The 288,358-nt window shown below is 42.6% G+C and overlaps 1 pseudogene; it reads right to left on the bottom strand.

The window, feature by feature from the left end:
* Positions 1-46,325: 46,325 nt before the first annotated feature.
* LOC119932839 lies at positions 46,326-47,155 on the bottom strand (annotated as a pseudogene).
* Between the last annotated feature and the right edge of the window lie 241,203 nt (positions 47,156-288,358).

Genomic DNA, 288,358 nt, shown 5'->3' with positions numbered 1-288,358 from the left:
CCTGCTTTTCAAGGCCACAAGCACTTTTTTTCCAGGGCTCTGGGCTGGCCACCTCTAAACATCACCAGGTGATAACAAGGTCTCTAGTAAAGAGATTGAATTTAGCTTCAGAGCATTTAGCTAGCTAGGGTGAAATCCACTGACCACCTTCATACATCCTTTAGACTGTAAACTTCTTGTGGGCAGGGATTCCATCTACCAACTCCTTTGAATTGTACTTTCCCAAGAGCATAGCAATTTTCCCTGAAAACAGTTAGCACCCGATAAACATCATTTATTGTTTGATTGGTTGAATGACATATAGATCCTCAGTCTTGGCAGTCTACCAGATTGATGGGTTCCACTGTCCTCTACTTCCACTGCCTCCAGTTTTAGGTGAACTCTGGGAACTTCTGTGTAGGAACCCTGGGCCACAGAGATGGAGAAACCAAAAATATTTTTTGTTCATTAGGTCAGTGGGCAACAGTTTCCCAGAGCATAGCAATTTTCCCTGAAAACAGTTAGCACCCAATAAACATCATTTATTGTTTGATTGATTGAATGACATATACATCCTCAGTCTTAGCAGTCTACCAGATTGTTGGGTTCCACTGTCCTCTACCTCCACTGCCTCCAGTTTTAGGTGAACTCTGGGAACTTCTGTGTAGGAACCCTGGGACACAGAGATGGAGAAACCAAAAATATTTTCTGTCCATTAGGTCAATGGGCAACAGTTTCCCAAGAGCGTAGCAATTTTCCCTGAAAACAGCACCCGATAAACATCATTTATTGTTTGATTGATTGAATGAATGACATATACATCCTCAGTCTTAGCAGTCTACAAGATTGATGGGTTCCACTGTCCTCTACCTCCACTGCCTCCAGTTTTAGGTGAACTCTGGGAACTTCTGTGTAGGAACCCTGGGCCACAGAGATGGAGAAACCAAAAATATTTTCTGTCCATTAGGTCAATGGGCAACAGTTGAGGTTCCAGAAACAGCAGGAAGGCAAACCTAGGAATGTTTATATCCTAGGATGCATCAGCTGCATCACCAAACACAAAGAGAAAGATATGCCATTAACCCCTCCTCCCCATGTGGATCCTAGATGTAATGGAGCTTTTGTAATACTTTCTATGCAGAATTCTCTCAAGAAAAATGTAAGTTCTTTGTGGATATCCTTTAACCCCACACAAATGTGCCAAGAGGATACACCCCTTACCATCTACACAAATACAGGCTTGTGATCGACTGTCACCTGGAAAAGGGATTTTCAGGGTACTCAGCAGAGGGGGCCGAAATGTAAGAGGAAACTAAGTAGGATTAGAAGGATAATAAGCACTAGGAGAGAACAGATGAGGCAAACAAGATGTAAAGTACTTATCCAAACAAATCCATGCATATTCTTTAATCCTGTTTAGTTGTTGCTGATTAGATCAGCATTGTAGTAGCTGCAACCAGATCGCAAGAAGGAAATAAAAAAAATGCATGAATAATAGAGATGATCTAAAAATCATCATGTTTTTGAGGTGTAGACATTATTTACTAGTAGGGAGAGGTAGGAAGCGATGGCTGGTTTGTCTTCATTAGAACCACCATCAGGTCTGAAGAATTTCATGTGGGAGTGGGAGTTTGAGGAGGAACAGAGCACTTTGGGGCCGCAGAACCAAGACCAGGAGAGGCGGGTTTGACCTCCCTGCCGCAGCAGCAGTGTGCTTCAGTGGAAAGAGCACAGGCTTTGGAGTCAGAGGTCATGGGTTCAAATCCCAGCTCTGCCAATTGTCAGCTATGTGACTTTGGGCAAGTCACTTAATTTCTCCATGCCTCAGTTACCTCATCTGTAAAATGGCGATTAAGACTGTGAGCCCCCTGTGGGACAACCTGATCATCTTGTAACCTCCGCAGTACTTAGAACAGTCCTTTGCACATAGTAAGCACTTAATAAATGCCATTAATATTTATTATTTATTAAGCAACTTTGGTCCTAACTTTTCTGAACCAGAAGAAAACTCATCTGTCATTTACCTTTCTGACTGATTCTGAGGAAACAAGTGTCCATAGAGTAAGTTCATACGGTAAACAATCAGTGAACCCCATTGATTGATTGATTGACTGGGTGGACAACAGCTGCTTCTGTCCTTCCCACCAAGTAGCTGTAAAACAGGATGGGGATGAGGTCTAGGGTGATGTGAAAGGGCTAGGATTCAGGAGGGTCAGATGCTAGAGGTTGATGTGGCTCTATCAGGTGTCCTGACAAATTAATCCAAATGTCTTTGGTTCTGCCCATCAACTTATTCGGGCTTCATGTTTTGAAGTGTTCCACTGAGGAAGGAACTGCTCTGAGGAACCTAAGCAAGTACAGCTCTGGTGCAGATCCCCAGAGTAGATTCCAAGTGAAAACTTTCCCATTATAGTGTAAAGAAGGCAGTGCGGCCTAATGGATGGAGCACAGGTCTGAGAGTCATAAGAACCTGGCATCTAATCCTGGCTCTGCCACTTGTCTGCTGTGTGACCTTGGGCAAGTTGCTTAGCTTTTCTGTGCCTCAGTTCTCTCATCTGTCATATGGGGATTAAGCAGCGTGGCTCAGTGGAAAGAGCACGGGCTTTGGAGTCAGAGGTCATGGGTTCAAATCCTGGCTCCGCCACTTGTCAGCTGTGTGACTTTCGGCGAGTCACTTAACTTCTCTGTGCCTCAGTTACCTCATCTGTAAAATGGGGATTAAGACTGTGAGCCCCACGTAGGACAACCTGATCACCTTGTAACCTCCCCAGCACTTAGAACAGTGCTTTGCACATAGTAAGTGCTTAATAAATGCCATCATTATTATTATTAAGACCGTGAGCACCATGTGGGAAGCGGGCTGTGTCCAACCTGATTACCGTGTATCTAGCCTAGAGTTTCAAACAGTGCCTGGCATATAATAAGTCCTTAACACATACCTTAAAAAACAACAACAAAAAACCCCCCCAAACTCTGACTCAATAGTAAGCTCCTTGACAGCAGGGATTATGTCTACCAACTCTATTGTATTCTCACAAATATCATAAAAAGTACTTATTTTAGTGTTCTGCACTCAGAAAATGCTCAATAAATTTGATTGTTTGATTGATTGATTCAAAGTAGCCTCCAGTGAGTTCCTTTAACGATGACCTCAGCATCATAGATGTTTAACCTTTCATAGATCGGCACCTAGTTCTAATAAAGGACAATGGTGTCCACTAGATTACATTTGCAGTCAGCACTGTGCACTGCAATCTCATACGATAATGCCCTTTTCTCTGCTCCCAACCCCTTCTGACACTTCCCTCACCATTCTCCAGGTGCTCCTTCTACTATCTCCTGTTTCATCCATCATCCTCTTCCGGGCCCCACCTTCTGGACGAGCAACTCCGTAACTTTGCTTTTCTGTCTCCTTTGGGGTGGGTCCAACAGAGAGCAGGGAGAAGCTCAGATAATAATAATAATAATAATGATGGTATTTGTTAAGGATTTACTATGTGCAAAGCACTGTTCTAAGCGCTAGAGGGGATACAAGGTGATCAGGTTGTCCCATGTCGGGCTCACAGTCTTAATCCCTATTTTACAGATGTGGGAACTGAGGCACAGAGAAGTTGAGTGACTTGCCCAAGGTCACACAGCTGACAGTCAAACCCATGACCTCTGACTCCCACGCCCGGGCTCTTTCCACTGAGCCATGCTGCTTCTCTATGAATAGCACTCCCTATTTCAACCGATTGAGCAAAGGCAAGAAAATTTCTCATTCTTCAAAGTGTCTCTGGTCTAACTATTTTATTCATAATCAGAATTATTTTCACTTGGTCCGCAATCAAAAGGCACCTCCATCTCTTACTACTGCTCATCTAGAGTAGTGAAATATGGCCTAAATTTAATGAGAATTTGCCCCATCTTTAAAAACCCCAAGGATACTCATGCAACAGGAACTTTGGCATACCAAACGAGGGGCTAAGTCACCCCAAGGCGGGAAACCTGCTCCATCTGGACAAAGGAAAAACCTGATTTTAAGTGCTCAGAGTCAAAATAGCAACAGAAATGGTTAAGGACCATTAAGATACAAATCAGTGTGTAAACAATTCAATTACATAAAAGAACTAGGTTCACTGGGACTGAGTCATTTGCATAATGAACTCAATGAATGTAACCCCTATAACATTGCATACTAATTGCCAACAAGTAAACAGAAGTCCCCAAGTTGATAATTCATATATGGGAAAGTCACTCTAATTCTATTTCACCCCTGTTTTCAACCATATTAGTTTCAGATAATATCCTAATGACAAAAGCTGGCAGTGTCCTAGTCATCGTCTCTCCACTAATAAGCCCAGAGCTACTGCCTCTGAAACTCAGTGTTTCTTTTAGGACTAAATGACGGAGAGGTGACGTTTACATGGAAAATAACAACAAATGCCTCCTTTACCCCCTTGGAAAACTCAATTAAGTGATGTCACATCAGTTCGTTTTCCTGCAGCCATGTTGACTGGTGTTTTTTAGAGAGCCAAATTAAGAGTATAGAAGTCATAATATGTGCACACATAGGCCTTTTATGAGCAGGGCACATTTATTTTCATCCTGCCACAGCACAGTGAAATCCTTGGCCTTAGTATCCCCTGCGATCTTGACACCAACCTTAACTAGCTATTTTTCAGGATTCCTGCTGAAAATCATCAGCAATCATTGAGTGCTTCCGATGTGCAGAGCACTGTGCTAAGCGCTTGGAAGAGAAAAAACAATAGCATTGGATCAGACAATCCCATGGTCTCAACAGGCAGGCCCAGCATTCAAACCCAGAGCTCCCATTTCCCAGATAAGTGTTCTTTCCACTTGAAAGACAATACCCAATGGGAGAACAATTGCATCCTTATGGCTTGGACCCTTGATTTGAGACATTTATAAGAACTTAGGAGCAGAGGGAATTTGGGGTGTTAGGCGATACCCCTCTAAACTTTATGATGAATAACAAGGAGGGCAACCAGTACATGGTTCCTTCTAGCATTCTGTGGCGGTATTGTACAGTGCTCTGCACACAGTAAGTGCTCAATAAATATGATTGAATGAATGAATCAATGAATTGTTGGAGATGAAATTCTCAATTGGATTACCAGAGGTCTAATAATATTTGTTGGGCTCTTATGATTTGCCAAGCACTGTACTACTACTACTAATAATAATGATGACATTTATTAAGCGCTTACTATGTGCAAAGCACTGTTCTAAGCACTGGGGAAGTTACAAGGTGATCAGATTGTCCCACGGGGGGCTCACAGTCTTCATCCCCATTTTCCAGATGAGGTAACTGAGGCACAGAGAAGTTAAGTGACTTGCCCAAAGTCACACAGCTGACAATTGGCGGAGCCGGGATTTGAACCCATGACCTCTGACTCCAAAGCCCGGGCTCTCTCCACTGAGCCATGCTGCTAGTCACTGGGATAGATAGTCATATCAGATCCAGTCCCTGACCCACATGAGGCCCGCAGTCTAAGTAGCAAGGAGAACAAGTATTTAATTCCCACTGTACATATGAGGAAACTGAGGCACAGAAAAGTTGAGTGACTTGTCCAAGGTCAGTCAGCAGGTAAGTGGTAAAGTGAAATTAAAAATCAGGTCTCCTGATTCTCAGCCTTGTAGTCTTTCTACTAAGACCTGCTGCTTCTTAGAGGAGAACTGGTCTGTTCTAGTAACAGCCTCATTAGGAATGCTCTTAAGCCCTAGCATAGGCAATACTCCATGTTTCTGATCTTTCCACTTTAAGCAGGACAGGACCAGATTCCAATTCCCCACATCATCTCTCTCATGGTTGAAGAAGAATATTTCCCAATCATTTCTACCTTCACTCAGGAAGAAAAATGATGGAGTTCAGCATCTTGTGAGAAATTTATGTTGAGGCCGAATCATTTACCGCCTCGATCCTGACTAGCATCCCTTCAAGTGGGGCCTTCCCTGATTCATTTGGAGTAACAAAGAGAAAGGCAGTGGAATGGTTCAGTTTGATAACGGTTTGTTCGGACCTTGCCAATTAATCATAGTGGACAGCATTCCAAGGTGAGCAGGTGAGAATGAGCCGCTTGCTCTCCGGAAGGAAAGCAATCCCTCATTTGAGATAAGTTCATTCTTCGAGGGCAACAGAACATTAGTTCATGTTAGGGAGAGAGGACAGTTTTATTATGGCTCTCCTTGTCCGCACAGAACTCATTTGCCTTCATCAGGGAACATCTGACTCAAGGGAAAACTTTATTGAATCTTGCCCCAAGGGGACAATTATCAGTGTCAGGTCTATTTAGATGGAGTTTATCATATACCACCTTCCACACCGGTGAGGTCAAGTGTCCTGCACAGAATAGACAGTTGGGGTGCATAGAAAAGGTGAGCTAGGGCATGATGAATCTGCCAGGCAGTTACAATAGGAATGCCCGTCTGGTTTCTGGCCGAACAGCCAAAGGTACCTACAGAGTTCCTGATGGAAATAATGAGGCTGTAATGTCAAAACTTCTGTAGTTATGTCAGGCTCTTCAAAGAGGAAAAGTGCTCGGGGGACACTCATGTCCTTGTCGTTTGAATGAGAGTCCCCTTCAAATAAGGCATATGCTGCTCTATGTGGCTGAGAAGGTTAGCCTCTTTGTCATCCTTTGATCTGAAAATGTTGATCCTGATGCTGCTACCCACCCTACAAGGTAGGCTGTCCTCGGACTGGCCCAAGGTTCCCCACCTGAGGAGTGTGACCAGATATACCCAGAAGGAACCCACTGGATGCAACTCTCCTATCTTTATTCCTTATTTGTTGCATACATTTGGTATGTTCTTTGTGGCCAATTGGAAAAAGCATGGACCTGGTTTCTAATCCTGGCTCTGCCACTCGTCTGCTGTGTGACCTTAGTCAAATACTTTAGTGTTCTGTACCTCAGTCTCCTCAACTGGAAAACAATGATTAAGACTGCGAGCCCAATGTAGGACAGGGATCGTGACCAACCTCATTAACTTATATCTACCCGAGCACTTGGTACAATACCTGGCACATAGTAAGCGCTTAACTTCCCCCCCTTTTAGACTGTGAGCCCACTGTTGGGTAGGGACTGTCTCTATATGTTGCCAATTTGTACTTCCCAAGCGCTTAGTACAGTGCTCTGCACACAGTAAGCGCTCAATAAATACGATTGATTGATTGATTAACAAATACTATAATAAAGCCCTGTACTAGGTGGTGAAGAAAGGTAAAAGGATAATAACTCAGCTTTAGTCCTTGTCAATTCACAATCTAAGGCAGGGTGGCAAGCTCTAGACTGTATGTTCGTTGTGGTTGGAGAATGTGTCCGTTTATTGTTGTATTCTCCTAAGTGTTTAGTTCAATGCTCTGCACACAGTAAGCATTCAATAAATGCAATTGAATGAAATATGATTGAATGAATGAATGGAGAGGAACTGTCAGCAGACAGAAATGGAGAGAATACATGAAATGAATATGTGAAATATAAAATGAACCTTATTTTATATAGTTTTGCAATAAATGAATATTATACAAATGCATGTAATAAATAGAACAAAGCAATAGGTTGACCAATGACAGCACCACAAAACTCCTCAGATCTGCAGTAAATTTTCTGGCTTCTAACTGTGTCTGCATGGAGCTTCAATGAGAACAAGCTATCTGGACTCAAGTGCAAAGTATCAGTGGCCCAGCCTCTGCGGTCACTGGCAACTATCACTCTGTCTCTTAGCTTAGAGAGTTACATGACACCTCCCAGAAATTCCTGCTCCTCCATGTTTCTGCCTACTTCCAAGCACATCCTGGATAAATCAATAGACTCAATGTTTCCCAAGGTAAAGCCAAAAGACAATATGCTGGGAGAAAAATTTCCTAGAAAGATTTAATGTTGTCTCTTGGCCCAAAAGAGAGATTAGAAAATGATGCTCTCAGCAGGTTTGGACTCCGTATTCTATTCCCCCGGGCCCACAAAGCATTTCTCGCTCTTCTGCTGCTTCATTTTCATTGCCCTCAGCATTTTCAATGTTCACTATTGAACTCAGCCATAACCCCAGCCCTGAATGAAACTATCTTCTCTTTTCACTGCAGAGTTTTATTTTAGGACTTTAAGTATCCACCCTATTTTCCATTCTCTGTAAACTGTAATCCTGATTTTCTAAAGACCTTATTGACATGAAGTATATTGCCAACTTGTGCTTCCCAAGCGCTTAGTACAGTGCTCTGCACACAGTAAGCACTCAATAAATACGATTGAATGAATGAATGAAGTAACTCAAGGCAGCATCTAATCAGGGAAAAACCAAGATAAAGCAAGCATTGTACCTTCAACTGGTATTTTGAGTTGGCCAAGTCATACTTGTCAAATTGTACCTGATTAAAGCTATAGAATTTCAGATAAAATGAATTTAGACTCATGCCTGAATTTTCTCTGAAATGAACTCAGGCCCCAGAAGTCATTTGATTCTATCATACATGTGTACTGCATAACAGGAAGCCAGAATCAATCAATCAATGAATCCCATCTATTGAGCATTTACTGTGTGCTAATCACTTGGGAGAGTACAATATAACAATATAACAGACACATTCCCTGTCCAACATGATCTTACAAGCTAGAGGGGAAGAAAAACATTAATATAAATAAATACATAAATATGGATATGTACATAAGTGCATTAGGGCTGGGAGAGAGAATGAAGAAAGGGAGCAAGTCAGTTCGAAGCAGAAGGAAGTGGAAGAAAATGAAAGAGGGCTTAAGGAAGTCCTCTTGAAAGAGATGTGCCTTCGATAAGGCTTTGAAGTTGGGGAGAGTCTTTGTCTGGGGAGAGTCAAGCTTGAAAATAGCTTGAATGTTTTAAAGTCCCTTTTGGTTGTTACCCATTTTTTAGGGGTACTGCTGATTTTCTTACCCATATTACAAGAAAAGAATAGCCATCTACAGTCAGGTGTTTTTGGTTAAGTTCTGCCTATACTCCATCTATTAGGAATAGCAGTAATAGTATTTAATAAGTGCTTTCTGTGTGCATTTACTAAGCGTGGGGAGAGAATTCACGGATGGGAATTAGACACAATTCCTGTCCCTTGTGGCCCTCACAATTAACTGAATTTGACACAGTTCCCCTCTAGACCGTGAGCTCATTGTGGGCAGGGAATGTCACTGTTTATTGTTGTGTTGTACTTTCCTAAGTGCTTAGTACAGTGCTCTGCAAACAGTAAGTGCTTAATAAATATGATTTAATGAATGAATGAATGAATGGAGTAATGGATGACCACAAATTAGAAAAGAAGGTTGTATCATTACTGGGAGTTCTCAACCCTAAATCCTGGCTGAAAGAGCCCCAGGAGTAACTTTAAAAGTGCCTAGACCCCAGTCAGCCTCCGCTGGGTCCTAAAGCCACTTTGTCCTTCTATTCTTTCAATGCAGAGGTGAGGACTTTCTGCTCAATTCTTGCCAAGTCCCTTCTGCACCCCTATCACTGCCACCAACCTTCAACCGAGGCCCAGTAATCTCTCTGAGGTGAAGGGGTCATTTAGGTCTAGCTGTCTTCTCCCTTTCCAGGACTGGCTTCAGGAAGCTCATGGGGAAAATATCCCCTCCCCTTCTGTGGCTTCCTAGGTCCATGTATCTTCCCAGTTCCTGCACTTGTGAAACATTAAGGATGGTGGTGCTGTCTACAGTCAAGGGGAGGGCAGGGTTAGGATGGAAAAATAGGGATCAGCTCTATTTTGAGTTAGGTTATCACGATGAGAGGGAAGTTATCCAAGTAAACAGGATAAATTGATAAGATAATGCATTCACTTATTTCTCTTATTTCATCCTCAGAATTAGCTAAAGCTAGTTCTTAAACAGAATGATGGTATCTTGACAAGTACCGATTGAATTATAGTAGGAACACAAGGAGGGAAACTATTTGAAAAAGGTCAGGAAAGAAATTATGGAATTTCCTTCTACTCAGGACATGCATGGAAAAAGAGGTCAATGTCTGAGAAAGCACTTAAATCTCTCTAATGACTTATCACTGACTGATAAATGGTCATCTGTGACTCAAAGGTGTTTGACAGCCAAATGTTTCAGGAATTCCACTAAGGTAGAGCATCAGGACTTTCTTTCCTGAAGTGAATTCAGCTTCACCTTTCAGCCAGTCGATCAATTGCATTTTTTGAGTATTTTGAGAGCACTGTACAACGCATTTGGCCGAGTACAATATTGCTGGTAGACACATTCCTGGCCCAGAAGGAGCAGCATAGCCTAGTGGAAAGAACACAGGCCTGAGAGTCAGAGGACCTGGATTCAAATCCCAGCTTCACCACTTACCCGCTCTTTAGCCTCAGGCAAATCAATTAACTTTTCTGTGCTTCAATTTCCTCAACTGTAAAATGAGAATTTAATACTTCTTCTCCTTCCTACTTAGACTGTGAACCCTATGTGGGACAGGGACTATGTCCATCCTGATTAACTGTGCTTGATGCACATTAAGCGCTTGGCAAATTTCATTAAAAAGTTGCTTACAGTCTAGAGAGTGAAACAGACATTAAAATAAATTACAGATAGGGAAAATGGCAGAATATAGGGTATGAGTATAAGTGCTGTAGAGCTGAGGGTGGGGTGAATATTAAGTGTTTAAGGGTAATAATAATAATAATGGTATTTGTTAAGCACTTACTATGTGCAAAGCACTATTCTAAGCACTGGGGGGATGCAAGGTGATCAGGTTGTCCCACGTGGGGCTAAAAGTCTTAATCCCCATTTTACAGATGAGGGAACTGAGGCACAGAGAAGTTAAGTGACTTGCCCAAAGTCACACAGCTGACAATTGGTGGAGCCGGAGGATGTGGGGACTCAATAAATATGATTGAATGAATGAATGCATGTAGGGAGAGTGTTGGTAGCAAGACAAATGAGTTCAAGGTTCAGAGGGTAGGTTAATCAATCAATCAATCAATCGTATTTATTGAGTGCTTACTGTGTGCAGAGCACTGTACTAAGCGCTTGGGAAGTACAAGTCGGCAACATATAGAGACAGTCCCTACCCTACAGCAGGCTCACAGTCTAGAAGGGGGAGACAGAGAACAAAACCAAACATACTAACAAAATAAAATAAATAAAATAGATATGTACAAGCAAGATAAATAAATAAATAAATAGAGTAATAAATATGTACAAACATACATACATATATGCAGGTGCTGTGGGGAAGGGAAGGAGGTAAGATGGGGGGGTTAGGTTAGGGTTTGAAGAGTGAAGTGTGAGGGTCACTTAGCTGTGTGACTTTGCCTCAGTTACCTTATCTGGAAAATGGGGATGAAGACTGTGAGCCCCCTGTGGGACAACCTGATCACCTTGTAACCTCTTCAAGTGCTTAGAACAGTGTTTTGCACATAGTAAGCACTTAATAAATGCCATCATTATTATTATTAAGTAAGGTAGGAAAGGGAGAGTTGATTGAGTGCCTGAAAGCCAATAGTAAGCAGTTTCGATTTGATGCTAAAGTGGACAGGCAAAAATTTGAGGTTTTTGGGCAGTGGGGATTAAAAAAATGATCCAGACACCAAAGTGAATTTTGGATTGGAGAAGGGAGAGACAGGAGACAGGGAGGTCAGTGAGGAGGCTGGTGCAATATTCATATGATAAATGCTTGGATCAGCGTGATCTCAGTTTGGATGGAGGGGAAAGGGCAGACTGTGGTGTTGTTTTGAAGGTAGAACCAACAGGATTCGGTGACAAGACTGAATGTGTGGTTTGAATGGGTCATCCTTAGACATCATCTGGTTAAGTAACTGGAACCCAAAGCATGGCTTGGCCCCATTCTTCACATTAGTAAGTAATAAGGTAGTATAAAGTTATATTCAACCAAGAGAATAAGGCAAGGAAGAGGGGTTATTCCATTTGGTCAGATAATTTATGTCTTGGAGTTATGTGACAAAATTTGGTGAAAGAAAAGTGATGTTGAGTCCCTAAAAAAACAATTAGTTCCAGAAAGGGCTCTTAGATTATGAAAAGTCTTTCCCAGAAGAAGTGTTTTAAGTCCAATCTTTTGAGTCATTTAAAACTAGGTTGGACAAAGTATTTCATTCATGACTGATAGTCTACAATCATACAAGAGACCCGAGGAGGTGGACCAAATGATCTTATTCATTTATTCATTCATTCATTCATTCATTCATTCAATCATATTTATTAAGTGCTTACTGTGTGCAGAGCACTGTACTAAGCGCTTGGGAAGTACAAGTCAGCAACATATAGAGACGGTCCCTACCCAACCAGGGGCTCACAGTCTAGAAAGGGGAGACAGGCAATAAAACAAAACATGTAGAGAGGTGAACAAAACATGTAGACAGGTGTCTGTTCATCTCTGATTATTATTGCACCCCTTATTTTGTGTCCATCCTTCATCAGAGTTGATATGATGGGGAAGGCTTGCTATTCTAGTTCATTCAAGTATCCTTTTGGGTCCATAGACTCATTTTGAATTCACCATCGGGAGTTGATGGAATATTAATTATTCATTCTGATGCACAAAACAGTAATTCTGCCTGTGATTTTTCAGGATGCCAAAACACCTGTGAAAGGGGTGTGGGGTCGACTAGCAGTTGGGGGATAGGAGGCAGGAGTGCTTTGGTGGGCGATGCTTTCCGGGGCATTCACAGCTGGCAGTGCGGCAGGTATCTGTAGAAAGCTGGAGTAGAAGAACCTTTGGGGAGGAGAGGAGACCTAGAGAGAGATTCAGCTCGCTCCAATGGATATGAGTTTTCCCCAAACTCCTGGAACATAAATGAAGTTCCCTTTACATGCTTAATATGCTTACTATGCTCTGGAAAATAAAACTACATACATGTATTTCTCTTCTACAAAGAATCAATTTCCCCCATGTATAGAAATGACTGATCCTATCTGACTCATGTGATTTACCTCATCACATGCTCATAAAGTTTAGGCCACAGCTCTTGGGCCTAAAAAGCCCAAATAATGTTATTGACAACCATCCACTAGGGAAATCCTACCCAAGGCCATGATTTTCATCAGATGAAAACTGCTTCTGGATTCTGCTAAGTAGCTAGCATACTGACCAGTCACGCATTGGTAGACATATAAGCAGAAGAGTAACTCAAGACATCCATCTTGTTCTTTGGGAGGCTCACCAATATGGCATTCAACAAATCTATGGTATTTACTGAGCATAAGTGCATAAGTGAGTTCTGCACTAAATGCCTGGGGGAGTGCAATGCAGTCAAGGAGCTTACAGTCTAAATAGGGAAACATATTAAAATAAGTTACCAATAGGGGAAGCAGCAGAGTATAAGAATGTGGATAATAATAAGAAGAATAATTATGATGGCATTTGTTAAGCACTTATTATGTGTCGAGCAGTTCTAAGCACTGGGGTAGATACAAGGTAATCAGGTTGTCCCACGTGGGGCTCACAGTCTTAATCCCTATTTTACAGATGAGGTAACTGAGGTACAGAGAAGTCAAGTGACTTGCCCTAAGTCACACAGTTGATCAGTGACAGAGCTGGCATTAGAACCCAAGACCTCTGACTCTCAAGCCTGGGCTCTGGATGGACAGAAGAGCTGGGTGACTGGTGTAGGAGGGTGGTACCTAGGTGCTTAGGAGGTGGGCACTAAACTTTAGGCCAACATGAAAGTCAACAGGGTAGGTAGTAATGTCCAACCTAAAGAACTGAGAGACTAGGACTGGCTACAAATATTACATCTGACATCCTGAACAATTTCATCAGTACCTTCTCTGGGCACATTTAAAATGGCAAGAGGTGATCACAGGCAAAAAAGGCCTGCATTGGAGTAAAATGCAAAAAAAATTAACATGGCCACACAACTTCACTGGGTGCAATGCATAAGGATAACAGCATCTACCTTAGCAAGAAGACCAGAGGGAATGTTTTAATGCAGAACAAAGGACATTTTACAGAAGATCTGTAGAGAGGCAGGGTGACTAAGTAGAAAAAGCACAGGCTTGGGAGTTAGAGGCCATAGGTTCTAATTCTGGCTCTGCCACTTATCAGCTATGTGACTTTGGGTAAGTCACTTAACTTCTCTGTCCCTCAGTTACCTCATCTGGAAAATGGGGATTAAGACTGTGAGCCCCATGTGGGACAACCTGATTACCTTGTATCTCCCCCAGCGCTTAGAACAGTGCTTGGCATGTAGTAAGCGCTTAACAAATACTAAAATTATTATTATTATTATTTGGCAGAGCTATGGACTGCAGAGAGCCAATGTGGCTTCCAGACCAGTTCAGCATGCAGCAGTTATGCATGGGACAGTTCTCTGATTGTAAAGCAAAGGCCCCATAATGAAGGGTTTGCCATGGTTCCTACATACAGAGGAGAAGGAGTCTAAGGCAGCCTGAATAATACCAACTGTGCTATTTAAGTGCTTCCCATATGCCAAGCACCGTACTAAGCACTGATCAGGTGGTACACAGCCCCTGTCCCACATGGGGCTCACAGTCTCAACCCCCATTTTACAGAGGAGGTCACTGAGACATAGAGAAGTTAAGTGACTTTCCCAAAGTCACACAGCAGACAAATGGAAGGGGTAGGATTCGAACCCAGGTCCTTTTGACACCCAGACCCATTCTCTAACCACTAGGCAACACTGCTTCTCCTTAAGCCTGGTTCCAGGTGCTGCCAAGAACTAATGCCACAGCACTGCTAAAGTCAGAGGCACATTTATTTTAATCACTTTATCTCTGAAACAGATGATCTGGAAAGGCAGCTTGCAGGCATTTAACCTTTTCCTCGTTTAATCTGAAAATTCTCATTGGGTCTGCCTAAGCTTTTTAGGGCATGTACACATGCCCCACATTGCACTATTGCAAATGCTCTAATCCTCTGTGTTAAACAAGTGGAGCAAACGTCAGTAACAGACTGGGCAGGGAATGTGTCTGTTATATCCTCCCAAGAGTTTGTACAGTACTTTGAACATAGAAGTGCTCAAAAAATATGATTTATTGACTGACATGAGTAACAAGGTGCTGCGGCTATAGAAGCAAGATCCCCTGTGCTGGGTCACATAACTGCATGGTAGTTGATGATGATGATGGCATTTATTAAGCGCTTACTATGTGCAAATCACTGTTCTAAGTTCTGGGGAGGTTACAAGGTGATCAGGTTGTCCCACAGGGGGCTCACAGTGTTAAGCCCCATTTTACAGATGAGGCAACTGAGGCACAGAGTAGTTAAGTGACTTGCCCAAAGTCACACAGCTGACAATTGGCGGAGCCGGAACTTGAACCCATGACCTCTGACTCCAAAGCCCAGGCTCTTTCCACTGAGAAACGCTGCTTCTCAGAATGCCATTATGCAGAGTAGTGGGCAAGAAAAGGCAAGAGTGCCCTGATCAGTTTCAGGAGCTCAGTGCAATGGAAGGAGAAGAGTTTGCAGAGAGTTCAGAGGACAGAAACTTCGACAGATGAAGACCATATAGGGAGTGTATTTATAATGCATGCTTTCACTCTGCATTTGGAATGGAACTGCTGTTAGGAAATCAAGGAATGTTCCTTTGACACTCCATGTCTTTATGGCTACAGAGTGATGCAGTAATGGGAGAAATGATTTTGAATTAGTGTGTGGAGTCAGTTTTTTTATGGTATTTTTTCATCACTTACTATGTGTCAGGGACTGTTCTAAGAAGTGGGGTTGATGCAAATTAATCTGGTTGGACATGATGATGATGATGATAGCGATATTTGTTAATCTCTTACTATGTGTCAAGCACCCTACTAAGCGCTGAGGAATATGTAGGAAGATCAGGTCAGACACAGTCAATGTCTTTCATGGTGCTCACTGTCTTATTCCCCTTTTCATAGATGAGACTGAAAGAAGTTAAGTGATTTGCCCAAGGTAGCCAGGCAAACAAGTGGTGTCAGCTGAGATGCGAGTAATCCTCATAGTATCAAACCACTGACTGAATGGAAATGGTTTAATCTGGAGAAGAAATGTCCAAGAGTTGACTTAATAACTGTCCTCCCTGAAAGACTGTGAGTTAAAGCACCCCAATTCCAGAAGGGGCCTCCCTAAATCATGTTAATTCCTTGTCCTAACTTTGGTTAGGGTAAGATAAATAAAAATATTCTAGTTCTGGTTTTCAAAGTCCTCACCAGAAGTTCCACACTCATCTTTAGGAATAATAATATGTCACAGTATTTGTTAAATGCTTATTATATGCCAAGCACTGCTACAAGTACTCGGGCAGATACAAGATAACTAGGTTGGATAAAGTCTTTTTTTTTTTTCCACAGTATGCTTCCCTGTGGGTGGTTGCTCCTTTAGTATTGACCAACTCATATCCATATCTTTTCCTTCTATATCCCTAACTGGCCCTGTAGTACCCCATTTCAGGCTTCTCTTCTTTGTGCCAATCCAAACCCATCTGGGACCCTACTGATACTTTCTGCTTGCACAGCTTCCTGTGGCAATGAATTATATATATATATATATGCATATATATATGTATACATATGTACATATATGTACATATATATATATATATGCACTATGTACTGTGTGAAGACCTCAAACCCCCTGATCCAGGTAAATAATCTAACCATCTTTAATTCTTCATACAGGTATTTTTGGCTAATTTTCCAAATTGACTCTCATCTTGTCATTTTCTATTTCTTTTCTATCTCATTTAGTCTCTCTTCGGGAGGGTGCCTCTTTCTTCAGGACTTGCAACACCTTTTAATATCCTCAAGAATTCTTCTTTCCCAAATACAGAGCTGTGGACCAAGCATAGGGAAGAAATTTCCAAAGAGAGAGATGGAGTTCTTAACACATCAGAAAACTTTGTCGTCATCACTCTTTTCCTTGAATCCCTCTCACACATAATTCATGAATTTGTTAAATAAGGACAAAGCAAATATACTCTCTCCCCCAGCAACCTGTTGAATGGTATTCTTTACTTGATAGATGTCATTTCTCATTATTCTTTGTTTACCATCTGTCGGTCAATTTTCACTTAATGTGTTGTGTTTTTCCCCATAGAATTCAGAACTAATTTTGTAAGTAAATATTGGTGTGACTCTATTTCAAATGCTTTCAAATGTTCAGTGCCCTGTGTCAGCTGCCCACCCTGAATCTCCTAACATGATCAATCTATCAAAATTTTGCTGAGGTAGTCCATTGTCACCTGTCTTTGAAAGTCTCATTACCTGATTTTAGTTGTAGAGCTATTATTTTTTGGTGGTTTGCAAACCCACCTTTAGGGTGGCTAAGCAAGGCATGATAACTGCCACTTCCCTTCCATCATCGAGACTCCCTGCTCCCAATATGCTCTGTGAGCGCCAGGCCCGGGATAAAATCTGCCGCTCTACTCTCTCAGTGCCCACCCGTCCAGACAGACAGCCGTGACTTCTCCCTTAGAACTGGCACCAGCTCTCCTTCGCGCCCTCAAGGAGACCCCAATCCATTCCATCTTCCACCAACCCAGAGGGATAAAGAAAAGCACCTACAGCCCAGTACGCACCCTCCGCTCCTCCACCGCTGATCTCCTCACCGTACCACACTCTCGCCTGTCCCGCCATCGACCCCCGGCCCACATCATCCCCTGGGCCTGGAATGCCCTCCCTCTGCCCATCCGCCAAGCCAGCTCTCTTCCTCCCTTCAAGGCCCTGCTGAGAGCTCACCTCCTCCAGGAGGCCTTCCCAGACTGAGCCCCTTCCTTCCTTTCCCCCTCGTCCCCCTCTCCATCCCCCCCATCTTACCTCCTTCCCTTCCCCACAGCACCTGAATATATGTATATATGTTTGTACATATTTATTACTCTTTTTATTTATTTATTTTATTTGTACATATCTATTCTATTTATTTTATTTTGTTAGTATGTTTGGTTTTGTTCTCTGTCTCCCCCTTTTAGACTGTGAGCCCACTGTTGGGTAGGGACTGTCTCTATATGTTGCCAATTTGTACTTCCCAAGCGCTTAATACAGTGCTCTGCACATAGTAAGCACTCAATAAATACGATTGATGATGATGATGATGGGACCTTCACAAAACCTCAGGAAGACTGGTGGCTGCTGTAGTGGTTCTTGTTGCTATGGGGTGTATCATGAACTCTGAGCCACAAGGAGCCTAAAATTCTTCTCCTCAAGCCTCAGCACCCTATCGATTTTTGATTGATTCTATGCATTTGTCTGTGTTGTTCTGGGTTGTTTCATCATTTCGGATGTTCTGTCTCTAGTCCCTTCTCCCTAACTTATACCATTAAATTTGACCCCACCAAGAGTCAGGGACAGGGACCAATTCAAATTCCCACCCGGGTATTCTCTCCCAGTACTTAGTTCATTTGTCTGCACACAGTGCTTAATGAATACAATTAATACTGTTATCATTAAATCGAGCTGGATCTTCCAGAGCTGTGTCGTGTGCTGTGAGGTGTACACATTTTCACCTACAGCGAGCAGGATCTTCTGATTGCTGGCCTATGTACAAAGCTATAATTTATTTTAATCTCTGTCTTCCCTTTGGTTAGGAATCATGCCTACTAACTCTTGTACTGCTTTCCCCAAATATTTATTGCAGTGCTCTGCACACAGTACATGCTCAATCAATACCATTGATTGATTGATGATTGATTATTATTGTCAACCCTCTCCTCCTTCTTCTTTCCCCATTTATTGATTACTGAGAAGCATTGTCACCTAGTGGAAAAAGCTAGGGGCTGAGGGAATGTGTCAGCTAATTCTGTTGTATTGCCTTCTCCCAAGGCTTAGGGCAGTGTTCTGCACATAGTAAGTGCTAATAAATGCCATTGATTGAGGGCCAGAGGACTTGAGTTCTAATCTTGGCTCCTCCATTTACCTGCTGTTTGTCCCTGGGCAACTCATTTAACTTCGTGTGCCTCAGTTCCCTCATTTGCAAAGTGATGATTCAGTACATGTTCTCCTTCTTTCTTAGACTGTGAGCCCCACGTGAGAAGTGATTATTTTGTATTTACCCTAGTACTTAATACAGTGCTGACACACAGTAAGCACTTAACAAACATTATTATTGTTATTATTATTATTATCATGATCATTAACCTGACGGGCTGAAATGCAGGAAGCATAAGCAAGAATATCCTCATAGTTGTCGGCTAAAGATAAATCAATTTAAAATCTGGTATTGGAAAACTTGGTTTCTAGAATTGGCAATGGAATATGGGGAGGAGGCTGGGTAGGGATATTTAAATGAGCATGAGGTTTTCTGCACAAGGATCTGAAAAGACCTCAGAAGCTCAAGACAAGCGTGCTTCATGCTGTTGATGTGTTTCCTTCCTTCCTGCTTCTTCTGCTTTCCTTGCCTGGGCTCTTTTCATTAAGCCCCACATTCACTGGTTCCTTCCCTTGCTTCCTCTCTCTACCCTTTGACTGTCATAGCCAACAGCCACAAGCAAGTTTTGATTTCTACGAAGAAGCTACTGAATTCCTCACATCCTCTACCACCCCTTCCCTACCGCTTCCAGCATTTACCTCATTTGGACGATCAGCAATGAACTGGACCAAGGCCTTTAATCAATCAATCAATTGTATTTATTGAGCGCTTACTGTGTGCAGAGCACTGTATTAAGCACTTGGGAAGTACAAGTTGACCACATATAGAGACAGTCCCTACCCAACAGTGGGCTCACAGTCTAGAAGGGGGAGATAGAGAACAAAACCAAACATATTAACAAAATGAAATAAATAGAATAGTTATATACAAGTAATATAAATAAATAAATAGAGTAATAAATATGTACAAACACATATACATATATACAGGTGCTGTGGGGAAGGGAAGAAGGGAAGACGGGGGGGATAGAGAGGGGGACTAGGGGGAGAGGAAGGAGGGGGCTCAGTCTGGGAAGGCCTCCTGGAGGAGGTGAGCTCTCAGCAGGGCCTTGAAGGGAGGAAGAGAGGTAGCTTGGCGGATGGGCAGAGGGAGGGCATTCCAGGCCAGGGGGATGATGTGGGCCGGGGGTCGATGGCGGGACAGGCGAGAACGAGGCACGGTGAGGAGATTAGCGGCAGAGGAGCGGAGGGTGCGGGCTGGGCTGTAGAAGGAGAGAAGGGAGGTGAGGTAGGAGGGGGCGAGGTGATGGACAGCCTTGAAGCCCAGGGTGAGGAGTTTCTGCCTGATGCGCAGATTGATTGGTAGCCACCGGAGATTTTTGAGGAGGGGAGTAACATGCCCAGAGCATTTCTGGACAAAGACGATCTGGGCAGCAGCATGAAGTATGGATTGAAGTGGGGAGAGACACGAGGATGGGAGATCAGAGAGAAAGCTGGTGTAGTAGTCCAGATGGGTAGGATGAGAGCTTGAACGAGCAGGGTAGTGGTTTTGATGGAGAGGAAAGGGCGGATCTTGGCAATGTTGCGGAGCTGAGACCGGCAGGTTTTGGTGACGGCTTGGATGTGAGGGGTGAATGAGAGAGCAGAGTCGAGGATGACACCAAGGTTGTGGGCATGTGAGATGGGAAGGATGGTAGTGCCATCAACAGTGATGGGAAAGTCAGGGAGAGGGCAGGGTTTGCGAGGGAAGACAAGGAGTTCAGTCTTGGACATGTTGAGTTTTAGGTGGCAGGCAGACAACCAGATGGAGATGTCCTGAAGGCAGGAGGAGATGCGAGCCTGGAGGGAGGGGGAGAGAGCAGGGGCAGTGATGTAGATCTGGGTGTCATCAGTGTAGAGATGTTAATTGAAGCCGTGGGAGCAAATGAAGTCACCAAGGGAGTGAGTGTAGATCGAGAACAGAAGGGGACCAAGAACTGAACCTTGGTGAACCCCCACAGTAAGGGGATGGGAGGGGGCTTGGAAGGAAGATTTAAGGTGGCTTGGAAGGAAGATTATGTGACAGTCAGTAAACAGAGGTGTTCTAATGCTCCATTTTGCTGAAATGTGGTCAGTTGTACTTGTGGAATACTTACTGGGTGTAGGGCACTGTACTAAGCGCTTGGGAGAGTACTTAAAACAAGATAACCAATGTATCCCCTGCCCAGAAAAAGCTTACACTCTAGATGAGCTAATGTCTTACTAAATCAGCATAGTTTTGTGACTCCCTAATTGAAAATGGGTGTGGAATGGTGAAATAAAATAAAACCTTTCAGAGAGAGGGTAAAAAACATTTAGAATTATTACATTTCTTTCTTAATCCTGAAAATTCTTCAGTCTACCCCTTCCCTCAAAATGAAAGCCTCTGCAATGATGAATGTTCCCCCTCTTAAACCTGAAACCTTTCTGCAAAAACACTTTGAAGAAAATGGCAAGGATTTCTCAGACCTGGATTGAGGCAGCAGAGAGCACATACAAATCCTTAGGACCCACACCCCATTTGTAAAAGACATTCATTCTAGGACTCAGTTAGCACCAGAGACCTGTGGAAAGAGAATCCAGAAAAAAAACTATCTATGCGCTTGCAACTGCAGGAATGAGAGGCATGAGTCTTTCCAGATTCTTCTCACATTTTCTTCCATCACTTTACAAAACTGTCCATCTAAACTTTGATTTGGGTTGTTGCATTTCCTTCCACTCTGATCTGACAATTCAAATTATTTTTAATTAACTGCTGTTTCGTTATACCATTATGGCATATTCATTTGCTAGTGAACTCTCGGGTTGAGTAATTAGCAGCTATGGATAGCTTTTTTATAAGCTACAACTAAATCTGGAGCTGACTTCCTTATTAAAAATTGTGTAGCACTACAAATGGCATAAATTAAAATCCAAGCTATAATACTCTCAACATGTATAATATAAATCAATAATTAAAGAGCGTGCTATTCATTCATTTTTAATTTCTCCCTCAATGTACAGTTGATATGTCCTTATGCCTGGTCATCATCTCTGCACACTATACGTCAGGGATATTTTCAATTGCTTTCTTGGAGATGAAGATATATTTCTTAAATAGATTCAGCATTATGAATAATGAGAGCTGTAGCCAAACAGTTTTCTTTCCTCCTCATTTAACAGTTGTTACCAAGAGGTAATTGCTGTAACATTTCATGAACTGTGCGAAGTCGAATAGCAATAATTCATAATTTAACAAAAGTGGATTTTGCTGTTTTTTAACAAGATTGCTGGATTTTTTTCTTCCTACCAGAAATGATCTTTTCCCTAAATAATATATTTTAGCAAAGATTAGCTGCCAAGTCCTATTACGGAAAAATAATACAGTCAAGCTTTCTTAAGCTCAGATATATTTTGTCGCATGCTTTCTATTAAGGGAAATTTTCCAGCATGTGATCCGACTTTTCTCAAACTGAAAATTTAGTGGATAAATAATACTACTAATAAGAGTAATGGTGATAATATTTTTAAAGTGCTTACTGTACGTCAAAAACTGTTCTAAGCGCTGAGGTAAATACAAGTTAATCAGGTTGGACACAGCCCTTGTCCCACATGGAGCTCACCATCAAGGAAAGAGGAATTTGGACACATTGATTTCTCTGGCACCTTTTTTCCAAAAGTAAGGATATGCTGTTCTCAGGAGAAAATGCAGAGCTCCAAGTAACAAGAAATTTGGATTTCCTACCATAAACCACTGTTGATCTGCCATAAGACAGATGGTAGCAATATTAACTGAAGTACTTGTTAAGGGCTGACTGTGTCCAGCTCTGTTCAATGTGGCTTACTGGAAAGAATGCAGGCCTTGGAATCAGAGGACCTGGATTCTAATTCCAGATCTACCACAGATCCGTTGACTGACTTTGGGCAAGTCACTTACATTCTCTGTGCCTCAGTTTCTTCAGCTATAAAATGGGTTTTCCATGCCCCCTTAGACTGTAGCCCCATGTGGGATAGGTCTGGTGTCTGTCTCGAATATTTTGCATCTAACCCAGCTCTCAGTACAGGGCTTGGTACATAGTAAGTGCTTAACAAATACTATTTTCATCTTCATCACTGAACTCTCACAATAAATGCTCTCTCCTGGAGTACATGCAAAACAATCATATAGGACAGTCTCTGGTCCCGTTTTACATGTATGGAAACTGAGAACCAAAGAAATGAGTGACTTTTCCAAGCTCAAGCAGAGGGCAGAAGTGAAGTCTCCTGACTTTCAGTCCTACATTCTTTCCACTAGACCAGACTGCTTCCTCTGGTGATACAGGTTGGAAAGTACGCAAGAAGGTACTAATGATTTAAACTGCAAGCACCCTAAAGGTGAACACATTTTGATTGAAAAAGAAAGTGAAGCGTGTGTGTAGGACAGGGTTCAGTGTGAATGATGGGGTTACATGTTAGGAATGGAAACTTGAGGTTTGGGCCAGTCTCCTAGGGGTAAGAGGGGTATCCTTTGACTGCACCTAAAGCTATGAATAAACTAGTCCAGAGTAAAACTCTCCCTACTCTCAGTTGATTTTGAGGACTGCTTTCCTATGTACAGGATCCAAGGTTATGGACCCCTGAATTCCTCATGTATAGCTAAGGTTCAGCTGACACAGGCAGAGTGGAGGGGAAAGCTGACCTACTGAATTAATTCTTGGTGACATACAGTCAGGAAATCACAAACTTTTATTAGTTTTCTCTGGGAGATCATTGTCTTAAATTCTCTAGGTGATTCTCTCACTGCTCCAGTTCACTAGACAAGACTCAATAGGGATTTTGACCACATGGTCAACAGACAGAATTCACTGTCCCTGGTGTGAGCTCGCAACAAAATTTATGGCTGAGGTGGTGGGTTCCGATCATTTTCCTTTCCGGTTTGGTCACAGTTCTGAATCAGCACTGGCTGTTCTGCCCTCGCTGAAAAGCTCCAAGCCAGAGAAATGTTTCAACCTGGGCTTCTCAGCTGCTAAACACACAGATGTGTGTGTTTGTGTTTGTGTGTGTGTGCATGTGTGCATGTATGTATGTCCAGGAGAGGGATAAACCCTTTGCAGAGATGAGCACAGCCATGTAAAAGAAACTCAATTCCAAAGCAGTGTCCCAGCCTGGATTTTCAGCTGCTAAAACACAGTGTTTTTTGGGTTTTTTTTTTTTTGTGTGTGTGTGTGTGTGTGTGTTTTATGGTATTTGTTAAGGTCATACTATGTGCCAGGCACTGTACTGAGTGTTGGTGGGGTAGATACAAATGAATCAGATTGGACATAGTTCCTGTATCACATACGGCTCACAGTCTTAATCCCCATTTTATAGATGAGGTAACTGAGGTCAGAGAAGTTACATGACTTACCTAAGATCGTACAACAGACAGTGGTGGAGATGATATTAGAACCCAGGACCAAGCTCTACCCAGTAAGCCATACTGGGGTGTGGTGGGGTGTGGTGGTGTGTGTGTGTGTGTGTGTGTGTGTGTGTCCACATGAGATGTATCCAGGAGAAGTATATAAAATCCTTTGTAAAGATGACAGCAGCTATTTGAGTGTGATAGACTTTTAGACTGTGAGCCCACTATTGGGTAGGGACTGTCTCTATATGTTGCCAAATTGTATTTCCCAAGCGCTTAGTACAGTGCTCTGCACACAGTAAGCGCTCAATAAATACGATTGATGATGATACCCTATATCAGACAAATAAAATTGTTGTTCCTCTCTGCATTCATTCATTGAATCATATTTATTGAGCGCTTACTGTGTGCAGAGCACTGTACTAACAAGTCTGTATCAGCTCGATGAACAGGCTCTGAAGGTTCAAGGGTCATTTCTCTTCCTTGACATCTCTTATAGAGTTGGTTGGAGCAGTGAGGGAAAATCCTCCACCAAATAAAATGATCATTTTTTAAAATACAGCAAAACTGACTTTCTCTAATCTCTGAATTGTGATAGTCAGCAGCAGGGATGGTTTTGTCAGGCACAGTCAGGTGGTGGTTTTGACTGACATTCTGGGCATGTGGACCCAAGCAGATTTCACAATGGAATTTAATAATCATTGCTGCTCCTGTACATTACCTAGGAAATCTGGGTTGCCAGGAGACTGCTGATCTCCTTGGCAGTTGAAGTCAACTGGAAGTATCAACAGAATAGAAAGTCAGGCCTGGATACAGACATCCAGTAGATTTATGCTGTAGTGATCATTGTTCTCTTCTGCCTCCTCTCCCCTTCTTTCTGGGACCCCTTAAATGTGACCCTGTTTTACCCAGGCAATTTCAGACACACGTGGCCAAAAAGCCTAGTGTTAAAAGCACAGATTTGGAAGTCAGGAGAAAGGGATTGCTAGTCCTAGTTCTGTCTCTTGCTTGAGAAGTGACTTGGGTCAAGTTGCTTCAACACTCTGATCCTCAGTTTCTTCACCTGCAAAATAGGAATAAGGATCCCTGCCTCGCAGAAGTGTTGTGAGAATAAAATGAGATCATCAATGTAAAAGCACTTTGGAGTAAGAAAAGTGCTCTGCAATGTCAGTGTCTTGGCATAAGAATTTCTGTTCCATCATTTTGCTTTGACTGTAATGGTGTACCACTCTGCACAGAATCTGTGTCAATATGAAAGACTTGCAGTTAAAAAGGTGATTCCATTCTGCTATCGCCCTGAAGTACATGTTGCCCAGAGATGATGGTTCTTGTATATTCAGGACTGCTGCTCAACTGTGAAAGGAATAAGTTTTTTTCAAAGTCGGGTGGAGGTCAGATGTCAGGCATTGACTGATCATTTCATTCGCTTGCATTTCTAAGGAACAAAGATGGAAAGAATCACAGGAATGCAGAGTCATAGAGGACCTAGAGGAATCTTCTAATCCAGAATGCTAAACCCAGGCTGGTGAATGAATACAAATCCAGGACAGATAAAAGTCTGCTCTTTCTTTAAAGATCTCCCTATCCTGCCCTGGTATTCCAATCCAGTATGGATCACTCCCATAGCCAAATAATTGTTTGAAATGTCCTACTGAAATCTCTCCTATTTTCATTTGTCAGTTTCATTATGGGGAATCATCAATGGACATAGAAATTAACTGGTCAGTTCTCTGGCCCATATAAATTGTGTTATTTGTTAACAGCTTACACTGTGTCAGGCACTATATTAAGTGCTGGGGAAAATACAAGATAATCAGTTTGTACTCAGTCTTTGGGCATGGGACTCACAATCTAAGGCTGGAGGTGAAAACAGGTATTTAATCTCCATTGTACAGATGAGGAGAGCGAGGCCCAGAGAAATTTTATGACTTGCGAAAGATGCCACAACAGGCCAGTGGCGGAGACAAAATTAGAACACGGGCCCTCCGAATCCCAGGCTGTGATCTTTCCACTAAGCCACACTTCATCATCTGAACACAGTGACTGTGACCTCTTCATATTCTTTCCTCTTAACAAACTCATCCCAGTGTGCATTTCGACTTTCCTCATAGGGTTGATTTTCCATCCCTCTTCCTGGGATCAGCTCCATTTCCCCTACATGCTCTTCAGTTCAAAACTGGACCCAGTACTCTAATTAGGAGATGGCCAACAAACGATAGAGCAAGAGAAATACTTCCCACACTCCTCTTGAGTTCCATATTAACTTCCTTCATTATTGGCACTGTATTGCAGATGCATATTCAATTTCTGAGTCACTATAATCCCTGTTTTATAATCCACTGTGCTTCTAACAAGCCAGACAATCCCCAGTGTATTGTTTGCTTCCCATCCTGAACTTTATATCCTATAGAATTTCATACCCATTTTTCTTTTCCCATTTGTTCTTTTTCCAATTGGGTTCTATTCCTGGCTCTGCCTCTGGTCTGATGTGTGACATTGGTCAAGTCATTCAACCTCTCTGTGCCCCTGATTCCTCATTGATAAAATGGGAACTGAATACCTGTTCTTCATTCTTCTTTGACTGTGAGCCCCATACAACACTGGCATTTTGAATGATCTGATTAGTTTAGGGAAGCAGCATGGCTCAGTGGAAAGAGCACGGGCTTTGGAGTCAGAGGTCATGGGTTCAAATCTCGGCTCCCCACTTGTCAGCTGTGTGACTTTGGGCAAGTCACTTAACTTCTCTGGGCCTAAGTTACCTCATCTGTAAAATGGGAATTAAGACTGTGAGCCCCCCGTGGGACAACCTGATCACTTTGTAACCTCCCCAGCGCTTAGAAAAGTGGTTTGCACATAGTAAGCACTCAATAAATGCCATTATTATTATTATTATTAATATTTGGTCTACTGCTTGAGCACATTGGTAAGCCCTTAATAAATGCCATTATTACTATTACCAGCATTTCAAATAGTCAAGTAACTCTCAAATATTGCATCACCACAAACACAATAATACTCATCATTCCAATTTGAGGAAGAATATCAGTTTTAATTGATGTGAAGAAAGTAAAATAGAGAGTTTTTTTAAGTAATGTGTTTCATATTACCATTTACAAGTATGATCAGGCTAGTGAATCCTATTAGCTGGTGAAAGCAGAAATGTAGACTCAACCTCAGATAACAAAAATGTAAAAATCCACACACATCAGCTTTTCTGTTTCAGTAAAAGCAGCAGTTACTAGTGATCTGTGTGAACAAAATCACTAAAGTAGAATATATTTGATCTAGAAACAGAAAATGTGGATTAGTTAGGAATTCTATTCTTATTTGAACTTATGAGGGTGCCTATTTCTGAGAACAGTTTGAGTCCACATGCATCATAGTTTCCCAGGGAAAAAGAGTTTGTATATATCTACTGGGTCTCAGCCTACCTCAGCAGTAGAATAACAAAATCTAGGAGGAACTGGAAGAGAAAATCAGGAAGCAGCGTGGCCTAATGGAAAGAACATGGCTTGCGATTCAGAGGACCTGGATTTTTATTCCAGCTTCAACACTTATCTGCTATGTGACCTTGGACAAGTCAATTTACTTCTGTGTGCATCAGTTACCTTATCTGTAAAAAGAGGATTAAGGCTGTGAGCCCCATGGGTACACAGACCACGTCAAACCTGATTAGCTTTTATCTACTCCAGTGTTTACTATACTGCCTAGCACATAGTAATTTCTCAACAAGTGGCCTAAAAAAATTGTGAAGCCATTCTGTAGAGCAGCCAGCTGGATATATGGGTATGTTGTAGAATTTACTATTAAGGAGCAAAATAGATCACTTAAAAAAAAATCCAGGAGTCAGAACAAAAGCGTGAGCAAGTTCAAGAGTGAAGTCCACTTCAACAGCAAAATGATTGTTTTTAAAGATAAAGTATGACCCATCAGGGTGCGACAGACCACAACTGAGTCTCTTGAGCAGAGATGCCTGGGGACTTTGGCAAATGAAAGGCATAATCCTTCTTGGAAATTCCAAGAGAGAGTTGCTGTCTCTGATAAGATATGAGGTGCAGGATGGAGCTGCCTACCTATTGTTTGATAAAAATAATACCCAATGCCAAAATGTACCCATTTTGGACTTGTCTCAATTTTACAACTTGAGGGAACCTGAACAAATGTGCTCAGGAAATACACCTTTTAAAATATCCCAAAATGCTCAAATAGCATACTGTGTCTTCTACATTAAAAGCAAGCCTCTGGATTTGTATCCACTATTTCCTTGAACTTTCAAAAATGTCAATCTGTCGCTCTAGATACAAGCAGAAAGTACCCTAAATCTAAGGGTGTGTCTTGGAATACACGGTAAGTGGGTGTTTTTGCTAATGAATGAAGGACAAAGAAATTATAGTTCCTGGGTGACTTTCTTTGATTGTATTCCACCAGCTAAAATTTAGTGAGGCAATGAGGCAAAAACCCAGATCATTCAGGTAGACAAAATCTAATACTGAAGGAAAAAGGATGGCTGGAATTATCTTTATCAGATATCATTGAACAAAAGGTCCTCATTAGATATCACTCAGTAAAAAGGCTTTCCTCATAATTCTTTAGCTGTATGACAGTATAATCAGTTACTGGCATGTTTTCAGCAAATCCTGCCATTGTTAAGGGATCATTTCTTCTCTTTCCATTCAAGGAAATGATAAAGACCATTGCTGGACATAGGAAGGTGAAAAACATCAATTAATCAATCAATTCATAATATTTATTGAATACTTGTTTGCAGAGTACTGAACTAAGATCTTGGAAGAGTATATTATAATGGAGTTGGAGGACATATGTCTCAGCGAGCTTTCTGTATGGAGGGGGAGACAGACGTTACAAGAAATAAATAAATTATGGCTATGTACATAAGTTTTCAGGGGCTGAGGAAAAGTTGAATAAAGCCTTCCCATAACCTCAAACTTAATATGGCTAAAAATGAACTTCTTATCTTCCCACCCAAATACTGTCCTCCCGTTTACTTTCCCATCACTGTTGACGGCACCACCATCCTTCCTGTTTCACAAGCCCATAACCTTGGCATTATCCTTGATTCCTCTCTCTCATTCAACCCACATATTCAAGCCGTCACTAAATCTTGTCAGTTCTACCTTCCCAAATGTCATTAAAATCCACCCCTCCATCCAAACTGCTACCGCATTAATGCAAGTACTTATCCTATTCCGCCTAATTGTATCAGCCTCCTTGCCGACCTCTCTGCTTCCTGTCTCTTCCCACTCCAGTCAGTACTCCACTCTGCTTCCCGTTCTCCAAGGGAGTGGGTATAGATGGAGTATAAAAGGAGACCCAGAACTGAACCTTTAGAGACTCCCAAAGTTAGAGGGTGGAAGGCAGAGGAGGAACCCACGAAAGAGACTGATAATGAGTGGCCAGAATGATAGAAGGAGAACCAGGAGAGGACAGTGTCAGTTTTGGTAATGTTTCCAGGAGAAGGGGGTGCTCAACAATGTTGAAAGCAGCTGAGAGGTTGAGGAGGATTAGGATGGTGTAATCTTGGATTTGGCAAGAAGAAGCTCATTGGTAACCTTTGAGAAGACAGCTTTAGGGAGTAAAAGGGGGCAGAAGGCAGATTGGAAGGGGTCAAGGAGAGAATTGGAGGAGAAAGCATGGGCCTGGGAATCAGATGGCTGTGGGTTCTAATCCCAGCTCCATCACTTGTCTGTAACATGAGTATCCTTGGGGCTTTTAAAGATGGGGTAAATTCTCACTAAATTTAGGCCATATTTCACTACTCTAGATGAACAGTAGTAAGAGATGGAGGTTCCTTTTGATTGCAGACCAAGTGGAAATAATTCTGATTATGAATAAAATAGACCAGAGACACTTTGAAGAATGAGACATTTTCTTGTCTTTGCTAAATTGGTTGAAATAGTTAGTGAGTGCTATTCATAGAGAAGCAGCATGGCTCAGTGGAAAGAGCCCGGGCTTGTGAGTCAGAGGTCATGGGTTCGAATGTCAGCTCTGCCTCTTGTCAGCTGAGTGACCATGAACAAGTCACTTCACTTTTCTGGGCCTCAGTTTCCTTATCTGTAAAATGGGGATTGAGATTGTGAGCCCCACATGGGACAGGGACTGTGCCCAACCCGATTTGCTTGTATTCACCTGTGTGACCTTGGGCAAGTCACTTCACTGCTCTGAGCCTCTGTTACCTCATCTGTAAAATGGGGATTAAGACTGTGAGCCCCACGTGGGACAACTTAATCACCTTGTATCCCCCAGTGCTTAGAACAGTGCTTTGCACATAGTAAGCGCTTAACAAATGCCATCATTCATTCATTCACCCCAGTGATTAGTTCAGTGCCTTGCACATGGTAAGTGCTTAACAAAATACCGGAATTATTATTATTATCATTATTATTATGTAGAAGAAGTGGTCGTAGATAATTTGCTCAAGAAGGTTGGAGAGGAATGGTAGTGCAGAGATGGGGTGGTAACTGGAGGGAGCTATGGGGTCAAGGGAGGGCTTATTTTAGGATAGAAAAAAATGAGCATGCTTGAGGGCAGTGGGGAAGAAATCTCCAGGAATTTCCCTTTCATATCCAGGCCCATATGGACGAAAGAACAGTTGTTGCTCAGTTGTGATGAGCATATGTGGCTTTTAATGCCTGCTGATCAAATCCAATCAAAGGAAGTAAAATGGACAATGATCCTGGTCAGTCACACACAGAGAAATAATAAATCATAATGATGGCATTTATTAAGCACTTACCTTGTGCAAAGCACTGTTCTAAGCACTGGGGAGGTTACAAGGTGATCAAGTTGTCCCACTTGGGGCTCAGAGTCTTCATCCTCATTTTATAGATGAGGTAACTGAAGCACAGAGAAGTTAAGTGACTTGCCCAAAGTCACACAGCTGACAATTGGCGGAGCCGGGATTTGAACCCATGACCTCTGACTCCAAAGCCCAAGCTCTTTCCACTGAGCCACACTGCATTTGCTACCTATAGTATCACCCTTTTTCCTCATCAAATTCTGCTTTACCACTGCACCAATGTGGACAAGTCCCAGGCTTAGCCCCTAAAGAACAATCCCTACAGGAGGACCTCAGAATGGTTCCACAGTACGGTAAGCAAGGAAAATAGGGCCAGGATCACCTGTGGGCATTAGTTGTCAGCCAAGTGTTCCCCCAGACCAATCAGGAAGCATGCTTTTGTAGAAAACCTAATGGATCTCTGAAACTGATAAGTGATAGAAGAGTTCCCCTCAATTGATTTCAATATTTAGTAATTTTGGTACCTGTTTTACTTAATATAGTGATGATTGGAATATTTCGGGCAGAATGCTGTTTTAGGCCTAATAATCAATCAATCAATCGTATTTATTGAGAGCTTACTGTGTGCAGAGCACTGTACTAAGCGCTTGGTAAGTACAAGTTGGCAACATATAGAGACAGCCTCTACCCAACAGTGGGCTCACAGTCTAGAAGGGGGTGACGGAGAACAAAACCAAACATATTAACACAATAAAATAAATAGAATAGATATGTACAAGTAAAATAAACAAATAAATACAGTAATAAATATGTACAAACATATACAGGTGCTGTCGGGAAGGGAAGGAAGTTCTTCAGACAATTGCTCAGCTTACATCAGTCATCTAATGTAGATCTGGACGATACCATATAGGGCCTCTAGAAAAGAAATCTCATAAAATGACTTTGGACATAATGTAATCATCCTCCAACACAGTGGCAGCTGCTGTTAAAAAGGCAATTTGATAAACTGCTAATCTCTGGGACTCAGTATCCCCAGTCATAAAATGAGAAAAACCTCTGACCCTCTCTTTGGTGAGTACAAAAGAACCTGATGAAGTGAAAGTGATTTGGGCAATAAGAATACTGTAGAAATTCAGAATATTGTACTATCATTATTACTATAATTATTATTGATATTTATAACTAGTAATTATCATCGTCATCATTCTGCAACTTGATAATCCTGTCTTCCTCTTGGGATATACCATCAGTCCTAATGAATAGGCTAAAGAGACAGAACCCATGAAAACACGGCAACCACTGGTAGTTAGGAAAAGATGACTGGACATTTAATACTGAAAGAAAATGAGAACAGAAATTGCTTTTCCCTAGCTCAGACCTGCTAGCCTAGAAGATGCCTGCGGGGATCAGGGAAGAGTATCACTCTTATGAAAAAATTTCCAAGGGACACAGAAGGTCCTTCTAAATCAGTTATTTTTATGTCACTCAGAGATAATGGCCCAGAGCTTCTGTAAATAGTGAGCAAATATATCTGTAAGGCCTTGTGAAAACAACACTGAGAAAGTCTTCACTTTTATTCTAGCCAAAGTAAAACAGGCCCCTTTAAGTTAGCTCATAAGGTAAATAATTCCAGCCCTCCATACAGCAAATGGGTCTTATGGTTGCCCCTTCCAGAATGACTTTGTCTTGAGCATCACAGTTGTGTCTCCTAGATTATTTATCCCTCCCAGTCTGACTTAGATCCAGGGCTCAAATAAGACTAAAAGAGGGAATGAAACTAAAGAGGAGTAGGAAAACACTGAATGACAAAAAGTCAGCAAATCTTTGGTGAACTTGGTCACCTCTGAACTTCCCAGTTAGAGGAGTCACTTGTCTAGGGAAATCCTTTGTAGTAAGGAAAGGTCAGAAAAAGCAGGGTGACTCAGTGGAAAGTGCACAGGCTTTGGAGTCAGAGGTCATGGGTTCAAATTCCGGCTCCGTCACTTGTCAGCTGTGTGACTTTGGGCAAGTCACAACTTTTCTGGGCCTCAGTTACCTCATCTGGAAAATAGGGATGAAGACTGTGAGCCCCACGTGGGACAACCTGATCACTTTGTATCCCACCAGCGCTTAAAACAGTGCTTTGCACTTAGTAAGCGCTTAATAAATGCCATCAAAAAAAAAAAAAGGTACCAGAGTTCCAGGACCCTCTTGTGTTCCTGTACTGCCCTTCTTCCCACAAACCTGAAGGCCAATCATGTAGGACTTGGAGGTCAGCTCTGTCAGAGAATATGTTCTAAATGAGAGAGTAGTTCATTGAGGGATTATATTCATTCATTCATTCATTCAATCATATTATTGAGCGCTTATTGTGTGTAGAGCATTCCCAAGCATTGTTCTCCTTGTTCTTGGTCTTTACAGACATATCCTAGGGAAGACAAGAAAGTTGATGGGGAGAGTTCTGAACTCAAAGAGACCAGGGTTTGACTTCATTCCCTTATGGCTGAAAGCAGGACTTTCCCAACTAACCACCTTCAGGTGATGGGAATTGGGACAGATTTTGTGCCAATCTTGCGTAATGCCAATCTTTTTTTCATGATACGTATAGCATCCAGCTCCATTATATTGGGCCTGAACTCTGTCTTTAAGCAAGGAAATTGCTTATTTTGGACATTCCCTATCATTCATTCTCATTGTCAGAAAATTTCTCCCTAAAGATCTCTTTTTTGTGCTTCTCTTTAGCCCACTTCTAGTTTTGTAATGCACCAAAAACAAACGAAAAAACCTACTGACTACACATATCTCCATTAATGGATCACCAGTTGTTAGAGAAACATGTAACCCTTCTATGGATTGTAGGAATAACAAATGGATTTTCTGAATTTAGAACGTGAATGCCAGGGACAACAATTATATATGAAATATAATCAGCTTCTGGAAAAAAATATTTTACAATAAGCCTTAAATTTCTCCTGTAAGTAGCAGGAACTAAACAGCACAACACAGGAGGACAGTTCATAAATCATTCAATAGTCAATCTGATAAAACAGGAATAATAAATCTCCATCACTCCCTCTCTCGTGGGCATGCTGTTTGAGGACAGAATGGGAAGATGACATTCTTTGGAAGGACTTTGAATTTTTAGATAGACCTGGGAAGGCCTGGTGGCTATGCGGGGAGATTTGGATTATCTTGAGGTGATGGCAGAACAGCAGATGACATCTGAGGACCTACCTAGGAGCTTCTGGGGAAAAGGTCATCTATACACTTCAATCTGTGACCTTTGGGCATTTGCTATTTTCCCCACCCCTCAACCCTGCAGCTTATCTTGTTTTATGCTGTCGAGTTGTTCTCCAACCCTTAACGACTTGATGGACACATCTCTCCCAGAACGCCCCACCTCCGTCTGCAATCGTTCCGGTAGTGTGTCCACCAAGTTTTCTTGGGAAAAATATGGAAGTGGTTTACCATTGCCTCCTTCCACACTTGAATCTATTCCAAGCTGCTGCTGCCCAGTACAGGTGAATTTTGACTTGTGGCAGATTGCCTTCCACTCATGAGCCACTGCCCAAGCTAGGAGTGGAATGGGTATGCCTCTGCTTGAATCTTGTAGATGAGACTGGTAGAGTACTGGAAACTCTCCAGGTGCAAACCTGAAAGGGGGCATCTCACAGCACTTATGTGCGAATCTCTAGATTACATATTATAAACTATTCATATTAATGTCTGCCTCTCACTCTAAATATGTCTACCAACTCTCTTGTATGGTACTCTCCCAAGCACTTAGAATAGTGCTCTGCACACATTAAACAGTCAATAAATACCATTGGTTGGTTGATTGATTGAAGGTGTCTGGCCGAATCTGGCAGTGATTTTGCCTCTCTTCCCATAGGAGTAACAGGCACAACCCCTGGAAACACCGTGATGTTTTCCTTCCACACAGCCCTGGGCCCTCACTCCTAACATGCCCTGTGTGGACAAGGCAGTGAGGGATGTAAACGGCAGCAGCAATGTCATTGCACATTTTAAATAGTTGGGAAGCTGCATACTGAGACTTCCACCAATCCCCTTTATTGACAGACTTGTTCGATTCTGAGCTTTATCCTTCCTGCCATTTTTGTATTATTGCTGTTTTATCTTTGGATCCATTGCCAAGGCCTTATTATTCTATTGTGAGCTCCTGAGGGGCAGGAACTGATTCTAATCCTCATCAGTATATTTTTCCTTCCCTGTACTTATTCCAGGGCTCTGCCCACAATAAGCACTTCATAAATACTATTACTACTACTACACTATTACTATAACAAGTACTATTATTACTACTACTACTATCATTATCTTGACTGCCCCAGCTTTGCTACCCTTAGTGAGGTTTTCAGAGTCAGGTCTGGGAGAGCAGAACTGGAGGTAGCACAAAACCTTGTCATTTAGATGGTGGTTCTTGATTGCAAGCAGGCTATGCTACCTTGACTCACATGGAGACTGAAGAAATGGGTAGAGGAAAAATATTCCTGATATTACTGATTTCCTTGAACATCTCTAAAGGGAGAGTCAAACCCATTTCACTTTATTCATTCCCAGAGACATAAGGACTTGGACCATGGAGAGGAGGGGGAGAAGGGATAGAGTGGGATAGGTATGATGTTATCTATTAAATGCTTACTATGTGTCAAGCACTGGACTAAGCATTGGGGTAGGTAGATACAGGATAACCAAACAGAAGACAATCCCTGTCCCACTTGGGAGTTAACAATCTAAGAATGAGAACGGACATTTTATCCCCATTTTATAGTTGAGGAAAATGTTAGCCATCCAGGTCCCATGCTGGATTAATCTTCTTTTAAAAGTTTCCGAACTTTATGGTGGACTCTGAAGTTCTCATCAAAATTGGTGCTTATAGTAATAGTAATAATGATGGGATTTGTTAAGTGCTTAAGTGTTGGAGCACTGTTCTAAGTGCTGGGGCACTGTTATACCAAGCTCAATTGTATATGATTATCAACCTCTGATAAATCAATCCATCAATCATATTTACTGCATGCCTGCTGCATGTACAGCACTGATAGGTAGCCAGTCCGCAAGCTGGCTCAGGCCAAGTTCCCTTCCTCCACCCCTCCCCTAAGGATCTTTGGAATATTCTGGGAAGGGACTGACTTTGGCCCATAGAGTGATAAACTCCACCCACATGAGTCATCCCTGAAATTGAGCCAGATTATCGACATGGTAATGAATTTCTCCCTACCCAAACTAAACCTGAAATAAAGAAGAAATTTGGTGCGGGTTAGCAATTTTAATTTAACTCAGTTTCTTAGTTCTCCCCAAACTGGGTGCTCAGTCAACATGTGGCATAAACACGTGGCCTGTTAATTATAATAATAATAATAATGATAATGGCATTTATTAAATGCTTACTATGTACAAAGCACTGTTCTGAGTACTGGGAAGGTTACAAGGTGATCAGGTTGTCCCACGGGGGGCTCGCAGTCTTAATCCCCATTTTACAGATGAGGTAACTGAGGCACAGAGAAGTTAAGTGACTTGTCCAAAGTCACACATTTGACAATTGGTGGAGCCGGTGTTTGAACCTGTGACCTCTGACTCCAAAGCCCATGCTCTTTCCACTGAGCCACGCTGCTTCTCTTCTGTTAATCAGACCTTTAGCTTGGCTCATAGTCTTGAAACGATGACGAGTTGTAATATTATCTTGGAAATCTTTCCTTTAGTATTCTTGGTTACAATCTTTCCATTTATGTTATTAATTAAATCCTGAGTTTTACCTTGTCTGGTTTAGTGTCTTTGACACTGTAGAATGTACTATGCTTCTGGTAACACAGTCTAACCTTTTGTTGACACTGTCCTCTCCGGGTTCTGCTCCTATCTCTTTGATGGCTCCTTCTCAGTCACTTTTGTCAGCGTCTCCTCTGTCTCTTACAGTCTATCCATGGGAATCCCTTAAGGACCAATTTCGGATCATGTCCTATTCTCCATTTACAACCATTCAGTTAATCAAATAATCGATCATATTTTTTGAGCACTGTACTAAGCACTTGGGAGAATACCATATAAGATAGTTTGGTAGGCTCGTTCTCTGCCCACAACAAGGAATACTCATCCTCTCCCAGAGCTTCAACAGATGTCTCTGTGAAGTTGATTCTCCAATCTACCACTCTAGCCCCAACCTCTCTCCTCCATTTTGCACTTCCTCCTGCCTTCACGGTATCTCTACTTGGATGCTACACTAACATCTCAAACTTAACATGTCCAATGCTGAAATCTTCTCCTTCCCACCCAAACTCCCCCCTTTCCCTAGAATTTCCCGTCGCTGTTGACAGCATCACCATATTTTCTGTCCCACAAATCCACAACTTTGGCATTATTCTGATGCATCTCCCTTCTTCAACAATCAGTCATCACCAAATCTCTTTGGTTCTAGCTTCACAATATCTTTAGAATATGTCCCTTGTTCTCCATCCAAACTGTTATCATGCCGGTCCACGCATTTATGGTAACTTGTCTCAACTTCTGCATCTGCTTCCTTGTTGACCTCCCTGCCTCCAGCCTCTCTTCAGTCCAGTACATACCTCACCTCAAAAAATCATTTTTTTAAAAATAACACTGTGTACTAATTGCCCCACCCCTCAAAACCTCCAGTGGTTACCATCCATCATTATATCAAGCAGGGACTCCTTCCCAGAGGATTTATAATTCATTCAATCTTCACTATCCCCTCCCTTCCTCTCTTTACACCTCTCCCAATACAACCCAGTCTGTACACTTCGCTCTTTTAATACCAACCTAGTTACTGTGCCTTGATCTTATCTCTCTTTTTGTCAATGCTTGTTCAGTCCATCCTTCCTTCTTTCTTGAAATGTCCCCCCTCTTCATATCTTCAAAACTCCACTAAAATCATACATCCATCCTCCATGATGCTTTCCCTGACTACCTCTCACTTCCTATCCTATTTTCTTTCCCTTTTGCATCACTTATGCACTTCAATCCACTCTCCCATCTCACAGCACTTACATATGCTTATATTCTGCTTCTTCCCTTATCTGTAATTTGTTTTAATGTCTGTCTCCCCGACTAGACTGTAAGCTCCTTGAAGGCGGGAATTATGTCTACCAACTCTATTGTTCTCTCCCAAGTGCTTAGTGCAGTATTCCACATAGAAGGAAGCACTCGATACCATTGATTAATTGATTGATCCATTGATTTAGGAGTTTGGTTTAACCATGGCCCCTTTGGAATACCCAAAACTTTTAATTGGATTCTATATGGAGTTCCTTATTCCATACCTTTCTTTGGTGGTTTTCAATTCAGGATGGCTGTAATTGGTCATCATTTATTATTATACAGTAGTGTGGCTACAAATTTTATCCAATAGGGGGAAAAAAATCCTCCCTAGATTCTAAAAGAAACTGAAACTAAAAGAGGTTTAGTGACTGTCCCAAGGTCACACAGCGGGCAATTGGCAGAGTTGGGATTAGAACCCAGGTTTTCAAATTGCCCATCCCATGCCCTATCCACTAGGCCCCACTGCTTCCTTGTTTCTTTGCCCTCTCTTTAACCTAGATAGTATCTCCAGCCCCTGACAAGTCTCCCCTGACAAGCCTCATAGTGTTCAAGCTGACTGGGCAGTCCAGAGGCTGACTGGGGCTGTAGGAGTATGGGTGGTCACTAGGTACACCAAATAGGCATCCTCTATAAGCTTAACTGCCCCCAGCATCATGTCTCCCGGAAGAGTGCTGTGCATCATCTTTGCTGAGGGCCTGGGGGACATATTCTCTCCTTCTCACTCCAATTCCCCGAAGTCTTCCCATCTATTCTCTCCCTGTGGTGGGGCTGGAACCAGGTTCATTAACTGACATAAAAAGAAAATGCAATTCATTCTCTGCTGAACACCAAAGAAGTACATTGGGGATGCAATAGGTGAATCCAAAGTCTCTTGAAATCAACAGCTTGCTCCAGATGGAGCCTGCATCTGATGGGACATCTGTTCAGAAATTAGGAGAAACAGAAGAAGATTGTTTCTCTGTACTTCTGTGGCCGTAGACAGAATGCTTGATCTGAAAGCTGCATTTCCTGTTCTGTTGAAAGATATAATTGTCAAGTACTTTGAAGACAAAAGGTTCCTTAGGAAGACAATAGGATGTTAAGAGGAAAAGATGGTCAGCCACTCCAAAAGATGTTGGAACAAGCTGGGCAAACGCATTGAACATCCAGTTAAAGTTGTGCAATTGAATATTAGAAGAAAGGAAATGCCAAATCTTTTCTGCATTGAATTATGTTTTGACATATTAATTATGGGAGAAATATGGCTCTCATCTCAGCATCTGATCAAAGGATGTGGCTTTCCTCAAGAAGATTAAAGATTAGGGAATTCATTTGGAAAGGAAGTGACCTCCAGACATTTCAATCAAGTACTCTGTTGCTATAGTTCAAACAGAGTAGATTGCAGGTTCCCTGGAAGCCTGTTCACTGTTAGGAACTATATGCAGCCAGACTATTATGTTAATATTGTTTGTATTACTAGCAATAGTGGTTCTAAGAAGAACCAAGTGTCCGGCTCTATATCTCTTGTGAATGGTAGTTAGAAATGCTTGGATATAATCCAGTCGGTTGCTGAACAACCAACTCTAAAGGAGTGCAGTTGGCTCAAAAAAGAGTCTGGCTGAAACGGAAATCAAGAGATGGTTCATTCATAATGCAGTGAAGCATAAACAGCTGGTCTTGACCCACACAGGGGAAAAGCAGCCTGAATCTAGCGTTTGTGGATCTGGATTTCATGATTTCAGCATATCTGAGTTATCAACTGGTTCTGTAGCAGGGCAGTTAAGCCCTGTTGGCCCAATGGAGAGAACCCCATCAAACATAATGACCGCAGGCACCTCTGGAGAATAGAAAAAGGAAGTCACACCTCAGGATTTACTTATTGCATCTCTAGTCTACTTCTTTGGTGTTTAAGTGAACAGTTAATTTGCCCAGTTCCAGCCATGGCTTTGGAAGCAGTTGGGTGGGACACCTTTCTGGATTTAAGGTGGTGAAGAGAGAATGTGTCCCCCAACCCCTAGGCAAAGATGGTGCATGACATTCTGCAGAGGACCTACTTCTGGGGGCAGTTACCCCTACTGGGAGTATTTTCCCAATCTATCTGGTTCCCCATCCCTCCAGCCCAGGCAGCCTTTGGGCTTTGCAGTTTTATCTGGAAGAGGTTATGAGGTATGGAAGAGCAAGGGAGGAAATGGTCCAGGAATAGGAAGCAGGGGAGCTGAGACCAGTCTTCGTGTGAGCAGTACCAGTGACCCACTATAAGTCTCTGGAGGTTAACAACATGGTTCTTCCTGTTGGGTATAAAATACACAGGAGTGGGGACAAGCTGGAGGCAGAGAGGACAGCTAGGAGGTGATTCCACTAATGAAAAACAGGATTAGGGTCAAAATCCTCCCTTTTCTCCCCATCCAAACTGCTACCACATTAATACAATCACTCAGCCTATCCCTATCCTAAATTACTGCATCAGCCTCCTTGCTGACCCAACCTCCTGCCTCTCTCCACTTCAGTCCACACTTCACTCTGCTGCTAGGATCATCTTTCTACAGAAACGTTCAAGACATGTCACCCCCCGCCTCAAAATCTGCAGTGGTTGCCTATCCACCTCCGTAACAAACACAAACACGTCAGCATTGGCTTTAAAGCATTCTGTCACTTCGCCCCCTCCTACTTCACCTGGCTTCTCTCCTACAACCCAGCCTGCACACTTCACTCCTCTGGTGCTAACCTTCTCACTGTGCTTTGATCTCACCTGTCTCGCCCCTAATCTCTGGCCCACCTACCTCTGGCCTGGAACACCCCCTCCCCAAATCCACCAATTACTCTCCCCCTCTTCAAAGCCTTATTGAAGGCACATTTCCAAGAGGCCTTCCCAGACTAAGCCCCACTTTTCCTCATCTCCCATTCCCTTCTGTGTTGCCCTGACTTGCCCCACAGCACTTATGCATATGTCTGTAACCTTATTTATTTATATTGACATCTGTTTATTTGTATTGATGCCTGCCTCCCGCCCTCTAGACTGTGAGCTCTTGGTGAGCAGGGATTGTCTTTCTTTATTGTTGTATTGTACTTTCCCAAACTGTTAGTACAGTGCTGTGCACACAGTAAGTGCTCAATAAATACGATTGAGTAAATGAATGAAAGAAGCATCGTCTAATGGAAAGAGGTGTACTAGTCAGAGGACCTGGGTTCTAATCACAGCTCCACCTCTTGTTTGCTGTGGGACCGTAGGCAAGTCACTTAACTTCCCTGGGCCTCAGTCACCTCATCTAAAAAAATGCAGATTAAATCTCCTCCCTCAGGTTTAGGCTGGGAGTCCTCTGTGGGAAAGACTGTGTTCAACCTGATTATCTTGTATCTACCCCAGTGCTTAATACAGTGTCTGACACATAGTAAGTGTTTAATGACTACCATAAAAAATGGCTGAGGGAATGAGGACAAAGGGGCAGACTTTTGTGATATTGGAAGAGAAGGATGGGTAAATGCTAGTATATGGTTGGACTTGGGGGAGAGAAAAGGAGAAGTCACACATAATTCCAAGGGGTAGGGACCGTCTCTATATGGTGCCAACTTGTACTTCCCAAGCGCTTAGTACAGTGCTCTGCACACAGTAAGTGCTCAATAAATATGATTGAATGAAATGAAGGAGCACGGAGGAGACCAGGAAGATAAAGGCCACACATTGAGGGGCAAAATGGGAGGTGAGGTGGTGAAGATTTTCAAGGAAAGAAGATGAGCTTCATCATAAGCATGTTAAATTTAAGGTGGCAGCAGGAGAAGCAGAGAATGTGTCAGTTATATGTTACACTGTAGTCTCCCGAGCACTTAATCATCATCATCATCAATCATATTTATTGAGCGCTTCCTGTGTGCAGAGCACTGTACTAAGCGCTTGGGAAATACAAGTTTGCAACATATAGAGACAGTCCCTACCCAACAGTGGGCTCACAGTCTAAAAGGGGGAGACAGAGAACTAAACCAAACATACTAACAAAATAAAATAAATAGAATAGATATGTACAAGTAAAATAAATAAATAAATAAATAGAGTAATAAATATGTACAAACATATATACATATATACAGGTGCTGTGGGGAAGGGAAGGAGGTAAGATGGGGGATGGAGAGGGGGACGAGGGGGAGAGGAAGGAAGGGGCTCAGTCTGGGAAGGCCTCCTGGAGGAGGTGAGCTCTCAGTAGGGCCTTGAAGGGAGGAAGAGAGCTAGCTTGGCGGATGGGCAGAGGGAGGGCATTCCAGGCCCGGGGGATGACGTGGGCCGGGGGTCGACGGCGGGACAGGCAAGAACGAGGCACGGTGAGGAGATTAGCGGCAGAGGAGCGGAGGGTGCAGGGTGGGCTGTAGAAGGAGAGAAGGGAGGTGAGGTAGGAGGGGGCGAGGTGATGGAGAGCCTTGAAGCCGAGGGTGAGGAGTTTCTGCCTGATGCGCAGATTGATTGGTAGCCACTGGAGATTTTTGAGGAATACTTAATGCAGTACTTAATGCAGTACTCTGCACACTGTAAGGGCTCAGTAAATACGATCGATTGATTCACTGATACAATTGGCACTGATTTACCCATAGAAAACACTGAGCAATGAACTGGAGCATCGTTGTCATAATTATGGTTGAATGTAAGCAATATAAAAAACCAGGAGTGCATAAGAGCATCTTTTCAGGAGTGCCAAGTGTGAAATCCACTGTGGTACCTTGATTTCCCTGCAAAAATGATTTGTGCAGTACTCACCTGAGGGCTCAGGGCTCCAAAGGATTGATTATTTGATGCAGAACCTCTCCCCCGAGGCCCAACATTTCAAATCAGATGCTCATTTGCCCAGGCCCAGGGCCATTACCCAGGTGTCAGCTTGATGGCCTTGGCTCACTGTGCTGGCTACAGTCCAGGACCTAAGAAGCAGGGCCCATACTGAGGTTGGCATGTCTTGGCAGTCTTATTGGCAGACTCTGTAAGAGCGATTGAGCTCTGAGCCTGGTGATCACCCTAGATTAGAGCTGAGACCCGTTGGCAGCAGCAATAAATGGCAGGCAGGAATCAGGTAGGACTGCACTGTTCTTATTGGGAGAGCAGGCTCACACCTCAATTATTTTGGTACAAAATGAACTTCTCTTAAGATTCGTTTCCCAAGTAGTAATTATGCATAGGAGGTTCTTTGAGGCCGACATTTTGTTCTGTGACTTCTAGTGGATTTCCAGGAGAGTCTTAGAGATTAAGGTCCTACTTCCAGTGTATATTTGCTTAGGAGAGTCTCCCGTCAAGATGGACAGACAAATCTTAGTTGGGAGATTTCAGGACTAACAGCCTGTTGTCCTGTAGTGACAGTGGTTTGCGCAGTCCTAATCCTGTTTTCTCACCCCTGCCTGTCAAGTTCCCCACGAAGTACAGAGTGCACATGTGAAAAAGCAGGCAGGGTGCCACACATTTCGAAGTGCCCACAAAGGATGTTGAAGTGCAGAATCCATTAATGGCCAAAGTAACGGCAGCACAGTGCTGTGGCTGGACATGTACCCGGCCCCTAGACTGTTAGCTCATTGTGGTAAGGGAATGCGTCAGTTATACTGTTATATTGTACCCTCCCAATAAATAAGCTCTCAATAAATACGATTGACTGAGTGCCTACCACTCTAACCTAGTAGGTGGTTGCTCTGGTAGCCAATAGGACTTCCACTCCCAGATTGGCCAGTTATTTTTCCTGATTCCTCCTCGGCCAGTCCTCTTCTCAGAGTACTCTAAGGGGCTCTGAGGTCAGAAAGCTTCTTCCCTAAAGCTAGTCTGTTGGTGCAGAACCAGGATTAAAACTCAGCAATCCTGATTCCCAGAGCTCTGCTCTCTCTACTGGACCAACTGCAGGGTAAGATCAAGCAGTGAAAAGCAGTGCTCAGTGAAAAGCAGCATGGCTCAGTGGAAAGAGCACAGGTTTTGGAGTCAGAGTTCATGGGTTCAAGTCCCCACTCCGCCAACTGTCAGCTATGTGACTTTGGGCAAGTCACTTAACTTCTCTGTGCCTCAGTTACCTCATCTGTAAAATGGGGATTACGACTATGAGCCCCATGAGGGACAAGGACTGTGTCCAACCTGATTACCTTGTATCTACCGCAGTGCTTAGAACAGTGCATGGTACATAGTAAGCTCTGAACAAATGCCACAGTTGAGGTGCATCATGGCTTAGTTCATTCAATCTTATTTATTGAGCATCTACTGTGTGCAGAGCACTGTACTAAGTGCTTGATGGCAAGAGCACAGGCTTGGGAGTCGGAGGACATGAGTTCTAATCCCAGCTCTGCCACTTGTCTGCTGGGTAACTTCTCTGTGCCTCAGCTACCTCATCTGTAAAAGTGGGATTAAGACTGTGAGCCTCACGAGGGACAGCCTGATTATTTCATATCAACCCCAGCGCTTAGAACAGCGCTTGGCATATAGTAAGTGCTTTAAAAATACCATGATTATTATTATTTCTTCCCAAAGGAAATCCATGGGTGACTGATAAATGGAAAATTGATACAATTAGACAGTGATTGACATTTTCCCTTTCTACATCACAACCAGGCACTGAAGAAAATCAATCAGTTTTGCCCTGCAGTTGAGATCACTGTGATAGGGTTTTGTCCCCGATTCATGGGAAGTCTCTGACTCAATCAGTCAATTAATCAATCATATTTATTGAGCACTTACTGTGTGCGGTGCACTGCACTAAGTGCTTGTGTGAGTACAATATAACAGAGTTGGTAGACATGTAATCTTACAGCCTAGAAGGGAGTACAGAAATTAATATTAATAAATAAATTACAGATACGTGCATAAGTGTTGTAGGGCTGAGGGAGAGGTGAATAAAGGGTGCAAATCTAAGTGCAATGAAAAAGGGAGTGGGAGAAGAGGAAATGAGGGCTTAGTTGGGTAAGACCTCAAGGAGGAGGTATGCTTTCAATAAGGCTTTGAAGGTTGGGCTAGTGATCGTCTGTCAGATAGGGAGAGGGAGGTTGTTCCAGGTCAGAGGCTGGACATGGGTGAGAGGCCAGCAGTGAGATAGATGAGATGGAGGTCCAATGAGTAGGTTGACATTAGAAGACTGCAGTGTGAAAGCTGGGTTTTAATAATAATAATGATGGTATTTGTTAAGCACTTACCATGTGCAAAGCACTGTTCTAAGTGCTGAGGGGATACAAGGTGATCAGGTTGTCCCATGTGGGGCTCACAATCTTCATCCCTATTTTACAGTTGAGGTAACTGAAGCACAGAGAAGTTAAGTGACTTGCCCAAAGTCACACAGCTGACAAGTGGTGGAGCCGGGATTAGAACCCACGACCCCTGACTCCCAAGCCCAAGCTCTTTCCACTGAGCCATGCCGCTTCTCTGAGAAATCAGGAAGGTAAGGTAGGAGGGGGCAAGGTGATTGAGAGCTTTAAAGCCTATGGTATAAGGAGTTTCTGTTCAATGTGGAGGTGGATCGGCAACTCCTAGAGGTTCTTGGGAAGTGTGGAAATATGGAATGCATGGTTTTGTAGAAAAAAATATCTGGGCAGCAGAGTGAAGTATGGACTTGGAGCTGGAAGAGACAGGAGGTAGGGAGGTCGGCAGGGAGGCTGATAAAGTAATAAAAGTGGGACAGGATAAAAGCTTTGATTGATATGGTACATGTTTGGATGGTGAGGAAAAGATGGATTTTAGCAATGCTGTGAAGGTTGAACTGACTTTCTTCTAGACTGTGAGCCCACTGTTGGGTAGGGACCATATCTATATGTTGCCAACTTGTACTTCCCAAGTGCTTAGTACAGTGCTCTGCACACAGTAAGCGCTCAATAAATATGATTGAATGAATGAATGAATGACCTGATTTAGTGATAGATTGAATATGTGGGTTGAATGAGAGAGATGAGTCAAAAATAGCACTAAGGTTATGAGCTTGTGAGACATAGAGGATGGTGGTGCTGTCTGTGGTGAAGTCACAGGGAGGACAGGGTTTAGGTGGGAAGAAGAAGAGTTTTGTTTTGGACATGTTAAGTTCAAAGTGTCTGCAGGACAACCAAGTAGAGATGTCCTGAAGTCAGGAGGAGACTGCAGAGAAGGCAAGATAACTTAGCTGGAGAAGTAGATTTGAGAATCATCTGCATAGAGACGGTAATTGAAGCCTTGGGATCAAATGAGTTCTCTAAGGACTTCCCACAGTTAGGGGGTGGGAGCCTGAGGAGTGGCCTGAGAAAGAGTCTGAGAATGAGCAACCAGCAAGTGTCAGTGAAGCCAAGGTTGGATTTTCTTAACTGTAGACTTTAGGTTTATTTAGGGTCATTTGTTTGGGCTCCATTACCTAATATCTAGTAAATTCTACATGACACAACAGCTTCTCCTCAGTGAAACCCTGGCCTAAATAGATTTGTTTTACATATTTAGTAAGAAGATACATTAAACATGGAAGCCTTTTAACTTGTGACACTCAATAGTAATTTGCACAGTGCTTATTTCAAAAGCTGCATTTAAGGAACCACCTAGCTTCTCGGCAATACAAGAAGTTGAGGTCTTCTGGCCCATTTGCTTGACGTTTGTGTTTTATCCATTGAAATGTATTTTTGATTGCATCCTTGGAGTCTGCAGAAATCATTTTACTGTGGAGAGGCATGAATTCCAGGGCCCACAAGAAAAGCATCGACTCTTCTGGATTCTGTTGTTTCAAAGATTGCATCAGGCAAAGCATAACAACAATCTCTTGCTGGGAGCATCCCATCAGAATACTTGAAAGGATCATTCAGTCATTCATTATGTCATATTTATTGAGCACTTGCTGTGTGCAGAGCACCGTACTAAGTGCTTGGGAAGTACATATAGAGACAGTCCCTACCCAACAACGGGCTCATAGTCTAGAAGGGGGAGACAGACCACAAAACAAAACACGTAGACAGTTGTCAAAATCGTCAGAACAAATAGAATTAAAGCTATATGCACATCATTAACAAAATAAATAGAATAGTAAATATGTACAAGTAAAATAAATAGAGTAATAAATCTGTACAAATATATATACAAGTGCTGTGGGGAGGGGAAGTAGAGTTACATCGACATCTCCCACTAAGATCTCTTTGCTTTCTTCCACAGTGATGCATTTTTTTGTCCGCACTGAAACAAAAGATAACTGCCTTCTTCCTTTTCTTGATTTATTCTGGTCGGGAGTACTTCTGAATCTTCTTAGCATTGAAAATATGGCATACTTCATCAGTATCTTGCACTGCTGAAGCCATTTTGTGGAGACTAATTCACAGGGTTGTCCCAAATGTAGTGTCTAAAATAGGGTGAGTAATCTGTCTGAAGCAAAACCCTGAGAGTGGGGAGTCCAGCGTGATCTCACCACCTTGAAAAATATAGCTCTGAATCAATGGGATGAGGGTACCTAAATATCGAATCCATTTGTTGTTCAAATCTACTTTTAGACCTGTGAGCTATATAGGCCATTTTGAGTGGTTGATTCCTGGACATCAGTTATTTTTACCTGCATTTATCCATCAATCATTGGTATTTATTGAGTGCTTACTGTGTGCAGAGCCCTGCACTAAGCAGTTGGGAGAGTACAATGCTATAGAGTTGGTACACCCTGCCACAATGAGTTTACAGTCTAGAAGAGTGTAACTAACTCCAACCCAAATCTCGGAGGTCAAAAACTAACTTTGGGGATCACAACTACCCTGCAAGGGAAGTGACTAGACAGCGGGGAGGTCGTTGGCCTTAGAGAAGAAGAAGCAGATCACAGGAGGGAGTGAAAGAGCAAGGAGATATAATGATACAACACTTTAATTTACCCAAACCAATTAAACATCAGTTTCCTTCACAATTTTTCTATGGAGTCAAGAGATACAGGGATTATGATTTCTATTTTACAAACGATGTAATGAAAACTTACATGAGTTGCGTGAGGAAACAGACAGGTCTGGGGCTAGGTCTGGGGCTAGCTTCTTCAACTCCAAAATCTGTGCTCTTTCCACTGGAACAGACTATCCATTTTGAAATATGAAGACTAGCCATGTGGGGTGGTGCGAAGAGGTGAGGAAGACTGAGAGTCAGCAAAGGTCACAGTTTAAAGCCGTTGCAAACATGCCTGGCTACCAGACTGGCTAGATACTTGTAGGAGGAAAGAAAGAACAAAAGTACAGCACCCAGGGTGAAAAGGGACTGGTTTGCCTTTACTTCACAGGAGCCAATGGTACATTCCACATGGTGTTTGGCTTCTTTTATTATAATGGAAGGGTTCCATCAGCCTTTGGGTGGAGTGGAATTTTCCTCAGAGAAAACTATGAAAAATACCTCAATATGGTGCTGCTTCAACTCTTGCCCTGTTGCTCTACTCCTTCTATCTAGATCCAAGCTAAAAGGCATTCTATATGCAGAGAGGTACTTCTCTCCGTTTAGCCTATAACTGTGGTAAACAGGTCTGTGGTGAACAAATTTGGGCTTATTTTAATTAAGCCATTTCTGTGCCCTTCCTCAAACAAAAGGGAAGTAGCTTGGCCTAGTGGAAAGAGCATGGACCTGGTAATCAGGAGGTTTGGGTTCTAATAATAATGATGGTATTTGTTAAGCGCTTACTATGTGCAAAGCACTGTTTCAAGTGCTGGGGAGGATACAGGGTGAGCAGGTTGTCCCACAGGGGGCTCACAGTCTTAATCCCCATTTTACAGATGAGGGAACTGAGGCGCAGAGAAGGAAAGTGACTGGCCCAGAGTCACACAGCTGACAAGTGATGGAGCTGGGTTTTGAACCCATGACCTCTGACTCCAAAGCCCGGGCTCTTTCCACTGAGCCACACTGCTTCCCCTGCTTCACGCTGGTTCTAGTAAAGATAAAGTGTCTCAGGCCCAGGATGTTCTCCAGAGGGGATGGCTGTTTTGTGTGGTGGCTGCACATGGCCTGCCCTCTGACTACTTCACAGCATGGCACCATGAAAACTGCTCAATCTGCTTCGATGAGGTAGTCTCAACCTGACTTCCTCTGTTTCTGTTTCCTTGAATTTAAACTAGGGCAGATGATCATCACCAGTCCTAATTCATGTGGATTCTATTGAAGGAAAGAACCATGAGACATTTATCAAATACCAGGAGTTTCAATAATATTGAACCTTCCAAAATGCTCTCTCTCTCTTACCAAGTTCAAAGCATCTAAACACCCACACAGTTCCAGATTCAATTTATGAAATAAAAGTGGTGAGGACTTGAATACAAAGACATGATGTGGCTTTTATTCCTTATGATAAAGGCTGGGTGGCCCTAACTCATAATTGTAGAAAAGAGGAACCAATTATAGTGTGGTTTTGACACCTACAGACTACTCCCCATGGATTAGAAAGGTTCAGATGAAATATTGCAGCGGGGAAGCAGCATGGCATAGTGGAAAGAGCATAGGCTTAGGAGTCAGAGGTCATGGGTTCCAATTCCGACTCCGCCACTGATCAGCTGTGTGACTTTGGGCAAGTCACTTCTCTGTGCCTCAGTTACCTCATCTGGAAAATGGGGATTAAGACTGTGAGCCCCATGTGGGACAACCTGAAGACCTTGTATCTACCCCAGCGCTTTGAACAGTGCTTGGCACAGAGTAAGCACTTAACAAATGCCATCATCATCATTATGTCCTCAATAGACTCAACACAAAAGAGGAACTAAGGCAAAAATTAGGTGAAAAGGACTAATTCCTTGGTTCTAGGCTGAAATAAGTTTTAGAAGAAAGTGTTAAAATGCTGCCAAACTAATAGGACCCTTGTGGAACCTGTGTCGAGGTGTCTTAGGCCAAGAATCATAATTCTTCAGAGTACCTTTTTCCACAATGGAACACTTACTCTTCAGTCCCAGTGGCTTTGTCTTATTTCACCCATGTTTTCCTGAAGCAGAATTGAAAACAATGGGAGGAAATATCATCATGGAAGCTTGCTTTATGAGCCTGCTGGGCCCATTTTAATTAAGGAGACTGTCAACATCACCATCAATTAATATGCACTGGGCCAAATCCTACCAGGGAAATGCCTGTAAACTGATCCCTTTATGGAGCTGCATTCAATGAATCAGCCCATCAAGGAGCCATTTAGGACATTAGTACATCAGGGTCCCAAATAGTCCCTTGGTGTCCCCATAAAGAGCAACAAAGAGAAGAACATAGCTTAGAGAGACCTTCTGAAGACACCCAATGAAATGAATGACGCATCAACAGAAGCAGCTCATTACAGAACAATCCATATGGGGCATATATTAAACTATGAAATTCTCTTTCTCTTCTGCTCATCCCTTCCTCGCCCTTGTTCTCCTCCTCCCTCTCTCCTGTCTTCATAAGAAACAAATTTACCATCAAATTGCATACTGAGCCCAGGGGAAAATTTAATTCCCAAATATGAGGGGCAAGGTAGGGAGGAAGGAGCAAGAAGGGATGCAAATGAAGGAGTAAGACAAAGAGAGAGGGAAAGGAGGATGTTTACTTTAGACTGAAAGATCCTCTGGACTGTAAAGTCCTCCTGGGTAGGGCTCCAAGGGCCCCAAGTCCTTGGTACAATACAGTAAATGGTCAGTAAATATCATTGATTGATTGATTGATTGATGAATTAAGATGGGGGAGGAGGATCCCACTAATCCTGCTCTGCCACATGTCTGCTGTGTGACCTTGGGCAAGTCACTTAAATTCTCTGTGCCGCAGTTCCCTCATCTGTAAAGTGGGGATGAAGACTGTGAGTCCCACGTGGGACAACCTGATTACCTTGCATCTAGAACAGTGCTTGGTACATAGTAAGTGCTTAACAAATAATGATAATAATAATAATAATGGCATTTGTTAAGCGCTTACTATGTGCAAAGCACTGTTCTAAGCGCTGGGGAGGGGGTACAAGGTGATCAGGTTGTCCCACGTGGGACTCACAGTCTTAATCCCCATTTTACAGATGAGGGAACTGAGGCTCAGAGAAGTGAAGTGACTGGCCCAAGGTCACACAGCAGACCTGTGGTGGAGCCGGGATTCAAACCCATGACCTCTGACTCCAAAGCCTGGGCTCTTTCCACTGAGCCATGCTGCTTCTCTACCATTATTATTATTATTATTATTATTATTATTATTATTATTATTAAGGATGAAGGGGATTGATGATAAATTTAAGCTTGTTCTGATGCTGCTATTATTCCAAGTATGTGCACTGCCTCCCTCACTTTTAGTAAGTCAATTCCACGTTGTTATCCAAAGGCTAAGAAATATCTCAATACGTTAGAAAGTGCATATTTACTAGTAATATCATTTCCTGCACTCCAGGTTCTCTGGTTTTACTGAAGCCTCTGATGAGATTACGGGAAGCCTAGCATTTCAGATGAGCTTAGAAAAACGCATTCAGGGTTTAAATAATAAATGAGCCCTTGTGAAATCCAGATCTGGACAAGCCAAATATATTTGCATCCAACAAATATCTCAAACTATTTTCAGTCAGATAGTTCAGATTTTTTCCCACATACTCCATATAACCTGAAACTCCCTCCCCTTCCATATAGAGCAGACCACCAACCTCCCCACCTTCAAAGCGTTATTGCAATCACATCTCCTCTGAAAAGTCTTCCCCAACTAAGTCCTCATTTCTCCTATGTCCTGTTCCTTCTGGGTAGCCTACGCACTTGATATCCTTATCTGCCCTCCCAAACCCTGCCCTCTCCCTGACTTTCCCATCACTGTTGACGGCACTACCATCCTTCCCGTCTCACAAGCCCACAACCTTGGTGTCATCCTTGACTCTACTGTCTCGTTCACCCCTCACATCCAATCCATCACCAAAACCAACACCTCCACAACATTGCCAAGATCCGCCCTTTCCTCTCCATCCAAACCGCTACCCTTCTGGTTCAATCTCTCTTCGTATCCCGACTGGATTACAGCATCAGCCTCCTCTCTGATCTCCCATCCTCCTGTCTCTCCCCACTTCAATCTATACTTCACGCTGCTGCCTGGGTCATCTTTGTGCAGAAACGCTCTGGGCATGTTACTCCCTTCCTCAAAAATCTCCACTGGCTATCAATCAACCTATGCATCGGCAAAAACTCCTTACTCTCGGCTTCAAGGCTCTCCATCACCTCGCCCCCTCTTACCTCACCTCCCTTCTTTCATTCTACAGCCCAGCCCGCACCCTCCGCTTCTCTGCCACCAACCTCCTCACTGTGCCTCATTCTCACCTGTCCCACTGTCGACCTCCAGCCTATGTCCTCCCCCTGGCCTGGAATGCCCTTCCTCCGCACATCCGCCAAGCTAGCTCTCTTCCTCCCTTCAAAGCCCGAGAGCTCACCTCCTCCAGGAGGCCTTCCCAGACTGAGCCCCCTCCTTCCTCTCCCTCTTTTCCCCCTCCCCATCCCCCTGCCCCTACCTCCTTCCCCTCTCCACAGTACCTGTATATATGTTTGTACAGATTTATTACTCTATTTATTTTACTAGTACATATTTACTATTCTTTTTATTTTATTTTGTTTATATGTTTTGTTTTGTTGTCTGTCTCCCCCTTCTAGACTGTGAGCCCACTGTTGGGTAGGGACCGTCTCTATATGTTGCCAACTTGTACTTCCCAAGCGCTTAGAACAGTGCTCTGCACACAGTAAGCGCTCAATAAGTACGATTGAAAGAATGAATGTCCTTCAAGCACTTGATATTTGTCCCACCCTCAGCCGCACAACACCTATGAACAAATTTGAAATTCAGTTATTCATGGTAATGTCTGTCTCCCCGTCTAGCCTCTAAGCTCCTTGAGGGTGGGGAAGTATCTACCAACTCTGCTGTGTTGCACTCTTCCAATCACTTAGTACAGTGTTCTTCACACAGTAAGCACTCAGTAAATATCATTGATGAATTGATTGATTGATTTCATGGGACATCTCTCACTATGACTCATTTTTCCTTTCTCTCAAACATCTGTACCTTACCATTCATGCAAACTTTATGCTTCTGATTCAGCTATCCTTCACATGTTAGAGTATTCTTAGAATCTTTACCCACTCAGTTGTATTTATTGAATGCTTACTGAGTGCAGGGGAAGATACTAAGCGCTTGGGAGAGTTCAGTACAACAGAGGAGTAGACATGTTCTCTGCCCACATGGCCTAGTGCTATTCATTTCCTTAAATCAGGGCACATCACTCAAAATCACTTATATCATCCAACCAAGCAAGTGTTTCTCACTCACGACACTTTGTACCAATTATTGTGGGGGTACAAACAGAAGAAGGCACAAACCTTTCTGAAGGAAGCTCTATTTTGGCATTTACTACTACTACTACTAATAATGGCATTTATTAAGCACTTACTATGTACAAAGCACGGTTCTAAGTGCTGGGGAGGACACAAGGTGATCAGGTTGTCCCACGTGGGGCTCACAGTCTTCACCACCATTTTACAGATGAGGGAACTGAGGCCCAGAGAAGTGAAGTGACTTGCCCAAAGTCACACAGCTGACAAGTGGCAGAGCTGGGATTAGAACCCATGAACTCTTGACTCCAAAGCCCGGTCTCTTTCCTGTGAGCCATGCTGCCTCTCCACTACTACTACTTTGTCAGCTGAAAATGTACTTAGACTGCACTGCCCCATGGTAAGGAATTCACCATCTATTTGTAGGAGGCTTTGGAAAATGTTGGCCGATCTCTGAGCCAAATGCCTAAATAAAACATGGATTTTTGAAAATATATTTTCTCTCACATAAACACTCAGGCTGGTTCTTCTCCAAAGCAGACACTTATTATGGTTAACAATTAACTGGGGTAAATAAGGATATTTACTCCTGGAGATGAAATCTAAATCCTCTTTACCAAATTTCTAATCAAAAAGTTTGCTCTGGAAAGGTACCCTCTGTAGGATGGCTTCTGGTGGCACTAGAGCATACAGACAGGGTTGCATGCATTACGCTGGGCATGCATGATAATATAATGGTATCATAGCCACGACTGTGGATATAAACCAACTTTCCTCACACCTAGAACGATTCACTGGTGGGGGACCCATGGGCCTTCATAACTTGACCCAAAGCTGTCGCTCTCCTTTCCCAGGCCTGTGTGCATGAAGGTGTCATGGAACTCAGCAGCAAGTGCTACAGTGCTGCAATTAAAATACTGGGTAAAAAGATGTCTAGTTCCATATCTGCACCGCACAGAGGAGAAACTGGCTGAATTTTCAGCTGGACTGCTGGAATAAAACCAAGTGAATGGCCACTCTTTTGCCATTACAGAAGGCTCAGGATAAAAGTTCTCTATTGCTGATCAGTGGATCAGGACTCCACTATCCATGTGTTTAAAATTCTCTGTAGATATCTGAAGACCAATTGTACAGAGGAAAATCAGAAACTGTTTTGTGTCTAACCACAGAGCCCAGCTAGATGATATGTTTAGGCTTCATCAAACTCTAGCACTCAAGTCACTCTGGGTTCCCAAGAAACTCAAGGAAAGGCAAATATCTTATTCCATACTAGATTCTCAGCCCGAATTAAAATTTCCTCAGAATGGTTTTCCCAGATATTTGAGAAAAATATTGGAGAACAATGTACCTGTTCCCATTTAGATCTTGCTCATTTATTCATTCAAGAGTATTTATTGACTACTTACTGTGTGCAGAGCACTGCACTAAGTGCTTGAGAGTCCGATACAACAATAAACAAACACATTCCCTGCCCACAGTGAGCTTACAATCTGGGGTGGGGGGCAGATATTAATGAAAATATAAATAAATTGTTGATATGTACATAAGTACCGTGGGGCTGGGAGCGGGGAAGAACAAAGGGAACAAGTCAAGTTGATGCAGAAGGGAGAGGGAGAAGAGAGAAGGCGAGCTTAGTCAGGGAAGGCCTTTTGGAGGAGTTGTGCTTTCAGTAAGGCTTTGAAGGAGGGTAGAGTAAATGTCAGATTGGAGGAAGGATGGCTTTCCAGGACAGAGGCAGCATGTAGGCGAGGGGTTGGAGGCAAGATAGAGGCACTGTGAGAGGGTTAGCTTTAAAGAAATGAAGGGTGCAGGCTGCTTTTTAGTAGGAGAGTAGCGAGGTGAGGTAGGAGGCGACAAAGTGATTGAGTGTTTTAAAGCCAGTTGTTAAGAGTGTTTGTTTGATGTGGAGGTGGATGGGCAGCCACCAGAATTTTGTGAGGAGTGGGGAAACGTATCCTGAACGTTTTTGTAGAAAAATGATTGGGGCAGCAGAGAGAAGTATAAACTGGAGTGGGTAGAGACAGGAGGCTGGGAGGTCAGTAAGGAGGCTGATGCAGTAATCCTATTCCACCTCTGACAGAGCCTGAACTTCCATCATGAAATCTAGTACGATTCCACCACCTTACGCCTTTAAATAGATATGGTAGAGTCTAAAATACATCCAATCTACAAGTCGCTTATTCACACAGCTATTGTCTATTTGAAACTATGATCCTCTGCTGTCTTCCGTGTAAAGGAAAATGGAGCAGATTTTGCATAGTCTAGCATTGCGGGGAAACTCTCAAGAGTTCCCAGATCCCAGAAAGCCCAAGAGGAAGCCCTCTTATATAGTGAGGTTGACTGTGCCATAGAAATCAGCTTATTAGTCACAGCACCAGAGGTAAGGAAGGGACCATCTGAGTCAGAGCAAGTGAGCAAAGCCGAATGTGGATACAACCTAGATTACCTGTGGAGACCAGCCCTGTAAGGCGGATAGGAAGAATCTAGACATTTGAAAATATATTGCCAGTTCTTACTTGATCTTATTCGGTTTTCCTGGGTAGCAGGAACCACCATTGCTGAAATTAATTATGTGAAAGCAGTCAGCAATAAATTTCCCTAATGACTAAGAACAATCATTGATTGTTTATTATCGATTAGATTACCTGAGCCCATTTTCTTTCTCTTTCTTCATATGTAATCAGATTTGGCATTTGCTTAGGTAGATGATAATTAAAAGTCCCAGAGGAAAACCTTGCATAACTAGCTGGAACCCTTCTGGAAGATGAGAGTCTTTATGAAGGAAGTAAGAGTTGAGTTAAAGGTAAGAAGGGTGTACTTGAGCTGAAGTGTTTGACCCAACAGTTTTCAAACAACAGCTGTATTGGGGACTGGGACCAAATCATGACAATATATGTTTGCTATTTCCACAGAGAAATTAAGTGATTTGTCCAAAGTCCCACAGCAGGCAGTTGGCAGAGGCAGAATTAGAACCCAGGTCCTCTTAGTCTCCAGCCAAGTTGCTTCAAGCAAGATTGCTTGATGTGTGCTAGAGGTGAGGCTGGTGAAATTCATTTTGGCTTTCACACTAGATACATTTTCTCTATAATAAACTGGAGGGAGGATGTGCATTTAATATGGCAAAATAGGTTTCTGCTGAAAAACCTGAGTTAAGAGTGAAAATAGATAACTCTTACTACTGGAGGAATCTATAAATAATTTGGCAAGCTTAACTTACACCTGCTGTTCATGTTTTATGCATCCTGCTTTCTCCTGGGCCCAACTCATGAAAAAGTTTAAACAGACCAAAGAATCACTCCTCCTTCTAGGATATTCTAGGATATTTTTTCCTTTTCCTCCCTCCATGCTTCCTCATCCAGCAAATATTTGCCTCTTTGAGTTGAGCTTTACATCTTGAAATAATGATAAAACCTACCATTCTATTACATTATCACTCAATTCCAGCTTTGAATTGGTATATTTTGTCTACTAGTACTGTGACATTCATTGAGTACTACTGAAGCTGAAGGAGATGCAGGGTTTTCAGATCAGACATGGTCCCTGAACCATCCAGGGCTCACAGTCTGTCTTTTCCTTCTTTTAAAGGTGAGGGAACTGGCAACCAGAGAGGGTAAGTGGCTTGCCCAGAGTCACTCAGCAGGCCATTGGCAGTGGTGGGACTGAGTGCATATTCTTTTTATTAGATTGCCCTGTGCCCCAGGGCTGATTATGATGGGAAAAAGCTCCCAAAGTTTCACACTGAAGTCTTTACCTGAATAACTATCTGTTTATTGACACGTACTTTGAATATGATAGCATTCAGATGGTTTCTTCAAGATATGAGTTAATTAAAGAATGAAGGGGCTACTCTCACTTAAGGGCCTCATTTTCCCTCATGTTGACTTGCTTCTTTGCTCCCAGTGCCACTTTTGCATCATCACATCCTCTCCATCCCCTCCTTCTTCCTCCTCCTGCTTCTGTTTCTACAATTACTGCTTGCTGTCATTTACAGTCTCCTAGGCTCCACCTCCAACTTTCTGAACCAGTTTGATGTCCTTCTGACATTACTTCTCTCCTTCTCCACCCCCATACTAATACTCAGGGACTTTAATAGTCACATGAATGTTCCCAGCAACCTACCCAATGCCCACTGCCTCTCACTCCTCCATTCCACTGACTTCCTGCTCCACCCCACCTCACTCACTGACCAACTTGGAAATATGCTTGATCTTTTCGTCACTAATCGATACACAAATCTCTAGCCTCACAATCACTGACACCCCATTCTCTGACCACAGTATCCTCACTTCCCTTCTTCCCCTTCATTGCCCCACCCACAGAACTGTCTTGTTCCCTCTCAGAGACTGCTAATTTCTCAATCCCCTTCAATCAACCCAATTCATCACACCATGGACAATTTGGTCTCCATACAGAGCTTACCTTCTCTTGACAAGTCCACATCCTCAACTCCACCCTCTCCTCTGAACACAGTAACTTTGCTCCCCATTCCTCTGTTGATTTTTGTTCAACCAACCCACAGCCCTGGATCTTGTGCTTATGTAGTGGATCACAGTTGACAGAAAATTAAATATCAGGTTCACCTCATCCATCTCAAACTCCACCCCACCTCTGCCCAGCAATATTAATTCTCCATCCTTAACAACTCCCATGCCCATTGCCTGTGACAGTAGTTTCAGACTTTTAAAAATGGTATTTTTGAAGTATTTATTATGTGCCAGGCACTGTACTAAGCACTAGGGTAGGTAGAAGCTAATCAGGTTGGACACAATCCACGTCCCGCATGTAACTCACAGTCTTAATCCATATTTTACAGAAAAGGGAACTAAGGCCCAGAGAAATGAAGTGTCTTGCCCATGGTCACACAGAAGACAAGTGGTGGATTAAGGAATAGAACTCAGGTCCTCCTGACACCCAAGCCCGGGTTCTATGCACTAGATATCTCCCTCCCTAAACGCGTTATTCTCCTGGCTACCCCTAATGACCTTTCTTACCCCTAATGACCTTGAAATCTATTTCATTGAAAAATTGAAACCAACATGTGTGACCTTCCTAAAATCTCCTGCCTCCTCTTAAAGCATATCCTTTCGATTTGAACCTTTGACCCCATCCCTTCATACTTTATTAAAACATTGGCCCACTTTTTTCTATCCTTCCTGGCTGCAATCTTTAACCACTCACTCTCTAATAGCTCCGACTCCACTTCTTTCGAACATACCTATATATCCTTTTGGAGAAGCAGCGTGGCTCAGTGGGAAGAGCCCGGGCTTTGGAGTCAGAGGTCATGGGTTCAAATCCCATCTCTGCCGCTTGTCAGCTGGGTGACTTTGGGCAAGTCACTTCATTTCTCTGGGCCACAGTTACCTCATCTGTAAAATGGGGATGAAGACTGTGAGCCCTCCATGGGACAACCTGATCACCTTGTAACCTCCCCAGCGCTTAGAACAGTGCTTTGCACATAGTAAGCGCTCAATAAATGCCATCATTATTATTATTATTATCCTCTAATTGATAAAAAATCCTCTTGACCTCAGTGTACTCTCCCATTATCACCTCATCTCCCTTCTAACATTCTTTTCCAAACTCCTCAAGTTAATTGTTTACAAATGATGCCTCTACTTCCTCACCTCCAATTCTCTCCTTGATACCCTCCAATCTACCTATTGCCCCTTTGTTTCTTGGAACCTTCCCTCTCCATGGTTACCAGTGATCTCCTCCTTGCCAAATCATATGGCCTCTCTCCCATTCTAATTCCCCTCCACCCCTCGGCTACCTTTGAGACTGTGGACCATCTCCTCTCCTGGAAGCACTATCTAACCTTGGCTTTACTGAAACTGCCCTCTCTTGGTTCTCTGTATATCACTCTGTACACTCATTTTCTGTTTATAAATGGTATTTGTCAAGCACTTACTATGTACTAAAAGCTCTACTAAGTACTGGGGTAAATACAAGATAATACTTAATGGTAGTGATATTTGTTACTATGTAACTATGTCAAGCACTGTTTTAAGTGCTGGGGTAGATACAAATTATTCAGGTTGGACACAGTGCCCGTACCACATGTGGCTCACAGTCTGAATAGGAGAGAGAACAGGTATTAAATCCCCATTTTAAAGATGAGGATACTGAGGCATAGCAAAGTGACTAGCCCAAGGTCACACAGCAGGCAAGCGATGGAGCCAGGATTAGAACAAGGTTCTCTGACTCCTCAGGCTCATACTCATTCCACTAATAATAATAATAATAATAATAATAATAATAATAATGGCATTTGTTAAGCCCTTACTATGTGCAAAGCACTGTTCTAAGCACCTGGGAGGCTTCAGGGTGATCAGGTTGTCCCACGGGGGCTCACAGTCAATCCCCATTTTACAGATGAGGTAACAGAGAAGTTAAGTGACTTGCCCAAAGTCACACAGCTGACAATTGGCAGAGCTGGGATTTGAACCCATGACCACTGACTCCAAGGCCTGTGCTCTTTCCACTGAGCCATGCTGCTTCTCTAGCTCATGCTGCTCATCTTCAATTGTTCACTTTCCAATGGCTTCTTCCCCATTGCTTGCAAACATGCCCATGTCACCCCTATCCTAAAAAAACCCTACCCCTTGACCCCATGGCTCCCTCCAGTTATGGCCCCATCTCTTCCCTCCTGCCATTCCTCTCCAAACTCCTTGAGCAAGTTGTCTACATCTGCTGTCTGAAATTCATCTCCTCCAATTTTCTCCTCGACCCCCTCCAATTTGGCTTCCATCCCCTTCACTCTATAGAAACTGCCCTGTCAAAGGTCATCAATGATCTCCTTGCTAAATTCAATGGCCTCTACACCACCTTAATCCTCCTTGACCTCACAGCTGCCTTAGACACCGTGGACCACCCCCTTCTCCTAGAAACAGTATCATCATCATCATCATCATCAATCGTATTTATTGAGTGCTTACTGTGTGCAGAGCACTGTACCAAGTATCCAATCTTGGCTTCACTGACTCTGTCCTCTCTTGGTTCTCCTCTTATCTTTCTGGATGTTCATTCTCAGTCTCCTTCCCGGGTTTCTCCTCTGCCTCCCACCCCCTAACTGTGGGCATCCCTTGAGGTTCAGTTCTGAGTCCTCTTCTATTCTCCACTTACGCCCACTCCCTTGGAGAACTCATTCACTCCCATGGCTTCAACTACCACCTCTTTGCAGATGATACCCAAATCCACATCTCCAGCCCTAATATCTCTCCCTCTCTGCAGTCTGGCATTTGCTCTTGCCTTCAAGACATCCCTACTTGGATGTCCTCCCATTACCTTAAACTTAACATATATCCAAAACAGAACTCCGTATCTTCCCACCCAAACCCTGTCCTCCTCCTGACTTTCCTATTACTGTAGAGGACACCACCATCCTTCCTATCTCACAAGCCCATAACCTTGGGGTTATCTTTGAGTCCTCTCTCTCATTCAACCCATATTTTCAATCAATCACTAACTCTTATCAGTCCCACCTTCACAACATCGCTAAAATCTGCCCTTTCCTATCCATCCAAACTACTACCATGCTAATATAACCACTTATCCTATCCAGCACAGATTACTGAATTAGCCTCCTTGTTGACCTCCCAGCCTCCTGTATCTCCCCACTCCAGTCCATATTTCACTTTGCTGTCCAGATAATTTTTATACAAAAACATTAAGGACATGTCACCCTCCCTCTCAAAATAATCCAGTGGTTGCCCGTCTACCTCCTCATCGAACAGAAACTCCTTATCACTGGCTTTAAAGTACTCCACCATCTTGCCCTCTCCTACCTCACCTCGCTACTCTCCTTTTACAAACCAGCCCACACACTCACTCCTCTAATGCTAACCTTCTCACTGTGCCTCCATCTCACCTATCTCACCACCAACCCCTAGCCCCTGTCCTGCCTCTGCCATGGAATGTCCTCCCTCTTCAAATGTGACAGACAATTACTCTCCACCACTACAAAACCTTATTGAAAGCACATCTCCTCCAAGAGATCTTCCCAGACTATGTCACTCCTTTCCTCTTCTCCCACTCCCTTCTGCCTCACCCTGACTTGCTCCCTTTGTTCTTCCCCCCTCCCAGCCCCACAACACTTATTTACATATTTGTAATTTATTTGTATTGATGTCTGTCTCCCCCTCCCCCTAAGAATGTAAGTTCACTGTGGGCAGGGAATGTGTCTGTTCGCTGTTTTATTGTATTCTCCCACACACTTAGTACAGTGCTCTGCATACAGTAAGTGCGCAATAAATACAATTAAATGAATGAATGAGAGAAGGGCTGAAGCTCCAGTGCAGATTGTTAGGTTTTTGCAATCAAGACTGTAAGCTAGTTGTGGGCAATGAATATGTCTGCTAACTCTGTTGTATTGTGCTCTCCAAAGTGCTTGGTACAGTGCCCTGCACTTAGTGGGCACTCAAGGAATACCATTGTTTGATTGATTGAATTTGTTGAAAAACAAAGGTGGTAACAAAAGGGAAGCCCCAGAGAGAAAATTCTCTAGGAAATGAGCTGCCAGGAATGAACAGGGAGCTCTTCAGGGGCTCCCCATCCTGTCCAGGATCAGTGCTTGGTGAACTTCCTCAAGCAGAAAACTGTCTCCCCTAGGTCAGAAGAACTGCAGAATGATGGGGAGAAAGAAGAACCAACCCCTGATGCCAAATATCAGCTTGGAGTTATCTCAGTTCTGAGACTAAGGACCCATCTTCCAAACCTTCCCCTTGGATGTATCTGTCAATTACTCAGTGGTATTACTGGGGGCAGAGCATTGTACTATGTGATGGGCTCATTTCAATCTATTGCTTAGCCCTGCACCTGCTCTGTTGCCTCTAGGACAGACACCATGAAGCATACTAGCAGTCCTTGCCCACATGGAGCTTAAAGTCTACAAGGGAAGACAGATATTAAAAAGAAACTGAAGATAGGGGAAATAAGAATGTATAAAGAAATGTACCTAAATGTGGAAATGAGGGCCTAGTCAGGGAAGGCCTCTTGGAGGAGATGTGATTTTAGGGGGGTATTGAAGGTGGGGAGAATAATGGATTATCAGATGTGAAGGGAGAGGGACTTCCAAGACCAAGGGAGGACATGGGCAAGAGGTTGTGATGGGATAGATGAGTTTGAGGTACAGAGCTCTGCCTCCCTTTCCCTAACTGTGGGAGTCCCTCAAAGCTTAATTCTGAATCTCTCTTTATTCTCCATCTACACCCACTTCCTTGGACAGCTCATTCACTCCCATGGCTTCAACTACCACATCTGTGTGATTAATTCCCAAGTCTGCCTCTCCAATCCTGAACTCTCTCCTTCCCTTGAGTCCAACATTACCTCTTTCCTCAGAACATCTACTTGTATGTCCCTCAAACTTAACATGCCCCAAATAAAACTCCTCATTTCTCATCCAAACTCTTTCCTCCTCAAGACTTGACTATCATTTTAGACAACACCTCCACGCTGTCTCACAAGCCTGCTACCTTTACATTGTCTTTGGCTCTTCTCTCTCATTCAACCTACATATTCACTCTGACACCAAATCCCCTTGGCTCTCCCTTTACAACATCTTTAAAATCCACACTTTCCTGTCTATCCAAACTGCTACCAGGATGGTCCAAACACTAATCATATACCACCCTGACTACTGTGCTAGCTTCCTCACTACCGTCCCTGTCTCCTGTCTCTCTTCTCTGTCCCAAGGTGAACCCGGGGTACCCAGCATCTCAAGGTCAAGTGCTATCTTATGACTGTCCAAGCCAGCAAGGCGGAACTCAGAAGGGCGGGTGGGATACTGCCCCCACAACCAGAACTGCTAGATTGACAGCCCAAGCTGGGAATACAGAAGGTGCCAATCAAATTAGGTATGGAGGAGTGGGGGAGGGCACAGATTGGATATACTGAGGCCAAAAACAGGAATGGCCCAAGAGCACAGGTACTAAATACCTGCAGCCTCTGACCTTCTGTGCAGCGGATCGAGACTTGCAGCAGCCAGCTGCAGGTAACCTCTGCCCAGAATGTGAGATGCCCACTCTGTCTGCACCAAGTGAAGAACCATGGGTTGGGTGAGTGTCCTCTGAACTCTCATGGGGCTGGAAGCTAGGTGCTTCACCACAGGTGTGTAATGCACAAATGGATTCTTCCCAAGTGGGAAGCGCTCATGGGTGGGAACAAACCCTACGTGAATTCTTTCTGGGTGGGACCTGGGTGTTCTGTCACGTACAAGTAACATATAAGTATATTCCTCCCGGTAGGGAAGCTCTAATATCATTAAATAATCATATTCCTCCCAAAAGGGAGGTTCAATTCGCTGCATCCAAATTATTCAAATAATTCAATTCATCTTGTGGAATAAACTTTGTATAAACTCAGGCTTTCTGTCCCTGGTCTATCTGTCTCTCGCCATGCCGATTCCTGAACAAACCCGTCCCTGAGTGACGGGTGACATCCTCACCAGTCTAAATTTAACTCCTCTACCCAATTATTTTCAAAAAAAAATGTTCTGTGCACATCTCCTGCTCCTCAGTCAGCTTTCCTCTCTTACCTAACTCTAATCATCTCCTAGTACAATCCAGCCACACACTTCACTCCTCTATCACCAACCTACTAATGTTACCTCAATCTCTTCTCTCATCACTGACCCCTTCCTCACACCCTCCCTCTTGCCTGGAACTCCCCCCTCCCCTTTTGTATACAACAACAGATCATCCTCACCACCATCAAAGCCCTTTTAAAATGAAAAGCCCTACTAACTCTTAAGCACACTGATACTCATTCCACTCCAAGTGTCAGAGCACTTGCATGCATATCCTTACTCTCTGTCCTTCCCCTATCTACAATTTATTTTAATATCTGGCTCCCCTGCTAGACTCCCCAACTGACTCCTTGAAGGAAGGGGCTGTGTCTTCCAACTCTGTTGTATTGTACTCCCCCAAACTCGTAGTACAGTGCTCTGTACACAATAAGAGCTAAAGAAATGCTATCGATTGATTAATTGATTGATTGAATAGTTAAGTGCCAGTAGCAAGCATTCTTTCCCTTCCAGGCTGGGTGACTAGAAGGGTAGGGAATCACTGACTGGCTTCGGAGTTGGCATTAGGAAGCTGAGTGGTGGGCGGTTGGTCTCAGAAGAGGTCTTTAGAGATGTCCTCTTCGTGTTTGAAATGCCACGGTCCCTAGAAGTCACACTGAAACTCAGGCTGGGTAAACTTGAAATGTTGGAAACAAGCATCTGTCTGACCATTAAGCTTAAACCTGAGATTTTTTTCCAGAGTAGGGAAGATGCTATACTATCATCATCATTATCACCATCATCACTTGTCAACCACTTATATGCCAGAGCACTGTGCAAAGCACTAAAATAATCAGATCAGATACAGTTCCTCTCTCACAGGAGATGCACAGTCTAAGACAGCACTTAGAACAGTGGTTTGCACATAGCAAGCACTTAATAAATGCCATTATTATTATTATTAGAAGAGAACCACGCTGAGAAGCAGCGTGGCTCAGTGGAAAGAGCACGGGCTTTGGAGTCAGAGGTCATGGGTTCGAATCCCTGCTCCACCACAAGTCTGCTGTGTGACCTTGGGCAAGTCACTTAACTTCTCTGAGCCTCAGTTACCTCATCTGAAAAAATGGGGATTAAGACTGTGAGCCCCACGTGGGACAACTTGATCACACTGTATCCCCCCAGCGCTTAGAATAGTGCTTTGCACATAGTAAGCGCTTAACAAATGCCATCATCATCATCATCATCATATTAGGTAAGGGGGCAGGGATTATCTCTATTTAACAGGAAACCAAAACACAGAGGGGTTAAGCAATTTATCAAAGGTCACATAGCAGGCCAGTAGGTAATAAGAATCTAGAATTTGAGTCTCAGCACCCATTCCTAAAGATGCTAATTATCATCAGCAACATTTTTTTAATGGTATATGTTAAGTATTTACTATGAGCCAGGTACTGTACTAAGTGTTGGGTTAGGTACAAGCTAATCAGGATGGACACAGTCCATGTGCCATATAGGACTCACAATCTTAATCCCCAATTTACAGATGAGGGAACTGAGGCAGAGAGAAGTTAAGTGACCTGTCCAAGGTCACACAGCAGACAAGTGGCAGAGCTGGGATTAGAAACCCAGGTCCTTCTGACTCTCAGATCCATGCTCTATCTACTAGACCATGCTTTTTCTCATTTGATTTTATTTCATTTTGTGTATATTTTCGATTTCACAGAATTCTTGTAGAAGAAGTATTACAAACTCAAGTAAATCACTAGTCCCTCCAAGGCTTTGTTACTTTGCTCTACAAAATTCTATATACCACAATTTATATGCTCATCAACAATTGGAATATTGAGCTCATTATCTCATTATTCCTGAATGAATCCATTGCAATTCTCCTTCCCTGCACAAACAGCTTTGGGTGAATGAAGCATGTATATGAACTACAGTGCGACACATTTTTCCACTAGAACTTCCCATTTTTCACGTTTCTGCTTTGAAAGATCCCAGTCCTGTAAGAAGAAAGACTTTCAGCTTTTCTCTCCTCTTGTTTCTTCCTAAACCCTTGAAAATCTATCTGCAAAGGAAAAAATTCTTTTGAAATCATCATTTCCAGAAATGTGTTTCTGGACCTCTTGACAAGATATTTTTCCACCCAGAGATCTCTCCTGAGAGATGGTGGAACTAGGAAAGCTTTATAAACCAGGTGGATGCATTTTAATTGTAATTGCAACAAGATCATTCTGGGTCTGCAGTCGTTCATGATCACCTATTAATTAGTACACATTTTTAATTACGTTTCTTCCATTCTTTCCATGGCAGCAGATGCTAATTCACTTTGTAATTCTGCCCATTGCAGGATGAACACATGTTTTAGCCCATTTAAAATGAAAAACAGAACAGAAGCATCAATATAAGGAAATAGTCAAAATTCAGGTTACAGATGGTCATTCAAGCTGCAGAACTTGAATTCTGCCTTGTTGTCCCTGCCTTGTGGTATCTTAAATTGTTATATACATATAGCAATATAATACTATATATATATACTAATAACACTGATCCCATGGGAAATTGGGACACTTAAAAAGAAGGGGGAAGAAGCTTCCTTTTTTGAACTGGACAAGTAAGCCACATGGCTGTGTTTTCACTTTAGAGGCCAGCCTGCTGAAATGATATGGAAATCATTTGAGATCTGCTGGTCTGTTTCCAAGCACAGCCATTTTTCATCCATCATATTTTAAAAATAAACATTGTACATTAACAGAACTCTCTGTGGCTTTATCCAGCACCTTACACCACTGTTATGTTAAGCACTAACTTTCTTTACCTTTTGATTAACTCAAATAAAACCCAAATCAATAAAATCGGCAGGGCTTAATGCATTCATTGTTTAGCAAACACACTAGGCAAGGGTGGTTCCACTGGAATCTGTGATCCGCAATAAGGAGGCACTTTGTATTCGAGGCATGTGCTAATGTACAACAAAATTAGACTTAAAATATCTCAGCATTGGAGAAGTGTCAAACCCCTGAAATAAATTCACTGTAGTGCACTGGTTTGCTGCTTCAGCAGCACAATGGGTATCTTGCCTGTGCTGTGCTTAACAAAATAAAATGGGTTGAGGTGGTACACTCTGAGCTCATAACAAATACCTGCTCTGCTGTATAAGTAATCACATTCCTGTTGTTACCCTTCTTATACTAGCAAAATTTTGTTGAAAATGGGATGACAGAATAAATATATATACATATATGTGTGCCTCCATCTAAGACAGGGTTTGATTGCATTTGGCATGGGATATGTTCAAACCCTAAGAACACAAGTACTGTGGGCTACTGTTTTCTCTAAAAGATTGACAAGTGTTTCAAACAAAATGACTAAAGGCAGATTTGAAAAGAAAGCTACCTAAAACAAAGTATCTGGGAGAAAGGTATTTGATAAAGTAAAGAGTAAAATGAGCAAGAGAGAATGAGTAGTGGGTGAAATACCTCCCAATGCCCCGGGCTGTCCCCATGTATAGAACCTAGATTTTTGGTCTAAGTCAGACTGGTGCAAAACTGATATCTCCAAACCCCCTATAGTCCCAGGTCACTAAAGTAGATCTGCCCAAATAATAATAATAATAATAATGGCATTTACTAAGCACTTACTATGTGCAAAGCACTGTTCTAAGCACTGGGGAGGTTACAAGGTGGTCAGGTTGTCCCACGGGGAACTCACAGTCTTAATGAGGTAACTGAGGCACAGAGAAGTTATGTGACTTGCCCAAAGTCACACAGCTGACAAGTGGCGGAGCCGGGTTTTGAACCCATGACCTCTGACTCCAAAGTCCGTGCTTTTTCCACTGAGCCATGCTGCTTCTCACATCAGGGGCCGGAGCCATGCATATCTGGTGTGCCTATGGATCTTAGTTGCATTTGGGATTTCAGGGCCACAGGGACAAATGCAAATGTGGGGTGTGTGTGTGTGTGTGTGTGTGTGTGTGTGTGTGTGTGTGTGTGTGTTTGCGTGTGCACATGAGTGTGTTTATGTGTGTGTGTGGGTGTATAGGACATCAAAGGTGCAATGCTGTCGCTTACTATGTGGGAGGAGGTGGGGAATGGAAGACAGAGAAACCACCTGAATCAGGTAAAAGGCGGCCAGGGAAGGTAACCAGAGGTTTCAATTTGGGACGACAACTCAGTCAGAAGCCAGCAGTGGACAGGTGAATTTGGCCATGTTGCAGCTAACAGGATTAATCTCCTCACTAGCAAGGAATAGCAAAGCAGAATGACAGCAAATAAGGTAAGCTACTCTCTACCCAGAAGCCTTGCTTTCCTGGCTAAAGCAGTGGAAAGCTGTGGTGGCAAAACATTAAGAAAGCAAACGTAAGAGGTGGATACCCCCATTTTTGCCCTCCTGTTGCCTGATTCTGAATTTCTGCATCCTTCTTCACCATCACCCTCCTCGTTCCCTGCCCCCTGATGTTTCTTCTTCATTATTGTAGAGAGGATATATTCTCTCTCCTAGAATGTAGTAAACTCCTTGATGCAGTGACAGAGTTCCTTATTCTCCTTCCAAATCCCCCTCCACCTCATCCAAGTTTTCCACTGTAGATGCTCAACAAATACTTGATAAAGGTGAATGTGATCCAGTGCTCCATATTCAACATTGCATTTGACATACAATATCAAAGTATCGACTTTAGCACCATCAACTGTGCTTCTGTCCCCACTCCCTCTCACCTTATAAAAACTCTCACCCATTTCCCCCACTCCTTAATTTCCATCTTCAACTGCTAACTCTCCAATGGCTTCTTCCCCTCTGCCTTCAAACATGACCAAATCTCCCCTATCCTAAAAAGACCCTCCCTTGACCCCACAGCACCCTCCAATTATCGCCTCGGCTCCATCCTACCCTTCCTTTCCAAACTCCTGAAGCGAGTTGTCTAACATTCGCTGCCTCAAATTCCTCTCTTCCAACTTTCTCCTGGACCCCCTCCAATCTGGCTTCCGTCCCCTCCACTGCACTGAAACTGCCTCTCAAAGCTCACCAATGACCTCCCTCTTGCCAAATCCAATGGCTCCTCTATCCTAATCCTCCTCGACCTCTCAGCTACCTTTGATATTTTTGACCATCCCCTTCCTCTCAACATGTTATCCAACCATGGCTTTATTGACTCTGTCTTATCCTGGTTCTCCTTTTTACTTCTGGCTGTTCATTCTCAGTCTCCTTCATGGGCTCCTCCTCCCCCTCCTATCCCCTAACTGTAGGGGTTCCTCAAGTGTCAGTTCTTGGTCCCCTAATGGTCCCATCTATGGTCTTGGTCCCATCTATACTCACTCCCTTGGTGAACTCATTCACTCCCATGGCTTCAACTATCATCTCTACATGGATGATACCCAAGTCTATTTCTTCTTCCCTGTTCTCTTTCCCTCCATCCAGGCTAACATCTCCTGCCTTCAGGACATCTCCAGTGAGATGTCCTCCCACCACCTAAAACTCAAAGTGCCAAGACTGAGCTCCTTATCTTCCCTCCTAAACCCTGTCCCCTCTCTGACTTTCCCATCACTGTGAACGGCACTACCATCCTTCCCATCTCACAAGCTGGCAAACTTGGTGTCATTTTTGACACCGCTCTCTCATTCATTCCACATATCCAATCTGTCACCAAAACCTGCCAGTCTCACCTGCACAATATCGCCAAGATCCACCCTTTCCTCCCCATCTAAGCTGTTACCTTATTAATACAATCACTCATCATAATCAGACTGGGTTACTGCATCAGCATCCTTTCTGATCTCCCATCCTCCTGTCTCTCCCCACTTAAGTCTATACTTCACTCTTCTGCCTGGATTATCTTTCTACAGAAACTCTCTGGGCATGTCACCCCCCTCCTCAAAAATCTCCAGTGGTTGCTTATCAACCTCCTTATCAAGCAAAAACTCCTCACTACTGGCTTCAAAGCTGTCCATCACCTTGCCCCCTCCAACCTCACCTCCCTTCTTTCCATCTACAGCCCAGTCTTCATACTCCGCTTCTCTGCTGATAAACCTCTCACTGTGCCTCATTCTCAACTGTCCTGCCATCGACCCCGGTCCATGTCCTACCTCAGGCCTGGAATGGCCTCCCTCCCTATATCGGCCAAACTAACACACTTCCCCCCTTCAAAGCCCTACTGAAAGCTCACCCCCTCCAGGAGGCCTTCCCAGACTAAGCCCCCCTTTTCCCCTGCTCCTCCTTCCCTCCCCATCACCCCGACTCCTTCCCTCTGCTCTACCCCCCTCCCCACCCTACAGCACTGGTGCATATATGTACATATTTATTATTCTATTTATTTTATTCATGATGTGTATATATCTATAATTCTATTTATTTATATTGTTGCCTGTTTTCTTGTTTTAATGTCTGTCTTCCCCCTTCTAGACTGTGAGCCCATTGTTGGGTAGGGATTGTCTCTATTTGTTGCTGAGTTGTACTTGCCAAGCGCTTAATACAGTGCTCTGCCCACAGTAAGCACTCAATAAATAACAATTGAATGAATAAATGTTGCCATCACTATTTTGCATCAAGCACCTACATTGTGGATAACAAGATACTGGGCAAGTGACATTTTTTGCGAGCCATCAGCTCCTACCATTGACTTTACCCTGAACCATCTTTCCAGATGCTTGAATTGAGCTCATGCCTAAGGACTAAAGAAATGGATAGCAATCTGGGAGATGGCAAGGGAGGGGGTTAAATGCTGGCCCTTCAGACACCACTAATATGCAAATTGAATCCAACAGAATTCAAATAATTGAGCAATAACACAGTTGGTGTTCTCAAAGTAAATAATTTCCAACTACCCTGCTTGATTCATCCGTCTCAGGGCTTTGAGAGATATGTTCTTTCTGATGAACATCCATCATCTGGATATTAGTTTAAATGTGTTATGTAGAAGCAGAGGAAGAAAAGCCCCCTAAGATATGTGAATCTGCTCAGCATCCAATCCTAGGAGCACCATGGTATCTAAATAACTTAAATCAAATGATTTTCAATACAAAGTTCTGAATATTTGAAATATATTTTTGAAATGACATATGATATGTACCTCTGATAGTAATCTGTCGCTTGCTGATTTCTCACTTATTTATTCGGGGTTGTGATAAAAAAAAACTCTCACCCAATCCTAGGCTGGGTATTTACAGGCTTGTAATATAAATTTCTGGGCATTCTGATACAAGACAACTATCTCTCTTGCCTGCTTAATGAGGGCAGAGACAGTGAAATGCATTCATCGAAACATACCTGCAGTTACAGGCTCGTGCTGTCAGTATTGCGGTGTCCATCTGAAAAATCTAGTGAGTGTTCTTGGCTGCGAAGCCCCAGACAGCACTGGCATCACTGAATGCCTGCATGTCACACTATCCTGCTGACTGAATGATTCATTGTGCTTTTAGCTTCAGTTGCAGAAGAGCTGAATTCTTGCTCCTCACTGCGATTTCTCTATCATTCACTACTCAGGTGGCTGAATTGATGATAGACTCTACTGTTCTTTCTGTGTAACATATATAGCTCACTTATGGAAAACAAACTTCCTTACCCTTCTACCCTGCAAAATCTGTTGTCTTTTGTACTATAGAAAGAAGGCTAGCCATGATTACGGGTGGACAAATAGGAAGCAGCGTGGCCCAGTGGACAGAGCACGGGTTGAGTAGTTAGAGGACCTGGGTTCTAATACTGGTACTGCCACTTTCCCACTGTGCGACCGGGGCAAGTCACTCAACTTCTCTGTGCCTCAGTTTCTTCATCTATAAAAGAGATTCAAATAACTTACCTTCTTCTACTTTACCTAGACTTTGAGCCCCATGCTAATCAGGGGCTGTGCCCAATCTGATAACCTTGTAACTACTCCAGTGCTTAGAACACAGTAGTGCTTGGCACATAGTAAATGCTTAACAAATACCATCATTAATTATTATTATCACCATTATTATTACTTTGACTATGGGACAGGAATTACATTTGACCTGATTATTTCATATCTATCCCATCACTAAATGTAGGAAATAGCATAGAGGAAGTGCTTAACAAATAAAACAATTATTTTTATTATTACTCATACCTATGTTAAGCATAGAACATTTTTCTTCCAATGCGCATGAATTAAACCACATTGTGCAGCAAAATGATCAATCAGTATTTACTGAGTACTTACTGTAACTTGGGAGAGTACAATACAATAGAGTTGGTAGAAATAATTCCTGCCTTCAAGACCTTACAATCTAATAGGGGAGATAGACTCTAAAATAAATTATAGATAAGGGAAGCAGCAGAATATAAGGACATTTACGTAAGTTCTGTGGGGCTGGTGTGGGGAGGCACGCAAAGTGCTTAAGGGGTTCAGACCCATATACTTAGTCGATAAAGAGGAGAGAATGAATAGGAGGGGAAAGGAGGGGCTAGTCAGGAAAGGCCTCTTGAAAGAGATGCAATTTCATTAAGGTTTGGAAGATGGGGAGAGCGGCTGTCTTGGATAAGACTAGGGAGGGAATTCTAGGCTACAGGGAAGACATGAGCAAGGGGTTATTAACGAGAAAGAGTGGATCAAGATACAGTAAACAGGTTGGTGTTAGAGGAGTGAAGTCTAAGGGTTGGGTTGTATTGGGAGGTTAATGAGGTAAGGTAGGAGGAGAGAGCTGACTGAGTTATTTAAAGCCAGTCGTAAGCATTTTCTGTTTGATGCAGCAGTGGATGGGTGACATTGGAGGATTTTAAGAAGTGGGGAGTTGTGGACTGAACTTTTTTAGAAAAATGGTCTGAACAGTGGATTGAAGTATGGCCTGGAGTGTGGGGAGAAAGGAGGCAGGGAGTTTAGTGAGGAGGCTGATGCAGTAGTCAAGGTGGGATAGGATAAGGGCTTGGATCAGTGAAGTAGCAGTTGAGATAGAGACAAAGTGATAGACTTTAGAGATTTCATTCATTTATTCATTCAATCGTATTTATTGAGCGCTGACTGTGTGCAGAGCACTGTACTAAGGGCTCGGGAAGTAAAGTTGGCAACATACAGAGACGGTCCCTACCCAACAGTGGGCTCACAGTCTAGAAGGGGGAGACAGAGAACAAAATAAATAGAATAAATATGTACAAATAAAATAAATAAATAGAGTAATGAATATGTACAAACATATATACATATATACAGGTGCTGTGGGAGGGGGAGGAGGGGGAGAGGAAGGAGGGGGCTCAGTCTGGGAAGGCCTCCTCGAGGAGGTGAGCTCTCAGTAGGGCCTTGCAGGGAGGAAGAGAGCTAGCTTGGCAAATGTGTGGAGGGAGGGCATTCCAGGCCAGGGGGATGAGAGAACGAGGCATGGTGAGGAGATTAGCAGCAGAGGAGTGGAGGGTGCGGGCTGGGCTGGAGAAGGAGAGAAGGGAGGTGAGGTAGGAGGGGGCGAGGTGATGGAGAACCTTGATGCCAAGGGTGAGAAACTTTGCCTGGACACCTGGCAGAGTATGAGTTTGCCAAAATAATATAGGCACTCTTTGAACAGAACACAATTCATCTCAGAGAGCAAAGGGAAACCCATATAGGCTGGGGTAGTTGGTAAAGTTAGTAAGTTGAGCAGGAAGTTGAGAAGCAGCATGGCCTAGTGGACAGACCCCGGGCCTGGCAGTCTATCTGAAGGACCTGAGTTCTAATCTCGGCTCTGCCACTTGTCTACTTTTTGGCCCTGGGCAAGTCACTTAACTTCTCTGTGCCTTCAGGACTTGCTGACAGGTCCCTTTATTTTGGGGGGAAGGGGGGAGGGGAGGGGAAGGGGAAGGGGGGCACTTGGAGGCCCTGATGAAGCTGAAATACAGCATGGATGGGAGACCAGATGCTGGCCGCAAACAGAAGGCCATAGTCTCTGCTCTTAATGTGATTACAATCCAATTAGGAAGACAACAGCTATTTACAAATAGTGGCTTCAGCGGGAGAAACGGAAAAAGCCTGAACGCGAAAAGACAAGCAATGGAATGTTATGAAGGAAGAGCCAATATGATTTTGTAACATTAAAATAGAGAGCAAAGGGGAGAAAGGATGGAAGAAAGTAGTTTGGTGGAGAGGGATATAGCGAGAGAGAAAGAGAGAGGAAGAGAAAAGAGAGAGAGAGAGAGAGAGAGAGAGAGAGAGAGAGAGAGAGAGAGAGAGAAAGAGATTCTCACCCATTTGTAGTGTAATAGACTCAGTGATTCAAGAAAATTAACCATGGTGAGATTAAGGACACTGACCAAACTCCTATTCCTTTTAATGTCTGTCTCTTCCACTAGAAAACAAGCATCTTGAAGTCAGGGATCATGTCTACTTACTCTATTGCACTGTACTCTCACATTCCCTTAGTCCACTATGCACTCAACAAATGCCACTGTTTGCCTGAGATGAGGGCTCCCTAAAATCATGTACACTGGATCTTTGTTAATGCTCAGCCATTTTGTAGGCATTGAGATATAATATAATCACCAATTCAAACATAGGGAAACAATGTATAATGATTTGAACTGGGAGTGTGAATCAGTGAGCTTTCAATGCCTCCAGAAAGCCTCCATGACTAGCTTCTCAACTTCCCAGTCTATTCTCTCTCCTCTGTAAAACCTATGCCCCTGAGCCCATACATCCTAAGCACTAACCCACCCTCACAGTCTATATGTGCATAGCCTTAAACTCTGTTGTTTTTTCTCTCTGTAATGTATTTTAATGTCCATCTACCCACTGGATTGTAAGCTCTTTAAGGGCAGGGATTGTGTTACCAACAAATTTTTTCTCTCTTAAGTGCCTAAGTACTCTGCATAAAATCAGTCCTCAGTAAATACTGGTTGATTGACTCCATCATGTCCCCCACGAAGTTGGGGACTGCTTCAAAATAGGGGCAGTTTCACTCAAAAAGAAAAATGATTTGATAACATTATTAGTGAGTGAAAAGAAGGGATCTGTTTGGTGGGTGAATCTGCAATTGTCAGTTCTCCTATAGTCAGTGTTTGAAGCCTAGAAACACATGGGAGTCCTGTTTTCTGCTTTGGGGTGATAATCAGAATTTATGTCAGTTGGCTTGGCAATCAACAGAGCCACAGCCATGCACATTCTCCCTTCTTCACTTCAGCTCTCACCTACGAGGCAGACTGGTTCTACATCCATGGAACCAGAAAGTAAACCCACAATCTCAACAACTTGAAGAATTGTAAAAGATTTGATCAGATGGGGTTGTGTAAACTTGGGTGTTCAGTTTATGAATCCTCAGTTTATTAAGTTTAGAAAATGTTTCCAGTAAATTACCCCAAATCAATTCCAACCACCCTGTGTGACAAGCCCTGACAACCCTCTTTGCATTAATGTCGTTACACTTGTAAGTATTCTTAAGAATACACCGATATATAGGTGAATGGCACATGTTGGGCTATGTACCTACCACAGGGCTTCGGACAGTGCTTGACACATAGTAAGTGTTTAACAAATACCATAATAATAATAATTATAATGATGCTGATACTATGTTCACAATGTATTTATTCATAGAGTTCATCCTTCCCTTCTCTTGCTATTACCAGCTGTATCCTTATTCTCCCTCCTGATCTCACTGGGCCTGTCTCCCTGATTAGACTGTAAACTTCTTGAGGGCAGGAAACATGTGTTTTGCTTCTTTGGTAGTCCCCCAAGGATTTACCACAGTGATCAGTAAATTCTGTTGATGGAATGATTGAAATTCTCATTACATCCAAAGATAACCCCATGGCCATGAATTATTCTACTGTTTAGTTTCATCTTGTATAATAAGTTCTTTCCTGAACTCCATACGTATTGTAGTGCCATTTCAACTGTATGAGGTTTGATTTTCCTCATGTGCTAAATTTCACAGTGATCATAAATCCTTTACAAAACAATTCCCTCTAAAATGCAACCGATTATAAGCCTTCCATCAGAAAAGGGTTGAGTTTTACATTTGTGGCTGAATCTAGCTGACTAATTTAATAACCTGCTACATGGTCCATTTAGCATCTGGGATCTTGAATGAGATTAAATCATCAAGAAAAATTATCTTTCATTTACCTGGCATTGTAAATAGATGCAGGAGTTCCCGTAGGTCCTGATAATGTATGTGCAACTTTGATCTGTATGACGCATTCAATCATCAGTGCTTGTACATATTTAAAGGCTTTCACAGTGCAGAGGAAAGGAAGCAAGCTCGTCACCCATAATGAGCCACATTCATTTTGCCTCCAAAAACTATATCATCTTCTGCTACCATATATGGACCGAACAGCTAAATATAGTGATAGGATCAACCTCTCCCGGAAGACAATCAGCTGTAGACAAGTGGATAATAATCTAACTTTGCTACATTGTTATCACATCTAATGCATGATGCAGCATTACCATTTTTTTTATTTGTTCTGCAGAGGACTGAACAGAGGAAACAGAAGTGGAAAGATATCTCTGGACAGCCTTGTGGTGAGAATGGACAGGTGACCAGAATGGGTGGCAGTTGCTGCACGGAGACCTGAAATTGGGAAATTGAAAGAACAAGTGCGGAGGAAACATTTTAAGGACACGGTAAGACAAAGCCTTAATCAGTGCTGCATTCCAGGTGAAAACTGTCTGTCATTTGGGGAGGATCCACCTGCAGACACAGTGTCATCAAAAACGAGTCATCCTCTTTAAGAAAAAGCTTTGTCTAGAGAGGGAGAAAAGAGGCAAAAGAAAAAAAAACTGTACAATAACACAAGAAGGGACAATCTTTTTGAGTGCCCAGTGTGGCTCCGATTGTGGATACCACATTGGCCTTTTCAGCCACACAAGAATTTATAGGTGAGCTTCACTGTCAGTGATATCTTCTTCAAATATGAATAACAATAGTCAGAATATTAAGCTATGACAAAAAAAACCTAAAAAAAAATTACAAGGGGCACACATAAGGTGGGAGAATGTTGACTGTTATGCGTTAGTTGTAGACCTTCAGTTTGTTTTGTTTTATTGATATGATGTCTTCTATTTACATAAAAAAAGTCTGTCTTGTTCTCAGTGTCTCCCTACTCCTCAAAACCTTCCAGTGGCTACCCATTCCTCTTTGCATCAAGCAACAACTCCTGACCATCAGCTTTAAGGCACTCAATCAGTTCTCTCCCCTTTTTTATCCTCACTCCTTCCCCACTACAATCCAGCTCCTCTGAGCTTCTTATCTTCCCTCCCAAACCCTGTCCTCTCCCTGACTTTCCCATTACTATGGATGGCACTACCATCCTTCCCGTCTCACAAGTCACAACCTTGGTGTCATCCTTGATTGCGCTCTCTCACTCACCCCACACACCCAATCAGTCACCCAAACCTGCCATTCTCACCTTCACAACATCGCCAAGATCTGCCCTTTCCTCTCCATCCAAACCGCTACTTTGCTGGTACAATCACTCATCATATCCCGACTTGCTTACTGCATCATCATCCTTTCTTATCTCCCATCCTCCTGTCTCTCCCCACTTCAGTCTATACTTCACTCTGCTGTGCGGATTATCTTTCTACAGATACACTCTGGGCATGTCACTCCCCTCCTCAAAAACCTCCAGTGGTTGCCTATCAACCTCCCTATCAAGCAAAAGCTCCTCACTATTAACTTCAAAGCTCTCCATCACCTTGCCCCCTCCTACCTCACCTCCCTTCTCTCTTTCTACAGTCCAGTTCGCACACTCTGCTCCTGTGTCACTAACCTCCTCACTGTGCCTCGTTCTCACCTGTCCAGCTGTTGACCCCTGGCCCACATCCTACCTCTGACATGGAATGCCCTCCCTCCTCACATCTACCAAACTAGCACACTTCCCCCCCTTCAAAGCCCTACTGAAATCTCACCTCCTCCAGGAGGTCTTCCCAGAATGAACCCCTCTTTTCATCTCTTCCTCCTCCCCTCCCCATCGCCCCGACTCCCTCTCTCTGCTCTACCCACCTCCCCGCCCCACAACACTTTTGTATATATGTACATATTTATTATTCTATTTATTTCATTAATGATGTGTATATATCTATAATTCTATTTATTTATTTTTGTTGCTATTGATGCCTGTCTACTTGTTTTGTTTTGTTGTCTTTCTCCCCCCTCACCTTCTAGACTGTGAGTCCATTGTTGGATAGGAATTGTCTCTATTTCTTGCTGAATTGTACTTTCTAAGTGCTTAGTACAGTGCTCTGCACACAGTAAGCACTCAATAAATATGACTGAATGAATGAGTTTACATTCTATGCTTCATTCTCTTCTTTCATACCACTGTTTTGCTCACACTTCCCCTTCTGCCTGAAACTATCTCCCTCTTCACGGCTGCCAGACCAATGTCTTCCCATCTTCAAGTCCCTCCTGAAATCACACCTCTTCCATGAGGCCTTCCCTGATTAATCTCTTTTCTCTCTTTCCTCCATAATTTTTACTTCAACGCTTCCATGTCACCTAATAATCTGGGTAGTCACATTCCTGTCTTGCAATTAAATTCCTTCATAAATAACTTCAAATCTTCCCTACCTGTAATTTATTTCAATATTTGTCTTCCCTACTAGCCAGTAAATTCCTTAAGGATCACGGGGCGGAGGGGGGTGGGGGTTATATGTGTGAATCTATTATATTCTATGAGGTGCGGAGAATAGGTGTTCCGGACAAATTAAGTATTCCATAAATACTGTTGATTAATCACTTGAACGTACTTGAAAACAAGGATCATATCTTTTATTTTATGATGCTCGGTACAGTACCTTGCAGGGTAGCACTCAATAGGCATTATAGATTGATATAATTGATACTTTTTCATATTTTCAAAGCACCTATTGGGGACGTGGTGACTGATTATATCATTTTGCTAATTAATGACGATCACCGTCATAATAATCATTGTGATTCAACATTGACTATTTCTTAAACCCTGGATAGATACAAGATTATCAGATTATCCATTCATTCAATCATATTTATTGAGCGCTTACTGTGTTCAGAGCACTGTACTAAACACTTGGGAAGTACCAATTGGCAACATATAGAGATGGTCCCTATCTCCGTAGTACACTAAATTATCAACCAATTTTGTCCCCATATTGTAGATGAGGAAACTGAGGCCAAGAGAAGCTAATTGACTTACCCAAGACCACACAGCAGACTAGTGGAAGAGTTGGGACTAGAACCTGGGTCTTCTCATTCTCAGGCCAGTGCTCTTTCCATTAGATCCTAATGCATCCATCATCATGACAACATGCTGAGCATGGTCAATAAATATTTGGTGACAGACCAAATGGAAAGAATGGAGAAGATTATTGCATTTATTTTAGGCCAGCTGTTAATTTCCTCAAATCCTTCCTCAGTTTCATAAACATTCCTTAGGGATCTGATTATTTTCATGGCTGTTTTAAACTACTTAGCAGTATAATAAACCAAAATTTCCTTCACTGACTGCAGATTAGAAACCAGATTATTAGAAAACTGTATTTCAGATAACTGAAACAGGTTTTCCAAAATAACTTTTTAGGGTTACCCAATTTTGAGGAATGTTAGGCCCAGACTTTCCCAAAATTTCTGCTTTTCTCCAAGTAACAATAATTGGTCTATCAGCAAATGGGAAAAGATTGATACCTGCAATATAAGTAGCTGCACTTTTATGTTTTGCTTAATACAATTGCTTTTCCATAAAGGTCCAGTGCTTAGTATTTGATACACTTTCAGAGAAACACATTTGTCATGTGGAGGGGTGATTAGGTTTTGAAAAATTGCCATGGTAAAATAGAACACTTTCTGTTATGGTCTGTTTTAATCTGCTGCAAGTATCTGATCGAAAGAGTGGACAGTTATTTTGAGATTCTTAAGAGAAAAATGGGAAAGATACAAATAGTTTCCCAAGAATATCAGCTAAGGAAATAACATTAGGAAATAACCACTTAATATCTTGAGTTTAATGCGCTGTTTTATCAGGCGTCTGGTCTAATGACTTCTGACACCAATTCTGTACAGCTGCCTCATCTTTCCATGGATTCCCTTATGATTTGGGTGATTCTTGCTGATTCCATTGTGGCTCTGAAAACCAAGACTTTGAGTCAAGATTTTACAGGTTGAAAACTGGGCATGGAGAAATTTGGAGCATCCACAGTAATAATACAAGTGACCTAGAATTTGTGTAGCACTTTGATTTTTTCAAAGGATTTTCACAACAATCACCTCATTTGTGTCTGTTAAACAGGCAAAGTCAAAAAATGTTTATTCCTAAAAACAAAGACCATTTGATAGCACAGTAGATTCTTTATAAAGGCTCTATAACTTCCTGCTCCTATTTTTTTTTCCCAATTTATGAGACATCAGTGCTCTGCAGCATACTGAGTTGTTTGGTAACATAGGGATTTGCACTCTTGACCAATTTCACATTAGGCAAACTTTTATCATAATGCTCAGGTTCTAACTGATGTTTCTATATGCATCCACAACTGTTCCTTCCAACACTGTATTGTATCTTATCCAGACAGATGTACATTAGAAGAGTGCACCCTAACTCCTTAACAGCATTCTATCTGAGGTGCATAAAGAAAACTACTGATATCCTGAAGGGAGATGTGAAAGCTCACCTCAAAAGAGCTATTTACCAACAGAACGAGCAGTAGAAGCAGAAGTAGCATTTATTAAATGCTTACTGCGTGCACAGCACTGTACTAAGCATTGGATGAGAATGCCCCCGTGGGAATTAGACACAGCCCCTGTCCCTTGTGGGAGTTTAAGCGGGGAAAAGGGATATGAGACAGACACATCAGGATTAATTCATCATATCACACAAAATAAGATCCCAAATAGGCTAACAGTCTCGGCGGGAACGGAAATGTCTGAGAGCACATGTGGCGCATGCTGGGAGTGAGGACCCTCAGTGATGGGAGAGGTGATGGTTACCATGGTGTTTTTCGTGGAAGGGATGGAGAGTCTGGGACCACACAGGAGCTTCAGTCAATCAATCCACTGACCTGCCTCTTAACATTTTGTGCTAAACCACCTTCACTGCTTTATCTCCTTGAATTCTGTTTTGGATGCAAAATCGAATGGAATTTTATTGAAGGTCACAAGGATCCTGGGACTTCACTAATCAATCAATAAATCATATTTATTTAGAGCTTACTATGCGCAGAGCACTGTAAAAGCACTTGGGAGAGTACGGTACAACAGAACTAGTGAACACATTCCCTGATCATAATGAACTTAGTCTAGAGAGGGAGTTTACGGTCTAGAGGGATGGGGGACTTCAAACGGCAGCAATCAGAAGAACCACCCTTATCCAGAATGTGGGCCTCTGGGCATCAGGGAACCCGGATTCTAATCTTGGCTCTGTCATCTGCCTGCTAAGTGACCTTGGGCAAGTCACTTAACTTATCTGTGTTTCAGTTTTGTCATTTATAAAATAGGGGTTCAATATCTGCTCTTTCTAATTTCACTTTGAGCTTCAAGTGGGACAAGGGCTGATTATCTCTTGTGCTTGGCACATAAAAAGCAGTTAACTACTGCAGTTATTATTGTTATTATTATTCTCTGAGAGTTAACCTAGCTCAGACCAACCTAGCCAGCTCTTTCAACATTTAGATTATCAAGAAGGATTTGAAAAACTAGGGCCCAAACCAATAGGACCTTTGATCTGTTAAAGCTCTTCAAATGTTTTAGTTTATAGAAATTTCCTGCTGATTTCTACTCTCTTTCTGAAGGGTGAAAACTTTCACTTCAGTATGCTGTCTCTCCCTCTCTCTTCCTTCCACATTCAGTTTGTTTCTAAATTCTGCTTGCTCTTCCTCTATAATATTTCACAGAGCTGCCCTTTCCTCTCCAGCAATAGTACCAGACCGCTAGTAAAAGGTCTCATCAACTCCCAGCTGGATTCCTCTAATAATCTCTTTATTAGTCTCCCCACCTCTAGCCCTCCCTCTTTCCAGACAATCCACCTGCACATTCTATCCTATATTACCAGTCCCCAAGACTCTAGAGTGACTCCCTGCTGCTTCTCATGTAAAACTAAAGCTCCTTACCATGGGCTTCACTGAATCCTATTAGCTTGCTACCCTGTTCCACCCGTTTTCTTCTCCTACTTCTCTCTGACTTATGCCTTTCACCCTTGCCAATCAAACCTCTTAATGATGCCTCACTCTCATATCTCCCATTTCAAGTCTCTCCTTGGGAACTCCCTCCCCATTTAGTTTTTAAAACCTTCAAAGCTCTCTTAGGAGGCCACCTCTATGAGCCCCAAGTGGGGTGATCTGGGTCTGCTCTGTCTTATCACCTTGTTTAGTACAGTGCTTGGTGTATAGTAAGTGCTTAACAAACTCCACAATTATTATTACTACCTCTCAGGAGACACTGCCTGATTAATCCCTCCACATTTTTGGTGCTGCCATCCCAATCACTTTAATTCAGGCCACTCAATTTAATTTTTTTGTTGTATTTTTTAGGGGTGGAGGATTTACAGAGTAGTCCATTCCTTGAAATAAGAAAAATGCTGATTTTAATCACAGGTAATAGTTAATATTTCCCCAACCTGGGTTGTTCAAGCTTTTTTAAAATGACTTGCAGTGATTATTTGTTTTGTTTTGTTTTTCCCAGAGTATTCCAGAGACTGACTGACGGAAGGTCCCCTAGCAGAAACAGCTTTGCAGTGTTAGCTCAATCAACTGAGATACTTTGAGCCCTGTCACGCTAAAGTGAGACAAACAATTCGATAGTATCAAATGTCTGTAACTGCGGCAGAGCCGTGAGTCAGGAATTGTCTGCTCCATTAAGATCCATATGGATTCCCTGAACTGTTTTCAACTCACCATTAGGTTGGTCTCAGGCAGAAATAGCCCATGACTAAGATTTTCTATAGCAATTTAAGCTGCCAGCCCTTGATTACCCACAATAATGGTGGGGGAGAAAATCCAGAAAATCTCTTTTAACCTTCAGTATTCACCTCCTCCCAACCATATCTACAGCCACACATGCTAACCAGCAAAGGCAGTGGAAATTAGAGTTTCATTTCATCTCCTTGTTCCTGCACACCCTCGGAGGAAAGCTAGAAATAGTCAGACATTTAAAAGACGGGCAGCAGGAGAGGAAAGCAGAGGAGCAGGAGTCCTGGATAATCAGAAGCAGAATATTCAACCCTGAAGTAATTGAGAGTTGATTGCATTTATGAAGTTTTTACCCTAACTTTAACTTTAATTTTTCGTCTTGACCTTACTGACATTACCGCTCTATCTCTTTGATCCAAGTGGGAGAGGCCGAAAGGTTAGTCATCTGCCCTCAGCCCCGGCAAAATGAATAGTGGTTCTAAGAATCAACCCAATCCAAGGCTCCTCTTTATGACTCAAGCTCGCCACTACCATCAACCACCTTCACCATTATCATCATCATCATCAACCAATCCATCATAATTATTAAACACTTACTGTGTGCACAGCACTGTACTAAGTGTTTGGGAGGGCACAATATAACAGAATTGGTAGACATGTTCCCTGCTATCATGTCCTGGAAGTCAGAGGAGCAGTATTCTCATCTAGGTTCTGATACTTGTCTGTTTTGTTACACTTAACTTATATATGCCTTAGTTACCTCATCTGTAAAATGGGGATAAAATCCTAGTTATTCGTACTTATTAGAGTTGAGCACCACATGGGTAGGGACTGTGCCCAACCTGATTATCTGGTGTATTTCCCCATACTTAGTACAGTGCCTGCAACATACTAAGCACTTTAACAAGTGTCACTGAAAAAAAACCCAAAAACTTCCCACTTTCTCCTCATGTGTTAGTGTAGATGCAAATTAGTAATGACATCACTGAAATGTACTAGACAGAGGTGAGAAAGAAGAAAGACCAAGGGCTACTTTTTCATTTTAATTCTGGAGACAAATGGAGACCAGAGATTTTAGTGGGGGAGGGGATGGGAAGGGTGCAGATTTCCAAGACTGAACAGGCCAGAAGGCCACCATTTCGGGGGCTTTTTCATCCATAATTGAAAACCTTCAGGCCTTCACAGAGACTTTGGAGAAAAGAGGTCAGGAATCTACCTCAAAGAACTGTGGGGGCCGTCGCCTCCATGTATCTGGCCACCTGGAGGTGTGGAGAATTTGCACACTGGTCCCCGAATAATATAAAGTTGATTATATAAAACAGGTAGTTTAAAGGTGATAGTCATTATTAAATATATTGGTCTATTTCCATTTTGGGATGGGTGTGCACCAACCTTTATTATCATCAATAAGTATTGATCATTTCACTCATTTCCCCTAATTGTCCTCCCTTCTGCAATACCTATGCACTTGGATCTGTACCCCTTAAGCTCTTGATCTGTACCCCTTTAGCTCTTGGTAGTCACCTGATTCCCAGCCCCACAGTGTTTGTGAACATATTCTTATGCTCTCCCATTTCCCCTATCTGTAATTAATTTTATTGTCTGTATCCCACCCTGCACCATAAGCTCCTTATAGGCAGAGATCAGGTCTACCAACTCTATTGCACAGTATTCTCCCAGCACTTAGTATAGTGCTCTGCACAAGGTAAGCATTCAATAAATATAGTAATTGTTTGTTTGGTCAAGAATCCAGCAAAAGTGACATGGTAGTATTTTAGAAAGTTTAATCGTCATGGACCTTCCGTCATCTCAGGTTACTGGCACCTTGTAGATAATTATCTGAGCAGGAAAAATAACTTCATTATTATTATTATTATTGTTATTATGGTATTTGTTAAGCACTTACTATGTGCCAAACACTATTCTAAGCGGTGGGGAAGATACAAGGCCATTAGGTCGAACACAGTCTCTGTTCCACTTGAGGCTCACAGTCTCAATCCCCATTTTACAGACGAGGTAATTGAGGTACAAAGAAGTTAATCGACTTGCCCAAGGTCACACAGCGGAAAAGCGGCGGTGCCAGGATTAGAGCCCATGACCTCTGACTCCCAAACCTGTGCTCTTGCCAATAGGCCATGCTGCTAGGCTGTTAACCACTTAAGGTCCAAAATGTATTTCAGAGCAGGTAATTTGATTGGTTGGTGCAATGATGAGTTTAATTGAAATTTTGAATTTATGGAGCTGGAAGGAACCTAAGGGATATCTTGTTAATCCCCTTCCATAGGCAAAGCTGTATCCAAACTATTACAAACATGTTCTTGTCAAAGAAATGATGATCATTATGATGATTATTATGGCATTTGTTATGCACTTACTATGTGTTAAACTCTGTTCTAAGTGCTGGGTTAGATACAAGTCAATCAAGTTGGACACAGTCTATATTCTACATGGGAGTCACAGTCTAAGTAGGAGGGAGAACAATTACGTTTTTCAGATAAGGAAACAGCGGCACAGAGAAATGAAGTGATTTGCCCCAAGTCACATAACAGGCAAGTGGCAGAGCTGGGACTAGAACCCAAGTCCTTTGACCCCCTAGGCCTGTGGTCTTTTCAAGTAATGCTCTAGTCAAGTTGACTGGATATGCCAGTCCATCAGTTAATGCTATTTATTGAGGACTGTTCTGTGAGGTATAGAATAGAAAGCTCTTGGGGCAATACAATATAGTGGAGTTGCTAGACATGATCTCTGCCCTCAAGGCGCTTACATTATTGACTACTAATTGAATGTACAGCACTCAGCTATCCTCTCAAAGTCTATGTTAGAGAATAGACAACATCTTATGATAGGAGAGAGAAAAGTCACACATAATGGATAGAGCAGGGGCCTCGCAGTCAGAAGGTCATGGTTTCTAATCCCGGCTCCACCAGTTGTCTGCTGTGTGACCTTGGGTAAGTGACTTTACTTCTCTTTTACTTGACTTCTTCTCTGTGCCTCAGTTACCTCATCCATAAAATTGGGGTTGAGACTGTGAGCCCCACATGGGACAGGGACTGTGTCCAACCCAATTTGCTTGTATCTACCCCAGCACTTAGTATAGTGCCTTGCACATAGCAAGTACTTAACAAATACCATAATAATAATTATTATTATCTGCACATATAAATAATACCAAGATTTCCTGTAATAAATTGGATCATGGGTTTTTCCAATGGGATTTCTTGAGGAAAACATTCTTAACAATCTCTAGGAAATTTTTCTCAACTTGTCATCCTGTTTCAGTGTCTAGATGTGTTTCCGGCTAGGAAGCTCTTCCTTGGAGCAAACCTAAATATCTTCCAATGTAATATACCTTCCTCTCCCCCTCATCCCCCTCTCCATCCCCACCGTCTTACCTCCTTCCCTTCCCGACAGCACCTGTATATATGTATATAGGTTTGTGCATATTGATTACTCTATTTATTTATTTATTTTCCTTGTACATATCTGTTCTATTTATTTTATTCTGTTAATATGTTTGGTTTTGTTCTCTGTCTTCCACTTCTAGACTGTGAGCCCGCTGTTGGGTAGGGACTGTCTCTATATGTTGCTAACTTGTACTTCCCAAGCGCTTAGTACAGTGCTCTGCACACAGTAAGCGCTCAATAAATACGATTGATTGATTGATTGATAGGTCCACCCCCTTTCATTCTCCACAACTTTCCCCTGCTTTCAGGGAGTGGCTTGTGTAAGTTTGTGCAAAAATGGTTGTGGAGACTTGTGTTGTGAGGTGGGGAAGCAGTGCCTCTCTTACTATCCAGGATCAATACTCACAGTGTGCCCTTGACATATTATGAGCTGTTTGAGGGCCAGACAGTGGGCATGAACCTGTGCTGATGCTTTCCACCAATCTGGTCATTATAACTAGGCTTCCCCGCCAACCAAGTTTTTTCAGCTCTCAGAATAGTGTCTGGAAGAACAAGAACCTCAGCCAGGTCCTTTCGGTTAGGTACTCTCAGTTTGCAGTGGGCTGTGCCTCCTGGGAAGCAGGGCCTGGTGGTTCAGCCTCTCTCTGCTCTAAGATATGATGACACCCATCTCAGAGCTCCAGGGCTCAGAAGGACATCTGTTGCTCCAGTGTCCATGGTTCCTCTCCCTCAGTGACATGTTTATGTTAGGCAGTGGCTCATTTAGAATAAATTATAGCGTACTGAACCATTAATATTATCAGTTCCACATAGCTTCCAACTTTGGCTCTGGTGATTCAGAATTTTGTAAAACCAGTGTTATCATACTATTTTTTGAGTAGCTGAACCGCAGTAATGAGACTATCATGAACATAGTTGGTAAGCCTCTTAATTGAAATGTCCTGGTGGTACAGACTTGATCTTCTCCTTGAGTGCTTAGTTAAGTATATAACTCCTTCTCCATTATCAGGAAGCCAGCATCAGAATGCCAATTTAAAGGTAAAACAAAGAAATGGGGTTCTTCTGATTGTAAATGTCCCTTGCATTTCTAATAACCCCACACCATGAACCAGAGTCTTGCAGAGGCACCTGGGAATTGGAGTACTGGATCATAGGTGATTAATGAAAGTCTCCGGATTCATCTGCTCCAAGAAGTATCAAAGATCCCTCTCTCTAAATTTCTGTCCTAAATCACTGTGCGGTGTGCTTGGTTAAACAGCGGCCGGAGATGATAGCATGTTATGGTGTAGTGAGGAATAATCCATGTATAAAGATCTTGTTAAGCACCTAGAGAGCTTTATGGCTGAATAGTATTCTATACAAATAAAGGAAAACACCATCTCATTATCGTTTTAACAGCTCTCAGAAAGCTAATTGGTCTCAGCCATGTGGCGATGTGTTTTTCGGAAATGAAGCACGAAGCAAAAGCTAATGCTTCTGGGTCATGCACATTGTTCTATAAATAAAGAGTCAAAGAGGCTTAGAATTTTTTGTCCCTAACCTGTTTAAATTTTCTGCTATTTCTCTCGGGAAGTTTATGCCAAGAAATCGTATTGTCAGTAAGGAAAAAATCCCGGGGCTTCAACAGGGCAGGAGAAATGTTTTCAAGATTCACTGAAAAACTAGGTGGGGTCTAGAGTAAAGGTGAGGGTAGACATCAGAAGGCGTGGTTTTCAGTTTCAAGCATGCCCTGGTTTGCTGGGTGATTTTAGGCAGTAGCAAAATAACTCAGTGCCTCAGTTTCCTCAAATGAAAAATGTGGATAATAATGCCTGCTGTTCCCTAACTCCCAGGGTTTTAGGATTAATATGGAAGGCCAAATCTCTCTACAGATATATGGTATTATTCAGTAGAGGCTTACGCTCCTGAGAATTGATTACAGAACCCAGAAACATTTGGTGGGAACTATTCAGGAATGAGGCTGACTCTCTTAGAGGCAACCCAAAGGTCGCATGGGCAAGAGGTAGAAATGAAAATCTGTCTGGGCACTGCAAGAAGCAAATGCAACTACAGAGTCAAAATGAATGTCACAGCTTTGTGCAGTGTGGGCTTGTTGTTTGTATCTATTCAGTATTTATGGTTAAGATCACACCATCAATGAGTCACCTGCAAACCCAAAGAACAACTACGTATACCATTAAACTGACGATTGCCAAGAGAGAAGACACCATATTTGTCATGACTGAGCTCTGGATTGCCAGTTTATTGTAACTGTCTTACTCAGAAAGAAAAATCAGAACAGCTCCTCTCTAATCCCTCCATCTCCCTACCCCTTCTTCAACTCTTCTATCTTTCCCAGCAATGTCTCAAGAGAAGATCTGCCTTCCCTCCAAGTCCACCCTCTCCACCTGCACATAGGACCCCATTCCTTTGCATCTCATCAAAGAACTTGTACGCTTAAAACAGTACTTGGCACATAGTAAGTGCTTAACAAATACCATAATTATTATTATTTTGCCCCCTTCTTTCCTTTCAGACCCCCGTCTTTCAACTTTTTGCTCTCCAGTAATTTTTTCCCCACTGCTTTCAAGCTTGCTTATGTCTTCCCTATGTTAAAAAAACCCTACCTTGATTCCATGGCTCCGTCTAGTTATCGCCCTATCTCCTTCTTGCCATTCCTTTCCAAACTCCTTGAACAAGTTGTCTACACCTGTTGTCTCCATTTCCTCTCCTCTAATTCTCTCTTTAACCCCATCTAATCTGGCTTCCACCCTCTTCACTCCACAGAAACTGCCCTCTCAAATGTCACAGATGATCTCCATCAAAACTGCCACCATTTTCTCCTATCCTGCCTTGCTGACCTCCCTGCCTCCTGTCACTCCCATTCCAGTCTTTAATTCAATCTGCTGCCCAGATTATTTTTCTACAAAAACATTCAGTCTATTTTTCCCTACTCTTCAAAACCTTCCAGTAGTTGCCCATCCACCTCCACATCAAACAGAAACTCATTACCATCAGATTTAAAACCCTCAGTCATCTTGCCTCCTCCTACCTTACCTCACTGCTTTCCTACTAAAGCTCAGCACATGCACTTCACTCTTCTAATGTCAATTTATTCACTAAAATACCTCTCGTCCATGTCCTGTGTCTAGGCTGGAAGGCCCTCCCTCTTCATATCTCCTTCTGATGATCACTCTCCCCGCTTTCAGAGTTTTATTGAAGACACATCACCTCCAAGAGGCCTTCTCTGATTACACCCTCAATTCCTCTTCTCCCACTCCCTTCTGCATTACCCCTGCACTTGGATTTCCACCCTTTATTCACCTCCTCCTTCAGCCCCACAGCAGTTATGTAATAATAATAATGATGGCATTTGTTAAGCGCTTACTATGTGTGAAGCACTGTTCTAAGTGATGGATTTATAAGTTATTTAAATTTATGTCTGTCTCCCCCTTTAGACTGTAAGCTTGTTGTGGACAGAGGACATGTCTACTGACTCCATTACCTTGTTCTCCCCCAGATACTCAGTTCAGAGCTCTGCACACAGCATGCACTCAATAAGTATGATTGATTAATCGATTAACTGATCCAGACTTGTTCTTTCTCTTATTGGTGATGCTGGTGGGAGAAGAGTGATGTTGTTTCCCTTTATTTTTTCTTTTGTTTAATGCTCCTTGTTAAATGCTTATTATGTCAGGTAAGTAATTAATTAATAATGGCATTTATTAAGCACTTACTATGTGCAAAGCACTGTTCTAAGTGCTGGGGAGGTTACAAGGTGATCAGGTTGTCCCACAGGGGGCTCACAGTCTTAATCCCCATTTTACAGATGAGGGAACTGAGGCCCAGAGAAGTGAAGTGTCTTGCCCAAAGTCACACAGCTGACAAGTGGTGGAGCTGGGATTTGAACCCATGACCTCTGACTCCCAAGCCCGGGCTCTTTCCATTGAGCCATGTTGTACTGGACTAAGCACTGGGAGAGATAGGATAATCAGGTTGGGCACAGGACTTGATGCACGTGGGGCTTACAGTTTGTTGGAAGGAGGACAATTTAATCCCTGTTTTACAGATGAGATAACTAAAGCACAAAGAAGTTAAATGACTTGCACAGGTCACATATCAGACAAGTGGGGAGCTGAGATTAGAATCTAGGTCCTCTGACTTCCAGGGCCACAGTCTTTCCAACAGACCATGCTGCTTCAGGTTCATATCTTGTTCACATCTGAGGATCTATCATCTCTCCTACTTAGACCCGGAGCCTATGAGACCCATGTGGGACAGAGGCTGAGTCCAAACTGACCATCTTGTTTGTGTCTACACCAGCGCTTCCTACAGTGCATGGGTATGTAGTAAGCACTTAAGAAGTGCCACGAAAAAAGCAACAAAACTATCTTTCGGGCAACCAGGTTCTAGCCTCCTCTCATGATGACCTCTTTCCTTCTGTGCCAAGTAGTCTGCTAGTGAATAGGAGTAGCACCCTACTTAAAAGAACAATTTAATGTTCTTTCTCTTCATTATCTTTTCAATTTATCTGTTTTGTTTGATTTTCTTTTCCCTGGTAGACAAATTAGAGTGTAGGTTGTGCCAGCCAGTGCAGTGTTAATTCAAGGATTTTTTAAAAAGTGACCTGATGGTTTACTATCAATGCCGTATATTCAAATGGATCCTTTTCTGTTTTGGATTATTATTTTCATCCTCTTCTAGCTATCCTTCCCTGCTTTAACTCTTCCTGCTCCTCTGCCCAGCAACAATAGTTCTCCTTCCTTATTGACTCCCATGCCCCTACCGTGTGGCTCAGTGGAAAGAGACCGGGCTTGGGAGTCAGAGGTCATGGGTTCAAATCTCGCTCCACCACTTGTCAGCCATGTGACTTTGGGAAAGTCACTTAACTTCTCTGTGCCTCAGTTCCCTCAACTATAAAATGGGGATGAAGACTGTGAGCCTCATGTGGGACAACCTTGATTGCCTTGTATCACCCCTAGTGCTTAGAACAGTGCTTGGCACATAGGAAGCACTTAACAAATACCAACATTATAATTATTATTATTATTATTACCCATGCCCATTGCCCATTACCCTCACCACTTGTTTCAGACATTTAACTCCCTCATCAAACCCCCTGTCCTTCTGCTTACCCCATCTTTTTCCCCTAATGACTTGGCTACAGAAAATATTGAGAAAATTGAAATCATCAGGAGTGGGCTCCCTAAAATTTCCTCCATTCCTTTCCAGTTCCTCCCAATGCTTGTCCCTCTTTCAACTCTTCCACAACAGTATCTTAAGAGATCTCCTGCCTTCTCTTAAAATCCACCTTCTCAACTTAAGCCTCAGACCCCATCCTATCAAAGCACTTGTCCCTTCTCTTCCTCCCTACCTGACCCCCATGTACAACTGTTCACCCTCAAGTGGCGTTTTACATGCTGCTTTCAAACATACTCTTGTCTCCCTTAACCAAAAAAAACCAACCCTCCCTTGACCCCAGACTTCCAGTTATTACCCCATCTTCCACCTACCACTCCTCTCCATACTCCTTGAGTATGTTGTCTACACCTGCTGTCTCCACTTCCTCTCCTACAATTTTGCCCTTGACCATCTCAAATCTGGTTTCGGTCCCCTTTGGTCTACCAAAACTGCCCCCTGAAAGTCACTTCCTGCCAAATCCAATGGTCTGTACTCTATACTAACCTTCTTCAACCTCTCAGCTGTCTTTGACTGTCAGCCACCCTCTTCTCCTGGAAATATTATCCAGAAGTCCTCTCCTGGTTCTCCTCCTGTCTTTCTGGCAGCTCATTCTCAATCTTTTTTGCAGGCTCCTCCTCCATCTCCAACCCCCTAACATTAGGAGTCCCTCAAGGTACAGTTGGAGAACTCATTCCCTCTCATGGCTTCAACTACCATCTCTATGTGGATGATGCCCAAATTCTGTGGGTCTCACCTTCACCACATCACTAATATCCATCCTTTCCTCTACATCCAAACTGCTACCACGGTAATACAGTCACTCATCCTATTCCGCCTAGATTACTGCATCAGCCTCCTTGCTGATCTCCATCATCTTGCCCCCACCTATCTCACCTTCTCCCTCCTTCTACAACCCAGCCCACATTCTTTGGTCCTCTAGTTCTAACCTTGTCACTGTGCCTAGATCTTTGCTGTCTCACTGCCAATCCCTGACCCATGTCCTGCCTATAGCCTGGAATGCCTTCCCTCCTCAAATCTGACAGATGATTCCTTCTCCCTGCTTTCAAAGCCTTACTGAAGGCACATCTCCTCCAAGAGGACTCGCCAGACTAAGCCCCACTTTTCCTCATCTCCCAGTTCCTTTTGTATTGCCCTGACTTTCTCCCTTTGCTCTTCCCCCCTCCCAGCCCCATAGCACTCATGTATATATCTGTAATTTCATTTACTTGTACTGATGTCTGTCTCCACCCCTCTAGACTTTGAGCTCATTGTGGACAAGGATTGTCACTGTTTACCATTGTATTGTACTTTCTCAAGTGCTTAGGAGAGTACTCTGCACACAGTACTTACTTAATAAATACAATTGAGTGAATGAATGAATAAATTTGATTGATTGCTTGAAGCCGGGACTTTATTCCTTTACCCTGTTAACCCAAGATGTAGTGACTCTTTTCTTTTAGGTTTTGCCTCTCCTCTTGTATGAGGAGATGTAAATGGCATAAGAACAAATAACCAGCAGACAGTTTCCAGCACCTCTCTCTTCCCCTACCAAAGGAGCAAACAAAACCTCAAAATATTCATTTATATCAAATCTGACACTGGTTGGCTGTTCCACCATAGCGATTTAATAACCATGTATGATTATGCTTTATATTTCCATCTTTCTTCTTGTAGAATTTTCATTAACTCTGTCTAATGGGTTTTCGTAGACCTGCATTAATGATGTATTCAAATTTTATGTTATTTCTTCTAGGTCATCTGCCAAGAATTTTCCTGGTACAGTAGAGATTAATTCAACTGCCTCCTATAAGGAAAAGGTACAGTTAAAGACCTCAGCAACATGGTGAACAAGAGCACTACCATTAAAATATAAGTTCTTTGTGGCAGGAAGCATGTCACTTATGTTTCATAGTTTTCATAATAATAATAATAATAATAATGGTATTTGTGAAGCGCTTATGTGCAAAGCACTGTTCTAAGTGCTGGGGGGATACAAGGTGATCAGGTTGTTCCATGTGGAGCTCACAGTCTTAATCCCCATTTTATAGATGAGGGAACTGAGGCACAGAGAAGTTAAGTGACTTGCCCAAAGTCACACAGCTGACAAGCGGTGGAGCTGGGATTAGAACCCACGACCCCTGATTCCCAAGCCCATGCTCTTTCCACTAACAGCCACGCTGCACGCAATTGAATAGATATTACTATAAGAATGGGAAGCAGCATGGCTTAGTGAACCATGCTTTGCACATAGTAAGCAATTAATAAATGCCATAATTATTATTATTATTATTATTATTAAGAAGTACTATTACTAGTATTACTACATTTAGAATAACACTGAAGCTATTCTCACCTGAACATGGTTACGCTGAGTGGGACAAGAAAATGAACAGCAGAGAGCTACCCAAACAGCTGCTGTCTGAAGAAATGGAATTAAGAAATAATGGTGATAGCAGCGGTATTCATTAAGCACTTACTAGGAGTCAGGCACTATAGCATAATGGGTATAGCACGGGCCTGAGGGTCAGAAGGTCTTGGGTCCTAATCCTGTTTCCACCACCTATCTGCTGTGTGGCCTTGGGTAAGTCACTTCACTTCTCCGTGCCTTAGTTGCCTCATCTGTAAAATGAGGATTGAGACTGTGAGCCCCACTTGGGACAGGGACTGTGTTCAACCCAATTTGCTTGCATCCACCTCAGGAATTAGTAGAGAGCCTGGCATATAGTAAGCAATTAACAAATACCACAAATATTATTATTATTATTATTAAGTGCTGGAGTGGATACAAGATAATCATGTTGTCCACAAACCCTGTCCCGCACCAGGCTCGTTGTCTAAGTAAGTCTGAGAAGCAGCGTGGCTTAGTGGAAAGAGCCCGGGCTTTGGATTCAGAGGTCACGGGTTCAAATCCCGGCTCCCCAATTGTCAGCTGTGTTACTTTGGGCAAGTCACTTAACTTCTCTGTGCCTCAGTTACCTCATCTGTAAAATGGGGATTAAGACTGTGAGCCCCCCGTGGGACAACCTGATCACCTTGTATCCTCCCCAGTGCTTAGAACAGTGCTTTGCACATAGTAAGCGCTTAACAAATACCAAAATTGTTATTATTATTATTAAGTAGGAAGAACCATTTTACAGATTAAAAACTGAAACACAGAGAAGTTAAGTGACTTTCTTTGGTTCACCTCAAGACTGTAAGCTTGTTGTGGGCAGGGAATGTGTCCGTTTTGTTTGTATTCTCCCAAGTGCTTAATGCAGTGCCCTGCACACAGTTAGTGCTCAATAAATATGATTGTTTGATTTATCACACAACAGGTAAATGGCAGAGGCAGGATTAGAACCCAAGTTCTCTGACTCTCAGGCCCGTGATTTTTTGTACATATTTACTATTCTATTTATTTTATTTTGTTAGTATGTTTTGTTTTGTTGTCTGTCTCCCCCTTCTAGACTGTGAGCCCGTTGTTGGGTAGGGGCCGTCTCTATATGTTGCCAGCTTGTACTTCCCAAGCGCTTAGTACAGTACTCTGCACACAGTAAGCGCTCAATAAATACGATTGAATGAATGAATGATTTTTCCACTAGACCATGCTGCTTTGGGAAAATGAAAGCAACTAGAGCAGAGGAAAGGTCTTAATGACACAGTAAAACAAAGTCTTAGACAATGCTACTCCCCAGATGAAAAGTGGGAATCAAATGATAGGTGAGCAGGTTGTACTGTTATCAAAAAAGTAGTGGCCTCCTTCAAGAAAAAGCTTTTTAAGAAAAGAGAAACAAAGAGACAAAATAGAAAACAACACTAAACTTTGCAAACATTAAGCATGATGCATCCCTGACAAGTTACCCTGCCTGTTTTACAGATTATGTAACCCATCTTCTTCCCATTTGTCTCACACCAAATCAGCTTCACACCATTATGTTTCATTACACAATATAAGTCAAATAAGAAAACACATCACTGACTCCCTGATGAAAATGTAGAATGTCACTCGTATAGCTATTTTTGAGTCCTTCATTGGTTTGCCAAACTGAAATAGCGTGGTAAATCAATGTAGTGTATCCATATGGTTTGAAGTTATGATATAAAACAAAAATGAACCAGTTATTATTTTTAAAATGTGAAAAATGGAAAGTATTTACTTGCAGAAGTTTTGGGTTTCTTTTTTCCTGGAGCAAAACAGAGGAAGAACACAAGGTAGGTCTGTCTATGTGGTATCATTGTCTACTTAATAATAATAATGGCATTTATTAAGCACTTACTATGTGAAAAGCACTGTTCTAAGCACTGGGGAGGTTACAAGGTGATCAGGTTGTCCCACGGGGGGCTCACAGTCTCCATCCCCATTTTACAGATGAGGTAACTGAGGCCCAGAGAAGTTAAGTGACTTGCCCAAAGTCACACAGCTGACAATTGGTGGAGCTGGAATTTGAACCCATGACTACTGACTCCAAAGCCTGTGCCCTTTCCACTGAGCCACGCTGCTTCTCATTGCCAATTATTATTTATTACTTATTATAATTATAATATTACAATTGTAATATAAATGTAATGTAATATTAATGTTATTGCAATATTGTAATATCACTTATTACCAGTTCCAGCAAACCTGCTGATTCATTTACCATAAGGAGAAGTGGTCTTGTGCCCTATAATCCTCCATCTCAAAAATGTCCAGCACAGTTCTGAAAACTTGACATCCTCTTTCCCAAGTTTCCCATATGTCCTTGATTGCCAAACCAAAAATGATTCTGGGAATTGTTCTTAGATTAGTATTTGCACACAATAAGCGATTAACAAATGCCATAATAATATTTGGAAGAAGCATGGCCTAGCGAATAGAGCACTGGGCTGCGAGTCAGAAGGACCTGGGTTCTCATCTGGCTCTGCCACTTGTCTGCTGGGTGATCTTGGGCCAGTTACTTAGCTTCCCTGTACTTCAGTTACCTAATCTGCAAAATGGGGATTAAGACTGTGAGCCCCATGTGGGACAGGGACAACATCCAACCTGACAATCTTTTATCTACTCCGACTATAGTACAGTGCCTAGTACATAGTAAGCGCTTAACAAATACCATGAAAAAAAATCCATTGCACTGCACGTTAAATACCAGGAATACTCAGAGCCTCAATCGTGGACTTCAATTCTCAGAAGCCATCCTCTTTCACCCTAGTCATGTGAATATTTAGTATAATTATTATTAATTAATAATAATGACATTTGTTAAGCACTTACTATGTGCAAAGCACTGTTCTAAGCGCTGAAATAATAATGATGGCATTTATTAAGCGCTTACTAGAGAAGCAGTGTGGCTCAATGGAAAGAGCCCAGGCTTTGGAGTCAGAGTTCATGGGTTCAAATCCCAGCTCTGCCAATTGTCAGCCGTGTGACTTTGGGCAAGTCACTTCTCTGGGCCTCACTTACCTCATCTGTAAATGGGGATGAAGACTGTGAGCCCCCGTGGGACAACCTGATCACCTTGTAACTTCCCCAGCGCTTAGAATAGTGCATTGCACATAGTAAGCGCTTAATAAATGCTATCATTATTATTATTATGTGCAAAGCACTGTTCTAAACACTGGGGAGGTGACAAGGTGATCAGGTTGTCCCACAGGGGGCTCACAGTCTTAATCCCCATTTTACAGATGAGGGAACTGAGGCCCAGTGAAGTGACTTGCCCAAAGTCACACGGCTGACAATTGGCGGAGCTGGGGTTTGAACCCATGACCTCTGACTCCAAAGCTCGGGCTCTTTCCACTGAGCCATGCTGCTTATTAGTAAAATAGTAATAGTCATAGCATTTATTGAACACCCATTTGGGACAATGCATTGGAGTGACACTTGGAAAGGGCAGAGTAACTAAATGATAAGTTCCATTCCCACAAGAAATGAATATGATTGAAGGAATGAATGAATGGGGAAGAGAAGCATAACAATGTCATCCAACAGCCCTGTTTAAGGTGCCCAATAAACTTCTTCTCACTAAATCTGACAGCCTCTATTCTATCCTAATACTCCTAGACCTCTCAACAGCTCTGACACTGTAGACTACCCCCTTCTCTTTGAAACTCTGAAGCTGTCTGCTGGGCAAGTCATAACTTCTCTGTGCCTCAGTCACCTCATCTGCAAAATGGGGATTAAGAGTGTGAGTCCCATGAGGGACAGAGATTGTGTCCAACCTCATTCACTAGCATTTACTCCAGGACTTAGAACAGTGCTTGGCACATAGTAAGCACTTAACAAGTATTATTATTATTATTATTATTATTTCACCATTCCACTGCCCCTTCGGTCTCCCTCTGTGAATTGCAGAATAACCTCAGTCCAGTCTGTTGTGATTCTGTCAGAGTCAAGTCAAAGAAGACCCAGGGTCTCTGGGTCTAAGCATAATCATCATTTATTATTATTATTGTTATTATTAAAGTACCAAGGCAATATTTTTGCAGAAATCTAGAAGACTGGTCCTGAATCAGAATTAGCTCATGCATGCCAGCAAATCCAAATAGACTTGGTTGTGTTATCCCAGCACCAATGTGAACTGGACTTGACCCTGGTCTTTGCTTAGGGGGGGTCCATGGGACCAGGAAAGAGTAAGGGAGGGGCTCATGGGTTGTTTGTGACTCTTTTGTCTTGACTTTGGAGAAGATGCAATGGAAACAGATGGGATATGGCAGAAATAGCCTGTTAGACCCCCCTAGGTTTCAACTCAAGACTTGTCAGTGGGAAATATAAACCTTCCAGAAGGCAGAAACACTAAGGGAGCTTTAGAAATAGATACCTGCCCTAATTATGCAGTCCAGGGAAAGCTATTCTTTCACTTATTTTTTTCCCATATTTGTATTTTTAGAATGTGCTGTGCACAATGGGAATGCTACAAAAAAATGAAAGTTAAATCTCAGTCTGGCTCATAGCCACATTAAATCATTCCATTATCTAGATTCCTGATTTGCATTTGAATATTTGTTGCTTTATTAAAACCTAATTCTGATCACTGTTTATAAATTAGGAATGGAAATGTACAGCCAATGATTTTATCCCATTCCTTGGAGTGAAATATTCTAGTGCAATGAAGGAAATAGAAGAAATAAAATCCTAAATCTGTGCAAAACATTAAGATCTTATGTTTGTGAAACCTTCAGAAAAACATTAAGATGATTTTTTAAAAATTCTAGCAAGATGGAGGGTGTTTTGGGAATGTGCTGCCTTACCTGTATTCCACAGTGTCTCTTTGTTTGTGTTTAGTTGTCCTAGAGGTTGCCTCATCTTCTGTCCAATCTACTCATGGGTTTCATTAAAGACTGCACAGGTTTTTTGTTTGTTTGTTTGCTTATGTGTTTGTTTTTTAGGGGTATATGTTTAGCGCATGCTATGTTCCAGAGACTGTACTAAATGCTAATTGGCCAGGGGATATTCCGAGGGCCTCCTTCCCCACATGTCACTCGTAGTCCTGCTTCCTTTTCAAAGTGAGTACCTACAGAAGGGCCCGTTTACTACAGAGGGCCTGGTCCACCATGTGATGCCAATGCTTTACTGTGTAAGAAGAAGACATTTTCTCTTTTCACACTTAAGGATTGTGCATGTTTATGCCCTAGCCAAGAATAAAGAATGCAACTTCAGAAGTAAGGCCAAATCCTTACAGACTGTAAGGTCCTTGTGGGAAGGGAACCTGTCAACCAACCCTGTTTTATTGTACTCGCCACAGCTCTTAGTACAGTGCTCTGCACACGTAAATGTTCAATAAATACAATTGATTGATCTGCCATCAGAAATGACTCACATGCATTTGTTTCTGGAGGCAGAGGTGATGTGGACTTCTGGTGGATGGACCTCTAAAGAAATATAATGTCATTTTGCTACCATCCATTCCTTACCCAACAATGACTGACTATTCACTTGACAGGATCATTTACTGGACATAAAGAAAATTACATCTTTCGACAACTTTCCAAGGAGTTAGAATAAATGGCTTGACTTGCAAGGTTTTTCTTTGCCTCTAACATTTGCAAATGCCACACCCTCATCACTGACCCCATGGGATGGTACTTGGGGTGTTTCAGACCTAAGTCAAGGCCGTAAGAGCTCCAGAATCACTTTCTGCATACCCAGACCCCTGCCAGACTCCACTGGCTCTTGGAGCCCTCCAGTTGTGCTGTTCTTCTAATGCAGGTTTTGGGACAGTTTAACTCACTGCTCCCCAAATCCCTGCACCCCTATCACTGCCAGCCCTCTTAAGGGTGAAGCCCAGGCATCTCCTTGATGAAAACACAATGGTCATGAGGGATTAGCCTACCACCTGCCTCCCAGGGCTGGTTTCAGGAAGCTTGCAGACAAGATTCTCCCTCCCCTGCCCACTGGTCCATACCTTTCCTTGGCCTCTGTAGCTTCTCCCCTAGCCCCTACCACCGGATCACACCAAGATCTGAGATATTAGCTATACTTAATATGTTCTTAACAAAGCAGCAAATGAAAACAATTCCAGATCAAACCAGCTTTCCCTGTGCTTCCCCCTCCAGCACCCTCTGTTTTTCCCTATAGGGGTCCCGGGCTCATTTCTTTCTCCTCCACAGAGGTAGGGGCATCACACCTCCAGAGTCCTACTTATTGAACCCCAAATCTCTGAGAATTCTCCCTGAGCCCTCTCTGTGGCCTATGTCCATCCATTGTCCACAGTACAAATTCTCCCCTTGTCTGGCCCTCTCAGCCACACAGATTACTAATATCTCACCTCCAAGATGGCTGAGGGAATACCTCTTATCCCAACCTGCTCCGTCTTCTTCCTCCCAAATCTCTCTCCCAGGTTCGTTCAACTGTATCTTTAGGGAAGGACACCACAGAGTAACTCTCCTGACTTCCTCTTCCCTCTCCTAAGTCGGAGCCAGTGAAATGGGTTTGTCAGAGCTACAGAATTAACACAGCCCAAGTCCCCACCCTGCCAAATCCTAGAATGGTCACTGTCAGCACAGAGGAAAAAACAGGATTTGTTCTCCTATGTTATGTGGGAGAATGGCCTTCAAGATTGGAAGGAAAAAAGAAAGCTTCCAGATTTATAATTTCAATAGCATTTACACAAATGAAAGAAAATATTGTTGATGAAAGCTTAACAACACATTGAAGCTTAGTATTGAAATATTTTTAAAGAGTGTAAATATAGGTGTAAGAAATACAGTCAACGGCATTACTTTTCAACAGTACAGTAATGAGGCAAACAAAATGAAAGCATGCAGCTATAGACCTCTTCCTGACACATTGCTTCACAAAACAGGCAGCACAACCATATATTTACCAATTGCCACAAATGGCAACACTGATGTTTAAAAACCTGAACACTGAACATGGAACATAACCAATTCAATATTAATTACTAAGGAATAATCATTTTAAATTCCTAATCTCACTTAGAATTGTCATATATTCCTCTTCACGTTCACAATTGTGCTATTTTCTTATTACTCTTAATGACTAAAAACGACTTGAAACAAACACAATTGGCATGTCTAATATGACCTAAATATATCCCCAAATTATCCTGAACTTCAGAAGACGCTTTTCTGCTTAGAAAAATTGGGTCATTCTCATATTTTACTCTCTTTCAAATCATAATCCTTCTATCTTATCTGTAACATGATTATTTATATTAATGTCTGTCTCCCCCTCTGGAATGTAAGCTTGTTGTGGGCAGGGAATATGTTTAACAACTCTGTTGCATTGCACTCTCCCAAACACATAGTACAGTGCTCTGCAGTACAGCAAGTGCTCACTAAATGCCACTGATTAATTGGTTTATTGAATTTTCTCAAATAACAAGCTTGCTCTTACCAAGAACCTCTGACCTTCTTGTCAGGAAAACCAGCTTTCAGTTTTGTGGTCCTGGACTATCCACCTTCAATCCAGGCACATGCCATTGCTCTTGACTGGAACTTTCTAACCTCTCATATTTGCCAAATTATACCTCATTCCTTCCAAATTCTACAAATATTCTAGTTTTTCTGTGAAGCTTTTCCAACTTTTTTCCTATGTGACTTTCCCATTCTAATGATCCCATATAACCCAGGGACATCTGCAGACAGCTATATGTGCTTGTTTACTTGCTTTCTTATGCTTCTTTTCCATTCTGAAACTTGTGCTTTATATAATGATGGTATTTGTTAAGTGCTTCCTATGTGCAAAGCACTGTTCTAAGTGCTGGGGAGGTTACAAGGTGATCAGGTTGTCCCATAGGGGGCTCACAGTCTTCATTCCCATTTTACAGATGAGGTAACCGAGGCCCAGAGAAGTTAAGTGACTTTCCCAAAGTCACACAGCTGACAGTTGCCGGAGCCGGAATTTGAACCCATGACCTCTGACTCCAAAGCCCGTGCTCTTTCCATTGAGCCACGCTGCTTATATCTGTAAGTACTTAAGTATTTGTCCATCTAAAACTTTTTAAAGTTCTGTAATGATGCGTATGCAACAAATCCTTTATTCATAACACTTATGAGAGGCTAGTAGGATGCTTTTCACACAGTGCACAGTTTATAAACATTGTTGCCTGATTTTATTGCCAGAAGATACCACTACAGATTCCAGAGTCTTACAACCTAAAACCACTTGAGCTTTGGATGTATCCTCCCAGTATTCGAGTTAGTCTGCCTCTTCAGTAGGTGAGTTTTAGTGGGATTAAGCTCTGACTTCAGCAGTTGTAAGGAAGAATGAGAGTGTTAACTACTTGAGAAAAAGTAAGAAATCAAAAGGAGCTTGGGGTCAGGCAAATCACAAACCCAACGGATCTAATAATAATTATTGTATTTAGTAAGCACTTGCTATGCGTCAAACACTATACTGAGTATTGGGGCAGACCCAAGACACAAGACTTTATTAAGACACTTGCCCCCTTCCTCCTTCCCTACTTGACAGCCAACTTCAACTATTCCAAAACACCTGTCTTTCCCATCACTGTAGACCTTACCAGCATCCTCCCTGCCTCACCCCTACTTCCCTGAACCTTGGCATTTCCTCCACTCATCTCTCTCATTCCAGCTGCATACTCAACCTGTCACTAAATCCTGTAGGTTCTAGCTTCACAACATTGCTGAAACCCATACCTTCCTTTACATAAAAATAATGATGGTATTTGTTAAGCCCTTACTATGTGCAAAGCTCAACTGCTACTATGCTGATTCAAGCCCTTATCCTAATTCTGCCTTAATTAATAATAATAATAATAATAATGGCATTTATTAAGTGCTCACTATGTGCAAAGCACTGTTCTAAGCACTGGGGAGGTTACAAGGTGATCAGGTTGATCCACGGGGGGCACACAGTCTTCATCTCCATTTTACAGATGAGGTCACTGAGGCATAGAAAAGTTATGTGACTTGCCCAAAGTCACACAGCTGACAATTGGCAGAGCCGGGATTTGAACCCATGAATTCTGACTCCAAAGTTCGTGCTCTTTCCACTGAGCCATGCTGCTTCTCTACATCTTCTTTCTTGATGATCTCCCTGTCTCCTGTCTCTCCCCACTCCAATCCATACCACAATCCGCAACATGGCTCATTTTTCTAAAAAAAGTTTGGTAATAATAATAATAATAGATAGTATTTGTTAAGCACATTCTATGTGCCAGGCACTGTTCTAAGCTCTGAGCTAGGTACAGGGTAATCCAGTTGGACATAGTCCCTGCGCCACACAGGCTCACAGTCTTAATTCCTCATTTAACAGATGAGGGAACTGAGGCTCAGAGGAGCACAGTGACTTACCCAAGGTCACACAGCAGACAAGTGACAGAGCTGGAATTAGAAGCCAGGTCCTTCTGTCTCCCAGGCCCGTGCTCCATCCTTTAGGCCACACTGTTCAGTCCCTGTCTCCCCGCTCCTCAAGAATCTCCAGTGGTTGCCCATCCACCCCTGCATAAAACAGAAACACCTTACCACAGGCTTCAAATCATTCAATCAGCTCACCCCCTCCTACCTTACCTCACTAATTTTCTACAGTAGCCCATCCTGCACACTTCTCTCTTCTAGCACCAGTTTATTCACTGTGCCCCAGTCTCAACTATATTACCAATGACCCCTTTCTCACATCCTCCTTTTAGCCCTAAACTCTTTCACCCTCCATATGAACTAGACCGCCACTCCCCTCAGTTTCAAAGCCTTATTAAGGTTACATCTCTCAGAGAAGCTTTCTCTGACTAAGCCCTCTTTTCCCTGGCTCCCTTTCCCTTCTGCATCATCTATGCACTTGGATCTGTGACCTTTGGACATTTGATATTCACCACTTATGTCCATATCTGTAAATTATATATTATAAATTATTTAATGTCTGTCTTCCCCTCTAGTCTGTAAGTGTACTGTGCGCAGGGGATGTATCTACTGACTCTGTTATATTGTACTCTTCCAAGTGCTTTGTACAGTGCTCTGCACACAGTAAATGCTCAGTAAATACCATTGTCGACAGTGGTAATGATGAAGACAATCAGGCAGATCACAATTCCTGTCCCACACGAGACTCAGCCTATGTAGGAGGGAGAACAGTTTTACAAATGAGGAAACTGAGGCCCAGTTGTGTTGGTGGACACATAGCATGAAAGTGGTAGATCTGGGATTAGAATACAGGTCTTCTGATCCTCCAGGCTTGAATTCTATCCACAAGATCACACAAGTCTGCGGAAGCTCTTTAACTTACCTACCTTCCTTAAAATCAAAGCATATTTTCCTATTACAATGCTTACATGAACTTAGCTTCATTTTTAATATATCAAATACCTGCTATTAATACTTAGCTTGCTGCTGATCTTAGCCAGTCAAGGGACTACCTCCCTACCACTGTGACTCTTAAGACAAATTAACCAAGATTAAGAATGGTTTTCTGCTTGTCAGTATTGTAGCTAAAACTGAAATATATTGCTTAATTACTTCCAAAAGAGGAAATCGAATACTCCGGCCCAGAAAATTTTATTCTTCATCATATGCAAAACTAACTTATGGTAAAGAAGAATGGATTTTGGTTAATGAGACAAGCTCTTCTTCTAGGTATGAAGATAGTATGAATAGTCACCTCCTCTTTAAGGAAAATAAAAGTGCACATTTATTAACATTAGGTACTGATTAAGGGGGAAAGAACTCAAGAAAAGAGAACGCATTTACATTTTTAAAATATTATTTTCCCAGAGGATGTTAGTTTAGAACCCAATCTATTTCATATACTCCACCTTCAAAGTATGATTTACTTAACCTCTACTTAGCTAGCAAAAGGAGACTTAATGAATGCCAAGAACTGGAGAACAATGAAGGTGCTTGATGACTCTTGTTACGAGAATCCAAAGGACAGATTACATCATAATTACATCCCCCTGTTTTTGCTGTGATCTGAAAGCCTTCCCTACTGCAAATGTCTTCAGAACCTTTAGGACTTTATATGCAAGCAATTGATGAGGTGGTCACCGATGGCCCTCAAAAACACCTGGTAAACTTTGTTGTTCAGGAATCTCAGAGGGATATTTTGTTGCAGATGTCACGTAGGATATGTGACATACAGAGCTGACTTCATGTCACAAAAAAAGTTCGCTGCGAAAATATGCATAATCTTGAGTGTGCTGCCAGGGGATCTCCTGAGCCATTACGTTCGCTTCCCAGATCTCTGTAAACAGAGATATCACTTGGAGGGCAGGAGTAGAAATGGAGGGAAGCTGGGCATTTAATCCCAAACTACTCACCGAAAAAGCTTCTGGTACCATATCTAGGCCAGACAGGAGGCAGACCGTCTGAAAGCCAAACTTCAGTAAACCTATAATGGCAAGTTGGAGAAAAGTCTCGCAGTGACGAGTGCTGCGGAAATCCGTAGCACCGTACTCAATTCCTTCATGTAGAGTCTCGATTCCAAAGTCTTTTACTGGATCATCTATGGCAGGAGACACCACTACCATCATCATTATTATCGTAAGTAAAAGGACTTACCTTGGTATTCGGCTGCCCCTTCACATTACTCAACATCATCTGTAAAATCATTAAAATTTGATTCATTTAACTTGATCCACATGAAAATAGGAAATCCATTTAAAAGTCCAACTTTCTGCATAAAAAATCTTTACCAGAGCAGGATTAAGAATTGTTCTCTGCTGATGCTCACTTGTCTTTCCTCACAATTTTTCACAGGATCTGTTACTACTAAGAAACTGCTATGTTAAGGTATTTTTTACTGATTTTCTTAGGACTGGCTAGTAGCAGCATGGCGTAGTGGAAAGAGCATGGGCTTGGGAGTCATGGGTTCTAATCCCAGCTGTGCCACTTGTTTGCTGTGTGGCCTTAGGCAAGTCACTTCACTTACCTGTGCCTCAGTTATCTTATCTGTTAAATGGGAATAAGACTGTAATCCCTATGTGGGACAGGGACTGTGTCCAACCCAATTTGCTTGTATCCACCCCAGCGCTTACTACAGTGCCTGGCACATAGTAAGCACTTAACAAATACCATAAAAATAGATATTTGACAACACATTTTTCATATATACACATACATATGCAAGTGACTGGCTTGTGTCTGGTCTGAGAAGTAGCTCGCCCTAGTAGACAGAGCACAAGCCTGGGAGTTAGAGGGACCTGGATTCTAATTCTGACTCTGCCACTTGTCTGCTGTATGACCTTGGGTAGATTACTTCACTTCTCTGTGTCTCAGTTACCTCATCTGCCAAATAGGGATTAAGATTGTGAGCTCCCTTGTGGGACAAGGACTATCCAACTCAATTTGCTTGTATCTACCACAGTGCCTGGCACCTAGTAATTGCTTAACAAATACCAAAATTATTATTTATAATCCTTTACCTACCTCAGCGCTTAGCCCAGTACTAGGCACATAGTAAACACAGGGGATTAAGATTGTGAGCTCCCTTGTGGGACAAGGACTATCCAACTCAATTTGCTTGTATCTACCACAGTGCCTGGCACCTAGTAATTGCTTAACAAATACCAAAATTATTATTTATAATCCTTTACCTACCTCAGCGCTTAGCCCAGTACTAGGCACATAGTAAACACAGTACATGGCCTTAAAAGAATTGGCCACCAAATGGCACTCAGGAACAAAAAAGGAATTTTTCCCGAGAAACATCCTTTCCTCAAAAAGCTCTCTGTGAGCCCACTGTTGGGTAGGGACCGTCTCTATATTTTGCAACCCTGTATTTCCCAAGCGCTTAGTACAGTGCTCTGCACACAGTAAGCGCTCAATAAATACAATTGAATGAATGAATGAATGAATGAGTGGCTTACTAAAATTTAGCCAATGTAACTTCAACCTAAATCCTTTTCACACTTAACCTGATTTTCCTACTCATCTGTATATTTCTCTGCTATATCTAAAGCTCCCAGGTGACAGAGATCATGTCTAGCCTACTGTATTGTACTCTCCCATGTCCTCTGTACACAGTAATAATAATCATTCATTCATTCATTCAATCATATTTATTGAGCGCTTATGGTATTTGTTAAGCGTTTACTACGTGCCAAGCACTGTACTAAATGCTGGGGTAGATACAAGGTAATCAGGTTGTCCCACATGTGGCTCACAGTCTTAATCCCCATTTTTACAGATGAGGTGACTGAGGCACAGAGAAGTTAAGTAGCTTGCCCAAGGTCATACAGCAGACAAGTTGTGGAGCTGGAATTAGAACCCATGACCTCTGACTCCCAAATCCATGCTCTTGCCACTAGGCTATGCTGTTTCTCTAATTATCATCATCAATCGTATTTATTGAGCGCTTACTGTGTGCAGAGCACTGTACTAAGTGCTTGGTTATGGTATTTGTTAAGTGCTTACTATGTGCTAAGCACCATTCTAAACAAGATACAAGCTATTCAGATTGTCCCATGTGGGGCTCCCAGTCTTCACCCCCATTTTATAGGTGAGGGAATTGAGGCACAGAGAAGTGAAGTGGCTTGCCCAAGGTCACACAGCAAACAAGTAGCAGAGCTAGGATTAGAACTCACATCCTCTGACTCCCAAGCCCATGCTCTTGCTACTAAGCCACGCTGCTTCTCTTCAATTCTATTGATTGATTGATTGATTGATAGATTAACAGAAGGTAAAAGCTCATTTAGAAGACCTGGGATCTAGCAAGAGATTTTTAGTTATTAAATATTCCAGGATATTTTCAGCAAAAACTTGTGATAAGGAAGCTCCCATTTTGAATAAACTTCCAAACCCCACTGTCTTCAATCATTATCTATTTTTCTTCAACTTCCAACCCAGAGCATGGTTTATTCCTGAAGGTAATTATGTTTATTATAATAGATCATGAGATTTACTATAGCATGCCAAGTGCATTGCCATTTATCCTAACCCTGTGCAATGTGTTGTGAGGCATTATAAATACTTCAGATCATCCAGCAAATTATATTGTTCATCTATACATGATTATGTTATTACTTGATGTTCCTAATGAAAGCCTTGTTTATATTTTTGTTCCTTCCAGATGACACATGGACATAAATCAGTAAACAATTTCACTCCTAGTGTTGAGAAATATGGAGAAATGCAGGCTTTATTAGATGACAAATGTAAGACTGGGCTCTAGCATGTCAGCATGGGTAGGTGAGCTATGAATGTCAGTGTTAGCAAAAAATTTTTTAAAAAGACATTGCATCGGTTGCAAAAGATGTTAAGCATTGTGCCACCAAACTAGCTCTCTTCCCCCCTTCAAAGCCCTACTGACAGCTCACCTTCTCCAGGAGGCCTTCTCAGACTGAGCCCACCTTTTCCGCTCCTCCTCCTCCCATCCCCATTACCCTGACTCCCTCCTTCCATTCTACCCCTTGTGTATATTTGTACATATTATTGTAATTATTATTATTATTCTATTCATCTATTTATGTAGAAACAAGCAAATTAAGTTGGATAGTCCTTGTCCCACAGGGGAGCTCACAATCTTAATCCCTATTTGATAGATGAGATAACTGAGGCACAGAGAAGTGAAGTAACCTACCTAAGGTCATCCAGGAGACAAGTGGCAGAGCCAATATTAGAATCTAGGTCCTTCTGACTCCCAGGCTTGTGCTCTGTCTATGAGGGCAAGATACTTCTCAGGTCAGACACATGCCAGTCCCTCACAGTTTAAGAGAAGGGAGAGTAGACATTTCATCTCCATTTTACAAGAATCTGGAATATACTGGAATACTTAACAACTGAAAATCTGTTGCTAGATCCCAGGTCTTCTAAATGTGCTTTTACCTTCTGTTAATCTATCAGTCAAATAACAGTGTGCAAATAATAGTTATATTTTCCCTCTCTTCTCCCTACACATGGCTATTAAAAGGAATCCAAAGTTATTCTCCTACCTCACCTCCCTTCTCTCCTTCTACAGCCCAGCCAGCACACTCCACTCCTCTGCTGTTAACCTCCCCATTGTGTCTCGTTCTCTCCTGTCCCGCCGACAACCTCTGGCCCAAATCCTACCTCTGGCCGGGAATGCCCTCCCTCCTCAAATTCACCAAACTAGTTCTCTTCTCCTCTTCAAAGCCCTACTGAGAGCTCACCTCCTCCAGGAGGCCTTCCCAAACTGAGCCCCCCTTTTCCTCTGCTCCTCCTTCCCCCCTCCTTTATAATTTATATATTATAAATATATAATATTTATATTAATTATTAATATTTATATAAATAATACTTCTTATTCTATTTATTTTATTAATGATGTGTATATATCTATAATTCTGTTTATCTATTTTGATGCTACTGATGCCTGTCTACTTGTTTTGTTTTGTTGTCTGCCTTCCCCTTCTAGACTGTGAGCCTATTGTTGGGTAGGGATTGTCTCTATCTGTTCCCGAATTGTACTTGCCAAGGGCTCAGTACAGTGTTCTGCACACAATAAGTGCTCAATAAATATGATTGAATGAATGAATATAGCATAGCCACTGTATTCCAGAAGTTGGAGGGTTCTCCCAGGCAGAAGCTCTCAGCCTAAGTAATGTGTGTGTTTGACGAGTAGGGAATGGCAGCTCATGGGAATGATGGAAGTAGCCAAACTTCTATTCCTAGTAACTTCTTCCTGGCTCTGAATCAGCCCTGGATATAGGCCACTGTGCTTGCATTCCATAGACACAAGAGCAGCAGTATATTCATCCATTGAGTCATATATTTTGAGCACTTATTGTGTGCAGAGCACTGTACTAAGCCATTGGGAAACTACAATACAACAATAAAAGGTGACATTTCCTGCCCACAATGAGCTTAGCGTATTGGAGCCTACTACCTGGTAGTCATGGTTGGTATTTCATCAGTTCTGTACTGTGTAGCCTAGATAGATCAATTAATCAATAATATTTATTGAGTGCTTACTGTGTGCAGAGCGCTGTAGTAAGTGCTTGAGAGAGTACAATATAACAGATTAGGTAGATAGTGGTCACTGCCTGCAAGGAATTTACAGTCTGGAGGGAGAGACAGACATTAAAATAAACTATGGATATGTACATTAGGTCTGTGGGACTGACAGTGGGTCAAATATCAATCAATTAATCAGTGGTAATTTTTCAGGGCTTATTGTGTGCACTGTACTAAGCTCTTGGGAGAGTACAATACAACAGCGTTGGTAGACTCATTTCCTGCCCACAAAGAGGGTGAGACAGAAAGGCATTAAAAAAATTAATTATGAAGATATAAATTAGTGCTGTGGGGCTGAGGGTGGAGTGAATATCAACTGCATAAAGAATACAGATCCAAGTGCAAAGGTGAAACAGAAAGGAGAAGAAGTAGGGGAGATGTGAGCTTGGTCAGGGATGACTTCTTGGAGGAAATGTGATCTAGTCAAGGCTTTGGAAGTGTGGAGAGTGATGATAATAATAATGATGGCATTTTTTAAGTGCTTACTACGTGTCAAACTCTGTTCTAAGCGCTGGGGGTACAAGGTAATCAAGTTGTCCCACATGGGCTCACAGTCTTAATCCCCATTTTACAGATGAGGTAAAGGTAAATGTGGTAAATTGATGTGATAGCAGCTTGGATGGAGAGGAATGGATTAATTTTAGCAATGTTCTGAAGGCTGAACCAACAGGATTTGGTTACAGATTGAATATGGGGGTTGAATGAGAGATATGAATGAAGGATTACTCCAAGGTAAAGGGATTTGTGAGACAGAGAGGCTGGAGGTACTGTCTTCAGTAAAGGGAAAGTTCAGGGGACAGGGTTGGATGGGAATATGAGGGGTTCTGTTCTGAACATGTTAGGTTTGTGGTGTTGGTAGGACATCCAAATAGAGATGTCCCGAAGGTAGGAGGAAATACAAGACTGCAGAGGTGAAGAGAGATCGAGGCTGGAGATGCAGATTTGGATGATCTTTTGGATATGAAGGGGGAGGAAGTTCCAGGCAAGGAGTTGACAGCAAGAGAGATGAGATCAACGTATAGTGAGTAGATTGGCATTAGTGGAGTGAAGCAATTGTAATAGAAAATCAGACAGATAAGAGAGGGTCACACTTACAGAGTTTCCAGTATTCTACCAGTCTTGACTAAGGGAGGAAGAGTCAAGCAGAGGCTAACCGATTCCATTCCTAGCTTGGCCATTGGCTAGTGAGTGGAAGGCAATCTGCTCCAAGTCAAAACTCACCTGTGCTGGGCAGCAGTGGCATGGGAGAGATTCAAGGGCGGAGACTCAAGCTCACTGTGTGGAAGAAGGCAATGACACATTTTTTACCAAGAAAACACTATGGTTACACTACCGGAATGATTGCAGATGGAGGTGGGGCATTCTGTGAGAGATGTGTCCATGGCGTTGCTATGGCTTGGAGTCGACTCGACAGCATATGACTAGATAAAAGAGGAGCGGCAAGGGGATTGAGTGGTTTAAATCCAATGGTAAGAAGTTTCTGTTGGATGTAGAGATTGTTGGGCAACCCCTGGACATTGTTGAGGACTTTGGAAAAATGGACTGAATGGTTTTCTAGAAAGAATGATGCAGGCAGCAGAGTGAAATATGGATTGATGTGGGGAGAGACAGGAGGCAGGGAGGTCAGCAAGGAGACTGATTTAGTAATAATAATAACAATAATGATGGTATTTGTTAAGCACGTACTATGTGCCAAGCACTGTTCTAAGTGCTGGGGTAGATACAAGGTAATCAGGTTGCCTACATAGAGCTCACAGTCTTAATCCCCATTTTACAGATGGGGTAACAGACAGAGAAGGTAAATGACTTGTCCAAAGTCTCACAGCTGATCAGTGGCGGAGCTGGGATTAGAACCCTTGACCTCTGACTCCCAAGCCCATGCTTTTTCCACAGTCGGGTAAGATAAGTGCTTGGATCATTGTGGTAACAGTTTAGATGGAGAGGAGAGGGCAGATTTTAACAATGCTGTGAAGGTTGAAGCGACAGGATTCGGTGACTGAATATGTGGGTTGAATAAAAGAGATGAGTCGAGGATAATGCCAATATTTTGGGTTTATTGGGTATGGAGGCTCACTCGGGGAATCCATTTTGCTTTCCCGATACTGAATCTGAAAGATTCTTAGCATGATGACAGTGCTGCAGGGCATTCTGCAATACCCCTGGGATCAACCAAAGAAGTAATCTGATATCTGTGAGTTTTGGGAATCATAGGTCATATCGACATCTAAGAGGGCTTTCCTGACATTTTTGAAGGAGCATTCTACCTCTATCTTTGAAAGCAGGAGCAGTGGAAAGCAGACGCTTTCAAATAGTGAAATGATTTTTGTGCAGAATTCTTTCATTCATTCATCCAATCATATTCATTGAGCATTTACTGTGTGCAGTGCACTGTACTAAGCATTTGGGTGAGTACAATACAAAATAAACAAATACATCCCCTGACCATAACAAGCTTACAGTGTAGAGGTGGGGAGACAGGCATGAATACAAATACATAAAATTACACGTATGTACTGAAGTGCTGTGTGTCTGGGAGCGGGGAAGAACAAAGGGAGCAAGTCAGGGCAGTGGAGAAGGGAGTGGGAGCTATATATAATAATGATAACAATGATGGCATTTGTTAAGTGCTTACTATGTGCGAAGCACTGTTGTAAGTGCTGGGGGGGGATAAAGGTGATCAGGTTGTCCCGCGTGATCTTAATCCCTATTTTACAGAATGAGGCGCAGAGAAGTGAAGTGACTTGCCGAAAGTCACACAGCTGACAAGTGGCAGAGCTGGGATTAGATCCCATGACCTCTGACTCCCAAGCCCGTAGTCTTTCCACTGAGCCACACTGCTTCTATATGTATATAATGATATTTGTTACCATTACCATGGGAGATGAGGAATTCTTCTAGCTATGGCTTTCATAGGAGGAGGACCAGACATGCCTGAACCTTATTTAGTTTTTCTAGTGACATGATTTATTTTTCTTACACATGTGGCCAATAGCAGAAAAGCCTTTCTCCCCAAGACCATTTTTCATCTCCTTTTTATGCATCTTTAGTCAGTGAGAATGATGTTCAGTTTGCTACCCATTAATCACGTAACAGAAGAAGGTGATGACGGACTTTTATCACTTAACCATAATCCTTAGGGGCATCTTTTCACCTATCTTTGAGGCAGAGGCAAAATCTGAGCTGAGAGTGTTCAATCCTCTCCCCTTCTATGTCGACCTTAATGGGCGTAGTGAGCCAGATCCTGTCACCATATACAGTCCCTGGACAAGAAAGTGAAACAGGCCAACTGCTGCATTTTTTCTCGGGTTGCTGGGACATGATAAGGCTTGGACGGGCCTTGTCTTACAAAAGGACTAAGAGGACAATTCCTCTGGGCCTGAAACAATTCAATACAGTGGTATTTATTGAGTGCTTATTATGGGCAGAGCCCTGTACTAAGAGAAATAGCATGGCATAGTGGAGAGAGCACAGGCCTGGAACCCAGAAGGTCCTGGGTTCTAATCCTGACTCAGCCACTTGTCTTCTGTGGGACTTTGGGCAAGTCACTTCACTTCTCTGGGCCTCAGTTACCTCATCTGTAAAATGGGGATTAAGACTGTGAGCTTCACGTGGGACAGGTACTGCATCATCATCATCATCAATCATATTTATTGAGCACTTACTATGTGCAGAGCACTGTACTAAGCGCTTGGGAAGTACAAATTGGCAACATATAGAGACAGTCCCTACCCAACAGTGGGCTCACAGTCTAAAAGGGGGAGACAGAGAACAAAACCAAACATACTAACAAAATAAAATAAATAGAATAGATATGTACAAATAAATTAAATAAATAAATAAATAGAGTAAAAAAAATATGTACAAACATATATACATATATACAGGTGCTGTGGGGAAGGGAAGGAGGTAAGATGGGGGGGGATGGAGAGGGGGTAGATTGTGAGCCCACTGTTGGGCAGGGACCGCCTCTACATGTTGCCAACTTGGACCTCCCAAGCGCCCAGCACAGTGCTCTGCACACAGTAAGCGCTCAACAAATAGGACTGAATGAATGCAAACGCTGCTAAAAAGAGCACTGTATCACTGTCACTGGCCTTCCACACTGTTTACAAGTAACAATAAAACAATGTAGCACTAATGTGTTTATGGGTTTAGAGAAGCAGGGTGGCTCAGGGGAAAGAGCCCCGGCTTGGGAGTCAGACGTCATGGGTTCAAATCCCGGCTCCGCCAATTAGTCACTTCGCTTCTCCGGGCCTCAGTCCCCTCATCTGGAAAATGGGGATGAAGACTGTGAGCCCCCCGCGGGACAACCTCATCACCTTGTATCCGCGTGGCTCAGTGGAAAGAGCCCGGGCTTGGGATTCAGACGTCATGGGTTCAAATTCCGGCTCCGCCAACTGTCGGCTGTGTGACTCCGGGGAAGTCACTTCACTTCTCTGGGCCTCAGTTCCCTCATCTGGAAAATGGGGATGAAGACTGGGAGCCCCCCGTGGGACAACCTGATCACCTTGTATCCCCCCAGCGCCCGGAGCAGTGCTTTGCACATAGTAAGCGCCTAACAAATACCATCATCATTATTATTATTATTATCTCCCATAGGTTTTGACTCTGACTTCATGAAGGATTTGCTCTACAAGCTCACGGCCCACCGCAGTGTCCTTTCATTCATTCATTCATTCAATCGTATTTATTGAGCGCTTACTGTGTGCAGAGCACTGTACTAAGCGCTTGGGAAGTATAAGTTGGCTACATATAGAGACGGTCCCTACCCAACAACAGGCTCACAGTCTAGAAGAAGTCATAATAATTATAATGATGGCACTTGTTAAGCGCTTCCTATGTGCAAAACACTGCTCCAAGCGCTGGGGAGGCCACAAGGTGATCAGGTTGTCCCCCTGGGGGGCTCACAGTCTTCATCCCCATTTTACAGATGAGGTAACTGAGGCCCAGAGAAGTAAAGGGACTTGCCCAAAGTCACACAGCTGACAAGTGGCGAAGCTGGGATTTGAACCCATGACCTCTGACTCCAAAGCCCAGGCTCTTTCCACTGAGCCACGCCGCTTCTCTGTGCCAACTCTCTCACTGTACCTCATTCTCATCTATCTCACTGCAGACCTGAGAACCTTGTATCTACCCCAGCACATAGAACAGTGCTTGACATATAGTTTGCGCTTATCAAATATCATCATCATTATTATTCTTAAGTGCTTGGGAGAGTACAACAGACAGATATGGGCCTTGCCCTGAAGGAGTTTACCGTCTAACTGGGGAGACATACAGTCAAGTAAATTACATATAGGGGAAGATGGGGCAAAATGATGATGGTGGTATTTGTTAAGCGCTTACTATGTGTGAAGCACTGTTCTAAGGCTCACAGTCTAGAAGAAGTCATAATAATAATAATAATGGCATTTATTAAGCACTTACTATGTGCAAAGCACTGTTCTAAGCGCTGGGGAGGTTACAAGGTGATCAGGTTGTCCCACGGGGGGCTCACAGTCTTCATCCCCATTTTACAGATGAGGTAACTGAGGCCCAGAGAAGTAAAGGGACTTGCCCAAAGTAACACAGCTGACAAGTGGCGACACTGTGACTCTAAGGAAGATGGGGCAAAATGATGATGGTGGTATTTGTTAAGCGCTTACTATGTGTGAAGCACTGTTCTAAGGCTCACAGTCTAGAAGAAGTCATAATAATAATAATAATGGCATTTATTAAGCGCTTACTATGTGCAAAGCACTGTTCTAAGCGCTGGGGAGGTTACAAGGTGATCAGGTTGTCCCACGGGGGGCTCACAGTCTTCATCCCCATTTTACAGATGAGGTAACTGAGGCCCAGAGAAGTAAAGGGACTTGCCCAAAGTCACACAGCTGACAAGTGGCGAAGCTGGGATTTGAACCCATGACCTCTGACTCCAAAGCCCAGGCTCTTTCCACTGAGCCACGCCGCTTCTCTGTGCCAACTCTCTCACTGTACCTCATTCTCATCTATCTCACTGCAGACCTTTCACCCATATCCAGCCTCCAGCCTGGAACACCCTCCCCTTTCATATAATAATAATAATAATGGCATTTATTAAGCACTTACTATGTGCAAAGTACTGTTCTAAGCGCTGGGGAGGTTACCAGTTGATCAGGTTGTCCCACAGGGGGCTTACAGTCTTCATCTCCCTTTTACAGATGAGGTAACTGAGGCCCAGATAAGTTAAGTGACTTGCCCAAAGTCACACAGCTGACAATTGGCGGAGCTGGGATTTGAACTCATGACCTCTGACTCCAAAGCCCGGGCTCTTTCCACTGAGCCACACTGCTTCTTCATATCTGACCGGCAAATACTCTCCCCATCTTCAAAGCCTTATTGAAGGCACAACTCCTCCAAGATGCCTTCCCTAACTAAATCCTCCTTTCCTCTTCTCCCACACCTTTCTGCATCACCCTGACTTGCTCCCTTTATTCATCTCCCCTCCCAGCCCCATAGCACTTATGTACACATCTGTAATTTCATTTATTTCCATTAATATCTGTCTCCCCCTCTAGACTAAAAACTTGTGGGCTGGGAATGTTTCTGTTACATTGTTAAATTGTACTCTTCTAAGCACTGTATGCTCTGCACATAGTAAGTGCTCAATAAATGTGATTGACTGACTAATAATAATAATAATTGTGATATTAGATAAGCACTTACTATGTACCAGGCACTGTACTAAGCTCTGGGAGGAATACAAGCAAATCAGGTTAGACACAGTCCCTGTCCCAAATGGGGCTCACAGTTTTCACCCCCATTTTACAGATGAGGTAGCTGAGGCACAGAGAAGTGAAGGGATTTGCCCAAGGTCACACAGCAGGCAAGGGCAGAGCCAAGATTAGAACCCATGACCATCTGACACCCAGGCCCGTGCTTGCTTCACTAGGCATGCTGCATATGTAGTCCATTACCCTCCCAGATAGAAAGCAACTTGCTCATCTTTTTTTTTCTAACAAAGACTTTCAGTAAGTATTTTCATTTTTTCAAAATGTGTCACTTGTGAATTGACAGCCAAATATTTAAAGGAATGAATTTCAGAATCTGGGGGAAGAATTGTCACTGAAAATTCACTACAATGAGATTCTTGCCAAATATTTCTCAAAGTGAACCCTGGAGGCTTTCTTGACAGTCTGTTCACCGGTCTTTTACAACTCAACCAGTGATTTGCTATTTTACTGCATTTTCTCAGTTTAGTTGTTAGGTGTCTCTAGTCATTGTAATGAACAACTACAATTCAAATGACTTTTATTTAATTCCAATGCAGCAATATAGAAAGGTATCACATAGTCTAAATGAAGGAAACCTTGCATTTTATCTTCACTTGTCTATTTCTGAATGTTCTAACCTTTGGTTTTAAAGTTCTCTATCAGATGATTACCTCATCTATATTCTAATAAGAATAAGAATAAATACTGATAATGATAATAATGATGTGGGTAACCAATACCATCACTAAGCATATATTATTTGCCAAGTATTGGAGTAAATACAAGGTAATTAGATATAACACAGTCCTTGTTCTACATGAGGCTCAAAGTATAAGGGAGAGGGAGAGTAGCTATTAATTGTTATTTTATGAGTAAGGAAACTAAGGGACAGAAAAGCTAAGTGACTTGCTCTAGATCACACAGGAGGCAAGTGGCAGAGCTGGGATTAGAACCCAGGCCCCGCTGCTCAGGCCTATGCTCTTTTAATTAGGTCACAATAAATACTTGTATGTGGTCCGTATACACAACATAACACTCTACTCACATTGGACTCCCAATCAATATCAGTGACGCTGATTATAAGAATGGTGATCATGTTGATGATGATTCTAATGGAACCCTACAGAGGCTGACAGTCTGAATACCAACCAGGACAAACCAAGCTCCAGGAGAACATGAGTCTTAAAAGAAGCACAGCCTCGTAGAAAGAGCATGCACTTGGGAATCAGAGGACCTGGGTTCTAATCTCAGCTCTGCCAGTTTTCTGTTGTGTGAAATGGGCAAGTCATTTAAATTCTCTGTGCCTCAGTTCCCTCATCTGCATAATTGGGATTCCCTCTGGTGGGTAGGGACCGTCTCTATATGTTGCCAACCTGTACTTCCCAAGCACTTAGTACAGTGCTGTGCACACAGTAAGCACTAAATAAATACGATTGATTGAATGAATGAATGAATGAATTAAATCCTACACTCTCCTATCTATACTGTGAACCCCAAGTGGGACAGGGACTGTGTCCAACCTAATTATCTTGTTCTCTACCCAGCACTTAGTGCAGCGCTTGGTGCATAATAAACACTTAACAAATACCATAATCATTATTAGAAAGGGTTCCAAATCCATCTGAATATGACCAGATCTAAATTCACTCGGGGGAAGTTGGAATTAGATAGGAAAGAAATATTCAATTCCCTATTGAACACATGCCACATGCCCCATGCCACAATTGCGGAAACTTGTTAAGCACTTACCATCCCATCTCTTTGCCTCAGTTACTTCATCTGTAAAATGGGGATTAAGATTGTGAGCCCCATGCGGGAAAGGGACTGTGTCCAACCCGGTTTTTTCGTATTCAACACAGCACTTAGTATAGTGCCTTTGCACATAGTAAGCACTTTATAATTACCTTTATAAAGGTAAGCAATTTATAATTACTTAATATTATTAAATACCAACATAATAATTGATTGATTGATTGCAATCGTAGTGACATCCTCATGAGCACGTATGATCTACTGTGTATGTGTCATGTGGGAGGGGGAACATTAGAAGTCTAATCCTAGTCTAGTCCTGGGCATTCTGAAGACAAAGACTGAGCTGCCTTTCTCTTCCCTTCAACTGTAATCTCTGCAAAGGCAGGGATCAAGTTTACCTCCATGGTGCTCTCTTCTACGCTTAGTACAGGGCTCTCCACAAGGTGGACCGTAAATCTCTGATTCATCCGTGGGCCAATCTGGCAAATTTAGGGTAGGAAAATCCACTTCTTTAACAGAAGTTTAAATTTTCACTGATTGACAAAGGTCCTCACATCTTACTTTGAGGACAGAAGGATTCCATGATGGGTTCCATTCCATGACAGGTCCATTTTGTGCTTCAGCACATTAACCAGATGAAATCCTTCCAGGTGATCCAATAAGCAAGTGGTTTAAATCAGCTTTTTATTGTCTTCATTGTTTTAATTACAAAGGCACCCAGTCTTGTAACCTGGGAACAGCACGGGGGAAGAAAAAGGAGCATTCTGTGATATGTGCAGCCTCTCACCACTGGCCTCACCATAGGTGTCAGCTGCAGAAGAAGGGACCCAGGCCAACTATGGACTGCTCTCTGCACTGGGCGCATAGATAATAATAATAATAATGGTATTTGTTAAGTGCTTACTATGTGCCGAGCACTGCTGTAAGCATTGGGGTGGATGCAAGGCAATCAAGTTGGACCCAGTCCCTGTCCCACTTGGGGCTCACAGTCTCAATCCCCATTTTACAGATGAGGGAACTCAGGCCCAGTCAAGTGAAGTGACCAGCCCAAGGTCACACTGCAGACAAATGGCAGAGCTGAGATTAGAACCCATGACCTCCTGGCTTCCAGGCCTGTGCTCTAGCCAAAAATTGCAGGTGGGGTGGGTGGAGGAAGGGTGGTTGGGGAAGTGAATTCAGGAATACCTAAATAATGCTTTTCTCCCATTTTCAAATATTTAGGAATTGATTAATAGGAAACTGCCCTCCTTTTGATTATGTTTTCAATCTCTCTCTCCCAGATCCCTTTCTCCGGAGCTGTCCCTTGCGGTGGGTGAAGGTGAATGTAGTCTGTGAAGCGCGGTTTCCATCATCGGGGACACAGTTGGGGAAGGTGTAATGGAGTCTGCGGTGTGTGATTTCCTCCCGGGGATAATAATAATAATAATGGTATTTGTAAAGTGCTTACTATGTGCCAAGCACTTTTCTAAACACTGGGGATAGATACAAGGTAATCAGGTCATCCCACCTAGGGCTCACACTCTTAATCTTCATTGTATACATGAGGTAACTGAGGCACAGAGAAGTTAAGTGGCTTGCCCAAGGTCACACAGTGGACAAGTGGCAGAACCGGGATTAGAACTCATGTCCTCTGACTCCTAAGCCTGTGATCTTTCCACTAAGACACATTGCTTAGGGGTTGATTAGTTCATGTGCCTCAGTTGTAGGGACAGAGAGTAGACCGGGAGTTGGGCACCTGGCTGACCAATACCTGACTTCAATACCTCTTCCACCAGGTCCCTTCCTCTGGAAGTTGATCCCCATGGCATAGGCTGGGGACACAAGTTACCCAGACTTTTCCTCTGGAGCTGACCAGGGGCGGGAGCCAGACTCGTGCAAGATTGTGTTATATGGCTGGCAGATGTCAATCATAGAGGATGCAATACCATGTTGGGTCATAATTCAACCCCTTATACTAGGGACTGGTATATCTGATTGGATGCCCATTCACACAGAAAAGCAGCGTGGCTCAGTGGAAAGAGCACAGGGTTTGGGAGTCAGAGCTCATGGGTTTTAATCCCGGCTCTGCCACTTGTCAGCTGTGTGACTTTGGACAAGTTACTTAACTATCTGTGCCTCAGTTCCCTCATCTGTAAAATGGGGATTATGACTGTGACCTTCACGTGGGACAAGAAGATTACCCTGTATCCCCACCCCCAGCACGTAGAACAGTGCTTAACAAATACTACCATCATTATTATTATTATCCATAATCCAAACAAATGCCTCTTATGTAAATCACACCTCTGTCATGTATAGGACAGAGGAAGGTAGGTAGAGGATATTGGCCAAAAATTGCTCTTGGTTCTGAATACCAAACCTGAGGAGCATTGCCACAGTTGTCCAGATTGCCAGGTCAGCCAACTTCATTCATTTCCCTCTCTCCTCACCCACTGCATCCCAGCGCACACATTTCGTTCAATACCAACGTACTCAGTGTGCCTCACTCTCATCTGTAATGCTATCAGCCACTTTCTTGTACTTTTCCTCCAGGAATTCTCTCCCCTTGCACATCCAGCAGATCACTTCTCTCCCCATCTTCAAAGCCCTAACTCCTCCTCCAGGAAGCCTTCCCTGACAAATCTCACATCTGGCCAACTTATTTCCTTCCTTCCCTACTGTATAACTAAGCCCTTGAGTCCTTAGCCCAATAGTACTTATGTGCATATTCTTAAACTCTTACTATTTCCCCTCTTTATATTTTTTTCTGATGTCTCACTACCCCTATAGATTCTAAGCTTCCCGTGAGAAGGGATCTTGTCTATCAACTCTGTTGTACTGTACTTTCCCAAGAGCTTAGTCCAGTGTTCTGCACACGGGGAATACTCAATAAATACCATTGATTGGTGAAATGATTGACTGACTCTTTACCCTACTCTCTCCTCAAAGCAGTTTCATACATATCTTTAGATTATGTAGTTTCTCCTACCTGAAATTTATTTTAGTGTCAGCCTCCCCTCCTATTCTGTGAGCTCTTTAAGGAATGATGATGATAATCATACTTCTATTGCTAATAATAATAATATTTGTTAAGGTCAGGGAGTGTGTCTACTAACTAGGCCCTGGTTTCTAATCCTCATCTGCCACTTAGCTGCTGTGTGATCTTGAGCAGGTCATTTTACTTCTCTGTGCCTCAGTTCCCTCATCTTTAAAATGGGGATTCAATACCTGTTCTCCATCCTACTTGGACTGTGAGCTCCTTATGGGGTCTGATTATCCTGTATCTACCTCATGCTTAATACAGTGCTTGGCACGTAGGAAGTGCTCAACAAATATTATTATTATTACTGTTATTGCTTTATCTCTTCCAAGATGCCTTCCCTGATTGAGCCATCCTTCCCACTACTGCTTCTTCCTTCTGTGTCACCTATGCACTTGGATCTATTCCTTTCAAGAACTTCATAATTGCCCACCCTCTACCGCACAATGCTTATGTACATATCCATAAGTTATTTTAGTGTCTGGCAGGGAATGTGTCTAACAGCTCTATTCAACTCTCCCAAACAATTAGTACAATGCTTTGCACACAGTAAGTGCTCAGTAAAATACCACTGATTGATTGACTGATGCAAAAGCATTGTCAAATCTGATTGATTGATTGACTGATTGATTTACCTGCCCTGACTTGGGAAACAAATTGCATCACCTCCCTAGGTTGTGGACACTGGATCCCCAGATACATGGGATTCTATGTAACATTTTATAACTGGCATGCAGAGTACTGTAATGATCGCATTGCGTTAGTCTACCCAGGACTCCCCAGAACTAGAACATTTCTCTAGAGAGACCCCTAAACCTTTCCTCTAGCTCTGTAGCATTTGCACTCCCTTTCCAAGTCCCTGTTAACCCAACTGGCACATCCGAGTGCAGTTGGAAGTTGGAAATTTTCAAAGGTTGAAACCACCACCACCCTGCTGCCACCACCTTGGCAGTGTGTTCTGATGCAGCTGCCTCTCTTTGCATTGGAACTTGGCCCTACAGATCATCCATCACATTAAAACTTGGGTGCAGACACTTCCTGAATGAAATGTCACAGTCAAATGTATGTAGCTAAGCGATCTATAAACCAATGAATCTATGGTATTTATTACTACGTGCTGAGCACTGCTTGGGTGCTTGGGATAGTAATAATGATAATAATAATGAGAGTAATGGTATTTGTAAAGTGCTTACTATGTGTCAAGCATTGTACTAAGCGCTGGGGTAGATAAACCAGTTCCATATGGGAGTCTTAGTTTGCGTAGGTGGGAGAACAGGTATTGCATTCCCATTTTACAGATGAGAGAGTTGAGGGACAGAGAAGGTACATGACTTGTCTAAGGTCACACAGCAGACAAGTGGCAGATTTGGAATTAGAACCCAGATCCTCTGATGCCCAGGGCCATGCTCTGTCCATTAAAACTACTCTGCTTCTCATAACTTGTCTCTCTCCCCATCAGAGAATTGAACCCCAGCCTCCCTCGTGACAGGAGGGAGCATTCACCACTGTGCTAATGAGGAGTATAGTACAATACAACAGAGTTAGTAGTCTGTAGCAGTGTGGCTCAGTGGAAAGAGCACGGGCTTTGGAGTCAGGGGTCATGCCATCAAATCCCAGCTCTACCAATTGTCAGCTGTGTGACTTTGGGCAAGTCATTTAACTTCTCTGGGCCTCAGTTACCTCATCTGTAAAATGGGGATGAAGACTGTGAGCCCCCCGTGGGAAAAACTGATTACTTTGTAACCTCCCCAGTGCTTAGAACTGTGCTTTGCACATTGTAAGCGCTTAATAAATGTCATTATTATTAGTCCCATTCCCCACCCACAAGGAGTTTACAGACTAAAGGGGGTGACAGATATAAATTACAGTTGAATATCTACATAAATGTTGTGGGGGTGGGATGAAAATTAAAGTGTCTAATAAATCAATCAATGATATTCATTGAGCGCTTGGGAAACTACAACAGAGTTAGTAGATATGTTCACTGCTCACATGGAGATTCAGTCTAGAGGGGGAGACGGACATTAATATGGATAAATAAATTACAAATATGTACATAAATGCTGCGTGGCTAAGGGTGGGGTGAATATCAAGTCCTTAAAGGGTACAGATTTAAATGCAGAGATGACACAGAAGAGAGAGGGAGTAGGGAAATGAAGTCTCAGGGAAGGCTTCCTGTTTTAGTAAGGCTTTGAAGTGGGGAGATATAAGAGCACGGGCTTGGGAGTCAGAGGTCATGGGTTCTAATCCAGGCTCTGCCACTAATCGGCTGTGTGACTTTGGGCAAGTCACTTAACTTCTCTGTGCCTCAGTTACCTCATCTGTAAAATGGGGATTAAGATTGTGAGCCCCAAATGGGGCAACCTGATCACCTTGTATTCCTCCAGGGCTTAGAACAGTACTTTGCACATAGTAAGCACTTAAGAAATACCATTATTATTATTATTATATTTGTCAGCTATAAAATGGGAGGACATTCTCTGGTATTCCAGGCCAGAGACAGGACGTGGGTGAGAGGTTGACGGCGAGATAGATGAGATTGAGATACCGAGAATAGGTTGGTATTAGAGGAGCCAAGTGCGCAGGCTGGGTTGTAGGGGGAAATCAGGTGAGATAAGAGGAGGGAAGCAAAGTGATTGAGTGCTTTAAAGCCTATGGTAAGGAATTTCTGTTGGATGCAGAGGTGGATGGACAGTCAATTGAGGCTCTTGAGGAGTATTGAGTTGTGGATTGAACTTCTTTCCAAATCTGAAGGCTACTTCTCCATTCTAATCCTCCTCGACCTCTCAGCTGCCTTCAACACTGCTGACCACCCCCTTCTCCTTGAAACTTTCTCCAACCTTGGCTTCATTGACAATGTCATCTCCTGGTTGTACTCCTGTGTCTCTGAGCACTTCTCAGTCTTTTTTCCAGGTTTCTCCTCTGCCTCCCATTCTCTGATAGTAGGGGTCGCTCAAGACTCAGTTCTGGGTCCCTTTCTATTTTCCCTCTACACCACTACCTTGGAGAACTCATTGGCTCCCATGGCTTCATTGATCATCTCTACAGAGATGTTTTCCATAGCTACATCTCGAACCTTGATTTCTCTCCTTCTCTGCAGTATCACACATTTTCTCCTTCCTTTAGGACACTTGGATGTCCTGCCAACACCTCAAACTAAGCATTTCCAAAACAGACATCCTTATCTTTCCACCCAAATCCTGTCATCCTCCTATCTTTACCATCATTGTAGACAATACCACTATCCTGCCTATCTCACAAACCCATTTTCCACACCATTCCTCTAGCCTGGAACTCCCTCTCCATTCCTATAATCCAGGCCACAACTCTCCCCACATTCCAAGTCTTATTAAGGACTCATCTCCTCTAGGAGGCTAGCCACAGTTAAGCCCTCTTTTCCCTGTCTCTCTATCCCTTCTGCATCATCTATGCATGTGTATCTGTGACCTTTGGGCATTTGATATTTGCCCCACCCTCAACTCCACAACACTCATGTACCTATCAATACATTATGTATTATAAATTATCCACATTAATGTTTGTCTCCACCTTTAAGACTGTAAACTCCTTGTGGGCTGGAACTGAGTTCTGTAAGGTAGTGGCTGTAGATGGAGAATAGAAGAGTTCCCAGAACTTAGTCTTGTTAGAGTGGGAGACAGAGGAGGAGCTGTGAAAGAGGTTGAGAAGGAGCAGCCAGAGAGATGGGAGGAAAACCAAAGAAGCAGCATGGCTTAGTGAAAAGATGAGTTGTGGGTAGGAGTTTAGGAGTCAGAGGACTTGGGTTCTAATTCCAGCTCTGCAACTTGTCTGCTGTGTGATCTTGGGCAAGCCATTTAACTTCTCTGGGCCTCGGCTATCTCATCTGCAAAAAGGGGATTAAGACTGATTACCTTGAGCCATGCTGCTTCTCAAAGAAAGGGAAAGAGAGTGATGGGGAGCAGGGATGGCATGAAAACAGTACTGGGGAGCAAGAAGAATGCCAGCTCCTCTGCCTTTCTCAGTGAATACTTGGGAGTGGAAGAAGATGATGAGTTTCCCAGAAGTATTGTAAGTGTTACAGACCCAAGAGAATGGTCAACACATAAGGGATGCTGGATTGGGGATATGAGAGCTTTGTCAGGGAATGCCTCTTAGAAGAAATGTGATTCTAGTAGGGCTTTGAAGATAGGGAGAGTGGAGGTCTGTTGGTTACGCAGGGGAAGGAAGGTCCAGGACAGAAGGAGGATGGTGGGGAGGATGGTGAAAAAGATGAAATCAAAGTACAGTGAATAGGTTGACCTTAGAGGAGCAAACTGTGTGAGCGATGCTTATAGAAGGAGATCACTGAGGTAAGGTAGGGAGGGGCAAGCTGATTGATATGATCAATGGTCAGGAGTTTCTGTTTGATGCAAAGGTGGATGGGCAACCACTGCAAGAGGTTGAGGAGAGGGAAGACATGAACTCGGTGGGTGGGATTTTTTTTTTTTTTCAGAAAAATGATACGGGTAGCAAAGTACTGGAGAAGAGAGAGAAATCAATCACAGGCAATTGAAAGGCACTCTGAATTTTTTTAAAAGCAAGCAGTTGGTGAACAATGTAAGAACTACTGAACACCAAGGTTAAGCTGTAATATCTGATTCAGGATAGTTTTTAAAATGTGCTAGACCGAAAAAAAAAGGATGTAGGATGTAGCAATAGGAAGACAAATACAGGGAACGCAGACATTTTGGAAAGAAAATGAATTGAAGTCAACTACTGTACAAATCAGCCATGAAAGTTAAGCTTTATTCAATTTTAGATGAGGCTTATAAAAATATCTATCCTTGTAAAAGTTATATGTCAAAATGACATTAGAAACAAATGCATTACCAGTAGTTTTGATAAGAAAAGTCAGGTGGTAGAACAAGGACAGTCAGCATTTGAATGGGATGAGAGACAGAAACACTAGGTTGGGGGGAAAATTCACTTTACAAAGGAAGTTAAATGAAAACTCTTTCTACACTGAATGAATCCTACTCCTTTGGCCTTAAACCTGTAAACCACTTTCTCTGCTTCCAAAGAGAATAAAGACTTTTTCACCCCAATAATATGGTTATGATAGCCCAGTAGACCACTACTGTCTTAGGCACCGGGGGTAGGTTCAGCCTTAGGTTTACAGAAAAAACTTCATATCAAGTGTTGAATTTACAGTATATTGCCATAGGGCACAGCTAAGGTCCTATCTCCTATCTCCTCCGAGAGGCCTTCCCCAATTAAGTCCTCTTTTCCCTGACTTGCTCTCCCTTCTGCATCATTTATGCAATTTGATCTGTGACCTTGGGACATTTTATATTCACTCCAACCCCTATCCCAGGGAAACAGCATGGCTCAGTGGAAAGAGCACGGGCTTTGGAGTCAGAGGTCATGGGTTCAAATCCCGGCTCCACCAATTGTCAGCTGTGTGACTTTGGGCAAGTCACTTCATTTCTCTGGGCCTCAGTTACCTCATCTATAAAATGGGGATTAAGACTGTGAGCCCCCTGTGGGACAACCTGATCTCCTTGTAACCTCCCCCGCACTTAGAATAGTGCTTTGCACATAGTAAGCACTTAATAAATGCCATTATTATTATTATTTTTACTTATATGTGTATCTTTAAATCATATATTATAAATTACTTATTCTATCTCCCCCTCTGGACTGTAAAATCATCATGTACAGGGAATATGTCTGCTAATTCTGTTGTACTCTCCCTAGCACTTAGTACTGTGCTCTACACATAGTAAGTGCTCAATAAAATATGATTGATTGGTAGGGGATGGCTGAATAGCATAAATTGATGGCTATTGGAGCAGTTGGATGTTAGGAGGGTAAAGTTCAAATTGTTCCTCCAAGCAGCTTATGGTACCATTATTGGAGACGGAATGTTTGGATAAAACTTTAATTTGACTCAGGATGATATTTCCTATGTTCACTGATGTTCCACATCATTCATTTGAGAAAAGCCAAAATGTTAGGGTCAGAAGGCTGTCCACACTATCCTCATCATCCTAAGAGCAAACTGAACGTGCTGATTAGTTCTCAGCGTTGACATTTTTTCAAATGAAGGTTGACCTGAGCCTGCTCTTTCTTTGCTGAAAATTAAAATTACCACGAGCCTTCTCCTTTTTTTTCCAATGCAATTTTAGCTGATTTTTACAGGTAAAATAAAGGGAGAGTGTGGAGAAAGGCTGTGAATCAACTTTCTACAAAGGGAGAGGTGCTGTGAGAAGGAATTTAACAAGGCTGACCATATATCCTGGTTTTTGCTGGGAATTTCTTGGATTTTTATAACCCTACTCAAGCAATTTTAAGAAAATATACCAATAATCCCAGAACTAGGACTGCCTGGATAACTCTGTCATCCTACCTCACACGTGCACAGAGTCAGCTCTCAATATATACAACTGAATGAATGAATGAACCCCAATTGCTCTTGCTCACTACAAATGCTTGGAGATATATAACCTGGAGCAGAAATTGATCAGTCAGTCAGTCAGTGATGTGTACTGAGCACTTACTGTATGCAGAGCACTGTAGTAAGCACTTGTGAAAGTACAACATAATAAAGTTGGTAGGCACAATAAATGCCCAAAAGAAGCTTACAGGCTATAGTGGGGAGACTAACACTGAAATAAAATGTGGATAATGTTAACGGGGAGAGCATACATGTTTTGTTTTGTTGTCTGTCTCCCCCTTCTAGACTGTGAGCCTGTTTTTGGGTAGGGACCATCTCTATATGTTGCCAACTTGTACTTCCCAAGTGCTTAATACAGTGCTCTGCACACAGTAAGTGCTCAATAGATACGATTGAATGAATGAATGAATGATATGTACTAAAGTCCTGTGGGTCTGGGGATGGGATGAATATCAAGTTCTTAAGGGGTGCAGGCCCAAGTATATAGTGACACAGAAGGGATAGCAATTATGGGAAATGGGGACTATGTCAAGGAAGGCTTCTTGGAGGAGATGTGATTTAAGCAGAGCTTTGAAATTATAGTAATGGGGTAACAGTATTTATTAAGCACTACTGCGTGCAAAGCATTATACTGAGCAATAAGAAAGAGTATACAGGTGGGAATTTGACGTGGACCCCCTCACTAGAGGGATTTACAATCTATGAAGGTGGGGAGAGGGGTGATCTGTCAGACATGAAGGGAAAGGGAGTTTTGGGCCAGTGGTAGGACATGGGCAAGGGAAAGACAGCAAGACAGACAAGGTCAGAGTACAGTGAGTGAGTTGGTACTAGGGGAGTGAATTATGCATGTTCAATTGGAGTAGGGAATCAGGGTGCTAAGGTAGGATAGGTAGAGTTGACTGAGTGCCTTAAAGTCAATGGTAACGAGTTTCTATTTGATACTAAGGTGGATGGACAGCCACTGGAGTTTCTTGAGGAGTGGCGAGGCATGGATTGAACTTTTTGTGTAGATAAATGATCTGGGCAGTCACATGAAGTATGGACTGGAATGGAGAGAGACAGGAGTCATTGGAGGCCAGCGAAAAAGCTGATGGAATAGTAAAGACAGGAGCTGATAAGTGTTTCTGACAGCAGTTTGGAAATATTAGAAAGAGCAGATTCTATAGATATTGTGCAGGTAGAATCAACAGGATATGGTGACAATTAATATATGTGTTGAATGAGACAGATGAGTCAATCAATCAATCAATCGTATTTACTGAGCACTTACTGGGTGCAGAGCACTATACTAAGCGCTTGGGAAGTACAAGTTGGCAACATATAGAGACGGTCCCTACCCAACAGTGAGCTCACAGTCTGGAAGGGGGAGACAGAGAACAAAACAAAACATATTAACAAAATAAAATAAATAGAATAGATATGTATAAGTAAAATAAAAAAATAAATAGAGTAATAAATATGTACAAACATATATACATATATACAGGTGCTGTGGGGAAGGGAAGGAGGTAAGGCCGGGGGGTGGAGAGGGGGAGGAAGGTGACAGGCTTGTGAGATACAGAGGATGGTGGTGTTGCCTACCATGATGGGAAAGTCTGGGGGAGGATGGTGTTTAGGTGGGAAGATGAAGAGTTAGAAAGAGTTCTGTTAAATACCCAGACATTGAGGCAATCCACAGCCCATTCTCTATGCTCTCCCAGTTGGTTGAAAGGAAGAGAAATATTCACAAGGACTGAGCTTTCAAACAAACACAACATGATCAGCATATGTATGAATGATGGGTACTTTAATTTTTGGTTCCTAAAATCAAATTTCCCTAATTAAAAAAAATACCTGCAAAAAGAAAGCTATGTTGTCAAATTCAGTTAACTTACTTTGAAATCATCATAATCATCATCGTCACTATCACTATTATCATTATATTCATCAACAATACTTAGTGATCACCAACTACATTTTATAGAGTCCTGCTCTAAGGGCATAGGAGATATTTAGTAATAATAATAATGGCATTTGTTAAGCGATTACTATGTGCAAAGCACTGTTCTAAGCGCTGGGGAAGTAACAAGGTGATCAGGTTGTCCCATGTGGGGCTCACAATCTTAATCCCCATTTTACAGATGAAGGAACTGAGGCACAGAGAAGTTAAGTGACTTGCCCAAAGTCACACAGCTGGCAATTGGCAGAGCCGGGATTAGAACCCATGACCTCTGACTCCCAAGCCTGGGCTCTTTCCACTAAGTTAGGCTGCTTCTCTAAAAGCTCCCATTGTCTGTCACCTACTGCCAGTGCTAAACCCAAACCATTTTGAAGTTTGGTCTCCAGCTTATCGATGCCATTAAGAACAAATTGCATTTTAATTACTATGTCTGCTTGGAGTTGGTTGTATTTTAGTGTTTTTATCAGAAGCAGCGTGGTCTAGCGGTTAGAGCACGGGCCTGGGAATAAGAAGGACCTGGGTTCTAATCCCAGCTCTGCCACTTGTCTGCTGGGTGACCTTAGGTAAGTCACTTCACTTCTCAGTGCTTTAGTTACCTCATCTGTATAATGGGGATTAAGGCTGTGAACCCCTTGTGGGACAAGTATTGTGTCCAACTTGATTAACTGATTAACACCAGCTCTTAGTATAGTTCCTGGCACACAGTAAGTGCTTAACAAATGCCCTTTTTTTAAAAAAAGTAGCCTTGATTACCTCCAAATACCCCAGTTTCATAAAGTTTACATTCTTAGTTCCCTCACACAGGACTTTTCACTATAATGTTCAATCTATGCTAGGTTGTCATTGCTATAAGCTTTGCCCTCTCTTGAAATATAAGGCATTTTTGAATTTTCCAATCTATTTACTTTGTTTCTTGCTGCCTGGAATTATTTATTATATCTCCCCTGAAGATAACAGACTTCTTTTTTTCCTGAATATTGGTGATCAAGGGCTTTTTTTCCAAAGCAACTCTTAATCACTACACGCAGAAGAATTTGGATAGTATATTCTGGGCAGGGATCCAGCTGCAAGAAAATAATAGAATACTTCCAACTAACTCAACTGGTGTTAGGGAGAATACTTTTACAGTACAAGCAATGGTCAGCATATTAAAGAAATGCTTTATTTGCCACAGTCTTAAAACTTATTTAACCTTGGGAATGGTTTTATTATTCTGCTAAAATTAATGCTTCATTCATTCGGCCAATGAAACGAGTGATAAATTTTAAATAGTGATAAGAGGAGAACTCTTTCTTCCTTACCCAATGCCATCATGCATAAAAGTGTAGCCGAAGCCAAAGGATTCAGATTTAAAATAGATGTGTCAGGAAAAGCACATTTCCCAAGAAATTATTCAATGCAAATGTTCTTCTATTCTTTACTGAGGTAGATACTTTGAAATAAAGAAACCATTTCCCTGGAAATAGGACCCTTGGAAATAGACAGAGAAGCAGCATGGCTCAGTGGAAAGAGCACAAGCTTGGGAGTCAGAGATCATGGGTTCTAATCCTGGCTCCGCCACTTGTCAGCTCTGTGACTTTGGACAAGTCACTTCTCTGGCCCTCAGTTCCCTCATCTGTAAAATGGGGATTAAGACTGTGAGCCTCACGTGGGACAACCTGATCACCTTGTATCCCCCCCAGCTCTTAAAGCAGTTCTTTGCATATAGTAAACACTTAACAAATACCGTTATTATTATTATAGGCAGGTGTCAGACCCTACTATGAACCAGTGCTGGAATTACACCTCTGTAAGGAGTGAAACGAACTTGTGTCATTTTATATTCTCAATCTTTTCTTCCTTCCTGGGAAACTCATAAGGGCCCCACCTTTACTTTGCACCATGTGGATGTAATATACCTCCCCAGCTTTCACAGCTGGCTCACCCCATCTTCAGAGCTCTATTAATATCCAATTTCCTCCAGAGTGCCTTCCTTGACTAATCTCTCATCCTGCCATCCTGAACTGTCTCCCTGCTGCCTCTCTTATGCACTTAAATTTCTATCTGCTTGAGGACTTACTCCATCCTTCTCCTGTCTTATGCTATTGAGTCATTTCCAACCCATAGTGATGCCATGGACACATCTCTCCCAGAACGCCTCACCTCCATCTGCAATCGTTCTGGTAGTGTATCCATAGAGTTTTCTTGGTAAAAATATGGAAATGGTTTACCATTGCCTCCTTCCATGCAGTAAACCTGAGTCTCCACCCTCGACTCTCTCCCATACTTCTGCTGCCCAACACAGGTGAGTTTTGACTTGTAGAAGATTGCCTTCCACTCACTAGCCACTGCCTAAGATAGGAATGGAATGAATATGCCTCTTCTTGATCCTCTCACCCCCAAAGCCTTTGTGTGCATATTTTTATGCTTGGTTGCTTCCTTTTACCTGTCATTTCTTTTAGTGTTAGAATGTAAGCTTAGTGCTCTGCACATAGTAAGCGCTCAATAAATATGATTGATTGAGAGCAGAAATTTTGTCTACATACTTTTTGTACTCTCCCAACTGTCTAGTGCATATAAGAGCTTAGTCGATACTATTGACTGCTTGATCTACTGTGATTCATGGTGTGCATCGGTAATGTACCCCTTCTGACTTCCAATCATTCATTCAGTCAATGCTATTTATTGAGCGCTTATTATGTGCAGAGAGCTGTACAAAACCCTTGGGAGAGTACAATACAATAGAGGTAGCAGCCTCGATCCCGGGCAAGACGGACATGAAGATAAAGAGAGGGTTTAAGACTTGGGAAAAGTTAGGTTTTTTGAATATTAACAACTATCTTTGGAAACCAATAGGATAAAATTTGCTTAGTCTCTGAATCAACTTCTCTCTGAATCCCACCCCACAGCAGAACTTTACTCTGACTTTGATTTGGAAAATTACAGCAAATATTGACTGTAGATCTTTTCTCTGTTGGTTTTCTGCTTATTTTGTTTTTATTCTTCCAGAAGAAAAAATAAAGATCAGTCAGTGGATAGGCCCTCTGTGACAAATTTTAAACAAACCTTAGTGGTGAAGTTGTGGATACAATTATACTTTACAGTAAGCAAGTGAAGAACATGTCCATTTGGTTTAAGAAGGCTGCATACTGTTATTAAATCATATATGGGAAGGGAATTTTACTGCAATCCTTGATGTATTTTGGCTCTGTGATTGGAGTATTTAAAAACTCTGAAACTGAGACTCACAGGAGAGCACACAATGGGAGAAGACATAAAAATGGAGTGACACTTGGAATGGTAAAGGGGTTTTTTGAGACCACTTGCAACTGTGCTAGAAGAGCAGGCTGTTTCAGTATTACCCATTGAGAAGACAATTGTTACATATTGGCTGATTACACCCAGGCAGTAACCATATGGGACCCCTGTATATTTTTATATTTGTTTTTAAGATCTCAGTTTATTTGGAATTCGGAACTATATGCTGGAGGCAAAGAGTCAGGGGAGAGTTAGACTGAGCTTCCTCCCTGTGACCAACTGCTGGTGCACATCTAAAGTTTAAACATTTGACATCCTCAAAACATAAATCAGGGGAATTCCCTTTATATCAGAGACTTGATTTCCTCTCTTTGTCCTAATAGGCAGGACTCTTAGCTGTCGCTGAGGCATTAAGCACTAAAAGGCACATGTTTAGTGGTTGGGGATTGGAGGGGAAGGTAATTTCAAGTTAGAGTCTTGGTCCAGGACTCAGTGAATGTTGGTGGTGAGAGTGAGTTGAGTGAGGTGAGGGAATAGGGAAGAACCAAGTGAGCCTGTAGATCTGAAAAAAAGGACTATGTTCTAAGCATGGGTCCTACACCCACTACACTACACCCATCTACACCCACTCCCATGAAGAACTCTTTCATTCCCATGGCTTTAACTTCCACCTCTACATGGGTGACACCCAAATCCACATTTCCAGCCCTGATCTCACTCCCTCTCTCCAGTGTCTCATCTCCTCCTGCCTTCAAGACATCTCTACTTGGATGTCCTCCCATTACCTCAAACTTAACATGTCCAAAACAGAGCTCTTTCTCTTCCCACCTAAACCCTGTCCTCCCCCCGACTTTCCTGTCACTGCAGATGGCACCACCAATCCTTCCTGTCTCACAAGCCTGGAACCTTGGCGTTATCCTTGACTCCTCTCGGTCATTCAACCTACATATTCAATCAGTCTCACCTTCAAAAAACCCCTAAACTCTGCCCTTTCCTCTCCATCCATACTGCTACCATGCTAATACCATCAGTCATCCTATCACCCTCAGATTACTGCATCAGCCTCCTTACTGACCTCCCAGCCTCCTTATGAAGGCACATCTCCTCCAAGAGGCTTTCCCAGACTAAGCCTCACTTTTCTTCATCTCCCACTCTCTTCTGCATTGCCCTGACTTGCTCCCTTTGCTTGTCCCCCTTCCCAGCCCCAAAGCACTCATGTACATATCTGCAATTTTACTTATCCACTCTCAGCTCCAAAGCACTTGTATACATACTGTAATTTTATTTGTTTGTATCTGTTGAGCACTTACTGTGTGCAGAGCACTGTACTAAGTACTTATGCATCAAACAACAACTCCTTGCCACTAGCTTTAAAGCACTCAATCACCTTCCTCCCTGCTACCCTCGCTATTCTCCTACTATGACCGAGCCCACACACTTGGCTCCTGTAATGTCAATCTACTCACTGTACCTTGATCTCATCTATCTCACCACCAACCTCTTGTCCACATCCTACCTCTGGCCTGGAATGCCCTCCCTCTCCATATCCAACAGACAATTACTCTCCTCCTCGTTCAAAGCCTTATTGAAGGCACATCTCCTCTAAGAGGTCTTCCCTGACTAGCCCATATTTCCTTTTCTTCCACTCCCTTTTTCATTGCCCTGACTTGCTCCCATTATTCATTCCCCCTCCCAGCCCCACAGCACTTATGTCCATATTGATAATTTATTTATTCACATTAATGTCTGTCTCCCCCTCTAGACTGAAAGCTCACTGTGGTCTGCTCAGAATGTGTCTGTTTTATTGTTATATTGTACTCGCCCAAATGCTTAGTATAGTGCTTTGCACACAGTAAGAGCTCAATAAATGTGATTGATTGATTGATTAACTGAAGCAAAGGACTATAAGGATATATACATAAGTGCTTAGGGGGTTTGGAGCTGAGTGTATAGGTGGTGCAGAGGGAGGGAGATAGAGTAAGGAGATGAAATATTTGTCAAGAAAGTGTTCTTAGAGGAAATGTGATTTTAGAAGGGCTTTGAAGTTGGGGAGAGTGGTGGTCTGTAGACTAGGAAGGGGGAAGGAGTTACAGACACGAGGGAGCATTTGAGCAAGGGGTTGATGGTGAGAGAGATGAGAGGTAGGCAAAGTAAGTAGGTTGATATTTGAGGAGTGAAGTGGTGAGCTGGGTTATAATGTGAGAGGAGCAAGGATTGATGGAAGAGAGAGAGAGTTGATTGACTGGTCAATGAGAGGAGTGCTTTATTTTAATGGAATTAGAACTCTTTGGAGGCTTTTGATGTTCTTATTTTGTAGAAAATTGAAGTCCAATAATATATTATTTTACAGTTACCTTAATATTGTGATCAAAAGGACTTTCATCTACCCACCTTAATTATTATTATTATTATTACTATTTGCTTACTATGTGCCTGCATTGTACTAAGCACTGGGATAGATTAATAATAATGACATTTCAAATTATTACTTTATTAATATCAATAATGAAAAAATCAATCATTTTTGTTATTATTATGTGTCAACCACTTACTATGTGCCACACTCTATTAAGCCATTATCATTATCATTATCCAACTCCCCCAAGCCACAGCCACTGAGCACCTCTTTCTGCTGGGAAACGGCAGCACAAGAGAGAGAGAAAGAGAGACAGAGACAGAGAAAGTGAGAGATCAATCAATGCTATTTATTGAGTGCTTACTACGTGCAGAGCACTGTACTAAACTCTTGGGAGAGTACAAGATGAGTAGTGCAGAGAGGTTGAATAGCGGGAATGGTTCTGCTCATGGGCTGATCATGGAGTCAAAGATGGAGTCACACCTGCAACTCCATCCTACCGTCTTTTCCCAGCCCAGCTCCTGGTTTTACTGTTGGTCCCACTATGTCTGCGGCCCCAACCCCAGTCGGCAGCAGGCTATGAAGCATCTGGCTCTCCTTGCTACCTGTCTTGTTTCCCTAATCCACTTACACTATTTCTCAGATTCACTAAATTATGTAAAGTCAGCACAATCTAAGCTGTGCATTTGAGGCATAGCTTTGATAACAGTGGAGAAAACAAGAGGATGATGGAAGCATCACAAAAGCATGCAAAGCTCTCATAGCATGATATGAGATTAAGTAATAGTAATAATAATAATGGCATTTATTAAGCACTTACTATGTGCAAGGCACTGTTCTAAGCGCTGGGGAGGTTACAAGGTGATCAGGTTGTCCCATGGGGGGCTCACAGTCTTAATCCCCATTTGACAGATGAGGTAACTGAGGCACAGAGAAGTTAAGTGACTTGCCCAAAGTCACACAGCTGACAATTGGCAGAGCTGGGATTTGAACCCATGACCTCTGACTCCAAAGCCCATGCTCTTCTCACTCCTCACTGCTTCTCCTTCTCACTATGAAAATAACACATTCATATCACCTCGGCCAAGACAAAAGGATTAAACAGAAAGACATTTTCCTGGATAGTGTTAATCAGTCAATCAATTGTATTTATTGAACACTTACTATATGCAGAGCACTGTACTAGCAGTTTGGGAGATAAATTCATTTATTCATTCAGTTGCATTTGAGAAGCAGCATGGCTCAGTGGAAGGAGCACAGGCTTGGGAGCCAGAGGTCGTGGGTTCTAATCCCAGCTCGGCCACCTGTCAGCTGTGTGACTTTGGGCAAGTCACTTCACGTCTCTGTGCCTCAGTTACCTCATCTGGAAAATGGGGATTAAGACTGAGGGCCTCCCATGGGACAACTTGATCACCTTGTAACCTCCCCAGTGCTTAGAACAGTGCTTTGCACATAGTAAGCACTTGATAAATGCCATTATTATTACCCTACTAACAGAAAGTGAAGGAGATTTAAAGGGCTTATCCTTAAAAGTTATTTATCCTTATTATTTATTTATTAATAAATACATGAAAGTTATTTATCCTTAAAAGTTATTTATCCTCTATCCTTAAAAAAAACTTATCCTTAAAAGTTAAGAATCAGAGCAAAAAGATGGACCTGCATTTGAATGTCAAGAAAACAAAAGTAATGACAACTGGAAATTTTAAGACATTTAAAACAAATGGAGAGAAGATTGAAATAGTTAACATTTTTTCTCTCCTGGGATCGATAATCAATAATAGAGGAGCTAGTAGACAAGAAATATGCCGAAGATTAATGTTACAAAGATTTGTTATGAAAAGCCTGGAAAAATTCATGAAACATGCTGATCTAGCAACTGCCACAGAGATACAAATTGTCAATTCTAAGGTGTTTCCAGCGACAATCTGAAAGCTGGACAGTGAAAAAACAGAATAGAAAGAGCATCGATTCTTTTAAAATGTGGTTTTGGATAAGGTTTTCGTGAATACCATGGACTGCCCAAAAAACAAACAAATGGATTTTGGAGTAAATTAAGCCAAAGTGGTCTTTGGAAGGCCAATTGATGTGATTTAGGTTAGCATATTTTGAACACATCATCAGGAAGGTCAATTCTCTGGAGAAGACATTAATGCTAGGAAAAGTCCAAGGAAAATGAGGAAGAGGCACACCAGCAGCTAGATGGATAGAAACCATAACAACCATAACAGAAGAACCATTACAAGGTTACGGATTGTGGCAGAAGATTGGATGTTCTGGAGAAAATATATCCATGGAGTCACTATGAATTGGAATGACACTTAATAACAATAATCACTGAGCATAATAATCAGTAAGCACTGAGTACAGTGCTTGGCACATAGTAAACATTTTACAAGTACCATAAAAACAAAAAAGCCAGATAAATTGGATGTGGATTTAGGTAGGGTTAGTAGAGGGAGTGGTTAGATCAGATTGGAAAATTGTTTGGATTAGAGGGCTATGTTAGAAGTTTTAGCTAACTGTTAAGTCTCACAATCCATCAATCAGTCAATGGTATTCATTGGGTGCTTACTGTGTGCAGAGTAGTGTACAAAACATTTGGGAGAGTACACTAGGATTGGTATTGTACATTTATTACATAAAAGGCAATACATATCATTGCCATTCAAATTTACAACCCTTACAAACATGCTAGTAACTTTAATAATGTATTTCAATGCACAATGATGATTTTCTCTATATATTTAATTTTACTGACAATGAAATAGCGGGGCAGATAGAATCAATTGGCATATCGTTTGCTTTCTCCTGACTGTATTTTGCTCAGTGTACATTAAGATAGATTCATAAATGATAGGGCTAGGAAGAGGTAGTAGAGAGAAAAAGTCAGAATGTCCGGAGGTACATGCTTACTATGACGAGAGATATCCAGAAGGGCTGACATCATTTTGCTCCTTCAGGGTCACTGAGGTAATCAGAACATTAGAATGAATATGAAAGCTTCTAATCCCTTTACACAGGTGTGTCAGAGGAACTGACTCTCTTCTGGACTAAGTGTTTTAAAGTAAGATTAGGATTAGGATTAGGGATATGATTAGGGCTTTAGGGCGAAAGCTTGCCCACGGAAGAAAGTAAGTGATATCTGAGGGGTTTAGGAGTGTTTGTTCAAAAGAACACGGGTTGTTATAGTAATGATGGTATTTTTTAAGCGCTTTCTAGGTGCCAAGCATTGTACTAAGATCTGGGGTGGATACAAGGTAATCAAGTTGTCCCACGTGGTGCTCACAGTCTTAATCCCCATTTTACAGATGAGGTAACTGAGGCCCAGAGAAGTTAAGTGACTTGCCCAAAATCACACAGCTGATAAGCGATGAAGCCGGGCTTAGAATCCATGACCTCTGACCCCCAATCCCATGCCCTTTCCACTTAGCACTAATGCTTGCCTTCTTCAGGTTTGGGCTCCATGGAAGGGAGGTGAGCCCCAGGTTGCTTCCACCACGGAGTCAACACTGGTCCCTGCCTGCCACCTTCTTGACCGTGGCATAGTCACCCCACCACCGAGGCCACAGAGGAGCCTAGTCCGTAGATCCTCTGTGGCTGCAGGGCATCCTTGAACTGCCGCAGCAGTTTTTCCTTGCTCCCTCCCCTCCCCTGCTCCAAACTGCAGGAGGAGTTGAGCTCCTAGATGCAGAGCAACTCTGAGATGCTTTGTCATTTCCCTAGTCTGAGGTGAGCCTCCCAGTGCAAACTAGGGGTTCCTAGCTGACCCTGCCATGGAGCCACTGCCCCCACATCCCATCCCCAACCCCCTTTCATCTGCAGAAGACCCCAAGGGCCTGAACTGCCACTGCAGAGCTCCTCCATGGAGTGCTGGAACTCCACACCTCCCTGCAATGCCTCTCCACTGGTCCAGGGGCCCATCTCCAGCAGCCCAGGTCTCCTGCTCCCTTCTTCCACACACCCCAACACCACAGATCATGGAGCATCTCCCTGTCCCAGCTCTAGAGGGATCCCCCCACACCCTGCCCCATCACATGTTATGATCGACCACCGTGCTCCATTTTTCTCCAACACCTCGACATTTTGGGGGTGTCTCCCAGCCCTTCTCCCCTCTGGGCCATGCAGCATCAAGATGGTGGATAGGGCAGGGGAGAGAGGACAGGAGAATGGAAAGGGTGGTGATGGCTCCATGGTGGGGGCAGCTTGGATCTCCCTCTCCACACTGCAGAGTTCGACTCGGAATGCAGTTTAGAGAGAGGAAGGGGTGAGAGCGAGGAAAAACTGCTGCGGCAATTGAACAAAAGCGATGAACAGGTACCATTGGAGACGGAAGGATGCCAACTTCCTGCTGAACTGCCAAAGAGAAGCCACGGAATCAGGCTGACAGCACGGGGACTAGTGATGGTTCTCACCGGGGGAACCATCTTCTGAAGGTCCAAAGGGAACTGCCTGTGTCAGCTCAGGGCGGGGTGATGCAAATAATTGGATTTGTGAAAACTTCACCCGGGTAAGTGGTCTGGGCTCAGTACCTGGATTGGCAGCCATGTGCTAAAACCTCCTGAGGAATGGGATTATCGGTGCCTGCCTCAGGGCAAACCGTTGTCTCTACATTCTCTATGCCACACTTCTCTTTCTAGACTGTGAGCCCACTGTTGGGTAGGGACTGTCTCTATATGTTGCCAACTAGTACTTCCCAAGCGCTTAGTACAATGCTCTGCACACAGTAAGTGCTCAATAAATACGATTGATTTATTGATTCTCTGGGAGTGGGAGCACAGGTCAGTCATTTTGTTTTAGGATACGTTCCAGGGCTCTTCCTAAACTAGAAAACTCTGTGGGACCTAGGTCTGAAGGGAAGTCTATCTTGGGTATGCCTCTCCTTTCCTCACAGTTACTTTATATCATTATTATTATTATTACTATCATTATTATTACTGTTATTATTGTTATGATACTTGTTAAGCATTTTGAACCAAGCACTGTTTTAAGCACTTGGGTAGGTACAAGATAATTAGGTCAGACATTGTCCCTTTTGTCTCTCAAGGGGCTAACAGTCTAAGTAGGAGGAGTAAGGCCTTCCCAGACTTGGCCCCCACCTTTCCTCTTCTCCCACTCCTTTCTGCATCACCCTGACTTGTTCCCTTTGTTCTTCCCCCCTCCCGGCCCCACAGCACTTATGTACATATCTGTAGTTTATTTATGTGTACTGATGTCTGTCTCTCCCCTCTAGACTGTAAGCTTACTGTGGGCACTGTTTATTGTTGTATTTTACTTTCCCAAGTGCTTAATACAGTGTTTTGCACACAGTAAGTGCTCATTAAATATAATTGAATGAATGAATGAACAGCTATTTAATCCCCATTATACAGTTGAGGAAACTGAGGCACAGAGAAGTTAAGTAACTTCCCCAAAGTCACAAGGCAAGCGATTGGCAGAGCTGGGATTAGAACCTAGGTCTTCAGATTTCCAGGACACTCCTCTTTCTGCTAGGTCATACTGCTCTTACTCTGATTTCCTGTCTCCTACCCACTTTCTTTCCCCTTTGGAAGACTTTGAAAGGTTTTTCTTTTGGTAAGTTTCATTTTCCATCCTGAGATCCCTCTGAGGCCCTTTAATTAATATTAGAAAAATCAAACTGTGTAAACTTCATGAAGCAAAGGTGAGCAGGTTTGGTACGTGCTAGTTAAAAGAGCTCTTTCTTTCTTGTGGGCATATGGACTTGTCCTCCTTCATTTACATATAAAATAATGATTTCACTAGGTCATGCTTTTATCACAGAAATGGTAAATTGTCAGGAGAAATCCTATATCTGAGGCAATGAAAAGCTGCCGTCTTACAAACCTGGTCCAATTCCTTGCTTTGCATACCCGAAGGAGTAGAACTATTTGGTTTTTAAAGTGATAATGTCTTGTCTCATGGAGGGAGAGGAAAAATAAGAAAATGAAGGAGGATCTCATCCAAAGGATCTCATCCTAATTTACTCCTACTAGTACACATATACACAGTGCTTCGTACCTTCACATCAAAGAACTTGAACAAAGGCTAATGAATCCTCCAAAGAACAGCCTCTGAAAAAGTACAGAGAGGAAATTCATGGGCTCACTATAAATTCTCTACCCAGCTTCCTTTTTAGCCTTATTAGATATTTTTGCAAGAAACGTTCTTAAAGGAACAGTAAAAGAATGATTTCAGTGAAGTTGACAAGTCAAATGCCAAAGATTAGATTGGCCCAGATCCTTTTTTAAATGGTACTTCTTAAGTGGCTTACTACGTGTTAAGCACTGTACTAGCCACTGTGGCAGGTACAAGGTAATCAGGTTGGACACAGACTCTGTCCCACACGGGGCTCACAGTCTAAATAGGAGAGAGTAGGACTTGATCCCCATTTTACAGATGCACCAACTGAGACACAGAGAAGTAACTTGCCTGAGGTCACCCAGCAGGCAGGTAGCGGAGCTGTGATTACAACCCAAGTCCTCTAACTCCCAGGCCCCTGCTCTTTCCATTGAGTCACATTGCTTTCCTGGAAGTGTTGAGGGTATTCCAATTTTTTTCATAGGAGGGTCTGTCACAGTGAGGCTCAGGAGAAGCCTATGGGCAGAAAAGGTTGAATTTAGGTATTAAAAGTAGGCGGTGGAATGTTTGAATCCTGGGGTCAGATACCCATGGCTCAGGAGCTCCATTTAGCCCTTCTTGGTACTAGATGAGGTACCTGAGTATAGGCATAGGTATAGACTTAGCACCGCAAGGATATCTCTATTTGCTTCACCTTTTCGAGCAGGAAGCAGCTAGTCCACCCAACCCTTCATATCTGAGAGAGCCAAGATGGTGTTTCCACTCCTTTCCCTCTTGGGATGAGACCAGGCCCTGCTCAGCTTGGAGACTGGTGGGCTTTCCATCATCCTCACTGGGCAACAGGGTGAGCTGGAACTGCTTTCGCCCAAATTCAACCAGGCTGTCATAGGGGCCATCTATCCCCTTCCCCAAGCTTGACCCGTGTCCGCTCGTGCTGCTTGCCTGCTTCCTGCCACCTTCCCCAAGTAACAGCGCTGAGGAGGGCAACCAAGGCTGACAATGAAGGGGACTGCTCAAACCCCAAGGCCACCAAGTCCAAACTGCTGAGTTAAGGGGCCTCACAGGAGGAGGAGGGTGAGCGAGAATGGTTTTATGTTACAGTTGCCTTGACCAGGGAACCAGGGATTATGTAGTTCCTTTTCCTTCCTCATTGAGGAAATCAATTCCTCCCTCTTTGCCCCACACATTTCTAAATAAAACCAGTTTATCATTTTTTTTAAATTTACAAGTTCTTTTTTTTTTTCCCCAGAAACCTTTTCCATTTTACTTGTGTCCTTCTATGTCCCGGTCCTATCCGGTCCTGCATCTCATGTCTGTAATGATACCACCCTTTGTGGGTTATATTCATTCAATCGTATTTATTGAGCACTTACTGTGTGCAGAGCACTATACTAAGCGCTTGGGAAGTACAAGTTGGCAACATATAGAGACGGTCCCTACCCATATGTGAAAGAGAATCTAGGATTATAATGGCCCGTCTCTGGAGAATAACCTTATATTCCTTGACTTTTCTTGGATAGAGACTGGGATAAGGGTCAGGATGTAGAAGGGGAAAGAGTTTTTTGTTTTTGTTTTTATGGTATTTGTTAAGCACTTGCTATGTTCCAGACAGCTCTGGGGTAGATTATAGATGAAGGAACAGAGGCAAAGAGAAGTTGAGTGACTTGCAAAAGGTTGCAAAGCAGACAAGTTTTGGAGCCGGGATTAGCATCCAGATCCTTCTGACTCCCATGCCTAAGCTCTATCCATTAGGCCACAAGGAGTTAAAGGCAGAATGGGGCTGGAGAGATTTAAATGACCAGGCTTGGAAAAGTCCTTCAAAGCCAGAGGACCTCAGTAGCTTTCCTTGGGCCCCAAAGTAGCCAAGGCAAGAAAACTGCCCTAGGTAACTGGACCAGATAACCTCTTTAGATGTCTTCTTGTTCTAGGATTCTCAAACTCCCTCCCACCCACCTCCCTCTTTCACTCTCTCTTTCTCTATCTCTCTCCCTCTACCTCTGTTTTTCTCTTTCTAGTAGACACACAGAACTGTGTGAAAATCAACTATAACAGGAAGAAGAAAAAATGATAACCTCAAAAAGCAGCTAAACGAGACAGTAGAGAAAGCTATCTGAAGACTTTGATGGTATCTGCATATGTGGGTCCAGGCCCACTCTGAAAATATGTGTTTTCCTGATTTAATACATGTGTGTAAAGGAAATATAGAATTAAATGCCAGTATTCACATTTTTTTCCAAGAGTGATGTTTCCATCTTCAAAGCCAACCTTTATCTTAAATGTTTAGTGCCTCAGTTATCCCAGGATATGCACCACCTTCCAAATAAATGAATTATTCTAAAGGTCAGGTGTATCCAAAGGCCTCCTATAATCAACACAGTAAGGAATTTACAGGAAATCTGAGTTTTCAGGGAAGCAAAGAACGAAGCCCAATTAAATAGACAAGGTAAGTGGGAAATGGGCTAATTGAGGGCTTCAGAGAGAATGGAACATCAGGGTGTCAGATGTTCTCAATCCCTTCCCTTCCCCTGTTCCAGAAGCAGCAAATTGTTCAAGTGGGCATATCTGAATATATCAACCATCAGTCAGTATTATTTACTGAGCACACACTCAGAGCACTGTACTAAGCTCTTGGGAGAATATAATATAATGGAGTTGGTAGACATCATTCCTGCCCACATGGAGCTTATTGGCCATCCTTAGTAATAATAATGATGGAATTTGTTAAGCACTATCTATGTGCCAAGCACTGTTTTAAGCACTGGGATAGATACAAGGTTATCAGGTTGTCCCATGTGGGGCTCACAGCCTTAATCCCCATTTTTCAGATGAGGTAGTTGAGGCACAGAGAAGTTAAGTGATTTGCCCAAAGTCACACAGCTGATAAGTGGCAGAGCCGGAATTAGAACTCACAACCTCTGACTCCCAAGCCCATGCTCTTTCCACTAAGCCATGCTGCTTCTTCACATTCATCCTTAGTGCCTAGCGTGGCACTAGCATGGCTCAGTGGAAAGAGCACGGGCTTGGGAGCCAGAAGTCATGGGTTCTAATCCTAGCTCTGCCACACGTCTGCTGTGTGACCTTGGGCAAGTCACTTAACTTCTCTGAGCCTCAGTTACCTCATCTGGAAAATGGGGATTAAGACTGTGATCCCCACGTGGGACAAACCAATCACTTTGTATCCCCCCCCTCAGTGCTAAGAACAGTGCTTTGCACGTAGTAAGCACTTAACAAATGCCATTATTATTATTATTATATATTGAGGTACATATTTTATTTATTTTCTCCATACTCTGGCTGTTAGTTATGTCTATATTTTTGGTCCTGGTCTAACTCTGCGAATTCAATTTTTGTCTGCTTTCATCTTTCCATTAACAATAAATCAATTGTATTTATTGAACACAATGTGCAGAGCACCATAGTAAGGGTTTGGGAGAGTACAATATAACAGAATTAGCAGAAACGTTCCCTGCCTCATGAACTTACAGTCTGGAAATGAGCTTACAGTCTAGAGGATTCATTAGACTGTAAACTCCTTAAGGGCAGTGATTAAGTGTTTTATACTTACAGTATTCTCCATAGCACTTAATACAATGCTCAGCACACCATAGGTACCTGAGAGATACCATTAACTGAATTGAATTAAAGGGGGAACTAAAGAATTTGGCAACCCATCATTCCCATTTTCAACTTATGTTATGACCTGAATTCTGTTTGTGAGGCCAGAATATACTGAAAGGATTGCAGTGTGTCAATATGTGTCAATATATACAACCTGAGCTGTAAATGAGCAATAACAATGTAAACCGCCATGAAAACTGAAGAAAGACTCCCCAATTAAAGTGCTGCCAAGAAAATATCCTTATTTCAGCAGATTTGTGCAGTTCAATGACCCTCTATATTGCAGGGGTTTGACTGCAACTGAGTTCTCCAGGAAGCAAATTTGGCTCGGGAAACAGATTCACATTTTGGCAAATGGGGAATTGTTATGTCTTCCAATACTAATTGCCTTCCTAATCTAGGTCATTGGTTCAAATCTCTTCCTGGATTAGTTTGGTAATGGATAAAAGACATTATCATCTGCTCTATGGCCTGTATGAAATGTCAGAGGTAGTCCACCCACTCTCAGAAGGCTTTCGTTAACATATTAACCTACCAGTGAAATCAGAAATGGTCGATTTCAAGATGCTTGGCTGCAGATCTAAACAAATCACAGGTTATTTTACTACTCCTACAGTAGACTCATTTTCTAAAGTGGAGTAATGATTCATGGCCATATCTAGGCAGGCACGTTCATGTAGAGAAGAATTTGATCAGTAAGGAATATATCCACGTTAGCCCCTTGAGGGACAGGGTCTGCATCTGATCTGATTGTATAGTGCCTACCCCAGTGCTTAGTACAGTACTTGGTACATAGTAAGTGCTTAACAAACACCATAATTAGCAACCATTATTAAGAAGTCCCTCACTTGGTGGGATGATCAATGTTACCTGCCTCCCCTCCTGCCATCAACACTGCCTCCCCTGGTACTTCCATGATGATGATGATGATGGTGGCATTTGTTAAGCACTTACTATGTGCAAAGCACTGTTCTAAGCTCTGGGGGGGAATACGAGGTGATCAGGTTGTGCCACGTGGGGCTCACACTCAATCCCCATTTTACAGATGAGGTAACTGAGGCTCAGAGAAGTGAAGTGACTTGCCCAAGGTCACACAGCAGACATGTGGCAGAGCCAGGATTAGAACCCATGACCTCTGCCTCCCAAGCCTGGGCTCTTTCCACTGAGCCACGCTGCATCATCATTTCTGTCCCAACTGTAGACAATTCCCTGGAGGCATCTGGTGCAAACCCAAAGTCCCTCCCATCTAGGGGATGTTGAACTCTTGGGAGGCCATACAGCGTGTCTCCTCTGAGCGTGTCTTCTCTTTCCAAGAGAAGAGTGTCATCCATGGGGGTTGGTGTAGCACTTGCTTCTGCAAATCCATTGGATGGATTCATGGGCAGGCTTTCTAGGTTAGGTTATTAGAGGGAAAGTTAGGGATGAAGAGGAAATGTTAGAAATAAGATGGTTCTTCCCTAATCAAGAGGATGGGTGTGCAGTAAAACAACCTGGTGCCCATGTTGGAGATATCCAGGAGAGGTGAAACGTGGACTGGTCAGGAATGACAATGCTGGTCAATCAATCAATAATATTTGTGGAGGGCTTACTTTGTGCAGAGCACTGTACTAAGCTCTTGGGAGTGTGTAATACAGCAGAGTTGGTTCCCTGCACACAGAAAGCTCTCAGTGTAAAGGGGGAGATAGTCATGCATTCATTCATTCATTCATTCATTCAATCAATCAATCAATTGCTTTTATTAAGCACTTATTGTGTGCAGAGCACTGCACTAAGCACTTGGGAGAGTACAATACAACAAGGAACAGATACATTCCCAGCCCACAACAAGTTTGCAGTCTACAGAGGGAGACAAACATTAATGTAAACAAATAGACAAGTTACAGATATGTACATAAGTGCTGTGGGATTTGGAGAGGGATTAATAAAGAGAGCAAGTCAGGGCAATGCAGAAGGGAGTGGGAGAAGAGGAAAGAAGGGCTTAGTCAGGGAAGGCCTCTTGGAAGAGATGTGCCTTTAATAAGTGGGGGTGAGTAATTTTCTGTCAGATTTGAGGAGAGAGGGTGATCCAGGCCAAAGACAAGATGTGGGTGAGGGGGTCAGTGGTGAGATAGAAGGGACTGAGGAACAGTGAGAAGCTTTGTTTTAGAGGAGTTAATTGTGTGGGCTGGGTTGTAGTAGGAGAGCTGGGAAGTGAAGTAGGAGGAGGCAAGGGGATGGAGTGCTTTAAAGCCAATGGTGAGGTGAGTTTTTGTTTGATGCGGACAACCACTGGAGTTTCTTGAGGAGTGGGGAGACATGTTCTGAACATTTTTCTAGAAAAAGATCCGGGCAGCAGAGTGAAATATGGACTAGAGTGGCCAGTGAGGAGGCTGATACAGTAATCCAGGCAGGATAGGATGAGAGAACATATTAAAGTGGTAGCAGTTTAGATTGAGAGGAAAGAGTGGGTTTTAGCAATGTGAAAATGAGACCAACAGGATTTAGTGATGGACTGAATATGTGAATTGAATGAGAGAGAGGAATCAAGGATAACACAAAGGTTATGGGCTTATGAGAGAGGAAAGATGGTGGTGTCATTTACAGTGTTGAGAAAGTGAGGGGGAGGACAGGGATTTGGTGGGAACATGAGGAGTTCTGTTTTGGACACGTTAAGCTTGAGGAGATGGAGGACATTCTAGTAGAAATGTCTTGAAGGCAGAAGGAAATTCGATACTGCAGAGGTAGAGAGATCAAGACTGGAGATGTAGACTTGGGTGTCATCTGCAGACATTAATATAGATGAATAAATTCAGAAAAGTACAAAAAGGATGTGGGGCTGAGGAAGGAGTGAATGCAGGGTACAAATCCTGGTGCAAGGGTTATAAAAAAGGGAGTGGGAGAAGAGGAAATAACTTAGTAGAGGAAAGCTTCTTGGAGGAGATGTGCTTTTAATTAGACTTAAAAGTGGGAATAGTGATTGTGTGTCTGATATGAAGAAGGACATTCCAGGACCAAGACAGGCTGTGGATGAGGGGTCAGCAGAAATATAGATGAGATCGAGCTACAGAGGGTAAGTTAGCATTGGAGGAGTGAAGTGTACAGGCTGGATTGTAGAGGAAATCAGGGAGGTAAGGTAGGAGGGGGCAAGGTGATTGACTACTTTAAAGCTAATAGTAAGGAGTTTCAGTGTGACGCAGAGGAGAGTAGACAACTACTGGAGGTTCTTGAGGAGTGGGAAAACATGGCCTGAATGATTTTGTAGAAATATGATCTGGGCAGCAGAGTGACGTATGAACTGGAATGGGGAGAGACAGGAGGTAGGGAGGTAAGTAAGGTGGTTGATGCAGTAAACAAGGCAGTATAAGATAAGTGCTTGAATTCACATGGTAGCAGTTTGGATGGAGAGGAAAGAATGAATTTTAGTGATGTTCTGGTGGTGGAACCAACAGGATTTGGTCACAGATTGAATATGTGGGTTGAATGAGAAGGATGAATCAAGGATAACGTCAAAGTTATGGGGGCCTGTGAGCCAGGAAGGATGTTGATGCTGTTGACAGTTATGGGAAACTCAGGGGGAGGACAGGGTTTTGGTAGGAATATGAAGAGTTTTGTTTTGGACATGTTAAATTTGAGGTGTTGGCTTGACATCGTGAAGGCAGGAGATTGCAGAGGAGAGAGGTCAGGCTGGAGACATAGATCTGGGAATCATCTACATATAGCTGGTAGTTGAAGCCATGGGAGCGAATAATAATGATAATAATAATGATGGCATTTGCTAACCACTTACTATGTTTCAAGCACTGATCTAAGCTCTGGTGTAGATACAGGCTAATCAGGTAGGACTAATCAGGTAGGACAAAGGCCCTGTCCCACATGGAGTTCTTCTAGACGATGAGCCCATTGCTGGGTAGAGACCATCTCTATATGCTGCCAATTTGTACTTCTCAAGCGCTTAGCTCAGTGCTCTGCACACAGTAAGTGCTCAATAAATATGATTGAATGAGTGAATGAACGAGCTTACAGTCTAGAGGCATATTACTCCCCTCCTCAAAAATCTCCAGTGGCTACCGGTCGGTCTGCGCATCGGGCAGAAACTCCTCACCATGGGCTTCAAGGCTGTCCATCACCTCGCCCCCTCCTACCTCACCTCCCTTCTCTCCTTCTACTGCCCAGCCCGCACCCTCCGCTCCTCCACCGCTAATTTCCTCACTGTACCTCGTTCTCGCCTGTCCCGCCATCGACCCCCGGCCCACGTCATCCCCCGGGCCTGGAGTGCCCTCCCTCTGCCCCTCCGCCAAGCTAGCTCTCTTCCTCCCTTCAAGGCCCTGCTGAGAGCTCACCTCCTCCAGGAGGCCTTCCCAGACTGAGCCCCTTCCTTCCTCTCCCCCTCGTCCCCCTCTCCATCCCCCCATCTTACCTCCTTCCCTTCCCCACAGCACCTGTATATATGTATATATGGTTGTACATATTTATTACTCTATTTATTTATTTATTTTACTTGTACATTTCTTTCCTATTTATTTTATTTTGTTGGTATGTTTGGTTCTGTTCTCTGTCTCCCCCTTTTAGACTGTGAGCCCACTGTTGGGTAGGGACTGTCTCTATGTGTTGCCAATTTGTACTTCCCAAGCGCTTAGTACAGTGCTCTGCACATAGTAAGCGCTCAATAAATACGATTGATTGATTGATTGATAGAGGGGGAGACACATTAGAGAAGCAGCGTGGCTCAGTGGAAAGAACGCGGGCTTGGGAGTCAGAGGTCATGGGTTCTAATCCCGACTCTGGCACTTGTTAGCTGTGTGACTTTGGGCAAGTCACTTAACATCTCTGCGCCTCAGTTACCTCATCTGTAAAATGGGGATTAAGAATGTGAGCCCCACGTGGGACAACCTGATTGCCTTGTATCTCCCCCAGCACTTAGAATAGTGCTTGGCACATAGTAAGTGCTTAACAAATGCCATTATTATTATCATATTAATTTGAATTAATAAGTAATTTATAATATATAGTTTTAAAATTTTTGCATAAATGTTTTGGGGTTGGGGCAAATAGACTGTCTAAAGGTTTCAGATCTAAGTGCATAGATGACAGAAGAGAGAGTGAGCAGAAGAAAAGGGCTTAATCAAGAAAGACCTTTTGGCAAAGGTGTGATTTTAATAATTCTTTGAAGGTGGGGAGAGTGGTGATCGGGCATATAAAGAAGGGAAGGGAGTTTCAGGCCAGAAGGAATAAATAAAATAATGATGGCATTTATTAAGCGCTTACTATGTGCAAAGCACTGTTCTAAGCACTGGGGAGGTTACAAGGTGATCACGTTGTCCTCCGGGGGGCTCACAGTCTTAATCCCAATTTTACAGATGAGGTAACTGAGGCACAGAAAAGTTAAGTGACTTGCCCAAAGTCACACAGCTGGCAATTGGCAAAGCCAAGATTTGAACCCATGACCTCTGACTCCAAAGCCAGGGCTCTTTCCACTAAGCCACACTGGAAGGTGTGGGAAAGGGGTTGGAGGTGAGATAGACAAGACTGGGGCCTAGTGGAGCTAAAGGAACGGAGTGTGTCGGTGGAGCTGTAGTAGGAGATTAATGAGGTGAGGTAGGATGGGACTCAGTGCTTTAAAGCCATTGGTAAGGAGTTGATGTAGAGGTGGATGGGCAGCTATTGGAGGTTCTTGAGGACTGGGGAGACATGGACTGAACATTTTTGTTGATAAATGACAAACGCTTAGTACAGTGCTCTGTACACAGTAATCACTCAATAAATACGATTGAATGAATGAATGGCTTTTTTAAATTCCCATGTGTATCCAGTAGGAATATATTGAAATCAATATTACACAGCATTAATCTTCAACATCCTACACTTTTATGCCAAGTCCAATTGTCCTTCCTTTCCCCACAGGAAGAGAAGGATTAGAGTCAATCTTGTACATTGAAAGAACATTGTATGCTTTTGCTTTTACCATTTTTCCTTGGCACCTGTGGCAGTGGAAGAGTCTGGGAGCACAAAAACCAAAGACATTCTTTCATGCACCACAAGTTCCAGAGTGCCATGCATGCACTAACTGCGTATTTAGCTTGCACCAACCCCAGAAGGGATAGTCCTGGGGTTTAAAAGGATCAAAACAGCTGAGGGAGTTCATTCGAGGTAAGCTGAATGGCATCAATGTGGGCTGACCAAATAGCCAGTTAGTTAGGGTATTTATTAAGCTCTTTACTATGTGACAATCCCAATTTCATGTTGGTGACATATTTTACTAATATTGCTCAGAACAGCCTACAAACAGCCTCAGAATAGTCTCTCCCCCCTCCCCCTCCTCCCCCTCCCCATCCCCCCACCTTACCTCCTTCCCCTCCCCACAGCATCTGTATATATGTTTGTACAGATTTATTACTCTATTTTACTTGTACATGTTTATTATTTTATTTTATTTTGTTAATATGTTTTGTTTTGTTGTCTGTCTCCCCCTTCTAGACTGTGAGCCTGCTGTTGGGTAGAGACCGTCTCTATATGTTGCCAACTTGTACTTCCCAAGCACTTAGTACAGTGCTCTGCACATAGTAAGCATTGAATAAATATGATTGAATGAATGAATGAATACAAAAGTCCAGGAACTAAGGTCAGTCTATCTTAGGCCTCTTAGGCATCCTTAAAATCCCTCCCACCCGCCAAGACATATAGGGGGTAGGGACTGAGCAGGATCCATCATGGGGTGAATGCATATTGGCTCTGGCTGAGACCAACAGAGGGACTGACTACCAATCAATCAATCTACCAGCTTGTGATTCTCTGGAAGGGAGAATTGGAGGGATTGTGGGAAGGAAGCATCTTAGGAAGCAGAATGCCCTAGTGGATAACCACCAGTAGAGAATGAGAAAACCAGGATTCTAATCCTGGCTCTGCCACTTGTCTGCTGTGTGACCTAAGGCAAGTCGCTTAACTACTCTGCCTCAATGGCCTTATCTATGAAATGGAGGTTTAAGACTGTGAGCTCCACGTGGGACATGGGCTGTGTCCAACCTGATGAGCTTCTATCTACCCCAGTGCTTAGTACAATACCAGGAACATAATAAGCGCTTTATAAATACCATAAAAAGCTCCTTTACTCACCCAAGTGTCCCCAGAACCCCACTGCTTATATAAAAGAGGCCTCCAGTCCTGCATTTTCATTTGACAGTTACATTATCAGTCTGCCTCATGCTTCACTAGTTAAGAAGAAATGCCATGAAATGAAAATAAATAACTTCCTATAAGGTCACCAGATTTATATTCGTTACGTTGCAGAACATCATCTCCTACCATATTGTAAATGATGCCATTTGAAACAACAGCTAATGTTCCTCTCTATTTATGTTTCCTTTATTCACATGAAGCGTTACTGCCAGGGTTCTAATTGGATTTAGGGCTTCCAAACCAGATGCCTCCGTTCAAGTAAAGCAAATGGTGAAATCATTTTTCCAGTTCATCCAGGTTTAGCCCACCCCATGCCCTTTCCTTAGGATCCAGAAGACCTTTAATTCATTCTCACACACAGCTATAAGGTAGCTAGCTCTTCATGCATTCAGGGATAATCATCCTTCTCTCTCTGAGGTTACCTTGAATTACAAGTATGCCCATCTCAAAAATCTTTCCTATTAGAGCTTGCTCAATTATGAATCTATTAGTCGAGATTGTGTTTGTGAGGGGCCACTTACAACATTATAATTGTAGGCAGATAAACATTTACACTATAAAGCAAGGTATCTCTTACAACAAAAGCAGCATCAATCGGGATTGATTTCATTGGAGAAATTGAATACCCACAAAATAATACTGTTGATTTTTCTTTAGGGACACAATTGCATTTCATTGTTGCTTCACTAAATTAAAAATGGTATCAAGTTGGCAGTAAATTCTGGATTGTGTTCCTGAGAAAACTATAAAGGCCATTTAGAGGCCAAGAACTCATATATATTAACAGAAATAATTTAGACAGAAAGTTCACAAAATCTGCTTTCATTCCAGGAAAGTTTGAGTCTCATCTTTTGTATCAATGTTTGTGGAAAAAGATATCCTTGTTTGCTTAATGACTCATCAGATGACTGCTATCCTGTCTAGGTTTAACTGTGGCTAGTGGATATGGGTTTAATGATTTCGAGTTTAAGAATATTTGGATTTTGTATTTCATATAGCAAAGTTGGATCTTTTCCAAATGAGGGCTTGTTTCTTCAAATGATTGCCTGAAGCTACTTCTACTGACTCATCATTTGGGCTCTGGGGAATTTTAAGTAGAGGACAATCAACAATTCATTTTCATTTTCTTTTAAGTACCTAGTAAATTATATATTCCTCTAGGCTCCCTCCCCTTATCCCAGGTGTTCATGCTCCACTTGGTCCCCTTACCCAACTTCCCTTTTCTTGGTGCAAACATCAATGTCCTCAACACCACTCTCTCCTCTGAGCTCACAGCCTCTCTGCCCACTTTCCCTTTGTCAGTTTTTCACCATCAACCCCAAACATTGAATCACAGTCCTCTTCCTCCTCCCCTGATCTTGCACTGTGGAGCATAATGGCTCAATTCCAGGCCCCAGTCTGACTTTACCCACTTCAAATTCACCCTTATATGTTATTATCATTATTATTCTATCTGTTAAGTGTTTACTGTGTGTCAAACACTGTTCTACGCACTGGTATAAATACAAGTTAATCGGGCCAGGCACAGTCCTAGTCCCACATGGGGCTCACAGTAAAAGTACGAGCGATCAGGCCTTGAATCCCCCCTTTTTCCAGAGGAGAAAACTGAGGCACAGGGGAGCCAAGTGACTTAACCCAAGGTCACACAGCAGTCAAGTGGTGGAGTCAGGATTAGAATCCAGGTCCTCTAATTCCCAGTTCCATTCTTTTTCCACTAGGCCATGCTGCTCCTCTATATAACTCAGCTATAATTCAGCCCTCTTTCTACATAGCCATATTACTGCTCCTTTCTCATCAGCTCCCGTGTTCATTGCCCCACCAATTATTCAATTAGCTCTCTCCATCCTCGAGCATGGTCTAATGGAAAGAGAACATTGCTAAGAATCATGAGACCGTGGTTCTAGTCCTTTTTCCACCACTCAACTGCTACATGACCATGGGCAAGTTGCCTAGCTTAGTTTCTTCATCCGTTAGTTGGGAATAGAATATCTGCTCTTCCTCTCAGACTGTGGGCCCTATTTTGGGCATTTATTAAGTGCTTACTATGTGCAAAGCACTGTTCTGAATCACTGAACACATGAATCATGGGAGATGAAATGTGAGTCCCAATGCAGGACTCATCTACTTGTTTTGTTTTGTTGTCTGTCTCCCCTTTCTAGACTGTAAGCCCGCTGTTGGGTAGGGACCGTCTCTATATGTTGCCAACTTGTACTTCCCAAGTACTTAGTACAGTGCTCTGCACACAGTAAGCGCTCAATAAATACGATTGAATGAATGAACGAATGAATGAATATTGTGAATCCTTAGAGGATACCTAGAGGATCATCCTGGTTAATTAGGTTGTGCTTATAGCCAGAATGCTTTGAAACCAAGAACTCATTTTACCTGTGTCCCCTGGGAACCTGTTCAGTTATTATATCTGAAAGATTAAAACAAGACTTTCCTAAGGATTTAGACTTCAAGAAGGTACACATAACATATTTCATATAAGCTTAATCTCCATTTCAACATTTTCTCTATATTTCAATAGGTCAACCTGACCATCTTTAATTGATGCCATAATTTCCTTAGAATTCTATGCAGAATTTTCACTGAAATAATGGATTTTGGAATTTCCTCAGTTTCACTGACATAGTCCTCTCCTGGTTCTTCTATTTCTCAGGCCACTCCTTCTCGCTTTATTTCGACATTTTCACCTCCGCCTCCCACCCTCTAACTCCATCTCCCACCCTGAAGGCTCAGTTCTGGGTCTCCTCTTCTACATCTACACTCACTCCCTTGGAGAACTAATTTGCTTCCATGCTTTCAACTAAATAAGATTCCCAAATCTACCTCTCCAGCCCTGACACCTCTCCTTTTCTGCAGTCTTGCATTTCCTCCGGCCTTCAGGACATCTCTACTTAGATATCCTGCTGAGCCTTCAAATTTATCATGTTCAAAATTCTCCTTTCCCCACCCAAACCCTGTCCTCCCAGCATTTTTCTCATCACTGTAAACCACATCACCATCCTCCTTGTCTCATAAATCCAAAACCTGGGTGTTATCCTCATCTTTCTTATTCAACCCATATTCTATCACCAAATACTGTTGACTCTCCCTTCCCGACATCTCTAGAACCCACCCCTTCCTCTTAATGAAACTAATATCATGCTGTTCATATCCTGCCTTGACTCAACCTCCTCGATGACCTCTCTCCTTCCTGCCTCTCCCCACTTCAGTCCATGCTTCACTTTGCTGCCCACATCATTTTTCTAAGTTCAGTCTATGTCTCCCCACTTCTCAAAAACCTCCATTGATTGCCCATCCATCTCCACATTAAACTGAAACTCTTTCTTTTCTACCAGATTTTAAGTATTCTCCTCCTCCTAACTTACCTTGCTGATCTCCTGCTACATTCCAATGTGCACACTTCATTCATCTAATACCAACCTACTACTGTATCTCAATTTCCTGTATCTTGCTGCCTAAATTATTACCCACATTCTCCCTCTGACCTGGAACTCCAACCCCCTTCCTGTCCAACAGATCACACTGTCCTCACCTTCAAAGTCCTCCTAAAATCATATCTCCTCCAAGAAACCTTCCCTGACTATCCTCTCATTTCATCACCCTATTCAACCTTATCCTTATATTCTGCCATTTCTCCTACCTGTAACTTATTTTAATGTCTGCCTCGTCTTAGTTGTAAGCCTGTTTCAGGCGGGGATTGTACTTATCAATTCTGTTGCATTGTGCTCTCAAAGCACTTAGTACAGTGCTCTGCACAAAGTACAGGCTCAATAAACACCACTGATTGATCGATTAATTATGGGGAAAGCCTTTTTAAGGCAAACAAATTCCTTTAAGCTCTTTCCATTCATAAATCACATCTACAAATGTGATTTTGGATGTGATGGAAATTGACCCTTATTTTAAAAGTGAAACAAAATAGACAGGTTATTTAGTAGAGATCAGGCCCACATGACTCCTCTCCCTTAAAACTCTCTCTCTCAACCCCACTGCATCCAACAAGGAAGGAATATTGCCTTCCATCTCTCTCCTGCCATTCCTGCCCAAACTCCCTGAATGAGCTATTTACACCTGCTGCCTCCATTTCTCCTCCTCCTCTTTCAGTCCCACAAGCCTCTCTAGCACAGTGACCTGCATAGAATAAGTGTTCAATAAAATACTCTTGATTGACTGATCCAAGTCCTAGAGCCTTAAAAAAAATAAAATAACTCAGACATACTGTGCTATTCAAATACTAACTAAACTGTTCTCAAAAGGAATAAGGCCAGGAAGTGCAATCTCGTTTAAGGAGCCCTGAGTTCTAGTCACAGGTGAGCTGGAGGGCTGTTCTGTAACCTTAGTGGCCATTTTAATCTCTCTGGGCCTCAGTTTCCCTATTTCTAAAATGGGATAATTCCTGCTTCTTACCTCAGAACGTCAAGATAATTGACGGGAAAGCTCATTGGAAAAATAAAAGCACTAGACTCATTCAAGATACTATTATCAAAGGAAGCCCGGTCGGGGAATTGAAATGAATGGCTTTACACAATTGGGAAAACATGAACAGGACAACCTGCCATGGAGGAAAATGAGAGTTTTGCCACCAAGCCCTCATTCTAGCCTGCAGAGTGTAAACAGGAATGTCATGCCAGAGAAGTCCAAATGGACAATTAGTTCCAGTGGCCAAAGTCTGGCACTAGTGAATAGCAGATTATTAAGGGTAAGCCAAAGAAAAAAAATTATCACGCACCTGACCATTAACGTGATCCTGTGGCATGGGAGAATCTTTCTAGCACCATCTGGTTATCATCTCTCAAGCATGAGAATCGATGGACCTTGGGGTTTTTATTGCAGCTAGGATAATTGCAGATGCTATTCTTATCCAAATTAGGTCAATTTTTGCCCACAGCTAAATGCATGCAGTTCCCATTGACTTTAATGGGAGATCATTGGGCTTAAGTCACTGACAAGAGGATTTGGCCTAATGTTTCTAATTGCTTTAGGAATGTTAATAAGCCCATTTGAGTCAGTCCTGCTCTGTTCTGAGGGAGCTCCACTGGTTATTTATCCATTTGCCTTAAAAAAATATCTCCATTTATCCTTTTTGCATGCTCTGTACTTCCATTTACTAACTGGGTCTCTTCCTCGATGAGAGGTAGAATTGGTAGAATGGAAGATTTTTTGGAAACAAAGCAGGCAGGATTAAGAATAGGATTTTAATAACCAATATTCTGAAGACTGTGGAAAGGGAATATTCAGAAAGGTTGGAAGCCAAAATGTATTAGGAGTTGCCTTTCTCCAGTAATTGCAAGTGTAATTTAGAGAGAATAGGAAGAATCATAGCACATTAGAGGCTTTTTAATTGTGTTTTTGCTGAATGTACTACCTTAAAGAACAATCAGTGGGAGGGAGGAAAGGAGAGTGCAGAGATCCTAAATATACAAAGAGACTGACTACTGAAAAACAAACCCTGGCAAAAACATGTGTATATCTAAAATGGAAAGGATCAGTGAAAACAAACAGGCACACGATTTTTCCACACCAAAGATACCTTTAAAAGATCCCACCAAATTTGGAGCTGTGTTTTAAAGAAGCATTCAGTGCCTTTAAGGTAAACTTAGCTTCAGAATTTGGTCCGTAAACATTTCAGCCTGATAAATCCTCAAGAGCCATCTCATGTGTGATTAAGCTAAATTGCTCTGACTATTCGCAGCCTAGCCATTAGTACACTTACTACTCCTTTAGCAAACATTGCAAATACCTTCCTTATTCTACGGAGAAGCAGTGCGGCTTAGTGAAAAGAGCATGGGCTTGGGAATCAGAGGTCATGGGTTCTAATCCCGGCTCTGCCACTTATCAGCTGTGTGACTTTGGGCAACACTCTTCTCTGTGCCTCTGTGACCTTATCTGTAAAATGGGTATTAAGACTGAGCCCCACATGGGACTAGAGCATGGGCTTGGGAGTCAGAGAACGTGGGTTCTAATCTTGGCTCTGTCACTTAGCTGTGTGACCTTGGGCAAGTCAGTTAACTTCTCTGTGCCTCAGTTAATGCATCTGTAAAATGGGGATTAAGACTGTGAGCCCCACATGGGACAACCTGATTACCTTGTATCTGTCCTAGTGTTTAGAACAGTGCTTGGCACATAATAAGTGCTTAATAAGTACCATTATTATTATTTTTCTTCCCCAGTGCTTATTATAGTACCTGGACATACTAAGTGCTTAACAAATACCATAACAAAAGTGGAAAAATTTTTGTGGAAGGAAGAGGAACTCACCAGTGCTTCTTCTCTTGCTCCAGTGTAGCTCTGGGTGCCTGGCCAGGCACCAGGGCTGGGCCTGAGCAGCTTTAGGGAGAGGGAGAGGAGGACAGAACTGTGGGGAAGTGAAGCACATCCAGCTAGAAAGCAGCCATTTCTCATGCCCCGACTCCAAATTCCTTTGAGGAGTGTCCTTCCTTCCTGCAGGGGATTCATCAGGCGCCATCCTGGTGTGTGAGACCAATCGAACAGATAAGCACTGCAAAAATAATAATAATAATGATATTTATTAAGTGCTTACCATGTGCACAGCACTGTTCTAAGTGCTGGAGGGGTACAAGGTAATCAGGTTGTCCCACAGGAGCCTAAAAGGCTTCACCCCCATTTTGCAGATGAGGGAACTGAGGCCCGGAGAAGTGAAGTGACTTTCCCAAAGTCACACAGCTGAAAATTGGTGGAGCTGGGATTTGAACCCATGACCTCTGACTCCAAAGCCCTGGCTCTTTCCAATGAGCCACGCTGCTTCTCCTTTGCTACTGTGGAAGGGTCCTGGCCCCACTGCCGCAGTTCCTTGCCCGGGATTCTGGAGCCCTCCTGGAGTCCCGGCAGTGGGCAAAGTGGGCAGGCAGCCATTTGGCACAGCACATCTATTTGGGAACAGGAATAATCCCTTCAGCTACCCAGCGTGGCCAAGTGGAAAGAGCCCGGGCTTAGGAGTCAGAGGTCATGGGTTCAAATCCTAGCTTCACCACTTGACAGCTGTGTGACTTTGGGCAAGTCACTTAACTTCTCTGTGCCTCAGCTACCTCATCTGTAAAATGGGGATTAAGACTGTGAGCCCCACGCGGGACAACTTGATCACCTTGTATCCTCCCCAGCACTTAGAACAGTGCTTTTCACATAGTAAGTGCTTCACAAATGCCATTATCATTACCCTGATGAGAGCTACAAAAGCAGCAACGGCATCCTCCTCCATCACCTCGGCTGCTCTCACTGTTTAGTTCCCTCAGGCTGGGTCCCAGCCAAATCCCCTTTCCAGTGAGCCACCTCCCATACTGGTGCCGTCTTCCCTTACCTGCTTCCAGTGCTGTTGCTTCTATTGCTGAACTGCCGGCTGTGAGGGTACGGAGGGGAAGCAGTTTTAATGCACAGGAGCAGCAGAGGGAAGATAGCTTGCCCCCACGGGACTCAGGTGTGGGTTGTATCCCACCAGCTGGGGCCAGGAGTAGAACAGCAATCTCCGGTTCCAGTCCCTATGCTGGTTCTGGGTTCACAGTGAGCTTGAAATGGTCCCCCCCGCCCCCCCGCACTGCCCTACCTCCTTCCCCTCCCCACAGCACCAGTATATATGTTTGTACAGATTTGTTACTATATTTATTTTACCTGTACATATTTACTATTCTATTTATTTTGTTAATGATGTGCATCTAGCTTTATTTCTATTTATTCTGATGACTTGACACCTGTCCACATGTTTTGTTTTGTTGTCTGTCTCCCCCTCCTTAGACTGTGAACCCGTTGTTGGGTAGGGACCGTCTCTATATGTTGCCAACTTGAACTTCCCATGCGCTGAGTACAGTGCTCCGCACACAGTAAGCGCTCAATAAATACCAATGATTGAATGAATGAATGAATGAAGGGAAGTCAACACCCCCTTGGCACAATTATATGGAAGGCTTGTTTCCCCAAGTGTCCTCCACAGTCCCACAAAGTGGGACTTAAACTCTGGGGTAGATACATGATCATCAGATCACATAGACCCTGTCCAACATGTGTTTCAAAATTTAAGAGACAGATAGAGCTGGTGTCATCCCATTTTACAGATGAGCAAACTGAATCTTAGAGCAATTAAATGACTAGCTTAAAATCACAAAGTAGATCAGTGTAGGGCTAGAACTAAAACAAGATCTTTTGACTACTAACCCTATGCTTCATTGCCTCCCCAAGGGGAGAGTGCCTTTTGTTCCATTTTTCTTCATATGTCCCCCAATTCTTATTTCTGATCTAAGCACATTCTAGGTGCTCAATAAATTTCTGATGATGTTAAACTGTGCTCATTTGTGTTATCTCATTAACCAATCAATACTCTTTATTGGATACATATGGTGTACATGCACTGAAGTAATTGCTGGGAAAGTACAATAGAGTTAGGAGACAGTCTAGTGGTGAAGACAGAAATTGAATTAATTTACAGATAGAAGGAAAGTGAAAAATAGTATATGTACATGAATGATTACTTAATTAAGATAAGAAGATAATTGCTAAGGGAAATTGTGAATTCACAAGTGGTCAGGGGGTGAAAAGATGTGTTTTCTGGAAGGCTTTATAGATGGGGTGATCAGATATCTGTTGGGTCTGAGGGGTGAGGAAGTACCAGACAGGAGACACAGTAAGGACAGAAGGGAGGGAGAGGGAAACTTGAGAATGAGGCACAGTGAGTAAATTAGCTTGGGAGGAAAGGATAGTATAAGGTACCGTGCAGTGTGAGAAGAGAACCTATAAGTAGAAAGAAGTTTCTGCTTGGTGTAGAGAGGTAGCCATTGAAGGCCAAACTGTATTTTCGAAAAAATGATTGGAGCAGAAGGGTGAAGTATGAACTAGAGGGGAGAGAGCCTGGAGGCAGGGTGAAGAGTGAAGAGGGCTTTTCAGTAGTCAAGCCAGGGTATAATCATGGCCTGGGCTATCTCACAGTGTGTGCGCAAAACACCTTGAACTTAGGCATCCAGACCTTTTCAAGCTCCGTTGGCCCGATTGCGCCTAGTCCTGGCCCTGTGGACAGCCCTTTGGCCTCTGTACCCCCACAGTACTATATATTGAGCCTCTTTAATCCTTTTGGGTCTTTGGGCAACAGCCCTCACTGTCCTAATGCTAACAGTGCTCCTGATGTGATTTCCCTCTCTAGACTGTGAGCTTGTTTTGGGCAGGGAATGTGTCCATTTTGCATTGTACTCTCCCAAGCACTTAGTACAGTGCTTTCCACACAGTAAGTGCTCAATAAATATGATTGAATGAGTGAATGATCCCTGCTTTTTTAGGAATATGCAGCCTACCACAGTCACATGTAAAACGAGCATTAGGGGATTCTGAATGCCTAAATAAATGGTAGCATATTCACACTCGACCACATGTCAAAAGCGTGTATTGGGATTGTAATGTTGGTTCAAAGGTCTGGATTAATGAACGGGGAGAGCCTACATAAGGAAGAGGATTTCAAGATAAATTCTAAAGGAAAGGAAAAATGATGACAAAACCTAAAATTCAAACAATATTATTATCATAATCATCATCACTGTATTTTTGTGTGTTTTCTATACACTGAGCACTGTCCTAAGTGTGGGGATGTGTGTGTGTCTCACCTCCTCCAGGAGGCCTTCCCAGACTGAGCCCCCTCCTTCGTCTCCTCCTCATCGCCCTCCCCCTCACCACAGCCTTACCTCCTTCCCCTCACCACAGCACCTGTATATATGCATATATGTTTGTATGTATTTATTACTCTATTTTATTTGTACATATTTATTCTATTTATTTTATTTTGTTAATATGTTTTGTTGTCAGTCTCCCCCTTCTAGACTGTGAGCCCACTGTTGTGTAGGGACCGTCTCTATATGTTGCCAACTTGTACTTCCCAAGCACTTAGTACAGTGCTCTGCACACAGTAAGCACTCAATAAATACGATTGATTGAATGAATGAATGAATGAATGAATGAATGAATGGGGTTAGATACAAGTCAACCAGGTTGGTCCTAGTTCCTGTCCCATGTGGATCTCACAGTCTAAGTAGGAGGGAGAAAAGGGATTGGATCCACATTTTACAGTTGAGGAAACGGAGGCATAGAGAAGTGAAATGACTTGCCCAAGGTCACATAGTGGCAGAACTGGGTTTAGAAGTTAGGGAACCTGGGTTCCCTAACTTCCAGGCTCATGATCTTTCCACTAAGCCTAGTCACAGAAGTAGTAATTCCCCAGTCTTCTAATACCCAGTCCTCTAATTTCCATCTAGGCAGGTTGTTTCCAGAGGACAACAATGTTTTCTTCAACAACCCCCTCATTGGAGCAGAGAATTTACCCTCCAGTACTAGTAATGATAGTATTTACCAAGCATTTACTGTGTTCAGAGCATTGTACTAAGCACTGGGAAAGAATACTCAGGTAGAAATTAGACACAGACCCTATCCCTCAAGGGGCTCAGAATCTGTGAATATAGTTAGGGGAGAAGGGACTGAAGACAGTCACATCAGGACCAATGAAACAATCAAACACTAAAAAGTAGAAAAGACAAGGACAAATATAAATTTAAATATATATATACATAATATATATATTATGTATATATATATATATAAAAATATAATATATATATATATATATACATAAAACCAAAACAAGAGTCAGTAGGGTGGTCTGGCTAGGAGAGATGAATTTCAGGCTACTTGCTGAAAACACAAAGGGAGGTGCAAGGTGGCAGTTACCTGATGTTTCATTCAGCTGCAGTGGAAGGAGTCTGAGAGCCTTGAGGAGGAGTTCTCTTCCCTTGGCCCGATGTGCACAGAGATGGTGGCATCAGGGGCCCTGGGTGATGGGGAGGGAAAGCAGTTCTTCCATTCCTGGTAGCCTGCAATGTTTTGATCAGCGGAGCAAAACCCCTGCCATTGTGTAAGAACAGTATGGTGGGCCCTGTAAACCACACAAAAGCATTTCCATATAGACATTCTTACTTTATTTAATGGTCCCCTGCTCAGATATGCCTTGTGTAAAGACTCATTCTGAAGCTAGGCAGTCTTGGGCAAATTCAAGGGCTGCTGGAAAAGCATCTGGAAGCACCCACCTGCATGATGAAGCTTCCCATGCCAAGAAAAGTAGATCAAAATTAGATTTATTTGTCAAAGGTCCCTGCCTAAAGGAACTTTATAGTGTCCTCAGAATCATTTAGAAAGGGAGAACGCGCTCTGAAATTCTGGCTGGAAACTAGTTGAGAAAGATTTTGTTCTATAGGCCTTTCCATGACCAGGAGAGATAACTCAGATAAAATTTCAACTAGTGCAGAATTCTGCTGGCCTCAGATGAAGGAAAAGGAAATAAAAGATTTCAGACCAGAAGAATTTTCTTCTGCATATTTAAGGATTGACTGGAAAATAGGGATTTCCTTCATGCTTTGCAGCATTCACTGTTCACAGTTCCATCACACATAACAATTCAACACTTCAGATTTTTCAAGGTGATTTCCTTAATTATCATTTCATTTAATTAAGAAATCAATCACTTAAACATTTTTCTGAATCACGGGTTCCTAAAGCTCCAATAAGCCACTCAAAGGGAGGGGTTTTTGGTCGGTTTAAATTTTATTTTTTCATTTAGTGTGACATTTAGTGCGTTTACAATAGGTGAAAGACACAGAAACAATGACAAGTATCTAAACAGATTTCTCACAATGCTGATCAACCTCAACGTAAGGGGAGAATGAGAACTAGGATCGTGTTATTTTTTGTCTAAAATAAACTAGATGTGTAGAAATGTTAAAAAAGAGGGTGCGTTACAAATGCATTACTGAGACAGAAGATATGTGAAAGATGCACCAAGGTTTAAGGAAAGGTGGCTAGAAAGAAAAATGATTTTGAATAATTTTTCCTTTGGAAATGTCAGATCCTAAGGAAGGTGTCTCAAATTCAGAACTGACTTGGTTTTGGAGCAATGAAGTAGACTTTTAATGCTAAAATAGCAATGCTAGTCTTTCTTTTGAACAACCTTTCGACCTTCTGGGATATTCTGAGCTCTTTTTCTTATTTTTGTCATTGAAAGGAAAACTCATTTCTTCATTTTAATTCTATTTCAATTGTTCAACGTCAACGGCGAGACTCAACTTCTTAAAAGTTTGATCCTTTTGTATCATTTCTGTGCTCAAGTAAGTCTCAAGTTATGACATTTGAACAATGCTGAGCAGCCTGTTTTATCCTTGAAATGATAAAGAATAAGTGTTATTCATTTGTAATTATGATGATCATGCATATGCTTTTGGATCTTTCTGAAATTTAGTTTCAGGAAGCACAGAACTTCCAGCTTGCATGGAGACACCAATGTTGTGATTTATTGCATAAAATCTCAGTGCTTAATGCCCTCCCTCCACCCATCTGCCAAACTAGCTCTCTTCCTCCTTCAAAGCCCTACCAAGAACTCACCTCCTCCAGGAGGCCTTCCTAGACTGAATCCCTTTTTCCTCTCCTCCTCCCCCCCTCGCCCTACCTCCTTCCCCTCCCCACAGCACCTGCATATATTTGTACAGATTTATTACTCTATTTTACTTAAACATATTTACGACTCTATTTTGTTAATGATGTGCATACAGCTATAATTCTATTTATTCTGACAGTTTTGACACCTGTCTACATGTTTTGTTTTGTTGTCTGTCTCCCCCTTCTAGACTGTGAGCCCGTTGTCGGGTAGGGACTGTCTCTATATGTTGCCGACTTGTACTTCCCAAGCGCTTAGTACAGTGCTCTGCACACAGTAAGCGCTCAATAAATACAATTGAATGAATGAACTAAATTTTTAAATTATTTGATTTTTTTCATGGTATTTGTTAAGCGCTTACTATGTGCAAAGCACTGTTCTAAGCCCTGGGGAGGTTACAAGGTGATCAGGTTGTCCCACAGGGGGCTCACAATTTTAATCCCCATTTTACAGATGAGGTAACTGAGGCACAGAGAGGTTAAGTGACTTGCCCAAAGTCACACAGCTGACAGTTGGTGGAGCCGGGATTTGAACCCGTGACCTCTGACTCCAAAGCCCATGCTCTTTCCACTGAGCCATGCTGCTTCTCCTGGGTTAAAAGGAAAGGTTAAGAAGCAGTGTGGCCTATTGGAAAGAGCATGGGCAGGGGAGCCTGAGAATTGGGTTCTAATTCCGTCTCCATCACTTGCCTGCTGTGTGGCCTAGGACAAGTGAAAACTTCTCTGTGCCAATTAGTATCATGGATGATGATGATGATGTGCTTCCGTTTCCTCAACTGCACAATAGGGTTTCAATATCTGCCCTTTCTTCTACTTAGACTGAGCCCCCCATATGGAACAGGAACTGTATCCAGTCTGATTTACTGGTTTATACACCAGCACTTAGAACAGTGCTTGAAACATAATAATAATGATCATATTTGTTAAGCGCTTACTATGTGCGAGGCATTGTTCAAAGCACTGGGGGATTACAAGGTGATCAGGTTGTCCCACGTGGGGCTCACAGTCTTCACCCCCATTTTACACATGAGGTAACTAAGGCACAGAGAAGTGAAGTGACTTACCCCAAGTCACACAGCTGACAAGTGGCAGAGCCAGGATTAGAACCCATGACCTCTGGCTCCCAAGCCTGGGCTCTTTCCATTGAGCCATGCTGCTTCTCTAAGTAAGAGCTAAACAAACTCCATCATTCTTACTATAATTATTGTTATTAATATTAACAGAGTTGCTACATACGTTGCATGAAACTCACATGAAACTCAGAGTTTAGAGGACTGTAACACAACCACAATTCCCTCCCAAGCAATGTCATCTGTGAAGATAAAGAATGCTAATATACATACACATACAAACACTACCCCCTCAAAATATACACACTGATAGAAAGGAACCAGAGTGGGGATAAAAAGAATTATGGATAATCCAGATCTCAGAGTTCTCCTGAGCAGAATTTGTTCAAGAGATAATTATGTTGGAATAAATAATAGTAATGATAATAATTATGGTATTTGTTAAGCCCTTACTAAGTGCTAAGCAGTGTTCTAAGCACTGAGGTGGCAGGTAATCAGGTTGTGCCAGGTGGGGCTCACAGTCATAATCCCCATTTTACAGGAAAGGTAACTGAGGCAAAAAGAAGTGAAGTGACTTGCCCAAGGTCACACATCAGACAAGTGGTGGATCCAGGATTAGAACCCACGTCCTCTGACTCTGAAGCCCATGCTTTTTCCACTAAGTCCCACCATTGGAAGAGATAGTTTGAACCTTTTTTTTTGCTTCCAGTGCCCTGTTGGCCAATTGGAAATCACCAGAACTGTGTCTGAAAAAAACAAAAAAAGAAAAATGTGATGATCGAGTTTGTCTTTGAGAACGATGGATAAAGCTTTGGTCCTGAATTGTTTTTCAGGATTCTTTCTGGGTCTGCCTCCTCGTGGAATGTGTGAGGTGGTCTCTGATCAGAAATCATCACCCATTGCAGCATAGGCCCAGTGAACAGAACCAGGCTCTGAAGCCAGACCACCTGATTCCCGGATCATTGTCAATCACAGGACAGAAGAGCAATGTAATTATTTCAAAAAGACCATTTTGGACTCACATTTTGAAAGGTTTAGGATTTCTTTGTTTATTGAAAGTTGGTCACTTGAAACTCTAAATGCTACAGGTTTGTGTGTGTGTGTGTGTGTGTGTGTGTGTGTGTGTTTGTTGTCCTACTTACTACAGGGAGAACATTGTCTTTTAGCTGGCATCGCTCGTTCTCTGGGGCTTCCTTTTCACCTCTGGCAGCTTAATAAAGAGGCTTGGCTTATCTCCTCTTCACCTCCACAGCACAGGTTGTTATTGCCAACCTCCAGATAAACTGAGCTTTGTCTCCGGAGGCCGAAGAGTATGTGTGAAATGTGGGCAACAGGAAAGAAAACTCTATTTGAGAACTATATGTGATTAATCACCAATGATACTGCCTAGAATTCTTTTTAGGTTTCATTACATAACACTCCTGACTAATCCCCCCCGAAGGGCTTTGATTTGTAACAAAGTTGCAGCGAACAATATTATTTCAGAACAAAACAATGTACTTCTTGCGAACACAAGACAGTAAATACACAGAGGGTAGATTCCAAGGAATTAAATAGATAAAAATTCAATTTGATCAAGTTAATTATACTCTGAAGACTTTTCCTCTTTGACAGAACCTAGTATCGTATCCCTTCTATACAAATGGTTAGTATGAAAAGGTGGGGTTCATGCACTCCTTTAAACATCATTCCTTTTGATTTAGGAGATGTTCTCTGAAATAAAACAAAATGTTCTCATCATTGGCAAGGAAAAGAACAGGATAAATTAAGTAAGCCCTTAGTTATCTGGAACTTCATGGTCCACAAACTCTGGTAGTAGCAATAGTAGCAGTAGTAGTTGTATTTATTAAGCACTTATAATTATAACTCTGGTATTTGTAAATACTTATGATGTGTCCAGCACTGGTTTAAATGCTGGGGTAGATACAAGTTAATCAGGTCAGGCCTGTTCCACAACGGTCTTACAGTCTATATAGGAGGGAGAACAGGGATTGAATCCCCATTTCACAGTTGAGAAAACTGAGATTCAGAAAAGTTAACTGACTTGTTCAAGGTCACACAGCAAGCAAGTGGCAGAGTTAGATTAGAACTCAGGTCCTCTAACTTCCAAACCCAGGCTTTTTCCACTAGGCCACACTCTTCCCATTTAGTGTGGGAGAAAACTCAAGGGTGAGCGTTACGTATGGGGCCTGTCCCTCAGGGGGCTCACAATATAAAAATAATGGAGCAGGGATGGGGCTGGTGAAAGACATTCAAGGAGGAAAGAGAGAAATGAAGACACAAAATCCATCAGTGGTTTTTATTGAGTGCTTACTGTGTGAAGAGCACTGTCCTAAGTGTTTGGTGCTTCCTGTGTGAAGAGCACTGTACTAAGTGCTTTGTAGAGTTCAATACAACAGAGTAAGGCTGCATGACCTTGTGGATAGAGCACGGGCCTGCGAGTCAGAAGGACCTGGGTTCTAATTCCAGCTCTGTCACTTGTCTGCTGTGTGACCTAGGGCAAGTCACTTAACTTCTCTGTGCATCAGTTTTCTCATCCGTAAAATGGGGATTAAGACTGTAAGCCCATCTGGGACAGGGAATGTGTCCAACCTGATTAGCTTGCATCTACCCCAGCGCTTAGTATAGTACCTGACGCATAGCAAATACTTAACAAATACCATTAAAAAACAACAACAGAAAAAGCCCAAGTTGATAGACATGTTCTCTGACCAGAATGAGCTACTGGAGGAGGGGGATCAATACAAAATAAAAATAAAGGGAGAAGGAAGGAGGACCAAGGACGGCACATTGCAGGGACAGCATGGAACTCTAGAAACCAGCTACTCAGGGCCTTCCCACCATATTTGGGCATATTTGTTCAATTGATTCCTAATGTAGAAGATTATAAAGTTTGACTACCCTGGACCATTGGCATCAACCCTCTACTGATCGGATTAGAGAGAACAACCTTTGAAAAGGAATGCTTCAATGCAGATTATTGCATAATTCAGTTACTCTTCTTCAGCCCTCTTCAGACTCTTGAGCAGCAACTCCTCACCATCAGTTTTAAAGCAGGAATTTAGTTCTCTGCCCCTAGCTAGGTTTGCTCATCTCCCACTAAAACCCAGCCCTTCACACTTTGCTCCTTTAATACTGACCCTACTCATTGTGCCACAGTCTCACTTATCACAGTCAATCGCTTGTTTCATCCCCTCCTTCCTGCCTGGAACTCTCTCCCTTTTCATATCTGACAGACTACCACTCTCCCCATCTTCAAAGTCTTACTAAAATTCTATCTCTTCCAGGAAGCCTACGGTGAGTAATTCCTCATCTCCTCACCTTTTTTACCCTGCCTTCTGCATCACCTATGCACTTTGTCCTACCCCTTTAGAGAAGCAGCGTGGTTCAGTGGAAAGAGCCCGGGCTTGGGATTCAGAGGTCATGGGTTCTAATCTCAGCTCCGCCATTTGTCAGCTGTGTGACTTTGGGCAAGTACTTCACTTCTCTGTGCCTCAGTTCCCTCATCTGTAAAATGGGGATGAAGACTGTGAGCCCCATGTGGGACAACCTTGATTACCTTGGATCCCTCCCAGCGCTTAGAACAGTGCTTGGCACATAGTAAGCGCTTAACAAATACCAGGAACTCACCTCAGGACACTTATGTACATATCCTTATACTGGGTTTCTTCTCTTACCTGTAATTTATTTTAATGTCAGCCTTCCCCACTAGATTGTAAGCTCCTTGAGATCAGGGATCCTGTCTACTTTTGCTACTGTACTCTCAGTATACAATGCTCTGCATAGAGTAAATGCTCAATAAATGACATTGTTTGATTAATGGATTAAGCACAGCTATCCACAGCCCTGACTCCTAGCTACCTGGTATATTTGATGCCCATTGCCTGAGAATGCTGAATGACAAAGCTTTTACTATGCTGTGTTTTCCAAATCCAGGTAGGAATTTCTCTTTGGACTTAATTAAATAATTAGGGAGAGAAGGCTAGACCCACACACCCAGTGCGTGATGATATATGGAGATGTTAGTGGGTGGGAGGAGGTTCTGTGTGTGTATGTGTCACATATACCATTTGGGGGAGATGCTCACGGAGGGCCGAGGGTAGTTATTGATGCAAACCCTGTTGCTCCACTTTCTCTGTGAAGTCTCCTCATTGTGGCTTTAAAATTGTATTAGGAAGGAGTGGAGGAAGAAGCAGTCCAAATGGTTGTTGGCCATGGAATGCCTTTCCAAGCACCTGCCTCCTTCTCCTCTCTGACTCTTTAGAGGGTAGAGTAGCACCCTTGGATGTCTCAAATAGGGGAGTCCAGCTCACTACATGTAATTGTATCCTATATATGTAATCCTATAACAAGTAATGTGATTGTAATAAATTTCCAACTATGCACTGCTATAAGACACCAAGACTGGGCTCCATGGCATCTCCAAACCATTTGCTTTGTCTTCCCTACTTATTCGCTGCCCCTCTCAGGGTCACACCTGGAGAGTTTCCAGTACTCCATCAGTCTCAGCTAAGGGAGGGAGAGTCAAGCAGAGGCCTACCCATTCCATTCCTAACTTGGGAAGTGGCTAGTGAGTGGAAGGCTACAAGTTTTGCTACAAGTCAAAACTCACCCTTGCTGGGCAGCAGCGGCATGGGAAAGATTCAGGGGTGGAGACTGGAGTTTACTGCGTGAAGGTGGCAATGGTAAATCACTTCCGTATTTTTTACCACAAAAACTCTATGGATACACTAGCAGAATGATTGCAGATGGAGAGCGGGGCATTCTGGAAGAGATGTGTCCATGGTATCGCTATGGGTTGGAAACGACTTGAAGGCATAAGACAATAAAAGACTATTCCGCTAACCATGTAGCAACAGTTCAGACATCCTGCTGTCATTATTCTTCTCTCACATCGCTCCAAGAACATCTGTTTGGCTGAGTATGGTATCTGTGTTGGTGAACTAATGGTCTTTCTGGACCTAGTGATCGCATCTAGCCATTTGATGTTAAGTGGGACTTGTTGATGGCTCTGATGAAGGTCCTGGCCTCCCAGCAATACAGAAGGCTGGATACTACCACAGATTCCATAAAGTGACAGAAGTAAAGCACATTAAAAAAACAAGAGTACAACATCAGAAGCCCTGCACAAATAGTTTACTGAGAAATGCAGAGTGCTGTATGCTACCTGGAGGGATCAGAGTGACTAGAGTCAGATTGCCGTGATTCAGATCTTTAAAATGATCTGCAAATGTGGATAATAATTTCAAGCCCAATGTGTGTCAGTGATGTAGGTTTAATTATTCAGCCCCCCCTCACTGATCTCACTGATATAAAAACTGGCAGAAAAACTATTTGATTTCCCCAAATTCACATACAATCACATGCACATACAGACACACACACACACACATGCACTCACACACACACATGCACACAGACACACAGACACATATACGTCTCTGTACAAGCCAAGGTTGGAATTCAGGAGATTTTGTTTTCAAATTTGCATCTGCTTAGAGTTAAAATGAGGTATTTAAGTGTATGTGATCATTTTATTTATCATTTGACTTTTAAAACTAAATTCCCTTGGCAAAGTCTCTGGGCACTTATAAAAGATGAAAAGGTTATACAACGGACTTAATTAAGGGTAAATCAAACAGAAGACACCCAACAGTATACTGAAGGTCAGCGGTTAAAAGCAGGAAGCAGAGGGAATTGCAAAAATAAGGGCTCTCAAAGGAGAACAAGCTGTCTAAGATTGGATCGTCATTCATCCTGTTCCAATCAGAACTGTCCAATTTGCAGCTGTCTGTTCCCTTTCTCGTGACTTTTATGACCACTATGCTTATATAAAATGTTCAGCTGCTTTCCACTCCAGTTTCTACTACGGAGTCCTGTGGCTTATAAGCAGTACCTGTATGTCTTCGGAGGGAAACTATGACTCCGGAGAAAGGGGAGCTGAGCAGTGCCCCGAAAGGACACATGCTAGTCCTGTAGAATACCACAAAAGGCTTCTTATAATAATAGTAATAATTATGATATATATTATAATATATAATTATAATAATAGCACTTTTTAAGCACTTACTGAGTGCAAAGAACTGTACTAAGCACTGGAATAGATAACAGATAATCCTGTCAGACACAGACCCTGTCCCTCATCGTGCTCACAGTCTACGTAGGAAGGAGGGCAGTCATTGAATTCCCATTTTACAAATGAGGAAACTGAGGCACAGAGAAGTTAAGTGTATCTGAAGGAGCATGCCGCTAATCTGTCATTCCAGGTTGACAGAAGGGCACTTGGTGTTTGTGAGTGTCATCAGAGCTTACCCTTGTCTTTGGGGTTTCCTGAGGGTGAGAGTGTGGAGATTAGTGAGAACATCAGCTAGGGAATCAGCAGATCTGAGTTGAATTCACAGTCCTGTCTCTTGATATAGGCTGTTGCAGAATACTGATACAGGTGGTGCATCATCTTAGAACAGTCCTTCAGGGTACCACAATGGACTGAAAAGCATACAAGGGCCTCCATAAGAACAGATGAGGATTGGATCAATCGCTTGATTTCATTAGGGCAGAAACATTAGTCATGGGATTCAATATCTGTCCTTCCTCCTACTTAGATTCAGAGCCTCATGTGGGACACGGACTGTGTCCAATCTGATTAACTTGTACTTACTCCAGTGCTTAGAACAGTGCTTGACACATAGTAAGCCCTTAACAAATATTATTATCATTATTATTATTATTATTATCGTCATTTTGACTGACTAAATGTTTGGTTTTGACTCATCATTCCCTTGTCTGGAACTCCCTCCCCTTTCATATCTGAGAGACCACCACTCTCCCCACTTTCCAAGCCCTACTAAAATCATATCTTCTCCAAGGAGCTTTCCCTGACTATCCTTTCATCTCCCCATCTATATTTTTCCTCCCTTCTGCATCACCTATGTACTTGGGTCTGTGCCCCTAGTTACTTTTATACTCACCCTACCCTCAGCCCCTCACTATTTATGTACATAGCCTTATCCTCTTTCCCTTCCCCTATCTGTATTTTAACATTGTCTATTTCTCCCAGTAGATTGCAAGCTCCTTGTAGGTAGGGATTGCGCGTACCAACTATATTGAACTCTCCCAAATGCTGAGTACAGTGCTCTACACACCATACACCCAATAAATATTATTGATTGATTGATTCATGTTAGTGCGTATGAGAAGAAAGATGTGTAAAATCACTTCTTTGGGTCGGTAATAGAGGGAAAGAAGAGGAGGGGAATATAAGGTGTATATAACAAATGGTTAAATGTGCCTGACTCCTCACAGCCAAATTCAAAGATGATTTCTTGTTTTACAATGGACTTTTCCCTGACTTCCCCCCAGATACTTTTCTGATGATCCTGGTTGCTGTGCCCTTCCCTAGGTATCTTTAGCAATCGATCAAGGACATTTATTTAATACCTGCTGAGTGAAAAGCATTGTAGTACACACTTGGGGAAGTGCAGGAGAAACAGGAGACATGTTCCCTGCCTTAAAGGTGTAGGTCATTTTGTGTCATCATTTAATCCATTAATTATATTTATTGCGTGCTTACTGTATGCAGATCACTGTATAATGTGCTTGAGAAAGGACAGTACAACAGAGCTGGTAGACAAGATCCCTGCCCATAAGGAGCTTATAGTCTTCAGGGTCCAAAAGACAATAAAAAAGATTTGATAGTGGAAATAGTAGAGTATAAGAATGTTTTACATAAGTGCTGTGGAGGAAAGTGCTTATGGGGCTCAGAGCCAAGTGTATAATTGATACAGAGGGGAGAGTGGTTAGGAAAAATAAAGGCACAAACAGAAAAAGGTCTCTTGGAGAAGAAGTGAATTTTAGGAGTGTTTAGAAGGTAGGAAGAGAAGTGGTTCGTTGGATATGGAGGAGAAGGGAGGTCCAGGCCAGAGGGTGGATATTGGCCAGGGGTTGATGGCGGAATAGATGAGATTGAGAAACACAGAGTGGGTTGGTGTTAGAGGAATGGAGTGTGCAGTTTGGAGTCTGTAGGAGGTCAGTGAAGTTAGTGTGCTGAGTACTGTTGTAGGTGTTTGCAAATATGCAACAAAAGTCAAAGATATGTTTCCTGTACTTGATGGGTTTTAATTCAATGGGGAAGGCAAGCACACCCAAACTGTCCAATGCATGATAGACAAAGGGATAAAATATCAATACAAATGTCAAAATCAAAAGTAAACAATGATATCGGTCAACAGACATAATCAGCAGTGTGGCTCAGTGGAAAGAGCATGGGTTTTGGAGTCAGAGGTCATGGGTTCAAATCCCAGCTCTATCAATTGTCAGCTGTGTGACTTTGGGCAAGTCATTTCACTTCTCTGTGCCTCAGTTACCTCATCTGTAAAATGGGGATTAAGAGTGTGAGCCCCATGTGGGACAACCTGATCACCTTGTAACCTCCCCAGTGCTTAGAACAGTGCTTTGCACATAGGAAGCACTTAATAAATGCCATTATTATTATTATTGTTATTATTAATAATCATGAGTGCTCAGAATGGCTGAAGGTGAGGCTGCAGCAGGAAAATGGAGGAGATGCCATTTCAGGTGGGCTTTGAAGGAAGTGGGGAATATGATTCGGCAGAGTTGAATGAGGAGGGAGCTATCTAGTTCCAAAGAAACCCATTTATTTTTGTGGATAGAAAAGAGAATCAGTTGAGAAGAGGAAGAATTCCTCAGGTTGACTGGGTGGGGAGATTGAGCTGACACATCTGCTGGCTCAGTTTAGGCTGTAAAGTAGAAATAAATTTTCCCGCCTGCTGCAGATGGAAAAAACAAAGGTGTCCAGGCCCGGCTTACTCCAGTAAGCCTCTGAGACTTTGGGGAAAAAAATCAATCAATCAAGAGGATTTATACTGTAAGCTCCTCTCTAGAATGTAAGCTCCTTGTGGGCAGGGAATATATCTAACAACTCTATTATATTGTACTCTCCCAAGGGCACAGTATAGTGCTCTGCACACAGAAAACAGGCAACAAATACCTTTGATTATGGCTAGAACAGACTGTGTGTCTTTCTGTCAGGCTATGAACTAAGGACCCACTCATATTAGTCTTGCCTAATGAACTCTACTTTCCTTTAGTAGTTGTCCTCTGCCATGAATAATTTCAGTCTCTGATGATTAAATTCATCAAAAATCAATGTGAGTTTGACTCTAAGAGATAAACAATGAAATATGCAAAAAGCAATATGGCTTGATTTTCCTTAAAGAAAATCCTCCTCATTATGTACTTTACTCATATAGGCTAAGTCTATGTAAGTATCCTCCTTTGATTCATAAATGAACTTCAGGAGCACATTAGTCATCTTTAATGTCAGCATTAGCATTCTTTGAAGAAATCAGAGTGAGGCAGATGCATTTTCTGACTATGATAGAAGAATAGGCTACCGTACCTACCTTCAATTATATCCCCACATTATGGTTACTTTTGAAAAGAAAAATGCTGCTATTTTTCTAGGGACTTCCATTTCTCAGAATGAATCTTTGGTGTCTGAAGAGAAGAAAAGAATGCAGTCAACTCTGAATCATTCAGATGACGTTGAAAGCTGGGATTTGGAGGTGCATAGAGGATTATCATTGAATTTCCATCCTCTCTAATTTATTCATCTCCCATTACCAAAGATATTCTAGAATAGCTACAACAGCCTCCTCACTGCTTCATTCTCCCACCCCCTCCAGTCCGTACTTCACTCTGCTTTCCTGGACATTTTTCAAAAACATAATCCCCAACACATCTCAAATACGTCCAGTTGTTTCCCATTCCTCTCTGTATCAAGCAGAAACTCCTAATCATTGACTTTAAGGCATTCAATCAGCTCTTTCCATCCTACCTATCCACTCTCTTCTTCGGTTTGCACTCTTTGTTCTTATCGAGTTCACCTATTCACTGTGCCTTGCTCATGTCTTTCCCATTGCCCAAATCTTGCTCACTCCCTTCTGCTTTCCTGGATATCCCTCCCACTTTCCTGGATATCCTTTCCACTTCAAATCCCACAGACTACACAACTCTTTTATTTTCAAAGTCCCTCTGAAAGCACATCTTCCAGTTAGAGGTTAAGCAGTGCACACAGTAAGCACTCAATAAATATGCTTGATTGATTGACTGAGATTACCTCAGTTAACCCCTAGGTTATTTCCCTCTTAAGTCACAAATGTGTTTACTAACTCTGTTGTATTTTGCTCCTCCAGTAACTTAGTTCAGTGCTCTGCACACAGTAAGCCCTCAGTAAATACAATTGATTGATTCAGCACTTCTGCACTGATTTATTCACAAATTCCCATGACACTTAAGTACATGTTGTTCTGACCTTATTTACGTAAGCACGAGTTCATTTACATATCCTCTTTTCTCTTCTCCTGTGCACAAATTATTTTTGTGTATCTTCTCTGCTAGGCTATAAGTCTCTGAGGGCAGTTGACACAGCTACTTTCTCTAGCTTACTCTCCCAATCACTTAGCAGAGTGTTCTGCACACATTACGTACTCAATAAATACTACTGATTGATTGATTGAATTGGCTTTGCAACCTGAAGACATTCTAATTAGTTCATTAGAAATGGTGCTTCAATTAGACCTTTACGGATAAAGAGGTGCTCTTGACTGAGAACATTCAGGGAAGATGGAATTTATCTCGTTGCCATTTTGTGTTTTTAACTCTATTTCCTCCTGGGGATTGGAAGTGGGAGGGATTCTCAAAGCCCATTTCTGCTGGTTGTAATTGTATTTATTATGAAAATGACAGGAAGAGCATTGTCTACAATTCCCTGATTTCCATCACGAAGAAACACAACTTTATTTACATAGAGGGCATCTCTTTGAAAATCAAATGTAATATGCCCGAAACTCAAAAGTCATTTTTATTCCTGAAGTATAAAAATGGAAACTCAGTGCCAGGACTTTCATGAACTCCCTTGCCACACAGCTCTTCAGCAAAGCAGAACTAGGAGCTCCACTTGTATCTATTAGCTATATCACTCTCCAGATAGTTTTTATGCAATAGAAAAAACAAGTTTCTTGAATACATGAATAGGAATAAATGAAGAGGAGCAAACAATTTGAGAAAGAAAAAAAAGTCAAGAAATAAGATTTGGTAAAGGCAGGCGATCTCCAAATTACAGCAGGAGAGGATGGAAGAATCCATTTTACTTTTGAAATATACAAGGGGCAAAACAATTGGAGTTGTCTGTCTGGTGCCTGGGTCAAGTTGGGGACTCATTTCTACTTTAAGAATGTTTAGAATTTTAAATGGAACGAGTTCAGGAGTTTAATTTGTTTACTTGTTCGGCAAAGAGGAACATTCTTTTTCACTGAAAGAAGCTCAAGAAAAGACTCAGGTCTTTTTGAACATCAAATGCTTTTTTTAAAAAAAAAAATGTTTTCTTCTGCATAAAACATCCTGCAAATGAATCCAACTGGTTCAGAAAATAATTTTCCTATAAAATTAAATTGAGTTAGATCTCACAAGAGAAAGAATATCCATCGATATCAAATTTGAGTCTGAGTTTCACAAGAATCTGTGGATGACATTAGGAAAGCCTCAAATGTTTTTCTGCATTGCGGTCTTTCAACTGCTTAGCTCTTTTTTCTACTTTCAAATGCTCCTGCTATACCCAATTGGCCTTCCCCCAGCTAGGACTGTAACTGCCCACAATCAGCTCTCAAAATATTCTCCATCTTCCCCGTCTTTTCCCATGAATCAAAAGAGTCTTGTGTTCATTCAAATAGGTCACTGTGACAGGCATCGCCAAATGGGTATTCATAGAGTGCCCATTTACCTGCCAAGTTATCTCTGTGCTAGAGAAGTGAAAATAAATATTTGCCTCCAAATTCCTTCCTTGGTAAAAGATTCAGAAGAACACACAAGAAACAAAGTTGATAACAAAGTCTCTGTGCAATGTGGGACCTCAATAAGGAAGAGAGTTATTACATTTCAGAGACTGGAAGGAAAAATATGTAGATTTGCCAGGTCTAAATACCTAATAATAATAATGGTATTTGTTAAGTGCTTACTATATGTCAGGCACTGAGCACTGTGGTGGATACAAGGAAATCAGGTTGCCCACAGTCCCTACCCCACGTGGGGCTCACAGTCTTAATCCCCATTCTACAGATGAGGTAACTGAGGCATCTCTTTGAAAGTGAAGGGGCCAGCAGAGACTAGCCTTCCTCCCTCTCTCTGGGCTGGCTCCTGGAAGCTCACAGAGACAGCATTCCCTCCTGCACCAGCAGCTCGCCAGTTCACGTTTCGCCGCTACAGCTGGGGCTTTTCCTCCAACCCCTACCATCGGCAGACACCAAAATCTTTGCTCTTTAAAGTGTTAAATAGTCTCTTAATTTGGTAAAACCGAAAACAATTCCAGTTCAAACCTCCTTTCTGTAGATTTAATGCTTTTTCCCAGGACCCTCTGTATTTTCCTTTAGGTGATCCGGGGCTCACATTCCTCTAGCTCGTTTTCCTCTTCTTTTGGGGTGTATCAGGTTCCAGTCTCACACTCTCTGAGTCCTTCAGGAGTGGGGTCTCTCTCCCTCTCAGGGGCAGAAGCCTAACTCCTCCAGTGTCTTAACCCTGGACCCCAAACCTCCTGGGCAACCCTAACCTTATTCTGGGATCGTCTGTAATCTCTCCTTGTACACTTGTCCAACGAGACTCACACCCCCTGCCCTCCCTAAGTCTTGTTCTCCCCGGTACACAGTTCACAACCTGTCACCTCTAAGATGGCCCACGGTCATCTTCTCCGATTACCTGTACCCTCCCCTACTTCCTCCCCAATCCTTCTCATTGACTTGTTCATCCAAGTTGTAACACTTTCCTCGGGGTGGGCACTACAGAGTGAATCTCCTGACTTTCTTCTTCCCTTTTAAGTATGGGATTCCCCCTGGGTGGGGCATTACATCTTGAAATTGATCTTATAAGTGATGACTGTTCTCGCTGTCACCCATCCCCCTGATCAGAAGATGTGTGGGATGGAAGTGCAACTCATAGGGAATTAAAAAGAAGGATAGAAGGGAAAAGCCTTAAAAAGAAAAAGAAAGATTCCTCACCACACCAGCCCGGTTGTCAAATCAGTGAAGGATACATAAAAGAGAGATGGTATCCCAGGCTTACTGCCCTCCAGTTGACGGGATCCAGATTCTGCTCTATTATAGAGTGAAACTCACTACTGATGTGCAGAGCATGGAGAGATTTAGCACGACACAGACACAAACAATGCAACATAACAATGAGAGTTTACTGCAGCAGTACTTCCAGACTGGAAGGCAGCAACAAACAACGATGCTGCAAAAACTGGTACACCAGAAGTTAGGTTGGAAAGCAGGGTTAAGCTCACTGAGGGACAAACACATCAATGCAGCAAGGAACTATCCTTACATCAGAGAAGCAGTGTGGCTTATTGGAAAGAGCATGGGCGTGGGAGTCAGAGGATGTGGGTTCTAATCCCCGTTCGGCCACTCGGCTGTGAGACCGTGGGCAAGTCACTTCACTTCTCTGTGCCTCAATTAACTCATCTATAAAATGGGGATGAAGACTGTGAACCCACGTGGGACAACCTGATTACCTTGTATCTACCCCAATGCTTAGAACGGTGCCGGGCACATAGTAAACACTTAACAAATACCATAATAAATAATAATAATAATTCCCATTTTAATGGCATTTGTTAAGCACTTATATAAATACCGTAATGATAATAATAATAATAACTTATAATGTGCTAGGCACTGTACTAAGGAATGGGCTAGATACAATCAGGTTGGACCCAATCTACATCCCACATAGGACACTCAGGCTTAATCCCCATTTTGCAGAGGAGGTAATTGAAATTTGGAGAAGTGACTTGCCCAAGATTTAACAACAGACAGGTGGGCAGAGTCAGAATTAGAATCCAGGTCCTCTGGCTCCCAGGCCCTTGTTCTTTTCCACTAGGCCACACTGCTTCTTATCTGTCACACTGGCATAAATAGATAGGATCTCACAATGTATAGGATCATTTCACAAATGAATGACATCTGGAAAGAGATTTCTTCAAGCCTTTTCTGTTCCCAACTTCTCTTTGTGTGGCCTAGAGGAAAGAAGACTGGACTGGGAGTTAGAAGACATAGGAGATAGTCCCAGCCTGGCCACTAGCCTGCTGTGGGGCCTTGGGCAAGTCACTGAACCTTTTCAGGTTTCAGTTTCCATATCTGTAAAATGGGGATGACAGACCATGAGCCCTTTGTGGGACATGGACTGTATCTGGTCTTATAAATTATAGCCTTGTATCTAGCCCCATGCATAGCACAAAGTAAGCACTTGCTAAATGGCTTTTTAAATTATTATTGTTACCATTACTATTTTTGTTTATAATAATAACACTGAAAATGAGACTGGACTACAAGCAGAGAAACATCAAACAAAAGTGAAACTGTTTTGTAATATCTTCAAACATTCAAACAGAAAATTTTTATATGCAAAAAAGTAGGGGTGAATATTGAGTAGAATTTTCTTAATGCTGCTTGGGCACATGGAGGCTACATTTGCTTATGGGCATTCAGTTCTATCAAATGATTTTACTGTTTTAAACATATTCACATGTGAAGAAGCTTTGTGTGCTTGGTATAAGTTGTGTGCTTGGTATATAGTGGAAAGCTAAACCCTGATGACCTTTCACCTTTGGGGAGATGTCTACGATTCAGGCCTAGGGTAATGGCAGCAATATGGGCGGCAGGGAGCACTGAGCAGGGAGAAAGGAAGAGGCTTTAGAGCTCAGTGGATGCTGAACAGATCCTGTTGCTCCTGGAATGACTCTGGGGCTCCTTATGATAGGATTTAGGACTGAAAACCCCTGGGAACAGCACTGTCCCATCTAGCAAAATTGTGTTAAAATAACCATCACTTCAATCCTGGAAGGATGATCTTGCTCCAGGACTCATGTGTGTGTTTGAACTGTACTTTCCAAGTAGTTAGTACAGTGCTCTGCACACAATAAACACTCAATAAATACAATTGAATGAATGAATGAATGATTTCACTGATTTATGTCAAGTTTAGCTCTTGAAGGATAGTGACAAAACTGGTCCAAGAGTCACTGTGACCTCAGTGGGAAGCCTGGATAGACCATCACTTTTCACAAAATTGGTCAACCAGGATCTTCGAATTTCATTCAGTGACTGTGCTAAGAAAATATCCCAGGGGAGATAGGTGGCTGTCAAATTCTGGTGTAGATAATAACTGGTATTTTTAAGCTTTTACTGTGTGCCAGGGACTGTGCTAAGCACTGGAGTAGATTCAATTTAATCAGTTTAGACACAGTCCCTGTCCTAATGTGTTCACAGTATCAATCCCCATTTTACAGATGAGGTAACTGAAGCACAGAGAGGTGAAGCGATTGCCCAAGGTCACACAGCAGACAACTGGTAGAGCTGAGATTAGAACCCATGACCTTCTGACTCTTAGACCCATGCTCTATTTATTTTGCCATGCTGCTTCTCAGATTACAATGTCAACTGATTGAACATAGCCCCTTGAGTGAAAGGCCCTATTTTCTACTTCTCTTATAATTTCCCAAGCTCCCTTAGATTTTGAGCTCCTTGTGGGCAAGGGTCAAATCAATCAACTCTAATGTAGTCTTCTCTCTCAAAAGCCAAGTACAGTGTTCCGCACATAGTAACCGCTCAATAAATATCACTGATTGATTGACTGATCTCTGTTTCACATAGTCAGTGCTCAGCGCTCAATTGAAACTGTGACTACTGCTACTGCTGCTGCTACTGATAATGATGATGATGAAAAGTGGTTCTATGGATCTCAATCTCTATGCCTATCCCTTCCCCTTCACTTCCAAGACCAGTTAGGAATTGCCTCTCTCCCTCCTCCTCTCCAGGACTGCTTTTCCGGGTAATGTTCTGGGGGAAAAGCATGAGCCTGGGAGTTATAAGACCTGGGTACTAATCATGGCTCCACCACTTGTCTGCTATGTAACTTTGACCAAGTCACTTAACTTCTCTGTGCCTCAGTTACCTCATCTGTAAAATAGGGATTAAAGTTGGGAGCCTTATGTGGTTGATTAACTTGATTACCTTGTATCTACCCCAGCACTTAGTACAGCACCTGGCACATAGTAAGCACTTAACTAATGCTATTAAGAAAAATTACTTCCCAGATACCAATTGTTTAGAGAGGAGAATTCTCTGCCCATATATGGCCCTACAAGTCCAGAGGGTGGTGGGGAAAGTGACAGAGCATAGGAATAATTGTTACTGTTCCCCTGACCCCACCTTCCTCATTCAGTCAGGCATTGTAAGTCTAGAAAGCCTTGCAGTTCAGTCCATGTGGACCACTAGCCAATAGGGAGTATGGCTACCATGACACTAGCCATTCTGGATGGAAGGGGCCTAGAACATCTTGCAAAGCCCTGGAGATGGATTAGGGAAGGATTTTCCACCTTGCAGGATGAGCAGCTTATCTCCTTCCAGGCATAGAGGAAATGATCCAGCCTCATCTACTTCAACCTCACTGAACACATATTTGATTAATTTGCAGAAGGTGATCTTGTCTTGCCTTATGCTGTCGAGTCATTTCCGGCCCAAAGCGACCTCATGGACATATCAACTCCAGAATGCCCCACCTAAATCTGCAATCGTTCCTGTAGTGTATACAGAAGGTTTTCTTGGTAAAAACACGGAAGTAGTCTTCTTCCACGCAGTAAACTTGAGTCTCCACCCTCGACTTCCCCCATGTCGCCTCTGCCCAGCACAGGTGAGTTTTGACTTATAGCAGATTGTCTTCCACTTGATAGCCAAGCTAGAAATGGAATGGTCGGCCTCTGCTTGACTCTCCCTCCCATAACTGAGACTGGTAGGGTACTAGAAACTCTCCAGGTGCGACCCAGAGAGGGAAAGAAGGTGATCACCATTCCTTAACCATAAAACTCTCCTTTAATACTCCCAACCATACCCCTTGGTATCTTGCCCTTCTCAAAATAATGCATGTTAAATACCCTGGGAAATCTCAGAAGGAAACCTCTGGATGACAACAGGGCTTCATTATGATACAAAAGAATTTACGTTAACACATTACCACTTGTTGCCATATTCATCAAGCATGAAATCTGACAATGCACAATTCAACATTCTACTACTAACCTGCCTTTTCCTACATGTGGCTTTTCTCTCAGTGCTGCTGCTGGTCATCTTGGAGAGTTTCCATTCATTCCCCAGGCAGCAAATTGAAGACATTTGATAAATAAAGATGACAAAGGATGCTTTGATCTGCTATTTTGAAAGAAACCAGAGAGTTCCACTTGTGAAAGGGAGAACAGAAATGCATTTTGGTTCAGAATTTAATTTTTGTCACCTAAAGGAATGAAAAATAAATCAGCTCCTTGACTTGTGGTATCTCAGACTTCCAGAGTCAGGAATGTGCTGATTTCTGCCCAGATATTTTCCTCAGTTACATTCTTCTATTTTGGAAATTACTAATACTGCAAACCCAAAAATATCAGTGAAATATTTGACTGCTTATTAATTGGTCCATTTGAAACGGTCCGACCTTCAAGAGTGTTAACTCCTTGTCAGTAGGGACTGAGTTACTTCCTTTTTTTAATAGTATTTGTTAAGTATTTATTATGGAACAGATGCTGTACTAAGTACGGGGGGGTACAAGCTAATCAGGTTGGACACAGTCCATGTACCACAAGAGGCTCATGGTCTTAATCCCCATTTTACAGATGCAGTAACTGAGACTTTGCTGAAGTTCCTGGTGCCTATGGCTATCTATAGAGTTTGCTTACCCATCGCTTCCCTCACCATCAACAACATTACCATGTATTAAACAAGTTAGAAGCCCTGAATACTCATATGGCTCACTCCCGGCTTGCAAGGTAATTTGAGTCATATGTCTTATCACCCTCTGCCTCAATCCTTCCATCCAGAAAATGAGGATAATATTTCGTTTCTCTGTTTCTCTTAAGGCTATTGTGAGGATAAATAAGGTAACTGAAGAGATTTGGGAACCAAAAGGGCTGTTGGCATATTGAAGTATTGGACTCGGTACTAGTAATTATCCACTTAGTTACTTGAGGCAGTTAAATGAATGTCTGTATCATTACATGGGGGATGGGGAATGCCCGATTTACATAACCCTGCTCCAGATGGACAATACAGGTTTAGAATGGGAGTAAGGGTTCTGTCCCCTTATTTAAAAACTCTTCATGTACGAATGCCTCCCTCCTTGCCCCAAGCAAATGGGAGGTGGGAACTTACCTAAGTTTGTTAATTCAACCTTACATTTTGAAGGTGGTCCAGGCTTATGTTGGGAGGTGACTTTAGATAGGAAAGGAGTGAGGGGGCCCCAGAATGGAGAGAGTCCAGCCGTTATGATCTTCCCCATTGTCCTTAGCTTGTCTCTTCCACATCTCTCACATAATGAAACTCAATGTCCACCCTGTCCTGCTACACCACAGGGGCCTGCTGAAGATGGGGCTAAATGATTCTCTGACATCCCAGGGAGAATTAGTGAGGGACATATGGGCAGAATATTCTCCCTTTTGTACCCAGGTAGATGGATCCCAGCTTTGAACGGAGAATCAAGATCAGAACTGTTCACCTTCAGGACAACGACACTGGTGGACTACAGCCAAACAAATGGGCAAACATTCCTATATCCTTGAGGCACTGGCAGTCTAATTACACCAAATAACTGCTAATGAACCACTTATCATTACAGAGTTGCTCCTTGAGGGCGGGGATCATGTCCAACTAAATTACTGCAACCGCCCAAGTGCTTAGTAGTAGTCTGCATGCTGTAAATTCTCCATTGATTGGTGGTACTGGCCTCAGATGACCTCAACATTTGTAATAGATTGAGGAACTAAAATAACTTGAAGCCCCAGATGTAGAAGCAACTTCTCTACAGTTTTGGTGATTAGGATTATCCTTTCTGAAAATAAAATTTGGAATACTTACCTGGAAAATACTTACTCCATGCCAGGGTCTAGGATGGCAGGGGACACATTCACTGTTGGTCCTGTCCCTGCAATCACCACTCCCTCTCCTCTCCTGCCACCTCAGTGACCTGACCGGACATTACATAGCCAGACTCTTCTGCTGCAGGCCCCGGGATGTGGCCCCAGCCCCTAGGTTAACAGCCTCACTCGGGATGTGGAATTGTGATGCCTCTAGCCGGCTGTGAACAGGTCCGACCCACCCATCAGCACAGAAGCCCATTAAGATGCTGCCACTGCAGAAAGAGTAGAGGGAGAAAGGACAAGGGACACAAGAAGAGGAACATTTGATGGACTCTAAGCTAGTGTCCTCCAACTATCCTGGGACTACCTCCCCCACCATAAAATCCAGACCACCACTCTCTCCACTTTCAAGCATCATTAATGTCACATCTTCTCTACGAGGCCTTCCTTGATTAAGTTCTCTCTTCCCCGGCTCACTCTCCCTTCTTTGTTGCCTATGCACACCTGTGACCTTTAAACATTTGATATGCATGCCACCCTCAACCCCACAACACTTATGTACATGCCTTTAAATTATATGTTATAAATTATTTATTTCTATAATATCTGTCTCCCCCCTCTAGACTGTAAGCTCGCTATGGGCAGGGAAGTCTGCTAATTATGTTGTATTGTACTCTCCCAAGCACTTAGTACAGTGCTCTGCACACAGTAAGTGCTCCATAAATGTCATTGATTGGTTGATTGAAAGAATGATAGACTATAAACTGATCTCTAGGCTGTAAGTTAATTAATAATGATGGTATTTGTTAAGCAATTACTATTTTGCAAATCACTGTTCTAAACGTTGAGGGGGATACAAGGTGATCAGGTTGTCCCAGGTGGGGCTCACAGTCTTAATTCCCATTTTACAGATGAGGTAACTGAGGTACAGAGAAGTTAAGTGGCTTGCCCAAGGTCACTCAGCTAAGTTGCTGAGCGAGGATTTGAACCGATGACCTCTGACTCCCAAGCCTGCGCTCTTTCCACTGAGTCATGCTGTTTTTCTAATTGTGGGTGGGGAACGTGTTAAATCTGTTGGATTGTACTCTCCCAAGCACTTAATGCAATGCTTTGCGTGTAACAAGTATTCAATAAATGCCACTGAGTGATGGAAAAAAGAAAATGAAAAAGCAAATAGGAAAGTACGGTATTTGTGAAGCGCTTACTATGTGCCGAGCGCTGTACTAAGCACTCAGGAGAGTCCGCTGCAGTGGCGGCAATCATTAGTAGTTACGGTACTTGTTAATTAGTAGTCATTAAATTGGTATTCATTTAGTATTCAATTAGTATTCATTCAATCGTACTGAGCGCTTCCTGTGTGCAGAGCACTGTGCTGAGCGCTTGGAAAGGACAATTCGGCAACAGAGACGGTCCCCACCCAACAACGGGCTCACAGTCTATGTGCTGAGCGCTGTACTAAGCACTTGGGAGAGTCCCCTGAAATGGCATTAATCATTCGTAATTACGGTACTTGTTAAGTGCTTACTATGTGCCCAGCGCTGAACCTAAGCACACGGGAAAGTCCAGTACAATGACGTTAATCATTTGCAATTACATCTTTGCAATTGCATCTTGCTACACTCCTACCCAGCCCACACACTTAGCTCCTCTAATATTAACCTTCTCACTATAGCTCAACCTCTTCTATCTCACAACCTGCTCCCGCCTCTGGTCTGGAACGCCTTCCCTCCTCAAATCCAACAGGCAATTACTTTCCCCTGCCCCTCAGTCAAAGCCTTATTGAAGGCACACCTCCTCCAAGAGGCATTCCCTAACTAAGCCCTCCTTTCCGCTTCTCCCACTCCCTTCTGCATCACACTGACTTACTCCCTTTATTCACTCCACCTCCCGGATCCACAGCATTTATGTACATATCTGTAATTTATTTATTTATAGTAATGTCTGTCTCCCACTCTAGACTTTAAGCATGTTGTGAATGTATCAGTTTATTGTCATATTGTACTCTCCCAAGTGCTAAGTACTGTTCTCTACACACCGTAAGCGCTCAATAAATACAACTGAATAAACGAATGAAGTGCTGCTTTTTGACTCCCTGGAGATAAAGGCCTGCTAGCCTTCACATCTACTCAGGTACCTGTTTGCTCCTGAACATTAGCCTCTTGGCTCTCAGGAACCTGCATCAAATTCCGTGGTAAGTCAACAGAACCATCTGATTAATGAGTTATTGTTGCTGACAACCTCTTCATAACCCTTAACCTCTCTGACATCAACATATCCCCTCAATCTGCTCCCTCTAATCAGCCTATCCTTGTCCTCCCTTCCCACCACCTCTCTCATCTCCTCCCCCTCAACCCCATCCCTCACCTTCTTTCCCAGTGCCACCCCTATCCCCCTCCCCCGGAGCCAGCACCCATCAGATCACTCCTATCCAACCTCTCTTACTATCCCTTCCTCCCATTCCTCCACAGCAGACTCAGTCAAGAGCCATCTGTGGAACCCCAGCTCTATCTAAGGAAAACTTCCTTTCAACTTTGATCTTTTCCTGGCCCTTTCACCGCTTCTCCTCTCCATTAGTGAAACCTGGCTCACATCAGATGATACTGTCTCCCCAGTTTCTCTCTTCAGAGTGGGGGCTCATTTTCTCCCACTCCCCAATACTCACTGGAAAAACAGGAGGCTTTGAAGCCCATATCATCTGCCTTCAGGTACTAGTCATGGACATCTACTAACCTCCCCGGGCTCTACATGCAAGTTTCTGAACCATGTCTCCATCACTACATTGATACTTGGAGACTTCAATATGTTCCTGGCGATGATTCTGCTTCCTCAACTCCACCCACCTCCCCCACTTACCAACCTGGATACATGCTCGATATAATTACTTCTAGTCACCGTACAAGCTCTACCCTCACCAACTGTGAAATTCTTCTATCGGACCACAACCTCATCATCTGCCTTCTCTTGACCAAACTCATTCTCTGCAAATATATCCTGTTCCTCACAGAGAATTCAGATTTTTGACCCTCTCCAATTTTCCAAAGTCATCACGCCCCATTTGGTTTCTATACCCAAACTACCTTTAGTTAACACAAAAATTGATGCCCTCAACACTGCCCTCTCTACTGAACTCAGCTCCCTCACACTGTTGTCCTTCCACCAATCTCACCATAAACTCACAACCCTGGATCACCCCCACAGGATGCTCCCTTTGCTCCTGTGCTCAAGCTGCAGAGAGCTGCTGGCAGAAATCCAGACACGAAGCTGATTTCACCCACCAGAAATTCACTCTTCCTTACTTTAATTCCATCCTCTGTTCTACTTGGCAATTATAATTCTCCATCCTTATTGACTCACATACTACACCAGCTGTTTCAGATGTCTAATACCCTCTTCAAACCACCCGGCCCCCACCCTCCCCATCCCTTTTCCCTAATTACCTAGCCCAGCTGATAAAATTGAAACCATCAGGCCTGGTCTCCATAAAATCTCCCCAGCTCCTTTCCAGGCCCACCACTCCCCATCCCTTTTCCCTAATTACCTATCCATGTACTTAACCAATAAAATTGAAAGTATCAGGCCTGGTCTCCCTAAAATCTCCCCAGCTTCTATCCAGGCCCTCCGACCTCATCCTTTCACATCTTATCAAAGTACTGTCTTCCTCTCTCCCCTCCAGGAGTGCCATAGTCAACCATTCACTTTCCAGAGGCTTTTTCCCCACTGGTTTCAAACATGCTCATGCATCCCTTATTCTACCCCTTGACTGTATCCTTCCTCCAGCCTGGAACTCTCTCCCCCTTTGATATATGACAGACCACCACTCTTCCCACCTTCAAAGCCATTTTAAAATTACATCTCCTCCAAGAGGCCTTCAGTGAAGATCGTTTTTCCTCTACTCTCCCTCCCTCTGCATCACCTATGTATTTGGATCTGTATCTTTTCAGCATTTGGTGGGGGAAGTAGCCTAGTGAATAGAGCACAGGCCCGGGAGGCAGAAGGACCTGGGTTCTAATTCTAGCTCTGCCACTTGTCTGATGTATGACCTTGGGCAAGTCACTTAACTACTCTGTTCCTCATTTACCGCACCTGTAAATGGGAAATTAAGACTGTGAGCCCCATGTGGGACATTGGACCGTATCCAGCCTGATTAGTTTGTATCTACCCCAGCACTTAGTATAGTGCGTGGCACATAGTATGCGCTTGGCAGATACTGTTTAAAAAATTATATTCATGCTACCCTCAACTTCCCATCATTTATGTAGGCACCTAAAATTTATTTTAATGTCTGTCTCCACCTCTAGACAGTAAGCTCCTTGAAGGCAAGGACTGTGTCTACTATCTCTATTGTACTGTACTCTCTCAAAAACTTAGTACAGTGCTCTACACACACTAAGTGCTCAATACGTATCAACTGATTGATTGATAGCTTTCTTAACCCATATTTAACCATGGGAGAGTTTGCCTGAATTTATATGTATCTTCCAAATCAGATGGGAAATCTGCAAGAATGAATATGGTGGGTGATAAAAAATAACACAACCAGTTTTATGGTACAGAAGGATGCTCTTTTTTCTCAGTATCATTTGTAGGCTAACTTCCCAAAATAGTGGGAAATGTTCATCTGTAGCTGATGTCCCTTAGACAAGATGTGAGATAGTAGCTATTAAAAAAAAATCAATTACAGAAAAGTGTGTCTTTTCTCATACGTGGGGTAGTTTTATAGCCCTCTTACCCTGCATGATTTTCAACTCAGAGATTGATCATCAAAATGTTTGATCTGTTGTGTAAAGCCAAAATTCACCTCCTGTCTTAAAGGTATACATAGTTTCATTGAGCATTGTCAAAAAAGCAAGTGAGAAGCATCTGTCTCATTCATTCCTCTAAATAAATTAATCTTGGTAATGAGAAAAATGATAATCTGTTAAAAAACATTTCAATATTATTCAGGGTAAAGGATGCTTACGTAAATATGGATTATTCTTATTTATTATTATACAGCCAATTAACACATGAAGCTGGCTTCTACCCTGTTCTCTTCTACTATATCAATCTTCATAAGATTTCATTTCCTCCATATAAACTTTCCCAGTTGGCTTGGCATCTGAGGGGTAAACTTTAAGTTTGCAGTATTCGAAAATGTAGAGTTTCTGCAACATGTTACTGTTTCATCCCTCTGCTATTCAAAGGAAAAAAAGCTATTACCACATCAACCCACTTTCCACATGCTTCACACTAACACCTACTCCTGTTCAAAATCCAGCTTGTAAGCCTTGTGCATAAAAAATTGATTTGTAAAGATTTGTTTTTTCTTTCCCTTTTCTTTGGGTATATGCATTGAGATCCGCAGCAGACTGTAAAGCTAGAAAGAAATATCAGGAAGTAGATAAATCACAGAAAAATCTTTGGAATCCCCCTCCTTCTCCTCCCCCATCCACTTCTTTTTGTCTTTTTTTCTGATTTTCTTGAGGAGACTCAGTCAGTTTGGTCAAATTATCTTCAAAATTAGACAATCTCCCATGAGGTTAGTGATGTGAGCCTGAGCGAAGGGTGCTGAAGCAGTAACTTGCTAGGTGGTCCCTTATATCTCTGAAGGAGTTAATAGAGCTTTTGAGGTGCCTTAGTTATTTTCCAAGATAACATAATACACTGAGAAAAATATGGCTCAATATTTGAGTGATCTGATGTGAATGACACCTCTGACAACACTCAGTCAGCAAAATCATTTCAGCCTCAACCCTTTGAAGAGCACCGAGTGAGGACTGTCTCTATCTGTTGCCGAATTGTACTTTCCTAGCACTTGGTACAGTTCTCTGCACACAGTAAGTACTAAATAAATGATTGAATGAATGAATGAATAATACACTGGGCTTCTTGTATACATAAGTATATGTGTGCATGTATGTGTGTGTGTTTGTGTGTACAGTGCAGTTGTCTTAAAGCAAAGAGCAAAGGTTTTGGGAATATCATGGCACCAGAGAAGCAGCATGGCTCAGTGGAAAGAACACAGGCTTTAGAGTCAGAGGTCATGACACGCAAATTCGTGAAGCGTTCCATATTTTTGCACATCTGCCAAGCTAGCTCTCTTCCTCCCTTCAAAGCCCTACTGAGAGCTCACTTCCTCCAGGAGGCCTTCCCAGACTGAGCCCCCTCCTTCCTCTCCCCCTACTCCCCCTCCCCATTCCCCCACCTTACCTCCTTCCCCTCCCCACAGCACCTGTATATATGTTTGTATATATTTATTACTCTATTTATTTATTTTACTTGTATATATTTATTCTATTAATTTTACTTGGTTAATATGTTTTGTTTTGCTGTCTGTCTCCCCCTTCTAAACTGTGAGCCCGCCGTTGGGTAGGGACCGTCTCTATATGTTGCAAACTTTTACTTCCCAAGCACTTAGTACAGTGCTCTGCACACAGTAAGTGCTCAATAAATATGATTGAATGAATGCAGATGCATCCTTCCCTTCAAGGCCCTACTGAGGCTCACCTCCTCCAGGAGGCCTTCCCAGACTGAGCCCCCTTCTTCCTCTCCCCCTCCTCCCCTCCCCATCTCCCCACCTTACCTCCTTCCCCTCCCCACAGCACCTGTATATATGTATATATGTTTGTATGTATTGATTACTCTGTTTATTTATTTATTTTATTTGTACATGTTTATTCTATTTATTTTATTTTGTTAATATGTTCTGTTTTGTTCTCTGTCTCCCCCTTCTAGACTGTGAGCCCACTGTTGGGTAGGGACCGTCTCTATATGTTGCCAACTTGTACTTCCCAAGCACTTAGTACAGTGCTCTGCACACAGTAAGTGCTCAATAAATACGATTGAATGAATGAATGAATGAATGAATGAATGAATGGGTTCAAATCCCAGCTCTGCCAATTGTCAGCTGTGTGACTTTGGGCAAGTCACTTAACTTCTCTGGGCCTCAGTTACCTATGATTCAAAGTGAATAAAGAAACAAAAAGTGGATGGAAACACTTGGTTCGGTTCATTTAACTAACAAGCAGTAGAACTTGGCCTGATCCTCATACCAATGTGTGAATGGCTCTGAGGTGCTGAGGAAGAGTTAATGTTTCTCCCAAAATGCCTCGTGCCAGGGGCATGGGAGGTTGGGACTTATCATTCTTAAATCAATCAATGGTATATATTGAGCACTTACTTTGTACAGGCAACTGAATTAAAACTTGGGATAGTACAATATAGTAGGGAGATATGATCCCTGCCTTCTAGGAGCTTGCTATCTAATAGGGGAGATAAACATTAATATAAATTACAGGTAAGGGGAGGAATCAAGTATATGTACCGAAGTGCTGTGGGGAGTGGGAATAGGAGATTTGGGTGTGGGGCTAAGTGAAAGGGGGAGGCAGTAGGGAAGGAAATTAGGATGAAAGGATAAGAGTTTAGTCTAGGAAGACTTCCTGAAGAAGAGATGATATTAGTAGGGCTTTGAAGAAGGGGAGAGTGCTGGTTAGTCAGCTATGTAGGGGGAGGGAATTCTAGACAAGATAGAGGGCATGAACAAGCTGTGAAGTTGTGTTTAAGAAACTGGGATTGGCAACATTTTGCTTCCAAATGCTTGCATGAAAATCTATTTTGTCTTGTTTTTTAAGTGGAAGTTAGGTCTATAATTAACCTAATGCAAGCAAGAGAATAATTGGGCTCTGCAGACCTTCTCTGGTTTTATTAAGCTTCCAAAGCCTATCAAACCGACTTGTTTTCCTTTAGCGTCTTGCTAGCATTAGGACTTCAACTCCTCAGGCAGTAGTAGCTACTCGACGACATTAAAAGCATTTATAATAAGGTGCCCTTTCTTGCAAGAGGGGTTGACTAATTGACAAACCTATTTCATGTTGAGCCTTTTCCTGCTATTATTTTCTCCATCCCCAAATCAACACCACTGTGCTTTTTGTACTTGATTTCTTTGTAGAAGGTAGGCATCTATTGATTTCTTTTTCTTCTTATGTTGTAATAGAAACCGATTGTGTCCATTCAATGCTACTGAGTTCAGCAAGGCCATCTAGCCCACACAGGGTTTCAAAGGTCATTCATTTTGCCACATTTCTCAAGACCAGCTTCCATATTCCAATCCCTTTCCACGTGTAAATGGTAAAGATAGATGACAGTGAATTTAATTCATTGTAACTGATAAATAACATGACCTAGTGGAAAGAGCTTAGGCCTGAGAGTAAGTAGGAAGACCTGGGTTCTAATCCCCACTCTCCCAAATACTTGCTGTGAGGCCTTAGGCAAGTCAGTTAACTTCTCTGTGCCCCAGTTATCTCAGTTGTAAAATGGGGATTAAATCCGCCTCCCTCCAACTTAGACTGTGAGCCCCATGTGGGACAGGGACAATGTCCAACCTGATTAACACGTGTAGCACTTAGAACAGTGCTTGAAACATACTAAGTGCTTAGCAAACATCGCTTAAAATAAAATCTATCATCAGAAAAAGAGAAACATTCTCACCACATCTGCATCTGGAGGAGAAACTTTCATGAAATCACAAATCCATTCACTGGAAATTAGTAAGGCCTTGGAAATCATTGCTATCATTTGCTCCACTTCTGGCTCCAGCTCCCTGATGCCTTCGTCTGGGTCAATCCCCTTGGTGACTATGGAATCTGAGGCCCAGATACTAATCCCATGACTGCACATCTTAGGATATGAATCGTGTGATATTTTACTCCTCTACCTCCCCGAGAACCCACTCAGTGCAGCTGTAGCAGGTTCAGAACAGGTTTGATGGGCAGGACAAGGAGGTGGTCATTCAGAACCACCTAACTGGGGACAATTTAGTTCCCTGCTGGTAGAGGTGACCAACTGGGGCTTTGCTGATGAGGTAGCATAGATGCTGCCGGGATGGTGGGAGCAGGGGTGTTGGGAGAATCCAGCAGGGGTTGAGAACCTCCATTAGGAATAAAACAGGATGAGTTCTGAGAATGAGGAACAGGAGTGACTGTTTGAGCAGCTGCTCATCTGCCATTGCTGCATCTGCCCCTTACTGGGTAGCATTCAGTAACAGATCTGATTCTTCTCAATCTGCCCTTCGCTTTGTGGGGGGGTGGTGAGGGAGAATTAAATGAAGAACATCATGGTGCATTAGCATCTTTCATTCATCAGAGTCTTTTTAAGGGCTCCAGCAGGATTGCAAGAAAATGCCTGCTGTGAGCCAAGGCTATAATGCTGAAAGATAAGGCCCCTCTGCTTGATGAAGGACAATTTTTCAGTCTCTTCTTTCCATGCTGGCCAAAGCATTGTATTGGGTCTAAAACAAATTGCATTGGAAATGAGGTACTGGTCAAACATGCCAAATGCTAGCCTTCTTTCTGGCAATCTCATGATCCCCATTCACATCACCAATGGGTTCTGAACACATTTGAATGTCATTTGAATGAGGAAAAACAGCCTTTAAGCAGAATGGTTTTAATACTCCCATGTGGCTTAGCAGCATTTCATGAGTTCCCATAGACACTCTCCTAGGCCAGAGTGTCATCTAACATCAATTGGACTGTCTATTAGAACACACTCAGTGCAGCTGTAGCAGGTTCAAAACAGGTTTGATGGGCTGATCAAGGGGGTGGTCATTCAGAACCACCTAACTGGGGGCAATTTAGTTCCCTGATGGCAGAGGTTGGCAGATGGTAGAGACTGGCAGAGAAGCAGCATGGCTCAGTGGAAAGAGCCCGGGCTTTGGAATCAGAAGTCATGGGTTCAAATCCTGACTCTACCAATTGTCAGCTGTGTGACTTTGGGCAAGTCACTTAACTTCTCTGTGCCTCAGTTAGCGCATCTGTAAAATGGGGATTAAGACTGTGAGCCCGCCGAGGGACAACCCCATCACCTTGTAATCTTCCCTGCGCTTAGAAGAGTGCTTTGCATATAGTAAGTGCTTAATAAATGCCATTATTATTATTATTTTTCCTCTTCTGTAAAATGGGGATTAAGACTGTGAACCCCCCCATGGGACAACCTCATCACCTTGTAACCTCCCCAGCACTTAGAACAGTACTTTGCACATAGTAAGCGCTTAATAAATGCCATTATTATTATTATTATTGTAACCTCTCCAGCACTTCGAACAGTGCTTTGCACATAGTAAGTGCTTAAAAGTACCATTATTACTAGAGGTGATGTGGCAGCAGACCCCTATCATCTTCCAATTGCTGCTGTATAGGAGATTACACTTTCAGCTATATCACCCATGGTTCTGGGAGCAAGGCCATGGCCATCTTTGGAAAAGAGTAAATTGGGTGAATTGGCTTCTGGAACCAAAGTTTCAGAGAACAGGAGCCAAGGGCTCGGTTCAGTGAGGGACATACTAGGAGCAGAGCAACTGCATTGACAGAAAGTTCTGCTTATTAATACAAACCCTCTTCACCCAGGCCTGCGCCCAGGGACCCTCACTCGGTGAGCTGTGTTTTTTTTTTTTTTTTTTTTTGATGGCATTTTTAAGCACTTACTATGTGCAGAGCACTGTTCTAAGCGCTGCACACTGTTCTAAGCACTAGGCTAAGTGTTCTCCCAATCCCTTGTGCACAGACTTCTCCAAATACTCTCCAATACCAAGGGTATTTATAATTCCCCTTCCTCTAGGCTGTAATCTCGTTGTGGGCAGGGAATGTGTCTTGTCATTGCTGTATTATACTCTCCCAAGAACTTAGTACAGTGTTCCGCACACAGTAAGCACTCAATAAAGATGAATGAATGAATGTCCTCCACTTACCCACTCTTCATTTGAAACATGACAACAATGATGATATGGAAAGCAGCATATATACCTGTATTTAATAATAATAATAATGATGGCATTTGTTAAGCGCTTACTATGTGCAAAGCACTGTGTATATATGTTTGTACATATTTATTACTCTATTTATTTATTTATTTATTTTACTTGTACATATCTATTCTATTTATTTTATTTTGTTAATATGTTTTGTTTTGTTCTCTGTCTCCCCCTTCTAGACTGTGAGCCTACTGTTGGGTAAGGACTGTCTCTATATGTTGCTAACTTGTACTTCCCAAGTGCTTAGTACAGTGCTCTGCACACAGTAAGCACTCAATAAATATGATTGATTGATTGATTGATTGATTGATGGCCTAGAGGAAATAGCAAGGGCCTGGAAGCCAGAGGACCTGAGTTCTAATTCTGCCCCTGCCACTTGCCTGCTGTGACCTTGGGCAAGTCAATTCACTTATCCGTGCCTCAGTTACCTCATCTGTAAAATGGGGATTAAGACTGTGAGCCCCATGTGGGACAGGGATGGTGTCCAACCTGATTACTTTGTATCTACCTCAGCACTCTGATCAGTGCTTGGCACCAAGTAAGCACTTAACAAAAACCATTATCACTATTATTATTATTGAGTGTTGGGAGATGGGGAGGCAGAGGTATACTATGTTTCTCTCTGTCACATCTCTTCTGAGAGTATTTGGATGTTTTAATAGAGATAAGACTTTTATTTGAAACACAGAGCAGGTATAGTTAACTGATCCTCCTCTTTTTTAATTTCCCTATCTCTCTGAGCCCACATGCAGGACAGTCTTTAAGGTATCTTTAGAACAGTTCACAGGCCCGAAGATCAGATAATAGGACAAGCCTTAATTTCTGAGATTCACTGAGAATAAACTATCTTATTCTCATATTTGTTCATTTGGAAATTGTACAGACTATGGAATCTGGTCCAATGAAAATTTTGTAGAAAAGAAGAAACCTAGGTTCAGTCGTTTCATTTTCACTTGTCCTAGTATCTTAAGTGTTTATGAATGTAGTGTGTCCAAAGAGAAAGATGTCCTAGTATCTTAAGTGTTTATGAATGCAGTGTGTCCAAAGAGAAAGATGGATTGAACTCTCGGGAAGCTGCTCACTCAGTTGTGATGTGAATTTTAATGTTATTTTTGCAGCATCTCATCATGCTGGGATCATCAAGGACTCATCAAACTTCATTTTTTTTTCATTTGTTCACAATTTGTATCTTGCAGGAGTAGAGCCTTTCCCTTAAAAGAACACAAGAGTATCTAGAACAAAGAGATAAGATCTCAAGTGTCAAACAGAAAGTCACCGGAGTGATTGTGGAAATGTAATGAATAAAAATGGAATGTTTTGTTCCTTTAAAATGTAGCAGGAGCTTTCAGAGAAGACTCCAGAAGGAATTATAAGATCACAGGGAACACAGGCAAGGTCATTAGTGAGTCAGACCAATGGTCCATCCACCCAGCTCATAGTTCTGCCTTTAGTAACGGCACCATACTACTATGAGAAAAAGTGTGGCGTAGTAGATAGAGCACAGTCTTGGGAGTCAGAAGGATCTGGATTCTAATCCTGAGTCCAACACTTGTCTGCTTTGCAACCTTGGGCAAGTCACTTCACTTCTCTGTGCCTCAGTTACCTCATCTGTAAAATGAGGATTAAGACTGTGAGCTCCCCGTGGGACAACCTGATCACCTTGTAACCTCCCCAGCTCTTAGAACAGTGCTTTGCACATAGTAAGTGCATAATAAATGCCATTATTATTATTATTATCTATGAAAATGAGGGTTAAGACTATGAGCCTCACATGGGGGAGGGACTGTGTCCAACCTGATACCCTTGTATCTACCCCAGCAGTTGGAAAAGTGCTTGGCATATTGTAAGCACTTAGAAATGTCATTATTATTATTATTATTATTTTTACCCAAGCACACAGGTAGGGATAGAGGAACTGTCATCCTTCTTGAAATTGAGCCTGTTTAGAGATGTAAAATCTCATATTCCTTACGTTCCCCAGTCCACTACTTGGCAGTGTAGTCATGAAGGGTAATCCAGGGATCTATATTTTTTAACAAAGGAGTTTCTCCAAGGGATCCCACTAGACAGTGACCATCTCTTTTCCCAAATGAAAGAGGTAATGCTCAAAGGAGATTGCATTCAAGAACCAAGAAGATATTGTTTTGCTTCTTGGTTTTAGTTTTGACAATGCCTGCTCTTTCCTTGGTTGTAATCATATGGATAGTACTTTGGGAGCTAACAAAAAAGGTGGAAAAGAGGGAGAGTGAGAAGGGGAAAATCGAGGGTAGATGTTTGAGATGTTCAGTTAGGCAATAAGGAGCAGAGAGAAGGGAGCATGGTAGGCCTGTCAATCCATTTAATGAAGGATCTCAGATTTTAAGAAAGAACAGTCATCTAGCATAGCAAACAGAATGAGAGGATGACCAGATTGTTTATTTCTCAAGTCCAAGACCTTAAAAAATTCCCCAAATCTTTTGTTGCGAACAGGATAGATACAAATTGTCTGCTCTTCTTCATAGGTTAATATTCACTACAGATGCCATTAGTATGGAAATGAAGGGACATTTATTTAAATCGGGAGCAAAGGTCATAAAGGGTGTCAAAAACTGTTACACCCTTTTTAAATGCAAATGAGTGGCTTCTGTTGGAATACAGTATTCATAAGTGGGCTAGATTTATTCACCAATTATGACAAGGTTAATGCATATATGACAGTATGACAAGGTCACTGGATGTATTATAGGAGGGGTGGGTCTCAAATGTGTGAAAATCTATAAATACCCACAAGGATATGAGGTGCTCACTTCTCTGAAAGACCTGTGGTCTCTCTTTCACCGATAATTGTTCTTGTTTTTTCCATCAGGAGGCTGTCTCAAAAGCTCTGCAAATGTTTTCAACAATGCTGTGTTGAATGCTCATTACACATAATGGCCTAGGGTTGGTGGCACATTATACAATTCTAGAACTGAGAGCTGATTGCAAGGAATTTTCAGGGAAATTAGACAATTCGTTACTTGCATGCCTCCTTTTGAAATAATTCCCCTAGCATTCTCCTGGAGTGAAGTTTAGTTTTAATTATCCTGGGCACTTCTGAATTTAGGAGATGTAGTCATTGAGGGATCAGGGAAGAGTTAAAGAATATATACCAAAATTCCTTCATGAATACCTCAGGAGTGAGCTGCATTATCCATTAGAAGAAAGGGTGAAAGTCAGTGAAGATTAACTGGCACAGATCCTATCATCATCATCAGCAGCAGCATCATCATCTTGTATTCACCGAATTCCCTGAGGGTGAATAACACTGAAATAGGCACTACTTTGCCAAAGAATCATCTTTAAATTAAAGATTATTAGTATTATGCATTCCCTAAAATGTTTTTTCTTTTAATAGAGACCACATAAGGGTATTTCGTGGTACGAACACACACATATACACATATAATAAATACATATATATGAAGGTTATATATATATATTTATACGTAGTATATGTAATATATTCTGCTTTATGGTTATATATTTGTATAACTTTATATATACTTCTGACAATATTCCTGGTGGCAGGGATTTCTGGGAAACAGACAATTTCTGGGAATACTTTCAAGTGACAATCAAGTACTATTACATCTTGCATCTAATGGGATTTTTTGGTCTCTGTGGCCTGGTGTAAGAAGCTAGGAATGACTCCCTTTCAGAAGAGTACTGTCAGCCTTTGACATCCCTGACCAAAATACTTAGCAGCACAATTTAATCTTCCATACTGTTTTATCAGATGGTTCCCTGGCCTTTTCTCCTACTCCATTTTTCACTGTCAGTTATTCATTGCATTTGGTTACCATGACATTCGTCAATGATCTTTCATCAGCCCCTTCTGCTCTGGGTCCATATGCTTCCCATCAGTGGCACCCTCCTCTCTCCCAGCTTCAGGATCATGCAGATTCCTTGCTAATGCCACCCAGATTTATTCTCAGCTCAGCAGCAGCTCCTAAGACTGAAGAAATGTCAGACATTCAGTCTTGGATTTCATCCCAATTTGAAAGGTGACATGAAAACAAAAACAGAAACTCCATTATGGAGAATTCGTTGAATTTTAACCACTGACTTTCTGTGGTATGCAAATACAGAATAATCGTTTCATGTTTTCTTCCACACTTGCATCTATTCACATCCCTCAGTGGCACATCTTCCAGTCAGTGGTGGACTGACAAAATTCTCTAAGGCTACTAAGACACTGTAGTTTTTGCATTTTGTAAATTGATGGTCTCTTGGCCCCCCACAAACCTTGCCACAGGTGGATGAGCAAGGAGAATCAAGATTGCCTGGATTCTGGTTTGCCAGATGCGATGAGCACATATGCAGAAGCATGAAAATCCTGCTGCCTGAGCTTTAGCAGGCTAAATGTGGTCCATTCATCAATTCTGATTAAGTGTCTGAAACATTCTTTCAGTTCATGAACTGTTCTGTCTAGTGACATTAAAATAACTTATTTTATAAAGCCCTCTCTTTGGATGGATGTTGACATTTTTCTCTTGGACTCACTGATAAGTGACAGTGAGCACAGCAAAATTAAATCCACACTGAGCTGAAACCATATCTACCTTTAGGTTTTGTAAAATTGCCAGCCTGTATCTGAGATTCCAAGCAGGTTACCCAATAATGATACATGACAAGCCTAATTTGAAGGAAAATCTCAGGGTATGTAACACAGTGGTCCTTTAGGGTTCTGACTAGTTTAATTCATGTATCTGGATAAGGATCTCTGTGTGTGTGTCTGGATTTTAAACCAAGTTATGTAGAGAAGCTCTCAAACTGGGAGATAAGAAAGTGTATAAACTGCATTGAAATTTGCTAGCCCTTGGCAGGGCAGAAAAGCTGAGCACCAATGTCCTAGCGAAACTAAATATCTCATATCCATAATTCAAGCAGAAGATCAATAACCAAATCTTGACTCACTTGAAATTTAAATTGTCTCAGTTTTAATGAGTAACTCAAGCCTTTAAAATAGAAAGCTGAAGTTCCAGATTAATCATGCCCTTTTAACTATGATATGTTCATCCAGTCATTATCATACTAAGAAATGTTCAGAATGGAAACTCTCAATTACCATAAGCAATAACGGTGCATTTCAAACCATGTAGAACCCCAAAATCACACTGGATAATCTATTTTACGTCCACAATTTAGGCTTAATGATAAATACTTAAGCTCTTCCACCATATTATTATGGTGCAGGGTCAGAGGAGGAGAGATAGGGGAATGGGCGAGGTTGTGGGACATTTGCTTGAGATCCCCACCAAAGCACTGCTGTCTTTTGAAGATCTCAGAGGCAGCATCCTACTGCCTCTGTCTGTTCATTTACCATATGGCTGTTGGGCAAGGCGTCAGTTGTGAGAGGGATGAGGTCAAGACATAATAAGTAGAGGCTAGTATTAGAAAAGCAAAGTGTGTGGGCTTAGTTGCGGTGGTAGAGGAATGAGATTAGGTAGGAGAGAATGAGCTGATTCAGTGCCTAAAAGCCAAGGTTGAGGAGTTTCTGTTTGATGTTCAGGTTGATGGGCAACTATTGCAGATTTCTGAGAAGTGCGGAGACCTGAACAGAATGTTCTCGGAGAAAAATGACCTAGATGACAGAGTGAAGAATGGCCTGGAGAGGGAAGAGACTGGATGCATGGAGGTCAGCAAGAAAGGTTTTGCAGAAACTAAGCTGGAGTGTATACTAAGCTCTTGGGAGAGTGCTACAGAAGCAAGACACATGTTCTTTGCGCCCAAGGAGCTTACAATCAAATGGGCAAGGCAGACTGAAATAAAGCATTAAAAGCACTGTGAACAAGAGGAAGAACACAGATAAAACATCTGACAGCATTATGTTGGGGGATTTTTTTACGGTATTCATTAAGCATTTACTATGTGCCAAGCACTCTACAAAGCACTGGGATAGATAAAAGTGAATCCATGAGGCCACGATGCTTCTTCACCCAGCGTGACATTGACTTCAGCCCTCAACTGCTACAGACTTCATAATAATAATCATAACAATTTTGGTACTTGTTAAGTGCTTACTATGTGCCCAACACTGTTCTAAGCTCTAGGATAGATACAAATTAATCAGGTTGGACACAGTTCTTGTTCACACGGGGCTCACATTCTAAGTAGGAGGATTTAATCCTAATTTTACAGATGAGGAAACTGAGACACAGAGAAGTTAAGTGACTTGCCCAAGGTTACACAACAGACAACTGGTAGATCAGGATTAGAACCCAGGTCTTCTAACTACCAGGCCCGGCCTCTTTCCACTAGGTAATGCTAATTTTCTTGGTTAATTATGCTAATTACCAAGTCTAAGGTGCAAAACATCTAAGGTAGATTCTTGAGGCATACAAATACACAAATGATTGGGCCTGTAATTGGGTTGGAGTTTCTGCTCCAATCCACAGATCCAGTGAAAGGCAAATATACTTGGGTGCCTTTAAGTTAGCTCACATCTATCGACTCTGTTGTATTATACTTTCCCAGAGAAGCAGTGCGGCTCAGTGGAAAGAGCATGGGCTTTGCAGTCAGAGGTCATGGGTTCAAATCCCAGCTCCGCCAATTGTCAGCTGTGTGACTTTGGGCAAGTCACTTCACTTCTCTGTGTCTCAGTTACTTCATCTGGAAAATGGGGATTAAGACTGTGAGCCCGCCGTGGGACAACCTGATCACCTTGTAACCTTCCCAGTGCTTAGAATATTGCTTTGCACATAGTAAGCACATAACAAATACCATTATCATTATTATTATTATTATTACCCCAGTTCTTAGAATAGTGTTTGGCACATGGTAAGTGCTTAACAAATACCATCATTATTATTATTACCTGCTCTCCCCACTTTGAGTTCTGGTAAAATCCATCACAAGTGGTGATGTCTTGGAAGCATTAGGAATGGGAAAAAGTCCCAGTCCCACAGTCTTGGCTTTTGCCAGAGGAAATTACTGGTGGGTCTTGCTCTTTTCCTCCTGCATGCTCTCTCCCTCTCTGCTCTCCTCTGGCAAAAGTGATGTCTGCTGATGACTGGCAAAGGCCATGATTCCCCCTTCCCCCTCAGCATGTCTCCTGCTCCCCTCACAGACCTCCCAGCAAAATAGAGGGGAAAACCCAAGCACTCCTCTCCACCTTGGGAAGAGAAAGCATCTCTCTGGTGAGTAGGGTGTTTGGCAGATTTGATTTGGCTGACAAGCAGGAAACCTTCTACAATCTAGTCCGGCACTCACTAGTGGATGCCCCACTCATATTTTGTGGCAGGGCTGGACTCAGAAGAGACAAAGAGGAATTAGTAAGCTGGTCTGGATGATTCCAGCTGTGGCCGCAGGAGTATGAAGAAGCGATTGCTCAGCATGACCTACAGACAGCAAGTGTCACATAAAATTGAATAGCCCCAAGGCCCACAGGGGTCTTAATCTAGCGAAGCACATTTGGAAGGAGTTAGAGCAAGATTGGGGAGAGATGGAAGATAAAGATGGAAGATAAATAATAAAGAGAAAACTGCCAAAGAGAGACTTTGGGTTTTTGCACGGTGTAGAGGAAAACTGGTAGCAAGCAGATGTTTTTGAGGAGGGGTGATATGAGAAAAGAATGACAAGTTTCGAAGTTGACTTGGACTGTGTAATGAATATAGATTTAAGAAAGGCAAGATTGGAGGCTAGAAGATAGTTGACAGAGTTGATACAATTATCTAATAGGGAACAGAAAAGAATATGAATCAGTGAAGTGCCCATTTGTACGTGAAGAAAGAGGTGGGATAGATAAAAATTGTGGATCAAAAATGGAAGGAGTTAGGAGCAAACAGAATTTGAGAGTGAGGAGTCAAAGATGACTCTGAATCTATAGACTTATGAGGCAGGGAGGTGGTTATACTGAGAACTCTTCTCGACTGTAATAATAATAATAATAATAATAATAATAATAATAATAATAATAATAATATTGGTATTTGTTAAGTGCTTACTATGTGCCAAGCTCTGTTCTAAGCACTGGGGGGTATGCAAGGTAATCAAGGTTGTCCCACATGGAGCTCACAGTCTTCATCCCCATTTTACAGATGAGGGAACTGAGGCAGAGAGAAGTGAAGTGACATGTCCAAAGTCACACAGCTGACGAGTGGTGGAGCTGGAATTCGAACTCATGACCTCTGACTCCAAGCCCGGGCTCTTTCCACTGAGCCATGCTGCTTCTCAAGCTACTGTAAGCTCCTGGAGCTGGACTGTAAGCTCCTGGAGGACAACCATCAGGTCAACTAACTTTCTTCTACCCTTCGAATGCCCGTTTCAGTGCTCTACGCAGATTAAATGTTCAATGAATACTATTGATTGGCTATTGATTTTGATGGTGATATTGACAAAAGAAATGGACTCTTCACTATTGGCTTCAAATCTCTCCACCACCCTGCCGCTTCTTACCTCACCTCCCTTCTCTCCTTCTACATCCCAGCCTGCACACTCCACTTTTCTGGTGCTAACCTTCTCATTGTGCCTCATTCTCACCTGTCCTGCTGTCGACCTCTGGCCCATGTCCTTCCTCTGGTCTGGAATATCCTCCCTCCTCAAATCCACCAATCACACTTCCCCCCTTCAAAGCCCTACTGAAGGGCCACCTCCTCCAAGAGGCCTTTCCAGACTAAACTCCCCTTTTCCTCAGCTCTCCCTCCCCTTGTGTCTCCCCGACTCCCTCCCTCGGCTCCACCCCCTTTTCCCTACCCCACAGCACTTGTGTATATATGTACATATTTATAATTCTTTTTATATCATTACCTGTTTACTTGTTTTGATGTATATATACCTATAATTCTATTTATTTATTTTGATGCCTGTTTACTTGTTTTGATGTCTGTCTCCTTCTAGATGGCAAGGCTGGTGTGGGCGGGGAATGTCTCTCTTTACGCTGAATCGTACTTTCCAAGCGCTTAGTACAGTGCTCTGCACAGAGTAAGCGCTCAATAAGTACGATTGAATGAATGAATGAAATCGGGAAATTAAGAAGAGGAATAATAATAATAATGATGGTATTTGTTAAGCACTTCTATGTGCAAAGCACTGTTCTAAGCTCTGGGGGGATACAAGGTGATCAGGTTGTCCCATGTGGGGCTCACAGTCTTTATCCCCATTTTACAGATGAGGGAACTGAGGCACAGAGAAGTTAAGTGACTTGCCCAACACAGCTGACAATTGGTGGAGCCGGGATTTGAACCCATGACCTCTGGCTCCGAAGCCCGTGCTCTTTCCACTGAGCCACGCTGCTTCTCTGAAATGGATTGATTTAGGAGGGAGGATGAGTTTGATTTTAGACAATTTTGGTTTAGAGTGCCTTTGGAACTTTCATATGTAGATGTCCTGGAGGTAAGAGGAAATGAGGTTGGGGCTTGGAGCCATTCAGAGAGGTAAAAACTGAAAATGGACAAGTTAGTGTAGAGTCCAGAGCCAGTAAGGGGAATGATGGAGTGATGGAGTAGTCAGAGAAGCAGATAAAGATCCAGGATAGCACCTTGTTCACCAAACCAAGGTGTAGTGACACTTCCAGGAATAGAGATTGACCACTAGTTTTGGAGATGGCTGAAAGGTTAAGGAGGATTAGGACAGAATACAGAATGATGGATGTGGCTAAGGGAACAGTAATAATAATAATAGCATTTGTTAAGCGCTTACTATGTGCCACGTACTGTACTAAGTGCTGGGGTGGTTACAAGCAAATTGGGTTGGACACAGTCCCTGTCTGACAGGGGGCTCATAGTCTCAATCCCCATTTTACAGATGAAGGAACCAAGGCCCAGAGAACTGAAGTGTCTTGCCCAAGGTCACACAGCAGACAAGTGGTGGAGCCAGGATTAGAACTCATGACCTTCTGACTCCCAGGCTCTTGCTTTATCCATTACGCCATGGTGACCAGGAAGGACGGGGCTGAAATCTGATTGAGTTAATAATAATAATGATGATGGCATTTATTAAGCACTTACTACGTGCAAAGCACTGTTCTAAGCACTGGGGAGGTTATAAGGTGATCAGGTTGTCCCTCGTGGGGCTCACAGTCTTAAGCCCCATTTTACAGATGATGTAACTGAGGCCCAGAGAAGTTAAGTGACTTGCCCAAAGTCACACAGCTGACAATTGGCGGAGCAGGGATTTGAACCCATGACCTCTGACTCCAAAGCCCATGCTCTTTCCACTGAGCCATGAGATGGACAGAAGGTGAAAGCAGCTGATGTCATTTAAAGAATGGAAAGAGCATGGGCTTGGGAGTCAGAGGTCATGGGTTCAAATCCCACTCTGCCAATTGTCAGCTGTGTGACCTTGGGCAAGTCACTTAACTTCTCTGTGCCTCAGTTACCTCATCTGTAAAATGGGAATGAAGACTATGAGCCCCACGTGGGACAACCTGATCACCTTGTATCCTCCCCAGCGCTTAGAACAGTGCTTTGCACATAGTAAGCGCTTAACAAATGCCATCATTATTATTATTAAAGAATTTGAACAGGAAAGAGAAATAGTGTGGCCTAGTGAAAAGAACAAGGGCCTGGGAATCTGAGGATCTGTAGTCTAATTCCCAGCTCTGCCACTTGTCTGCTGTTTGAACTTGAGCAAGTCACTAAACTTCTCTGTGACTCAGTTACCTCATGTGTAAACTGGAGATTAAGACTGTGAGCCCCATGTTTCTAACCTGAATATCTTGCATCTACCCCAGTGCTTCCTACAGTACCTGGCATATAGTAAGCACTTAACAATATCCATAAAAAAAGAATGGTAGCAGGAAGATTTGGTAGCCAACAGCGGCAGTGGGATCCAGAGAAGACTCTTTTAGTACAGGACAGACTTGACCATCTTTGAAAGCAGATACTGATGGAGGCAGTAAGGGAGGGAAGGGGGAGCAAATGTGTTAAAAACTGAGAGGGGCTTGGGCACAGTTGGAGGAAGTAGATTTTAAAAGCAGAGAGGAAACAACTTCTAGAGAGTGTTAGGAAGGAGGAGAAAGAGGCATTGAGTGAATGGGGTGATGAAGCCAATCTCCTCTGTAGGGAAGAAAGGTCTTTGAATTATTAATAAATCCCATTTAGCAGTCTTTATGATTGACTGAGGAAGCAAGAGTCTTCACTTTCTGTCTGAACCTTGTGAAGCAGGGTGTTTAATGGTATAAACCTGTCCTTTAGAAGCAGCAGAGGATGTCACATGATACTGTAAAAGTCGCTATTTTAGGCTTAATTGCATGGAGTTAATAGAACAATGAAAAGAGTAGATTTTTGAGGCAAACATTTTAATAAAAAAGCTCCAATTAATGGTTACATAACCTTAGCGAAGTCTTTTGTCTTTAAAAAGCCTTGAAAATATAACATCAGAAATGTTTCCTCCTTGGAAACCACATAAAGATGTAGTAGCAGATAGTTGTTCAGCAATGTAGCTGTTATGACTATCCCAGCTGAGAAGGGAAACAGAGGTGGAAACAGCATCTGCTCACTGTGGGGTTCATACAGTAATCAAATGAAAATTGTAAACATGTTCTCTAGTTCTCTTTCCTGCTAGCATTAATTTAAACTTTAATCAATCAAGTCATGTATATAATTTTAGTTAAAATTGAAAATTCAATACTAGAAGTTGCACTTCAAATGATCAGGTTTGGGTTTAATTGAGGAATGATGAGATCATTAAATTTACATAATTTGCTTAGGATGGCTTTTTTTTCTTTTAATTGGGTATCACTATAGTTACTGTCTAGTAATTTAATAAGAATAGACCAGGTTGAAATCAGGAGAAGCTTTTTTTTTTAAATTAAAGATCATGGAATTTGGGGGAAGAAGTATAAAATTAATAGAAAAGCTAAAATGAGAGCATTTTTGTGTACAATAATCAATTTTGATTTTTGCTTGTCTTCTTACGTGATCTTTCTCCATTTGTTCCCCTATCACAAATATTTCCATGTTACAGTATTTAAAGAACTAAGATATCTAAAGGTATCTAAGAACTCAATTAATTTCTACTACCCTTCCATCAGCAATTTCAAAACCCTGTCCAAATCCCTGAATTTCTTTGACTAGAAATAAAGGCTTCCTCCTCCAACACAAGTCAAGCAAAGCACTTGGCACTCTGCAGACACAGTCCACCAACATTATCACTTCCACAATACAGAACTCTTAGGCTACTTATTTACTTTCTTATTTGTTACCTACTTTATTTACCGGTTTTTCTTTGGTACCTCTCTCAATGGTTGAGGTGTCTAAAATTTAATCCTCAAGACGACAACAAAGATGGGCTTTTTTGCTAAGACACCCCAACCTTTGCTTTAGTGGACATAGAGATTCCCAGCCTGCAAAACCTGCTCAGGGTAAATTTCACGTGTGCCAGGCTTCAGTGGAATTTATGTTGCCTCCTGTTCATGGCATACACAGTCCTCTACTACTCACTGTTGGGATTACTTTAATCCCGGCAGCTTCCATAAAATAAAAAGCAGAGAGAGAGCTGGGCTTTGGAAATGTCTGTTTTGGGCTCCCTTGATGATGGCTGGAGTTTTTCCGAGTAGTGGGTGGATCTGGTAAAATGGCCCTTCTGCACGATGGTTTCATGCACTGGCAAATGCTTACTGAATCTTTGGCTTAATTTTCCCTTCACTGGCAGGAGGGTATTAGTTACATTCCTGCCCGGGCCAAGATGAGAACAGCTTTCCTCCTTCCTCCCTTAAGCTCCAGAAGGCTTTGACACTGCTTCAGATTGGGACTAATCAAGCCCTTATCTTGGTCCTATTTGGTCTTCATTTTATTCATCTGTTAAATGGGGAGAATAATACCATCCCTTTCCAACCATTTATTAAGGCACTTATTAAGCACTGACTATGTGCAAAACACTATTCTAAGCACTGTGGTAGTTACAAGTTAAATAAGTTGGACTTAGCCTCTGTTCCACATGAGGATCACAGCCTTAGTAGGAGGGAGAACTGGTAATTCATCTGTAACATATCTGTAATTCATTTATTTATATTAATGCCTGTCTCCCCCACTAGACTATAAGTTCATTATCCCAGAGTGAGCCCCGCCTTTTCTTCTGCTCCTCCTCCTCTCCCCATCACCCCTACTCCCTCCTTCTACTCTACCCCCTTCCCTGCCCCACAGCACTTGTTTATATTTGTACATATTTATTATTCTATTTATTTTATCAGTGACGTGTATATATCTATAATACTATTTACCTATTTTGATGCTATTGTTTCCTGTCTTCTTGTTTTGTTTTGTTGTCTGTCTCCCCCTTCTAGACTGTGAACCCATTGTTGGGGAGGGATTATCTCTATCTGTTGCCCTAATTGTACTTTCCAAGTGCTTAGTACAGTGCTCTGCACACAGTAAGCACTCAATAAATTCATTCATTCATTCAATCGTATTTATTGAGCGCTTACTGTGTGCAGAGCACTGTACTAAGCGCTTGGGAAGTACAAGTTGGCAACAATAAATATGATTGAATGAATGAATGAATGAGTTAGGGGCAGGGAATGTGTCTGTTTATTGTTATTTTATGCTCTTCCAAGGGCTTAATACAGTGCTCTGCATACAGTAAGTACTCAATATATATGATTGAATGAATATTTAGTCCCCATTTTACAGTGGAGGAAACTGAGACTCAGACAACTGAAGTAACTTGCCCAAGGTCACACAGCAAGTCATTGGCAGAGCTGTGATTAGAACCCAGGTCTACATCCTCTCAGGTCCATGTTCTTTCGAGAGGATAAAATTACATCATTAATGAGAAAGTATTTTATAAAAATAAAGATAGATTCGAGGTCTTAGCATTACTAATGATTCCTGGGATGCAGAATCAGTCAATCAGACAATCAGCAGGACTTTATTGAATTCCCATTGGAGTCAGAATAGTCAGTCAGTCAGACAATCATATTTATTGAACATTTACAGTGTGCAGAGCACTGTACTTAGTGCTTGGGAGAGTAGTGTATAACAATATAGCCCAAATTTCCTGCCTACAACAAGTTTACAGACTAGAGGTGAAGATAGACATTAGTATAAATAAATACAATTACATATATGTAGGTAAGTGTGTGGGGCTGGGAGGGGGGATAAATAAAAGGAAGTCAAGGTGACACAGAAGGGAGTGGGAGAAGAGTAAAAGAGGGTTTAGTTGGGAAAGGCCTCTTGGAGGAGATGTGTCTTCAACAAAGCTCTTAAGGAGGGGAGAGTAATTGTCTCTCGAATATGAAGAGGGAGGGCATTCCAGGACAGAAGTAGGATGTGGGTGAGAGGTTGGCAGTGAGATAGATGAGATCGAGGTACAGTGAGAAGGTTGGCATTAGAGGAGAGAGATATTCAGGCCGAGTTGTAATAGGAGAATAGTGAGGTTTGGTAAGAGGGGGCAAGGTGATTGAGTGCTTTAAAGAACAGTAGATTACGGGTTTGTGTTAATGTCACTTGAATTTCAGGGTAAAGAAAAGACATAGTTACTGACTTCATGGAGCATTTATCCCCTCTGGGACTTTCAAGGGCAACCATGGAGACTCTGGTTACATTCAGTCAGCATGGCCCATACAAAGACACTCTGTTTGGAAAGAATAGAGGGCAACTCTCCCCACTTTCATGAACCTAAAATAGAGCCCATTTTACTAAGGTCTTAATTTTGTAATTTTTTTATGATATTTGTTTAGAGTTTACTACGTGTCAAACACTTTTCTAAGTACTGAGGAAGATACAAGTTAGGTCGGACACAGTCCCTGTCCATCAAGGGGCTCACAGTCTTTCCCACTCACACCAGGAAATTTTGCTCACTCTTTGGTAATCATAATCTCTTTTTTGACTTTTATTTAGAAAATAGGAAAAGCCCCCATTAGAAGAGATCATCTGTGAACTGGCTGCTTTGGCAAGAATTCTGCTGCAATATAAATGGATTCTCAGTAATAATAATGTTGGTATTTGCCAAGCACTGTTCTAAATGCTGGGGTAGATACAAGGTAATCAGATTGTCCCACTTGGGGCTCACAGTCTTCATCCCCATTTTACAGATGAGGTAACTGAGGCACAGAGAAGTGAGGTGACTTGCCCAAGGTCACAAAGCTGACAAGTGGTGGAGTCTTCTAAGCTTTCCAAAGGATCCCATATGAATGGGGAAATTCTATGTACTATTAGCCTTCAGCACCGGGGGTTTTGTTTGACACCAGGAGACAGAAGGCCCAGGGGACAGGAGGACTTCTAGGACTCCTGTCCAAGCAGAATCCCTTCCAAGTGTCACTATGGGTTGACCTAACGGGGCATATATAGTGGAAATCCCAACATGGTTCTTAGATTCCACTGGGAAAGCACGTCAATCAATTCTGAAGCTATAATTGAAAAGCATTAACCAGTTAACCACTTCAATTAGAGTGAGTTTAAGAGTGGAAAGGCACAGTGGTAATTGAATCAATGGCCAGAGTATTTAATGTTGCTCTGAAATGCACTGGAGCCAAGTGAAGGTGAAGGGAGATCGCTTAGTGCTTTATACGAATGTCTTTGGGCAAAGGTACAAAGGTCACAGAAGGGGAAAATCCTGACATCCACCTTTGGTGTCATCTGACAAGACAGCTCTGTCATGGTAGAAAAATATTCCTCTACAATAATCAATTGTCCCTTTGAATTGTATCAATGCTGGAACATAACTACCAAATTAGATCCTGAATTTGGAATCATTCTCCTTCTTTCTGACCTGACTCTGGAAATGCCTCTATCCACCCCAGGTCTTAGAATATCTGTGATGACTTAAAACATGGATGATTACCAAGGAGTTTGTCTCACCTGTGCTATGGTTTTGGAGACAAATAGGCCATCTCCATCACCAAGAAGGACATTTTCCTTCTCTTGTCAAATATTGCTTTTTCGTCAGGAGCAAAGTTGCAGTATCAGGTGCTTCTTTCTCAGTAGCTTTTTCTCCCAGTGACTTAAAAATCTATCCCAGGATATATCCCCTTTTCTTCTCCGTACTTAATTGGAATCCATAAACATTCCCACTCCACCCGTCTTCAGCAAACACATTGAATGAACAGGGAGAATTTAGGGCCCAAACTGAACTTCCCTGTTCACACCTGAATTTGAAAGGAATAAAGGAAATAAGCTATTTGCTCCAATGAACCCTATTCCCAAAAGGGTTCTTTAAAGGGATAAGTACCATCCTCTTAGAGTCAATTAAAGATGCTATTTTGAGCTAAAGGGTGATAAACCTGGACTTTACCAGAGGAGGAATAGAAGTCAATTTCCAAACTAAGACTCAGGAGAATAAATCTTGTCATCACTTTCCCCAAATTAGGGAGTTGTTAAAGCGGACACCAAGGTATATCTCAGCCGGCATTAGGTTTCATAGAGAAATAAGTGATTTTGCAGCTAAGCTGGGATTCATCCATTTAGGGCTTTGTAGATTTATCTCAACTCCTGAATCCACTTTAAAAGAACAGTGAAGTCCACAAAACCTGGAAAGGGTGAACAAAGGAGAGAGAGAAGTAGAAGAAAGCATTTCATAAATGCCAGTGCTACATAAAGGAGGTGAAGGGGATGGATATTCTCTAAAAATGCAGTGTTCACTGGATTCCCTGTTCTTTTGTTCGTTTGTTTTGTTTATAGAGAAGCAGCACTGAATGAGCACAGAGCTATGGAGTCAGTTGGCATACAACACAGAAAAAGGGAGCTCAGTTAGAGCAATATTCCTTTGCCTGTAAGGGTGATAAAGTGTTGTAAAACATTTTAAAGGGAAGTTCTGGAATTTATACCCATAAAAGAGCTTAAAAAACACAGTAAACAACCATCTGTTCTGGACCAGTTCGGTATTTACGCAGAGAAGCAGCATGGCTCAGTGGAAAGAGCCCAGCCTTGGGAGTCAGAGGTCATAGGTTCTAATCCCAGCTCCGCCACTTGTCAGCTGTGTGACTTTGGGCAAGTCACTTAACTTCTCTGTGTCTCAGTTACCTCATCTGGAAAATGGGAATTAAGATTGTGAGCCCCATGTGGGACAACCTCATCACCTAGTATACTGCCCCCAGCACTTAGAACAGTGCTTTGTGCAACGTAAGCACTTAACAAATGCCATCATTATTCTTCTTCTTCTGCATAGGGAAAGGGGGCAGGACTGGGTGACCTTTAGAGGTGACCTCTTCAGTTCTTGTTGCAATGACCTAGATGCAAATCAGAGCTCAAACACAGAGTGGCTGAATCAATCATTCAGGCCAGTCATGTCAATGTTCCTGCTCCTCCTTACATCACAAGGAATTTAGGGATAACGTAAGCTGCTACAGAGAATGGGTCCTACATATTTCTGGCTTTGCTCACTTCCTGGGCAGGGATATGTACTGAAGTACTTATAATGGGGCTCCTATTCTCTAGCCCTTGACTTCCTCTTGCTGGAAAAATCACATTTTCATCAGTACTCATCACCAGAAGCAGCATGGCTTCATGGAAAGAGCATGGGCTTAGGAGTCAGAGGCCATGTGTTCTAATTCAGTCTCCGCCACTTGTCTGCAGTGTGACCTTGGACAAATTATTTAACTTCTCTGTGCCTCAGTTCCCTCATCTGTAAAATGGGGATTAAAACTGTGAGCCCCATGTGGGACAACCTAATTATCTTGTATCTACCCCAGTGCTTAGAACGGTGCTTTTCACATAGAACAAATACCATCATTATTATTATTGTTACTCACCACCTCACTCACTTTGTCCCTCTCAAGGTGACCTCCTAACAGCATCTCCAGCGCTTAGAACAGTGCATTGCACATAGTAAGCGCTTAATAAATGCCATCATTATTATTATTATTATCTCACTCACAACTCTTTCCACAGCTCACATTGTTCTCCAAGTCTTTTACTCCTTCCCTCTCCCCAACCCCCTATCCTGATCCAACAGACCACAACTATCATCAGGTTCAAAGAGCTCCTAATATACCATCTCTCCAACAAGCCTTCCCTAATTAATTCACAGCACCTCTAGTCTTTCTTCTTCATTTTTTTTTCTTTTAGTGACACTTGTTAAGTGCTTACTATGTGCCTGGCAAAGTACTACAGGTGGGTAGATACAAACTAATCAGATCAGACACAGTCTGTGTCCCATATAATAATAATAATAGTAATGGCATTTGTTAAGCACTGACTATGTGGAAAACACTGTTCTAAGTGCTGGGGAGGATACAAGGTGATCAGGTTGTCCCATTTTACCAATGAGGTAACTGAGGCTCAGAGAAGCTAAGTGACTTGCCCAAGGTCACACAGCTGACAACTGGAGGAGCCAGGATTTTAACCCATGACCTCTGACTCACAAGCCCGGGCTCTTTCCATTGAGCCACACTGCATATGGGGCTCAGTCTTAATCTCCATTTTGCAGATGAGGTAACTGAAGCACAGAGACGTGGAGTGACTTGCCCAAGGTCACACAGCAGACAAAGTGGCAGAGCTGGGATTAGAACCCAGGTCCTTCTGACTCCTAGGCCTGAACTGGTTGCTTGCTTGCTTGCTTGCTGCTAGTCTTGTAAGCCCACCAGCCATCTCTAAGGTATATGTATTTATTTAGCATATGTGCATTTATCTGACCCTCAATATTTGTATATGCATTTTAAATTATATATTTAAATTACTCTGATTCCACTATTTGTAAATATTGTGATGCCTGCCTGCCCCATTGGAATGTTAGGAATTTGTGGTTGGGGAACCTGCTTTATGCTTTTGTTGTACTTTCCCAAAGTGCACTGCACCCACAGGATGTTCAATAAATATCATTCAATCAATGGCATTTATTAAGTACTTACTATGTGCAAAGCACTGAACTAAGAGCTTGGAAGACTACAATACAACAGAGTTGGCTGTCATGTTCCCTGCCCACAGTGAACTTTCAGTCAAGAGGAGGAGATATACATTAATAGAAATAAGCAATTAATTATATAAGATTTAAAGACATGTACTTTAGTGCTTTGGGGTTGAGGGTGGAGCAAATAGCAAATGCCCAAAGGTCACAGATTCAAATGCATAGATGATGCAGAAGGGAGAAGGAGCTGCCCAAATGGGGTTTTAATTTGGGAAGGCCTCCTGGAGAGAGAATCAGTCCCAACTTCAAACATCGCTAAAATCTTCTCTTTCCTCTCCATCCAAACTGCTACCATGTTAATACAATCACTTATCCTAACCTGCCTTGATCTATTGTATCAACTTCCTTGCTGGCTTCCCAGCCTCCTGTCTCTCCCCACTCCAGTCCATGCTTCAGTCTGCTGCCTGGATCATTTTTCTATAAAAACATTCTGGACAAGTTTCCCCACTCCTCAAGAAACACCAGTGGTTGCCCATCCACCTCCGCATCAAACTCCTCACCAATGGCTTTAAATCACTCCATCACCTTGCCCCCTCCTACATCACCACGCTACTCTCCTATTGCAACACAGCCTCACATTTTGCTCCTCTAATACTAATCTCACTGTGCCTCGATCACATCTATCTCATTCCAACCCCTAGCCCACATCCTGCCTGTGGCCTGGAATGCCCTCCCTCCTCAAATCCAATAGAGTGAATCTCCCTACGTTAAAGACTTAATGAGGGCACATCTCCTCCAAGAGGCCTTCCCTAACTAAGCCCCCCTTTCCTCTTCTCCCACTCTCTCCTGGGTCACTCTGACTTGCTCCCTTTGTTCATCCCCCCTCCTCCCAACCCCACAGCACTTATGTACATATCCGGAATTTATTTATATTCATGTCTATCTCCCCACTCAGAACTGTAACCTCACTGTGGTCAAATAATATGTCTATTATTGCACTGTGCTCTCCCCAGCATTTGGTTCAGTGCTCTGCACACAGTAAGCACTTAATAAATACGACTGAATACGCGAATGAATGAATGCTAGTGCTCTGGCATGTATGGAGTGGGAGAGAGTTCCAGGCCAGGAGAGGGTGTTGGAAAGGGTTTGGCAGTGGGATAGATCAGATCAGGGCACAGTGAGTAAGCTGGGGCTAGAGGACCTAAGTGTTCAGGCTGGGCTGTAGTAGGAGAACAGTGAGGTGAGGTAGCAGGGGCCAAGCTGATTGAGTGCTTTTAAACTGATGATAAGACATTTCTGTTTGATAGGGAGTAGAGAGACATGGACTGAACTTTTTCAGAAAAATAATCCGGGCAGCAGGGTGAAGTATGGACTGGAGTGGGGAAAGACAAAAGGATGGGAGGTCAGCAAGGAGGCAGATGCAGTAGTCAAGGTGGGATAAGACAGGTACTTGGATCAGTGAGGTAGCAGCTTGGATGGAGAGAAAAGGGCGGATTTTAGCGATATCGTGAGGATAGGACTGAGTAATACGAGTAATTTCTATAATACTAACGATTATTATTACTATCTTGCTGTTAGTGGCCACTGTTGTTATTATTTCTACATTCACTGTTTCAGACAAATTAATAATGTCCAAGCAATGTGTCTCAGTCTCTCCCAGTGGTCTCTGGGCTTACTGGTCCAGTCCATGACTGATTTGTGGAGCCATATCATCTCCAGCGATAGGGGACCGTATTCCTTCTTTCAGGTGTCAAGGGAACCAGCTGTAATAGAGGGAGGTAAAAGACTGGGGGAGGGAAGTTGAAACCACAGTGTCTGCTCTAATGAGCATTTTGGACCATCTGTGGATTTATTTTGCCAAGCTGTCTCTGTGCCCCATCTGATGAACAGGAGTTGGCTGAAAAACATTCATACTGCATTGCGAATAGCCAATCTCCCATTTTCTCAGGGTGAGTAGCTTATGCTGGATGAGTAGTCACAAATGTTGATTTCATTTATTTTATTACCTGGAGAGGAAGTGAACTGGTTATAAAAGAAATGGATTCTGGTCAACTTTTGTATTTATCTGCCCAATCATTGTCTTAGGAAACTTTTAAAAGCAATTTTTAAAAAAATCAACCCTCTGAGTCTCTTTGGAGAGACTTTTCTATCAATATCTTCTGTTTCCAGGAGTCAGGCTCCATCTTCCCAAGCAATCTTAAACCTGAGTAATATTTCATCCATTTCTTTGTATTTGAGAGTGCAGAGTAACAAACTGTTCACTGCGAATTAATACTGCTGGCTCAACTGATAGCATTTTCTAAGCATCCTTGGAGGTAAGTGGTTGATATGGATTTTCTCTCACATAGAAAAGAAACTTGATGAGGAAATTGTGCTTACTCTGTTAGTTCAATGGCTTTGAGATCAAGGCCAAACCTTTCTTTGCTGGGAGAAGTGGTCAATTCAAGCATACAATTCTTTCTTTTTAAAAAAAACAGGATTGAAATACTGCTTCAATTTGGGAGAGAAAGACCTTTCATAATGTTTCTTCCAGGGGGATGCTTAGGAGCAGCAAAGGGTCGTGGAAAGGTGTTTATTTGAAAGTTTTGGCTCTATATGCCTTGGACAATATTCCAAGATTTCATAAATGTTTGTAAGCATTGAACTCATGCACTCCAGGACCTACATAGCTTCCTTGAAGATGTTATCTCTTCCAGAAACTGCAATTAGTCTATCAGGATACCATGGAGTCTCTTAGAACAATAATATAAGAGAATTATTGTTCCCATTATGGACTCACAGAGGGGCTACAGCTTGCTGAAGCATCTGACATACAACTAGAAAGTAATTTGAACTCAATGTCAATCAGTCATATTTATTGAGCACTTACTGTGTGAAGAACACTGTACTGAGCAGTTGGGAGAGCACAATATAACATAGTTGGTAGACACATTCCCTGACCATAACGGGCTTACAGTCTAGAGGGAGAGATGGACATTAATATAAATAAATAAATTATGGATACGTAGGCAAGTGCTGTGGGCTGAGAGAGGGGTGAATAAACGATGCAAATCCAAGGGCAAGGGTGGCCCAGAACTCTTAAAGAATCAGACACACTATATTATAATTCCTCTTAACATTAAAAATAGGAATAATTTTTCATTGACCTAAATAGAACAGATACAGTCTCTGCCCTACCATGTCTTGCTTCCTGGTCATCTTCGTCTGAATGTCATGCCAACACCTCAAACTCAACATACCTAAAACTGAACTTGTCATCTTACCTTCTAACTCTTATTATTCTTTTTTCTTTGTAAATAGTATTCATTACATGCTTACTATGTACCAGACACTGCACCAAGAACTGGGGTTGATACAAGACCATCAGGTTGGACAGAGGCCAGGTCCCACTTGTGGCTCACAGTCTTAATCTCCATTTTACAAGTGAGGTAACTGAGACACACAGAAGTTAAGTGACTTGCTCAAAGTCACACGGTAGACAAATGGCAGAGCTGGGATTAGAATCAGGCTCTGTTACTACCAGGCCAACACTCTTTCCAATAGGTACTACTTCTGTAATTCTTGATGCTGCAGGGGTCTAGATACCTTTCAATATTTTAATCGCTGGAATTGTCTTGAGTTTATAATCTGAGGCCAATTTCGTGAATGGGTTTGAATTAAAAATCTAAAATTAAACGAAGATGAAGTTTTCAAAATGTTTTGTTCTTTCGGACTCCAAGGTGTCATTTTTCAAAATGAGGTAGAGATGGTTGCGATGATTGTGGTATATTAAGGGATAGAATGAAATGGGAACCTTACCAAACAGGTACAATGTGTGGCCAAGCAGAAGAAAGAATCTGGCTCTTCCTCTTGCCGACCCTCCTCCAGACGGAAGCGCTGTACTTAGACCTATCTAACTGAATTCAGGGGTGTGTTTTAGACTAGGTGAGGAAAGGACTGTGTTATGCCACACATTCCTTATACCCCCTCGAGTGCTGCTTCGCAACGGAAGAAACTGCTCCAGGGACAGACCAGACCTGGTCAGTGCCTACTATATTGACACTCCCACTGACCACTTCCTGAGTAAGAATTTGGATTCCACAGTGCCGTTGGCAGCCGTAGGGCTGTAAGTCTCTTGTTTACCTTTTAAATGGCACATCTTTATATGAGCATATGTATCTTTCTATTAGATGAGAAGCAGTATGGCCCAATGTATAGAGCAAGGGCCTGGGATCAAAAGGACTTGGGTTCTAAGCCCAGCTCAACCACCTGTCTGCTGTGTGACCTTGGGAAAGTCGCTTAACTTCTCTGTGCCACAGTTACTTCATCCGTAAAATTGGGATTGAGATTGTGAGCCCCATGTGGGACAGGGACTGTGTCCAAATTGATTCGCTTCTATCTACCCCAGCACTTTGTACAGTGCCTGGCGCACAGTAAGTGCTTAACATTTATCATAAAAAAGATATTTTAATATTTTTATTATCACTGGATTCACACTTGTATTTGCTCTTAAAATCAGGATATCTCAGTAGTTGATTATGTAATGCCCAAGTGGATCAGCACAGCTGTCCTTGATTTAAGGGGTCTCTAGTTACAACAAAAGGCACACACAAATTTACACAGCTTCCACTTTACAAAACATTTATTTTGATTATCAATCAATAGTTGTTTACTCCTGCTGCTTCCACTTCCTCTTCTTCAACTCCCTTTTTGACCACTTGAAATCTGGCTTCTACCCCATCCACTCCACCAAAACTACTCTCTCCATAGTCACCCTAGACAGCAAGCTCACTGCGGGCAGGGAATGTGACTACCAACTCTGTTTCATGGTACTCTCCCAAGCCTTTGCCATGGTGCTCTGCACACACTAAGCAACCAAAAAATAAGCCTTAAATATGGTTGTTTGATTGATTGATTGAATGACCTCCTCCTGCATCCTAATTCTTGACTTCTCAGCTGCTTTTGACCCCACAGACCACCCCCTTCTACTGGAAACACTATTCATTGAAAGTATCCCATCCTGGTTCTTCTCATCTCTGTGGGTGCTCCTTCTTGTCCCTTTCACCAGATCCTTCTCTGACTCCCACCCCTCAAACAGGGAGGTGGGGGTCTCTCAGGGCTCAGTTCTGGGTCCCCTTGTTGTATCTATATACACGCCTTCCTAATTCTTCCTCTCTCAGCTGCCTTTGACACTGTGAACCATTCCCTTCTCCTCAATACGTTATCCAACCGTGGATTCACTGACACCGTCTTCTCCTGGTTCTCCTCTTATCTTTCTGGTGGTTCATTCTCAGTCTCCTTCGCGGGCTCCTCCTCCCCCTCCCATCCCCTAATTCTAGGGATCCTTCAAGGTTCAGTTCTTGTCCCCTTCTATTCTCTATCTACACTCACTCCCTTGGAGAATTCATTCGCTCCCATGGCTTCAGCTATCATCTCTATGTGGATGACACCAAAATCTCTATCTCTTTTCCTGCTCTCTCTCCCTCCCTCCAGGTTTGCATCTCCTCCTGCTTTCAGGACATCTCTACTTGGATGTCCTCCCACCACCTCAAACTCAACATGTCCAAGACAGAGCTCCTTATTTTCCCTCCCAAACTCTGTCCTCTCCCTAACTTTCCCATCACTGTGGAAGGCATGACCATCCTTCCTGTCTCACAAGCCCTCAACCTTAGTGTCATCCTTGACTCTGCTCTCTTAATCACCCCACATATCCAATCTGTCATCAAATCCTGTCTGTCTCACCTTCACAACATGGCCAAGATCCACCCTTTCCTCTCTATCCAAACTGCTACTGCATTAGTACAACCACTCATCCTATCCTAACTGGATTACTGCATCAGCTTTCTTTCTGATCTCCCAACCTCTTGCCTCTCCCCACTTCAGTCCATATTTTACACCACTGCCCAGACTATCTCTCTACAGAAACTTTCAGGGCATGTCACCCCCATCCTCAAAAATCTCCAGTGGTTGCCTATCAACTTCCCAAGCGCTTAGTACAGTGCTCTGAACATAGTAAGCGCTCAATAAATATGATTGACTGATTATCAACCTTCGTATCAAACCAAAACTCCTCACTATTGGCTTGAAAGCTCTCCATCACCTTGCCCCTTTATATCTCACCTCGCCCCTTCTTACCTCACCTCCCTTTTCTCCCTTTCCACACACTCTGCTCCCCTGGTGCTAACCTTCTCACTGTGCCTCGATCTTGCCTGTCTTACCTCCAACCCCTGGCCCGAGTCCTACCTCTAGCCTGGAATGCCCTCCCTCCTCAAATCTGCCAGGCAATCACTCTTCCCCTCTTCAAAGCCCTACTGAAGGAGGACCTCCTCCAAGAGGGCTTCCCGGACTAAGCCCTTTTCCTCAGCTCCCCCTCCCTTCTGTGTCACCTCAACTCAACTGTGTCCCTTTGCTCTTCCCCCCTGTCTCCCAGACTCAGGGCACTTATGTATATATGAGAAGCAGTGTGGCTCAGTGAAAAAGAGTATGGACTTTGGAGTCAGAGGTCATGGGTTCAAATCCCAACTCTGCCAACTGTCAGCTGTGTGACTTTGGGCAAGCCACTTAACTTCTCTGTGCCTCAGTTACCTCATCTGTAAAATGGGGATTAAGACTGTGAGCCCTCCGTGGGACAACCTGATTACTATGTAACCTCCCCAGCTGTTAGAACAGTGCTTTGCACATAGTAAGCGCTTAATAAATGCCATCATTATTATTATTATTGTTATATGTATACTTCTGCTTATACTGATGCCTGTTTACTTGTCTGTCTCCCCCTGCCCATCCCAGACTGTAAGCCCACTGTGGGCAGGGATAGTTTCTCGTTATTGCTGTTATATACTTTCCAAGTGCTTAGTACAGTGCTCTGCACACAGTAAGTGCTCAATAAATACAATTGAATGAATGAATGAACACTCACTCTCATGGTGGCTCAGCCATTCCCAAAGCTTTACCACATTCCTGAAGATGACTCTCAAATCTACCTCTCTAGCACTCACCTCTCACCTTCTCTGCATACTTGCATTTCCTTCTACCGTCAGGTCACCTCTACCTGGATGCCCTACCTTCACTTCAAACTCCACACCTTATCTCCTGTGTGACCTTGGAAGAGTCACAACTTCTTTGTGCCTCAGTTACCTCAACTGTAAAGTGGGGATTAAGATTGTGACATGGACTGTGTCCCTACTGATTAACTTGTATCAACTCCAGTGCTCAGAACAATGCCTGGGACAGAGTAAGTGCTTAACAAATACCACAAAAAAACCCAAACCTCAATATGTCCAAAAATGAGCTTCTAATTTACCCTCCCAACTTTCTCCTCCCTCCAACTTTTCCATTGGCAAAGCCATAATCCTTGCTATCTCACAAGCCTGCAATTTTGGCATTATACTTCATTCATCTCTTTCATTCAAGCTGCATATTAAATCAGTTACTAAATCCTGTCAGCTCTATCTCCACATTTCCAGTATTAGCTCCTTGCTCTCCAGTCATACTGCTACCTCACTGACTGAGCTTCTGTCATATCCTGTTTTGATTATTTCATCAGCCTCTTCACTGACCTCCCTGCCTCCAGCCTCTTCCCACTCCAGTCCATATTTCCTATTGCTTTCCAGATCATTTTTCTAAAAACTCCTGCAGCCCACATCTCCTGATCCCTCAAGTAACTTGCCAGTGGTTGCCCATCCCTCTCTGCTTCAAGCAGGAGCTCCTTCCCCTCAGCTTTAAAGCTTAACTTTTTTCTTCCTATTTATCCTATAGCTTCTCCTACTACAACCCAGCCTGTACAGTTCACTTTTAGTTTGAACCTCCTCATTGTGCCTCTCGCTCATCTCACCATCCATCAAACCCATGCTAATGCTCACTCTTCTGCCCGGAATGCCCACCCCATTCATGTCTGACACCCCACAACTCTCTGTACTGAAATCATTTCTCCTCCAGGAAACCTTTGCTGTCAAATTCATTCAATCATATTTATTGAGTGCTTACTGTTTGCAGAGCACTGTACTAAGCGCTTGGAAAGTACAATTCAGCAACAAATAGAGACAATCCCTACCCACCAAAGGCTCACAGTCTAGAATCTCTCACCATTCCCCCCCAACCCTTTTTCCCCCGACCTTAGTGGGGAAAAGCTGCATAGTGAGAAGCAGCATGGGATAGTGGATAGATCATGGGCCTGGGAGTAAGAAGGTCATGTGTTCTAATCCTGACTCTGTGACATGTCTGCTGTGTACCTTGGGTAAGTCACTTAACTTCTCTGGGCCTCAGTTTCCTCATCTGTAAAATGGGGATTAAGACTATGAGCCTGACGTGGGACAGAGACTGTGTCCAACCCAACTGGCTTGTATCCATCTCAGCACTTAGAGCAGTGCCTGGCACATAGTAAATGCTTAACAAATACAAAATAATAATAATAATAATTATTATTATTGTTATTAGTGCCTTTCCAATGCATTTAGACCCACCCCCTTAATACAAAAGTACTCACTCCACCCCCTCCCCACAACATTTATGTGCATATCTTTTAATATCTATCCCCCACATGAGATGGTAGTGACTGTGTCTCTTTATCATACTTCCTCATGTCCTCAGTGTAGTGTTCTGTATAGAGTAAGTGCTCAATAATTGCTATTAATTAATGATGATGATGATGGTATTTGTTAAATGCTTACTCTGTGCCAAGCACTGTTATGAGCACTTGGGTAGATACTAGGTAATCAGGTTGTCCCACAGGGCCTCACAGTCTTAATCCTTATTTTACAGATGAGGAACTGAGGCACAGAGAAGTTAAGTGACTTGCCCAAAGTCACACTGCTGACAAGTGGCGGAGCAGAGATTAGAACCCACCACTTCTGACTCCCAAGCCCGTGCTCTTTCCACTGAGCCATGCTGCTTCTCATTAGCCTCCTCTTTGACAGTAACTCCAAACATATGGGCAGGGGGATCAGGAGGAAGTCATTAGGTAGGACTCGGGAGTCAGATGACCTGAGTGCTACTATCGGCTCCACCACTTCCCTCTCTGTAGCTTTGGGCAAGCCACTTACCTTCTCTGTGCCTCAGTTCAGTAATCTGAAAAATGGGGATTCTGAAAAATACTTGTTTTCTCTCATATTTAGACTGTGAACCTCCTGTGAGACAGGGACTGCTTCCAAACTGATTACCGTGTATCTACCCCAGTGCTTGGTTCAATGGTTGGAACAGAGTAAATGCTTAGTTAAAGAGGGAGGTAGTACAGTGCAGAAGAGACCGAGGAGCAAGGACAAGAGGGAATTACTTCATTGTCAGTTGAAGTTAGTGGGGTGAGGTCCATTTTACTTCTGATGAAATGAATTTCTGCTAATCATGAAAGCTCTCTGACTCAATATAAATGCATTATATATCACTCATCTGTAATCGACTGAGTATACAATTATAGCTAATGTTTTTTGGTAAAAACAGTTTTCTGATCCTGGTTTGGAACTGATCAATTTACAATGCTCTTATGAAAAAAATTGGAACTAACCTACATTTCTTCTTAAGGCACAGTTTCTGGGGATCAACTGTGTCATAAGTATGACTGTCTGAATTTACTGGTTCAATATCACAGGAAGAAAAGGATAAAATGATGATGATTTGATGTACATATCATAGTTTATTTATATTGTCTGTCTCCCTCCTACACTGCAAGCTCCTTGTGGACAGGAAATGTGCATACCACCTCTGTTGCACTGTACTCTCCCCAACACTCAGTACAGCACACAGTAAATACTCCATAAATACCACTGACTGATTGATTGATGTCACACTAACACTAGCTTGTCCCAGGGAACATTTTATTTCACTGAACCCCCTGAAAGAGTTAGTGCTTTCCCCATAGTCAGTAATTCACTACTATCTCACCAAAAAAATCCACCAGATTTATCTTTCATTTGTTTTTGGTTTTCCCACCCCGGAAGCTTGATTAATTCTCATCTGTTTCTTGGCATTTTGACCCTGTAAACTTACAAGCTTTTTTTTCTTTCAATCCTGCATTTTTCCTCTTCAACAAACTTACATTCAGGACTAATCTTCTTACTCTTTTATTTTCCTTACAATCAGCCTCATTTCACCTTTCTGTTACTAATTTTTAATTTGGTAATGAATAGTCTGGAAACTCAACGCCTTCCATACAGGACACATCTTCTCATTTGCAACTAACTAAGCTTCGATAGAGTGGTTTCTTCATAATTTATGGAATTTGGAGCGAGAGAAAAAGCAGACAATTCTTTTGGAGACAGAAAAGAATAATACATTTCCACCCACATTAACCACAAATATAGCTTGACATTTCAGAAAAATTAACAGGTCCTCATGACATGAAACATGACTGCCTACCGAAAGTGCTAACTACTGCATTCATCCCTTTAATAGTAAAAAGATGTGTGCAATAAACAAATCCCAAACCTCCCCCTTGCCCAAGCCATTTGGCTCATCATTCATTTGATACATGCACTCTAAGGAGAAAGCTTGCATCCAGTATGACTCTGAACCTGGAGAGCTCACTAGCTGATCTCCAGGTTCAGAGTCATAAGTTCATAAGTCATAAGCCCATCCGCCAAGCTAGCTCTCTTCCTCCCTTCAAGGCCCTGCTGAGAGCTCACCTCCTCCAGGAGGCCTTCCCAGATTGAGCCCCTTCTTTCCTCTCCCCCTCGTCCCCCTCTCCATCCCCCCGCCTTACCGCCTTCCCCTCCCCACAGCACCTGTATATATGTATATATGGTTGTACATATTTATTACTCTGTTTATTTATTTATTTATTTATTTTACTTGTACATTTCTATCCTACTTATTTTATTTTGTTGGTATGTTTGGTTCTGTTCTCTGTCTCCCCCTTTTAGACTGTGAGCCCACTATCGGGTAGGGACTGTCTCTATGTGATGCCAATTTGTACTTCCCAAGCGCTTAGTACAGTGCTCTGCACATAGTAAGCGCTCAATAAATACGATTGATTGATTGATTGATTGATTGATTCTCATTTTCCTGCGTCAGAATTTATGATCTAAGTTGCGACCGAGAGAGTTGTCCTTCCACATGACATCCATGTACTGTTACAGCATGGGGGAAGCCAGGAGATTGAATGGTCAACACAGACTGGAAAGATAGAGAAAAGATAAAACAAACAAAGCGTCCTGCAAATTTAAGGAGAAGCTGCACTGCATCTCATGCTTCGGCATACGGATTGGGCGTTACTTTAGAAAGAAAGTCCTTTTCGACTACTTTTATGGAATGTCCAAGAAATATAATTTATTTTGTTGGGGTTTTTTTTATCTGACTCTTTCTTAGCATCTGAAATAAAGGACATTGTAAAAGTTGGCATAAAACTGCATCTTGTTAATCTAGGTATGAACTGAGGTAGAGATCCTTTAATAATTATGATAATACCAGTAGCGGCAGAGCTGGGATTAGAAATCAGGTCCCATGGCTCACTGGACTGTGCATTTTCCCATAGACCACATCTCTTTGATATTCAACACCTTCAAAACTTCCTGAAATCCCATCTGCCGAAGAGAAGCCTTCCTCAGTCCATCCCCTCAACCCAAGGCACACTAATCCCATTTCCCACCACCTTAAAGATTCCTTGTGATTGGCTTCAAGGTTCAATTTACTTATCAGTTCTTTTCACCTGCCCTGCCCCAACTTGCTCACTTCACTCCTCCTATGTAACATAAATTAGTGTTTGTAATTGCAGCATTTATTAAGTGCTATGAGCCAAGAGTAAAAATCTCAACAGATCAGACACAGTCCCTGTCCCACCTGTCAAGGCCTAAGGGGGAGGGAAAACAGGTATGTTATTCCTATTTTTACAGGTGAGGGAACTGAGTCACAGAGTATTTAAGTTACTTATTCAAAGTCACACAGCGGGTAGGTGAAGGAGCCAGGGTTATAATTTAGGTCTCCCACTTCCTAGGCCTCTGGATTTCCCACTAGGCTAACCTTCTCCCCGTACGTGCTTTTGACTCTTCCACTTCCATCTTCCCTCCCACTCCATAATCCCAGTGTGAAAATATCTCCCCAAAGCCACTGACTACAGCTCTCCCCATGTTCGAAGCTCACGTAAAATCCCGTTTCTCCAAAAACCTTTCCCCTACTAAGACTCATCTCCTATGTCATATCAGCCTGGCAGCCAACCCTAGCACTTATATATTTGTTTTTGCCCTTTCTTTGAATTTACCTCTATATGACTAATCAATTGTACTGTCTGTGACTTGTACTTGATACTAAATTTGTAAATGTTTATGATTATAAGAAGCTGCATTGCCTAAGTGGATAGATCAGGTGCCTGAAAGTCAGAAGGACCTGAGTTCTTATCCCAGCTCTGCCACTTGTCTGCTGTGTGACCGTGGCAAGGCACTTCACTTCTCTGGGCCTCGGCTACCTCATCTGTCAAATGGGGATTAGGACTGTGAGCCCCATGTGGGACATGGTCTGTGACTAACTTGACTAGCTTGTATCTACCCCAGTGATTAATACAATGTCTGGCACATTGTCAGGACTTTAACAATTTTATCAGAATTATCACTCTCATTATTCCCGTTTTAGTGTGTTAGCACCTTGAGGTCAAAGAACATGTCTTTCGGTTGTATTTTTCCAAGCACTTGGTACTCCAATGCATTGATGGATTCTTAAAGAATACCAATAAATATCATTACCACCACCACCATAGTTTAACTATAGTGATGTCATCTTCATATTTTTGTTACTTCTTGAGGAATAAATATAAAGGTTGCAAATGTTTTATATGCCTTTGTCATGCTGTATTATTATAATTTTTTTTAATTCACCTCAGTCAACCAATCAACTTCCTTACTGGATCTCTGGAATCTGTTCATTTTGGAGAGAAAAGGCTACTATTCTTAATAAAAACTACTTTTCCTTACTAATCTTCTTCTTCCCCATGTCTTACCTTTTTCCATGATTTAATTCATCCATTCCTTGCACTGAATTAAATTCTTTTCTCATCTGCTCAGTCACACCAATCCTAATTTTAAACCCTTTCTCTGTCTTTCCTTTGCTTTCTGTATCAGGTTCAAACTCATCTTTCCATCAGTTTCTGCCAATTTTGCCTTTGCTGTCCTCCCCCATCTTTTCTTACTTCACTTCATCTTATTTTGTTTCCTCTTCATTTATTCTTGAACTCCTCTGAAGTGCACCATCCATCACTGTTTTTCTTTCTGCTCCCAAATACCTGAATGTTCCCATCTATTAACTCTGCTTAGGATAAATCCATCTTTCTTATTCACCAAGTAAATATCTTATTTTCCTGTAAACTCATTGCTGGAAACTGTCTTGCTGGCTCTTCTCTAAGCACTTTAATTTCCTAGAATGTCACATCTAATGTTTCACATTATCTCTTGGTTGGGGTGGTGGGGAGACAGGCTGTTGTAGAGAATATAAAAATATCCACAGCTTTCTTATGAGTGACTAGTGGAAATCAACTAAATCTGGGAATTTGAGGTATTCAGCTTTAGTCCCAACTCTACCACTGTCCTGTTGTGTGACCTCAGGAAAGTAATGTCTCTGGCCTCAGTTCCTTTATCTGTAAAATGAAAATAATAATATCTGCCTTTCCTTACCTCACAGTAATATTTTAAGGACAAAACAAAGGAAATACACTCAGTTCTCCCATAACACGTGGCTTCCCTACTGTAGTTTGGCTAAAATTAGGAACTGTTCTTCTCACAATGCAAGCCTGCTTAGATGTGGTGAGGCATAGTGTTGGAAGAAATGCCATGTGACACATGCATACAGTTGGAATAGGTGAGTACTATAGAGTGAATTTTTTTTAATGCTATGTCTGACAAGAACCCAACCCTAGGATTATAGCAAAACTGATGGCAATGTGAAAATGCTTTGAAAACTTCAACTACTATATAAATTCAGCATATTATTATTATTATTAATTCTCACCTCAAGGGTGGGGAAGATTAAACTCTATTCATCCCCCTAGCCCATCATGGATGCAGATGCTTCTAATGGTATTACAGCAATGTAGGAATGTGTCGGTAAAATGTGATAAGTAGCCATAACTATTTCAAGAGTTGTGCATCCAACATTCTGACTATGGTTTCTAGAATTGTAGGCACACTATAATAAAAGCATGAAAGTACATAAGCCAAGACCGACAAAAAGAACACAAGAGAAGTTTTGCACACAATGTTTTTGGCAACAGAAAAATATGGAAATTTTCATGGCTCCAGTCTGAAATTTGCTGTCAAAACAATCAGTTTTTATTGGGCTCTCCAATAAAGACTGTCACATGACCAAATTTCTACTTTGAACACAGATTATTATCGTAACTTCCACTCTGAGCAGCAGCAAATTTCTGATTTCTTAATGTTGAATTGCAAGAATCAGTGAAGTGGATTTACCATCAACACATTAGTTTCCTCCTTTCAGAGTTTCCTCACATTGTTCAGGACAAATAATTATTTTGTTCAAACAGGAATGCACTCATTTTTTTTTTTCTTTATAGGATATTTCCTGAAAGTAAGCCAAAAGTGCTAAAGGAATGTGGGCTGGTAAATGTTTTATATTTGTCTTCAAGCCTACTTTAAGCTTGCAACTCATCTGAGGAATGATCTATTATCTGAGCAATTCTAATTTGAATTTGATTTGGCTTCTGGAAGCTAAATTTCTGAGCCTATTAATGTTTGACTGAAAAGATAGCTCCAGATGTCAGCTTCCCTTTGGGGACCTTCTCAAGTGCAGAAGCCAACATCAATTTTGGGTTGATGGGGATAAGACTCCTCTGAGCTTCATTTCACTGGGGCAGATCTGTGCTTGTTGGAAGAGCAGGTGATTGTCATGGAATAAGACAGGAAGGAGGAAGGGCAAAGGGAGATATGGGTGAACCTGCACTTTTTAGCGATATGTAAAGGGAATATTCTGCAGCTGGGGAATGGGATTGTGCAAAAACACTGCCCATTCCACCACACACATTCCCAAACAAAAGGTGAAATTGCTTTCTAAATGATCGAAGCTAATGATCAGAAGCTAATTTAGACTCCCTTCTCCAACCAATGTTCTCTGGTCATTTTCTATGTTCATTTAAATAGATAAGAACATTTTAGAATCTACCAATGAGCAGACAGATCCTGCACAAACTTTTCAGACAGATATTTGTAAAACTGCCCATTCCTGCAAAATGGAATAGCACCTGCTGTTGCTTCCACTAATGCCTCTGCTCTCAGCTGAAGAAAAGTCCAGTTTAGTGTTTCATTCTTCCTTTGCTTAGATTTCTCTTAGTGCCTTTGCTCTCAGTTCTCTTGGGTTTGCCTGGATGACTGAGAATTCTCTATTCCTTGAGCCCTCTCATTACCTCCATTTCAAATAAATTGCTTTCACTAGATTTCACAATTCAGTCTGGCTTCTGTCATTTTTAGCTAATTTTCCTGGGTTGCCAAGGAGAATGAAAGAAAGGGACAGGCGGCATCTTTAGTGACTTGGATTTCCATATTTTACCTGCTTCTGCTACATTACAGTGTTAGTGTGGGATATCCTCTGCTAGAGAGGCAACAAGATTTTAGTTCCTATGTTTTTGATGGCATCTGATAATCATGATATTTGCCTAGATTTAAGAGGTTCAGTGTACTTCCCTGATCTAGCTATACCTTTCAACATTTTCTCCTTTTACTGCCCAAGGCATCCAAATTAGCTGCTTCTTAATATTCACATTGTCCTGTCTCACTGACGCTTACTCTCCATCCCAACACCCCTACCCTAGGTATGCATCCTCTTTCCTCAGCCCTCACAGAATCTCCATAGATGTAGGACATAGCCTTAAATAAAATCAATCATTCAGTGGTATGTACTGAGTTTTTACTGTGTGCAGAGCACTGCACTAAATGTTTGAGCAAGTATAGTGCCCTGGGGTTGTTAGGCACTATACTAACCCTACCCCAATGAGCTTACAATCTAGTTAACTACCCTTGTCCAAGCCTGTTCCTGAAAACTCTCAATGAGATCTCTTTCTATAGTGGCAGCTCTGCTTATATTCACAGCTGGAAGGAGCAGCAGAAGTTCTGAAGTTCTGGGTGGGTTTAAATCATTCTCTGTCTCTCTCCATTTCTATCTATGTCTCCTTCTCTCTCTCTTCCTTGCTGTCTGGTATCTGTCAAATTTTGTACAATTATTTCTATCAGTCATTCCTTGCAACAGCTTCTGGGGGGAAGCTGGTATTGCTAGCTCCACTTTACGACAAAGAAATTGATAAAACGCATTTCCTAGGGTCACTCAACTCCTACTGGAGCGTTTGAGGAGTTTTGTGGTTTGGAGAAATGGATTGGGGAGTACACCCCAGGTGAGGAAATGGTATAAATATCTCCTTGGGAGGTAGGAGAAACAAAGGAGTGAAGGGGGTTAGCATGGGCACAGGAAAGGGCATGAGCTGGGATATGGTGGTTCCTATTCCCCCACTTGCCTGGCATGTGACCTTGGGCAAGCCTCTTAACTTTTTTGTACTTCAGTTTTCCCATCAGTAAAATTGGGATTCCATACTTGTCCGCCTTCCTATTTAGACCGTGAGTTTCATGTGGTACAGGGATTGTGTCCGATCTGATTATCTTGTGTCTACCCCAGTGTATAGTTCAGTGCTTAGCACATAGTAAGAGCTTAACAAATATAATTATAGTAGTAGTAGTAATAATGATAGTAATAAATTGGAATGGGTAAAGCAGCTGGTCAGGAATCTCAATGTGATACTCAGGATTTGCTGACTGGCTGTGGAGAGTGATTAGCTTCTGGCTCTTGAGGAAGGAAATGGGTAGATAGAAGATAAAGTCATCTATCTGAGTGGGTAATTGTAGACATCTGAGCAGATGAGCTCAAAAATAGAACATAAGAAGGGATTTGAGGAAAGAGCAAAGATCCAGGACTTGAAAGAATGTCCACATTTCCTGAATACCTCCTGGATGGTTTTCCTCTCCACTATTAACCTCTCAGCTCTCCTGTATGACTGAACCAATTACAGATGAGGCATTCGACTTTTAGAGCAGTTTCAGTAGTTCCACATTTGACTGATCCATTATATGGCAGGACAAGATTACCAACATGGTCCTGGAACAGAGTCAGCTCACCCTCATTGCAGCAATGCACACAGAAACACAACTCTGCTGGAAGGGCATGTGACTAGAACGTGTGACAGCAAGATACCTAAGGAGATGCCATATGGAGAACTGAAAGGGGACATTCGTGAAAACCAGGAGGGGAGAAGTATATGGTCTAAAGTCATGGTGAAATGGAGTCTCAAACAATAAACTGCTAGGAGACCACTGCAGTGGACAGATCAGCCTGGCATGCAGCAATTGACAGAGGGGTTTCTCTCTCTGAGCAAACATTTCAGGAAGATAGGGAAATCCAGAGAGAGATTCAAAAACAGAGACAGGAACAAGCTCATTAGCACAGCAAGGATCGCTCATTAAATGCAAACACTGTGGGAGGAAGGATCAGTCTTATCACTTTTCAGCCCCACATACATGGATAGGATCTCACTGTCGGTAGTATCACCATCCAAAATGAAGGGTGTATATTTGAATATTGATTTTTCCACTCAATTATTTTGTATCTGGGTTTTTTTGGTTGTTGTTGATTGGGGTTTTTGTACTTCTTTTGGGATGCTGCACTGTGATGAGACATAGTGTATAACTATGGGCAAGTCACAACTTCTCTGTGCCTCAGTTACCTCATCTGCAAAATGGGGACATAGACTGTGAGCCCCACGTGGGACAGCCTGATAACCTTGTATCTACCAGTGCTTAAAACAGTGCTTGGCACCTAGTAAGCACTTAACAAATACCATCATTATCATTATTATTTTAACTGATTTGGGACAGTCAAGTATTATCTAGGTTTTTAATATGCACAATGCTGCACAATGGATAGCTCTCCAAGTCATTTAATAGGTTATATTATATGCTCATCTACAACAGTTTTGAAACAAGATATTGTTCCTTAAAGTCCTTGAAAAAACATATCTGAGCATTATGAGGCTTGTCTTACACCCCATTCTTTTAACTAGCAACTAGTTTTCATGTATCTGTTCTCCCAAGTCTCTAAATGCTCTTTTTCCCTACTGTTTTCGTACTTTACAACCCATCAATTTGCTCCTCTATAAAGGATGTGACATTATGATATAACATACTCTGTTGTCACATTATTATGGATATCAATAGGGTGTGACTTTACCGACTTTAATTGAATGTGCCTGCAGGCAGCACTTGTATAGTTCTTCCATAACACACTTTTTTTATTATGAGCTTGGTTTGAAATGGGAAGTTTTGTCAGTTAGGCAATTATGGAACATTCTCCCAACAATGCAAGTCACCCTGGAGAGAAAGTGATGCAATGTTGGAGGAAGCCACTGTGTGCCTATGCATGGTATCATTAAAGGTGTGTGAAGTATAGCGGGAGTTTTCTATAATGACAGGAAATTAACCCCAGAATTACAGGAGCGTTGGGAGCACTTATCAAAATGTCAGTGATCCTGATGCTCCCTTTGTTCAATAAGCAAGGTAGGTCAGACACCAGAAGTTGGATTTGACATGGATGTTGCATATTGCTCTGCAAAATAATTTCTTCATCTTTTTGATTCCCATTTGACTTCCACGCCCATGGCCCTCCCCAGTTGGTCCAGATGTTTAACTCCCTCCTCAAACCCCCTGCCCCCGCACCCCCCCCACCCCCCCCCCCCCCCCGCCTCTTGTCCCTAATGACCTGGCCACATTCTTTATAGACAAAATTGACACCATCCAGTGTGATCTCCCTAAAATCTCCCCTACTTCTCTCCAGTACCTCCCTCCTCCTGCCTCTTTGTCAACTCTCCCATCATTCCCAGCATTTTCTCAAAAGGAGAACTCTTGCCTGCTCTCAAAAATCCACCCCTCCACCTGTGCCCCTGACCCCATCCCTCTGCACCTTACCAAAACCACTTCCCTCCTTTATCCTTCCCCCCCTGACCACCATCTTCAACTGTTTGCTCTCCAATGGATTTTTCCCCATTACTTTCAAATATGTTCACATCTCCCCTACCTTAAAAAAAGCCCCTTGATAACGTCTCCCTCCATTTATCATCCCATTTCCTGCCTACCATTCCTCTCCATACTCCTTGAGTTGTCTACACCTTCTGTCTCCAGTTCCTCTCCTCCATTTCTCTCCTTGACCTCTCCAATCTGGCTTCCACTTCATTTATTCCACAGAAACCACCCTCTCAAAGGTCACAAATGGCCTCCTTCTTGCCAAATCCAATGGCTTCTATTCATTCATTCAATAGTATTTACTGAGCGCTTATTGTGTGTAGAGCACCATCCTAAGCGCTTGGGAAGTACAAATCAGCAACATACAGAGATGGTCCCTACCCAGTAACTGGTGCACAGTCTCATCCTAATCTACCTCAACCTCTCAGCTGTCTTCAACACTGTGAACCACCAGTTTCTCTGGGATATATTATTCAACCATGGCTTCAGTGACACTATCCTCTCCTGGTTCTCCTCCTAAGTCTCTGGCCACTGATTCTCAGCCTCTTTTTCAGACTCCTCCTCTGCCTCTCACCCCCTAACTTTGGGAGTCTCTTAAGGTTCAGTTCTGGGTCCCCTTCTATTCTCCATCTACAACCATGTCTTTGGAGAACACGCTTGCTCACATGGCCTCAACTGCCAACTATATGCAAATGATTCACAAATCTACATCTCCAGCCCTGATTTCTCTCCTTCTCCGCAAGTCACCCATTTGCTCCTGAATTCAGATGTCCCACCAACACCTCAAACTTAACATGTGCTAAACAGAACTCCTTACCTTCCCATGCCAAGCCAGTCCTCCCTATGACTTTCCTGTCACTATAGACAACACCATCTTCATCCCTGTCTCACAAGCCCTAACCTTGGCTTTATCCTTGATTCATCTTTCTTAACCAACCCACACATTCAATCACTAAATCCTGTCAGTTCAATCTTCACAACATTGCTAAAATCCATTCTATCCTCTCCATCCAAACTATTACCTTATTAATCCTGCCTTGATTACTGTATCAGCCTCCTTGCTGACATCCCCTTACACACCTCCAACCCGTCCCCTCAGGGGCTGGCTGTAGACCGTGGAGAGAGCCAGCTGTAGTAGAGGAACTGCCTGATTCCAGACTGCTTTTGTGCAGGAACCAGTTCTCCACTTATAGCATTGTTCCTATGGAAAAAATGGGCTCCGACTTACAATGTTTCAGCCTAAAGATAGTTTCCAGTAGTAGTACTGAAAGTGCTTACCAAATGCAAGTCACTGTGCTAAATACTGGTAGAGAATACACAGATGGATATTAGACATAGTCCCTGTCCTTCAGGGGGTTCATGAACCAACTGGTTGCAGGGATTGCCTGTAGCAGGTGTTTCCTTTCTCTGAATCTACAGTTTTTTAGTTTTCTTTTTTAATGATATTTTTTAAGCACTTATTATGTACCAGGAACTGATCTAAGCACTGGGGTAGTTATAAGATAATCAGGTTGGGTACAGTCCATGTCCCACATGGGGGTCACACTATTAATTGCCATTTTACAAATGAGGTAACTGAGGCCCAGAGAAGTGAAATGACAAGTTCTACCTGTTGCCTCAAATAATAGACTACCCTCATTCCTCACAGAATTCTTTAAGGGAAAGTAGGATAGAGAAAAATCCCCAAAACTAAAGAAGAGAATCTGGGGCATGCTGTACTTTGAAAGCAAGTAAAACTGCCTATGGGTCTGGTACTGGTTCTTCAGGCTAGAGACTAACAGGAGATATAGCAGCATGAAAGCCCTTTCCACATCACTATCTGAGACCATTTATCCCAAAAACGACATTTGTGGATTGGCAAACTGTAATCAAGACCAGACAGATGCTCCAAAACAACACCCTGTTTCATTCCAAGAAGTTATTTTTAATCCTCTCGGCAGAGAACGGATGCCAGTTCTACCTGTGCCCATAGGCCCTGCCAAACCAGTCCCAAGAAAGCAATGTGGATTGTGAGTTCTGGCAGGTGACAGGAGATTGAGGGACTGGCAGTACTGTCTTGTTACTGATATTTTGGGTGGATTGGGCAAACTGCTTAAAATTCTGGTAGCTAAATTCTCTTCAGTGGGAATCTTTGCTGGGCTTCAAAAATAAGCAGTACAACTTGATCCGTGAAACAGATATCTGTTGTCTGGGAGGACTGGAGAAAAGGCATCCCCAACCTTGCAGGGAGGATGTGGGTTTGAGGAGAGGCAGGTCATCTCTTCTAGGGGCCCACTCCTCCTCTCTCCACTTCCCCCTGTCACCCGTCGTCCGGGGACAGGTTCGTTCAGTGATTGGTGAGGAGAGCGAGAGAGAGCGAGAGCGAGAGAGAGAGACCGGGGACGGAAAGACTGAGTTTTACATAAAATTTATTCTGCGAGGTGAATTGAATTATTTAGTTGTTTAGGCACAATGGATTGAGCTTCCCTTTCGGGAGGAGTGCAATCAGTTAGCAATATTTGAGCATCCCTAATGGGAGGAACACAATCATACGTTAATCACGCATGGGTGAGGCGGCTAGCTCTCACCCATGTGCACTTCCCACTCGGGAAGAATCCACTTACTTTTCCACATGGGAGGAATTCATTACATTACCCGCACACATGATGGACAGCTAGCTCTCACCATGTGCTCACCCTACATGAGAGGAATCCACTCATGGTTCCCATCAGCAGCGGGGCAACTGAGTCCCACCCATGAGACATTCACCCATCCCGTGGCCCTTGCCTCAGTGTGTTGGTTCTGGTTGCAGAGTGGGCATCTGGCCTTCTGGGCAGAGAGAGACATGTGGGCCGCTGCTGCTGCAGCTCCTCCTGCTGCTGCGTGTCTTGGTGTTCTGGCCCAGAAGGTCAGAGGCGACAGGTATTTATCACCTGTGCCCCTAGGCCATTCCAGCTTCCGGCCTCAGTCTATCCAATCTCTGCCCTTCCCTCTCCTCCATACCTAATTTGATTGGCACGGGGGTGAGGGACACCTTCTGTATTCTCGGCTTGGGCTGCCAATCTAGCAGATTTGCTTGTGGGGCTGGTATCCCACCCTCACTTCTGAGTTCTGCCTGGTGGCTCAGGTGGTCATGAGATAGCTTTTGACCTTGAGGTGGCCAGTACCCCAGGGTCACCTTGGGACACCCCACTAGATGGGGGCTTCCTAGAGCAGCAACTTCAAAGAAACGGTCCCACCCCTCCTCCTTTAATTGTGAGCCCTATGTAGGCAGGGGCTGTGTTCCATCTGATAATCTTGTATGATGACAATAATAACAATGGAATTTGTTAAGCGCTTAGTATGTGTGAAGCACTGTTCTAAGCACTGAGGTTGATACAAAGTAATCAGGTTGTCCCACATGGGGCTCACAGTCCAGCACTTAGAACAGTGCTTTGCACACAGTAAACGCTTAATAAATACCATCATTATTATTAATCATTATTAATTAGAGAAGCAGCGTGATTCAGTGGAAAGAGCACGGGCCTTGGAGTCAGAGGTCATGGGTTCAAATCCCAGCTCCACCAATTGTCAGCTGTGTGACTTTGGGCAAGTCACTTAACTTCTCTGTGCCTCAGTTACCTCATCTGTAAAATGGGGAATAAGACTGTGAGCCCCACGTGGAACAACCTGATCACTTTGTAACCTCCCCAGCGCTTAGAACAGTGCTTTACACATAGTAAGCGCTTAATAAATGCCATTAATAATCATAATAATAATAATCCCCATTTTACAGGTGAGGTAACTGAGGCACAGAGAAGTTAAGTGACTTTCCCCAAATCACACAGCTGGTAAGTGGCAGAGCAGGGGTTTAAACCCATGACCACTGTCTGACTCCCAAGCCTGTGCTCTTTCCACTAAGCCACGCTGCTTCTCTTATCTACCCTAAGGCTTAGTACAGTGCTTGGAACATAGTAAGTGTTCTATATATTATTATTATCATTTGAGGTTTGTGCCTCGGGTACCAAACCATCCTCCTGGCTGTGAAGACCGTGAATGCAGAACTAAGAGTCTTTCCTTATTGTGCTTGGGACTCCGCACCAGAGAAAATGCTAGAAACTGGTCCTCCTAGGCAGAGAGGAAAGAAAAGCCTCTCTCCTCCCACTCTGACCCGATTGTTTGCTGCATCTGTAGCAGCAAGAAACAGGGCAAAGCTGGCCTGCAGCAGCCTGCAGTAAAAACTCCAGCACATATAAGCAGAGCCCTGTCCAAGCCTGAAGAGGCTGGAGAAGGAGGAGGTCCTAGATCTGTCCTTGCCTTTGCTCCCTCCTTTTGATTATTTATGTCTTTCACATCCCTCCAAAGCATGGGTCCATCAATCATCGGTTTTTATCGTGTTCCCAAAATGTAGAGTACTTCACGGGCCCGGGAGTCAGAAGGTCATGGTTTCTAATCCCGGCTTCACCACTTTTCATTCATTCCTTCATTCAATCATATTTATTGAGTGCTTACTGTGTGCAGAGCACTTGGGAAGTACAAGTCGGCAACATATACAGATGGTCCCTACCCAACAACGGGCTCACAGTCTAGAAGGGGGAGACAGACAACAGAACAAAACATGTGGACAGGTGTCAAAATCGTCAGAACAAATAGAATTAAAGCTAGATGCACATCATTAACAAAATAAAAAGGAAATATGTACAAGTAAAATAGAGTAATAAATCTGTACAAATATATATACAGGTGCTGAGGGGAAGGGAAAGAGGTGGGGGAGATGGGGAGGAGGAGAGGAAAAAGGGGGCTCAGTCTGGGAAGGCCTCCCGGAGGAGTTGAGCTCTCAGTAGGGCTTTGAAGGGAGGAAGAGAGCTAACTTGGCGGATGTGCGGAGGGAGGGCATTCCAGGCCAGGGGGAGGACGTGGGCCGGAGGTCGATGGCGGGACAAGGTACAGTGAGGAAGTTTGCGGCAGAGGAGCATAGGGTGTGGGCTGGGCTGTAGAAGGAGAGAAGGGAGGTGAGGTAGGAGGGGGAGAGGTGACGGAGAGCCTTGAAGCCGAGAGTGAGGAGTTTTTGCTTGATTCGTAGGTTGACAGTCAACCACTGGAGATTTTTGAGGAGGGGAGTAACATGTCCAGAGCATTTCTGCACAAAGATAATCTGGGCAGCAGAGTGAAGTACAGACTGAAGTGGGGAGAGGCAGGAGGATGGGAGACTTGTCTGCTGTGTGATCTTGGACAAGTCACTCTACTTCTCTGGGCCTCAGCTCCCTCATCTGTAAAATGGGGATTGAGACTGTGAGCCCCACATGGGAAAGGAACTGTGTCCAAACCAATTTACTTGTATCTACCCCAGAACTTAGTACAGCGAATGGCACATAGTAAGTGCTTAACAAATGCCATTATTAGTACTCTCCTGGATGCTGAAGAGGATGGCTGCAAATTGTATTGTCTCACTTAATCAGTATGAATTAAAGTAGCTTGGTTTTTTTTTCAGCTTTGTTCCTTATTTTGACCATCTAGTCTCATGCTTGAACTTGATTTCTATTTTAAGCTAATTTCATTTTCTACAAATACAGTTTTTCCTGCACTGTGATAAAATGAGAGAGAAAAATATTAGAACACTTTAAAAAAAAGTGTCTGTGATAGACCTTACTTTAATCATAATTCTTGAAGATATAGGGTGAAGAAGAGGAAATAAAAGTCTAAGAATCATTTTTGCATTAACCAATCTGATTTTAAGGTTTTAATTAGTTAAGCCAATAAGTAACTCCCTAAGTCATTGATTTTATTTTTGCCATGAGGAAACTGAGGCACAAATGAGTTAAGTGGCTTGTTTCTTGATTCACTGTCATTACACCCAAACAAGCACCTCTACCCAGGCCTTACTCTCCCAAAGCACTTAACTCAGTGTTCCTTGCTCAGTAAGTGCTCAGTAATATCATTGATTTATTCATTGGTCTGATTGGCCAGTGATTTTCAAAATCTTGTGGGGAAGTTCTAAAACTTTCAGCAGGCAGCTGGAGCAGGATGGCTTTTGCAGGGTGTGTCAGGTTGGAGGGAGTTGAGCCGGATGGGAAAACGGTTCCTTTCCCTCTTCTGCTAATCCATACCCTCCATTACAGAGACCCACCTCCGAAATAGCACATTCCAGGTGTTTTCCCCCAGACCTCTCTCCCAGCAACTCCCCTCACACATGGAAACATACCTGGAGCAGTGCAATTTCCTTAAAAATAGACCTCCTCTGCCTCTTTAACAAGTCCAACTGAAAAAAAAAAAAAGGGTTAGCTTGCTGAATAAAGGGAACAGCACGGACCTGGTTAAAAAAAAAGTCTGGAGACAGTACTGTATATACCATCCAAGAAAAATCCCTGAGAGACAATCAGCATATTGAGGGCCCTTTCTCAGCAAAACTCATTATCCTCTGCCTGCCCACCTCCACCCCAGAATCATACCAAAAGCATGACTGGCCATCATGAATGACCAAGGACCCATTGGCTTTTGGACTTTCCCATGCTGACAAGGCTCCAATTGTCTAAATGAATATAAAATTTACATGAACTCATTTCTCCTTCCAATGTCCCTCTAAGGGAGAGATGAGTTTTTGTGGGAAGAAGAAAACTAGGGTCCAGAAAGGTTAAATGATGGCCCAAAGTCATACAGCATGCAGTTAGGGACCAGGACTTTCTTGGGGTTTTTTTGGTTGTTGTTTTTACTTTTTTTTGGTCTTTGTTCATTCATTTATTCAATCGTATTTATTGAGTGCTTACTGTATGCAGAGCACCATACTAAGTGCTTGGAAAGTACAATACAGCAATAAAGAGAGACAGTCCCTGCCCACAACGGGCTTACGGTCCAGAGGGAGGGAGACAGACATCAAAACAAGTAAACAGGCATCAATATAAATAAATAGAATTACAGATATATACACTTACACACATATATATATATAAGTGTGAAGCACTTATTGTGTGACAGGCACTGTATGAGGCTCTGGGGTAGATGCAAGCTAATCAGGCTGGACACAATTCAATCCCACATGGGGCTCACAGTCTTAATTCCCATTTTACAGATGAGGTAGCTGAGGCACAGACAGGTTAACTGACTTGCCTAAAGTCACACAGCAGACAAGTGGTGGATCCAAGATCGAACACAGGTCCTCTCACTGCCAGGCCTGTGCTTTATCCACTAGACCATGCAATCAGTCATGCAGTCAGTCAATAACTTTGGAAGCAAGTTAGGGCAAAGCACCCTGGTGAGGGAATGACATCTGGGGGGGAATTAGGGGAGCATTTTCCTTAATTAGGTAGCAGACCCTTGAATCAGGGTGAGATTAAAGAGAAGTCAGTACCCTGAGATGGACTGTCTAATCATCATCAATCGTATTTATTGAGCGCTTACTATGTGCAGAGCACTGTACTAAGCGCTTGGGAAGTACAAATTGGCAACACAGAGACAGTCCCTACCCAACAGTGGGCTCACAGTCTAAAAGGGGGAGATGAGTCTAATGAGGCCCCTTATCATGTAACCCTTGATGATGTCATTTCAGCTCTACCAGCCAGTAGCTGCAGACATGTAAGGGAGCTGTGGCCCTACAGCAGTCAGAGGCTGAAGAACCTTTGTCTTGGAGTAGAGGAAGAAGGGAAAGCAAAAGAAAGAAGGATGAAGCAGGTGTCAGCAATCCCCCTTTGTAACCGAGCTGCATTTCCTGACATGCCTCCCCTCCCCTTTCCTCTCCCAAGTTTTGGCCTTTGGCTTACTGTTCTGAAAGGGAAGGTGGCAGTACAGCAATTTAGGGGAGGAAAAGGGATAGGGGGGAGCCTCCCTTTTCCCTCCACTCAATATGATACCTCTCAGCTGGATGGCACTCCAAGAGTAAACACAGTCCCTGCACAGGTGTCACCTCTAAATCTGATTAAACATCCAACACACTTTTCCTCTAGACCTTGTGGGCAGCAAATGTGCCTACCAACTCTGTTATATCATACTCTCCCAAGTGTTTAATGCAGTATTCTATACACACTAAGTGCTCAATAAATATCATTAAGTGATTGATTCCCCATCAGCCTAGTGACCTCTCCCAACCAAGGAAACAAGATTCCTCCAAAAGACAAAGAGCTTTAGTGTGGCAGTGATAAACACCTACTTGTGTTAATCACTCCCCACTGGCTAGGCTAGCCAAGGCTGAGGCAAGAGATTTTTAAAGGAACTGGTGGGGACCTGACACCTCCTTTTTTGTGCTGCCCCAATCCCCTTAGTTTAAAGGTCAGCAATCCTTCCAAAGCCAGACAGGCTGTTAGGAGCTACTTTGAAGTGGCTGTACTAAGAAGAACACCATTTTCATAATGCGCAAACAGTAATTATCATAAGGTCGATAGTGAGCAGGGTGGGTATTTGGGGTTTTTTCCAGAGGCCCCTGTATACCCAGGGTGCTAGGAGTGAGGCCTTAGAACCTCTTCATTAATCTGGCCCTATTTATAATTCTGGAAGAAAATTCCATCTGAAGTAAAATTTTCCTCAGCCACACCCATGATTCCCAAGACCATCCTCCCTGATTTAGCCACCTTCACCTTCTGCTGCCTCCTCCCAATCTCACTAGGCTTAAAAAATTCCAGCATCTCCCTCCAAAAGAGAATATCAAAGTTACCCTCCTCCTCTGCAGCACCAACCTAGATTTCCATAAAAGTCAAACCTGAAACCTATTGCCCAGCAAAGTCAGATTACAGTGAATTTGTAATTAGGCTCATTGCCCAAATCTCTGGCTGATTTTTCTTAGGCCTGCCTTGATATTTTTCTCCACCAGAACAGGAAACCAATAGTCATTTTCTGGTCGGTATAAAGGGTCAGCAGAGTGTCTGAATGTGTTTTTCATGCTTAAAGGTTGCCAGAGTTTACTGAGTGTTTGTATGTAGCACAAGGCATGAAAGCAATGGAGGTCTCACTTTGCCTTTGCTGAATTATTTGTAAGTTTCCATTGCTCTCTTTGCACCCTGCAGCGATGGGTTGATTAATTTTCAAACTGCTTATTAGTTTTACCATTTCAAAAATCCTCCTGATCCACGACTTATGCCATGAAACTCACACCATTATAAACAGCAGTCACAAATTGCTTTTAATCTGTCATTTGTGCTCCCTGTTGACTCACCAACTGGCAGGGAGCAAAATTCAATTGGAAAATGGCAATGAATTGAGACTTTCTGTATTATAGCACTTCTCCTATCTGTGACAATGAAAATAAGTGGAAAAACATAATTGGCTTACTGAAGCCCTTTACACCTTGGAATGTGAATAACCAGGATTTAATACCAAGAAAAGTACCTTCTGATCCTTGAATTCTCCCTTCTGACCTCATCTTACAAAATGGAACCATCTGAACAACAGTATGAGGGATTCAGTTTTGACCTAAGGAAGGGAAAGTTTTCTTTCAAGGTTTGAGGCAGCTGGATTTTATTTGGTGCAAGAAGAGTCTGCTTTTCCACAGATATTCAAAACCAAGAAGAGGATCTCAGATAACTGGGAAAATCAAGATGTTGTCTTTCTTAAAGTCAGGAGGATTGGCATCTAGTACCTTCAAGATCTTCTCTAGTGTTGTGGTTTTGTTTTCCTGGGTGTCTTTGTAGAGAAAATGGCAGATAAATGAGCAAGTTACAAACACTTGGGTTCATGCAATCCAAGAAAAAAATTTAGCCTGGTGCATCTCATCTGAGGAATTCCAGAAAGCCATTACTGGGGAAAAGACCTAGACAATATCCACATTTTCATAATATCCATAAGGTCAGGAACTGTGACTTGAATTTCCTCTAGAATGCCCAAAGCACCTCATATAGGGATCAGCACATACTAGGTACTTAATTAATACCGTCAGTTACCAATATCATTTTCTGGAATTATGAATCAAAACCTAAGCTATCTCACCTTGATGGCAGGCCTAGAGAATGCACTCTGTTCCTTGGCTTTTGCTTCTTTCAGGCTCACATTCATGCCATTTCCTTGTCACAGGCTAATAAGTGCTGAATTTTTGTCACTGATTTCAGCCTGGAAGAGACCAATGAAGCAGTTGTGGCTTTGCTCTTTGCTTTTAATCACATCCAAACAAAACAGAGCATTATACCTATCAACATATATTCACTTGGCAACCTCTACTGTTGCTGCTAAAAATGAATAAAAAAGATACGAGAACCGAACAATACGAACAAGTCATTTCATCTTTATTGATTTCTAAGAAACATATTTTTTTCTCTTAGCTTGGCTGAATGAAATATGCCAGGTCATAGATATGTTTTATCTACATTAGAATAGTAAGACAAAGTGTAGGCCATGGGTTTTTATTCTGGCAATTGAAATTTGAGTTCTCTGCAATACCCATATTTAAAACAGAGATTATAATACAGATAGGGTATATGTTTGACAATTCTGATATATGGGTTGGTTACTTGTGTTTGAGTCATTCGTTGTTGTAATAAAAATCACAGTATGAATGTATATAGAAATCAACAAATGAAATTGTGTTTATTGTCATTTAACCAAATCAGTCGACCTAATCAGCACTCTGAGGCAGAAGATGACAGCAGTGGGGATTTTCACAACACACTTCCTTTTGTCCCAAGAGGAGAGTCAGGCTATAGAGTGACTAGAAGATGCATAAGTCTGTGAGGAAATCAGTGACCCCACCAAAGGGGTCACTCAGAAATGCCTTATGGCTTTTCTCTCTAACAGGGTGGCACAGTGGAAATCAATCAATCAATCAATCAATCATATTTATTGAGCGCTTACTGTGTGCAGAGCACTGTACTAAGTGCTTGGGCAGTACAAGTTGGAAAGAGTACAGGCTGGGGTTCTAATCCCAATTCTGTCACATCTGCTGTGTGACCTTGGGCAAGTCATTTAACTTCCCTATGCCTCAGTTTCTCCTTCTATTAAATGGGGATTAAATACCTGTTCTTCATCCCCCTTTGAATATGAGCCCCATGTGTCCAAGCTGATGATACTGTATCTACCCCAGGGTTCTATGCATTGCTTGGCACATACTAAGCATTTAAAAACATATCAGAATTCTTCTTATTATTACTATTATAATTATTATTATTATATTTTCCTGAGAGTTTACACTCGTCTCCCCACAAGCAGGCAATGAAGATAAGGTACTATTGAAGGGGGGAGAAATCAGGTCTGTATAAAGTTCATTTTACAACCACAGCGACTAGGTCCTTATCGATAGACAGCAATACGGATCCTGCACTTTGGCGTTCTCTGTTTGAATTGTATATGTCAACTACAGCTTGCTGAGGAGAGCAAGATAACCATTCCCACCTTCTTCTCAGACTGTTTGTGTATTTTGGTTTGCCAGCTTGGCTTTTGAACACTAGTGCTTGGACCACGGCCTTGAATGAAAAATGAGGCCACCTTGGTGTGTGACATTATTTTCTTGCCGAGAGTGACTAGTACAGACATTATCTTGTAGGCCAGTTTCTCGAGTAACAAGGGGCACTTTGTAGGATATCACTTTCTCCCTTACCTGGAATCTCCCGGATTTGAAATATTGGTTCACTGTGGCTTAGAGATTGCTTATTCAGGTTGGTCCTTTGCTCCAATCAAAAGTTTCAGTCCCAAGGACTTGTCTGGTTAACTTAATATTGGCTTGTTCTTTGGAATATAAGCATTTAATGCTGCCATCCTGTTGATTCTAGAGTGTTGCATTGACCTCCAGAGAGTACTTTCATTTATAAAACTAAAACATGTCACTTGGGCAACTACTCACTGGTTTCAATGCCAGTAGTTGCATAAAAGTTTTACATAAATTGCCCCCTTTTCCAATGTAGTATTGCAGATAGTGGGTAAACCTTCAGTCAAAGTGCCCTACTGGATTAGCAGTTAGAGTTAGTTTCATCTTAAAGTCAGGGGAACAATTGATAGGGGAAGTAGAGTGAGGAATAGGGTCAGTAGTATTCTTTCCCTTCCCCTAGATGCTTCTGGTCCACGTACACTCTCATTCTCCATCTTGCCACCCTTATTACATGACCAGCAATTGACTATTAAATCCCCAATAATGAGATCAAAGAAAAAATAGTGAAAACAAAGACAAAGATTCTGAAGGATGCTTAAGTCTCTGGCTTTCTACTGTTCATCAGTGTGAAGTGAACAAGTTTCTGATGAAAATGTGCAGCTTTGGTTTGAGTTATACTTCAAGCATTTGAATCCCAAATGCAGAAAGAGGAAAATTGGGCAGCAATTTTGAAGTCCTTTTATATAAACAAACATTAGAACAGAGGAGATAAATTGTGGCATTTCACCAGCTACAACTTATTTTTGTCTTATGCTGTCGAGTCATCTCCAACCCATAGCAACACCATGGACACATTTCTCCCACAATGTCCCAACTCCAACTGCAATCTTTCTAGTAGTGTATCGATAGAGTTTTCTTGGTAAAAATTGGGAAGTGGATTACCGCTGCCTCCTTCTGTGCAGTAAACTTGAATATCCACCCTTGACTCTCTCCCATGTCATTGCTGCTCAGAACAGGTGGGTTGGTAATGGGTTCAAATCCTGGCTCCACCACTTGTCAGCCATGTGACCTTGGGCAAGCCACTTAACTTCTCTGTGCCTCAGTTACCTCATCTGTGAAATGAGGATTAAGACTGTGAGCCCCACGTGGGACAACCTCATCACCTTGTATCCCCCAGCACTTAGAACAGTGCTTTGCATGTAGTAAGTGCTTAACAAATACCATCATTATTATTATTATTTTGACTCGTAGCAAATTGCCTTCCACTCGCTAGCCACTGCCCAAGCTAGGAATGGAATGAGTAGGCCACTTCTTGACTCTCCCTCCCATAGTCAAGACTTGTAGCATACTGGAAGCCCTCCAGGTGAGACCCTGAGAGGGGGACAACTTCTTAGACAAATGAAACAGCCTCAATTCTAAATTAACTGGGCTTTGGGTTTCTAATAAGATATTAAGTTCTGGATTGAAGTCACTTTCACTAGCACCAAAGCTTTGCTTGTTGACTGGGACAAGAGAGGAGAATGAACCGCAGCAGGATATCCAAACAACTGCTGCATGGAGAATTAAAACCAGGAAATCTACAGCAAAGACAGAGGAAATATTAAAGGACATGGCAAAACAAACCCTCAGACAATGCTGTGTACTAGATGAAAACTGAGAATCAGTTGCTGAGTATAGCCCAGCATGGCATATTATTTTCAAGGAGGGAGCAACTCTTCTAGAGCATAAACCTCTGTTAGGAAAGAGAGACAAGGGAAGAAAGAAAGAAAAAAAAGAAAACTGCCAATTGCTGAAAAACTCAAACATGACAAGAGAACAAGGGACAATCTTTTTCTGGACACATTTTGGCTTTAGCTTTGGCCTTTACCATCACACATGCACTTGTTAGGGAAGACAATTTGTTCAATTAGGTTAATGTTCAGATGCTCTGATAGGGGGAGGTCCCTGTTGCTAGGGAACAACAGGCTCCCCATGATAATGGAAGGATTTTGTGTGTAAAATACTAGGGATATCTTGATATAATACCCACAAAGACCTGCTGGAGTCAATTGGAAATTGGCAAGGAGAACTATCAGAATGGAAGTAGGGCTAACCTGTGCCTTTGCCATAGCAACCAGACATGTGCAGTGGCAAGGATAATGATGATACAGTAAGCGCTCAATAAATATGGTTGAATGAATGAATGAATTTTTCTATAGTGAGGGACTCATTTTAATGGTCACACCAAGCATATGCACATGCTAAGTCAGCAAAGTAGGTGGTGTAATAATAATAATAATAATAATAATGGCATTGATTAAGTGCTTACTATGTGCAAAGCACTGTTCTAAGCACTGGGGAGGTTACCCCACAGGAGGCTCACAGTCTTAATCCCTATTTTGCAGATGAGGTAACTGAGGCACAGAGAAGTTAAGTGTCTTGCCCAAAGTCACACAACTGACAATTGGTGGAGCTGGAATTCGAACCCATGACCTCTGACTCCAAAGCCCATGCTCTTTCCACTGAGCCACGTTGCTTCTCGACTGACCATTATTCATTCATTCATTCATTCATTCAATCGTATTTATTGAGTGCTAACTTTCTGCAATGCACTGTACTAAGTGCTTGGAAATTACAATTCAGCAACAGAGACAATCCCTACCTAACTATGGGCTCACAGCTGCTCCACCCTCTGGCCAGCACTCACATAATAATAATAATAATAATAATAATGATGGCATTTATTAAGCTCTTACTATGTGCAAATCACTGCTCTGAATCACAGAACACATGAATCATGGGAGATAATAATAATAATAATAATAATAATGGCATTTGTTATGTGCTTACTATGTGCAGAGCACTGTTCTAAGCACTGGGGGGACACACAAGGTGATCAAGTTGTCCCACATGGGGCTCACAGTCTTAATCCCCATTTTACAGATGAGGTAACTGAGGATCAGAGAAGTTAAGTGACTTGCCCAAGGTCACATAGCAGACATGTGGTGGAGTGGAATTCGAACCCATAACCTTTGACTCCAAAGCCCGTGCTCTTTCCACTGAGCCATGCTGAGATGAAATGTGAGTCCCAGTGCAGGACTCACCTATCTACTTGTTTTGCTTTGTTGTCTGTCTCCCCCTTCTAGACTGTGAGCCCAGTATTGGGTAGGGACCATCTCTAAATGTTGCCGATTTGTACTTCCCAAGAGCTTAGTACAGTGCTCTGCACACAGTAAGTACTCAATAAATACAATTGAATGAATGGAATGACAGGGATCTCATTTGCAGATTCTCTCTCTCTCATTCTCTCTCTCCTCCCCTTTCCAACTTTCTGTGTAGGTAACAGGGATCTGCTGGGAACCAAGCAATAAAGTAATCTTTATTCACATAATGGGTGTCACTTGCTATCGGATAACTCACTACTGCTCTGCACAGTACTGTCTCTATATGTTGCCAACTTATACTTCCCAAGCGCTTAGTACAGTGCTCTGCACACAGTAAGCACTCAATAAATATGATTGAATGAATGAATGAATCCTCATCTGCAAGCAGAATGCAGGTGGAGGAGTCACCTGGAGTCCTGGCTAACAGCATTCATGAGTGCATTTCATCATCCATGGTGTACTCTTCAAACATATAGTATGTTTTGTACTTTTTCATACATTAATAGAATGAGAAAACAGTATAAAAATACTGAAAAGCTGTGGCTATGGTTGGTAGCAGCCAGCAACTCAGTAAAGACTGTGTCCATCCCAATTTGCTTGAATCACCCTAGCCCTTAATACAGTGCCTGATACATAGTAAGTACTTAACAAATACCGCAATTATTATTATTAAAGCTGTGTTTTAGGCTAGTGTACTATGGATTAAAAGGGCAACAAATTCCTCAATGAAATAAAAAAGCCATGTCACAACAGGATATTATGCCAGTGCATTTTTATAGATAATTTTGTCTATAATACCCAGTGTGACACGGCGGTCAGCTGGTTCTCAGTTGTGGTGGCATCAAACTCCTTTAAGAAAGAGCCTATTTGATTTTTCCATCACTCCTGAGGGATAGTAATTTCATCTTCATGTTTTGCAGTTTTTCTTCCCTCCACAGTGGTACCATTTTTTCTCCATGATGATGATGATGGCATTTATTAAGCGCTTACTATGTGCAAAGCACTGTTCTAAGCGCTGGGGCGGTTACAAAGTGATCAGGTTGTCCCACGGAGGGCTCACAGTCTTAGTCCCCATTTTACAGATGAGGTAACTGAGGCCCAGAGAAGTTAAGTAACTTGCCCAAAGTCACACAGCTGACAATTGGCGGAGCCGGGATTTGAACCCGTGACCTCTGACTCCAAAGCCTGGGCTCTTTCCACTGAGCCACTCTCCATCAGCATCACAAAGTGGAAGATGGGGTAATAGAGCTTTTGAGGCACCTCCTGAGACCTTTCCTTCTTGAACAGGGAAAAAATGGCATTCCCTAACCACCTTGTAGAACAATTAGCCGACGGTACATCAAATTATAGTTGATCTGTTGATGGAACAATTTTTCACTTGGCCTGCAAGTCATGGACTGAACAGTATGAATTGTTAAAGATTTGGAAAATAGGAACTACCTGCCAGTCTACGAAGTTTTTAAATTATCTTAAAATGATCCTTTCCAGAGGATGGCACGTCAGCTAAAGTGGTATGCAATATTAGATACCCCTCTGTTTTTTTCCTGAATTTCAAATAGCACATAAACTTTTTACCACTTATGGTGTAAAATGGCATCCTATTAGTATAGAGGGATCCAGAGCAAAGCACTCACAGAAAAAAAATGTCAGAAAGGAGATTCCAAGAAAACATCCCCTTTTTTATACTTGAAAACCACCACTGCAGACACTGAGAAGAGGTTGTTAAAAAGAAGGATAACTACTTTTTGATTAATTCATAAGCAAAGCATAAATATTTAAAACATAAGGGGAATATTCCAGAGGATCACAATCAACAAAATAAATAAGAGGACAGCAGACCAAGCTTAAAATAGCTCATTCAGTTCTTTCCTAAGACATGTTTACACTCTATTTTTTGGCTAGAATTTTAGAATATTTGTCTGATAAGTCCCTTTTAGGATACAGGCACTATGGGGTTGGAAGAAATGACTTGTTCCATGTGTGTACATTTATGGATGGGTGTGTGTGTGCACACGCGCGCGCACATTTGGACCTGGGAAATGATTTAGTGTGAGGTTTTGTTAGTAAAGTAGGAATGAAGCCCTCATTTTCGAACTGGGTGCATTTCTAAATATATGATTTGATCTGGTGATGAAATCTGTAGATTACCGAGTTGATGGATTCAATAATAATAACCAAATGAAACTGTAAGTTTCTGGTGGACAGGGAATGACTCTGTTGTATTGGACTCTCCCACTCAGTACAGTGTTCTGAAAATGGTAAGTGCTCAATAAATACCATTGATTGATTGGCTGACCCATTAGAGAGAAAAAGACTAATTACTCAGTTAATCACCAAAAAATTATGACCATGATCATGGTGAATTTTGCATTTATTCTAAACTAACATTTTTTTGTGAGGCATTCATACTTGCTATGATATGCCTGGCTGAACTGTGATTTGTGATTCATAAATGCGATAGAGATTTGAAATATCTTACCAAGGAAGGTGTCCAGGAATGGATACTCTCTGAAAATAATAAAAATAATAATAATAGCTGTTAAGTGATTGATATGTGCCAAGCACTGTACTAGGCACCAGGGTAAATACAAGGTAATCAGGTCCCACATGGGGCTCATAGTCTAAGTAGAACGGAGAAAAGGCATTGAATCCCCTTTTGGCAGATGAGGGAACTGAGGCACAGAGAAGTTAAGGGACTTGCCCAGGGAAACATAGCAGGTAAGTGGTGGAGATAGGATTCAAACCCAGATGCTCTGACCTCCAGTCCATGCTCTTTCCACTAGGACATCCTGCATTGGTTGGCATAGAGTTAGTGCATAATAAAGACCATGAGTAATAATGATAATGATTTATTAGTCTGTTGTCCATACCCCATCTTGTCTCAGTCACACAAAAGTGTCTGTTGAGTGAAAATGGAGTGATCATCATTTAGAGTACCTTTTAAAGAAAAATCAGTACCCCTGCCCACAAGGAGTTCACTGTCTAATAGGGGGAGAAGGCAGATGAATATTCAATCAGCATAAATATTTCCAAATAGCTGAAGTATTTATAAAAATGAATGGAAAAAGGTGGAGACGGCAATGGAATGCCCTGATAGAAAAACAAATAGGTGAAGTAAATCAAGGAAAGCTTCCTTTGGAGGTAGAGTTTGAGTTGGGAATTAAAGAAGCGGGTGGGAAACAGGCAGGATGGAGGTTAGGGGGCAGGCATCTTGTTCACCCATAAGAGACAATTTTGGTTTAGGCTTCAAAAGCAGGAGGAATATTTGTGGGGTGCTAGTAGAAAGTCTTTCTGTTGTATCACTAGGAGTTCTAGCATAGGGTCTTTAACCCTGTGGAAGTAAAAGGTTTTCTCTCAGCATGCCTTTTATTCTCTTGTGCACTTAGGAATATGCCAGTCTTTTCCAGAAGCCCACACAGCATTCTGCATGGTAAGGGTGGTAGGAACAATCTTTTTGGCCCACAGTTTCCCTCTGTGCCCTCTTTCTCAAAGAATTACATCTTAACCTCACCTTTTTGGGGCTACTTGGCTGGAGCTACCCTTGGCTTTCACCCCACTCCAGGAAGATATTACTGGTGAGGGTAAAGAGAAGACCCCTTTCCCCCGCAGCCTCTTAGCCCTAGAACATGTCAATCTGTCATCTGTGTATTCCTTTTCCAGGGTTTAGTGAAGTGCTCTGCACACAATAAACACTGAATAAATACCATTACTGCAACTATTCCTCCTCCTACTATTACTACTACAACTACTACTACATACAAGAGTGGAAAACAGATTGGGGATAGAGAGGTAGATTTGGAAGTCTTCCACATAGAGATAGTAACTTAAGCTGTAAGCTCCCTGAGAGGGCGAAGAACAAGATGAGAAGGAAACCCAGAATAGAGCCTTGTGAGATGAGAGACCGTTAGGGACTGAAAATTATAAGTGCAGCCACTGAATGAAACTGAGAAGGAGCAGTTGGAGAGATAGAAGGAGAGCCAATAGCTCTCCTTTTTTAAAAAAAACCATCTCCTTCATTCTAATCCCCCATTTTACTACCCTAATCTGCTACTTTACACCCCCCCACCCCACCCAACCCCTAAGCACTTAACTACTTATCATTTTCAGGTACACAATAGGTTTGCAGCTTTCCAATCTACAACTTCCATGACAAATTAAAAGCTTCCAAGAAATTTATGTTGTTTGGATTCTTCCAATTAAAAATGCTGGTTTATGATCTGCCTTTTCCACCTACTCTTTGCCTTGGCTCTTCCAGGCAGGGTCCAATTGGTGGGAAAACCTGCCTGTTGATTCTTCTGGAGCAAATCAGGGAGGGTGTGTGGCTGGTGGCCCCTCAGAACCCACTGTATGTTTCTTCTCATGGCAGCAGATACTCTGTATCCCAGATCTCCTGACTAGTAGTCCTAGGCTCTTTCTGTAGGAAAAGCAAAAACTCTTGGTAAAGGTACATCAGAAACTGCAGGAAGGGTGGGCAGGAATATTCCTGTTTGTTGTAATATTGTAATCTCCCAAACGCTTAGTACAGTGCTTTTCACACAGTAAGGGCTCAATAAATATGATTGAATGAATAAAGTAGTGAGGAGGACTTGCGGGGAGAGCAGTTTGGATTCAATCACTGGAGGTTGAGGTGGAAGAGAGAGAGCCTGGGAGAATTTCAGTAATAATAATAATAATGATGATGATGGCATTTATTAAGTGTTTACTATGTGCAAAGCACTGTTCTAAGCACTGGGGAGGTTACAAGGTGATCAGGTTGTCCCACGGGGGGCTCACAGTCTTAATCCCCATTATACAGATGAGGTAACTGAGGCACAGAGAAGTTAAGTGACTTGCCCAAAGTCACACAGCTGACAATTGGCAGAGCCGGGACTTGAACCCATGACCTCTGACTCCAAAGCCCGTGCTCTTTCCACTGAGTCACGCTGCTTCTCTAGTACCTTTTGAAGTCCCATAATAAATGGAAAACAAGTGGGAGGAAAAGTAGAAAATATTCTACAGCCCCTGCCCAAGGATTGAATTTGATCTGAGTCACAAATTCCTACCCCCTCAAAAAAACAAAACAAAACCCAGTTTTCTACCTTGATGAGCACAAGGTGTGAGAAGGTGAACAGTCAAGACCCAGGCTTTCAGATTCAGAACAAAAATGAGGTACTTAGGTGGCCAACAGGAGGGTGAGGGATGTGCTTTCACACAGGGGATTAAGGCAGGAGGGTGGATCGATGTCCTGCCCAGGTTTTTGAGGGAATTCATAGGGAGGCAGGAGAAATCTACTAATGCTAATTCCCTCAAAAAGCCTGGGCAGCATGCTAATCTACTCTTCTCCCTCCCCAGCCACCTCCCTTTCTTTGTTCTCAGAGCCAAGATCAAATACTAGTACAACTGGGAAAAGTGGGAAAACTGGGAATAATCATTTCGTAATTTTTCTCTGAAATCTTTGAGGCATTCTCGAAACATGCTGATCACTGTCCGTAAAGTTGGATTAGAATATGGTCTACAATCTCCCATTTCATACACATGCATATCTTTTATAATTCACTCCTTAAACACTAACTCATATATACATCAGCTCCTTATGGTCAGGAAATGTGTCTGCCAGCCCTATTGTACTGTGTTCTCCCAAGTGCTTAGTACAGGGCTCCACATACAGTTATGTGCTCAATAAATACCACTGATGATGATGAAAGTAATAATGATAATAATAATGATGGTATTTGCTAAGTGCTTAGTATGTGAGCACTGTTCTAAGTGCCAGGGGAGATACAACATAATCGGGTTGTCCCACATGGGGCTTACAGTTTTAATTCCCACTTTACAGATGAGGTAACTGATGCACAGAGAAGTTAAGTGACTTGCTCCAAGTCACACAGCTGACAAATGACAGAGCCGGGATTTCAAGAGAGTTTTGAAATTAGGGAGGGCTGAGAGCTGTTGGATTTAGGGATGGGAGGAGTTCCATGCCAGGGGAATGATATGAGCAAGGGAATGGGGGCATGATATATGAGGGTGAGGTACCGTCAGGAGGTTAGTTTGGAAGGAATCAAGGCAGCAAGTTGGGGAGACATGGGTAAAGAGAGATATGTAGGATGGAGTGAGTTGGTGTTTGGCCTCGAAGTCAATAGTGAGGAGTTTTTGTGTGAGTCAAAGGAACATGGAAAGTCTGTGTGTGTGTGTTTGTGTGTGGTGGTGGTGGTGGTGGTGGTGGTGAATGAAGAGGAATGAAGAGATGGGGGATGAGCCATGCTTCAGGAAGATGAGCCTTGCAGCCCTGTGTTGTCAAGACTGGGTTGAAGTGAGACTGGAGGTAGAGAATCCTGCAAGTCTACTTGTGAGCTGACTAGAGCTGGTACGGAGATGGTATGGCTGTTTGGGTGCTGAAGGAGGAGAGGATCTGTAAGACACTCTATCGGAAAAACAGGACAAAATAAATAAGAGCAATGAAGGTCAGGAGTGAGTTAAGGATGACCTCGAGGTTACAGGTCAGGGAGGATAATGTATTTTAATTTTTTTCTGATATTTCATACTGGCGTGTTTTTGGCCCTATCTGATCACTGCTCTTCCTCAGAGTTCCCATTACTGGTAAATAATGTGTGTCTCTCTCTGTCCCCCACTTTAGAGGGTAAGCTTCTTACTGTTGGGGAATGTGTCTTTTGCTTCCGTTAGACTTCTCCAAGCTGAATTCAGTAAGAACCATTTATTATTAAGCATAAGAGCATCTCCACTCTTGCACTAACTCACTTTGTTTTCAATTGAGCTGTGTGGAGATACACCATACGAAGAAAACACATTTAAGGCCAAATGAAAAGCAATCTAATGCTCTCAAAGAAACCCCCAGAATCACAGAGGTTGGTCAGAGGCTGAGGATATAGGCAAAGGTACAACTCCAGGGTTTAAGAAAGGGAAAAAATGAACTTTGTAAAAGTCTTTTAAAATTTAGTGCTAAACTCATTACTTTATATGTTCACTGAGAGATGAAAAGATAAAGAATTGTTTGCTTTTTCAATTCTGTTTATTTTGGCATGTTGTAATAACACAAAAAACAAGCTTGATTGCCCTATACAATAATCAAACTCCCATATTTTGATCAACAATTCAGCACAGCTTGAAAGATAAATGCTTAGTTGTCTGGAATAAATAAGGTAAAGGGAGCATATCCTTTTCGAAGAGATTACAGCTCATTGTGCAGATTGCATTGTAAATGGAAAACTCATGTCATTTAAGATTAAGAACCTGTTCTGGTGTCAAAACAGATGTTTTGAAAAACCTATTAAGAAGAATCATGATGCTGTTTTTCTGTAATAGCAAAAAATCTGGTCGACCTATCACTTCAAATTAATAAATTATCTGTCAGAAAGTTCATCTTAAAAATCTATTATCTTTCAGTCAATCTTTTTGCCTCTCCCAGTCAAAGTCCCCTAAAAGTTTTAGGGATGGTGTACACTTCAGAAAGCATTGATTTAGTGCCCATTAGGAGAAAATATTTCGCTCAAAACCTTACAAAGTGAAATGGGGATGTTTCCTACCCTCTAGGAGCTTGCTGCGTAAATCCTGAAACATCAACAAACATGGATATATAAAAGGAAAAGGAAATGCCCATAAATTATAAGAAATGGCCTTAAACTACAGCAAAGGGGATTTCATTTAGAAATGAGAGAACATCCTGAATGTAAGGATTATTTATTCTTGGAACAGTTTTTCAAAGGCGGTTGTGAAATCTTCCCTGAAGATTTGAATAGGATAGACAACCATCTGTTTAGGATAGATGCTGTAGTGAACCAGTCTTAGCTCCTTTCAATTTCACGAGTCTGAATCTATAGTTATCCCTTGAATAAATCTGAGAGAATGTGGTGCTTTGCCTGTGAGAAATGCACTCCAGTTTGTAAGAAATATTTTGCCCTTATTACTGTAGGGGCTGACTTAATGAAGCTGAGTAATTAAACTTTCATTTCTTTAAATACTGTCTGGGTATATGATTTATATTGTGATATAAATTATTTCAAGTTTAATACAATTCACATTTTGGGAAGACAAACAGTAAAGGTATGACTGACCACTGGCTGGTCAAAAAGGGCTGAGTCTCATGGCCTGGGCTTTGCCCAATGCACCAAAAATATATATTTTATCAAGAATTGGGTTCCCCATGGTTTACATATAGAAAGATTTTCCAAAGATTTTTTTCATTTTCTTTTTAATCAGTATGGTTGGATTCCTTTTTTTTTAAACCACGAGGAATCCAGGAATTTATCTCCTTCCTGTATTCCCTGATTCACCCACGATTATTTCTGATGGGTAGGAAGGATTGCTCCTCCATTTCCAGCATCTATAAGACTGGCACATAGTCTCCATCAATTTCTGCATCTGATGTGCATTTTACTAATCCCTGTGGGTGAAAGAATGGAGATAGCTGAGTTCACTTCTGCGCTGCCTAAGCCTGGAAGCTATAACTGCCTCTCCAACTGGAATAGTCACAGCTAAAAGGGAGTATTCCTGGGAAAAGATAAAACAGCATCCTTCATCCTATGCTCAAAGAGGAGAAAAGATGAACGTAACTGTTTAACACTGAAGGATTTTGTCTTCCCAGACCAATGTTTGAACACATAACCTTAAGTTCTCCTGGTGACCACATCTTTTATTCCTCTTGAAAGATTGCAGCTAAGACATTTCTGCCAGATGATCAATAAATTGTATCTAATGGTAAGATGAATGGACTGTGAAGAAGATACCAGTAGCAGAAATGAAATACCATCTTGAGAAGCTTTGAAATGCTGTGCATAATCACTAATGAATTCCATTATGAATGATAGAAAAGGGTTGCATTGTGTGCCTCTGTTGCATAAGAAAATTTCCCTTCCTCTCCATAATAAATACCAAGCCATCTAGCACTCAACAAAAAGAAAACTGCACATTTTGCTCCCACGTAAAATGTATTTTTATGTGATGAGTCCTCAGGAGTTTCACGAAACTAACTACATGGCTCTTGAGTCTGCTTTTTACTTCAACTCCAGTTCTAGTACCTGAAGCCATTTCCGCTATCTCTCTAGAGCTTATAAAAGCTCTTTCTCCACTACACCATTTCTTTTGTCATTGGGAATAAATGATCTAACTTTTCAATGCTGCTTTGGGCCATCTTGAATCAAATCCCAAAACTCAATTAAGGAGGCACAGCTAGAATTAAATGCCAGAAAAATGAACTGGTTTTTTTTTTCACTGACTACCACTTATAAACAAGCAGCAGATTAATCTACAGATACTAAAAAGATTTTTTACACATGCAACTTTGTGACTGTTGGGACTATTTTGTACAATGTAAGTTGCATTTTAGAAGAGTAACACATCATCATCACCATCATCAAGATTCATGGAGCAACTACTCACAGAGCACCCGATGATAAGGTCTCCAGGAGTTTAAAAATACAAGATTATCTTGCTAAGTGGTTAAGAAATTCTCAGGAATGCAAAGATTACCTTTAGCCTTTAGAAGTTGAATTAAGCATAAATCTGTCAGCTCTAAGTCCTTTAGCAATCAACCAATCACTGGTATTTATTGAGCACTTACTGCTTGCAGAGCACTGTACTAAGTGCTTGAGAAAGTACAATACAACCGCTGCTAGACAAATTCCTTGCCCAAGGGAAGTCTACAGTCTTGGGGGGAGAAAGACATCAATATATATATAGGTATATATGTATATCTATATCTATATAATATGGCTATGTACATAATTGCTGCAGGGGTGAGAGCTAAGTGCATAGGTGATGAGAAGGGGAGAGAGAGTAGGGAAAAAGAGGGCTTAGGAAAGGCCTCTTGGAGGAGATGTGATTTTAATAAGGCTTTGAATGTGTGGAGAGTGGTGGTTTGTCATATATGAAGGAGGAGGGAGGTACAAGACACAGGGAGGAAGTGGGCAAGGGGTTCGTGGTGAGATAGATGGGATCAAGTTGCAATGAAAAGTTTGGCTTTGGAAAAGCAAAGCATGCGGCTGTGTTCTTTAGGAATTCGGTGAGGTAAAATAGGAGGGGCTAAGATGATTGAGTACTTTAAAAGCTATATAAGAAGCAACATAGCCTAATGGATATAGCAAGGGACTAGGAGTCAGAAGGATCTGGATTCTAATCCCAGCTCTGCGTCCTCTCTGTTGTGTGACCTTGAGCAAGTCACTCAACTTCTCTGAGAAGCAGCGTGGCTTAGTGGTAAGAACACGGGCTTGGGAGTCAGAAGTTGTAGATTCCTGTGGCTCTGCCACTTATCAGCTGTGTGACTTTGGGCAAGTCACTTAATTTAACTGTGCCTCAGTTACCTCATCTGTAAAATGGGGATTAAGACTGTGGGACAACATGATTACCTTGTATATACCCTAGTGCTTAGAACAGTGCTTGGCACATAGTACGCCCTTAACAAATGCCATCATTGTTATCACTGTTATTCTCTGTGCCTCAGTTACCTCACCTGTAATATGGGGATTAAGACTGTGAGCCTCACTTGGAACTGGGACTGTGATTAATTTATATCTACCCCAGTGCTAAGTACAGTGCCTGGCGCATAGTAAGCACTTAACAAATACCATAAAAAAACATGGTAAGGGTTTCTGTTTGATACAGAGGTGAATGGGTGACCACCGGAGGCTCTGAAGGAGTCAGGAGATGTGGGTTGAATGTTTTTAAGAAAAATGATCCGGTCAGCAAAGTGAAGTAAGGGCAGAAGAGGGGAGAGAGCAGAGGCAGGGAGATCAGTGACAAAGCTGATGCAGTAGTTAGGTGCGATATGATATGTGCTTGATTCAGCATAGTAGCTGTTGAGATGGAAAGGAAAAGGCATAGTTTAGGGTTGTTATGAATGTAGAACCAGCAGATAGAAAAGTATGATGATCCAGCAGAAAGAGCACAGTCCTGCAAGTCAGAGGTCTCAGGTTCTAAACCCGGCTCTCCCAATTGCTTGATATGTGACCTAGGGCAAGTCACTTAATTTCTCTGGGCCTCAGTTTCCTCTACAGTAAAATGAGGATTAAAATCCCACTCTCTTCTATTTAGACTGTGAGTCCCATGAGGGACAGGGACTTTGTCCCACCTGATAAACCTCTGTAGACCTCAATGCTTAGAACAGTGTTTGACACATGGAAGCACTTAAATACCATGATAATAATAATAATCATAGAACCACTAGGGTATTGTGACAGATTGAAGAACGATGATCTGAGGATAATGACAAGACTATGTGGTTTTGAGACAGGGTTGTGTAATAAGTGGTATTATCTACAGTGATGGGCAAAAAAAGGGGAGAAAGGGTTTAGGTGGGAAGATGAGGAGTTCTGTGTTGGATTTGTCAAATTTGAGGTGTTTTCTGGCCATCCAAGTAGAAATGTCCTGAATGTAGGAGAAAATGTGAGACTGCAGAGAAGGAGGGAGGTCAGGGCTGGAGAAGTATGTTGGGAATCATCTGTGTAGAGATGTTAGTTGAAGGATAGAAGGATATCCAGACCTGAGGAAATCCTATCCCAGAGTTAGGTGGTGGGAGGTAGAGGAGTAGCCTGTGAAAAAGACTGAGAAGGAACAGTCAGAAGAGAGGGAACCAGGAGAGTGTAAGATCAGTGAAGCCAAGGCCAGATATTGTCTTCAGGAGAAGGATGTAGTCGACAGTGTTGAGGGCATCTGAGAGGTTGAAGGGGATTAGAGTGGGGTAAAGGCTGTTGGGTTTGGCAAGAAGAAGGTCATCAGTGACCTTGAAGAAGGTGGTTTCTGTGCAGTGAACTCAAATTGGAGGGAGTCAATGAGAATATTAGAGGTGAGGAAATGGGTGTTGATGGTTCACTCTAAGGGTTTCCAAATGGTAGGTTAGAATGATAGCAGGGAGGTGGGATGATAATTGGAGAGAGCCATGGTGTCAAGGGAGGGTTTTTTGTTGGATAGAGGGATACATGAGCATATTTGAATGCAATGGGGAAGAAGCCGTTGGAGAGTGAATGGTTGAAGATGGCCCTCAGGAAAAGAAGAAGGGAAGGGATAAGTATTCTGATAAGGTGTGAAGGGATGGAGTCTGAGGCACAGAGGGAGTAGGTAGATTTTGGAAGGAGGCAGGAGAGCTCTTGAAATGCTGTTGGGAAAGATGTTAATCCAATCATTTATCCTATCCTTGATTGCTGTAACAGCCTCCTTGCTGGCTCCCTGCCTCCTGTTTCTCCTTATTCCAGTCCATACTTCACTCTGCTGTCGGGATCATTTTTTTACAAAAACGTTCAGTACATGTTTCCCCATTCCTCAAGAATTTCCAGGGCTTGTCCATCCACCTCCACTTCAAACAAAAACTCCTCACCATTAGCTTTAAAGCACTTAATCGTCTTGTCCCCTCCTACCTCACCTCACTGCTCTCCTACTACAAACCAGCTGGCACACTTTGCTCCTCTAACAATAATCTTCTCACTGAACCTCAGTCTCATCTATCTTGCCACCGACCTCTCGTCCTCATTCTGCCTCTGGCCTGGAACTCCCACCCTCCTCATATCTGACAGGCAATTACTCACTCCCGTTGAAAACCTTACTGAAGGCATATCTCCTCCAAGAGGCCTTCTCTGACTAAGCTGACCTTTCCTCTTCTCCCACTCCCTTCCGTGTCACCCTGACTTGCTTCCTTTATTCATCTCTCCTTCCAGCCACACAGCACTTATATACATATCTGTAATTTATTTATTTATATTAATGACTATCTCCCCTTTAGGCTGTAAGCTTGTAGTGAGCAGGGGATATGTCTGTCTATTGTTATACTGTACTGTCCCAAGTGCTTAGTACAGTACTCAGAACACAGTAGGTGCTCAATAAATAAGATTGATTGAATGAATGAAAGAATAAGGGATTCAGTGGAAAGAGCCCGGGCTTTGGAGTCAAAGGTCAGGGGTTCAAATCCCGGCTCCGCCAATTGTCAGCTGTGTGACTTTGGGCAAGTTACTTAACTTCTCTGGGCCTCAGTTCCCTCATCTGTAAAATGAGGATTAAGACTGTGAGCCCCACGTGGGACAACCTGATCACCTTGTAACCTCTCCAGCGCTTAGGACAATGTTTTGCACATAGTAAGCACTTAATAAATGTTATTATTATTATTGTTATTATAAAATAAGGGGCAGAAGGAGAGAGGAACAGGAGAGGAACAGGGAGACTTTAGAGAGATCAAAGATGATGATTTCAATTTTATCAATAAAGTATGTAGCCAGATCATTAGGGGCAAGAGATGGACAGGACAAGGGGAAGGGGCAAGAGGAGGGATTTAAATGTCTGAAACAGATGTCATGGGCAATGGGCATGGAAATCAATAGGGATGGAGAAATAATGTTGCTACCAAACGTCCAATTGAAGACAGTATAATTATCAATGACTTAGGCTTTTTTCTTGGGAAATTATACCCCACAAGAGCACCTCTCCAGAGCAAGTGAAGAGAATGAACTTGGATCCTGGCATAGGTATGGATGTAGTTTTTCTCCTGCCTCTTTCAATTTATCCTCTTTAGGGCAAAGGCGGAGTATCCATAGTGGCTCCAGGCTAAACAATTACCTTAATGCTCTCTAAACAGAGATTCCACGGGGTTCCCCAAGGAAGGGGACAAGGAACCAGGGCTTGGTTGCCTCTCAGGCAGGGGGATACCCTGTTGGGAGCATTCCAGAGGACTCGGCACTCAATTCTGTGTCCGAAGAGGTGGGAGTTGAATTGCCATCACTTTCCCTGCAACAATTACAGGGCTGCACGCTGGGCTGGAAAGTATTATATCCCCAGCTGGGAGCCCAAGCTGCCTGGAAGTGTGCATGCAGTTAGTGGCCATGCAATCCACCTTTGCCCGAACATCATTAAATATTTAGTAAAGGAAACCTATCATCCCAGGAGTTCCCACTGGGCTGCCTGCTGAATTTGGAGTTAGAAGAAAGCCGGAACAGCACTGATGGACTTAAAAGATCACCTTTCTACCGGGGTGTAGCCCGTGGTGGAAGGGAGGAAGCAAACCTCCAAAAGGGGGCTTGAGGGGACAGAGGATGAGCCAAGTTTTTACGGTGATAGAAGCAGTAACAGTATTTATTAAGCAGCTTTCTGCATGCGGAACATTTTACTAAGTGCTGGGAAAGTTCTGTTCGTTGCACAGTGACTACTGAGCCTGGAGGATCAATCTTAGAGTTACATTGAGGCCAGTTCTCCCCACTCGGTAGAAGAAGAGTCAAACGTCATAGCCTTCTCCCAACCTGTTCATTCATCCCCTTTTCTCCACTGCACAATTATTTTCTATTGGTGCTTTGCCCCAGGATCTAGTGGCCTGATGAGGGAAGCAGCAGCAGCAGCACCAGGACATTTTCTGAGCATCTGGCATGATCAGTGCAATGTACTAGGTTCTGGGAAACTCAAACTGTAAGTTAGTCGTGGGCAGGGAATACGCCTGCTATATTGTACTCTGTGCTCTGCACACAGTACGTGCTCAATAAATATGATTGACTGACTGACTAAAATAGAGGTTAAGAGATACAGTCACCTTTTTCCTGGAGCTTAGAATCTAATAAGCACGTTTTGGAGAGGTTGGGGGTTGATGAATGGCTCCAGTAGCAATCCCTCCATCTCAAGGCAAGGAAACTTTCCAAAAGCAGCCCAGGAACCTGCTTAGAGTTTATTCTTCCTCTTTCCCCATCCCCTTAACTTGTATCTTCCCCAGGGCTTAGAACAGTGCTTGACACTTGGGAAGCACTTTACAAATATAATAATTTCCTTCAGATTTAAGCTACACAGATTGTTAAGGGAAAAATTGGGTTGATGGGAAGATTTACTAACAAGTCCTTCAGAATGATTCCCCTTCTTTCAGCTCCTTATGCGCAGGGATCAGGTCTACCAGCTCCACTGTACTGTACTCTTCCAAATGCTTAATACAAGGCCCTGCACACAGTATGCACTCAACACAATACCATTGACTGTTGATTATTTAGTAGAGAAGTGAGTGACTTACAAAGCATTCTTCAAAAATAGTCTTACCTGAAAACCTGGTAAGTTTTGAAATGGATGGAAGAGTAACTAAGGCAGAGCACTTTTTCATTTGTCGTGTAAAGTGACACACAATACACAGCTTGACAAAATGGATAGAAAGTCATTTCCCTTTGACTTGGCCATGGGAATAAAATGTATTCCCCAAATAAGAGAAACCTTGCATTCCTTGCATTCCTTCATATGCCTCCATATTTCTCAAATGGGAAAATTACAACTTCAATATGAATAATAAAAAATACCTCTATAGGACAGGAACTGAGTTTTCCTCTTCTACTAGTATACCAAGCAACTAATAGAGTGCTCGGCACAGAGTAGATGTTCAGTGTGCATTATTAAACAAATAAATGCATGAATCCTGATTCTATAAATGGTTAATGTGACCAAAAACCTCAAACCAAATCCAAAATATCCCTGGAGGATCATTAATCACTAAACTTTAGTTACCCTGCTACTGCTGTGGCCACCTATGTGGTCTTGAATGGGGGATAATAATAATAATAATTATGGTATTTGTTAAGCATTTACTATGTGCCAGGCACTGTACTGAGCACTGGGATGGAGATGGAGCAAAAATCATATGCTACAGCCATTCATCAATCAATCAATCAATCATTGAAATTTATTAAGCACTCACTGTGTCCTGAGCACTGTATTTAGAGTTTGGGAGAGTGCAATACAATAATAATAACAATAATAATAATAATGATGGCATTTATTAAGCACTTACTATGTGCAAAGCACTGTTCTAAGTGCTGGGGAGGTTACAAGGTGATCAGGTTGTCCCATGGGGGGCTCACAGTCTTAATCCCCACTTTACAGATGAGGTAACTGAGGCACAGAGAAGTTAAGTGATTTGCCCAAAGTCACACAGCTGACAATTGGTGGAGCCAGAATTTGAACCCATGACCTCTGACTCCAAAGCCCGTGCTCTTTCTACTGAGCCACGCCACTTCTCAGCAGTATTACTACTACAGTAGCAGTAGTAATAAAACTTATTAAGCACCTGCTCTGTGTGGAGGGCACTGTATTGAGGGCTTGGGAGAGTATAGTACAATAGTAGTAGTAGTATTTATTAAGCACTTACCATGTGCAGAGCACTATACTAAGGGCTTGGGAGAGTACAGTATGGTAGTAACAGTAGGAGGAGGAGGAGTAGATGACTTTATTAAGCACTCACTGTGTGCACAGCACTATTCTAAACACTGGGAAAATATTCAGATGAAAATTAGACACAGATGTACCTCGAGGGATTCACAAGTTATGACTAACAGCACTTGGGAGGGCAGGAATATGGACTGGAGACAGATATATAGGGAAAAAAGAAACACTAAAACATTATAATGTAATAAAGGACAAGGACAAAGATGCAGCATACAAAATAAAAGCAAAAGTCATTAGGGAGCTGTGGCTAGAGGAGTTGAATTTATCCTCATGAATCAGAAATCACAGCAATGGCTAAGGAAGTCCCTAGCTTTCCTTAGGTTCTATAAGGCCTCATGCTGCCCATGCTGCTCTCACTCCTTCCAGGGTTACGCAAAGCAGGACAGGATGGGGTCTTCCCGATAGTGTGGAGGGGAGCTTGTGCCGGCCCTGGGTGGTGGGGAGGGAAGACAGTTTGCTTGTCCACAGTGGGAGAGGCCAGGAACATGCAGGGAGGATAGGGTGCACGTGTCTAATGTTTTGTTTGGCTCTGAAGGTGAAAAGTGTCTGAGAAGGCAGAGCAGCTTGGCTTGGTGTGCATGGCATAGATATGGGACAAGCATAGGGTTCCTCAGCCACTATGGGAGGGCCAAGTGACACAGAACATGCATTTCACTCAGCTGCGATGGAAAACTGTTATTCATTTCATTTTCTTAAAAAAGACTAGTGACACTAAGGCCACTAAACAATGGACTGGCTCACTAAAGATATTTTCTGTGTTTCTTGGAAACTACCAGGCAGTTCTCCCACTGAATACCCAGTGTAAGCATCCACTAACTGCCAGTGAAGGGGTTAAGAGCGATGTCAAACTCTGAACTGAAACCCAAGAAGGCATCCTTCACTTCCCAAAACAGAAGGCTAAAACCAGCTATTGCTCAATTTCACAGGAGATTGTGCTTGCTGGAGGAGTGTATGTGTAGTGAGAGTGTGTGTGTGTGTGTGTGTGTCTGTGCACTTTTAAACCACTTCCTCTTGCCACTATTTATCTTAGTGTCGGATCCTCGGATGAGCTTTGGTGGAAGATATCAACCTTGTGTTTCCTTGTTTTAAAAGACGTGGGTCAGAGCCGACTGTTTGTTACACTGCATTAGAATCACTGCTGCATTCCATCTTCTAAATCCCTGCTGACAGGGATGAGAACAGGAGCCTTCTGTTTCAACTGAAAATTAATGCTTTATGTATAGACAAAACCATGCTGGGAAAGTTAGACAGGGATAGAACTCTGGGGAGTGACCATCAGGATTCAGGATATGCTGTGCACATAGGAGTGGAAGATTTTGTATAGATTGTCTGGAAATAGCTTCTGAAACCCTGAATCCTGTTAAGAAAAAAACCCCACAGTAACAGCCCATTTAGATTTTACAGATTTACGAGAGGGATGTTTTCAGACTAGGGCAAAATAGATCTAAGGAAGCTGGTGCTAAAAGTATGGAGATACATCAAATGGCTCATTAAAAATTCTGTGGCACCAGAGCAAGCTGACTTGTGCAAAGAAGATAAATCTCTCAGAGAACAGGCCAGGACTTTATGGTAGAACTAGGAAAGGAAATCATCTGACCTCAGATAATCTTGGAATTTTAATGCACAATTAGGTTTCCTGCATGTCCCCTTCTTCAGTCATCACCCATCTAGATCCCTAAGTCAATCAATCAACTGATGGTATTTATTGAGTACTTACCCTGCGCAGAGCATAGTATTCAGTTTTTGGGAATGTATAATACATTAGAGTGGGTGGATATCATTCAGGATTGTACAACCTAGTATGGAAGACAGACAACAAAATAAATTACATGTAGCGAAGCTACAGAGTATAAGATATGTGCATAGTGCTATGAGAGTTGGGGTGGTGTGAGTGCATCCCTAAGGAGTACAAACCACAGTGAAAAGGGAGAGGGGAGGATGGACTGGGTGGGGAAATGAGGGGAAGCACACTTGGAGGACATATGATTTTAGTAGTGCTTTGAAGATGAGGAAACTGTTTATCTGTCAGATAATAATAATAATAATAATGATGATGGCATTTTATTAAGGGCTTACTATGTGCAAAGCACTGTTCTAAGCACTGGGGAGGTTACAAGGTGACCAGGTTATCCCACGGGTGACTCACAGTCTTAATCCCCATTTTACAGATGAGGTAACTGTGGCACAGAGAAGTTAAGTGACTTGCCCACAGTCACACAGCTGACAATTGGTGGAGCTGGGATTTGAACCCCTGACCTCTGACTCCAAAGCCCATGCTCTTTCCACTGAGCCACGCTCAGGGAGGGAGTTCCAGGCTAGAGCAAATTTCATTCATTCATTCATTCATTCATTCATTCATTCATTCATTCATTCATTCATTCAATCGTATTTATTGAGCGCTTACTGTATGCAGAGCACTGTACTAAGCACTTGGGAAGTACAAGTTGGCAACATGTAGAGACGGTCCCTACCCAACAACGGGCTCACAGTCTAGGAGTGGGAGACAGACAACAAAACAAAACATGTAGAGAGGTGTCAAAACTGTCAGAATAAATAGAATTATAGCTATCTGCACATAAGAAAATAGAGTAGCAAATATGTACGAGTAAAATAAATAGAGTAATAAATATGTACAAATATATACAAGTGCTGTGGGGAGGGGAAGGAGGTAGGGTGGGGGGGTGATGGGGAGGGGAGGAGGAAAGGAAAAATGGGGCTCAGTCTGGGAAGGCCTCCTGGAGGAGGTGAGCTCTCAGTAAGGCTTTGAAGGGAGGAAGAGAGCTAGTTTGGTGGATGTGTGGAGGGAGGGCATTTCAGGCCAGGGGAAGGATGTGGGCTGGGGGTCGGCAGTAGGACAGGCGAGAACGAGGCACAGTGAGGAGGTTAGCGGCAGAGGAGCGGAAGGTGCGGGCTGGGCTGGAGAAGGAGAGACGGGAGGGTGAGGTAGGAGAGGGTGAGGTGATGGAGAAGTTGTGAACAAGGTGCCAGAGGAGAAAGAAGTGAGTTTGAGGTACAGTGACAGGGTATGGTAGTTCCTTAGGGTTAGAGGATAGGGCTGGCAGTGGGGCAAAACAGGCAGAGTTTTCTTTTTTCCCAAGATTCTAACGTTTCCAATCAATCAATTAATGGCATATTGTCTTGTCTTATGCTGTCAAGTCGTCTCCAACCCATAGCTTAGTACAGTGCTCGGAACACAGTAAGCGCTCAATAAATGTGATTGAATGAATAGCGATGCCATGGACACATCTCTTCCAGCACACCCCACCTCCATCTGCAATTGTTCTGGTAGTGTATCCATAGAGTTTTCTTGGTAAAAATGTGGAAGTGGTTTACCATTGCCTCTTTTCATGCAGTAAACCTGAGTCTCCACCCTCAATTCTTTCTCATGCTGCTGCCGCCCAGGACAGGAGAGTTTTCACTTGTAGCAGATTGCCTTCCACTCGCTCGCCATGCCCAAGCTAGGAATGGAATGGATATGCCTCTGGATGATTCTCTCTCCCATAGTTGAGGCAGGTAGAGTACTGGAAACTCTCCAGGTGTGACCCTGAGAGGGGTTAATGGCCTACATTAAGTGTTTATTTTGTGCAGAGCTCTGTACTAAGCACTTGAGAAAATAGAACAGAGTTGGTAGATGCAATTCCTGCCCCTAAGGAGCTTACAGACTTCAGTGGATGAAAAACATTAAAATAAATTAGGGATAGGAGAAAGGATAGAATAGAAGCATATTTACATAAGTACTGCAGGGATAGGGTGAGTATCAAAGCGTTTAAGTGATACGGTCAAGTTCATAACCAGCACAGAGGGAAGAGCGGATAGCTTCAGTCTTGGTTTGAGTTTAGGACGTTTCCCCACTCCTCAAGGAACTCCAGTGCTTGTCCATTCACCATGGCATCAAATCAAAACTCCTCATTATTGGCTTCAAAACACTCAATTACCTTGCTCCCTACTATCTCACCTCACTACTCTTCTACTACACCCAGTAAGCACACTTTGCTCCTCTAATCCTAACCTTCTCACTGTGCCTCAATCACATCTGTTTCAGCTCCAAACCCTCGCCCACATCCTGCCTCTGGCCTGGAATGCCCTCCCTCCTCAAATCTAACAGACACTTTACTCTCCCCACCTTCAAAGCCTTATTGAAGGCACATCTCCTCCAAGAGGCCTTCCCTGACTAAGCCCTCCTTTCATCCTCTCCCATTCCCTTCTGTGTCACCCTGACTTGCTCCCTTTATTCATTGCCCCCCGCCAGCCAATCTGCACTTCCGTACATATCTGTAATTTATTTATTTATATTAATGTCTGTCTCCCCCTCGGACTTTAAGCTTGTTATGGGCAGGGAATGTGTCTGTTTATTGTTGGACTGTACTCTCCCAGGTTAACAGTACTCTGCACACAGTAAGCACTCAATAAATATCATTGAATGAATGAAAGGGAAGGGCTTTTGACAGAAGATGTGGTTTTAGGAAGATTTTGAAGTTGGAAGAGAGATGATCTGTCATATATAAAGGTAAGGGAGTTCCAGGCCCAAGGTAGAACTTGGGCAAGAACTCAGTGCTGGGCAAGATGAGACTGAAGTAGAGGAAATAGATTGGTGTTAGAGGAACAGAGTTTGCAGATTGCGTTTTAGTAGGAAATCGGGGAGGTTAGATAGGCGGGAGAGAGCTGATTGAATGCTTTAAAGCAGATGGTGAGGAGTTTCTATTTAAGGCAGACATGGATGAGCAACCCTTGGAGGTTTTTGAGGAGTGGGGAGATATAATAATAATAATGATGGCATTCATTAAGTGCTTACTATGTGCAAAGCACTGTTCTAAGCGCTAAGAGGTTACCAGGTGATCAGGGACACCACGGGGAGGCTCACAGTCTTAATCCCCATTTTACAGATGAGGTAGCTGAAGCACAGAGAAGTTAAGTGACTTGCCAAAAGTCACACAGCTGACATGGATTGAACAGTTTTTCAGAAAAATGATCCGCACTACAATGAAGTGTGGACTGAAGAGGAGAGATACAGGAGGCAGGGAGATCAGTAAAGAGGCTGATGCATTAGTCAAGGTGTGAAATGATGAGTGCTTGGATAAGAATGGTAGCAGTCTGGTTAGAAAGGAAGGGTGGATTTTAGAGTGCTGTGAAGGTAGAACTGGTAGGATTTCCAGCCAGATTGAATGTGTGAGTTAAATGAGAGAGATGAATCAATGATAATGACGAGGTTGCAGACATGAGATACAGGAAAGATGGGAATCAGCAGAAGAATTAGAGAAGCAGCATGGGCTCAGTGGAAAGAGCATGGGCTTTGGAGTCAGAGGTCATGGGTTTGAATCCCGGCTCCGCCACATGTCTGCTGTGTGACCTTGGGCAAGTCATTTAACTTCTTGGAGCCTCAGTTACCTCATCTGTAAAATGGGGATGATGACTGTGAGGCCCACACGGGACAACCTGATCACCTTGTATCCCCCCCAGTGCTTAGAACAGTGCTTTGCACATAGTAAGTGCTTAACAAATACCTTCATTATTATTATTATGGGAATGTCATCTGCAGAGATTGAAAGGCATGGGGAGGACAAGGTTTGGTAGGGAAGACGATGAGTTCTGTGTTGGACATGTAAAGTTTGACGTGTGGGCAGGGCATCCAAGTAAAGATGTTTGGAGGCAAGAGGAAACTGCAGAAAGGAGAGTGGCCAGGGCTGGAGAGGTAGATTTGTGAATCATCCACTTCGGGATGGTAGCTGAAGCTGTATGAATGAATTAATTCTCCATGGGAGTGGGTGTAGATGAAGAATAGAAGGGGGCCCAGAGCTGAGCCTTATGCAACCCCTGCAATTAGAAGGTGGGAAACATAGGAGGAGCCAGTAAAAGAAACTGAGAAGGAGTGGTCAGCGAGACGGACGAGAACGAGAAGAGGATAGTTTTGGTGAAGCCAACCAGAAAACAAACGATGTTAACTCAGAAGCTTTGCTTAAAATAGTCCAAAATATAGTTTGATCAAAGCCCCAGATTGTTTTCAAGAATGGCCCGGACAGAGAAAGGCATGGCCACGGCAATTAAACCTTGGGTGAACACTAACTGCCCTCCCAAATACAGGATAAGAAGATTCCCAGATAGAATATGGGTTACAGTGGACATGTAGTGTAACATGACTATGTCAGAAGTACTATCTGCACACTTCTAGAGTGTTTCCCTAGCAGGGAGGGACCCCTGAACTCCCCTATTTATTCCAGAATCATTGAATTCCCTTGCCAAGAGTGCACAAACTCCAACCCTACAACCAAGAGGCAAAACATGGGCAAAGGGACTGTGACTGGATGTTTAAAATGAAAAAATAATTGGATAGCAAGGGGTCTAATTCCATACTGGTGCAGTAATCGAGACAAGGCAGCTGAAAATCAGGCTATCAGGAGTAAAACTAGACTATAATAAACGTTGATTAATCAATGATATTTGTTAAGTCCTTACTGTGTGCAAAGAGTTGGTAAAAACAATCCCTGCCCTCAAAGAGCTTCCACCCTACTTAACCCCTGCTGAGTCACCCAACTTTTGCCACTCTGAATCCATATTCTTCCCAGCCCCCCACCCCCATGCCAGAATTTCTGCTGGCTCTGTTCTGCTCTAAGGCCCAGGAGGGTCTGCTTTTAGCACTTCATCTAGGCAAATCCAAGAAAGGCAAAACAAAACAAAACAGAAAGACACTAGGGCAGAGTCCAGCTGCCCCCATGGAGGCAGATTAACTCTGTTTGAGGCTCTTCTCTATGTTCCCAGCATGGAGGTTCCAGGCAAACACAACAGGTAGGGTGAAAGTTGAAGAGATGCCCAACATTCTGGCCTCTGAGACTCTTGCCATCATTATTCCTGCTGTCAAACACAAGGAGGGAGAGGCGTTGTGGCTCAGAGTGGGGAGCAGTAGAAAATACAAGAAGTAGGCTTGGTCTTTCCAGTTTGACCCTGAATCCAAAGCATGGAGAGTGAGGTAAACCTGAAAACATTGTTTCCTTTTGAAAAAAAAAGTATCTTTTCTCAATGCCAGTAATTTCTCTCCATCTCTAAGTCAACACTGCCCTTTCCCACTGCTAAAATAAGATGGTGTGTAATTTGCCATTCCTCAGTTAACCTTGGGGGGCTGGGGGAGAGGAGGAGGAGGGCAGCGACTTATTGTCATTTCCAATACTTCTGAAACCAATTAAGCCCTGACACGATTTCTAGTCAGCCGGTGGCATTCTGGGGTTGCATATTCGCACTGGAGTTTACATTTTATCTGCCCAAATGGCTTCAGGGTAATGCCTACGCTTTTTCACACAGCCTGCTTCCATTCAGCACATTGTAAAATGGTAGTGTTCATATTAATTGCGAGTTAGTGGCCATTTTATGGGATTTATATAGCCACCATGCTCTTTGCTGCTGTACCTCATCGAATTCAGAGTGTTACAGCCTGCATCTTTCTGCCAGGGAAGGGACTCCAGCCTTCCATAGGCTCAGTTTATTCTGAATCATTATGATCCTGCATGCTCATTGCCACAGTCAGTTGAGAAATGATTAAGCGGATTTAAAAGAGCCAGCAGTATTGAGTGAGGAAGTTGGAGAGTTGGCTCGGGGGAGGGGTTGGGGGTGCGGTGGGCTTCGTGATGAATTGCATGCTCGGTACAGGGGGCTTTGACCCTCTGAGGGGAAAGAATCAGCATGGAAATAAGAGAATTCATGATCAGGAGAAATAGGATCCACTACTGGGTCCTAATAGGATTCAACCTAAAGCAGCCAGGAGAGATAGCGCCAATCCTCTCTTCTGAAAGTCCTCCAGGGAAGCTGATTCCGACCCCACCCCTCAATTGCCTGCTGGAAGTCTTGGTGACCCTGTCATCTATAATGTCTTCCTCATCACTAAATCACTTTGACTCTATTTAACTGGTTCCAGGCTCTAAGAGGAGAGACCACAACCTGGCAATTTTCTGGGAGCCTTTAATATGTTTGAACATGATGAAATTGGCTGGGATGTGATTGTCAGTTTTGGGGGGTTGTGACCTACTTAAAGGAAATGTAGGGGATGGATTAGAGTGGGTACCATAGGGCTGGACTAGAAGCATGGTGGGACTATTTCTCTGGCCAGTTCAAAATTAACCCGCTATAATTTTGAGAAGTGATTTTGGCCTGGCATGCAAAAAATTCAACCCTGAATCCACATCCTAAGCCGTATCTGTGATGGAAGATACGGCTACTTTTCGCTCATGGCACCTGTGAGGGAAGGTGCTCCCAATTATCACTTAATCATCCGAATAAATCAGGCTGCAAATGCATCTTTAGCCAGCATCACCCTGATATTTTGGAGGGAAGTCATTTTCTCTCTCTCCCTGTAATATTCAGATTATTGGTAGCTACTTTCAGTCCTTATTTGTCCAGATGATATGCTTGCAGATCCTCTTCCTTGACAAAGCATAAACCTAGCAAGAGGAAGGCTAAGAAGAGAGCGAGAGATTTCCGGATGACTTTTTCCCTTTGTGTTTGAAAGGACATGAAGTTAACCCTATCCTCAGACCAGAGTAAAGAATATAGTCCAGCGTATTTTGCAGTTGGTGCTGAAAACACATGAATGTAAATTATACAATCCTCCACTCTCCTCTCACCATCCTTACCCTCAGGGATCTGTGCTCTTCAAGGAATAAAAGATGCACAACTCTCCGGCTTCTGAACCACAGCCAGGCAAAGCAACCGGGAACGCTCCTGCCTTCCCACCCTGCCACTGAGGGCCTCTGCTATCATAATGCTTTGCATCCACCACAGCACGTGGCTCAAAGTCACACACACACACACACACACACACACAAAAAAAAAAATGGGCAACCAGTCATGCTGCCTCCCCAGGAACTGGCAAATAACTCTCTATGTCCCATCTTGCCAACACCATCCCGGCAGGAAAGAGAACAGCACCCACAGCAAGAGGCCTCCACAGACCCTCAAGAAGATTGGGGGCTGCTGAAGCGTTTGCTGTGGCTTTAGGGGTGCCTTGGATTCTGAGCCACTGAGGTGGCTAAAATGCTTCTCCTTTAGCCACAGAACCCTACTGATATTTGGGGTGAGTCTGGGTATTTGCCCTTGTCTTTGTAGTTGTTTTATTATCTTATTTTTTACTTACTTACGTGCCTTTCTCCAGTCCCCTCTACCTCCATTTATAATCCTAGATTGTGAACCTCTTGTGAGCCAGGGACCATGTCTAGTTCCCCCTTCTGTATTCTCTCCCATTGCTTAATGCAGAGCAGTGCTTTGCACACAGTTAGCACTTAATAAATATTGTTATTCATTCATTCAATCATATTTATTGAGCTCTTACTATGTGCAGAGCACTGTACTAGGCACTTATACACATGCCATCATCATCATCCTCATTATAATAATGATGGCATTTATTAAGTGCTTACTATGTGCAAAGCACTTTTCTAAGCACAGGGAGGTATCAGGTGATCAGGTTGTCCCATGGGGGGCTCACAGTCTTCATCCCCATTTTACAGATGAGGTAACTGATGCACAGAGAAGTGAAGTGACTTGCCCAAAGTCACCCAGCTGACAACTGGTGGAGCTAGGATTTGAACCCATGACCTCTGACTCCAAAGCCTGTGTTCTTTCCACTGAGCCACGCTGGGTACTGACTCCTACTGTAGGTATGAAACTGAGAATGGGAAAGAGCATTAGAGTAGTTGCTTCAATTCCAGTTTGACTCATAACACTGCTGCTAGGCATAGACAATAATAATAATGATGATGATGATGATAATGATAATAATAATAACTGTGGTATTTGTTAAATGTTTACTATGTGCCAGACACCATACTAAGCACAGGGGTAGATACAAGATAATCAGGTTGGACACAGTCCCTGTCGCAAATACGGCTCATGGCCTTAATCCCCATTTTACAGATGAGGAAACTGAGGCACAGAGAAGTTAACTGACTTGCCCAAGGTCATACAGCAGACAAGTAGCAGAACAGGGATTAGAACTCAGGTCCTCTGACTCCCAGCCCCATGTTCTTTCCACTAGGCTGCTTCATACAGATGTTTCCATATGAAAGATTCTGTAAGGAAATATAAGGCTCAGCTACCCTCAGAATAAGTCCTCCACCTCATGGTGGGCTGAAGTCTATTTTATAGGGTCTAGGGAAAAAGAATGGGGCTAGTCAGAGAATTACTTTCCTATAGCCTTTGTGCTCCCTACTTAGCTGTCTTGCTTTCTTTTTTTTTTACCCATTTTGGAAGAAATCCACAGGGGTAAAGATCACAAATAAGGACTAAAACTGTAAAGAGTGGCCCATTTCCTTGCTAAATAATCTTTGAATCTCTTCAATGAGGGTATAGTGTAACAGATTGGAGTCCCCAGTTTAAACAAGTAGCTAGTAAGTAGATTTATGCAAAGGCCACTCTCCCTTAATGTAACTTGAATTCTTCTGCTTAGGAAATTGGTAGAAGCAAATCGTTCCAGCAAGATAGAGGTCACGCGGGAGACTCCTTTTGGCTGATTAGAATTCTCATACAGTTTCATGGGATGAGAACTGAGTCTATTATTTTTGGACATAAAACCATCCCTCCCAAGAGTGGATAATTACATTACTATCCCCCAGAGAAGCAGAGTAAAAATCAATAGAACAACCACCATCCTCTCTCCTCGGCCAAACAGATAGGCCCCAGAGCTAATAAAATGAGTGGGTCACTATTCCAAATAGTTAGATATAGGAGCAGTCCCAGTTTTTAGAATTCAAGGAGCGTGAGCCTGATAAAATTTCCCAATGCAAGCTCCTTCTGTCAGAAGGCTGAATGCTTGGATTATGTAGTGGTGATGGCTTGCATAAAATCATCTGCATTCTCTTGTTTTAACTCTAGTGGTCTAGAGCCACTGCCAGACCCAGAAGGCTCCAGGATCATGCCTTGTCAACTTCATCATATAAGAAGCTGCAGCCTCTCAGGACAAGGACTGAAAACTGCAGCTGCTAGGACCAGGGACTGAGAACTGCAGGACTTCACCATGACCTGCTGTATTCCACCCTCTGCCCATCACATCCCTGTCCTCCTTCCTTGACGCTAACCCAAACCACCCACCTCCAGCAATGCACACCATCAGATCATTCCAATATAATCTGTACCCAACGTTGGGGGGGCCCTTCTCCATCTTCCACCCCCAACTTCATCTAGATGCATCTTACTGAATCCCTGTTCCAATCTGTGCAAACTCCCCTTCATCCTATACCTGTTGCTAATTCAATAACTCCTTCTCATCATCACAGAGACTGGCTCCCTCCAGAAGACTCAGTCTCCCCTGCTGTGCTTTCCCAAACAAGGAGACCTCACCTTCTCCCACTCCCAATCACTCACTGGGAAAAGGGGATAAGTTAGTCTACCCCTTTCATTGCCATTGCCACTTTCACACCCTCCAATTGCTCTCCTTTCTTTTCCAGCCTCTACCATCTATCTCTACCATCCCCTACAATTACTAGTGACAGCCACCCACCACTCCCTGAGTATCACTTCCAGGGTTCTAATTTGATGCCTTTCTCACTTTCCTTGCCTTCTCTCCTCCTCTAAGCTGATTCTCAGAAACTCTAATGTACCTATAGATGTGAATTTCAGCTGCCCACTTCATCTAGCACCTCAGCTCAGCTGGCCTCCTGCTCCACCTGACTTCACCCACTCACCAATTTGGGCACATGCTCCATGTCTTCATCAATAGTCAATGTACTACTTCTGACCTCACCAATGCTGAAATCCTCTTCAATCACAACCTTCTAATCTGACTAGTTTCCCAAACCCATACCTCTTTGAAAAACTATTCTCACCCCTCACAGAAGACTCCAATCTCTAGACCCCTCTAATAATCCCATATCATGCCTGATTTAGACTCCCTCACATATCTCTCCTCTTTTGATGGACAAATCCACTCCCTCAACTCCATGCTTTCTGCCAAATCCTACTCCATCATCCCCTTGTTCTTTCATTGATTTTAGAGAGGTCTATCTCACCTCTGACTCCTTTTTCCACATGCTCCCTCTGCCCTGGAACTCTGTCCCCCTCCAGATAGGACAGACCACCACTCTTCCCACCTTCAAAGCCTTATTAAGGTCACATCTCTTCTAAGAAACTTTCCTCAGTTAAGCCTTCTTCTCCCCAACTCCTTCTCCCTCCTGAGTCATGTAGGTGCTTGAATATGTATCCTTTGGAAACTTGAAGTCACTCCACCCTCAGCCCCACAGCATTTATGTACCCATCTGTAACATTTATTTACATTAATGTCTGACTCCTCCTATAGACTGTTATGGGCAGGGAACATGTCTCCCAGCTCTGATGTATTGTATTCCCCCAAGCACTTAAGGCAGTGCTCTGCATATAGTAAGTGCTCAATAAATACTATTGACTGATTGCTTGGCATGTTAAATTTGAGGTGTTGGTGGGACATCCAAGCAGAGCTGTCCTGAAGGCTGGAGGAAAAATAAGACAGAAGAGAAGGAGAAAGATCCGAACTGGAGAAGTAGATTTGGAAGCTGAAGCTGTAGGGGAAATAATTCTCCAAGGGAGAGGGAGTGATGGAGAATAGAAGTGAACTTGGAACTGAACCTTGAGGGACTACCACAGATATGGGGTGAGAGGCAGAGGGGGAGTTGGTGAAAGAGACTGAGAAGGAGCATCCAGTGAGATGAGGACTATTAGAAGATGACAGTTTCTGTGAAGCCAAGGTTAGATAATGCTTCCAGCAGAAATCGGGAAGAAGACTGTGAGCCCCGTGGGGGGCAACCTGATCACCTTGTAACCCCCCAGCGCTTAGAACAGTGCTTTGCACATAGTAAGCGCTTAATAAATGCCATTATTATTATTATTATTAAGGGGGTGTCCAATGCTGAAAGCCACTGAGAGGTCTAACAGGATTAGGATGGCATAGAGTCCATTTGATTTGGTAAGAAGGAGATCACTAATGATCTTGGAGAGGGTAGTTTCACTGAAGAGGAGGAGGCTGAATCCAGATTTCAGAGCATTGTGGGTAGGAGTCAGAGTGTCTAAACTACTCATTCAAAGAGCTTACAAAGGAATGGTAGCCTGGAGATGGAGCGATAACTGGAGGTGCAGTAGGGATATGGGATACCTAGGCATACAGAGAAGCAGCATGGCCTAGTGTATAGACCATGGACCTGAGAGTCATAAGGATCTGGGTTCTAATCCTTGCTCTACCACTTGTCTGCTGTGTGACCTTGGGCAAGTCACTTAACTTCTCTGAGCCTCAGTTACCTCATCTGTAAAATGAGAATTGAGACTGAGAGGCCCTTGTGGGATAGGGGCTGTGTCCAACCCAATTTGCTTGTATTCAGCCCTGTGCTTAGTACAATGCCTGTCACATAGTAAGTGTTTAACAAATACCACAATTATAATTATTATTATCTCCCTATCAAGCAGAAATTTCTGACAGTTTTAAAACATCAGATCTCTCCCTCCTACTTTTCCATTCTCATCTCCTAGTAGACCTCAGGTCACATTCCTCATTCTTCCTAAATATAACCTACTCCCTGTGCATTGTTCTCATCTCTCCCACCTTTGACCTCTTGGTTAAATCCTTCCAACTGACTTTAAAAGACCACTGCTCGCCTCATCTCAAGACACATCTCAAAATCAATGAATTGTATTTAATTTGTACTTCCCAAGCGCTTAGTACAGTGCTCTGCACATAGTAAGCGCTCAATAAATACGATTGATGATGATTGAGCACTTACTATGTACAGAGCCCTGTTCTAAGCAATTGGGAGAGTACAACACAATAGTATAGCAGATGCATTCCCTGTCCGCAGTGAACTTTGCCTCTCCTCTAAGAGGCCTTCCACAGTTAATCTCTATTCTTTCCATTTTATATCTTCAAATTTCAGTTTAACCCTTCCATAACACTTGAGAATTCAGAAACCCCTATGGCACTTATTACATATCATTTATACTTTAATTAATACTTCCCCCTATGTATATCTTATTTGTGTCTGTCTCTCCAGCTGGACAGTAAATTCTTAAAAGGCAGGGATCATGTATACTAATTTCTATTGTACTCTCAAGTGCTTTGAGGTACAGTTCTCTGCACACAATAGGTGCTCAATGAATGTTATTGATCAATCAATCGAATTTATTGAGCACTTATTATGTGCTCAATTATTATGTGCGGAGCACTGTAGGGAGTGTTTGGAAGTGTACAATATAACAGAGTTAGCAGACACATTCCCTGTCCATAGTGAGCTTACAGCCTTGAGTGATGCAGATAAATGTGTTTGGCAGAGGAAAGAAGAGACTTGGAGATCTAGAGATTATTTTGTTCATATGCTATCATTCCATGGAAGGTGTGGTCCTGCTATTACCTCCACAGATGGACAAACCAGGAAAAGGAAGGGAAAATCAATTAGAGCAAAAACAAAGGTGGACGAGAACAAGGGGAAAAATGAGGAATTCATAACTAACAAGTGACCACATCCTAAAACAATAGAAATATTTTGAAAAACAACACTATTCATTATGGAGCAGAATAATGCTATAGAAGAATATGAACTGCTTCCTGAGATAACCAATTGAGCAATACAGCATAACTGCCACTGTTATAGTTTCATTTCCAATTCTATTAGATGTAAATTTGTAAACAATGTCAACTGTGCTTTTGGATTTCTAAACAGAAAGTGGCTGTAAACATTAAAGAGGAGGGGCCATTTCTGAAACCAAGTATTGAAGTACCAGTAGAGTTTGTGACCTATTTGGGAGGCTTCTGGGTTAGAGTTAGGGAAAAAAGTGCTGTGCTTGTCCAAGCACTTAATACAGACCTCTGCACACAACAGATACTCAGTGGCTACTTTGGAGTGAATTAATAAATGTAGAAATTGAGTCAAATGCAGGAAAACATAAGCATATTTAATTGGCCAAAGAGTAATCCCCTCCACCTCTTTGATGATACTGGACATATACTACCCTATCAAGCTCCTGAGCACTGTTGTGTATATATCGAACTCCTGAGCACTATTGTGTATATATTTTTTATTGATAATGTGTTTCATTGCTTAATTCTATTGTTGTTGTTTGTAGTTATGCTCATATTCTTCTACGTATTGTAAATTTGGCCATTTGTGTCTGCTTTCCTCTCATTTTGGATTATAAGCTCCTTGATGAAGTCTGTAAGGAAAGCAACCATTTCTTTCTGGCAACTGCCTTCTGTCAACAACATAACAAGAATCCTGTAAGAGAACCTCTCAAAAAAGGGAGAGAACCTGCTCGTTGCCATGATATAATTACCAATCTAAAAATGAGATAACACATCAAGAGGTCCACAACAATGCATTTCACTGGATTGCATTTACACCAGCACAAGGACCAGTGGACTCTGTCCTGCAGATCAAAAACCTTTGCTCCCTAAACCCCCTTTTATATTCTCCAACTCTCCTTGCCTCTCCACAGTTCCACCCCAAAGTTGTCCTCCCTCATTTCTGAGGTCATTGGGGGCAGTTTTTTTTTTTTTGGGGGGGGGGGTGTCCTGAGGTATATCTGCATATTTCAGGGCTTCCCCTGGTTGTGGGTCTCTTCAGTATTTGCAAAAGGGTCAGATAGGGTCAGCTAGTATGACTTCTTGGGTTGATTTTATGGAGAAGAAAGGGGAGGGAGGTTTGTGCCCCTTCAATACATTATTGCCAATATAAATGATTTCCCTTCTGATGATGGGATTGTCAATTTTTGTTATAGCCCTATTGTCCTTTCCCCTCTGGGCTACGAACTTCCCTGATCCCACTATCTTTTCTGGTTAATTTTCTCTTGTCTGGCTTGTAGTACCCATCCTGGTCTTGTAATTGTTCCTTTTGTGCTACTGTCAGGATCTGTCTGCCCCTCCCCAATGTCCTACTATATCCAGAATCCCCATACATAGAGTTTGAGTATCCCAACATCATCTGCATAACCTTCCAACCTTAATGCCAGTGTCTCTAACAACAATAATAATAATTATGATGACATTTGTTAAGCATTTACTATGTGCAAAGCACTGTTCTAAGCACTGGGGGGATACAAGGTGATCAGGTTGTCCCACGTGGGGCTCACAGTCTTAATCCCCATTTTATAGATGAGGGAACTAAGGCACAGAGAAGTTAAGTGACTTGCCCAAAGTCACACAGCTGGCAATTGGCGGAACCAGAATTTGAACCCATGACTTCTGACTCCAAAGCCCGTGCTCTTTCCACTGAGCCACGCTGCTTCTCTTGAATAGTCATGATAACTGTGGTATTTGTTAGGATCTTATTATGTGCCAAACACTGGGATAGATAAAATACAATCAGATCAAACACAATATCTATCTTTATAGGCTGTCAGTCTAAGGAGCAAAAGAACAGATGAGTAAACTGAGTTCCAGTGAAGCCAAATGACTTGGTCCAGATTACACGGCAGGCAAGTGACTGAGCTGGGACTAGAAAGCAGTACAGTACTCTGCACAACAAAGATACTCAGTTCTCTTCTTGACTCCATCCAATCTGTCTTCACCCCCTCACTCCACAGACACCGCCCTATCAAAGGTTACTGAAGATTTCCTTCTTGCCAAATCCAATGGCTTCTTCTCCGTCCTAATCCTCCTTGACCTCTCAGTTGCCTTCAACACTGTCAACCACGCCATTCCCTTGGAAACATCCAACCTCATCTTCACTGACACTGTCCTCTCTGAGTTCTCCTCATGGCTTTCTGGTCACTCACTCTCAGTCTCTTTTGTGGGCTTCTCTGCCTCCCATTCCCTAACTTTGGGTATCCCTCAAGGCTCAGTTCCGGGTCCTCTTCTATTCTCCATCTACAACCACTCCCTTGGAGAACTCATTCGCTCCCATGGCTTCAACTACCATGCGGATGTTACCCAAATCTTCATCTCCAGCCCTGATCTCTCTCCCTCTCTGCAGTCTTACATTTCCTCCTGCTTTCAAGATATCTCTACTTGGATGTTCTCCCATCTTTCCCATCTCACAAGCCCGCAACCTTGGTATAATCCTCGACTCCGATCTCTCATTCCCCCCACATACCCAATCCATCACTAAAATCTGCTAATCTCACCTTCACAACATTGTCAAGATCTGCCCTTTCCTCTCAATTCAAACCACTACCACATAAGTAGAATTATTCATTATATCCCGACTGGATTACTGCATCAGCATCCTCTCTGACCTCCCAACCTCCTGTCTCTCCCCACTTCAGTCTACACTTCACTCTGCTGCCTGGATTATCTTTCTACAGAAACGTTCTAAGCATGTCACCCCCTTGCTCAAAAATCTTCAGTGGTTGCCTATCAAGCTCCATATCAAGCAAAAACTCCTCACTCTTGGCTTCAAGGCTCTCCATCACCTCACCTTCTCCTCCTCACCTCCCTTCTCTCCTTCTACAGCCCAGCTCACACACTCCATTCCTCTGGGGCCACTAACCTTCTCACTGGGCCTCGTTCTATCCTGTCCCACCATCAGACCATGGCCCACTTCCTACCTCTGGCCTGGAATGCCCTCCCTCCTCAAATCTGCCAAACTAGCACACTTCCCCCCTTCAAAGCCCTACTGAAAGCTCACCTCCTCCAGGAGTCCTTCCTGGACTAAGCCCCCTTTTTCCTCTGCTCCCCCCTCCTCCCCATTGCCTCTACTCACTCCCTTTGCTCTACCCCCACAGCACTTGAACATTTATGTACATATTTATAGTTACAATTTTATTTATTTTATTAATGATGTGTATATATCTATAATTATATTTATCTATAATAATTCTACCAATGCCTATTTATTTGTTTTGATGTCAGTCTCCCCCCCTTCTAGACTGTGATCCTGTTGTGCACAAGGATTGTCTCTGTTGCTGAATTGTACTTTCCAAGCACTTAGTACAGTGCTCTGCACACAGTAAGCACTTAATAAATATGATTGAATGAATGAATGTATGGACCTCAAACTTCACGTATCTAAGACAGAGCTTGTTATCTTCCCACTCAAACCCTGTCCTTCCTGTGACTTTCCCAACACTGTAATAATAATAATAATAATAGTAATTATGGTATTTGTTAAGCATTTACTATGTGCCAAACACTGGGGTAGACACAAGGTAACCAGGTTGTCGCACGTGGGGCTCACAGTCTTAATGTCCATTTTACAGGTGGAGTAACTGAGGCACAGACGTTAAGTGACTTGCCCAAGTTCACACAGCAGACAAGTGGCAGATCTGGGATTAGAACCTATGTCCTCTGACTTCCAAGCACATGTCTTGCCACTAGGCCATGCTGCTTTTCTTAGACAGACAGACTGTAGACAGCCCCACCATCCTTCCTGTCTCACGAGCCCTTACCTTGGCATTATCCTTGACTCCTCTCTCTCATTCAACTAACATATTTAATCCATTGCTAAATCCTGTCGGTTCAACCATCCCAACATCATCAAAATCTGCCCTTTCCTCTCACTCCAAACTGCTACCATGTAAATCCGATCGCTTTTCCTTTCCCTCCTTGATTACTTATCAGCCTCCTTGCTGACCTTACTGTTTCCTGTCTCTCCCCATTCCAGTCCATACTTCACTCTGCTGCCCGGATCATTTTTCTACAAAAACATTCTGGTCATGTTTCCCCTATCCTTAAGATCCTCTAGTGGTTACTCATCCACCTCACATCAAACAGAAACTCCTCACCATTGACTTTAAAGCAATCACCTTGCCCCCTCCTACCAAACCTTGCTACTCTCCTACTAGGACTTAGTCCACACACTTTGCTCCTCCAATGCTTGCCTTCTCACTGCACCTCAGTCTCCTCTATCACGCCTCTGACCCCTCACCTGTGTCCAGCCCCTGGCCTGGAATGCCCTCCCTACTCATATCCGACAAGCAATTGCTCTTCTCACTTTCAAAGCATTATTGAAGGCCCAAATCCTCCAAGAGGTCTTTCCTGACTAAGCTCTATTTTCATTTCCTTCGATTCTCTTCTGCATTGACCTGACTTGCTCCCGTTATTCATTCTAGACTGTAAGCCCGCTGTTGGGTATGGACTGTCTCTATATGTTGCCAACCTGTACTTCCCAAGTGCTTAGTGCAGTGCTCTGCACACAGTAAGCACTCAATAAATACGATTGAATGAATGAATTCCCCCTCCCAACCTCACAACATTTATGTACATTTCTGCAATTTATTCATACTAATGTATTTTCCCCCCTCTAGCTTATTGCAGGCAGTGTGTGTATCTGTTATATTCTTATATTGTACTCTCCCAAGTGCTTAGTATGGTGCTTTGCACACGGTAAGTGCTCAATAAATACATTTGACTGACTGACTGACTAAGAAGTTTATCAGGGAGATGAAGTGAGGAGAGAATGAGTGGTGAGGAAGGCCATGAACAGAAATTTTAATTTGATTTGTAAAGTGACTAGGGGCGCCCACAGATTCTGAGCCAATATACAGCACTTTTATTTCCTTGTTCCATTTCCCAAAGCACTGCAGTGCATTTCACATAAAGTGTCTTTTAGATTAGGGTTGGTCTTGATTTGCCACAGGGCAATTTGCACAGTATTTCTCCAACATCTGGCTTTTCCTGGACAGAACTGGTTACCTTTCTGTGCATATTTCTGGGCTATTTCCTGAAACAGTCGAACATCTAACTCAAGTGCTTTATTTCACAGTTTATTCTGGTCTTACTGTAAAAATGAGGGGTTACCACGGTAACCCTTCTCTCCTGGGATGCTTATAGATTGCTATTTCAGGTGTACCAGAAACTTTCTTCCTAAAATGTGTCTGCCCATACAGTATTTCTGGAACTTGGTGTTTGCTTTGCTTTGCTTCTGGGTAAAATAACCTTCCCCCCTATATTGGTCCCTTTGTGTTATAAGAGATGTTCAAGGAACATCAAGAAAATTGAGTTTAGGAAGAGGCAGGTAACTATATTTTCCATCAGCCCAAGTAGATGGTACAAAAATACAGGGCCATGGCAGAAGGCAGCTTGCAACTTCTTGCCACAAAAAAATGCTTGGGAATAACAGCCCATGTCTCATCCTATTGTGGAGAATATGCCAAGGGAAAAAAAAACACCATGTTCTCTACTCAAGAAAAGAACCAAGAGGCTAGTTGTAAAAGGGAGAAATAAAGTCATTTTAAGGGAACTGATCAAGAAGTACTCTGAGAAAAATGAAGTGCATCTTTGCCGTGCAAGATGAACTAATGATAACAGGGTTCAATTAAGCATTGGATTGAAACCTTTCTGATGTTCTCTCCAGTCTGAAGGATCATATTGCTCCCCATATTTATTGCAGCTCTTTCCTTTTTAGCTAATAATGAAGAAAGACAACTCTCCTACCTGGATTCCCTTCCATGTACTTAATGCGGTGAAATGTGAATGAGGCTAAAAATATGGTCTGCTTTTCCTTCCTTCTCAAAATTGAGAATAGTCTGTTCATCATTATCATCAGAAATGCACCTGGCAAAAAGAGTAGACCTCAGCCCTTGGGAAGTTATTTTATAGATTCTAAGGGCTTCAAGGGCAGAAGCAAATTCAGTTGTACTCTCCCAAGGAACTTAGTATAGTGTTCTGCACATCCTAAGGGCTCAATCATTCCAGCTGATTGATTGATTGATTTGAGGGATATGATATGATGTGACTGTCTTAATGCTGTCACATCATATATGTATTAAGAGAGAGTTGAAAGAAAGCCTGGGATACCAGGGTTTGTGCTTTTAGCCACATTAGTAATCAATCAATCGGTGATATTTATGGAGTGCTTACTGTGTGTGAAGCACTATACTAAGAGTTTGGGAGAGTACAATACAACAGAGTATGCAGACAAGTTCCCTGTCCATGAGGAACGTACAATCTAAGGGAAAGTGTAGGCCAGCTGTTGCTCGTGTCTGACTCCTTAGGCATCAGCATCAGCATAAAAAACATTTGAATATTTTTTTTTCTTTCAAAGGAAGTGTGTAGCTCACCAGGCACAATCTAGAAAAGCCACATTGCCTAGTGGGTAGTGCACAGGCCTGGAAGTAAGAAGGACCTAGGTTCTAATCCCAGCTCTGCCACTTGTCTGCTGTGTGACCTTGGGTAAATCACTTCACTTCTCTGGGTCTCAGTTACCTCATCTGCAAAACAGGGATTAATAGGGCCTCATGTGGGACAGGGACTGTGTCCAACCCGATTTGCTTGTACCCACCTCAGTGCTTACAAGAGTGCCTGGCACATAATTTGAGCTTAACAAATACTATAGTTATTATTATTATCTACTCAGCCCTACTATAATCATATCCCCTTCAGGACGTCCGCACCCCCTAAGCCCTTGGATACTAATCCCAGTCCTGTATCCTCAGTACTAATATTCATATCGGGAAGCTCGGGAAACAGTGTGTCGTAGTGGAAAGAGCACGGGCTTGGAAGTCAAAGTCAGAGGTCATGGGTTCTAATCCCAGCTCTGCCTCTTGTCAGCGGTGTGACTTTGGGCAAGTCACTTCACTTCTCTGTGCCTCAGTTACCTCATCTGTAAAATGGGGATTAAGACTGTGAGCCCCAAGTGGGACAACCTGATTACCTTTTATCTATCCCAGCGATTAGAACAGTGCTTGGCACATAGTAAGCGCTTAACAAATACCATCATTATTATTGTTATTATTGTTATATCCTTATACTCTGCCAGTGCCCTTATCTGTAATTTATTTAAATGCCAATCACACTAAATAGTTTGTAGGCTTTTTGAGGGCAAAGTTCATGTTTACAACTCCACTGTAACTTCCCAAGCACTTGGAGTGCTCTGCACATATTAAATACTGAATAAATACCATTGATTTATTGATTGATTGGTGAGCCCAGTCCAGTTTGGGTGAAGCAGGCTAGTTTTAAGGGGAATCCTTTATAGCTCCCTTCCCTTCTAGACTGTGAGCCCGCTGTTGGGTAGGGACTGTCTCTATGTGTTGCCGACTTGTACTTCCCAAGCGCTTAGTACAGTGCTCTGCACACAGTAAGTGCTCAATAAATATGATTGATTGATTGATTCCCTATTCTTGGTGAGGATGTCATTCACACACAGAGCTGCTCAGACCTGAGGTTACCTGGCCCCCCTAAACCATCCTCCCTCCCTGCCTGCTCTATCCCATCCTGTTCCCAGGAGCCTGGGGGTGGAGGCTGGACAATGCATCCAATAAGAGGACCCCATATTGCTCTCAGAAGGGGCAGATGAAATCAGTGGAATTGGTTAAAAAAAAAAAGCCACACAGTGGGAGAGCCAGGGGGCCATGAAGTGGGATTGGGGTTGAGGTGGTGTACAGGAGACCTGAGAATACAGAAGAGTGGGGATCAAAGGATTTGTCAGGTGGAGAGGGGACTGATAAAAAGGACCGATAATGTAGGACTGGGACTGATAAAAAGGAAAGTCCTGGGAAGTAATCGCATTAAAGATGCTGCACTGCTTAAAAATCAATTTTTCTTGGATAAAAACAGTACTTCTTTTCTCCCAAACCAAATGTAAAAGGCATAGTAGAAAAATATTAGTTCTAGAAGTCTGGAGTACTGGATTCTGGTCCCATTTGTGCCCTACCTTGCTGTGTGGCCTGAAGTAAGCTACTTAGCTTCTCTGGGCCTCAGTTTCTTCATCCATAAAATGGGATAATAATGCCTATCTCCATAACTTGCACAAATATTGTAAGGATAAAATGAGATCATTTATATGAAAGTGTGCCAGAAAAAAGAAAAACACTTCATAGCTTCAAGTTATTATTATCATTATTATTGTCATTATTATTAATGAAGATCCTTCATTTTTTTGATGTTGCCATGTGAGCGTTGCTCCTTAGTAAGTTACCCTGGTTTATTAACAGGTTTAATTACAGGTCCTTAGTATTGGAGAATTCTCCTAATAGTGCAAGTTCTCATGCCTTTTTTGGATTGCACTGTCAGAGCTTGGTTAATGATATCCAAGAGCTCTTGCATATCTGTCTCGAGGACTTCAGCTGTTCAGCTGAAAGTTTCCCAGAGGCCCAACAGAGTAGCCCTAAATTGGATTCCCCGGTAGTCACTGCATCATCAAGAACAACTTCAAAAAATTGGGCCTACTGGCAACATGAATTCAAGCCTCCTGTAAAGAGCAAACCCTTCTCAGTGAGTACAGTAGGTAAATCTGCCTTGCTCCTGAATCTGTCTTGCTTTAGAGATGGTGCCCTCTGCTCCCTGGGAGGGTGGAGGGGGGGCCGGAGTGGGAGCCTACTGTTCCGGGGTCCTTCTAAGATTGCTTGATTCACTGTATCATTCCAAGGATGAGACAGAATCCACGATGGGGCAGTCGGTGCTTATGACCTCAGGTTCTTAGACAGTGATCTTGCCAGCTAAAGGAATGATGAGTGATCTCACAATCCATTCTTCCCATTAGCTTTCTCACGCTTGACAATAATGATGGCAATGGTGCCTTTGCTAGTGTAAACGAGTGTTCATCGAGAACCTACTTTATCCATAACATTAAGAAACACATGAATTGAATACAGCTCCTGTCCATAAGGTGTTTATGATCTAGGAGGAGGAAAACAAACACACCAAACTCTTCAAGCTCAAATAAATCCTAACACTCCCCTCTCCATCCCCAGACCCCATCTAGACTGTGAGCCCACTGTTGGGTAGGGACTGTCTCTCTGTACTGCCGACTTCCCAACCACTTAGTACAGTTCTGCACACAGTAAGCACTCAATAAATAGGATTGAATGAATGAATGAAATAGCAAAGTCCCCAGATTCTAAATACCTGACATTTGCAGAATTTTTTTTGTTCGTATTTTCTCTAATTAGTAGTTGGCTATATCCATGCTTGCAGTCCTGGATCCTGCTTCCAACTCCAGCTCCCAGCGCCAATTGTCTGTTGCCTGTATTGCTGAAACGGCCACTGCTTCAACTCTTTAGGGTCTAGCTGACCATCCCTCACCCCTTGACCAGAGAGTTCTAGGGGCCTTGAGCTATTGGATAATAATAATAATAATTTGGCATTTGTTTAGCACTTACTATGTGTTGGGCACTGTATTTAGCTATGGGGTGGATACAAGCAAATTGGGTTGGACACAGTCTCTGACCTACGTGGGTCTTAATCCCCATTTTACAGATGAGGGAACTGAGGCCCAGAGAGAGACAGACAACAAAACAAGTAGATAGGCATCAATTCCATCAGAGTAAATAGAATTATAGCTAGATACACATCATTAATAAAATAAATATAATAAATATGTACAAATAAAATAAAGTAATAAATATGTACAAATATATACAAGGGAAAGGGGGCAGGGCAGAGGGAGGGAGGGAGGGGGGCGATGGGGTGAGGAGGAGGAGGAGGAGGAGAGGAAAAAGGGGAGGTCCAGTCTGGGAAGGCCTTCTGGAGGAGGTGAGCTCTCAGTAGGGCTTTGAAGGGAGGAAGAGAGCTAGTTTGGCGGATGTGTGGAGGGAGGGCATTCCATGCTAGAGGAAGGGCGTGGGCCAGGGGTCGATGACAGGACAGGCAAGAATAAGGCACAGGTTAGCGGCAGAGGAGCAGAGTCTACGGGTTGGGCTGTAGAAGGAGAGAAGGGAGGTGAGGTAGGAGGGGACGAGGTGATGGCTTTGAAGTCTACCCGCTCTAGACTGTGAGCCCATTGTTGGGTAGGGACCGTCTCTATATGTTGCCAATTTGTACTTCCCAAGTGCTTAGTACAGTGCTCTGCACACAGTGAGCGCTCAATGAATACGATTGAATGAATGAATGAAATTGATGTGACTTACCCAAGATCACTCAGCAGACAAGTGGCAGAGTCAGAATTAGAACTCATGACCTTCTGACTCCCAGGACCATGCTCTATCTACTACTAAGCGTAGCTGAATATGGGAGAAGATGGTTTTCACTTGATTCCTGGGAATTTCTCTAGTCATTCAATCCCATGTGAATCTTGAAGGACCCACACTCCAGTCTGGGGAAGGGCAGGGCTTGTCAATCAGTCAGTAAGTCAGTCAATCATATTTAAGTGCTTACTGTGTGCAGAGCACTGTACTAAACACTTGGGAGAGTACAATACAACAGTGAACAG

Source organism: Tachyglossus aculeatus, chromosome 10, assembly GCF_015852505.1.
Source record: "Tachyglossus aculeatus isolate mTacAcu1 chromosome 10, mTacAcu1.pri, whole genome shotgun sequence".
In the NCBI taxonomy this organism is placed as follows: Eukaryota; Metazoa; Chordata; class Mammalia; order Monotremata; family Tachyglossidae; genus Tachyglossus; species Tachyglossus aculeatus.
This window is presented reverse-complemented; position numbering and strand designations above follow the sequence as displayed.